This window comes from Crocodylus siamensis, chromosome 1 (assembly GCF_052110815.1).
Source record: "Crocodylus siamensis isolate JL-2025a chromosome 1, ASM5211081v1, whole genome shotgun sequence".
NCBI classification, from domain to species: Eukaryota; Metazoa; Chordata; order Crocodylia; family Crocodylidae; genus Crocodylus; species Crocodylus siamensis.
The window spans coordinates 66,413,421-66,657,213 of record NC_143395.1 but is presented as its reverse complement, the minus strand read 5'-3'; the positions used below and the strand labels follow the sequence as shown (position 1 = coordinate 66,657,213).

The window sequence follows — 243,793 nt, the reverse complement described above, 5'->3', positions numbered from 1 at the left end:
AGACATTAGGGCTGGAAGGGACCTCGGGAGATCATCGAGTCCAGCCCCCTGCCCAAAGGGCAGGAAGTCAGCTGGGGTCATAGGATCCCAGCAAGACAAGCATCCAATTTACTCTTGAAGGTGTTCAATGTAGGCGCTTGAACCACCTCCGCTGGCAGACTGTTCCAGACCTTGGGGGCTCGGACAGTAAAGAAATTCTTCCTTATGTCCAGCTTGAAACGGTCTTGCAGGAGTTTGTGACCGTTCGACCTCGTCATCCCATGGGACACTCTGGTGAACAGATGTTCCCCCAGATCCTGGTGGTCACCCCTGATAAACTTATAGGTGGCCATCAGATCACCCCTAAGCCTGCGCTTTTCCAGGCTAAAGAGTCCCATGGCTCTCAGCCTGTCATCGTAAGATCTGTTTTCCTGACCTCTGATCATGCGCGTGGCTCTCCTCTGCACTCTCTCAAGCTTCTCCACATCCTTTTTGAATTGTGGAGCCCAAAACTGGACGCAGTACTCCAGCTGCGGCCTCACCAACGCCGAGTACAAGGGGAGAATGACGTCCCGGGATTTGCTCGAGAAGCATCTATGGATGCACGCCAGCATTTTGGTCGCTTTACTAGCCGCAGCATCGCATTGGAGGCTCATGTTCATCTTGTGGTCAGTGATGACCCCCAAGTCTTTTTCTTCTGTAGTGCTAACCAACGTAGCACTGCCGAGCCTATAAGGGTGCTGCAGGTTTTTCCTCCCGAGGTGGAGAACCTTGCATTTTTCGGTGTTAAACACCATCAGGTTCTCGTCTGCCCATTTGCTGAGCTTGTCCAGGTCAGCCTGGATCACCCGCCTATCTTCTGGCGTGGATGCTTTGCCCCAAAGTTTGGTGTCATCGGCAAACTTGGCCAGTCCACTCCTGACTCCAATGTCCACATCGTTAATGAAGATGTTGAACAGTATGGGTCCAAGGACAGAGCCTTGAGGGACCCCAGTGGTCACAGGGCACCATGATGAGTGACTGCCATCAATCACAACCCTCTGGGTCCGACCACGAAGCCAATTTCCCAGCCAGCGGATCGTGGTGGAGCCAAAGCCACAACTGGCCAGTTTGGCCAACAGGTGATCATGGGATACCAGATCAAAAGCTTTTTTGAAGTCAAGATATATGACATCAATCTCTTCTCCCTTGTCCAGGTGATAGGTCACCTGGTCATAGAAGGAAATGAGATTGGTCAAACAAGACCTACCCGCAACAAACCCGTGCTGGCTATCCCTTAGAATGTTAGCCTGGGCCAGTCCCTCAAGGATGGCCTCCTTAATAAACTTTTCTAAGATCTTCCCCAGGATAGAAGTCAGGCTAATGGGCCTGTAGTTAGCCGGATCCACTCTCCTCCCTTTCTTGAAGATCGGCACCACATTGGCCTTCTTCCAGTCTTCGGGCACTACACCAGAGCGCCAGGAGTTTTCAAAGATCCGTGCCAGGGGCTGAGCTATGACGCTTGCCAGCTCCTTGAATACCCTGGGGTGCAGGTTGTCAGGGCCAGCTGACTTGAAGGTATCCAGCTTCTCAAGGTGTTCCTTCATGAGGTCAGCATTGATGGAGGGTAGGGGATCCCCCTCACCCAGATTTCCCTGTCCCATAGCAGGCATGGGCATCCCGTGTGACTGATGAAAGACTGACGCAAAGTACCTATTTAATAGGTTGGCTTTTTCCTGGGCATCAGTTGTCAGTTGCCCCATCTTGCTTTTCCTCCGGCTCCCCACATATCTGAAAAAGGACTTTTTGTTGTCCTTGATGCCTGAAGCTAGTTGGAGTTCAGTTGTAGCCTTGGCTTTCCTGGTTTGCTCCCTGCAGGACCGGACCAGCGCGGAGTAATCCTCCTTGGAGGTGAATCCCGTCCTCCATCCTTTGAAGGTTTTCCTACACCCTCTTCCTTCCCTTCTCTGACCAGTCTTGCCTTCAGGCATTGAACTACCTTAAGAGTATTAACCATGGCTTCCAGCCTCCCTATAGCCACTCCCATGTCTTGTAGAGGCTGGTGAAGAGCAAGACCCACAGCAGGGGTGGGCAAAACGTGGTCCACAGGCAGGATATGGCATACTAGGCCATTCTATTCAGTCCGCAGGGACCTTAAAAAATTTAGAAAATTAATACTTATCTGCTCCTGGCTACCTGTCACGTGGCCCTCAGTGGCTTGCCAAAACTCAGTAAGCAGCCCTCTGCCCAAAATAATTGCCCACCCAGTCTACAGGCTTTAGCCCTCTTGGCTTTAGCTCACTGGTTGTTCTAGCTGTTGACTCCTAGCATAGGACCTCAGCCCTCTTGGCCTCAGCCTGCCCCAGTTTCCTTCTTAGATAGACTTGGGCCTTCATGGCCTCAGTAGAGCTCAGAACCTGAAGTACCTCTTGGGAAACTATATGGCCTAACCAACCCTACAACCACTCCAGTTTGAACTAGAGAACAAAGGTAGGCAAACTGCTTCAAATTAAAGCATCCTAAGGCCCCTCTAAGTTATCATACTACTATCAAAGCTACCTCCCCCCACACAAGCTCTCTTAGTCCCTGGGCATATTGGACCTGATTTGTAGTTTCTGCTCCTTGCAAGCTTAGACTAGCAGGAACTCTTCCCTTCATGGAGTTCAAAGCATTACTAGTCCTTCTACATCAGAGACTCAAGCTTATATTCCATGAGCTCTTCTGGTCAGGTGTTTCCCTGAGGAGTGAAAGTTGTGCTCTTAGGCTTAATGAGGAATTTACTAGCATTCTCCTGGCTGCTGCAGTTGTTATTCTCTTCCTATCTGGAGCCCTGGCCTATTGCTCTACAGCTAGCTACCAGGTAGTTATTTGCAGCCCTTTAGCTCCCTATACATCTTTTTTTTTGTAGGTGGCCCCAGTTCAGTTGCCTGCTTCTGTCAGTGGGCCTCAGTTGTTGACATTTCTCTCCTTAAAGTTACAGAAGCTTCTGGATCCCTGATACATACCCAAACTCAAGAACATTTCTAATTATTTGTTGGTGGGGAGGGGTGGTTTCCCCGCCCCCAACATACAAGAAGTTGATTTTATTGCATTCTGTGTGGTTGTCTCTTGCTGTTTTATCACAGTGTTTGGTGTTTTTCTTGAAGATTCTGCACCAGGAATCCATTGATTATGTGAGATTTTTTCCTTCCATTATTAAGTGGTGAAGATTTTCATTTTTACATTTGGATTGTCCATTATTTGTACCCTAAGAAAGAAAAATAGACCCCTATTTTTGTTTTATAAGCTATGGTCTTACTATCTATCAACTCTCTTGCACTTGATGCTTAAATTCACTTTATGTGTGAGCATGTGTTTGGGAAAATGCATACATATTGTGGATGTGTGTATGAACTGTGTGTAATTTGTGGCCCACCTTCCCATAAGACTTGTTCCCACTTATGTAGGATAATGCTTTTACCTTAAATGAAGAAGTATTGATGCTGCACATTAATATGAATATTGCATAAAGTTCTGGTGTCGATGTTTTTAAAAACAATACAGAAGAACTAGACGGAGCTGAAAAGAACTATAAGAATAATTCCAGGGCTGAAAAAAATGGCCTGCAGTGCAATACTTACTTGAATCTATTTAACTCTTTAAGTATCTCTGATGGGGTTCCCAGCCAAAGGAGAGCACCTGGCCAGATGTTCAATTAATGGCATGATAAGAACAAGCCACAAAGGTTTTACACATTTTATAGTGGAACAACTTTGTGGCTTATTTCTAGTTTTATCATGCTGTTAATTCACTGACTGAATCTGAAGCTGGGTCACAACTTAAGACATAATTAACTGGTTAATCACATCTTAAATGTAATGTGTAGATGGGGCCTAACAAATCCTTGGGCCCTGGTTTGCATGTAGCTCCAGGTAGACCAGTTAAATCCTTACAGACCTACATAAGAAGGCTTAATTTCTTTCTAGGTAAGGAACTACTTTAATTCAAATCTTCCTGTATATGAAGTTCTTTGTAGTATTCTGGAAATATTCTGCAGTGTCTGCATGTGTTGTCAGAAATGGCAGGATTCAGTGACAGATTACATTATTTCTAAATGTCTAAGAATGCAATCCTGTGTATGCACAACTTTGAGCACTCATGGATGAAGCCGTGAGATCAGGGGCTAAAGTTTCTATGCAGCAATGTGAACCACAGAGAAGACCCCTTACCCCCCTAGGAGAGTCTACGTGGCTAGGACAGTCTGCTTATATGGAGCATTTTGCTGAGCGGTGGCTCAGGCTTGTACATTTGTCTGTAAAGCTGCCAGGGCTAAAAGACACTGTATAAACTTAGTAATTTCTATTATTTTTATAAAAATGATTGAGAATAATAGGTGTAATAGGAGTGTTTAAAAATATAGTTTATTTGAGGGGACATTTTATTTGGCCTGTGGAGGAAATTTGCAGGTAGGAGAGTGGTATCGTCCCTGCCAAATTCCCAAATCTCAAGCCCTATGTGGGTGACGGAGGCTGGGTCAGGCTGTGACCCTCTCCACTGAGGGGTTGGGCCATGTCTCCTCTCCTGCAGCCTACCTGGGCTGGGCCACACCTCTTCCCTGCCTGTTGGGCCAGGCCACAGCCCCTTTCCCTCCACAAGGTGAAGCCATGCTCCTTTTCTTTCTCCTGGGATGCCAGGTCAAAAAGATCCTGTCCCCTGGCAGGTTGGGCCCCCCCCCCCAACTGCACAGCTGAATGGTGCCTACTGCACCTGCCTTGGGTGCTGGATTGGGACCACTGGCTGGATCTGGCCCACAGACCAACTAGGGAAACAAGTAGATCACCACTGGTCTATATCATCAAATTATTGTGTCTGTTACAAAAGCACAAAGGCCTGCTTGCTGATCCAACTCAACTAAACTCCTGCCTGCAATATTCTAGCCTACACATTTGACTTAAAGTGCATTTTATGCCAGCCCAAAAAGCAGGATTCTCAGCTGCAGGGATCCAAAAGCTGTAAGTCACAGGGCCTCAAAAAATCATGGCAGTTGTTTTTTTTTTAAGCCTATAATTGCTTTCTATCTTTTGAACCTTGTGGTTTGTGTTTTCAAGCCACTCTGGAACCAAGCACTGAACTGCTATTAACAACCCCCTTCAAATAAGACGTTTTAAAGCTGTAAAATCAGAAGGCCCCTCTCTAACAGCCGGTGCCAGGCGAGCAGGCTGGCAGCAGGAACTGGCTCACTCCGGGTTAGGCCACCACAGCCCTGCTCTTCGCAACTCGGGGAGGTGGCTGCAGAGAGCAGCGCCGGCTCCCGAGTGAGGCCGCTGCGCAGGACCGGAGCTGCACATGCACTTGCTTCCCGGGGTGAGCGGCTCTGGTCTCTGAGTTGGAGGGGAGGTCGGAGCAGAGGCCGCACCAGGCACCCCGTGTCAGGGGCACTGCAACGGCAGAGGCGCTGCAGAGGGAGGCCGCGCGCGAGCGCCTGCCGGGCCTTCCTGGGCGGGCCGCTCCCCACGTGGGCGCGGGGCTCCGGGCTGCGCCGCATGGAGGCCGGGATGCTCCTGGAGATCCGGCAGCGGCTGCAGGGCGGGCTGCTGATCGTGCGGTACTGCGGGCCAGCGGGCGCAGGGGGGCAGGGGCGGCTCCAGCCCGGCTTCTCGCCTCCCCCTAGCTGCGGCTGTGGGAGCGCACGCCGGGCTCCTGCTGCTTCCAGCGCGGGGAGCCTCGCGGAGGGGGCTGGGCTCTGTAGTCCCGCCGTCTGCTCCCCGCTGGGGCAGCGCTTCCCGGGCTGCTGCTCGCCGCGCCTCCAGGGTCACGGAGAAGCGGGGCTGGCTGGGACCTCCGGAGGCATCTGCGAGGCAGGATCAGCCCTATCCAAACCATCCCATAAATACACCGTAGGGAACCGGGTTTATTTAGTCTGGAGAAGAGAAGACTGGGGCAGGGGTGGGATTGATACTAGCCTTTAACTACCTGAAGCGGGTTAGGAAGGGGATGTAGCTGGACTGTTCTCAGTGGTGAAGGTGACAGAACAAGAAGCAATGGGCTCAGGTCGCAGCTGGGGAGGGTTCACTTGGATATTAGGAAAAACTGTCTCACTGGGAGGGTGACAGCACTGGAATCGGTGCCCTGGAGAAGTGGTGGAATCTCTCCATCCTTGGAGGGTTTTAAGGTGCAGCTTGACAAAGCTCTGGCTGGGATGATCTAGTTGGGGATGGCCCTGCTTTGAGCTGGGGGCTGGATTAGATGACGTCCCAAGGTCCCTTTCAACCCTCATTTTCTATGATTCTGTGATCCCATACAATTGTAACCTAAATCCAAATAGGAGTCCCTAACCCACCTGCAACACTCAGGCCCTGATCTTGTAGACCAGAGAGCAGGTGCCCTTGAGAGCTGTCAGAGAGCAGGCATGGGTGAAGGTAAATAGGCATAGCAGCGGGGACATCCTTTGGCTAGCCTTGCAGTATGGAGAGGAGAGGGCTTCTAGGGAATGCCCACGGCTTCAGCCTCCTCTCTGAGGGCCTGTGAACATCAGCACTTTGCAGAAGTTGGCAGAGTCTGCTGCTAACGTAGTGAGCATGAAATATGGGTGGGAAAAGACCCAGTACTCCCATGCTTGTTGCAAAGGTTTTATAATCCATCCCCTTCCGTATTTCAAAGGCTTGGCAAACCTAGGTGTGGAAGGATTAGTGCTTTATTGGCAACCTTTGCCAAGCCTTTGTTTCCATGTGTAAAGTGTTGTTTCCATCCCATTCACCAGCATTCTGGTGGACTGCCCAGAGACAGGGCTGTTGAACTCGTCTGGCCCCTGTGCCCCAAATGAGTGGTATGGACCCCGTCTACAGGCTGAATTGGGCCTGTGCACCTCCACACCTTGGATGCTGGATCTGCCACCCACTCTGCCTGCTTTGGGACACGCTGTGTGTGTGACAGCGCCCACCTCACCTGCTTCAGGACATGTACCTCACATGATACCCACCGGCAGGCACCATGTGTCACACAGGTCCTGGAATGGGTGCTGTGTGCAGCGTGGGACCAGCTGGGGAGGCACTGCATGTGGTCTTTGGGTCTATTTTGACACCCAAGGTCATCACCAGGAGCCAGATGACAGGCCCCAGGCTGTATCTTTGATACCCCCCCCACCTAAGAGCAAGCAGGTGTTCATTTTAAGAACTGCTCTGCTGCCCCTTCCACTTTTAATTTAATTTGAAACCTCAGCAGTCATGTTATGTGCATAAGGAATTTAATGTCAGATACTCTGGCCCCAATTCTGTATCTATTTGATTTGTTGGGAATTTGATGACATTTTAAATGGATATGAGATTTAAATAATTTAAAAAGATCTCCAAACTGACCCTACATTTATCATTTGCTCTCTTTTTAACACTTGGATGCTATATTCTTACCTGTATGTACTTTTGATTATTATCTGAGACTGGTGTTTTTTTAGCAGAAATGGAAAGTTTGTTTTTCCTTAGGCTTTATTTTACACGCTGACTTTGAGTTAAAGGAAACTTGGTAAATTACTGTCATCTTTTGTAATAAATGAACTTATTGTAGCGTAGTTTGCAGCTTGTTTTACAGCCATGTATACTTCTTAATTTGGAGTTCAACAAACCTTACCTGAGCCTAAATTACATTTGAATAAAAGTCAGAAGCATTCCAACTTTGAGAGAGTTTATATGAGCAAATAGACATTATATATGCCTCATTATAAAACTTCTTTCCTAATTTTATATATATAAATATTTTACATCTCTAGTGAGCCCAATGCAAGAAGCTTGCCTTTGGATATTTCAGTGACTCCATCATCCTTAAAGATAAAAAGCTGTCAAGCCTGCACAACAATCAACCTGCCTGCAGAGGTCAGGATTGTTCCTTCCTATTGCCGAGGTATACAATATGTAGCTGGGGATGGCTTACATGTAAGACTGCAGGTCGAAGCAGATTCAAATGCAAGTAAGTGTAACTTATTTATTTATTTATTGCTTTGCTTTGGCACTTGTAAAGAGAGCTGCTCTGGTAAAGAGATAAGCTGAAACTCTACATGTTACATGAAAGAAATGTGTTGAAGGTTTACTGTCTGCAGTAAATAAGTCAATTGAACTTCATCTTATACAGAACCATTTTTTATGTTCTCTGTTAGTCTTGAACTTGGAATTAAAATACCTTTCTAATGTGCTTTTAAAACAAATGTCTCCAACTTTGCTAGGTAAAGTACAAAATCCATGTAATAAAAGAGAAAGCATGTCATTTCAGGAAAATATTTTATTTAAAGACTTTGAGAATTGTTTTGCTATATTCACGGCTCTTTCCTAATAAAGACACTTAGGGTGATTTGGCAGTTTGGGAGTTGTTCCCACTTAGTAGTTTGTAGTCAAAAATTCAGTATCAAAATTTCATGCAGTCCAGGTTATTGGATGAAGGATGGGATGTTCAGAACCATCCTTAAGGAAGAGTTGTATTGCTGTCCTTTGCTGTACTGATTTGCAGAATTCAATGTCCCCACGGTTAATTCTGCAAGCTTTAAGTGTTACTTACCTCTGACACTTTCATGACAGTAAAACAGATCCCTGTATTTTGTTTTCTAATGGTGTGGAAGAGGATTCCAAATGTTGCAAACCTTGTAAAGTTAGGGATGCTAGACTGGCTGCTTGTTTCCATCCCTTTCTACTTAATAAGAGTCTGTTTAAGTCTTTATTTGATAGCTTAAAACATTGAACTTTCAAACATGAGATACATTTGGGAAGGCACAAAATAGGATGATGTGACTACACTAGATATATATCATTATATGATTTTTCAACTAGGAACTAATAGCATCTGCTATATCTTGTACTACTATCGAGATCACTGCTATCCTGTAATTCAGGGGTTTTCAACCTTTTTTAACAAGTGTACCCTTTTTGTCTCAAAGTTTCAGCTCATGTACCTGTTTATTTTTTTTCTTGTTTTTAAGGGGCAGATTGAAACCCCTATGATGAGGGAGGAAGTGGGGCTGGGCAGGGGCAGGTGCTGCACAGCCAGGGTAGAGAGTGTGACGGAACTGCAAATGGTTTGTCTGAGGCATGTTGCGGGGGGGGGGCAGCTCCTGCCGCTGCATGCACCCCAGAAAGGCATGGGGGCATGTGTCCCCAGATCTGCATGTGGGGTGGGGCAGACTGCCACTGTGGTCTGGGGCTGGGGCTGCACCAGGCTCTTCCCGGCTGGGGCTGGGCCGGCGCTGTGCTTGGGGCAGGCAGTGGTGGTGCTGGGAGGGGGCTATGGAGTGGGCTGCAGCCACTCCAGGATTTGCTGTAGCCCCCCCATAGCCTGCCTCCCAGTCGTGCTGCCCCCTGCCCCAAGCACACCCGGCCCAGCCCCTGCCAAGAATAGCCTGCTGCTACTCCAGCCTCAGCCTCCAGTGACAACCTGCCGTCTCCCCACGTGCAGATCTGGGGCATCCCCCCCACCCATGCCCTCCTGGGGTGCATACAGCGGTGGGAGCTGCCCTGCCCTAGATGGGTAGCCCCTGCCCCTGCCCCACTCCTTCCACCACCGCTGGGGCCTTGATCTGCCCCCACAACACCCCTTCCCTCACAACAGACTTACCAGCCGGACCTGGCTGCTTTCTACGCTGCCAGGCTACACTGTTGGCCGTTTGCATGCTGCACTGCAGCTGTGTGCACACATGTATCATTTATTGGCCATATTAATTCTGTGTACCCCCTATGACCTTTTTAGGTACCCCAAGGGTACGTGTACCCCCGGTTAACAACCACGGCTATAATCTGTACATAGATGCATATAGATAACGACTGAATCTTTTACACAAGAAAAAATAAGAGTCTATTACTCAATTTTGTGGCATGCTTCTCTGTTACTCTGGGATTATGCATGCGAGTTGCCAAGTGAATTGTATGAAAATGATTTAATATGTTTCCTAGTACTAAAACTTATGAATTACAGTAGTAGAAGCCATAACCCTGGTCTTCCTTCGTGTAACATGATGCAGAAGTAAACACCATTTGCTAACTTTTCAAAATTGAGGTCCTAAGTTGCAGCAAGTTAAAATGGGAAACTTGCTTTGTAGGTATAAGTCACATAGGTATGTACATATGTGTTTGGTGTTTCTGGAGAATCATTTAACTTGCAATTTGCAATTGACTTTTACTTCTCTTTTGTGAGTTCAGTGTAGAGTTTCAGTTTTGAAAAATTACAGCTATGAATACACTTTTTTTTACTCTAAAATTTGTGCTGTACAAGTTTTCGTGTTCAAACAGATCAGTATGTTGTTTTTGTATTATTTACTTGTATTAATTTGTTTTGCTAGTTTCCATTTAATTGTGGAAAGAAATGTTGCCCAAGCATGTCTTTTTGTCAGGTTTTTTTTTTCCTTTTGCTGGCCAGCAGAGGGTATTATTACACTAGAGACTCATTTTTTTTCCTTGAGAGAGAGCATATTTTTATTGGTGGTCGAGTTTGTATAATATTTGTACCTGGTCGAGTTTGTACCCAGTTTGTACAATATTTAGAAATGTTACTCATTTTTCAACTATCTTACGGTACAAGTTATTAAAGAAGGAGCTGTCATACTGCTGAGATAAGGAAACTTTAACATTTTCAGGATTAAGATTTAATTTTAACTTTTCTAAAGATCAAGGATTTTTTTAAACTTTAGCCCTTCTGAAATTAGGCTTCCAAATTGTTAAAATAATTATTCAAATGTGCTGTATGCCAGGTAATGGTAATACATAGATGGTGCTGTGTATATATTATATTTTCCTCTAGGCTAGGCCTGCCTGTTATGATGCAAGAAGGCAGTGTAAAACTGCTTGGTATAATATGTCAGCATTTTGTTCTTATTTGCAGTAATTAAATTCCTACCTTTTTGAAGCCACTGTATTGGTATCCATAGTTTGTTTTTATGTTCAAATTTACGCTTAATAGGAACTTGATGTTTACTCTGTCTTTCATCTTTTTAGAATTGGTTTCAACTTTGTGTGAAATCCTGAAAGCCAATGAGAGTTGCATCTTTTACTGTCAGACATGTGGGGAGATGATAATAAAAGACCGGTAAGCAATGCAAGGCTATACGCTTATATTAATAAATGAGGTAATGGTTTGTCACACACAAACTTAAAGGAACATGGATAATGTTTATTTTAAGAAGCTTCTTCAACTGTTATTTTCACACAGTGGAATTTATTAAAATTGAAGTCATGTGACAAGTCTTTTTCCTTCGTTTCTTGCATTTTGCTCTACATGGAAAACAGAAATAAACCAGGGAAGCTGCACGGTTCAGTGGATAGGGCTCATATCTAGAAGTTACCAGACCTGATTTTTTTTCCAGACTCTGTACAGCACCTTGGACAAGCCAGTCTTTCCTCTGTGTGCACATATAGGTGTTACATTTCTTTTCGGAGAATCTTCACTTTCCCGATTGAACCTAGAAGTGTACAGGAAAATGTCTTCTGCAGGAGAAAGATTTTCCACTTCCAACCAGAAATATCTCCATACTTTGAGGCTTATTGTCATGCTGTTTTTAATAGTTTCATTCCGATTCTCATGCACTAACAGAATGGTGCAATTTGAGTTGTCAGTATTTTAGGAGAAACTTTGAAAGTTAGAGAGGTTCTTATTCTCACTGAATTTTGTAGAGAAATATTTATGATGATTAGTAGGTTTGCACACAAACAAACACACACATGCACACACAAAATCAAAACTTGGGCCTAGCCTACATGTTTTGCATCCTTCTGCATTTCAGGCATCCTACTTGTTTATGTTCATTCCCTCCTACAAGTTTTCCCCAGTCAGCAGATTGTACTTGAAATGTGCTCAGGTTAAGTAGCTATTCGTGGGAGGTTGCTGTCCATCTTTAGTGTAAGTTAGCTCCTTCAGATTTGAGCAGCTCTAAGCGTTGGGATGTATGTGAGCTGTACCTGAACTTTACGACTCAGCTTTATCTCTGTTTCTTACAAAGTTTGCAGATGGCATGAGAATTTTAATGCAAGGTTACTTGGTTTCCTACTTGTTGTGATGAGCAGTTTTGACAGCTTCAGCTGAATATGTACAAATTCTTACAGACACAATTGCAGTCTTTTATGATCCATGTCACTCCTGATATTCAGAATGATAATTCAGATATAATACAGTCTGTAAACTTCTGTTCCATTGCCATCGTTTTTGCCGATTTATGGCTGACTTGAATGCAACTGAATGTTGGTTTTGTGAAGTATTTTATCAGCTAAATTTGTTTTATGTTTATCTATTTAAGAGAATAAACCAAACTTAAAATCTAGTGAATAGTAAATTCTTGTAAACTTTTAAATTCTTGGTGCTGTTTTTTCATTCAAGACTATTATGCTTTTATCTATCTGTCCACAAACATAAACTTTTTTTTCCAAATTTGAATTAATCTGATAATCACACATGGGGGTTTACTGCCTCTTGGTTCTGTTTTCTTGCTTTGTAGTGTGGAGGGTGTCAGTGGAGTAAAATGATAGACAGGAGTATGTTAGCATAGCTTTATACCATACATTTCTCCTTTCAGGAATCCTTTCAAGTCCCCTCCAAGTAACATTTGCAAGTAATGGGGCATAGAGGGGTCTGGAGGGATATGGAAAGGATGGAGCAAGGTAGCTGTCAGTATTCAACAGTCTTCCAGCACTGCTTTAGTCCCTTTATTTCTTCTCTTTCTACTGATTAAATTCCTATCTGTTATCTAGAAGAGGAGCATATAGACAAAAAGGTACGTCTTTCGAAGTGCTGTTTCTGTCATTCAGTAGATCTGAGAGGACTGAGAAGAATGCAGTTTAAATTAATTTTTTTTACTTATCTTTTATGAATATGGTTCTTTCTGCTAAGACAAAAATACTTTGAAAAATCTGATGTAGAAAAGTATTTTCTAATTATGTTTTGTTATAGAAGTAGACACAAATCATTACAGTTGCTATCAAACTTGAATGCCCAAGTTTGTTCAGAGCCAAATAAGACTATTAATTTGTGAAAAGGAAAGTAAATTCAGCATGGTCTCTTAATATTTTAAAAAAGAAGTCAGAAGTTTGCTCAAGCTGTTGGCCTAGCATGACTAAGGTACACTAGGTTTCATAATCAATGGCACAGAAGTGAGTGATGTAATTAGTATCACATCAGTCACCTTTTACTGGGCAGGGCAAATTACTCAGTACCCATTTACAGCAAGATTGACTGGAGACAGCTTTCAGAGTGAGTCTGGAATAAGGCTCAAACCAGGTCTCTGGAGCCACACTGAGGAACACTGAGCAGGAAACCACTGCAGCCCTTTCTGTGTTGAAGAACCTATAAAATTACAAGTCCACCCACTTTTATTTTGGACTTTCTGATTTTTAATGAGAACTTTCTAGAAATTATGACATTCAAACCTACAGTCCACCAGTATGAGTGCAAATAAATGCATTGCCAAAACCTGAAGTTCAAGCTTTTCTGACTATTGGGTCCATCCTTCTAAAGCAGTGGTTGGCAACATATTGCCCTTGGGCCAGATCTGGTCTGTGGAGTCACTGATCTAGTTTGTGGAACTGGTGGGCTTTGTTTGGTCCTATGCTCATACCAGGACTGAACAGAGAGGACTTGCATCTGCACCTGGGCTGTTGCTACTTTTTTCCCCCACTGCCTGAGACTGCAGTGTGGATGCAGCTTCTAGCCAGTAGGGAGCTGCTCTGGGGCTGGGCTTGTGCTGAGCCTGTGCTGCTGCATGAGTAGGGAGAAGTGGCAGCAGCGTAGATACAATTTCCCACTTTTTAGACCCAGCGCAGCTCCCCACAAGCCAAAACCTGTTCTTGCGCTCCATCTGGGAAGCAGGGGGCTGGGAGAAGTGATGGTAACAGGACCAGGTTTGAGAGCTTCTGGAGGGGCTGAATGTGTTCAAATCAGCAGGTCCAGATGCTCTCCATCCCCGGGTGCTGAGGGAGCTAGCAGGGGTTATTAAAGGGCCCTTGGCATGGCTTTACGAGCGCTCATGGTGCTGGGGCCAGGTGCAAGATTGGAAGATAGCCAACGTGGTCCCCATCTTTAAAAACGGGAGGAGGGAGGACCCGGGCAACAATAGGCCTATCAGTCTTACCTCAATCTTAGGGAAACTCTTTGAGAAGATCATCAAGGAGCACATCTGTGATGTGCTGGCTTCAGGGATGATGCTGTGGAAGAAATTAAGCTTCGTGTTGTGGTTGAATCAGAACTGACAAAGCCAGCTTTTCTTTATTTAGGGCTATACTGTCATCACAGGGAGAATTCCATACAGCTAGGGGAATCACCCACTTGTCTGTTTCGAAGGATTTCTCGGACTCTCTAAGCTTACAAGCATATTTATACTTAAAACAGAAAGAGAAAAAAAAAAACGACCTTGGAGAAACAAACCAATAGTAAATTACACAGGCATTTAGGAAGTTTACTTAAACAAACCATCTGTGCACAGGGTAATATATCAAGACAACCAAGGCATACAGGATTTCTTATCTCAGAACATGTAACTGAAATAAGCAGTATCAGCTCTTCTGGTCACTGTCTGTTTTTCTAGTCAAGTAGGCCAGAAGCCCAACTAAATTTATTATCACATTCCCTTGTTTCTGTTTGTTTGTTTCCATCAAGTTAGATATTTATAGCCATTAGCCTCTCAACTTCTAGTTTTTCTTTCTCTTTACTTTCTGCTATTTCAACATACAAATTATATACTTCATTTCTTGTTGATAGGCTATTTCACATTTGCTTGGTAGCACAACTTAAGCAACATTGTATTATCATAAACACTAGGCATACTCCAATAAAAACAACAAAAAATATCAACAAACTATGAATGACTGTAGAGCCTAAGGAAATGAAAATAGAGCTAAACCAAGAATTCAAATTCCAACTATCTGACTCATGCAATTTAGCTGCTTCTTTTCTAATATGTTTACTTAAATCCTGGATTTCTTCTGAATTATCGGGAATATAAGTACAACATTCTTTACCTATTAAAGCACAGACTCCTCCTTTGCTGGCTAGTATATAATCTAACGCAAGTCAGTTTTGCAATGTCATTTGCCTTATTTCTTTCATTTCTGTATTTATTTTATCAAAACTATCAGCAGTAGCATTAGCAATGTTTTCCATAGAAGCTGCAACTTCCTTTATCTTGGACATAGCTAAGCTTTTTCCATAGCTGGGGAACATTATACCCCAAAACGTTTGATTTTCTGTAATTTCAGAAACATTGCAAATTCTTCCTTTAGGTAAGTGAGATCTAATAGTAAAGGCAGGATACACTGCGGAGACATAGCACGTTCCTCTCCAACCGGAGGGAAGATTTTTATAGGCCTTATCTCCACACACAAAGTAGTGACCAGCTAATGCAGTATATCCACCTGTATTACAGCTTGGGGACATCATCCATTGTGAATAATAGCCTGAAAATTGACCTGCAGAGGAGTAATTAGATATCCAGGAACCGTTCGAAAACCAAGCACCATTTATCTTAAATTCTGCCTCGCACTTACTGACTCCTACTGCAACACAAGATTTATTACAGGTCCAACAGAACTTTCCGGGGGTGGCATAAGCTAATCGTACATAGTCAGACTGATTGCAACTTACATTCTGCCAAGTTTCGTTTCCATGAAAATCTGAATAGTAAGGGGCTAACATCTGAGTTGCATTCAAGGGTACCAGTATCATGGGTATTCCTCTGGTAGAATACATAGGGACATGACTACATATCCAACAACGAGAGACATTTAAATCTATCCCAATTTGATTTCTTCTTGCAACACAGAAAGATCAGGGAACTCAGGCTCAGGAGGTGAGCTAGCTAAAGCGGCAAGTACTGCTATCTCATTATCACAGGGGACATTTAAATAAACACAATTAGGAGAGCAATAGATACTACAGCCGAGTTTACAAAGAAGATCTCTGCCTAATAAATTAACAGGAGAACAAGGACTAGGGAGACAGGCATGTCGATCAGAGACAGGACCAAGAGAAACATGTAATGGTTGGGAAACCGGATGAGGAACCATTTGATTTGAAATTCCTACAGCATTTACAACAGCAGAGGAGAGGGGAGTTGTGGAAAATTCTTCAGCTCGAAGAGTAAAGCGGCTTGCACCGGTATCTACTAAACATTTTGTAGAGATGCCATTTATTACACAGGAAACAAAGGGATCATCTTGATTAAGTGGGAGAAGCAGGGCTGTGATGATGTTACTATTCCTCAGGCTTGCCTAACAGGAGGCTCCCTGATTTGGGACAGAGAACTGAGTGGGAGGAGGTGGTGGCGGGTTAAATGTCATCCCTGGCTGGCCAGGCCAGTGAGGACATTGAGCCTTCCAGTGTCCTGGTTGGCCGCAGTAATGACAACTGTCATTATTTTGGGACTGAAATCCTCCTCGTCCCATCCCATGACCACGTCCCCTGCCTCTGAACTGTTCTTGATGGAAACCTCGGCTTCTGCCCCTGCCTAAAGTCTGTAATTGTAATGACATTAGCTTAGTTTCCATGGATTTTTTTTTCTTTTCCTGGCAGGTTGTACAATGATTTGCAATGGTGACTAGTTCTGCAAGTGGCTTAGTCTGCCAACCTACAGCAATTGTGCAGAGCTGTTCCTAGACTTTAGAAAGAAGTCTGTGGACAAAAGCGGAAGCAACTGCTTCTGGGGCAGTTTCAGCTGCATTTTCAATACCAGAACGTCTTTCAAATACTAGTTTCAAGTGGTCCATGCAGTCTGCTGGGGATTCTCCTTTATTTTTGTTTACAGTTCTGTATTTTGGCCCAGTCAGTTTTCCTGGGGCAAATTTTAAGCACAGCCTCAAGGAGGCGTCTTCAGGCATCTGTTAAGTGATCTCCTATTCCAGGGTCTTGAGTAGGCCAAGTAGCCTGTGCGATGAGGCGGTTGCGGACCTCAGAGGGCAGAACACTTCTCATTAATCGGTTCAAATCTGCTCCTCTCTGATGTTGGGAAATTGTTTAACAAGGTTAGGAGATCTCCTGGGGTCCAGGGGACAGGGACTGTGATTGTAGTTTCCCCATTTGGACCTTGCCCTGGAAGTTGGTGTAAAGGCATAAGCTGAGCCTTCTTAAATTTTAAGGAAGGAGCTAGACCATACTGGGTACCAGACCTTAAACAAGAGAAGGGGTTGAGATTTCAGGAGACAGATGCCATGTCTTCGGTGGGCGTGGGCATGCCCCGGGGGCAGGTGACAGTTGTCGAGTGATAGTTTCTTGGTGAGGTGGGCTAATCCTGCCAGAAGAGTCTATTTGGTTACTTTGGACTTCTTCTGGTTCAGATTGTGCCTGGAACTGATATGGGGGTGGCACATTAAGAAAATCAGTTATATCTTCTGCAGATTCATTCTCAGTTATTTGTGGATAAAGTTGTTTTGGTGCTGATGGTACTATTGATGGTGGTCCCTCTTTTGGTGCACCTTTCTGTTTAATTCCTTTATCTGAGATTTCAGTTTCTCTTGGGAGTCTTTAAGACGCCGAACTTGAGAGATTTTTTTCCTCTTATTTCGTTTATTTATTTTATTTTATTTTGACATCTTTTGGAAGCTTCTTTATATTAATCAAAAAAAATGAGTCCCACTGAGTCTGTGGTATATTACTACCTCTTAACTCAAGGTCTCTGCAGAGGTGAACAATTTCACTTAAATCAAATGCTCCCTCCAGGGGAAACTGCCGACTAAAATCATCTCTGGTATACCAATTCCATTTGTCTAGAAACTTACAACTTTTATGGCCATAGTGTGTGTACATGTACAATGCTGGAGTCCTTTTTGGCAGAGCCGGTATGTCTTTTAGACTGTCCGCTCCCTATATCTTTAAACTCAATTCACACAGGTCTTTCATACAGGAATGGCTTATTCAGGATGTCTGGTCAGGTTGTGAGATTTGCTAGTGGCACAGAGGTGCTGTGGCTAATGTCCAAAGACAAGACTCCACTGCAATAACAGCACACAATGCCGTTACTCACAGTTAGACACGGCTCATTTATGAGGGTGGGGAAAGGGTAAACCTGTCCACTGGGTCTCGAGGTTCCAGTTGGGCCCCCTTGCATTCAAAACTGCCCTTCCGGACAGCCTTGGGGCGGCTGAACCCAGCCTTAGTCTCAGACCTGGTCAGTGGCTCATATTTCTCAATTCATACTCTCAATTCACACAAGGGAATTTCTGTGTGAGGCACGAGGTTCAAGAGCATTTCTTTAGTCTCAGCCTTGGTCAACGCTTATCGTGGAAAAACATTCACACTCTAAGAGTTTCCACCTTGCACCCTTGCTTTCGAAGAGCACACAGAACAAATCTGGTGTCTTCGGGGCGGCTGCACAAGGTTTCTACTTCTGGCCTCAGAAGGACCTCACAGTTCTTTACAGAACTTAACTCAATTCATACAAGGAAATACTTTTACTGACAACAGCAACACAGAGTCTTAACTCTTAACCTTGACTCTTTCTACTCACAGTTAATACTTACACAGTGGGTCTGAACAGTTCTGGCAGCAAAAGTTCGGATAGAGTGAGCCTAAAGTAGTGAATCAGGAAGACACAGAGACAGCCTCTCACTGAAAAGCCCCAGTAGAGATTTCAAAAGATCTCTTACCTTGGTTTGGCACCAGGGCTTCAGTGAAGAGATGCCTGTGTCCCAACTGATCACTCTGGGCGTCTCTATCCGAGTTACGGCACCAAATTGTTGAAGAAATCAAACTTCGCATTGTGGTTGAATCAGAACTGACAGAGCCAGCTTTTCTTTATTTAAGGCTATACTGTGATCACGGAGAATTCCATACAGCAAGGGGAATCACCACTTGTCTGTTTCAAAGGAATCCTCCTCCTCTCTAAGGTTACAAGCGTATTTATACTTAAGACAGAGAAAGAGATAAAAAATACACCTTGGAGAAACAAAACAATAGTAAATTACACAGAAACTGAGAAAGTTTACTTAAACAAACTATCTATGCATAGGGCAAGATATCAAGATAACCCAAGGAATGCAGGAATGCGGATTCCTTATCTCAGAACATTTGAATTAAGCAGTATCAGCACGTCTGGTCTTTGTCTGTTTTTCTAGTCAAGTAAGCCAATTACTTCTACAGGAGGGATGTGGACAACATTGAGAGGGTCCAGAGGAGGGCCACCCGAATGATCCGGGGACAACAGGGCAGACCCTACAATGAGAGACTGCGGGACCTGAACCTGTTAAGCCTTCACAAGAGAAGGCTGAAGGGGGACCTGGTGACAGTCTATAAACTCACTAGGGGAGACCAGAAGGGTTTGGGAGAGACCTTGTTTCCCCTAGCGCCCCCTGTGATAACAAGAAATAACGGCCATAAGTTCTTGGAGTGTAGGTTTAGATTAGACATCCATAAGAACTACTTCACAGTTAGGGCGGCTAGGAGCTGGAACCAACTTCCAAGGGAAGTGGTGCTGGCTCCTACCCTGGGGGCCTTTAAGAAGAGGCTTGATGCCTACCTGGCTGGACTTACAGAAGGGTTAGATCCTTAGTGAGGTCAGATCATTGCACGGACTTGAGCACATCCTTGCTCAATGCAGTTCAAAATTCTGAGAACAAAATAATCCATTGATAATGATACAGTTCCAGAGACAGGAAGGGGTTTGGATTATGCCTTTTAATGCGATGCCCAAGATCCAAAATGTAAATACACTTCTTTGACATGTCAGGCTGTTGCAGGCTTGTTTATGAGAACACGGTAGCCTCCTGAGAGAGAATTCAGTTGTGTGGATAGCTTTAGTAATCAGACAAAGATATGGATTTTTGCTGTGGAGATCAACAGTCTGTGCTATGGGGAGCAGATTAAGCAGGGACAAGGCTTCAGTTTAGTTTCATTTTGCATTATGTAACACTTTAATAGACAATAATATAATTGTTCCATGTAAGCTCTTGTGCTGTTCTTTACATTACTGGTATGTCCTAATGGGGCTGAATGGATTTTAGAGCTTTTGATATCTAATTCAGGTGTTGGAACTGCTGGTATAGATGGCTGGCCTAAGACCCATCACCAGTATTAAGATTTTAGGGCAGTGTGGAGAAATCAAAATGTCTCAGACAGAAATTATTATGTGACTTCAGTGGATGATGATACTCTCACTGGAAGTCTGTATGCTTCAGTTTTTCTATGCCTATATTCAAAGGTAAGACAAAGAGGCCATGGATAAATCATGGATTTCTTCTGTGTCATCAGGCGGCAAACAAACAGACACTGCGAGATAAGACTTATAGGGGGCATGCTAGGAATGGCAGCCTCCCACTGCAGATGCTGAGCGAGTGCAATACCAACTAGACATTTATCAGTCAGCAGGACCGGATGGACTTCATCCAAGATTGCTGAAGGAGCTGGCTGAGGTCATTGTGAAACCCCTGGTGAAGCTCTTTCAGAATTTGTAGCGCACAAGGGAAATCCCTGAGGATTGGAAGAGGGCTAACATTGTGCCCATCTTCAAGAAGGGGAAGAGGGAGGACCGGGCAACTATTGGCCAGTCAGCCTAACCTCTATCCTGGGGAAAATTCTGGAAAAGCTCATTAAAGACTCTGTGTCCAATACACTTGTAGAAGGTAAGATTCTGAATGACAGCCAGCATGGCTTTGTCGCAGATAGGTCTTGTCTTACCAATCTCATGTCCTTCTACGACCAGGTCTCTCGCCACCTGGATATGGGAGACAAGATAGACGTTATATACTTAAGCTTCCAAAAGGCTTTTAATCTAGTACCCCACAATATCCTTAGAGAAAAGTGGAAGATTGTGGGCTCACCTATTCGACAGTTCAGTGAGTGGGAAACTGGCTACAGAGTAGGACCCAGAGAGTTTTCATAAATGGATCTGTGTCGTCCTGGCGCAAAGTGGCCATGGGGGGGCCTCAGGGGTCTGTGCTTGGACCGGTGTTTTTCAACATCTTTATCAATGATTTGGATGGAGCGGTGAAAAGCTCGCTGGCCAAGTTCATGGACGACACCAAGTTATGGGGCAGTGTAGTCACGTTAGAAGATAGGTTGCAGATACAGGTGGACAGGGTAGGGAGTTGGACAGACCAGAACCAGATGAAGTTTAGCACTTCCAAGTGTAAGGTGCTCCATCTGGGGGCAAACAACCCTCAACATACATACAGACTTGGTGGTGACTACTTGACTTGCACCACAGCTGAAAGGGACCTAGCGGTAATGATAGATCATTGCATGAATATGAGCCGTCAGTGCAAGGCAGTGGTCAGCCTTGCATGCATGAACCAATGCATGCAAGAACCACACATGCATGAACCAATGCATCTCACACAAAACTAAGGAAGTGATACTCCTGCTGTACTCAGCACTGGTGAGACCGCAGTTGGAGTACTGCATCTAGTTCTGGGCACCGCACTTCAGTAATGATGTGGAAAAACTTGAGAGGGTCCAGAAAAGAGACACCCCTATGATCAAGGACTTTCAAGGAAAGCCATATGAGGAAAGGCTGAAGGACCTGGGCCTCTTTAGGCTAAAGAAGAGAAGGTTGAGAGGGGACTTGATAGCAGCTTACTGCTATATCAGAGGACTGCATCAGGAGCTTGGTGAAGAACCATTCACTAGGGCACCCCTGGGGAAGATCAGGACAAATGGATACAAGCTCTGGGAAAGCCACTTCAGGCTTAATACCAGGAAAAACTTCTTTACAGTCAGGGTGTCCAGACTGTGAAATAAACTCCCTCCAGAGGTGGTGCAGTCACTCACCCTGGCAGTTTTGAAGGAGGAGACTGGGCAGTCACCTTGCTGGGGTCACTTGACCCCAGTTGTCTTCCTGCCTAGAGTGAGGGGCTGGACCCGATGATCTGTGAGGTCCCTTCCAGCCCCTAACAATCTATGAAAAGGGTGGTGCCAAGAAAATTATTTTATTAGCTGTAGCTGGTTCAGAATACTTAGCTATTTTTAACAGCTTCCAGCTCTCATTTTCAAACAGTGGTGATTCTGGTAGGGTGTTAGCACAGCTTGAAATATATTGTGTACTTAGAAGGAAAGAAACTTATCAAAAATTTCACTTCCCCACAAAAAAACCAAAGGCACAAGAAAGTATGTAAGAAAGTAATGGCTTCTTGAGATTACTTGTTAAGAATCAAACTGGTAGTGGACTGGAGCCATGAGAAGGTATGTAAGCATGAGCTCAGGGGTTGTGAACTGAATTTAGAAAAACCCTCACAAATGTACAGAACAGCAGAACCAACAAAATTGCAGGTATGAGCTTAAGTAAGAAGCAGAATCCAGAAACTGTACACACAATTATTGGGCAGCAGAATAAGGAAGGTGAGCATAAGAGGAAAACAGAAGAAAACCAAGAAGGCAGAATTGGCTACAGTTCTGTCAAAAATGCACACACAGCAAATTGTAAATATGGTGATGGTGTCAATTGATAGCTCTGAGCTGTTAGTATGAGCAGCACATTCTGGGACTATAGAATGGGGAATTCTTGTTTCAGCTGATGGAGCTATAGGAAATAAGTTAAAATAAAACAATGTTTTTTCTCTATGTATCATTTATATTTGTGTAAAAATAAATCGTGTTTAATTTCCAATTTTTGATGTTAAAATAGGCATAAAAGGTTGCACTGGGAGGGATAGGAATAAAACAAAAGTTACTGTTTAATAAAGTTTTGGTTTTGTTCATTTCAAAGCAAGAACCATCTGTGAGAAAAAATGAATTCAGACAGACAGGATTGTTCTTGAACAGCAGTGTGTGTGTTCTAGCTTTCAGACTTTATTTCCTAATTTAGGGAGTTGTGAGGCATGTGTGACTTAAATGTTACATCCCAATCTAATTTCAGGTTGTATTTTCCAGTCTTTTAAAAAGAAATGGACATTCATGCTCATATTTTTGTTAAGACTTAATTTTGTTTATTGCAAAGTCTGATTGCCGCCCTCTGTATAAACTTGGAACAGCTCTGTATAACTGCCCTTGCTAAAGGTGCGGTGTGGCAAGACATCTACTGATGTTGAACAAACATTTTGTTTGAAACAGAGAGAACAGAAATTTAACATGAAATAAAACAAAGAAAGGGCATTTTAGATTTTTTTCAATTATGCTTTCATAACTAACTGAAATTACGTTATCTCATGATTCACTTTCCTAGGGGACAAAGCCAAATTCTGCAGTATAATTGCTGGCGATCAAGTTGAGCCTGAGTCCTCCCACTACTAGATTGTGACTCAGGCACTTCCCAGATAATCTTTTTAAACCAGTTTATGTGTAATGTCTGTCCCTAGTCACTGTGTGTTGCATTGTGATTGCTGCCTTGGAATGTATCCAGTGGTATTCAGCAGCTATACAATGTGCCTTTTATTGGGAGTGCAGAGACAGGCTTTCCTTTAGAGAGAATCTCACAAGTTATAGACTTATGAAGATAGGTGTCATAGGAATGTCTGTAATAAATTGAAATAGTTTGGGGTTTTCTCTTTTTTTAGGACGTTTCTCCGAGTTCTTCCTTTGCCAAGTGAAAACTGGAGTGCTTTGGTTGAAGAGTGGTGTTGCCATGCTAACCCCTTTGCCAGCGTTCTTCACCCTCAAAGTAATGACTGTTTTCTTGGAGACACGTATTTTCTGGTGAATTCAGGATATGAGGCACATGTGTCAGGAGCTGAAAAAGTCAATTGGGAGACTGAACACTCTGCTTCTCAAAGTGGCTCTGCTTTGGTAAAGTATTTTTTTTTAATTCACAAGGTTGTAACAGTGTTTGGCATCCCCTGACTTCAGCTTTGTAGGAGCCAGAAGAAGTTATAAACTGTGGTTTATGCTTTCAGTACAAGTGCCATGCCGTATAAATGTAGCCACACAAGAAAATCGTTGTAAAAATGTTCTTCTAAAACATAATATCTGCCAAGAAGCCTGAGTAAACCAAGAGAAACAAAATTTGTCAGGCATTTTTACTACAATAAAAACAGTCATAATTTGCTACAGGCTTTGTATAATCAGGTAGTTAATTTAAACTTGTGATGTGATAAAGAGGTGTCAATTAAAAGGCAGCAAATCAAGTGTCAAGAAAAAACGGAATCTTTTATGATCACCTGGGCCCCAGCAGATGTTATATTTATCACATTATTAACATGTTAATTGGGCAATAAATTGCAGCATGCCACATTTGAAAAAAGTTTATTATGTGATAAAATGGCAAACCAGGTACAAAGATATTCCACATTAAATGTGATTTAATGTGGAAAATGTTTGTGGTTGGTTTGTATTGTACTTTAGTTTGAACACATGGCATGTATGCCAGATTCTTAATGGTAAATAAGGGCAAAATAAGTGATTTTGATAGGCTGATATTTGGGTCCAAGAATATTTTTTATTTATTCTTCCAAAATAAAAGTGGGGGTCGGGGAAGAATGGGTAAATGCCTCTATTTCCCCCTTTTGATATTGGTAATCCCAAAATGTGAGATTGTTTCAGTGTTCTTGTGAATTTTACTTCAAATTTTGACCAGCTGCATCTGTAGCTGAACAGAAATGTTTGAGGGGCTCTGAGAATCGTGAAGAGGGTAAATACTGGTTTTATATCAGTGTTGTGCCTCTTTGTCCACGCTTGGAAAATCTCTTCATTTTTTTAAAAAGTTCTGCTATCATTTACTTTGCTTTACCATTGTAGGGCAAAGTCCAGGAGCCAGTATCAAGTCCAGAAAACTTGTATCACTGTATAGTTGGTGGTGTTGTATTTACTCAGATATAAGATGACCCTCCCCCCCCCCAAATAATTAGATTCTATATTTGGAAAAATTATAAATTTCTTATAATTTTCCAGGTATAGAATCTAATTCTTGGAGGCTTGCCTTGAATTTGTCCCCTTTCCATTGCTACAACAAGAAAAATAAATCTGGGGGGTCTGGTAACCGCTTAGTTCTCTGCTTCCCCCCAGCTTTATTCTCTGGCAGCCCCTTCCTCTACTCCTTACTGTCAGACCCTGTTCTTCCTGAGCACGTGGAAGTGAGGAGCAAATTTGAAAACAGTAACCTTGAAATTAAACATAGCTGTAACAATGTGCATATAGTACCCATAAACTTAAAACATCCAGAATTGTTGCATGTTAGCTATTTTTGAAACTGCTGCAAGTTTTAGCACAGGTATTCCATGAACACTTTTGAGCAGCACTTTGGCACCTACTTATATGTAGTACAAACTATGCATGACATCAGTCTGGAGCACTTACCACATAGTTCATTGGGCCAGGCCCCACTAGAGTCAACAGGATTTCAAGCTTAGTGCTTATTATGTGTGTGTACTCCAGATGCCCCTGCAGAAAGGATCCATGTGTTAATTAGCCCCCCACTCATGACAGGAAACAGGTACTTTTGTCATGAGTCCTGGGATCCTCCAAAAATTTTATATGCAAATGAAGTGCAGGGCAGACTGATCTGTCTTCACCTCATGGAGGGCAGGTCCACACTCATAATATGTGACAGGCTGAGAGAGGGGGCAGCAGAGGGCTTTTAACTAAACTATTTGGGACCCTGTTCAGTGATGTTTGCCAGACAGTTAAGGCTTGTGAAGAAACAGGAGTCACTGGAAATGGGAAAGAAAAGCACAGTGGTGATGGACGGGAAGGGGGCATGGCCCTGCAGGGATGGAAGTGGTCATGGCCCAGACCACTGGGGGGCGTGGCCAGGCCCCAACCCAGCCTCATGAGAGGGGAAGGGAGTATGGCTCAGCCCCAACAGGAGGGAAAGTGGTGTGGCCAAGCCCTGTAAGGGGAGGACTCCAGCTTGGCACTGCAGAAAAGAAAGGAGGTATGGCCGAGCCCTGGTGGGGAGAGGGAGCCTGGCCAGGTCCCACCCCAGCCCACAGGAGAAAGGGGTGTGGCCAAGCCAACTGTGGAAGGGGTTGCACACTGGCCCAGGCCCCATGCAGGGTTTTGGGTTTAGGAATTTGGCAAGGGGGCAGATGACCATATTAATGGCCACTGCTCCCCGTCACCAGATTTTGTGACCTGTGGGGGAGCCCCACAGATCAGATGGAATAAGTGTGGCTTGATCTTTGCTTTCAGAGTTCTTTTGGGCTGCAAAATTAGCTCCAGAACCAAAATTGTCTTCTGCAAATACTACTAAGAACTCTGGGATAGGTACCCATGGGAGAGTTCAGCTGCACGTATGAATTTTGGGCAGACCTGCATCTGTAACAAGATGGCTCATTTTCTATGTGCTGTTCCATTGCACATTATTAAATCAGTGAAGTCCCACCGCCTCTGTTAGCTGGAATGCAGGTCTGTACCAAAGAGGTACCCAACACATTTCCAGAGGTGATGAATCTGGGTTCACTTCCTTAAAATTGTCAGGATGCTGAGATTACTTGATGGTCTGAAACTCATTTTGTGCTTATTTCATACTGGCTGTTGAAAATCTAATTTCTACTCTTGGTTATTTCCAGCATTAGTCAGTTACCAGACAAACGAGCAAAACTTTAAAATCAAGCAGGAATTGGACTAATAAGAAGAAGGCTCATTGAAACAAAATTCTTCCTTAATGTGGAGACTAATAGAAAGTAACAGGCAAGACAGATTACTCTTGGCACACATGTTCTCATTTTATAGTATATTTGTGTAGTCTACCCTAGTATGAAAGTTCGTCTTTAATTGCATAGCAGTTCATTGGAAAGTGTTTGCCTATGAGTAAAATAGTAGCAGAAATGGAGAAGAGATACTTAAACAATCCTTTCAAACCTCCTGTGGGACCAAAACAATGTTCTTTCATTGAAAACATATTTCTCACATCTCTTAGTCTTACAGTATAACAACGTTTTTAAATGTCACATGGTCACACAGCATCCTAATAGAGTCTCTTGGGGAAAATATTTTCCCCGAGACAATATCAAGGATATTTAGGTATAGAAACACAGAGTATTAGAATGGTGATCCACCTCCATCTGCAGGTTGCCGGCAGCTGTGTGTTGTCACACAGATGTATCGATTTAATTAGTCTGGCTAACACTATCATCCTTTCTGTTCAAATGGTGCTGCCACTAAGTTCCTAGTGTTTTTAGGTACCATAATGCAGAACTTTCTGCCAGCACATTGAAATATAATCAGATAAAGCACTTGAGTAGATGTCAGAGGAACACTGTACCTGCACCTCCTCTGTCTCCTCAAATACTGTGCATTCTCCAAATTTTATTGCCCCCAACTGAGCAGTTTTACTTATATTTTTAGAGTTTGAAAGGCGGACTAATTGGATATATAGTGCAACTGTGTGCACTTTTGTATACCTTCTAATTCCAAAACCATGCAACATGGATTTCTGAGATAGGAGAGTTTAAGTTTGCCATGTTTCAACGGAGGCTGGAAAGTTACCAGCAAAAACTCAGTTATTGTTTTCTATTGACTGTTTCCTAGGTTTTCTTGCCATAGGTGGGGTCTATATTAACTTGTGGCGGCTTATCTAATTAGAAACAGGAGACTGTAGACAGCAATGAGGAAAATATTGCTTCCTGCTGAAGCAGAATTTGCAAGCATACCACTTTCCTGGTGCATAAGGTTCCAAGTTTGAGGTATGAGAAAAATCCTTATCTAGCTTATGACACTGCATAGAGCTGGAAACCAGGATGTTGCACGTTCAGGTTTCATTTTTACCACTCACTTATTTTCGTATATTTGTGTGCTCTTAACTTTATCGTCAGACAAATATCAGTCATAACATTTGACTAGCAAATTGAGAGATTGCACAAGATCACTTATAGGAATAGAGACCAAGTTCCTCATACTCCTAGAATTATACAATAGTAAAGAGAGACTGCACCATTATGAGCATTTTGCCTGACATCTTGCATAACACAAGCCAAAGAACTTCATGTTGTTCCTGCATCAAATTCATAACTTCCGTCTGATTTAGAGAATATCTTTTAGAAAACTATTCAGTTTGGACTTGAGAATGTAAAGTGGTGGAAAATCTATTAAATCCCTTTGTTCAAAAAGTCAAACACCGTGTCTTACCACATCCTTTCTCATATCACAGTTTTCCAAATAAAATACTCACCTTGTTTTTGGAAGGCAGAATATAGAGAAACACATTTTTTCAGAGTCATGGTTGGCTGTGTGACAGTAAGTCCTGGAAATGAGAGTGTCTAGGAAGTATTGCATCCCAGGAGACAATCTGGGTGAGGCAGCAGAAACTTCTGGGTGTGTCAGGACAGCAACAATGCTAGGCCTCAGATTCTTACAAGTGAAGTAGTAAGCCTGTTGCTTTACTTTAATTCAGTGATTCCCAAGGGCTGTGCCATGGTACACTGTGTGCTCCAAGAGTGATGGAAGTGTGATGCAAAATCTCCCTGTGTGAGGAGATAAATTCTCTCTTCCCCCAACCAGCACCCTGTGCCTGCCCCAGCTATTGTAGCTAGGCCTGTGGCTGCCTCTCTGGGGACTGCCACTACTGCTGCTGCCTTCCACTGCCCTTCCACAATCCCCAGCAGCCCCAGTACCAGATTCCCCATGCTCCCAGCAGCATGTTCTGCTTCTAGTGGGCAGGTCAGTATATGGACAGCTGCAGTTTGCAACTTGTCTCACCCTCTCCACTTCTCCCACACTCCTGGGGTCTACAGGAGAGGTTGCAGGGATGGTCATTGGTGTTCAACCCTGCAGGAACAGTCTCAGAAGTGGGGGCTGCCTTTGCCCCTCTGAGGTATAGACCATGGGATGGAAGGGGGCAGACAGTGGAAAGAGCAGGGCAGAGCATGGTGAGGTACTGCTCCACCAGCCTTAAGTGGCATCAGTTAGATCAGTGATTCTCAGCTGTTTTAGTCTCAAGGCACCTCATTATCATTTCTCTGAAATTTTTGGTGCCCCAGTTGAAAATAGCTTGAGATTTTTTCTGAAGTTAGATCTGGAGGGGGACCTTGAGGCTAAAATGGTTGGGAACCACTGGTATAGAGATGAATACTTTGCTTAAAGAAAGATGTGTTGGGTGTCATTTTTAATGGTACATCTAGCGCTGGTATGATTTCCCCTGGCAAGTGATTAGAATATGTTATATATTTTGAAAAAAAATGTACATATATTGTTTTGGATGTAAAAATGAAGTATGCTCCCAGTTTTAATTGAGAAGAAAAGTGTGCTGTAGGTATAAGAAGTTTTGGAAACACTGATTAAAATAGTTCTTTATATTCAGTATTGTAAATAGTGAAGTGTTGTTTCCACACCACAAGTCTCATCAAGATACTACAAACTTGAATGAAGCAGCTCACTCACACAGTGGCTCTTCAGCCAAAAGCTACTTCCTCACTAGCTGCTGTGAAAGGGTTAACACTGGACTCCATCCCTGCTTTTTGTTGCCCCTTGGAAAAGTGTCAGGCATTCTGGCAGCTGAGAGCATCAGCTTGCTCTCTTCTACCTTGCTTTTATTTCAGCAAAGAAAAAACTGCCTCCCTGCTTAAAATACTCATCCCAATTTTGCAGGGCTGGTTTTGGGGGAATGGATACATGTGTGGGTAAATACAGTATGCCTGGTCTTAATTTGTTTAATTTAATATGAAATTCAGTTTCAAAACTTGTGTTATTCTTCTAAATTAAAGAACTGTTATTAGAAATCTCTTCTCAGGGTAATATTTGTAGGCAATGATCATAGAAACATGGAAAATGAGGGTTGGAAGGGACCTCAGGAAGTCATCTAGTCCAACCCCCTGTTCCAAGCAGGACCATCACCATCCCAGCCAAGGATAAACCTCCAAAGATAGAGATTCCACAACCTTTCTTGGCAACTTGTTCCAGTGTTTTACTACCTTCTAGCAAGAAACTTTTTCCTAATATCTAACTTAAACTTCTCTTGCTGCAAGGTGAAACCATTGCCCCTTGTTCTGTCTTCTGCCACAAGTGAGAACAGTTAGGCTCCATCTTCTTTGGAATCACCCTTCAGGTAGCTGAAGACTGCTATTAAATCCGCTCTGTCTTCTCTTCTCCATACTAAATAAACCCAGTTTCCTCAACCTCTCCTCTTAAATCATGTCTCCCAGCCCCATAACCATTTTTGTTGCCCTCCACTGGACTCTCCAAATTGTCCACATCCTTTCTGTAGTGGTGGGGCCCAAAACTGAACCCAGTACTCCAGATGTGGCCTCAGCAGTGCTGAATAGAGGGGAATAATCACTTCCCTTGACCTACTGGCAACACTCCTACCAGTGTAGCCCAGTATGCTGTTAGCCTTCTTGGCAACATGTGTGCACTGTTGGCCCATAATCAACTTACTGTCCACTGTAACCCTTAGGTCCTTTTCTGCAGAGCTACTGCCCAGCCAGTCAGCCCCCAGTCTGTACTGGTACATGGGATTGTTTTGTCCTATGTACAGGACTTTGCACTTGTTCTTATTGAATCTTATGAGATTTCTTTTGGTTCAATCCTCCAATTTGTCTAGGTCCTTCTGAATCCTAACCCTACCCTCCGGCATGTCTGCTACTCCCACCAGCTTGGTGTCATCTGCAGACTTGCTAAGGGTGCACTCCATGCCATCTTCCAGGTCATTGATGAAGATACTGAACAAAACTGGCTCCAGGACCAACACCTGAAGCACTCCACTTGCCAACTAGACACGGAGCCATTGATTACTACCTTCTGAGTCTGATACTTCAGCTAGTTTTCTATCCACCTTACAGTCCATTCATCCAGCCCATACTTCCTTAGCTTGCCTGTGAGAATCTTATGAGAGGCCATATCAAAAGCCTTGCTAAAATCAAGGTATACCACATCCACTGGTCTTCCCAGATCCACAGAGCCAGTCACCTCATCATAGAAGGCAATCAGATTGGTCAGGCATGACTTTTCCCTGGTGAATCCATGTTAATTGTTCCTAATCACCTTCTCCTCCTCCTCCAAGTACTTAGAAATTGATTCCTTGAGGACCTGCTCCATGATTTTTCTAGCGACTGAGGTGAGGCTGACTGGTCTATTGTTCCCTTTTTCCCCCTTTCTCAAATATGGGCACTATATTTACCCTTTTCCAATCATCTAGGACCTCTCCCAGTCACCATGAGCTTTCAAAGATGATGGCCAGTGGCTCTGCAGTTGCATTAGCCAACTCCCTCAGCACCCTTAGGTGCATCCTGTGTGGCCCCATGGACTCGTATATCTCCAGTTTTTCTAAATAGTCCCTAACCTGTTCTTTTGCCACGGTTGGCTGTTCACCTCCTCCCTAAACTGTGCTGCCAGGTGCAGTGGTCTGGGAGCTGCCCTTATCTGTGAAGACTGAGGTGGAAGAGGTATAGAGTACTTCAGCCTTTTCTGCATCCTGTGTCACAAGGTTGCCTCCCCCATACAGTAAGGGTACTGCACTTTGCCTGATCCTCCTCTTGTTACTGACATACTTGTTGAAATCCTTCTCATTACCTTTCACATCCCTTGTGAGCTGCACTTCCATTTGCGTTTTTGGCCTTCCTGACTTTATCCCTACGTGCCTGAGCGATACTCCTATACTCCTTCCTAGTTCTTTGTCCAAGTTTCCACTTCTTATAAGGCTTCCTTTTTGTGATTTAGTTTACTGAAGAGTTCTCCGCTAAGCCAAGCTGGTCTTCTGCCATACTTGCTTGTCTTCCTGCACACCAGGGTGGTTTGTTCCTGTACTCTCAGTAAGGTTTGTTTAAAGTACAGCCAGGTCTCCTGGACTCTACTCCCACTCAGTCATGGACAGGATCCCCTGGGAAGCCAGAGTTCCCAAAGCAAGTCAAAGTCTGCTTTTCTGAAGTCCTGGGTCCTAACTCTGCTGGTCTCCTTTCCTTCCTTTCCTCAGCATCCTGATCTCAGTCATCTCATGGTCACTGTTGCCCAAGTTGCCATCCACTATACTACATTCCCCACTAATTCTTCCCTGTTTGTGAGCAGCAGGTCAAGAAGAGCATAGCCCCCAGCTGGCCACTCCAGCACTTGCATTAGGAAGTTGTCCCCAACACTCTTCAAAAACTTCCTGTATTGCCCTCCCAGTAGTTGTCAGAGTAATTGAAGTCCCCCATGAGAACCAGGGCCTGTGATCATGAAACTTCTGTTAGCTGTTTGAAGAAAGCCTCATCTACCACTTCCTCCTGGTCTGGTGGTCTATAGCAGAGCCTCACCACAACATCACCCTTGTTGCTTTCCCCTCTGACCCTAACCCAGAGACTTTCAACAGACCTATCTCCAGTTTCATACTGGAGCTCTGAGTAATCATACAGCTCTTTTACATACAGTGCTACTCCTCCACCTCTTCTCCACTGCCTATCCTTCCTGAACAGTTTGTACCCATCCATGACAGTGCTCTAGTCATGCGAGCTATCCTATGTAGTCTCTGTTATTCCAATCAGATCATAGTTCTATGACTTGGCAAGGACTTCAGTTCTTCTTGCTTTTTTCCCAAGCTCTGTGCATTCATGTACAGGCACCTAAGGGAACTAGCTGATTGCCCTGATTTCTCAGAGCAGTCATGAGAATGCCTCCCCTCTTACCCACTCCTGCTTGTGCTTCCTCCAGGTCACCCGCTTGCCCACTTACCTCAGAGCTTTGGTCTCCATCCTCTGCCAAACCTGGTTGAAAGTCCTTCTCACTAGGTTAGCAAGTCTGTCTGCAAAGATGCTCTTCCCTGTCTTCATCAGGTGGATCCGGTCTCTTCCTAGCAATCCTTTTTGGAACATCATCTTGTGGTTAAAGAAGCCAAAGCCCTGCTGGTGTACAGCAGCCCTGCCCACCTGTACAGCCATGCATTGATCTGCAAGATTCATCTGCTCCTGCCTGGGCCCTTTCCCTTAACTGAAAGGATCGAGATGAATACCACCTGAGCCCCTGTCCCCTTCATCCTTGTATCCAGAGCCCTGTAGTCACTTTTAATCTGCTCAGGCTCTCCCTTGGCAGTATCTTTGGTGCCCACATGGATGAGCAACATGGGGCAGTAGTCAGAGGGCTGGATTAATTTTGGAAATCCCTCTATAACATCTTGGATCTGGGCTTCAAGCAAGCAGCAGATCCCCTCTTCCCCCAAGACAACAGATCAGGCCAGCAGGTGGGTGCTTCTGTCCCCTGCAGAAGGGAGTCTCCAACCACCAACACCTATCACTTTTTGGTGATCTTTCCCACTTCAAGGAGGCCTGGCCTGTCCACCAATGGAATGTGCTCTTCCCCTTTGTTGTTAGGGCTCCATATCTGATCATGTCACCTCTCAATATTTTGTTCGTGAAGTTAAACAGTAGGCATGCACTGATTTAAGATTTTTTTGGCTGATACTGTTGGCTGATTATTAACCAGCCATATTGGATAATACTGATCTGATAGCCAATATGTAGCCTGGCAGCATAGAGAGCAGCATCTGTTCGTTAAGTCTGTGGGGGAGGCAGATCAAGACCACCACAGTGAGGGAGGGAATGGGGCTGAGAAGAAGCCTGCACCAACCCTGGTCCTGAGCCTGCAGTGAGAAGCCTGCCCTTGCCCCATGCACAAATCCAGGGGACACATGCCCCATATGCCTCTCATGGAGCTGGCCCCCTTCCCCACCCCCTGTGCCCTCTAGATGGCTCCCCCATGACTCCCCCCACCCCATCTGGGGAGCACCTGCCCCTAACCCAGCCCCATTCCTTCCTTCACTATGGGGGTCTCAATTGCACCCCCCACACCCTCACCCCCCCAAACCTAGTGGCCAGACACTGCTCTCCATGTTTCCAGGCTGCAGTCCTGGCCATGTGCATGCTGCAACTACGTGCATGTACACAGCATTTATCAGTGACATTATTGGCCACACCAGCCAAAAAAAGCCAATTGCTGATAATGTCAGTTTTCCTTTTATTAGTGCCAGTCTGATATATCGGTGCTTCTCTAATTAAAAGGGTCAAACTTTCTATGCCTCTCACTAAAAGGCCTAAAGGCTTGTTTTCAGATGTCAAATCATTTTTTCCTTGTAATTCTTTTCTGAACCCTTTCCAAATTTGCAACATCCTTGATGAAATACAGATACTAGAATGGAACACAGTATTCCAGTAATGATCTCATTAATGCTGAATACAAAGGCAATAATTCCCTACTTTTCCTTGATATTCCCCTGCTTAAATGTTCAAGGGGCATGTTTTTCCCTTTAGCTACAGCATTGCACTAGAAACTCATGATAGTAATCAGTTGAATTATTATGTTAAATTCTGTCCAGTAGAATTGTTATTAGTATGACCAATATTTTCTGTTCCTTAATGTATGACCTTTCATATAGCTGTATGAAAAAGTGGGCTGTTTTACAACTTACTTGGTGATGTAGGTTACTATATACACCTTGCATATTGCTGTTTCTTACCTTAGGATTGTTGTGACAGACCTTAGTTGTCTTCACACTGTTACTCAAAGAATTTTTCAAAATATGAATATGGTTGTTGAAGAGAGTCCATTCTTGTTACTCTCCACTAATTGAGATGCATGGCTTATGGAGGAAAGGCTGAAACAAATTAGGGATATTTAATCTGGAGAGAAGATGACCTTAGTCAGTGTAGCAGAGTGGGGTCCTAGGGGTGGCACTGAACTCCCCTAGCACCCCCTACCATGCCAAAGTGTTATTGAAAGCACCCTCACAATCTCGCCCGCCACGTCTTTGATATTAAATGATGTTTAAGGGAGGCTACCCTTAATCCTGTCTGACACGGTGCTCTGAAGGGTCTCAATCTTAGTGCTGTCTTGGGTGACATGGTGAACCCCGGCCTTGTGGGCTATGAGTGGCTCCAGCCACCCCTGTACCATGCCCCAAGCCTCGCAGATGTCCCGGACATTGTCTGGTCAATTTCCCTCTTGGCATCCTTTCTGGCTTGTCTCGCTGCCACTGCCCACACTGGGGCTTCTCGCCACCGCCCACACTGGGGCTGGGGTCAGTGCACCCCTGAATGATGTGCCCTCTCTGGCACTGGGGTCCCCACACTCTCATGGAGCACCTATGAGGCCTCCTCCAACCCCTAATAGCCTCACTTGGTCCTCCGGTGTAATGACAACAACAAAACAATAACATAAGCCCCTGGGCTATCACATAAAATCTAAGCCGCCTGGCTAACCATCATTCAAATTCCTATCAGGGAATTCTCCACCCGGTATCCGTGAACAGGAGCTGCTCATGTTATCAGGCTTCTCTGCTCTGCTTGCTTCCACAGATCTCCTTCTCCCTTGGCTTCTAGTAGAGAGAGAGCCCTCACCCTCCTGTCTGGGTCTTATAGTGGTCAGCCCTGCCCCTTTTGGTCAGCTGACTCACCAGGTGTGGGCCCTTACTCCTCTTGGCTGCCCCAGCAACCAACACCTGAGCCCATGCTACTGCCTTCCAGGTAGCAGGCACCTTAGTGCCCTGCTACACACCTTCCCCCTCAAGTTTCAAAAACTCACCAGGCTGAGTCTTCCACCGTAACTCCTTCCTCTCAGTCTCCAACCCCTTCAGTCGCTGATCTCTCAGACCCGGGTTCTTGCTCTTGGAGCATCTCAACTTGCAGTGTGTGAGGGGGCTAAGGCCCCGGGGGACCCGACCCGAGGGAGAAAGCCCGGAGGGGCGTCCAACTTCCGGGATCAGACCCGGAAGTCCGGCCGGAGGGTTAAAGTTTTCCGGAACACAAGCCGGGCCGGAGTGAGACCGGCCCGGGACAATAAAAGCAGCACCCCTACCCTGGTTAGGGGAGGAGGGAAGCTTCGGTCGGAGGCGGACCGGGGACGAGAGGAGCCGGATGAGACGCGACGAACGCTAGCTGCAGCGGGACCGGCGGCAGCCGAACCGGAAGCGGGCGAGCCAGGAGCGGCGCGGGAGAAACCGGCGGCAGGATCTCCGGCAGGGACGATACCGGTAACGGCGGTAGCGGGATCGGGGCCAGAGACACCGGCGGCAACCCCGCCGAGAGCAGCAGAGCCAGTAAGCGCTGAGCCGGGAGCAGGCGGTCCAGTGATAGCGGGGCTGACCACGTCAGAACCGGGAGCCCCGCGGTGGAAGCCGGCGAGAGCGGAGGGGACTGCGGCGGTACCAGGAGCAGCGCGGACTCCCGAGACGACACAGGTACCAAAGGGATTAGAGGTGGTCCCACCGGGCGAACCCGGGAAGGGAGCCTCAACCGGAGGAGACTTCCTCCGAAGACTGGTGGCTGGCTGGCCACGAAAGAAGACCCGTGGACAGGGAGGCGGACTTGGTAACCCCCCCCCCCCCGGGTCTAGAGACACCGGCCGTTGAGGGCTGGACAGAGGCCTTATTGGAGGCTCGGGTGAGGGTGTAGGGGAGTGAGGAGCCCTCAGGACCCCGGGCTTTGGAGCTAGGGTAGCCCCTTGCGTTGGACCGTCAGCGCCCCATTTTGGGGTGAACCCCTTTTTCCATCAAGACGTGGCAGGCGAGATTAACGGGGCACCAGCGGTCCGGCGCGTACTTCTACTCTACAGGGGCCATTCGGGACTTTTGGGGGTGACCCGCAACCGGGAGGCGCACCCCAGTGCCCACACAGTGGCAGAGGTTTTAAGGTGCCTCCTACCCGCCTTTTGCCCAAGGGGCATCGTGTGGGATTTTACGGGATTTGCCTCGCTGCAGGCAGTCCCCCCACACTAGCTAACCTTGGTAAATTGCGCCCTCTGTTGATCCAGCTCCAGCCTACCTTCTGGGGTTCTCCCTCCTTTTTAATTTTGGGCCTTCTATGGTCCGTCCGCATGCGCCCTGGTCTCTGTCTTGGGGAACATTGTGAGCCCTTCTGTTTCCTTAGCTTTTTCTAGAGGTCTTGAAGACTTCCCCAGATCTTCCACTGTCTCTCTAGCGCTTTCTGGGCATCCTCTCTCCTCCAGAACTCTATCTTCCCCAGTCCTGTAGATTTTCCTCCCGGTCCCTTATAGATTTTTACATAGGCTACCTGTCCCACTCACTCTTCAATGATTTTCTTTATCATCCACCACTTAACTAGCCTAGGGACATTCCTCATGAAAATTTGCAGCCTCTTTTCAGGCTTCAGCCCCCCTTTTGGGTTTTGTGCCCTCTTCTGCCTGTCTTGCCCTTTTCCCCAGTTCTCTTTCCTGGGATCCACCAATCCCTCTTTTCTGGGGCCTGCTTTTGCTCCTTCCGGCCCCAGGCCCCGGGCTGCCTGGGTACAATCCTGGTGCATTAAACAGAAGGCCTCACTCCTTGGGGTCACTTGTTTACCCTTCCCTTCCATCCCCACATCTACCATATCCATTCTCCCCGTCTGCTCCTGACTGAGTCCTGGACTTCTTCCCTTAGCCTGGGGTCTACATATTTCTCCCAGCTGGCGTCTTAGCTGGCTCAATTCCATGGTCTGGTGCTTCTGCCATTGGTTCCATTTTTGGTTCCAATACTCTAAGATGCCTGTAGGGCCTGCTTTTGTAGGGTCTCCAAATTCTCTGCTATGAATTTTCCCTTCCCTTGTACAGTGTCTTCCTCTTCCCCAGAACTCCCTATGCCTCGGTCCCCAGGGAGCTCTAGGGGCTTAACGTGCTCTAGAGTTCTCACAGTTTCTAACAATGTCTCTGCCTCCTTCAAGGATCCCTTCAATATTTCCGTCTGCCTACATTGTTCTTGATGTTCGTACTTGGCGGCACCCATGTACTCTGTTAGTTGGGTTGCCAGAGCCTCCAACTTCTCTCGCATTATATCCGGATTATCAGAGATCTGATGTTTCTGCCTGGCTTCTCCTAGGTCTTGGATCTTCATGGTCTATTTGCTCCCTGTAACTCCTTCCTATCAGTCTCCAACCCCTGGATTTCTTGCCTCATTGTTTTTACTTCTCATTGTAACAGTTTGTTCTCTCCCTTTACCGCCTCTTCTTTAGCTAGGCTATCTTCTAGGTGGGTTTTAAGGTATTGTACCTGTTGCCCCACTGTTTCTTTCTCCGTCTCCAACTTCTGGAGCTGGGTGTGGATTTCCTTGTTTTCTTTCTTTCTGGCTTTTAGATCTCCTTCCAGGGACAGCCTTTGCTTCTCTAATATTTCATAGTTTGCCCTGACTATTTTCATCTGTTTGATCTCTTGCAACAGCACCTTGTCGGTCTCTACTGCTTGGGCATAGCTCACCTGCAGCTTGTCCCGCATTTTCAGCGCCAGGCCTTCTGCCCAGTCACTCCTCTGTTGCCAACTCTCTAATTCCTCATGCAACTCCCTTATCTGGTCTTCTTGAGTATGAACCTCTTTTTGGAGGGCCTCTATTATGCCTCTTGCTACCTCTAATTTTCGTAATGCCTCCTTATGTTCTTCTCCCTGTTTGGTACTGGCTTCTGAAAACCTTGTCCTCTCAGCTATGATTTCCTCCTGCAATTTTTAAATTTTTTCTTCCCTCTCTTGGCCCCTCTGAGCCTCCTGGGAAATAAACTGCTCGATTGCTCGAGTCTTTTCTGCCTCTGCTGCCACTAGGCGCCTAATTTACTTTGGCCCTGCCTCTTTCTTGCCTGATTGTACCTGTGCTTCTAATGGGTCGGCTTCGCCTCTGCTCTCTCTTTCTGAAGCTTTTCCAGTCCTAGCTCCCATTCCAACCGGGTCATGTTCTCCTGCATCTCATCAATCCTGGGTTGCCAGGCAATGCCTTCCTGCCCCTGGCCTTCCATGTTCTCTGTCTGAGCCATAATTACCCCGCCCTTGTCTCTCTGGGTTGGGGTCTCAGTCTTGCTCCGTAGATTCCGGGCAATGGGTATCCTCCCTCCAGGTCCCTCTTGCCTAGCTGCCAACCGCCAGTTATTCTGTTCTGGGTTTGCTCTCACCACTGATTCATGCACGGCCAAGCAATTCCCGGCCAATGCACCATTTGTAGCAGAGTGGGGTCCTAGGGGTGGCCGTGAACTCCCCTAGCACCCCCTACCATGCCAAGGTGTTATTGAAAGCACCCTCGCAATCTTGCCCGCCACGTCTTTGATATTAATAATGTTTAAGGGAGGCTGCCCTTAATCCTGTCTGACACGGTGCTCTGATGGGTCTCAGTCTTAGTGCTATCTTGGGTGACTCGGTGCACCCCGACCTTACGAGCTATGCGTGGCTCCAATCACCCCTGTACCATGCCCCAAGCCTCACAGAATCATAGAAGCAGGGTCTGAAGGGACCATATAGATCTTCAAGTCCGACCCCCTGCCAGGGCAGGAGAAAAAAAAACCGGGGTCAAATGATCCCAGCTAGGTAGGCATCAAGCCTCCTCTTAAAGACCCCCAGGGTAGCAGCCAGCACCACTTCCCTTGAAAGTTGGTTCCAGCTCCTAGCTGGCCTAACCTTGAAGTAGCTCTTGCGGATGTCTAATCTAAATCTACTCTCTAATAATTTGTGTCCATTGTTCCTTGTCATGCCAGGGAGTGCTAGGGGAAACAGTGTCTCCCCTAAACCCTTCTGGTCCCCCCCTAGTGAGTTTATAGACAGTCACCAGGTCCCCCCTCAGCCTTCTCTTGTGAAGGCTGAACAGGTACAGGTCCCGCAGTCTCTCAGTGTAGGGTCTGCCCCGTAGTACCCGGATCATTCAGGTGGCCCTCCTCTGGACCTTTTCAATGTTGTCCACATCCCTCCTGAAATGGGGGGCACAGAACTGGACGCAGTACTCCAGCTGTGGCCTGACCAATGTTGCATAGAGGGGGAGGATCACCTCCCTGGCTCTACTTGAGATGCACCTGTGGATACACAACAAGGTGCGGTTAGCCCTGCCAACCGTGACCTCGCATTGTCGGCCCATGTTCATCTTGAAGTCAGTAATGACTCCAGGATCCCTTTCTGCCTCCATGCTCTCGAGAAGGGAGTTTCCAATTTTATAAATGTGCTGCTGGTTACTACTGCCCAAGTGCAGCACCCTGCACTTGTCAGTGTTGAAGTGCATCCTGTTTATGTTAGCCCACTCCTGTAACCTATCCAGGTCTTGCTGCAGTCTTTCCCTCCCTACTAGTGTCCTCACCTCACCCCAAATTTTGAAATGCATTACTGGTTGCTGGGTAGACTGGCAGGGTCTCTAGCTCCCTCCCAGTCATGATAAAATTGCTTAGAACAATAGGGAGTTTAAGCTCCCACCCAGGTGTGTGAGGCCAGTCATGTAAGCAGAGGGAGCAGGTTTCCTCCTCCCTCGGGAATGTATCCAGCTCAGGTTACAACTCAGGGTTACCTGATGCCAATGGGGCCAGGGGTGTCTGCTCTCTGCAGTGACCATGGTAACCAAATTGTCAGATTAGGCAACCACCTGATAGCAGAATTTGGGGAGAGACAGAGATGGCATTCTGCCACATACCTCATGCATGCAAAGGTTTAGAAGTCCAGTGGTAACAGTGACATCAGTTAAATGTTAACTCTTTCCACTGAAGACAGCTTGTGGCTTCTTTCCCTTAAGAATCAATGGAAATTGGCAGTCATCTGGTATCAGGGACATACAGGAAGTTGTGGAATCATTTTTTCACTGGTTTTGTTTATAATAAGATAATTATTTTGGTTGTTTATAATACTTTTCAATGTAAGTACTTTAATATGACTTTTTAAGTTGGTAACAGCTTTTAAAATTTCACTAAGCATGTAAAATTAAACTTGTGTAACTCACATATTGTGCAAATACACTAAAAGACCTGGTGCATATGTGTGTGAAGGTACTGGATGCAAAAACTCTTCTTTTGGAATAGCATGAATTAGGGTAAGTTTAATGTTTTGCGATTGTCTTTTATATTCAGTTTAAGTCTTTAAACTGGGTTTCATGTGTGCATCTTAATCACCATAAGATTTAAATTAAATGCACAATTTATAAATAGTTCAGAAATCTTAGAAGACTGAAATGAGTAAAATAGCCAAGACAAATCAGTGTGTATGTAAGAATGAGGAGATGCAGAATGAACTATAAAGTTCATGGTGCACTCTGGAGAGTATGTTACAATTATACATTCCTTTTCAAAGTAGCTGAATGACATTTAAATGACATTTCTCTGTCCTACAGAAATCAAAGGAAAATAACAGCGTAATCTGTAAGCGCTGCAAGACAATGCTGGGAGAGGCAGTATCATCAGGTATGGATTACACAAACCAAATTGTACTTAGTTGTCTCAGTTACTAAACATTTGAAGTTAAACAGTTCTGGACAAAAATAATTTTTCAACAGGTTTCTGAGTTAATTCCTGGAATTCTTCTCACTCATTTTGGGAAAGGATGAGAGTATTGTTTCTACTATCAAAACTGTAAAGTGACTGACCCAGGAACTTACTTTGATCCTTGTTTCTATAACACATCTGGTGAATTCCAAAGGATTTGGAGGCCTGTCAGTATAATTCCAGTATTTAAAAAGGATGAAAGCTGTGACCTAGGAACTGTAGCTGTGTTAGCCTGAGCAAAATAATGGAATGGTTAATTTGCGACTTGATCAACAAAATATTAGAGACTATAAAATGTAAATGAATACCTGCCAGCATGGCTTCATGGAAAGCAGGTCTTGTTAAAACAATACTATTGCCTTTTTCTGTAAGATTAGTCATTGTTGGTAGTCTGTTGATTAAAAAATGACAGTCTTCCAGTAAATAGGGAAATCATCAATGAATCCATAAATGCCCATGGCAGCAAAGTCAAGAGCGAGGTTTCCAGACCAACAGTAACCCAGAAATAACAATAAGTCCTCAACAGCAGAGCAGGCAGATCAAGAAACAATATGTAACAGTGTCTGTAAAACTGGATGAAGGCTGCAGCAGAATAGAAACCTCTGATTGTCTTGGTTTTCCTTGCCATCAGATTAAGGTTTCTTACCTCAACGTATTGTGTGGTTTCTGATGTGCAAGAACATCTCCATAGTAAAAGATATTCACAGGCGTCTTTCTTCAATAGGAAGTCCTGCAGTGATGGACAAATGGTGATGGGAACAAGTGCTAGTGATTACCAGAAGCCTGTAGTCACAGACCTACAGTGAGGTGAATATTGCATGATGGTCATTGTGTAGTTGGAGCTGTACTTGGCTTCAGAGTGAGTTGTGCAGTTCAGCAGCTGCATTCTTGATGAGCTGGCTTATTTAAAATCCACTCTGCTCGCCCCATACAGAAAGGAGGCTAGAAAAGGTGCCCTCAATACTGTTTTATTTCACCTGACTGGACAACTGTGTTCAGTGGGTCCCCCTATCTGGGGTGCAAATAAAGTGATAAGTTTGCAACCTGGAATGTTTGCATCCTCAGGGACAACCCTAACAGTGACCAACCAGAACAAAGAAGCACACACGGTCAGAGAACTGCGCTTTGTGAGACCAGACACACAAGAAAGGGGCAGCTCACAGGACATGGTGGTGATCCACAGGGCATGGTGGTGGCTACATCTTTCTTTTGAAAAGGAAAAGCCAAAAAGTATAGACACATCCATAACATTGGTTTTGCTATCAAGACCAATCTCTAGGTTTCTCCACAAAGAAACATTAGGGCTGTTTCTGTAAGAATGATAAGGAAATTCAAGTGCTCATTGACATAAAAAAAGATTCTTCAAAGTTTGGCAGAATGACATCAACTTCAAACCAGAAATAAAACACTTTATTGTAGTTTCTATTAGTTTGTTCAGCACAACAAAACTATCTATGAGCTGAGCACACATGGAATTGTCCCTCTGAAATGCAAAGATGACACAGCACTTTCTAAAGACAGTTCCACATCAGTACCCAGTGGAAAGAGTACCTCAATGTTAGAATCTAGGTTCAGGAGCTCCTGAAGACAAAGCCATTCCACAACCGTGAGGACAACTTTGCAGATCCACAAACTTACTAAGGCCTTGAAAACAATTAGGCCAATGAAGAACAACAAGCCATGTAGTCCTGATGGAATGCTAGCTGAAATTGTATAAGCAAGGTGAAAAAAAACTCTCTCACCAACAACACATTTTTATTATGAAAATCTGGAAACATGAACAGATTCCCAGTGACTTGAGAGATCCTGGAGTTGTTACCATAATCAAGAAAGGAGATAATTTCTGCAATCAGTTCTATTAACAGACTACATTCCTGTCCATCCATGTAGGTCCTCACCTGCATTCTCAAGACTCACCTTCTTTATGGAAGAGATTCTACTTGAGTTCTGAGACCACCCAGTGGTAGAATAGATACAATCTTTGTTGCTAGACAGCTGAAGGAAAAGTGACTTGAGCAACACCTAGATCTTTGCATGACCTTTATTGACCTGACTGAAGTCTTGGATTCAGTCAACAGAGAGGCCATGGCGGATCCTGATGCTATTTGGATGCCCATTGAAATTATTACTATCATCAGACTTCTTTTTCATGATGGCACAACAGAAGCTGTCCTAAGCAGTGGCTCAGAAATGAACTCCTTCTCTACTAATACTAAAATCAAGCAAGGATGCCTGATTGCATCAACTCTGTATTCCATCTATATTGCAGCTATTCTGCATCTAATTACAGATAGACCTCCTTCTGGAGTCAGCATCCAGTGTCGCATGGAAGGCGATGTCTTTAACATCAATTAATTATGTTCCAAATTCAAGGTAATCAACACCTCCATTAGTGGTCTTCAGTACGCTGAAGATTGTGTTGTGTGTGTCCACTCAATTGAATACCTCCAGGTTGCTCTTGATTGCTTCTGCAAAGTGCATAAAATACTTGATCTCTCTGCCAAATTCACAAAAAAACAAGATTCTTTACCAGTCTACCCAAAACCAGCTAGCTGTAAGATTACACATCTTGATAAAATTTGTATTATATGGAATTAACAGGACAAACAGTTCTTATTCCATTATTTTTATCCATATTTGCCAATATATTTTTCAGTGATCAAGGTGAGACAGAATCTTTTCCAGTAAAGGTTTCAGGTGATAAAAGATTTGTAGGGTAGTAAGCAGGGAAACAAATAATTAGGGCTACCAAACAATTAAAAAATGTGATCACAATTAGTTATACAATTAAAAAAATTAGTCACGGTTATTGCAATTTTAATTGTACAGCTAAAAACTCAAAATTATGTGCAGAAGAACTCAAAATAATGCAAAATTATATAGGTACTTTGTATGGTTGGGGGTGGTGTGGGGGAGGCAGAAGGTGTGGAGGCTGTGGGGGTGTATGTGGGGTTCAGAGTTGGGGGTCGGAGGGGGTCCCTGCATGCCCTGGCAGGATGTGGGATACTTAGAATCATGAGTGAGAGGCAGCAGCATGCCTGGGGGGTTGTGGCTTGAGAGTGAGGGGCAGACACAGATGTACACAGACACAAGCCTAGCAGATAAGTTTGTGGAGGGGAGGGGGTGGAGGGGCAGATAGAGGCCCCAATGATGAGAGAGGGAGTGGGGCAGGAACAGGGGTCTGGAGTGAGTAGGGCCCCGGGGCTAGGTTAGGTTGTGGGACAGTGCTGTGTGTTGCTTGTCCAGGGGCCCAGGCGGTGGAGCATGGCTCCCCGCCACTGCATATACCCCCTGGGAGGTATGGGGGGGGCACAAGCCCCCCAGATTTGTGCACGGGGCAGGGGTGGGCTGCTGGCTGGGGCTCTCTGCCCTGCTACCTTTGCCCTGGGAGCTGTGCGCTGGCTGCACTGCATATCCTTTGCTCACCTGACTGCAGGAGGCACAACTTGGCCTCATGTGGCTTCCAGGGCAAAGGCAGCAGAGCGCAGAGCTCCAGCCCACAGTGGGCAGCCTGCCTTCGCCCCATGCAGAAATCTGGGGGACACATGTCCCCATGCCTCCCTTGGGGTTCCATTTACCCCCACGCCTGCCCCTGCCCCACTTTCTCCTTCACCATGGGGGCCTCGAACTGGCCTCCCAACCACTTCCTTACCCCGTGTTCCTTCCCCACCACAGACTTACCTGCAGAGCATTGTTCTACGCATCGCCACGCTCCATTCCTGGCCATGTGGCTGCTTGTCTGTGTCTGTGCGTGTGCCCACTCTCCCCTGCTGCAGATGCCCAGGCTGCCCTGTCACTCCTCTGCTCTGCCATCGCTACCCTGCTGAGCAGCCCAGAGGTGGCGGATGGTGGTGGTGTGGGCTCCAAAGCCACGTATACAATTAACTTGTTAAAAAAATTAATGCAAGAACTGATTAACACGTTAATCTCGCACATTAGCTGCAATTAATTGACAGCCCTAAAAATAATGTTACAAAGTGGTCTATATAACAATAAAGCAAAATGTGTTTTAATAGAGCCAAATTCAATTTAATACCCCGGGAGCAAAGAATGCAGGCTATCCCTATAGGATGGGAGTCTCTGTCTTTGGAAGCAGCAGCTCAGGAAAGGAGGTAGGGTCCTAAGAGAGAACTGCTTTAGTTTGAACTCTTGAGTACAGTCTGTGGTAGAGAGAGAGAGAGAGTGCAGTCCTTCGATAGATCAAAAGTGGGAACATTGAGTGGAAATAGTGAACTTATCATTCCTCTGTTGTTAAGGTTTTTTGTCAGTTTGGGTGCACAGAATGTGGCAACACTGGAGAGGTTTCAAGGAAGGCCACCAACATTATGCCAAGATTCAAAACAAGCCCTATGATATAAGAATTAAGAAGGTCTGTCTGTTGATCTTATCAAGGAAAATTTTGGAAACTGATCCAATTGCTGTGTAATAGAGAGCAGTTCAGTCTTGTTGATAAAGGCATAGCAAGATCCAGTGGCTGGAAGTTGGAAGTTGAATGCATTCAACCTTGAAATAAAACTCAGTTTCTTAGAAGCAAGAATAATTAAAAACTGGGACAACTTACCAGGGTTGTGAGAGGAGGTGGTGAACTCAGCACTGGGTAGAGTCTTAAAATGGGACAGCAGAGACTCCCTATGCCTGAAGAAGGATGACTGCGCCTGAAAGCTTGCCAAGAACTTTTTTCCAACTACTCAGTTGGTCTAATAAAAGATATCACATCTATTCAGAGAACCGTGCCTGCCTAGTTAATCACTGTAATTGCTGATCAATAAGGTATTAACATTCAATTACCATAGTGTTTGATCTTGGTCTATTTAAAATGTGGGGTAAATGATTGTTAGGTTATTAATCTTGTAGACAATATTGTAATGCACATGAGAATAAAACTATTAAACTTGTATACAAGTTTGCAAGAACAGACTGTAAGATGAAGAATATATATGTCCATAAACTATTTAGACATGGGGATGAATATCTATAGATGTTTATTTCAATATTTGACTTGAGGTTAGTGTCTGAGAATGGACAGTCAGATCTAAATAGATCTACGTTGCTGATCATCAAACTGAACCACCGTAAAGGATGTTGCACTGAACTAATAAAACTCTACTTCATTTTGGAATTCTCTAGCAAAACGAGCTCAGCCCCAAACTGCTAGAGAAGATACGAGCAAGCAATTTATCACGGGTGCACTTTCTTTTTGTGGCTGCTGACATATCTAGAGAGTTCTCTCACAAACATTAAAGTTTGCCTAGATCCTCTGACACACGCATGCTTCTGTGTGCGGTCTGTTATGTTCTGAAGGACTATCTGCAAGCTATCCAGAACAAGGAAGTATATTACTAGATTATAACTCAGAAATGCAAATTCTACAGTTGTCTTATGTGGCTCCAGGCAACAGAAGAAACAAATTGCTGCTCTAATACAGAAGTCCTAAGACCAGTTTCTACATTTTAGATTTTTAAGTCTGTAATATATAAGTACAACTAAAGGCCCTGAACCTGGATGCTGATACTTCTAAAGAATGACTCTGGCCCAGTTATCTAATCACCTGCCTGCTAGAAAGATGATCTCAGCAACTTCAACTCCTATTGCTGTAAAGCAGGGGTGGGCAAAATGCAGCCTGCAGGCCAGATGTGGCCCGCCAGGCCATTCTATCTGGCCTGCGGGGCCCCTAAAAATTTAGAAAATTAATATTTATCTGCCCCTGGTTGCCTGTCATGTGGCCCTTGATGGCTTTCCAAAACTCAGTAAGTGGCCCTCCGCCCAAAATAATTGCCCGCCCATATTGTAAAGCCTGGTTCTAGCTATGTGTATACAAAGCTGCATATAGTATTGCCATAAAACCAGAAAAAAGTTCTTACCTATGTAAGGTATTTATTTATCTTTGTTTGTTTCTTGAATTCTGTACTTATGCTTGCTATACACACTTAACAATGTGCCAATATGTTAATAGCTTCTAAAATTCAAATAAGGTCTATATGAATAATGCATAAGATATAAAATAAATCATTCTTTTATACTCGCAAAAAAGTTTAAAAAGAAAAAAAAATGACCTAGATTAGGGGTCAGCAACATACAGGTATGTTTGTGGCATTTAGATTGGCGGGGGGGGCTTCTCTTGCACCACATTTGAGTGTTGGGGCTGATTGGCTGGAAGTTGTGTCCGTGCTGGGTTCTTTTGGCCTATGGCTCTGAAAAGTTGCTGAATGCTAACCCATGGAAACAGCTGCTAGTAAAGATGAATCAGCTGGTCTCTGTTACTCTTTCTGTGTGTCTTTTTAATATGTGGGGTTCTTTAGGTATCAGGACACTGGTTGCTCCTATAGAGAAGTTTTGCTTCACTCTTTGAACAAAGAAGAGTTAGTCCCTGCTGAAACAGGAATTTGGCAGACTGATTATACCACTTAACTGAATGCTGGACTACGAGATGACACAGCATCTTATAGTTAAAATATATGTACTCTTACTGTGGATTAAGTTTCTTTTGTCTTTTTGTTTCTTAGGGATTATAAAATATTATATCACAGAGATGATTATTCAGCCATCAGAGAAAAGATTTGTCATGATACCACGGTATTAAATTTTGATTATGCACTCAGTCTTATTACTTGAAGAATACTGTCAACTGGTAAAAATGTAACTTTTGAATAGTAATTTTATTATATTTTATTAATAAATATTATGCTGATAAAGTATTTGCACAGTTATAATCACAAACTCAGGAAATAGTAAAGCAATATTAATTCACTGATATTGGGCCAGAGAAGCAAATCATATGAGGAGAGGCTGAAGGAGCTAGGCATGTTCAGATTGCAGAAAAGGTACTTAAGAGGGGACATGATGGCAATCCTCAAATACTTGAAGGGTTGCCATATAAAAGAGGAAAAACACCTTTTCTCTCTTGCTGCAGAGAAGAGGACATGGACCAATGGCTTGAAGTTGCAGCAAATAAATTTAGATTACATATCTGGAAAAAACTTCTTCATTGTTAGAAAAATGAGACAATGGAACAGACTGCTGAGGGAAGTTGTGCATTCTCCATCATTGGAGGTGTTCAAGAAGAGGTTGGACAGCCCCTGGTTAGAGATGATCTAGGCATAGATATGCCTGTGTTCTGTTATGCTTCTAGGCTTTGCTGATTGCCTCTGCCCCACCACTTCTGCCATATGTGTTGGAATGGTTTTCAAGTGTACCTCAGAGGCATTGGGCATTGGCTACAGCCAAGACTGGGGCCTTTGAGTGAGGGGTGCTAATGCTCCTGTAGGGACCAAAGCTGGAGGTTCCTAGCTAGTGGAGGGTCTTGCCCCTCCACTCAGGGTTAAACAGATTGCCATATTTGGGGGCAGATTGCTATGAACCATGTTGATTTTTGCCTTCCTGTATAGCGGGGGGCATGCCTTCTGCCTGGGATCTGTTGAGCATTTAGGCTGTGTGTAGATGAAATGAGAGGCGTGTGTGCATGACACGTTAAAGCAGGCTAAATGCTTTTGCACCGAAAATGGTGTTGGTGTTTGCGCGCCTTGGCAATGTATTGCGCATTAATTCCAGCCACTGTAGGAAGTTCAGCGGCACAATGCACCTTAAATGACTTGGGGCACAGCAAATCAAAACTCCTTCAAGGAGTTCTAGTTTGCTGCCTCTATAGCTGTGGAGCGAAGCACCAGGCTCCATGATTTGCAAAGTAGACTGAGTGATTTCAAATAGGACTTCTTAGTGTTAAAAAGTTATGATCTTTTGTAGTCTTTCTGAGTTCTTTGCAACACAGAAATTGCTTTGTTATTTTTCTATAGTCAAGAAAAAAGTGAAAGCTGAGTTGGCATTTTCTGAGGGGTTCACTGAATCTAAAAAGGTTAAGAACCACTGATATGCCCTTCTACTGTTTTGCTTTTATATAAAGTAACTTTGCAGGGTAATGTGTATTGCCAGGGCTATAGGTCTTTCTTTGCAACAGTAGGTATTGGATTGTGTTAAATACAAAATATTAGATTAGTGAACCATGGACCTGTTCAAGCATGACAATTCTTGCTAAGCAAGAAAGGGAAAATACTCCATCTCTTTGTGGGAAGGTTGTGGATTCAGCATTTTTCTCTTCATAGAGTCAATATAGGTATCGTGATCAAATTTCCAAGTAAAATTGACACTGAGGAAAAATCAAACATCAGATATTTAAGGTTTAGCTTGCACTTACTGGGCATTAGCTTATTTTGCAAATCATTGTTATTATAAAAACATATTCTAAAGATTGCTTTATTTTAAAACAGGTCTCAGTTTGTACAGAGCATTATAGCTCAGTGTCTTGTGGAGCTGTCTTCTTCTAGAAGCACATTTAGGTTCAGCATACAAGGACATGATGGAAAGGTCTACACCTTGGTAAGACATTTTTAATTTTATAGAAAAAACATTTCGTGTGTTTGTATTCATTTATTTATTTTTTATATTATGCTTTTTATGTGAATAAAGGAAATGAGATAATTCAGAGGATTGTTCAGGTTATGCTTTTACGCATCTCACCCAATGCTGTTTTTGTTTGATTATGAGCTTGCTACAGTGCAATGTCTTAAATCTTTTTACTCAAAATAAAAACAAAACCAAAAAACCTCATAAGAATTTCAAGTAGTCTAAACCACCAAATAAACCATGTGTTATCTTTGACTGTACAAGCTCGAGGGTATTGAAAATATTCCTTAATACCAGATTTACCAATCTGGTAGATTTAGGTACACTTCTCTTCCCAGAAATGTCAGAAGTAGCTTAGACTTCTTCATCAGGTTCTGGGACATGGCTGCTTATCTTCCATCCAGGTAATCTTGTCTTTTGCAGAGAGACAGATGTTCAGTGCCCCACCTTACTAGTATTGTTTTGTTTTTTTTAAACTTGATTTAAACCATCAGCAAACGTTTTTTTTCCTTCTCTATTTCCCCTAGAGGGGACCAATAACTCTGGGCTGTCCCCTTTGCACAGAGCCAAGTGCTTAAGCATCCTATTTCCATCAACCCCATTTTGTTTGTGATTAAGCAGTCAAACTAATAGTAGGAAGAAAGCCAAGAAATGCTCCATTTATAGAGTGAACAACAGGAGAGGAGGCTGTGCTGCATATATTCCCAGTTAATAGACCACTACCCTCCATATTTACTCAATTTTTTCACTCTGATAAGTACAAAAATATGGTAACTAAAATCTTGGACTAACCTCTTTCTCAGTACAACTCATCAAGTTCCATTTACATCGTTGTCATGGTTGAATAGTGTAGTGCTCTTGTCAATTTAAGTAGCAATAATTCAGCTTATCAAGATAGTTTTGTAAGTATGCATTTTGTGCACGATGCACAGTCAAACCTTGAAGCCTTGTGGACACGTCTGTACTGTCTCCAGCATTTGTAAGAAGGAAGGCCCACATCTGGGACAGGGGCAGAGCTCAAAATCACAGGAATGAAATTACTGGCTAACTTTTCCCCTCTTGTTGACACAATTATTATTAAACACACAAAGTTACTTTTTCATCTTAATTGTAGCAAAAATGCCACACTTGAGCACAGATTCAACCAAGAAAATATCAAGCAGTTAAGTTTTTGGTTGATGGGTAATATCTCACTTTTAAGTGCTAAAGATGCTTTTGGGTTAAGATCACTTGGGAAAGGTTCAACACTTTGCAGAATCTTTCATGGGGATTATTCTCTGCACCAAAGGCTACCAGTACAGTATTGATACATATGCTGCATTGCAAAGCAGATTACAAATAATCGCCAATTAACAGTAAAAGAACAGCAGTTAACAGGCCCAAATTCTAACTAACCGTAAAAGGCTAACTCAGCAAGGGGAGTAACTGTTTTTAAAGTTGAGATTAGTCTAGTCCCACTCATGCTTAAAGTGAAAGTGAGTTTCAAAGCCTTTGATTGTATTGACCAGTATCAGGCACTAAAATCACCCAGAATGCCTCTGTTGCCCCCTCTCTCAGCCTGTTGCATATGGTCAGTATGTCTCCACACTTCATGAATTGGAGCCAGATGAGGTTGCCCTGTGCCTCATTTGCATATAAATGTGTGGAGGATCTCAGGACTTATGACAAGAATACTCTGTTCCAGTCATGACTGGGGGCTAATTAGCACATGGCTCCTTTGTGGGGGGTATCTGGAGTACAAACACATGGATCTTTGGCAGGGGGAGGTATCTGGAGTCCATAGATACCGGGCAGTGGTGTGCTATGGAGTCAGCATGGCTTGAAATGCTGTTGACTCTGCTGAGACCCAGCTCAGTTTACTACATGGTAAATCATGAGCCTTTTGGTTTTAGTTTAATATTCTTCATAGTTTGTACTGTGTGTCAGTAGTAGGGTTACCGTATGTCTGGGTTTTCCTGGATATGTCCTCTTTTTGAGCCCTCTGATATCCATTTGGGCAGGTTTTTTTAAATCTGCCTAAATGTCCAGGATTTTGCTTTCCTCTGGTAGGAGCAGGGCGAGGGTGATTGGAGGCAGCAGGGAGCACGGGCGATATAGTTTATCACAGCAGGCGATCGGAGGTGCACGCAGACGCAAGTGGTACTCTCTGCTGCCTCTGATTGCCCTCCCCCTGCTTCCAAGCTAAATCCTGGACACTTGGTTAGGGCAAAGGAGTCGGGGGATTGGGCTATGATAGGGCAGGGGGAAATGGAGTAGGGTAGGAGGGCTGTGTGCTCCTCCAGCGGGGGAAAAGGGGAGGGCCCTCTGAGGGCAGTGGGAAAGTGTGGCTGGCAGGCAGCACAAGGACTGGTGCCTGTGCTCTGTGCCCACAGGGGCTGAGTGGCCAGGAGACATTGCCCGAGGGGAGAGGAGGAAGGAGGGGGGCCATGGCCAGCTGCCTGGCCCAGTGCGGCAGCCTCATCCCAGGGCTGGAGGTGCCACAAGCCTCCCTTCCTCTTCCCTCCAGCCCTTGATGGGGTCTGACACAGTCTCCCACCTCCTGCATGAATCAGAGCCATGGCGCTCTGGCCTATCAGGACAGGGACAGCTGGGGCCCCACCCGCAGGGCTGGGGAGGGCAGGGGGCTGTGAGTTGGGAGCGAGGGGCAAGGAGGATGGGCGACTGTGGGTTGGAAGTGCAGGGGGCACTGGCAGTGTCAGGGGGCTGTTGGTCAGGAGTGAGTGGCACCATCATGGCCCAGGAGGGCAGGGTACTGTGGTTTGGGAGTGAGGGGCACTTGCAGGGCTAGGGGGTGCTGTGTCTTGACAGTGAGGGGCAACAGAATGGGCAGGGGCAGAACATCGGCATGTCATGGTGCCCCCACAGGTATATCTCCCCTCCTCTCCCCCACCTGCATGACAAGTGTCTTCTTTTTTAGACCTGGAAATATGGTAATATAGTAGGTACAAAAGTGCTCTTAAAGATGTGTTTGTGGAGTACCTATGCTAACAGTTGCAGCAGTTTCAAAAGAGATAAAATGCATCAATTCTGGATTAACTAAATCACAACAGGCCTGTTTATTTCAAAGTCAGTGTTTTCAAACTCGCCCCTCATTTCAATGTGTGCTGGTCAGGGAGAGCAGGGTCTAAGGGCCTTGTTACATGGTAATTTTGAGTGGCTTCTGCAACTCTTGACACCTGGATTAACACCTGAAACTGGTTTCAAGCATATCTTATGCAGTTCAGAGTTATCCGTGCCACCCAGCTCCTGTTACAGTAAAGTGTGGCCATGCTAACTTGTAGCGGCCCTCACTCAGTCCAGGGAGCAGGCAGGGGAAGAGTTGAACTGCCTGTTAAGTCAGAAGAACAGCAGCCCAGGAACAGTGTGGGTGGGAGGCAGTTTAACTCTTCCCTGCCTGGTCCCTTGGGAAAGACAACAGAGGCAGCCACAAGTGAGTAATGCCCCAGGGGCAGGGGGAGGCAGAGGGCGGGGAGTCACGGGAGGCAGGAGGGAAGCCTGGAATGGGAGGTGGGGGATCTTACCTCTAAGTCTTTCAGGTCTCTGCTGGCCTGCAGTGTGACTTCACCAAACTTGAACTAGCACTAACACCTATCAATATTGGCTCACAGTGTAAGGTGCAAAAGCCCCTGAGGGCTGGGGAGGGCTTTCAGGGGGAAGAAGTTGGGAAGTAGAGTATAAGGGGGCTACTTGACCCCCCCAGATCTATTTTCTCTGCTGTAGCAATGGGAGGGGGACAAATGTTCTAATTATTAGATACTATACCTGGAAAATTAGAGTAAATTTATATATTTTCCATATCTAAAATCTAGTTTTTGTGGGGTCATCTTATATACAAGGTCATTTTTGATTTCATAGACATTTGGGCTAGAAGCGACCCCGGAGGATCATCGATACCAGCTCCCTGCCCAGAGGCAGGAAGTCAGCAGGGATCATAGGATCCCAGAAAGATAAACATCCAAAAGTGTCTTGAAGACGTTCAGAGTGGGTGCTTGAACCACCTCCGATGGCAAGCTTTTCCAGACCTTGGGGGCTCGGACAGTAAAGAAGTTCTTCCTTATGTCCAGCCTGAAACAGTCGCGGTGGAGTTTGTGACCATTTGATCTTGTCATTCCTTGGAGTGCTCTGGTGAACAGACGTTCCACCAGATCCTGGTGGAACTTCTAGATTGCCACAAGATCACCCCTGAGCCTGTGCTTTTCCAGACTGAAGAGTCCCATGGCTCTCAGCCTCTTGTCATAAGGTCTGTTATCCTGACCTTTGATCATGTGCATGGCTCTCCTATGCACTCTTTCAAACTTCTCCGCATCCTCTTTGAATTGTGGAGCCCAAAATTGGATGCAGTACTCCAGCTGCGGCCTCACCAAGACCAAGTAATATGAGAGAATGACATCCCGGGGTTTGCTTGAGAAGCATCTATGGATGCAAGCCAGAGTTTTGCTTGCTTTACTAGCCACAGCATCACATTGAAGGCTCATGTTCATCTTGTGGTCAATCATGACCCCCAAGTCCCTTTCATCGGTAGTACTAACCAGCGTAGCACTGCCGAGCCTATAAGGATGCTGCAGGTTTTTCCTCCCAAGGTGGAGAACCTTGCATTTTTCGGTGTTAAATACCATCAGGTTCTCATTCACCCATTTTACGAGCCTGTCAAGACCTGCCTAGATCACGCTCCTGTCCTCAGGTGTGGATGCTTTACCCCAGAGTTTGGTGTCCTCGGCGAACTTGGTCAGCCCGCTTCTGACTCCAATGTCTACATCATTGATGAAGATGTTAAAAAGTAAAGGCCCTAGGACAGAGCCTTGAGGGACCCCACTGGTCACAGGGCACCACGATGATTGACTTCTGTCAACCACCACCCTCTGGGTCCTGCCATGGAGCCGGTTCCCCAGCCAGCAGATCGTGATGAGGTTGAGGCCGCAGTTAGCCAGTTTTGCCAAGAGGTAATCATGGGATACCAGATCGAAGTCCTTTTTAAAGTCAAGATATACAACATCAATCTCTTCCCCCTTGTCCAGGTGATAGGTCACCTGGTCGTAAAAGGAAATGAAATTGGTCAAGCAAGACCTACCCGCAACAGACCCGTGCTGGGTATCCCTCAGGATATTTCTGTCAGCTAGCCTGTATAGGATGGCCTCTTTGATAATCTTTTCCAAGACCTTACCTGGGAAAGAGGTCAGGCTGATGGGTCTGTAGTTTGCTGGATCCACTTTCCTCCCTTTTTTGAAGATAGGCACCACATTGGCCTTCTTCCAATCATTGGGCACTTCACCAGAGCACCAGGAGTTCTCAAAGATCCATGCCAGGGGCTGAGCTATGATGTCTGCCTGCTATTTGAGTACGCTTGGATGTAAACCGTCAGGGCTGGCTGAATTGAAGGTATCCAGCCTGTCAAGGTGTTCCTTCACAAGGTCAGCTTTGATGGATGGTAAAGAATATCCCTACCCCAGGCCTCCCTGTCCCACAGTGGGCAGAGTTGTCCCATGGAACTGGTGAAAAACTGATGAAAAGTAACCATTTAGCAAGTTTGCTTTTTCCTGGCATATGTTGTCAGTTGTCCCATCTGGTTTAGCAGGGGTCCAATGTTGCCCTTGCTTTTCCTCTGGCTCCCCACATATCTAAAAAAGGACTTCTTATTGTCCTTGATATTTGTAGCTAGCTGAAGTTCCGTTGTGGCCTTGGCTTTCCCAGTTTGCTCTCTGCAGGTCCAGACCAGAGCAGAGTATTTCTCCTTGGTGGTTCCAGCCCTCCATCCTTTGTAGGTCTTCCTTTTAAGACTAAGGAGGTCTGCTAGTTCCCTGGAGAACCAAGGGGGCTGCTGTGTCCTTTTGCTGCCTTTCCTCTGAAACGGGATAGACTTTGCTTGCGCATCCAGGAATGCTCCCTTGAGGAGCAACCACTCATCCTGATCTCCCCTCCCCTTTGGTTTGTGGCCCTTTAGGGCCTCACTGACAAGTCTCCTGAGCTTGTCAAAGTCAGCTTTCCTGAAGTCAAGAACTTCTGTATTGTTGACTGACTTGCCAGCTTTATGGCAGATGGTGAAGGTGATCAGCTTGTGGTCACTGTCACCCAGTTTCCCTTCAATCATTAGGTCGCTGATTAGGTCGTCCCTGGTTGCTAGTACTAGGTCGAGCAGTGCTTTACCTCTCGTCGGCCAGTAGACTTCCTGCGTCAAATGGAGGTCATCCACGCATGAAAGATAGCTTTGCACCCGCTTGGATTTGGCTGAGCGCTCCTCCCATGAGACATCTGGGTAATTAAAGGCTCCCATGACAACCATACACCAGGAGCGTGCGGCCTCAGCCAATTCTCTAGCAAACTCCTGGTCAAGATCTTGACTCCCACCATAGTATCCCCAGTGCTGTGTTCTCCACGGATTTTAACCCAAAGGTTCTCAAATCCACTGTGGGTGCCAATGTCGGCTTGCAGGGATGCGTAGCTTTCCTCGACATAGAGAGCTACATTCCCGCCCCTTTTGTCCACTTGATCCCTCCTGTACAGGATATAGCCATCTATACCTGTGGCCCAGTCATGGGTGGAGTCCCACCATGTCTCCGTTATCCCTATGACATCATAGTTATTTGTGTTTAGCAGGAGGACAAGTTCCTTCTGTTTGTTTCCCAAGCTCCTGGCATTTGTGTATAGGCATGCAAGTGTCCCCTTGGGGGCCCTTGCCTTGCCTACAGTTTGTTCCAGGGTTGGGGTAGGGGTGGGCTCCCTTAAGTGCCTTGGTCTGCTGGCTTAGTGGGCCAGCAGTGGTGGTAGTCTCCCATCCCCTGATGGGCTTAGTTTAAAGCCCAACGGAGCAGGTCAGTCAGTCTGGCTGAGAATAGCCTCCTCCCCAGCGGAGAGAGGTGGAGGCCATCCCTTCCCAGCAGCTCACTGCCTCCCTCACCAAAGAGCGGGCTGTGGTCATGGAAGCCCTCCCGATGACACCAGCACCGCAGTCTTTGGTTAACTACCTGGATCCTCCTCTCCCTCCTCAGCCCATAGCCTGAGACTGGGAGGATTGAAGAAAGCACTACCTGTCCCCCCAGACCCTTTAGCCCTGCTCCCAAATCCCTGTAACGCGTCATGACCCAGCTGGGAGCACTCTGGGCTGTGTCATTGGTGCCCACATGGATGAGGAGCATGAGATAGTGGTCAGTGGGCTAGAGGAGCTTAGCGATCTTCTCCGCAATGTCCCGGTTATGGGCTCCCAGAAAGTAGCAAACTTCCTGGGCTAATGGGTCAGGGCAGTAGATTACCCCGTCAGCCCCCCTCAGGATGGAGTCTCCTACAACAAACACTTTGCGTTTTGTCTTGGAGAGTGGGGGCAGTAGCTACAGTAGAGCCCGTGTTGCCTGTGGGAGCTGGCAACTTAGCAGGCTGTGCTAGGGCTGCAAGAGGTTCATTCCTGTTGCAAGGCTCCAGCGGGGCAGGGGCCTTGGTGCAGTGGGTCTGTAGGCTCTTTACTACCTTGGTCTATCCCCTGGACTGGACAGAATGGGAGGTTCCTGAGTCCTCCCTTGTCATGGAGGGGGACCTTGGTCTACCCTCCTACTCCCATGGGAGAAAGACCTGGCAGTAGGAGTCTATCTCCTGTTCACAGTCCCTAATGGCATGTAGTCTCTGGACTGTGGCCTGGAGCTCCTCCAGCTGGTGTGCCAGAGACCCCAGTAGGGAGCAGACCTCACAAAGGGAGGTGGCCATGCTCCTGGGCCCCAGAGCCTGAAAATATGACAGGCAGACCCTGCAGCTGAGAGCCAGGGGCTCCATCTGTGTGGAGCCTGGAACCATGGACTCTGGGTGAAGGCCTCTGGGGAGGGCGGGGCGCAGGCCCTGAGCGGACCCTTGGAGTGCGGTGCTTTCCCATCGGTGTCATGCCACTGGTGGGCTGGCTAGAGCTGGGACTGTCTACTCTGGGCTCTCACAGGCAGGGCTTTGGGCCCTCCTGTGCACCCTTCTGCACAAACTCCCATGCTGGGCCCAGGAGATCATACCTGTCTTCACGGCCTGTTTGTGCATCTCTGGTTGCTCAGCTTTCTGGGAGGCTGAGCGAAGTAGGATCGGGGGGGCGTGACCCTCCTTGGCCGTTGTAGCCCACTCCCAGCTGACTAGGTCCCTCGCTCCATGGGCCCCTGCTTACCTGCAGGCAGGCCGGGGCTTGTCAGGGGACCTGGGGTCTCTGCTGAGGTCCCTAGGCTCATGGGGGCACAGCGGGCTTATACCCGTGTTTCTTGCACCAGAGCCGGGACACTAGTAGACTTGATAGTCAAGTAAATATGGTACCTTGATATCTAAGTGCATAATATATGTGAAGAGAGTTGCATTAATTTCTTCTAGACCAGCAACAGTGGAAGAAATAAAATAACTAATGCTGGAAAAAAATGAAATGTTGACAAATAAATAGTTCAGGTCTAAAATATGCAATAATTCCTTACAGTTAATAGCATCTTTTCTTCTAGGTCCTCATTCTGTTGATTATATCTTGCATACTTAAAGATCAATACAAATCTGTTGGATTGGATTGCTATAAGATGAGACGCACCTTGACCAAGTGATAGAATAGTGTAGACAGGATCTACAAGCTGTCAGTTTGTAACAGAGTCACTTATCACTTATAGACTGAAGTTGACTGCGTATCCTAGAGCTGCTATTCACTTTCTGAACAGATCCGTGAAAAAAATCTTTTTAATGGATAATCCTTTTGCAGGTCAGAGACTTGAATTAGTGAGAGCTAGGCTCAGTGCAATTAATTTGTATATAAAGTATGTCTCATCTTTTCTTATCTCCTCCGGAGACATCTCTGACTGTAAGTCATTCCTCTTTTGCAAAAGCCATGCTACAGTACTTTCTGAGCTTCTGACGAATTGTGACAATTGTACTTAGCTGTATTGAATAGTATTATTCAGTGTGAACAAATCACCAAACGTAATATTTGTTGTCATAATCTGAGGTCGCCCAGGTTTTCAGAAGCAAAAGACTACTCCTTAATTCAGTGATTCTCAGCCAGGGTGCTATAAGATCCTTTTAAGGGTGCCATTGGGTTCTATACAATATTACAATATTAGGTGTGCCATGACTCACAAGATATACTCTGAGATTTCAGATTGGAATCTATTCTAAAACATTCTGACCTGTTGTGATGTTTCTGAGTTTCTTGCAATCAAAGAAGTACTGTATCTTTCCATAGTTAAGAAACAGATGAAAGCTAAGAGCTGGTATTTTCCTAGCAGCGCCTTAAGTCTAAGGAACAGTGCCTTGATTCTAAAAAGTTTGAGAATGACTGACTACCTCAGCTAAATGCACCATCAAACCCCTGGTTTTCTATAGAAGAAATTTTGTTTAGCAATCAAAAGACCATCAAGGTGAATATTAAATCATGTACAAAAAGAATCCTATTAAAATTAGTTGTCAATTCAAAGAGCAACTTTAGTCTTTGAGGAAAAACAATTGAAAATCCTTAAAGGACAGTACAAAGTAATATGTTTAATGAGTAACATACAAAGAAAACTGAAATAGTATCTTGAAAAAGAGGAAAAAATCTATTAGCAAAACTTATGAAAATTAATTGTCTCTTGGTAACTCAAGTCATCCTACTGCCATGGCCAGCAAATAAATGAAGACGAGAGACCTGAATGGTTTTGTATAGCTTCCGGTACAAAAGAACCTTTATCCTGATAAGGACTTAGGAATAAATTAAATATGAGGATCACAAATAGTATAGTGCAAAAATCAGATTTCTCAAAACTCTTCATTAATAGAGACTGTCAGCATTTCTGTGCCAAGTTAGTGTTAGTGAACACTGATTCCCATTATCAGCCATGTATTAGTATTTTTTTCCGAATTAAGTTTGGCTAGAGACCATGTTACTCTTTGTAATTGGGCCCCTATTAACATTAATAAACAGTGATTGCTGGCCATTCTTTCTGTGCCTCAGCTTCATCCAGTCTAAGCTACCATTATATCTTTCTCTGTTCCGAAACTCCTGTTGCTTGCTTCTTCCAGTAGGCAGTCTCTCACTTCCATTCCTTTCCTCAGGACCTGAGTTTCAACAGATGTATTGGATACGTCACTGAAAAATAAAAAGAACAATCAGCTATTTGTTACTGGACCAGAAGATTTGGGAGTGTTTCCTTTTTTTTGTAGCAACGAGCATTCTTGAGGTTCTAGCACAAAGAAACATAGGTACACAATTACAGTACTGTTAATACCAGTAATAAATCCTCCAGCATTTAGTTTTAAAAAAATTCCAAAATCTGTTTGATCTTCACTGGAAACGTGTCTACACTGAAAAAAAATGAACATAAGTTATATTAGTTTGAATCTATTAACAGTTTGTTAAAAACTAGTTTTATCACATGCTAGTAAAAAACAAAGCAATATAAATTGCTTAATGTCTTAATGTCATCTACGCATAACATATCGCACCGAAGGCTGGAGTAACAGAAGAAGTCTGAACTGATGTTGTATTCTATAATTAAAATATTTCTTTATCTTCAGATGTGGCTTTTAAATGTTGACACGTTATTGATGGAGTCTCTTGGAAATTCAGCTCCCAGCAATGTTTTTACGTTGTTTGAAGATAGTTTGAGGTCTCACGCCAAATCATCAGGCACTTGGAATGCTGTCAAAGTTCTTTACCTTCCCTGCATTAAAAACAGAAATAAGGAGTAAGTATCTTCTCTTTGCATTTTAAGTTCTATTCCTTTGGGCCCTCCAGGCAAATTTTAAATCTAATGGAATGAATTTTCACAGCATAGTGTTTTCAGTAATTTGTCTCTTTTAAAGCCTTTTGAACCTTGGAGCTAAGCTCCTGTCCAACTTCTTGAAAAGTTAAGGTCCAGAGTTACACTACCCTTACAACTATAATAGCTAAGTTACATTAAGGTTACAAAATGTTTTAATGCTTTTGAATATAATACTTTTCCTTTTCTTTTTAATTTTTTTTTTATTGAATCCAACCCATCAAATGAGATTCAACATCCAAAGACGCACTCAATCCTTCAAAACATACATAGTCACAAACATCCCCTGTCAACACTACACACATACACATCCACTAACGCATCAGAGGCGTTTTAGTTCAAAAGCGCACTGCTGCCCTTTTCTGCATGGTGACGTGCATTTTGCCACTTATACAACTGTACACAAAGCAGCATAGTATGTGTCAACTCACATGCAGAGCAGACTTGATTAATTGAGTCTGCTTCAACCCACTAGATCTCTGGTGCATCATGGGATGAAAAGGTATGTGTATAAATGCCCCTAGAGTCTAGACATATATGTCACACCACTTTAGATTGATTTAAACTTCCTGGACCATTTCAAAAGCACATTGGGAAAATCAAATACTATTTTGAAACAGTCCTGAGTGTCATATGTCTGGTCCTCCAGGCATCCTAAACTCTTCTAGGGAAATGGGGCTGCTTTGGGATGCAACCAAAACTCTACTTCCCAAAGACTAATTACCTACAGAGAGCAATCTGCATGGGTGGGAAAGCAGAAAGTCTCTGTCAGTTTCACTTCCTTTTTAGGAACCCAGAGTAGGGGTCCAGGCTTAATTTAGATTGGGGGGGTGGGGTTGCCAGGTTCTATGGGGATGGAGGAGATGGGCTTTGTGCCCCCCTATAACAGTAAACACCTTTCAGTTGTTGATTGATGTGGGGGGAAACAACCATTGCATAATGGGCACTTAATGGCACAAGATGGCTGTCATTTTCATGCTCAGTGTGAAGTGACTTTAATTATTTAATTTATTTAATTAATTAACTGTTAATTATGTCTTCTCTTCTGTGCTGCATTCATGCAGCTAGTCCTACCTTGCAGGTTCCACCCTGCACACACATCTCTATGCAATTGCTGACAATACAAGATAAATGGATTACCATGGAAAATCCTCTTAAACCTGCAGCATGAGGCAGAGATTGTGGGAAGACCCAAAGCAACCAGCCTCTAGAATGAAGAAGGGACCCCTAATCACCCCCTTCCACCTCCCTTCCTCCCCCCCCACTCCCCACAACTCACTTGGTTACGCTCTGCCCAGATACCATCACACAGAGTTCGATAGTGTACAAGCAAGTGTACAAGCACTATGGGCTGTGCAGGCGAGGCATGCAGGGAAACTGAAGCTTGACCAGTGGGGTGGGTAAAGAGTGGTGGTGGCAGGCAGCCCAGAAGCAGGGGTTAAACACTTGGCAAGCCCTTCAATCCCTATCCCACCCCAAATGAGTAAGGAACCCCACCACCTAGGAACTGTAGCAGAGAGGTGAAATTTCAAGGTGGCTTTCCAAGTCAGGGGTTGGAAAAGTAGGAGAATTTTAGCAGAGGTGCAGAGAAATAGAGCACCTAGCCTGCAGGAAACCACAAGCAGGGGGATACATAACACCTGGCAACCTCTCCACACCTACCCCTTTCCCCAATCTGGGTCTTCCTCCTTGTGACCCTGTTGAGGAAAGGAGTGTGACGACCCACATGTCTACCTGCATCACCTCACTATGTGAAGTGTCCTTTTCTTACATTTTCTTCCTGGGTCTTAGAAATGTTTTCCCAAAAAGGGAGGAAACAAAGTCCCTCTTTGTCTGCCACGATTTGATCAAAAAAAAAAAAAAAAAACCTGAAAAGAGAGGATTCAATAATGGGGGATTTTCTTTTCTTCTAGAGATTCCCCTAGGTATATTTCTTGGGGCTCCACCTCCCCTACACCTCTTCCATATGCCAACTGTGATGTTAGATGGGTGGTGCTTCTCAGCACAGGATTCATTGCATACCCTGTGGCCGCTAGTCATAGGACACAAATGGTACTATCAAAATTAATCTTAAAACATCAGAGTCCTGGATGGTCCCCCTCAGGGCCATGTCTGTCTAACCAGTCTTGTATCAGTAACAGTATTGGCAGTGTTTAAGAGTCCAGCCTTAACATAAATTCAGCTTACTTATAACTCAGCCTTGATGTAGGTATACATGCTTCAAGCGCCTTTAAACATCATGTAGAAAACAAGTAACGCAGACCAAAATAATCATTGTTCCACAGTGCCCTCTGTCTGTCACTATATGGGGCTCACACTTGCATGTCCTCCTTAGGATGCTCCTCATTGGTCTGAGACTCTACTGTCACCTCAGTTCTTCAGGCTTACCAGCCTCATGGATGAGAACTCTTCCAAGTTTTGTCTTGGCCAGCTCCCCTGTCATACCCTCAGGCCCCATACTTTAAGGCTCGCTGGACTCAGGGGTCTCTCCCTGCTGTTTTTGCTTGGTTCAGCAGCTTGGGTTTTCGACTATGCCAGAGCAAGGGGGCTCTCTCTGCTGCTTTCATCCTACTCTGGCACCCGGCTGCGTTTCTCCACCTTTGGCACCCAGCTTCTCTGTGCTTCCAGGTGTGCATTTTTTGTACATCACTCCTTGCGTGCCCTCCTCTGCACAGGGAGTGTGTACTTTTAAAATGGTATGATGGTGCTGTGCGCCTCTCTGGCATTTCAGCTCCAGTACCTGCAGGTGACTTCCACACATCATCAGCCCTTCCCAGGCTAGTTTCCCTCACGAGAAGATGCTGTTTTGGGTGGGGATCACCCCTCCCTCAGAATATGACTCACAAGCCATGTCTCACAGTAACACTCCCCCTCTAGGGGAATCCTGGAAAAACAGCTAAGTACTGTTCCCTGGAAGGCATGATGATCTGGGTACTCTGCCTATCCCCTGTTGGTGTTTTGTCACCAATACAGTCTCTGAAAGGTGAGGGTTCTACTTAGAACTTCTGTCAAAAGACAATTATGAATCAGTTCCCTATCAGTGACATTCGTGGAACAGTTCAAGTGTTATATCCGTTTGCACCCTAAGATATGACTATAGTTTTGATATATTACAAAATTAGTCAGTGTCTGTGTGTGGGATAATTATAACTTGCTTTCAAACCAAGAGTGGCATTATTTCAGCTACAGTCAGTCTTCTTTAGGAGTGGGGAAAGCCTTTAAAGTGAATGATGTAGACTTGTTTGTTTTGGATATGTGCAAACCTATTGGAGGTTTAATAAAGAAAATATTTGATTTCAGCAGGCTTTTAAGTGTAGATATGGATAAAAGATGCTGCCAGTGTAATGTTTGGTTATGGTTTCTAATAGCTTTTAATAGCCTCACTTTATATTTAACTGGTGATGAACAAAGATGCTAAATTATATTCATCAGTGACTTCAGTGTTTGCACAGCTGATGAAAGAATTTTTCACCAAAGTTGTTTCTATGATGATAGATCAGATGCAGAAATTGTTTGGGATTTGTTGTTTTTCCTTAACTCCTGGTAAGTAGTGTTTTTTTAAATAGGTGTGTGCACATTTCACATTTAAAATTTTAAATATATTTCCCTGAGGCACTGTGTTGATACTAAACAGTATTGTAACCCAAGGTCTTATAGACCTTACCAGAAAATATAACTTATTGTAGTAATAATCTATAAAAGGTAAATATAAATTTTGCGAAGACTTGAGGTGTTGTTTATATGCTCTTCCCAGTGATGTTTGCATAGTGATTGCACCACATATAAACAGGATATGTTCAAGGACTAAATGTTTTAAACATTCTTCTGCCTAAATTCTACAAAGAATGCTCAGACTCTGTCTGTATTGTGTTCTTATTGGTGGAGGAAATTTCTGATAGTGTGATGTGATGATTATTTGCAGGTATTAGTGCAGAATTGCTTGTAGATTTGCTTTTCAGCAGATTTGCATGTTTAATTCTGTCAGAAGAAAGATTTAACCACCTTGGTATATTTTACAGATAACAGCCATATTTTCTTAGTTATTCACATTACCTTTACTTTGCCAAAACAATGTGTTACTGATTTTGTAAACAACTCATAAAATAGGACTGGGATGGCAAAGAGAAATGTCAGAAATGAGAAAGGAATACTCTTCTGTCAAAGTCTTCTTCCCAGGTCTTTATTCAGGAATGATGCATGTCTCTTCTTCTATAGTAGACTATCTATAGATACTTTGTTTCTAAAAAATTAATTTTCATTTGCTTTGGGGACTGTGCCATTGTCTGCCCAAGAGGTACAGTTGTGAAGCTGGTATTCAGCTGGCAGAAACAGCTAAAAACCTTTTTGCTCTGGTTCATCAAGGGCAGGAGGGACATAGTAGTTACAGTGCCTGTTTATCTTGCCTGCTTGAATGTTTGTATTGGTTGTTTTTTGTAATGCATGGGATGTAAATAGCTTTAAACAGGACAGTCTATGTAGGGGTTGACTATCTGACAGCTTCTTAGTATTTTTTTCAGCTGCTCCATCGCTAAGAATGTTGTTTTGCTCTTATTTTTTTTACCATGGGGTACTGAAGGAATTGGCTGGTGTCATAGTAGAAGCACTGGCATGGCTGTTTGAGCACTTGTGGCACTTGGGTCAGGTCCCGGAGGAGTAGAAAAGGGTCAGTGGGGTTCCTATTTTCAAGAAAGGGAGGAATGAAGATCCGAGTAATTATAGGTCAGTCAGTCTCACCTCCATCCTTGGAAAGGTCTTTGAAAAGATTATGAAGGGTCATATTTATGGGAGTCCAGCAGGAAAAATAATGCAGGAGGGAAACCAGCATGGATTTGTAGCAGGTAGATCACACCTGACCAATCTGGTTTCATTTTATGACAGGTCATAAAATGCTTAGATGCAGGAGTAGAGAGAGATGTTATTTTCTTGGATTTTAGCAAGACCTTCAATACAGTATCTCATCCCATTCTCATAAATAAATTAAGAGGCTATGACATAGATGTTTATGTGGTCCAGTGGGTGGCAAATTGGCTTAGTGGTCACACCCAGAGAGTGGTAGTAGATGGGTCAGTATCAACCTGGAAGGATGTGGGTAGTGAGGTCCCACAGGGTTCGGTCGTTGGACCTGTACTCTTCAATATCTTCATCAGTGACTTAGGATGTGGGTGTGAAGTATACTCTGTCCAAGTTTGCGGATGATACTAAATGGTGGGGGTGCAGTGCACCCTCCGGAGGGTAGGGAACGATTGCAGGCAGACCTGGACGGTTTTGAAAAGTGGGCAGTACACAATAAGATGCAGTACAAAAAGGACAAGTGCAGAGTGCTGCACCTAGGGCGCAAAAATATCTGGCACACCTAGTGGCTGGGAAGTGACCCTCTCAGCAGCACAGAACTGGAAAGGGATCTTGGAGTCATAGTGGACTCCAAGATGAACATGAGTTGTCAGCATGATGAAATCATCAGCAAAGCTAACCACAAATAGATCCAAGGAATTAATACTTACCCTCTGTACGATATTGGTCAGACCACAGTTGGAGTTCTGCATCCAGTTTTGGGTGCCGTACTTCAAGAAGGTTGTTGGTCGACTTGAGAGGGTCCAGAGGAGGGCCACTTATATGGTTAGGGGCTTACAGGACAAACCCTATGAGCAGAGACTGAGGGACCTGGACCTTCTCAGCCTCTGCAAGAGAAGGCTGAGAGGTGATCTTGTGGCTGCCTACAAATTCATATGGGGGATGCAGCAAGGGATCGGAGATGCTCTGTTCACCAGGGCAGCTCTTGGGGTAACAAGGAACACTGGTCATAAACTAATAAAGAGCAGATTTAGGCTAGATATCAGGAAAAACTTCATGGTGGCCAAAATTTGTAACGGCCTTCCAAGGGTGATGGTGCTCTTCCCTACCTTGGGGATCTTTAAGAGAAGGCTGGATAGGCATCTTGCTGGGGTCACTTGACCCCAGCACTCTTTCCTGCCTAGGCAGGAGGTCAGACTCTATGATCTGTTGAGATCCCTTCTGATGCTAGCATCTATGAAAAGCCATGATTTTTCTCCTCTTACCATGTGTTTGAAATCAGAAGAGATTTTATCATCTGACTGTTATTAATCATCCTTCTCAAACCAAACAGGAAAAACAAAACTTGCACAGATCTAACTCATTTCCTAATAATGCCTCTTTTTTAAACTTCTTGCTGTGTATTGCTATACCCTTATTGTTATAGTATACGGATTTCACATTCCTTGTACTTAATGTCATCTGTTGTGCTAATCACTACAGTCAAAATATTAAAAAAATAAAAAAGCAAAAGCAAAGAAAATCATGGCTGTGGTCAGAAATCCTCCACAAACCAGACAGTACCAAATACTTCTTGCGTCATTCTCATACCCAGTGTCTCAGTGTGGCAAGAGGCCTCTTGCATGATGCAGAACAGAATTGTGCTTCTACAGTGCAGCCCAGGGGCGGGCAAAATATGGCCCTCATGCCAGATCCTACTCTATCTAGCATGTGGGCCCCCTAAAAAATTAGAAAATTAATATTTATCTGCCCCTGGCTGCCTGTCAAGGATGACAGGAGTCAGCAGCAGCAGGACTCAGGAGTTGGTGGCAGGACTAAGCAGCCACAGCAACAAGGCTGGCCTGGCCCCACCCCTAGCCAGAAGCCCTTGCCTAGCAGGGGCTTCTGGCCTGGGACCCTGAGGCTGTTCCTGCCTCCCTGCGCCAGAGAGGGAAATTCAGATAAGCAGGGGAAGACTGTGGGCAATCATCTGAATCCTTGGGTCCGGGCTGGGCCAGCTCCTGTGGTCCTGGCACTGCAGCCAGGAACCATGTGGTGCCAGAGCGGCCAGCAGATGGGTGGGGAGTGGGGAAGCGGAGAAATGGCTGTGGAAGGCAGGGGAATGGGTGACCAGGTGCTGCACGCAGCAACAATTGAGTGGGAGTGCAGGGCCTGTGTCAGTGCACTGGGCTCAGTGCCAGCAGGGACAGGCTGGCAGGGGCTCCATGGAGCCTAGCTGGCTTCCTCGTCTCCCTGCTGGTGCAGCCCAGCCTGGCTCCATAGAGTCCCTGCCAGCCAGTGCCCCACCCTGGGCCCCTGCCAGCACTAGCTCTGGTGCACCAGTACAGGCCCTGCGCTCCTGCCCAGCTGTTGCTGCACTCTGCACACCTGCTCGCTGCCACTCCCCTGCAGCCTGCTGCAGCCATTTCCCTGTTTTCCTACCCACAGCTGCCACCTCTCTGGCACCACATGTTCCTGGCTGCAGTGCCAGGCTGCAGGACTCAGCAGGAGCTGGCCTGGCCCCCATGATTCTTGGCTGGCTTTATGCAGTGCCAGCCAAACCAGTCCAGTTCCTGCTGTGTCATGTGATCTCAGCCGTGCAGCTGGGACATGGTACCAGGGTGGTGAGGGGTGGGGGGTGGGGAAGTGGCAGGAGAAAGGTAGTGTTGGTAGATGGAGGGGGTAGTGGCAGTGGGCTGGAGCATGGGGCCCACATGAGTGCCCGGGGCCAGGAACTGCGAGAGTGCAGAACAAAGGCTTGGAGGAGTGCTGGTGGGGGCTCTGCCTGCTGTGGCAGGGGCAGAGGCAGGCTGCAGGCAAACCTTCCCCCTCCATGCATGCGACAACGCTCTGCAGCCACCTTCTCCACCCACACTCACACCCCCCCACGCCTATCCACTCCCCAGAAACCCCCTACCCACACCGTCCCACAACATACAAGAGTAAGACTTCATTTTAAGCTAGTATACTATCACCTGTATGTACACAACATAAATGCATGTAAATCAGGACAAAAAATATTTGAAATGAAATTAATGAATGTTATAGTACGTTTGATTTTTAGAATACAAGTTATTGTTTTTCTCATTCCAAGTTGGCAAAAATCCTTGCTGAAAGCAGTACTTTTGGTGGTAAGTGGGGGACTTCTGGTTAGGGGTAGGACTTCTGGTCCCAAGATTGTGATCAGAGGGAGGCCACCTGTCAAGCGGCGGGGCTACCCTTGTGGCCCTTGATGTCTTGCCAAAACTCAAGAAGTGGCCCTCCACCCAAAATAATTGCCTGCCTCTGCTGCAGCCCCTTACATACACTTTCTGTCCCAAGTATTTTATAGAGCAGTTAATTGCAGGTCCGTTGGTTAATAACTCTGTTGGCATGGGCAGATGTAGACATTTGGAAAGAAAGGTGCAGATGGTGTAGTGCATCATCACACATGACAAAGGGCACACATTTTTCTCCAGGTAAGAAGAAGCTAGAACGGGTAGGCAATTATTTTGGGCAGAGGGCCGCTTACTGAGTTTTGGCAAGCCATTGAGGACCACATGACAGGCAGCCCAGGCAGATAAATATTAATTTTCTAAATTTTTTAGGGGCTCTGTAGGCCAGATAGAATGGCCTGGTGGGCTGCATCTGGCCCTCGGACTGCATTTTGCCCACCCGTGAGCTAGAAGCTATACTAATATGGTAGTGGCCTACGGCTATATTATTAGGGCACTCATGGAAATCCAGTCCTAATGCAGCCCTGGAATGGTGTACTCCTGGGAGTACAGGAAAGCCTAGGGCTTCAAATGGAACACTTGTGTATCTGTACACCAGTGCCAGGAGCTTGGGGAACAAATAGGAGGAACTGGTCCTCCTGCTAAACAAGAATGACTGTGATATCATAGGGATAACAGAGACCTGGTGGGACTCCACCTATGTCTGGGCCACAGGTATAGACAGCTATACCCTGTACACGAGAGGTTGTGCGGAAAAAAGGGGTGAGGTTGTAGCTGTCTATGTCAAGAAAAGTTACACATCCCTGCAAGGACGACTGGAGACCTGGGTTAAAATATGTGGGGAACATGGCACAGGGGACACAGTGGCAGGAGTCTACTACAGACCTCCTAATCAGGAACAAGAGCTTAACCAGGAATTCTCCAGGGAACTGGCTAAGGCTGCACACTCTTGGTGCATGGTTGTCATGGGAGACTTCAACTACCCGGACATTTCATGGGAAGATCACTCAGCCAAATCCGAATGGTCACCAAGCTTCCTCACATACGTAGATGAGGTCTGCCTGACTCAAGAAGTCTGTGGATCAACAAGAAGTAAAGCACTGCTGGACCTGTTTAGTCAGTGGCCTAAGAATCGAAAGAAACCTGGGAGACGGTGACCATGAGCTGATCAATTTTACTATTCATTGCAAAGCTGGTAAGTCAGTCAGCAATCCAGAAGTCCTAGACTTTAGGAACGCTGATTTTGATAAGCTTAGGAGGCTTGTTGTCGAGGCCCTAAGGGGCCATGACTCAACAGGGAGGGCAGTCCAAGATAAGTGGTTGCTCCTTAAGGGAGTGATCCTGAAAGCAGAAGGGATGTCCATCCCATCTTGGAGGAAAGGTAGCAAAATGGCACAACAACCCCCTTGGCCCAGCAGGAGTCCATGGACCTTCTACATCTAAAAAGAGAGGCTTATAAAGGATGAAAGGTGGGAATCACCACTAAGGAGGAGTTTTCTGCACTGGTCTGTACCTGTATGGAGTAAAACAGGAAAGTCAAGGGTGCAACTTGTTGGCTATGAACCAAACTCCAACTGGCTACACATATCAAGGACAATAAAAAGTCCTTTTTCAGATATGTGGGGAGTCAGAAGAAAAGCAAGGGCAACATTGGACCCAATTGGGAGAACTAACATCCAGGAAAAAGCCAATCTGCTTAATGGGTAATTTGGATCAGTTTTTCACCAGCCCAAAGGGACCACCCCATCTAACATGATGTGGGATGGCCAGGGTGAGAGTGAATTTATACCCACCATTGGTGTAGACCTTGTAAAGGAACACCTTGAGAGGCTGGACACTTTCAAGTCAGCTGGTCCTGGCAGATTGCAGCCCAGAGTACTTAAGGAGCTGGTAGGCATCATAGCCCAGCCACCGGCAAAGATATTCAAGAACTTGTGGCGCTCTGGTGAAGTATCTGAAGATTAGAAGAAGGCCAATGTGGTGCCTATCTTCAAGAAAGGGAGGAAAGTAGATCTGGGGAACTACTGTCAATCAGCTTGACCTCAATCCCTGGGAAGATTCTGGAAAAAAATATCAAAGGGACCATTCTTGGCAAGCTGCCTGATGGCAACATCCTAAGGGACAACCAGCACGGGTTTGTTGCGGGTAGGTCTTGCCTGACCAATCTCATCTCCTCCTATGACCAGGTGACATATCACTTGGACAAGGGAGAAGAGATTGACATCATGTATGTGGACTTCAAAAAAGACTTTGATCTGGTGTCTCATGATCTCCTCATGGAAAAATTGTCCAACTGTAGCCTCAGCTACATCACAGTTCGATGGCTGGGGAATTCGCTCTGAGGTTGGACTCACAAAGTGGTAATCGATGGAAGCAAATCATCATGGTACTCCGTGAGTAATGGCCTCCCCCAAGGCTCCATACTTGGACCTATACTCTTTAACATCTTTATTAACAATGTGAACATTGGTGTCAGAAGCAGACTGGCCTAGTTTGCTGATAACACCAAGTTTTGGGGTAAAGTGTTCACACTTGAGGATAGGCTGGTGATTCAGACTGACCTTGACAGGGTCAGAAAATGAGCAGATAAAAACCTGATGACATTCAATATGGAAAAATGCAAGGTACTCCACCTCAGTGAAAAAAATCTCCACATCACGCTTATAGGCTTGGCAGTGCGACGCTCACTAGCACCATGGCCAAAAGGGACTTGGGGACCACAGGATGAACATGAGCCATGAATGCAATGTTGCAGCTGGTAAAGTGAACAAAACTCTGGCTTGCATCCATAGGTGCTTCTCAAGCAAATCTTAGGATGTCATCCTTCCACTGTACTCAGCTTTGGTGAGGCTGCAGCTGGAGTACTGTGTCCAATTCTGAGCTCCACAATTCAAGAATGATGTGGAGGAGCTTGAGAGAGTCCAGAGAAGAGCCACCCACATGATCAGAGGGCAAGAAAACATGCGTTATGAAGAGAGGCTGAGAGCCATGTGACTCTTTAGCTTGGAAAAGTGCAGGCTCAGGGGTGACCTGGTGGCAACCTAAAAGTATATAAGGAGTGTACATTAGGAACTGGAGGAAAGCCTGTTTACCGGAGCGCTCCAAGGGATGACAAGGTCCAATGGTCATAAACTCCTCCAAGACTGTTTTAGGCTGGACGTTGTTGGGGTAAACCGAACAGAATGAATCGGGCCCCAAGGTCACGGTGGGCCGGGGTGGCAATCCGATACGGACAGGTGGGATTATTGGCGTGGAGTCAGGAGATATGGACCCGTAGTGGATTTGAACAAAGATGAATTTATTTAACTTACACTTTAGGCGTAGGCAGCGATGTCTTCAGTTACAGTATTAACAACAGAGAACAACGAAGGAGTCTGTTGGCCCACAAGGCTCCCCGACAGGGCAAGCCTGTCGGATAAGTCCCAGGGCTGGTCAACAGCCCATAAACGGGGTAAACAGACAAACAGAACTGTAACACGTAGGTCAATAACCGGGGTCATGACGCCAGTCCAATGGACAAACGGATGGTCAATGATGAAAGCCGAGGTCGAAAGCCAGGTAAGTAGAGTCATGTCGAGGTACCGAGGGTGATCCGGAGGCAAGTCAAGGCCAAAGCGAAAACAGTCCAGTAACCGGAGAATCGTCAGTATAAGGAGAATCCAAATCATAGTCAAGGATGGTGAGAAGTCAACCGAAAGCCGAATAATCAAAGCCACAATCACTATCAGTTAAGGACACAGAGTGCCAAATCGAGGGAGGAGATCAACAGGCTTAAGGGCCTGACTGAGAGACAGTCCCTGGAGTACCAGCCTCTGTCTCCACCTAACGCGATCTCCCCCCGAGGGAGGGGTTCCCAGAACTTTTATCTGAATTTAGTGGCCAATCAGAATGCTCTCCGCAGAGAAATTTCTAGTCAGATTACCTCATGTCAGGTTCTGACTGAGCATGCTCTCAGTCAGAAGCTGACACAATCTGAGCATGCGTCTGTGGGGAAGGTAGGTCAACAATGATTGACAGGTCCGCAGGTCACCCAGGGGGCAAGGGCTGGGTGAGCCTTGGAACTTTCCACTCAGTCCAATATGCATGTCAATCTTAATCTTCTGTGTTGGCAGCATCTAATCAAAATTTTGCTCTGACAGACATAAGGAAAAACTTCTTTACTGTCTGAGCCCCCAAGGCCTGGAATAGACTCTCTCCAAAGGTGGTGCAAGCACCTACTCTGGACTCTTTTACGAAACATTTGGATGTTTATCTTGCTGGGATCCTTTGACCATAGCTGACTTCCTGCCTCTGGGGCAGGGGGCTAGACTTGATGATCTTCCGAGGCCCCTTCCAGCCCTAATGTCTATGAAATTATGAAATATTTAGTTTAAGATCAAAGCAAAAACAAATAGCTTTATTGGAGTTTACATTAATTTGATATATATTAGATATTACAAACTATAACAAACTAGGCAGAAATAATCAAAAAATATTGTTTCTTGAGTCATTTTTCATTGGAATGAAATCTGCAACTTCCAGATTCATAAAACAAAATCTAGCCATCTTGACCATGTTGACAGTGTGAAGATTCACTGAAAGTTATTTTCACACCTGAGTTGATGTCCACCTGAGTAAATGTTTTTAGTTAGAGTTAAATCAGTCTGCAGGGCTTTGGAATTAGGAGCCACATTATCAGGAACAGCTAACAAACTGCAGAATTGCAAAAGAAAGGATAGCTTGACTAGTGGAACATCAAGATCATTAACAAAGGAGAGAGGGTCGTTAATACCTGTGGCATGAATAGTTTAGAAGAAATCAGGTTGAGCCATGAAGTTAAGTGATTCTGTCAGTGCTGCCTTAATAGAAACACTGTTACCAGATAGTTGGTTTTAAACGTTGGATAGACTGGTAATCAGACCGGAAGGGGCATGACTCCACTACTGCACCCCTCTTGGATCCTCTCCTGTCTGTTGGTATGAGACTTGGTGCCAGTTTTTCAGTTACTACCAGTTTGGCTTTTAACTTGTGTTTGTTGGTCTGGAGATCCGTACTGTTTATCTACAGATGCCAAGTTAATACCTCACTGAAAATTCAGTGCATCTTCTGTGAACCTCTTCCATTATAACCTCGTACCATATAAACCTCTTTTCTTCAGAGTAATTTAGTAAGTGACAAAGAGAGAGAGAAAATAGCTCTTGAACAAGTTGTGATCAGAGTACTTTTAATAACATTTTTTGTTACTTGCTTTTAAAAATGTTGCAGCAAATCTTGTTGAAACTGAACAAATTTTTGTCTCTCGCCTCCTCCCCCGTGTCTTTTGTTACAGCTATAGCTTTTAAGTTTTAAAAACAGAGCATAAACCTATAAACCATTGTAATCACTTGTGGTTAACTCATGGTTTGCTTTCAAATGTTTACATGAAATGAATTTGAATGTTAATTTCAAATGAAATTACTCCAAGAGCAGATGAAAATGAATGAGGAATTCAACAGCATCAGTGGATATGAGCAGCAGTATATTTTTATTTGCTCAGCATTGTTTTTGCTTTCTACAAGTCTGCTTAAAACTGTGTTCCTGATGTGTTGCACTCAGCGTGCCAGAGAACAAATCTGGACTGTAATCCTGCAAGCAGTTGTGGTAGCAATTAAAGCTTGATTCTGAAAAGAAATAATAATGTAGAATACATAATGGAGGTGGGTTGTTGAATAAGTTTGGGTTTGTTAGTCATAAGAAGGATAATACTGCTATCAAATAAAAAATAAAAGCTCATCGGCTGAGTTTAGTATCTGCACTAGAGGAATTCTTCAATTATAACTGCTATTCAGTAACTAGAAATATTTTTCTTTTCTGGCAATTCAATTACTGTTTTTTTTGTTGTAGTCCTGGGGGCCAATTCTGTAAATTGGGAGAGGATAAGAGCCATCAGCACAAAATATTCCAAATATAAATAGACTTCTTCTCATAGTTTGAGGGACTTTATTGCTATATTTTTAATCCATGTTAGTCAACTGTCTTATGCAGAAATCCTTTCTAGGCAGAAATATTTATGCATGGATGCCCTCAGGGATGAAAGGAGCATTGAGTTTTTGGTTTGTTCCTGGTTGATTTGTGAACTCATAACCTTTCCTATTAAGGTTTAGAAATTAAAATTATTTCTGTCACCCAAGTCCTCTAAAGAAGATAGTTTTTGTGTTGCTTTAGAATGTTCTTTCCCTTTTTCTTTGTCTACCCACTATATATTGAAAAGCACATTGGCATCTTCCCCCTCCCCACTAAATATTTTTCATTTGTATTGTGGTAGTCCCTAGAACAGTGGTTCTAAATCATTTTTTAGACTCAAGGCCCCCTACCATAACTTTTGTGAAATTGAGCAGAACATTATTTATAAAACTAATGTATTAATTATACTGTTTACCTGTTTGAAGAAGGGCAGGGAAGGAGGAGGAGTTGCTGACAGGGAAGAGCCTGTACTGAAGTGAGTAGGGGGAGGAGCAGCTGGAAGGAAAGAGCCTGCTGTAGCACCCTGGTTAATATCTACTGGCTTAGAGATCTTGAACAGAACTTTTGATAACTCATTGTGTCAGGCAGTTGGACAGCTGTCCTGAAGAGCTTAGCTGAGTTTGTTTTGTTGTTTAATAAGGTAAGTTTGAATTTAGCATTTCAAATATTAATTTATTTAAGGATCTGCTTGTTCCAACAACAGAACTAGGGGGTATCCAAATCCCAAATGTTGTTTTCTGTCATTAGTGGGAGGTAATTGTGTACCAGAGTGAGAATTAGGGGTGTGCGATACGAGTCATATTCAATTCGGATTTGGATTCAGCCCGAATCAGGGACAGTGATCGAATTAATTGATTTGGATCACTGTCCCCAATTCAATTCGATTCAGATCTAAATCTGAAGATTGAATGCCGATTTTGGAGAATCAGTGATTTGGCCATATACACTGCTGTAAATGTTTTTTCTACATACCTTGAGGTACCAGGCACAGCTTGTGAACGCTACAATGCAGATGGATGTCCCACAGGAGGTGAACCCAGAAGTGAACCAGTAGTACTTTTAGGTCCTCCAGGGAGCGTGCTGGTGGCCCCCCTGCAGCTTCCCAGCTCAGTGATTGGCCGTGGGGGGACCCCCGGTGCCCTCAAGACCCAGGAGGTACCAGTTGCCAAACCGGGAGGGGGCACAGGGGTCCCCCATGCACACGCTCCCCAACAGACCTGGAAGTGGACTGGAAGTGCTTCTGGTCCACTTCAGGGTCTGCTGCCGAGCGCACTGGGATGCCCCCCATGCTCCTGTGGGACACTCCATCTGCCCCACCATTGCAGCATTTGTGAGCCACCTGGTACCTTGAGGTACGTAGGAAAAACATTTAAAGCTGTGTCTACATCTGAATCACTGAATCTTTCTGAATCTCTCTGAATGGATTCGGAGGGTTCCAATTCGATTCGGAGAGATTAAAGGGCCTCCTGATTCGGTGAGGTAGGTCATTTAAAAAGGGCACCCTAAGCGGCAGGAACCCCCAGGCTTGGGAGAGTGACACTGAGCAATTCCTGGCAGCAAAGACCAGAGACCGCAAAGATGATTCAGGGCTGAGATAGAAAGTGGTATAGGGGTTACATAGAGCTGAGTGACAAGTATGACTTATTAGACTAGTTGCACAGCTGTCCAGAGTCCTGGATTAGAATTCAGTGGGGGCAGAATGGGCCTGAGTTCTCTTATCTCAACCCCACCTAAAGAAAAAGGCACCAGTGATAGCCATAAGTGTAAAGAGCAGTGGATATTTGGATTGTGTACCACAAGAGATTAATCTAAGTGTTCATGTCCAAGCCAGGGACTGTAAGGGCAGCCTAACCAACACATAGGGAGGAGCACCCATTTCCTGACCTCTCATATGTAGGGACTTACTTAAATTGTAGAAGTTCACCTTTAATTTAGCCTTTTTTGCCATGCTCCCCCCACCTATGGCCACTGAGTGGGTGAGAGGCAGGAACCATGGCATTAATTGCTTCTTGGCCACTCAGTGGCCATAGGTGGGGGGAGCATGGCAGCAAAAAGAGCAAGATTAAAGGTGCTGCTGTGAATTTCCACCATGATTTAGGTAGGTCCCTACTTATTTGTTTTATTAGTTTAGACTCTGAATTCTTCTGGGTGCAGACTGTGTCTTACTGTATATTTATAGCACATATCTTACTGTGTATTTATAGAATAGCACAAATGAATGCTAATATCAGGTGGGGTCTTTATGAGCTACTCCAGCGCAAATAACATGTTGGTTGAAATTACGTTTGCAAGGAAACATGGGCTATTATTTTTTCTGTTGCCCATGGAAAAATATAGTCATGAATATCATTGAATCTTATTTGCGAAGGACTCTATATTCACTTTGATCCTTTTTTATGTATTTATTGACAATTGGTCAAGGACACCATTATTCTTCCTCCCCTTCTACCCCCGCTCCAAAAAAAAATCTGGTGGGAAGATGAGAGATTTTCCTTTGGAATAATAAGTTGTTAGCAAATGACACTATGCAAACAGCCTGACTGCTGAGAGTATTAATGTTAAGCATTACCAAGGTAGAAGCACTAGGAAAAAAATATACTGAGCCAATTTAAAGCAAAACTGCAATGGTGGTTTGGTCATTACCCAGTTTCAGAAAGTGACTTGTGAATGAAAAGGTAGAATTAAGGAAAATTACACATTTCCCTCTACAGAGAAATGTGTAATAGAAAAAGTTTCGTGGTCAAAAAGTCATGATAACTTTTTTTTTTTCTAGTTTGAGCATGTATTTAAAGCCTTTTTGAGCTGTTTATAGCTCTTGCACTGATGCCGTATTCCCTTTTTTAATTACATTCTTTAAACATTACACGTTGTCTGCCTTACGAGATTTGAAAAGCAATGTAGCAAAATTGTGTGAGTACATGTGGTTTTATTAGGTTTGGAAAGGCTGAGGGCATGGGCAAATGTACACTTGGAACAGCTTCAGTAGGATGAATCAAGGTAAATGTTGGAGCATTTTTGCTATGCTTATATTGCTGCAGGCTCATGCATATATAAATGTTACAGTGTAACAGCTGCTGTGTACTCCTAAGCATCAGCAGCTCCCCCTTCCCTTTTGTAGCCACTCCAAGTGTACAGTTGTCCATACCCTGAATAAACTAGAATAGGAATTTCAAGCATATGGCCCATGGTGCAGGATCTGGCTTGCGGAGCCCATCCAACCAGCCACACTACCAGAAGTTGGGAGGCAGGGCCAGGGAACATTGTCTGCCTCAGAATTCGACATCCCTGGACACGGCTATTGGAAATGGGTCCAAAGGCTCTTGCTGACTTTGTAGATCCAGCCTGGGAGGAGCCCTGAGGTCTGGATCTGGCTGGGAGCTTGAGGTGAGTTTGATGCCCCCTGAACTAGAAGACTGAGCTTGTATATTAGAATCAGAATACTCAGCTGAATTCCAGTGCCATTACGACAACGTCATGTTGACAACACGGTGCATGGAGTACTGCCTCCGTTAAAAAAAAATGCACTGTAACTGATGAGTTTCAGAAGGTTAAAGTTTACTTGACCTGAGGATGGCTTTTATACCACATTAAGATTTCATAGATTTCATAGACATCTGGGCTGGAAGGGACCTCGGGAGATCGTCGAGTCCAGCCCCCTGCCCAAAGGGCAGGAAGTCAGCTGGGGTCACAGGATCCCAGCAAGATAAGCATCCAATTTACTCTTGAAGGTGTTCAATGTAGGTGCTTGAATCGCCTCCGATGGCAGACTGTTCCAGACCTTGGGGGCTCGGATAGTAAAGAAATTTTTCCTTAGGTCCAGCCTGAAACGGTCTCGCAGTAGACCATTCGACCTCGTCATCCCTTGGGGCACTCTGGTGAACAAACATTCCCCTAGATCCTGGTGGTCACCCCTGATAAACTTATAGGTAGCCATCAGCTCACCCCTGAGCCTGCGCTTTTCTAGGCTAAAGAGCCCCATGGCTCTCAGCCTGTCATCGTAAGGTGTGTTTTTCTGACCTCCGATCATGTGCATGGCTCTCCTCTGGACTCTCTCAAGCTTCTCCACATCCTTTTTGAATTGTGGAGCCCAAAACTGGACGCAGTACTCCAGCTGCGGCCTCACCAAGGCCGAGTACAAGGGGAGAATGACGTCCCGGGATTTGCTCAAGAAGCATCTATGGATGCAAGCCAGTGTTCTGGTTGCTTTAGTAGCTGCAGCATCGCACTGCAGGCTCATGTTCATCTTGTGGTCAATGATGACCCCCAAGTCTCTTTCTTCCGTAGTGCTAGCCAGCGTAGGACTGCCAAGCCTATAAGGATGCTGCAGGTTTTTCTTCCAAGCTGGAGAACCTTGCATTTTTCAGTGTTCAACACCATCAAGTTCTTGTCTGCCCATTTGCTCAGCCTGTCCAAGTCAGCCTGGATCACCCGCCTGTCTTCTGGCATGGATGCTTCACCCCAAAGTTTGGTGTCATCAGTGAACTTGGCCAGTCCATTCGTGACTCCAATGTCCACATCATTGATGAAGATATTGAACAATATGGGTCCAAGGACAGAGCCTTGGGGGACCCCACTGGTCACAAGACACCATGATGAGTGACTGCCATCAATTACTACCCTCGGGGTTCGACCAGGGAGCCAATTTCCCAGCCAGCAGATCATGGTGGACCCAAGGCCACAATTGGCCAGTTTGGCCAAGAGGTGATCATGGGATACCAGATGGAAGGCTTTTTTGAAGTCAAGATATATGACATCAATCTCTTCTCCCTTGTCCAGGTGATAGAAAACGGAATGAAACAGTGGGAGTAAATAGGAGCCTGACTCTAACCCTGGGAATTGGTCCAGTCGCTTTAAGAGCAATCAGTAGAAAAGGTCTGGAGAGGCTTCTTGAGGAAAGCAGGGCCTAGGGCAGTGATTCTCAACCAGGCTAATGATTGTGAGATCCATTGAAGGGTGCCTTAGAAAGTGAGAGGCGATAAGTAAATAAAGGCAGGTTCAGGCTCAGTTGTGGGAAGATAATCAGGTAATGGCAGGCTCAGGCTGTCTCTGCCTGATGTTCCCCTGCCCCACTGCCTGGCCATTCTGCAAAAAGGTAATAAGCACTGTAATAAATTAGTTTTTGAAAGGGGGTACCACTCAATTGACAAGAGTTATAAAAGAGTGTCTTGATTTAACAAGGTATGTCTTGAAACTAAAAAAAAGTTGAAAACCACTGGTCTAGGGCCAGCCTGAGCAAGAGAAGAGCCAGATAAAAACAGTTGCATGAGTTTTGAGGTAGGCAAATTAAACACTGAAAACATCACCCACATGAAGCCAAATTCTGGCCAGTGAAGCTTTCTATATAGGTACTAAATGTTGGAGATGCAAGCTGAAAATCTCAGTTGGGCATCTTGAATTTTAACTTTCAGGTTTTTTGTTCAGAATATATGGTTACTGTCCTAGATTGGAATATGGGCCAGGCAAGCAGCTGCTGCAGCTTGGGACAAGGCCTGGAAAGCTCATGTGGCATGTAGGGGGTACTTGGAGCAGAGGGAGCACAGGGGGGTGCACAGTGTGGGGGGAGCAGAAGGTAAAGGGGACTGCAGTGTTAGGGGAGTGGGAGTCAAGGGGGCATGCAGCACAGGGGGAGCATGCGAAAGGGTGCCTGGAGTGCAGAGAAAGGGGGTGTGTAGTATGGCGGGAGCATGGAGGAAGAGGTGTGCCATGCAGAAGGGTGCCCAGTGTTGGGGGGAGCATGGGAAAGGGGCACAGAGGAAAGAGCAGCAGGGGACCATGAGAGGAGGAGGAGTATGAAGGAAGGGGCACAGGGAAAGTGATGTATAGAGCGAAAGGGGTGCAGGGAAAGGATGTGCAGAGCAGGGGGAGCACAGGGAAAGGGATGCATGGACCAGGGGAAGTATGGGGAAAGGGAAGTACAGAGCAGGGGGGTATTGCAGGAAAGTGGCTCATGGAGCAGTGGGAGGAGCTTCTGCAATCCCAACCCTGACCAAGGTTCAAGGCTGGAGTCACTGCTACTGTCTTGCCCAATCTAATACTCTGTGTCCCTAGCATAGCCAGAGCCATTGCAAGGTTAACTAGCTGGAGGTGGGGGGCAGGTACCAAGGGAGAGACAAGTGTAGAGTGGAAAGGCATTGTGGGGGTGGGCAGGCACAGAGGTGGGGCATGGGGCATAGTGCTGGGGCACGTCCCATGCTACTGCTTTCCTTGCCACTGCTTTTCCTGTGGCAGTGGGGTAGGTGGTGGGATGACTTTAAGATAGCCCTCCAATAACTAGATTCAAGACATGGAAAATTAAGCAAATTAATAATTTTCCATGTCTAGAATCTAATAATTGGGGGATTGTCTTAAATTCAAATTCATCATGGATTCTGGTAAATATGGTATTACTCATCATAGAGGGCACTGGGAGGATTTGTACTGTGCTTTGAAAGTATCAAATGCTATGTTAGTTTTAATTACTGTTCTAAAAATAAAAATGGTACTGCTGCTTTGAATAATATTAGCTTATTATATGCTAATTTTACTAAGAAATGACAGGAAAATATGAAAGTGTATTAAACTGATATCAAGATTTATCAAAGCAAAATTTTACCTTTATGCATTTCAGACTTATTTATCATTTTCCTTGTAGTTCATATCTACTTCTATGTATCATTCGGAAGTGATGAATTTCTAACTAAAACATTTTGTCTCTTCTTTTGTCACTGTTCTATATTGTTTATGTCTGTTTTAGGATCATCAGTAAAAAAAGTTGGGTGAAAGAAAGGAGGAGAACTGATATGGGGGTGGAAGAAATGTATCTTTTTCTCTGTGATTATGTTACTAGCTCATTTAAAGTATAGGGTCTGAGGCAGCTACAATATTAGGAGCTAATTCCTTGTTACACAATTTCATGATATTAGGAGATAATTCCACATCTTGTTTTAAAGTTGACTTTGATTCTTAACGTCTTAAGGGTTAGATTCTCAGGGGACTTGGGTGTGGCATGAACATTTCCATCCCTAAATGTTAGGTACCCCTTTCAGAGTATAAAAGTCACAAAATTAGGTTCCCTGGACAGTAACCAAAGAGAGCTAGGCAGCTAGGAATGGAATTCACAATATTCATCATGCTGATTAAGGGAATGCTTAAACCAGCTAATAGGAAATGTAGAAGACAGGGATATGTCTTAAATGCATTCCCTTCTCCCAAAACTAGGTGCCTAAAATGAAGCTGGGTTTCACAGCTGGAAACCTACATTACAGACTCGGGTGTATAAGTCATTCTTCATACTTAGGCAAGTGGCTTGCTCTTTTCTTTTAACATGTTTGTTGGGTGAGGTGCTGGTCACTTTTTCTTATAATAACATAATGGCTAGAGCACTCGCCCAGGAAATGCATAAACTAGTTTTAGGCCCTCTTTTGCCAGAGGTAATTCAAACCTACATCTCCCACTTAGAAGCTAAGTTGGACTGGGGGCACTCTTTAATTCTTGCATTTAAGTAGGGGCTATTAGAAAAAAGGAATGCAAGATTCATGGGTGAAGGTAAAATGGAGCCTGGTTCTTTACGCCATTAAGAAAAAGGACTTCAGCATTCTGGTTCCTGCTCCCAGGACTACTTATGCACTTACGTATTTTGTCTAGTAACTCCATAATGCAAAAAATAATGATGTCTCTGTTTAGACAGTAATATCATAATTGCGTGTGTGTTGTTCTAAACCAAGCTCTGTTAGCTTTGTACTCGTAAGTTTAGGCTTGGTGGATGCTTGCAGACAGAATTTTAAGGACTCTTTGTTTCATAAAACAATTGTAAATACAGTACTCCCATAATGCTTTGGAAATGACAGTGTCCATTTAAGTGAGCGTGACTGCTGAATCCTAGCAGTGTAGAATAAAATATAAAACTTGCATTTTATTTTATTATGTCTTATGTAAACCTTTGCCAGGCAGGTTACTGACTGAAATATCCAGTCTTTACCAAACTCCAAAATACTTCATCGTTCTCAATTGACTGGCGTTTGGCAGTTTTTTTATAAGTATAAACTAACAGAACTAACTAACTTTTACTGGCGAAATTACTTAGGTTACTAATTTTATTTTACATTGCATTTCTATGTTAATGCAACAAAAGGGAAATTTTTGAGGGGGGAGAGCAGCCAAATCAAAGCTAATTTCCAAAGTTGTTCTGAGATGGTTCACTTTCTTCATTAACTATTTTGCAGGAATGCTATATATCAATGTCATTTGCTTATTTGGAATGCTGTACCTTAGGAACTAAAAGGCGAATAATACCTTAACGAAGAAGATCAGGACCTGGGGCACTTCTGTTTCAAGGGAGTCTATTCAGTTAGTGAACCAACGTTTCATACAAGTTTAGTTTATAGTTCACAGCCAAAGCCCAACACTAGTTGGTACAAAAATCACTCTGTCGTTGTGGCTGCATATGGGGAGAGATTTGGAAAAGGAGGGAATCCACGTAGGCCATCAGATTTCTGTGAAGCAACTCCAGAGGCTATTGCTGTCAACTGGTTTCAACACAGTAGCCAAAAATAGGATGGCCAGTGTACTCGTTTGAACATGCCAATCTCCAAACTTCCCTCTGTACAGCTAAGCAGAGAGCATTGCTAAGTTGAGCTCTTTGCCTTGCATGGTGCTCACACATTCATGTATGGCTCCCTCAAACCTTTTGTTCCCTCCCAGGGAAACTGCACTACTTTTAATATCAGAGGGTTCTCCACACCCATGGAGGCAGGGACAGTGTTTCCTCCTGAGGATATAACTCACTTTGATATTTCTGCCAGGTTGCTTATAGTCTGCAGCCACACTTCTCTGAACTCTTAACACATTTCCTGAAGAAGGAAGAGTTGTCACCTTAGATGGAAGTGAAAACGCAGTGACTGCAGGAAGTGAAGTTTAAAGGAATTCAGAATGCTACGGGATTGAACTTTATTTGCAAGACAAGAAGTGTGTGCTCCTGTTCTTTGATCTAAGTTGATATGAGACAAGGCTTCAACTTAGCACTAGTAGTAGTACTGATCAAAAATAGGGTTTTGACTAAACAAATTTTTTCAACAGAAGTTATCTGCTTTTCACAGAAGAAGTTAATGTCATTGAACTCTACAAAATTGCAGTTTTTCAGTAAAAGTTGTAGTTGGGTTGCCTTGTGTCGCCATTCTTTTTTTTTCTTTCTGAGCCAAGCTTCCCAAGTTGGCTTATATCTCCTATGATGCACAATGGCTAGAACTACCATAATATATGGTCTCTTCGTTTCTCAGAAAAAGAATAGGATGTTGTAGCCTGACAAGGGAAGCCAGCCTTTGAAGAAGGCTGGGAGCATGAAGCATCTAAACTAAAAGCTGAGCGTCAGCACAGCGTTTTGCTGAACATTTTTGGGTTTCAAATTTGCTCCAAAATTGAAACTTTCTGTGGAAACAAATCCCAATTTTTGGCTTGTTTTAGTGAGTAGATAGCGATATTTGAAATGCCATCCCTTTAATAGCAATTAAAAATATAGTGGATCATTTAAGGTTCTCTAATTTTTTGTGAAGAGTAAAGTATCGGTATCCAAACCAAACTTCATTTTGCTAGCTGTCTATTGATTTCATTTGGAGAAGTTATTTTTTGCTCCTTATTATAAGTTGTTTTTGTAGTATTGCTGTGAGCTGTTGTTTGGCTGCTCTGTTTTTACCCAAAGGTGACCATATATCATTACTATTATTAAATGACTCGTATAATGTTTCACAGCCAAGAACTGGGCAGATATTAATAAACACTAACTCTGTGTGTAAAGAGAACAGTTTTAATATGGTTTATAAATTAATTTACTAGGAGCCTAATTCTGCTTTTGGATAAAAGCATGAAGCTCCTATAGATGTGAAAAAGAGTAATGCAGTTATTCAAAAGCAGAATTTGCCTCCAAGGTTATGATTCTGCAAATCAGCCTGCATGTAGCTTTCTTTTAGAAGTATCAGCAGTTAAATATACAAAATTACTCATGTGAGTAAAATAAGTCATGTGGGGAATTGTTTACAGGATCTGGGTATCAATTTCTATATTGTCTCAGCATTCTTATGTGTAATGAGCACAAGTTAGAGACCAATAGAGATTTACAGTCTATCAGAAGAAACTGAAGAGAGCTGATATATAAATAATTGTTTATATTAAATCCCTACTGAGATGCATATTCTGGAAGTTTGACCTACAGGTGTATCTCCTCAGTATGATTTGACAAGTGAAATTTTATGCAATGACAGCCAGGACTTTGTGGTAGATCTGTGCCATACCTTGTGCTTGGGAAACAGTGTGCTTCAGATTTGAATTCAGACAAGTTGGATTCCATATAAAAGACATGGTACCACTGGTGAGATCTCCTCTGGAATACTGCTAATCACCCATGTTCAAAAAAGATGAATTGTAATGTGGGGAGAAGGGCAGTTGGAATGATTGGGGCAAGAGATCCTGTTTTGTGAAAGGAGATTAAAAACTGCTTGGCTGCTTTAATGTAGCAGATCAAGGTGGGATATAATTGGCTTCTGTAATAGGGTCTCCTTTGGTCATGTGGCTCCTAATTGCCCCCTGCAAGATCTGTGGGCTGCTTCTCACACCACCTTTTAAAGTAGCAGGAGTACCAAGCCTTGTGCTAGAGCATCCACAAACATATTGGATAAGTGAGTACCAAGGGAAGAAAAGAGCAGCATAAGATAAAGGACAGTGTTGGTTCAAGAACAAGTAGATAGATTTACCCATTAAAGAATGGATAAATGTAGGCTGGAAATATAGAAGATTTTTAACCATTAGAGCAGTGAGGTTCTGTAGAAACAGCCTTAAAGAAACAACAGAACAAGCAACTTACCCATTTTTGTATGAAGCTTGATCTGTTTATAGACAATGTGCCTCCAATAATATAGCACTGGACTAGTTGGCCAGGAAGGGGACCCTGTTCAGTGGTGGGGCTCTTTTTCTTCCTCCTCTGCCACCACCGTGGGGTAGGGAGGGGGCCTCTGTGAGGCTGCCTTGGACCAGAGGGGGTCTCTTCCCCCTGTTTCTCCCCCATCGCTGTGGGGTGAGGAGGGGGGCTCTATGGGATGTTGCCCAGCCCCAGAGGGGCACTCTTCCCTCCCACTCCTCCCCCCCAGGGCAGGGGGAGTCTCTGTTCCATGCTGGGGGGAACTCTTCTCCCTCCTGCTCCCAGAGGGATAGCAGGAGTGCAGAGTTCAGCTGGGCAGGGTGTGGGTGTGGGGGGTGTAGGGACCCCCACACATTCCCCCCATGGTGTGCAGCTCCCACTGCCTCACAGCAGCAGGCAGAGACATCAGGGTGCTTGTGCCTGATGCAGGCTCGGCTCTGGTCCGCACTGCATGGAGGAGGGAGCGGAGCTTGCCTTATCCCTGAGGCTCTGCTCCTCGCTCCTGTAGCTCCAGCACTCTCAGTGGGGGAAACCTCACACTGGAGCCCGCAGTCTCTCCTGCTGCCAGCTGCGCAGCCCCCACACTTTGTCAGGAGTGGAGGGAGCCCCGCCCCCTGCTTCCAGGCATAGTCCAGCACAGGGCTTTCCCACTGTGAGCGTGGAGCTACAGGTGTGCAGCACAGAGCCTGGAGGATAGAAGCAGCCAGACAAGCTGCGTGGGGCTGTGCTCCTCACCCCCAGCACCACACTGGCTGCTTCTATCCCCGGGGCTCCATGCTGTGAGCCTGCAGCTCTGCACTCACAGCAGGGAAGCTCTGCACTGGACTCTGCAGGGAAGCAGGGGCAGGGCTCCCTCCATTCCCAGCAGAGCGTGGGGATTGCTCAGCTGGGAGTGGGGGAGACGGCAGGGTCCAGTGTCAGGCTTCCCCCGTTGTGAGTGCTGGAGATACAGGAGCAGGGAACAGAGCCTCAGGGACAAGGCAAGCTCTGCTCCCACCTCTGCACGTTGCTGGCCGGAGCCACACCTGCATCAGGTATGAGCACCCTGACGTCTCCGCCTGCTGCTCCTGTTAGGCAGCAAGGGCTTGCACACCATGGGGGGAATATGTGGGGGTCTCTACACACACCCACACCTTTTCCAGCTGAACTCCATGCTCCTGCTGCCCCTCTGGAGGGAGGAGGGGGAAGAGTCCCCCCCAACATGGAACAGAGCCCCCCACCCAACCCTACGGGACACCCAACCCAGTATGGTCCCATTAAGATGAAGGGGGCAGGGAGAAGGGTTAATTCCTCCCTTTGTCCCTTCTCTGCAGCCGAAGTCTGCCAGCTCCGGGGGCCATGCTGCAGCCCCCTCCTCTCTGCTCCCCGGCAGAGAAGCTGATTCCAGCTGCGGTGAAGAAAGAGGAGTAGGAGGGAAGAATTAACCCCCTTCCTGCGCACTTTGATTTAATGGGGCATGCTGGGCAGTGTCTCTGCTAGGGCTGGTTCCTGCTCTGGCTAGAGAGCAGAGGGGAGGGGCCAGCTCTGCTGTGGAGCAGAGCACTCCACCCAGCCCAGAGAGCATGCCAGGATGCTGGGGCTGTCTGGTTTATCTTAAACCAGCAAGGGGTCTGGGACAGACATTGCATAAACCAGTTTGAGCCAAATCAGTTAAGTCTGATACTACATTCAGCCAGGTGTATCTCAAGCCGGTTTCGGCCACTTTGAAACTGGTTTATGTGCACTGAATGTCTGTTCTGCTACAGGTTTAGACCAGTTTCTGATCATTTAAACCAGTTGATGTGTGTAATGTCTGTCCCTAGCCTGAGTGCTGACAGTCTGCAGTAAGGCTCCGATTTTGGTTGGGGATATATGAAAAGAATACTACTACTGCTTTTCATGTTACTACTTTTCTCTAGTGTTTTCTCTAAAGTTCTAAACTCCATTTTAAATTAATTTCAATCTCAAATAATTTAGATGGGTTTTGGGCAAAATCAAATTTAGTTGACTCTGTGCCTAAATGGGACTTAGAATTTAGGAGCCTGAGTTTCAAAAATAATCCAGAATAAACCCACTTCAGCAACCACAAAACTTATTAGGCAACTACATTATAGACTGCAGAGTTTCTTATGTATAGACATTTGGGCTTCTGTACACGCGAAGAAATCTAGTCCAGGCATTTGGGCATCATTAAAATCGAGATAGGAGGTGGATAAATGTCTAAGTCCCGAAAGAGCCCAATGCCTGAGTACTGAGTTGAATGCACAGCACAGTGACCACAATCACTTTCACTCAGAGATACAGCTGGAGGACAAGGTGCTCACCTTTTACTTAATAGCCTAGTGATTAGAGAATTCATGCAGGAAGTGGGAGGCTTGGATTCTAGACCCCCTTCAAAGCAAATTCAAAGGAACAACTTGCAACTCCTACACTGTGAAAACATTTCATGGAATTACCTCCCCTCCTGCTGAAGACAGGCTTCTGGGTGAAAGGAATGCAAGAGTCAGTGCCAGAGGAAGTAATCTGACTGTAGATTAGTGAGTACAGCATTTCTAGGGAGACAGGAACCCTGAATTCGATTCCTTGCACAAGTTTTACTGGAAATGAAAATAGAAATAACACCAAGAATGGGGATGGAACCCTGGTTCTTCCCCAGCTGGCTGCCATAACTGGAGCTGTCCCTGGGTGAGGCAGGGGGTAGGGGTGTGAATCGGTGACCGTACTGGACCCTGCACTTTGTGGGGGCTCACAGAGCCAGGTGGAGCAGCAGCGGCATGGAGCAGTGGCTTCACATCCAGCTGCTTGCTACCCCCTTGCCACCACCGCCAGTGCCGATGCCAGTGGCAGCTTCTTCAGGTCCAGGATCAGAGCAGGGGTGGGGCACCACGTGGGCTGATTTGCCCCAGGCCCCGCACCCTGATCAGGTTGCCTCTGACCATAACTATTAGGTTAGACAAAGTGCAGAGGCAGGCTTCTAGTTACTTGTGTTCTGCCTAATTCTTTGAGTCTTCTGTTCTTGGCTGTACAGTGATTCTGGTCGGTAGAAGGTGCTACCACCCAAACTGGCCCTATACTGTAACTGCTACCATCACCAGGTTATCTGTGAGTAATTGCCTTTTTCATGTTTTAAACTACAATTCTTCCTTAAATTGTTTAAGATAGTTTCTAAGGTTCATATTGTGTTCTTTATTTCTGTGTGTTTGGCTTACTTTTTTAGGATGTAATTGCGTGGTAAATCAGCTTGTAACCATGCCTGATGTTTTAATATTAGTGTTCTGTGATGCTCTTGTTAATAGATGATAAAAATAAACTCACATGGTTAGATTCTGGAGTGACAAAAGAAAAAGCATCGCATCAGTTCAGATTAGTAAGCAGTCTTTTTCTAGGCAATGCTCTGGATTGCATGAATGCAAATAGATTTTTTTTTCTGTTAGTGAATTCTCAGAATCAGCTGATTTTGTAATTTGTGTTATTTCTTACTGCCTTGCCATTTTCTATAGTTATTGAACATTATGAATTTCCTACTGCATAGAAGTAACTATATCAGGAAAGAAGGTAATTGCATAAAAAGCAGCAGGTTCAGTTACCTTTTTGCATGGACTGCTTCTGTAGCTTTGTCAATAGTTGTAAGGCAGAATAACTGTTCCCTGTGCATTTCTGGCTCCATGACTCCTGGTTTCCTTTCTGCATGGTGACTCAGCTTTAACAGGTGGGGAGGAAGATGCCCTTTTCCCATAGTCTGGTCATAAGGGCAGTCTCCTGGGAGGTGAGAAGTATAGAGTTTCAATCCTTTCAGAATAAGGAGGTGGCCTAGAATTTAGCTCTCTCAGTTCCTGGGCAGATATTCTAACTTCTATTACATAGAAGGTGTGTGGCAGCAGCACCACTACTGAAAAGTATAAGCTATGGACCAGGTCACAAAAGGATGACTTAACTATCTCAGTCTTCCTGGGGGGGTCTTATGGTGTAAATCCCACTCCTGTACTTCTGCTGTTTAAGTGTGGGACGGAGGCACTATTTCAGGTTCAAGTGGCTGTTTTCTAGGGCTGTGCAAAGCTTTGGTTGATTCGGAGGAGATTCGGCTCGATTCGGCAGCTGAATCTCTGAATCCACATCAAATCAGGAGATCCGTTAATCTCTCTGAATCAAATTAGAAGATTCGACGATTCAGCCATAGAAGCAGCTTTATATGTTTTTTCTACATACCTCAAGGTACCAAGCACAGCTTATGAACATTGAGATGGTGGGGTGGGTGGAGCATCCCATGGGAGCTTGGGGAGGGGGGGTCCCCTGCACACTCAGCAGTGGACCCGGAAGTGGACCAGAAGTACTTTCAGTCCACTTCTGAGTCTGCCATGGAGTGCGCAGGGAACCCCTGCCCCCGGCTTGGCAACTGGTGCCTCCTGGGCCTGGGGGACACCCGGGTTCCCCCTGCGGCTGATTGTCAAGCCAGTGGTCATGTGTGGGGGAGGAGACAGTGTGCATGGCAGTGGACCTGGAAGTGGATTGAAAGAACTTCCAGTCAACTTCTGTGTCTCCTGCCAATCATGTTGGGGTGGGGGGGCCCTCTCCACTCCTGTGGGATGCTCCATCTGCCCCACCATCTCAGCATTCACAAGCCATGCCTAGTACCTTGGGGTATGTAGAAAAAACATATAGCTGTGTCTATGGCCAAGTTGCTGATGCTCCAAATCAGAATTGAATCTTCAGATTCACCTGAATTGAATTGGGACAGTGATCTGAATCAGCGAATTGAATCACTGTCCTCCAAATTGGGCTGAATCCAAATCTGAATCGAATACTGCCTGCTTCGCACATCCCTACTGTTTTCAGCATTGCCTGTTGGCCAATTTAGGTGTCTTTCTGTTCAACATGTTAAGTGTCGTGGATTCCAATCTGAAGTGGCTAAGGGCATAGCTGCACCTACAGCATGCAATATTCTGGAGTTGCTGGTGAAGTACCTGCTACCCTCATGGTCCTGCTCTATCCTCCAAATCCCAGAAATGAAGCAATAGAGAGTCTTCAGGGGTGTTGAGCATACACCCCAGAAGCATGCTTAAGCTCTTTGACTCAGCCATGCTTATTTGCCAGTGGGAAGGGCATGCCTCACAGCAGCACTCCTAGGTGCAGCAAGGAGGCAGTGATAATGTGCCCAGGTCTCCCCCTTTAAAGTATAAAGAGTATAAATGCCTAGCTTAGGTTTGTGAATTCTACTCTTGCAGTGTGCACCTAACTTTTAGTCATGGAAATGTAATCAGCATTACCATTGTCCCTTTGTGGTTTTAGCCCACTATACAGAGTGTCCATTATTAAGGGGTGATAGGTTGAACTTTGCTTTTATTTTCCTGTCTTTCCAAAACTGGAACATTTTTAGAAAAATTGTTCCTGTTTTTAAAAAAAGGATTCCATAGTTAATAAATTTCTGCAATGAATGATTTATCATAATTGCTCCTTTAAATGTATTTCTAATAGACAGACACATGAATTTCAACAATCACTTCCCTTAGGCTACATTAGTCAGCATGAGCTCAAACTGCTACATAGACACTTTTTTGTTCCTTCCCAAGCTCATAAGCTGGTGTAAAAATTTTATGATGTTGCCTTAACGAGGCCCGCTGGGATTTGGGATTATTTATCTAACACCCTATTACAGACAAAAACTGTTCTCTGTTTAGCATGCAAAGTAAAGTTCTTCCTTAGACAATGCAGTTTGATTTAGGAGTGAATAGGACTTGGCAGAGTATAGCAGAAATCAAGGAGAAAAGTGTGCAAGTCCCCCCCCCCCCCAATTTCCCTGGTAAGTGTACTTGGTCCAGGTAAGTACTAACAAGTTCTGTAAAAGTATTACAATAATAATGGTGCATCCTGAATGTTAAGGCCTCACTTGGGGCTGGGTTGGAGGAACTGGTGAGAAAGAACACTGCTTTCCTTGTTAGGAGCAGGATTGTAGGCTTGAGACACCAGCAGCAGGAATCATATGATAAAAAGAGACTACCAGTTAAGTTTTTGGCTGTAGCTGTGTTGGTCTAAAGACATGGGCAGGCAAGGTTCTTTGAGTAGATGTGATAACTTGTATTAGACCAACTGAGTAGTTGGAAAAAAGTTCGTAGCAAGCTTTTGGGCTCAGTCACCCTTCTTCAGGCATAGGGAGTCTCTGCTGTTCTGAGACTCCAAGAAATGAGAGAAGCTAAAAGTGTGGCAGGATGTCAGTGAAAATGTAAATAGGTAGAAATCAGACAAAAGGTAAAGCAGAGACGAGGGGGAAGAGAGCAGGAGAAAAAAAGGCTAAAGGGAGACATTACAGTGATAGATACAAGGTGGAAAAGAGGCTGTCAGTGAAAAAGAAAAAAGTTGGAGAGTGGGGGACCAAGGGGTCTGGTAGCCCAGAGAAGGGCAGAATGTTGGACTAGAGGATCCAAGCCCAGAGAGGGGCTGAGAATGGGATCGAGGTGTCCGAGGGCCCAGAGGAAGGGCCCAGTTAGTTGGAATGAGAACAGGTGACATCAAATGATAACACCTGCCAGGCTTGAGGTGGAGTGGAGCCATGTGGTTAGCCCTTATGACAAAAACCACAGACACCTGTTGGTCATGAGAGATTAGATTAAGAAGCCCTGGAGCAGCTTCCTTTATATAAAACATTACAAGAATGCATGGAAAGCAAGATGAAGGGGCCGCTGCCCAAAGAGAGCAGAGTGAGCAAGGGTTGAAGGAACTCCAGGGATTTCATGGCCACCCCTGGAGATGGGAATCCTTGCAGCCTGCTGGTGCAAAATAAGTGCTGGCTCCAACATATTCCTTACTATCGAAGATTGTGTGATTCCTCTTCTTTGCTAATATTTCCAAGTTTATACCTTCCATTATGTAGATTGTCCTTCAGCATCAGGGAAATTGATGTTACAAACTCAGTTTCATGAAATTACCTCTTCTGCAAAGTATGCCCAGGTTTTATTGTATGGAACATTATATAGTGAATTGTTTCTCAGACTTGAAATTCCTGTTTAGCAGAAGAAAAATACATGATGGCAGAAGAAAAATACATGATGCTGCAAAGTTGCTGTAACACCTTAAGGGTATAAGCAGCTCAAGGAAAGCTGAATTTCTTAAAGTTAATATCAAAAACCTTATTTGTGTCCTTGCCAAGTACAGTACACCATATCTTTGAAGGAGCCCCAATCATTAAGTTTTTCAGGTAACTGGCTCTGAAAGACTATATATTGTGTTCCTACTGAAAAAGGTTGTGGCAATGGTGTACCTTTTCCCCAACAAAAAGGATATGTGCACCAGGTGGCTGTGTAACAGCAGGTGTGGTGATCCAATAAGAAGGGGTAAGGAGGCAGAGTTAGGCCAAACATTACAATTTATAGACCCATAGCTTTGAAGATTTTTGAAGAAATGGGAGATCTTAAGAGTACCAGCATCAGCATCATAAGAGTTTTCACCACTTGTAGTTAAGCAGCATGTGTACAGGTTCTTAACTGGGACAGTGAGAGACTTTAGCACCAATAAAAAATATACGGTTTGCATGAATAAGTACAGGACTCAGCATGTTTTGAAGAAAACCTTGTTTATCTCAGTTTTTAACAAAATCTAGTCCTAATACTCATTACTTTTTAAAATGTGTGTTTAAAATTTATTTACAATTCAGAAACCTTTCCAAACAACAATCTTTTTTCCTTCGTTTCCTGAATCAAATCCCTCTGCTGCAACTTTAAGTTTCAGCATTTTAAATTTTTGTCTTTCTTTAGGGGTGTGATGTCAGAGTGTCCAGTGTTAAGGAATCTTGCTGGCCTTGGAGTCAAGGGTTTAAGCCCTGCTCTGGACTCAAGCCAAAAACCACTCCTGGCTGACCTAGCTCTAAATAGATACCTGGTCAATGGTGGCTGGACGTGATGCGAGCACCATCACTCCCTTGTGCGCTATTGGCTACAGAAGTGGAGTATGGTAACCATACTAGCTCCAGTGGGCTGGTAGGCTTGGGTGGACCTTTGAATGCCTGCAAAATGTCTTTCTTATGTCCATATAACAAAAAAACCCGTATGAAAACCACTTAAACTGATTGTAACATTGTGGACTGCAGCTGTGTTTTCATACCGTATAGACCACCGGTGGGCAAAATACGGCCCACGGGCTGGATCCGGCCTGGCAGGAAATTCCATCTGGCCTATGGGACCTGTCTGTGAATCAAAAGAATTATCACAGGATTGCTGACGCTCTGAAAGCTGGTGCCTCCGTACAGGATGTGTGGCTCTGTTTGCTAAGCAACCAACCCCTACCCCAGCCTGGCTTGACCTGCCCCCAGCCCCAAGGTAGGGGGTGCTGAAGACGAGAAGCTTCTGCCTGGCAGAGGCTTTTGCTTGGCCACTCTATGGCTGTTTCCAGCCCTCCATCACTGTCTGAATAGAAATGTAGGTAAGGGCCCCACTGGGCCAAGGGTTAGAAACTCCCATTGAGGGAAGGGGGCCAGGAGCATGGGGAGCTGCATGCAGTCGGACCTGGCCAAGCTGGCCCTGCATGCTGTAGAAGCACAGGAGCCAGTACTATGGGGCTGGGTCAGGCTGGCTCTGCATGCTGCCACTACTTTCAGCTGAAGACTTAGGTGGGAGTTGAATGCTATGGGGCCAGTTGGGCTGGCCCTGTACCCTGCCACCACATGTGGCTCTGGGGACTCGGGTAGGAGTGCAGGAGCTATGCTCTATGGGGCCGGGAAGGCTGGTCCCACTCTCTACTTCCACATGTGGCAAGGGACTTGGGTGGGAGCGCTATAGGACCAGGTGGAGCTGGCCTCACATGCTGCCACCATATGCAGCCAGAGTTGGGCAGATGTATGGAAATGCACGTTGTGGGGCTGGACGGGGCTGACCTTGCTTGCTGCTACCACATTCAGCTTCAGGGGCTTGCACACTCTGGGGACTGTGGAGATCCTTCGCTGCACACATACACCCCACACATGCACCCATACCCTCTTACAAACCCCAGCCCCCTGCAGCACCTACACCCCCCACCCCCCACACACTCGCACACTCCCACACACCCCCAACAATACACCCTAGACCCACATCTCTGCACATACACACATGCATCTTGCAACCTCCCACCCTTATCCACACACATACCTACACACTCTAGCTACCATACCCTCACACCCCACAACCCCCCACAACCACACACCCCACACATCTGCACATATACTCCTTTACCACCCCCACACACAATATACAGCCTCTATACACACTATTCAAACACACGTAAATCAGGACAAAAATATTTTAAAATAAAATTAAGATATGTTATAGTAGATGTTTAATTTTTTTAGTATATTTGGGTTTTTTTGGTTTCATGGTGGCAACACCTCCCCCTCGCCCCCCCCAGGAATACTTCCTGGGCAAGGGAAGGGAATTCACGTGGCAGAGGTCAAAGGTTAGGGGCAGGCCTTCTGGTCCCAAGACAGAGACCAGGTGGCAGGTTACCTGGATGGAGTGGTAACTCTGCTCGCTGCTGGCTTCACCCCCACACTCCATCCCTGCTGTCATGGCAGCTCTTCACCACTTCCAGGGACCAAGGTTATGGGGCAAGGCTATCCTTACTGCCCTTGACAGCTCAGCAAAACTGGTTAAGTGGGCCACCAGAAAAAATAATTGCCCACCCCTGATATAGACCATTAAAACCATGGTAACTTGGTTTTGGTACCAACAGACTAATTCACTGTTTGGAATCATGGAATCATAGAAGTAGGGCCAGAAGGGACCTTGTAGATCTTCAAGTCTGACCCCCTGCCTGGGCAGGAGAAAAAACTGGGCTGAAATGATCCCAGCTAGGTAGGCATCAAGCCTCCTCTTAAAGACCCCCAGGGTAGGAGCCAGCACCACTTCCCTTGGAAGTTGATTTCAGATCCTAGCCACCCTAACTGTGAAGTAGTTCTTTTGGATGTCTAATCTAAACCTACTCTCCAACAACTTATGGCCGTTATTCCTTGTTATGCCAGGGGGTGCTAGGGGAAACAAGGTCTCTCCCAAACCCTTCTGGTCCCCCCTAGTGAGTTTATAGAGTGTCACCAGGTCCCCCCTCAGCCTTCTCTTGTGAAGGCTGAACAGGTTCAGGTCCCGCAGTCTCTCATTGTAGGGTCTGCCCTGTTGTCCCCGGATCATTCAGGTGGGCCTACTCTGGACCCTCTCAATGTTGTCCACATCCCTCCTGAAGTGGGGCACACAGAACTGGACACAGTACTCCAGCTGTGGCCTGACCAGTGTTGCATAGAGGAGGAGGATCACCTCCGTGTCCCTGCTAGAGATGCACCTGTGGATGCACGACAAGGTGCGGTTAGCCCTGCCAATCGTGACCTCACATTGTCGGCCCATGTTCATCTTGTAGTCAATAATGACTCCAAGATCCCTTTCTGCCTCTGTGCTTTCAAGAAGGGAGTTTCCCATCTTATAAGTGTGCTGCTGGTTACTGCTGCCCAAGTGCAGCACCCTGCCCTTGTCAGTATTGAAGCGCATCCTGTTTTTGCTAGCCCACCCCTGCAACCTACCAAGTCTTGCTGCACTCTTTCCCTCCCTACTAGTGTGCTCACCTCACCCCAAATTTTGGTATCATCAGCGAATTTAAACAGGTTGCTTTTCACCCCATCGTCCAAATCACTGATAAAGAGATTGAACATTGCGGGCCAAAGGACCAAGCCCTGGGGGACTCCACTGCCCATTTCTCCCCAGGTCGAATATGACCCGTCCACCACCACCCTCTGAGTGAAACCCTTCAGCCAATCTGCAATCCATCTGACTGTGTAGGCATCAATGCCACAGTTGCCCAATTTTTTAATGAGGATGGGGTGCGAGACACTGTCAAAGGCCTTGCTGAAGTCCAGAAAGACTACAGCCATGGCAACACCTGCATCCAATGCTTTTGTGACTTGATCATAAAAGGCAATCAGGTTGGTCTGACATGACCTGCCTGTAATGAAACCGTGCTGGTTGCCCTTGAGCAACATTTCTGAGGCCGGCCCATTGCAGATGTGCTCCTTAATGACCTTCTCAAAGAGTTTCCCTAGGATTGAGGTAAGACTGATGGGCCTGTAGTTGCCCGGGTCCTCCCTCCTCCCTTTTTTAAAGATGGGGACCACATTGGAATATGGGCAACCTTTTGGTTTGGCTGAACAGTCTGAAATATTTAACTGATTTCAGCAACTGAAACTAAGCTGACAGTTGGCTTGCAAGCAATGAAGCTGAGTAATCAATCAGTCAAGACTGAAACTGAATCTGCACACCTGAAGGATGTCTTGTCCTTGCATTTCTTGGATATTTGGGATTGCTGTGAGAGTTTCAAGTTTTTGAGTAATTTTATAGACTTTCTGTTCAGAACTTAATGAAAACTGGATGTTATAGAAATGAAATACTGTAACTTTGAAGTGGATAATTTATTTTCTGAGTTTGGGCTTTCTGACCTTGGTTTGCCCATTTTCATTTTCATTGGAGCTTTGGTTTGTGGATCTGAACGCCTGAGTATCTCCAGCTCTAAACTTTTATGTTGGATCTATTCCTAGAATTAGTAGCTCTTATTTGATCACTTTAGTTAAAGTACATTTAAATGTCATTTTCATGAGCCATCTGAATTGCACAGAATTTTGGACAGGCTGTCTACCATATTTAGGACTTTTTAACCTAGTTCAATACCAACAAGAAAGTTCAGCTTCTCTGTTTGAGTCACCTTGCCACCAATTTAAGATCTCGTTTCAGGATTTTGCACTGCATCATTTGCAGACCCTCAATTTGCAACTAGTAACAGGTGGCCCTGAATTTGATGCCAATGCTTTTTCATAGGCAGTCCGTCTTGTTTAGTAGAGGGCATGTGTGTTTGGTGACGTACTTTAATAATTGTGGTTTACACTCTAAAATTCAATATCTCATGTTAAGGATAATTAAAATGAATTTAATGATTCATAAGAAGTCTGAATAGTAGATCTTGCTTAGTATAATATACATGCCAAATTCAAGGCATGCCCATGGCAAAAAGTGTATGTAGCTCATGACTTCTGTTGCATTCTGAATTCTACACCACACTAAATCTGACTTATTAGTGCAAGGGTTTTCAATCATTTTTAATAAGTGTACCTCCAGGGGGGTGGCATGCGGCCAGACATGGAGCAGAGGTGGTTGGTGGCAAGCAGCTGGACGCAAAGTGCGGGTTTGGTGGGTGGCGACAGCACAGCATCTGTATGACCCTACTCTTGCCCCACCCCAGCCCTGCTTCTGAGGCAGCAGTGGCAGTGCTCTGTCCCTATCTGCCCCTGTGTACCCCCTGGGACCTTTCAAAGTACCTCCAGGGGTACACGTACCCCCAGTTGACAACTTATGTATTAGTGCATTACAGGTTTTTCCACTACAGTAGTAAGCCCTCAGATTTAGATGCAGTAATATGTCTTTCATTATAGGTATAAGTAGCCAATTGCCTGTCAAGAATGACAGGGGAGGGTGCCGAGCAGAGACAGAGCACCACCACCCACCACTCTGTGCTGCCATCACCTCCCAGGAGTGGCAGGGTTGGGGGAGGAAGCTTGCCCTGCCATCCCCTCCACCCCCATCTGCCGGCACCCTGCGCCACTGCCACCTCTAGCACTGCTGGCCTTGTCCCCAGTACCGCCCCCCCCAATCCTCAGAGGCAGTGGAGTATCACCATGATGGTGGGAATGGAGTGAGGGGACAGGCCATCACTGCTGGCCTTGCCCCCACACTCTATCCCCACTGTCATGGCGGCTCTCCACTGCCTCCAAGGACCAGGGCCAGGGTGGGGGGCAAGGCCAGCAGTAGTGACTTCACCCCCGTACTCCATCCCCACCATCACAGCAGTGCTCCGGACTCTAATTGGTTGTTTTGCTAACCAGAGTGCTCCAAGAGCATTATGGGCAGACAGATGGACTAAGCCCTTTATTATATAAGAATTGTCTCTTCTGTATACAGGCTATGTAAATATTTATGTCCTCATCCATATACTTCAGGTATAAATCACTTAAATTTTGTTGGAAAAGTCTGTTTCCATCTCGGCTATCATTGTATGCCACTTTCCAAAAGTTTTTACTGCTGGATGAGTAGCCACATCTTTGATGCTTCATTGGAGAGGTCTGTGCAATTCCAGATATGCCACTCTTAGTTATGTCTCTACATTGGTTGAAATAAACCCTCTTCACTTTCTGTACTCCATTGCACTCTCCTTATCCATTTAACAGTGGCTTCCTTACTCCACTTACAACAGTGCTACATCCTGTTGGCTAATGCTTATGTCCTCTCTGGTCCTTCATACAGTATGAGGGGTCTACTTAAAGCTGTTAATCCTTACTCCTCCAGAATTCGATGACAGATCCCAAGATGTTCCCACAGTCTTATTTGATCATCCTACTTTAAATTCTCAGTCCAGCTGGCATGTTATATTCTTTTATATTCTTAACTGTCCTTTTTCATTATTCGTGATCTTTTCCTGGCATCTTTTTCTGTTCTTGAACATGGGGGGATACAGGTCCATGTAACTTCACTAGGTCATGGGTGACTGTAGTTTCACCCCATGGGCTGTCCTCAGCTAAGCTCAGCAGCTGTAGCTAACTCCCTGAACCATGTGTTTTCCCTACATAAGCATCTCCCTTCTGGTCTTTGTAACGTGATGGTGGTCCATCAGATGGAGATGAAGCAGTAGAAGTATTGACAGTTGTCAGTGCTGTCACTTACAGGCTAAGACTCATCTCTCTCTTAGCTCATCAAAACTAGCTAGGAATACCTCGTAACAGGGGTACTCACCCCCTGGCCATTCAGATCCAGCTCACAAAGCTGTGTCATCCAGTCTGCTGGGTTCTACACAAGGCTGAAAATGTGATGGTAGGGAGAGTGATGGCAGCATTTATAGCTGCTCCCCTGCTGTTGCATTTCTAGACCCATGGAGAGCTGCATATGCCGGATCAGGCATGTGCAGCTGGATCTGGGCATGTATAGAGTGGGACAGCCTGGGGCTGAATCCAGGTGGCTTGCAGGGCCAGGGTGGGGTGGGGTTGGATCTGGGCAGCATGCAGCATAGAGCTGATATGAGTGTGCAGCACTGAACCCTATGTGGTGACCCCATAAGGGATCCAGCCCACAGACCGGTGCTGTGCTACTCATCCAGCCCATGCGTTGTGTGCATTCAGTACGATCCAGTCAAAAGTTTGAGTACCATTGTCTCAGATGATTGCTAAAAAAGTGAATTCTGTGAGGGAGATGGGCATTCATCCTGCCATGCTGAAAGCATGTTGGTCTGCATGTTTGCTTAAAAATGCAGTTTCTCCATGCCAGGTAGCTCACTAACTTCTCTCTAGTCTCAAATGGCTGCAATTGAGAAGATGGTAGCAAATCTACTCTAGCAAGATCTGGTCTCTATAGGTACCTTTTTTGTCACAGGTATGCAGACACTTCAATGAGAGTTGGACTCAGCTTGAGAGAATAACTGTATTCTCATTCTCAGCTGACTGGCTGGGGATGAGGTGGCTGGGGTTCAGTTATCGGAGCTGGGAAGCAAGCTGCATGAAAGAAGTGATTGTTGTGACTTCCTCTGAAGAGAGAAGTTAGCAGGAGCAGGGGGAGGAAGAGAAAAGGGCCAAATCTGGACAGACTTGGAGTAAGAATTCAACCTGTAAAAGATCTGACTGAGAGGGCTTTGGTAAGAAAGTGTGGAGGGTAAGCTTAGTTCAAGGCATTAGAGTGGCAGGTCAGCTCAGGAGGTGTGGAAGACCTTCCTTTTGTTGGTTTCTTCTGAGACTGTTGCTTATCAGCACTTTGTCTGGGAGTGCTAAAAAAAAGCCAATTGCTTGACAACACCTCCCGGAGGAAAAGCAGGCTTGATGCCTGAACTACTGATAATTATTAACTCAAGAAGGCCTGGTCATAATAAAAAACTGTTATTAACTGGAAAACCCCTTACTGGGTTAGACCCAAATGACACAGCCAAGCTCATACTACTGTACTTCTTGGCTTCCTTTGACAAAATCAGTCACATGAGACTGCTTATTTGTGGCTATGTTCTGGCAGGAAGTGATGGGACTACACAAAGCCAGCTACTCATAGTCCTCTCTAATGCATGTTGGGATCTGTATTACTTTGTTGTTACTGATCGTGTTTCATAGTTTCATAGTAGCTAGGGTCAGGAGGGACCTGAACAGATCATCTAGCCTGACCCCCTGCCACAGGCAGGAATGAATGCTGGGTTCACAAGACCCCAGACAGGTGATCATCTAACCTCTTTTTGAATTTGCCCAAGGTAGGGGTGAGGACCACTTCCCTGGGAAGTTGGTTCCAGATTCTGGCCACCCTGACTGTAAAATATTGCCTTCTGATCGCTAACCTAAACCTATTCTTCATCAGCTTATTACCATTGTTCCTTATCACCCTAGGTGGTGCTGGGGAGAATAGGGCTCTTCCTATTTGCTGATGATCTCCCCTGATGAGTTTGTAGGCAGCCACCAGGTCCCTCCTCAGCCTCCTCTTGCCGAGGCTGAGGAGGTTCAGGTCCCTCAATCTCTCCTCATAGGGCCTGTCATGCTGCCCTCTCACCAAATGGGTGGCCCTCCTCTGAACTCTCTCCAGGTTGGCCACATCTTTTTTAAAGTGCGGCGCCCAGTACTGGATGCAGTACTCCAATTGCAGCCTGACCAATGTCTCATGGGGGGGTGTATCACCTCTCTAGACTGGCTTGAGATTCATCTTTGGATGCATGAGAAGGTATGGCTGGCCTCGCTGGTTGCGGTCTGGCATTGGAGGCTCATGTTCATCTTGGAGTCAGTAATGACTCCAACATCCCTTTCTGCCTCTGTGCTTTCAAGAGGGGAACTCCCCAGCCTGTATGTATGCTGTGGATTCCTTCTCCCAAGGTGCAGCACCCTGCATTTATCTACGTTGAACCCCATCCTATTCTCATCTGCCCACTTTTGTAGTCTGTAGAAATCTAGTTGCAGCCTCTCTCTCCCTTCAAGTGTGTCCACCTTACCCCACATCTTAATGTCATCAGCAAACTTGGACAACGTGCTTTCAACCCCCTCATCCAAGTCACTGATGAAGATGTGAAACAGTGCAGGCCTGAGGACCAAGCCTTGGGGGACTCCACTGCTCACATCTCACCAGGCTGGGTACAACCCATCCATCACTACTCTCTGGGTGCGCCCCATCAGCCAATTTTTTACCCATCCAACTGTGTAGGCATCAATGCCACAGTTGCCCAATTTATTGATGAGAATGGGGTGAGAGTTAGTATCAAAGGCCTTCTTAAAGTCTAGAAGGACTAAGTCCAGGGCGTATTTGATGTTCTTATGTAACTGTTAAGAGCAGTTGTAACATAACAGGCTGTAATGTAAGTAGAATTCCAATGACATGCTGCTCTGTGTCCTTTTCACTCATTTAGACAGCACCATCTACAATTATTGCCTTGCATTTAAGAAATAATGAACCATCTGTTCTCGTTTAGGTTAAGATGTATCCAGGAAAAATGAAGTCATTCTAAATGAAAACAGAAAACATTTCAAGGAACTGGCAAGTGTCATGATTCCTTCCTGAGCTGGAGGCATCTACCTTACGGTAGCCAAGAAAAACAAGGCCTGGAGTCATGTTAATCCAGATACTCAGATTTATGATGGCCATAAAAAGTTTTATTTTCCATTGTAAAGAGCCTCCACCCAATCCTCCTTGGCAAAGATGCGGCTACTGCAGTTCCTTGTTTGTACCACCTGCAGCCAGAGCTATTGGAATTCTTTCTACTTGGGACTGAGCTACAATATTCAAAGTTGTAGCTTTAAAGCATAACAGCCCCACACAGAAAAAAGCCTTTAAATGAAAGACAGCATGTTCTCAAGCACTATCCACACAACATTTATGAGAATAATTTAGTTCGCCTTTTAGCAGGAGGCACATTGTTTCACTGCTGGGCATTCTGCAATTACATTGTACCCTGGAACTATGCCAGTAATTTTGCATGGTGTGGATGTTAATGAACAGCCGCAACAGGCGTTAGCCAATGCCTAGCAGGAGCTGAGCTTCTGTGCTTCTGTTCTGTTGTAGAATCTGAATACCACAGCTTCTGAATTAAAACAGTGGAAGTTCTGCTCTTGTACATGAACCTGGCAAAAATGATTCTGTAAATTTTAAACATAAATACAAGGAAATAAAATATGAAAAGGAAGGTCTCTTCAGTAGTGTTCCAGGGTTTCCTCTTGTTTACCCATATGCTTCTGTACAACATTCCTGACCTCCCTCCGTGCTTATACCCTTGAACAGATTTTATTCCAAGTGAGAAGCTTCAAAACAGAGGATTTAACAACATTGGAAATGTACCCAAATGAACAGCCAGCTTTTACTGTATCACTGCTTCCACACAGTGGGAAAGATGGGAAGAGAATTCCCCTGAAATACAAATTCATCATTGTGAATAGACATCCCACAGTCGTTTATGCTGTTGCCACACCTGGAACATTTTGGATTGCTTAGTGGGAAGGGGTAGAGTTTATTCTCTCAAAATCTTAAATCCTCTCTCTCTCCAGCTTATAAAATACCTTGTTTTAAATAGCAAGCCCTATTTTCAAAACACCTAAGATGATTATGGAGGATGTAGTTTTTTTTCTACCACAGTTGGTAGCTGGGGAAATATATCCACACAAATATGTTTGGCATGCTGCCCCTGAACTTCTGCAGTCTTGTAAGCCAAGTGTTCTGTTAAAGCAGTTTTTGGTGAAGCAGGTCCAGTTCCAATTTCCCCTTCCTTGCCTGCATCTGAACCTAGATAGTAATGAAAAACAGATATGGGGGGAGGCTATGAGATGAAGATGGTCCCTTTGGAGAGATTTATCTTGCAACAGCTTTGCTCTGTGCAGCACCATTTCTGAGTTCAAGAAACAATGCTGAAAGAGGATTGTTTTGCAGAACTTCGATGACTGACTGTGGTTTCCAAGCATCAGAATAAATTATATTGGTTATTTCTGCAGTGTGGCCTAGAGTCGCAAGAGGCAGCACACCGATACGAGAGCACCCTTATCTCATAAAAATGAATGACCAGTACTATCTGGAAGCTTGTCATCTCCTATCTGCTACCGCTTGGTGAAACAGTTTTGTGAGGATTAATTGTTTAGTCTGTAGTGATGGAAATCTGCATCACAACTGAAAAGGTCCTCTGTGTGTGCATGTGTTGTATAAGATAAGGAGTTTATTGATGAGTTTGCACGTGGGTTCCCCAGTTGTATTGACGCAGTTGATAGAAGCCACTCATGTATTCTGTCTTCTACAGTGTGACTTGGCATTCATAAATAGAAAGGGGTATATTTCTTTTGTACTCCCTTGTTTGGTTAACCACTGCATTAGATTCAGTGATTTTGATGTGGGCTAGTCTGGAAAAAGTTCTTCATGATCCTAGAATTGTCAGGAAACTGCTTTCTTTAGTCTTTTCTCTTGGACTTTAGTCTTTTTCTCTAGGACTCAATTTTGCCAAACGTTGTTCAGTGGTTAATGTTGACTTCCTGGATAGTGTGGTGTTGCCAAACCAGTTTAGCTACAAAAGTAACAAGCAGTTGTGATTTGTTGTTCCATTTCCATTGTTTCAAAGGGACCCTTATTTAATTTCACTGTTTCTGAGAGATCATATCATGAGCATGTTCCCAGGTTAGCAGGGACCTTGGAGACAAGTCCCTTCCTCCTGTGATTATTGATATAGCCATCCGAAATACTGACAGATGAAAGGAGATGTAACAAAGTCAGTTAGTCAGTGGTGTGGGAGAGTGGCACACCTTCCCACAGTGAATACAGGTCCACTCGTCATATGGAGGTTGAAGCATACTCTGCTTCCTGGATTGCCTGTGGGCCTCAGCCTTCCTGGATTGCCTGTGGGCCTCAGCCTGGGCTCTCTGATGGTTCTCTGCAGTAACTGCAGCAGCCTTGATCTAGCTTCTCCAGACTGAGCGGTTGTGGGCAGGGTTCTCTCAATTGTCAGTGGGAATGCTGAATTTCTTGAGACCTTGCTTGTTGCTGTATTGGAGCTTTGGCCTTCCTCTTCATCATGAGCAGTTCTTGAGTTCATCTGCTGAAGGCTGCACTCTATGACCATCTTGAGGCATGCGCTCCACATGTCCCATCCGACAAAGCCTGTGAGTGTCCAGCGTAGGCTTCATAAACTGTAGACTGGTCCTCTCAAGGATCTCATTGGTGATCTGTTGGTCTCAAGTGACTTCAAAGATTTTTCTGAGACAGTGAAGGTGGAAGCTTTTCAGTCTCCACTCCTGCTTGGAGAACGTGACCCAGTTTTCACAGTCATAAAGGAAGGTACTGAGAACGCAGGACTGATAGACAAACACCTTTGTGTTCAGGGTTAGCAGCTTGTTGTTCCAGACATGAGGTAAGCTTGTGAAAGGTGACAGAGGCATTGCTGATTCTCACATCAAGATCTCTATCAAGGCTAAGTGAGCTGGTAAGAGCTGAGCTGAGAAAGCAGAAGTGATCTACACTGTCTGGAGCTTCGCTATTGACGTAGATTTTGGGTGGGATGTTGGTGCCCTGCAACATGACAGATGTTTTCCTGATTGCCATGCCAAACTTGCTGCATGCATCAGAGAACTAGTTCATTATGATCTGCAATTCATCAGGTGAGTTAGGGACAAATGCAACATCATCTATGAAGAGCAGATCCCAAATAGAGAGCTGGATGACATGCCTTTTGTTCTGGAATTGTCTCATGTTTAACAAGCTGATTTGGATAGTGTGCCAGATCGATCATTTCCAGAAGTATACTTGAGAAGGATAGACAAGAGGTTGCCAGAGCTGGTAGGTGCTAAAATGCAGTCTTGTTTCATGCCACTATAAATGTTAACTATTAAACTCAGAAGATTTTTATTTTTATAGTTTCATAGGAGCTAGGGTCAGGAGGGACCTGAACAGGTCACCTAGTCTGATGCCCTGCCACAGGCAGGAATGAATGCTGGGTTCACAAGACAATACTGGATGGCTACCTTCATTCCGTTGTAGAACACCTTTAATTGGGAGAGCACCTTTTGTGGACAGCCAGTTTTTGACAGAATCTTTGTAACAGCCAGTGATGTTCACTTGAGCGCTTTGCCCTTTCGGCCGTTTGGACTCACCTGTCTCCTTTTGAGTCGACAGCTTGCCTTCCAGTAAGACAGTTTGAAGGGTCTCCAGGGATTCTTTCCTGCCACATCTTGTTGTTACCAGTTATTGCTGGGAGGCTGTTTTTGAATCCTGCCTCTGTTTGTTCCTTCCTTCGGCTCTCTTGCCTGGACTTCAATTTTGGGGCTCCACCTTCTCTACACCCTGCCTTATGCCTACCAAAGATGTTGCTCCTGACTGAGGCTGAGACAAAATCCACCTGCCATGGTAGTGGTCTTAGCCTTTATCTAGTCACAGTCCTGTTTGGACAGCGTACCATCCTGGTTCAGGCCTCACATCAGCCTAGTTTGCTTTCCTATTTGCCCTGGGATGCCTTACTCCCAGGCACTCTCCCTTTCTTCCCAATGGCCACTTACAGCTTCAGACTCTCCTCCCAGGTTCACCACTGTCTCAGTCTGCACCAGCTGCATCCTTGATCTACGATCTCTTCAGAAGTAAGGATTCAGGCTCTACTGAGCCAGCTTTATCAGGGCATTCCCCCTCCTGGGGTTGCCACCACTTGCCGCTGTTGGGGCAGTTGTTCACTCCTGGCTGCTTCAGGCCTTCCAGAGGACTCACTTTCAGTCTTCCCCAAATGTTGGCTGGTGGGGTTTTTATTCCCCCTTACGAGGGCTGGCTGGAAAACCGGTGTCAGCACACAGCCTGCTGGTGCGGCTGAACATGCCAACTCTCCTGGGGCTACTTCTGCTCTCCTCCCTCTGGTCTCAGTGTGGCTTGTCTTCCTGCAATGGCCTCTCTCCCGCCACCTTTGATCTTCAACAGTGTCCTGCTGTCTCTGCATCCCTCTCCGCTCTTGGCTGAGAGGTAGGTCTTGGTTCATGGCAGTGTCCCTGCCACAATCATGTAGATGTCATTCCTGCTAACAATGTTGAAGGATTTTTGTAGGCCAATGAATGCTACATAGATGGGTGCCTGTTTTTCACAGCTTTTTTTCTTGCAACTAAGGCAGAGTGAAGGACATGTCAGTTGTGGAGTGTCCAGTTCTGAACCTATAGGGGCTCTCAGAGTAGACTCAACAAGAGCTTGAAGTCTTTTCAGCAGGATTCTTGAAAGCATGTTGCTGATCATGTTGAGTAGAGATATCCTTTGGTAGCTGCTGCAGTCTGCTCCGTCCCCTTTATTTTTGTATAGAGTAATTATCTTTGCCTCTTTCAAATTCTGGGGTTATATGGCTTTCTTCCCAGCAGGCACAGAGAAGTGCAACATGTTAGCTTTCTCCTCCTGCCCCCAGGAGTTCCAGAGATACCTGATCAGTGCATGTTGCTTTCCCAGGTGCAGTCTCTTTGATAGCTTTCTCTACATCTTAGAGTTGGTGTTTGGTCCTGCTTCTGCATTGTTGGAATCTGGGGAATGGCACCTAAGGCAGTATCACAGATAATGGTATCCTTTGTTAATGCTCAGCCCATTAGTCAAGTTCTTTTTGCTTGTCAGTCAGGATGGTACCATCTTTTGCGTTCAAGTTTGCAGTCTTTTTACAAGTTGCACCAAGTATCTCTCTGATTCCATCATAGGTACCACAAAGGTCCCCTCTTTCAAAGGAGTTCTGAATCTTTTTCCATGGGTCTTGGCAATACTTCTGGGCACATTCTCAGGTGGCTTTTTGGATCACAGCCTTGGCTTCTTTGAACTCGAGATTTCTAGACTTAGTTGGTTGTTGAAGTAGAGTTAAGAGAGCTTGCCTTTTCTTTTTTGTGATGGGACCAGCAAACATTCAAATGCTGAGAACCAGTCAGGTTGTTTTTTACCTTGTTGTTCCAAAGACATCCTTGGCAGTAGCCAGTGTCTTATTCTTGAAATTTTCCCACAAGGTGTCAGAGTATTGATGTGATTGATGTGTTAAACCTCTGACTAATCGAGCAGAATTATAGGGAGTTGGTTAGCAAGTAGTATGTGGATTTGCTGCTATATTATGCTTCATTTTACACTCTTGGGGTATGATTGTGGGGTGGGAGAAGAGGGGAGTGCCTGTTTAATAATTTTAGCAGGGCATTAGATGCCCTGTGTTGAGGGTGAAATCTTGGGAAAGATACTATTCCATGATTACACTTCTGCTTTCAGTTGGAAAATATATCTCTGCTCTGTGTGGCAATGCTTCTCAGATGATGCCTGTTTGCAGTGCCAGGAATGGAACTACCAGAGATTCAGCATACTGGAAGGGAACAGATACTTATTCAGAAACCAAGGAAAATATAGCTGCGCCTTGTAATATTTGTGCCCTCATCTGAACACTTTCTACACTAGAAGTTGCATATTTTAGCCTTTGTGGACAAGCTAAACATTCCTGGTGTCAACAGTACCCTTTTTTAATTTGTAACGAGCTTTGACGCATTTGTAGCAGGTGGTGATGTTTAGTTCATTTGAATTTGTGGTGGATAATACAGGTAGGTGCCTTATTCCAAATTTGTAAACAACATTAATAAGGGATTTGCAGATAAAAACCTCTGCACATTGTTTGTTAAAGCCATTTTTATATTTTTGAAGCAAATTATAACATCTTGTTATAAGATTTGAGTGAAAAGCCATACACACTTGCACTGATTTTCTGTCTCAGTACCTCATATAGTTAAACTGCATTGCATAACTGTACAAGGCTTAATAAATACATATCTACATTGTGAAATTTTTCTTGAAGCCCCAACAGCTGACTTGGCAAGCAGTGTGAGGGGAAGCTTGGCACAGAGCTTAAGTTGTGGGGTCAGGTTGTTCAGCAGTGAAGTAACAATGCTTGAAAGGGAAAGGTGGTAGAAGCTACCCCAAAACATATCTTGAGATGTACCCTTAAAATCTGTCTGTCTCTTCTATCTCTGTTTAATTTAAGTAGATTCCCAAGTTTTTAATTACTATATTTTCCTCTTTTAACTGCAAGGGAAAATTCTGTTTTTACTGATTACATTACTTAAAGTTTGGGATTTCAGTTAAATTAAAAATTTTTAGGCTTGATGTGAAGCAGTCCCTTGTATTTCAGATGACAACTTTGTCCTAGTATGATTGTTCAGTGTTTCCTAGGATTTAACTGTATGTTAAGGTGAGAACTTCTATACATGAATTGATGATGCATCACTAGTTCAGGAGTTTCCTCTTGTCACTTGTAAATAATCCTATTGTATTTAACATTTCAAATCAATCAGTCAAATTTAGTTTATTTATTGGTATAAATCTGGAACAACTGCACTGAAGCCAGTGAAGATGAATCAGGGTAACAGTGATGAGAATTAGACCTACTAAGGGCTAAGTAAAGTGAGCAGGATTTGCAGAAATCAGAGTCTCAGTTTTAGTTGTCTAGATTTGATTTCTCCTCTAAAATTGAGTGTTAAATATTCTGAGAAGTAACACAAGTTTAAATTACATTAATAGAGAATTGTTGGAGTTGAGATGCTATGAAATAATTTAATACGAATTCAATTCTTTATAATCTATTGTTTCTTATTGCAGTTTTTAACACTGATAAGTACTTTTCTGAAGCTTTCAGTTGGAAATGAGAAAATTACTTGTAAGAGATCTGCTTGCTTAAAATCATAAAACGCTTGCTGAAGTAAACGGCATAATTTTATTTAAAGGACCATATGAAATGTTATGAGAATTCAAGCCAGAGTTTTGTTCACTTTGCTGGCTGCAGTATTGCATTGGTGGTTCATGTTCATCTGGTGCTTGATCGTGACTCCCAAGCCTCTTTTGGTCGTGGTACTAGTGAGTGTAGCATTACTGAGCCTATAAGTGTGATGTGGGTTTTTTTCCCCTGAGGTGGAACACCTTGCGTTTCTCCGGATTGAATGCCATCAGGTTTTCATCTGCCCACCTTCCTTGTGCTGTATTTGTATTCCATCACTCTCATCCCCATTCTTTTGAGGTAAGCTTGTTACATAACTGTTATGCTTTGGCATTTCAACACCCATGGCATTTTAAAGGCAGGTTAATTTCTCTGAACCAGAATATAATGAAAGTTCAAATGCTTGAAAATAAGATAAGTTTTCCCTGATATGAAAAATAAATGATAAACTTTATTGGTACAGGAGTGAAAATGTTTGGTTTAGGAGGCAAGTAGTGTGTCTGTTCTTGAAACATTTGTAAAGGAATTTGGTTATAGATTATACAAGTATTACATATATTGGCATTCCATACTATTTAAATGTTGGCAAGAGCTTGGTGACTAACAAGTTTGCATTGATTTTTTTTTGTCATTTTCAGATCATTATGAGGATATTTGCATTTTAAAAATATAAACAACATCACCTCCTAGCATATTAAATCTCTTTAATTTAGCAAATATGTCTTTTAAGTCAGTAGTTACCTAGCATTTAAATTTAAAAGCACTGTAATGGATGGAAAGAGTAATTCTGAGAATTAAGGGGTAAGCTTTTTCCTGCTCTTTACTTTGGGTTTCTCTGTAATGCCTCAGTTCAGCCAAGCATCCAAGAACATTCTTGACTTTCAGTACATAAGAAGACCCACTGAAATGTTCTGCTGCATTCAGGTCTAAAATTGCAACATGTTCACAAAGGTGGTGAAACCAAAGACAAGCAAAGCCAGTGACCTGGTGGTTTCTTTCATTAGTGCCTTGTGTATAACTTGTTTTTTATTTTCCAGTCTTGATCTTCTGTTCAAACACAAGCTATAATATTTTCAAAGTATATGAAAAACCTATGCTGTTCTGAATGAGTTAGTCTCTAAGGTGCCACCTTTCCCTGCCCTGCCTTCTGCTTAGTTTAGGATGGTGATGGATGGAAGGTTAGATTGGGAAGAAAAAGGTTTGTTTGTCATAGTTCAAAAGCAGTCTTTCTGGTCTATTACTTAGGTTGATGAATTCCAAAGGGTTTTTATTCGGTTGCAAGATTGTGGTCACTGACATGGGGAGCCGGTTTAAGTGGAAGGGAGCATACCTAGGGTATGTGACATTTCCTGAAGGAGAGAGAACACAGTGAAACAAGGACCAGAGTAATGTTTCAAATGTCTTGTTATAATAGATGCCACTTTTTCTGGCCTTGAACTACAAAAAAATCTGATATCGTAGGGATGGGCAGGGACATAAGCAGATATTATTCATTATGGCTTGTTGTATTGCTCATGTTTTTCTGGTGTTGATAAGAGACTACATCTTTCTTTAATGCTCCTTATTTAGATTCAGTCATTTGTGAATCATGTATTTATTCTGCAGTGTTGGCTTCTAAAGTCTTACTTCTGCAAAGGGATGAGTGTTTCTTCTGAGTTTTATGATAACATAATTGAATTGAGGGTACCCACTATGGCAGAGGGTCAAGCCCACGATCATCGCTCATATGCTTTACTGGCTATCTGGAGCATGTTGTGTTAGTACTTATCTAAAGAATTTGACCAACTATTTTTGTTGAAAATCTGACAGTTTCATCAGTTGTCCAGCACCTTCCCTGGGTGCCATTCACAGTCCAGTTCTTTGCCCAGTCTGCTGTTCTGCTTTCTGCTTCCTATTCTGTGCTCCTTGCCCAGTCTCTTCTGTTTTCAGCTTCTTGTCATGTGTTCCCTGTCTGCTCTCCTGCTTTGCTTTCTGCTTCCTGCCCTATCTGCTGCCTGTCCCCTCCCTAATCTGCCACATACCACTTGAGGCAATAGTTCTGCAGGCTGGCAGCCCTGATCTAGGAAATTCAAATACCTATCTAACGTTTATTTTCTTCAGAGATAAGTACCCAGCTCTCCTGAATATTTTAATCTGCTTGTATGCTATATCAACATTAGCTCCCTGGCTTTGTATCTTTGGCCCATTTTGCCAATAAAATATATCATCACCTGAATCTCTGCTGCAAGGATCCTGGACTTCAGAAAAGCACTTTCACTCTCTCAGGGAACTGATGGGCAAGATCCCCTGGGAGGCCAGTCTGAGGAGGAAAACATCCAGGACAGTTGGTTGTATTTTAAAGAAACGTTAATGAGGACACAGGAATGAACTATCCTGATCTTCAGGAAGACTAGCTAGTACAGTGGATGACCAGCTTGGCTTGGCAGGGAATTTTTTGTCTCTAGTGGGTTATGGAATAGAGAAAGATCCCACACAATTTACTGATTTGTCTGATGCGCCTGGCTGGGGGAATATTTGGTTGATTGCACAATTTCACAATGATTGCACATGTAATTCATACAACACAATTTTATTTTAAAATTCCTTGCTACGCATATAACTCTGCTTAGCCTTAAGAAAAACCACAAACATTAAAAACACAATAACTACACATGTTGGAAACAATGTTCCGAATGCACTTCCTTTCCAAACAATGCTATAAGAATTAGTATTACAAAAACAACTACAATTACAAGTAAAGGTTAAATTGGAATCAGTACTATTATTTCTCATGGTATGCTTACAGTCCTAGAATTCCGAGAAGCCAACTCCCCAGATATACTTTCATTCTTTAGTTATGGCTTTAGGGTTGGTCTCAGCAGTGATAGGAACAAGTCCCCTTCCTTCGGTCCCACTCGGGTGCTCCTAGGCTTCAGCATGAACGGGAGTTCTTGTACACGGAGAGGGTGGTTCAGGTGATCAGTCTCATCCAGCCTACACTTGTGATTCTTCCTTCGGTGTTCTACAGGTGAGGTTACCTCCAAATTGGGACTGTAGGTTACAGTTTTTATTGGGCGAGTTGCCGTCTTGGGCCCCTCCTACCCAAACCTGTCACTACTCTCAAATTTGGGCTCAGATCTTTTGCCCAACAGATTCCTTTCCTGGGTCTTCTTTGGTAAATTTTCCACACCACTGCAGTAACCTGTCTTGCCATCCCCTTTCCAAAAGCCTCTAGGTTTCGATCTCTCAGAACGTTTGCCCAAGGGTCGCTTTTAAGTTAACTTTGTTAAAGGCCTCTAAAGATAAAATTCAGAACCAAGACATTTAGCACGTAGGCAAAAACAAGCAATGGCCTAGATAAGAAGATGAACCTTGCTTTCTTTCTAAACTGCCTAATGGGTATTTATTACAAGAATTCAAACTATTACATTCAATATGACGCTATTTAGTGAGCTAATGCACAGAAAGGAAGCTTACGAGAAGTGGAAACTTGGACAAGCAACTAGGGAGGTGTATAAGAGTATTGCTCGGGAATGCCAGGATAAAAATCAGGAAGGCCAAAGTGCAATTGTAGTTACAGCTAGCATGGGAGGTGAATGGTAATTATAAGGGTTTCTACAAGTATTTCAGCAACAAGAGAAAGATTAGGGAAAGTGTGGGCCCCTTACTAAATGGGGGAGGCAGCTTAGTGACAGACAATAAAAAAAAAAGGCTGAAGTACTCAATGCTGTTTTCACCTCAGTCTTCACAGGCAGGGTCAGCTCCCAGACTGCTGCACCTTATAGCACAGGGGGAGAAGGTGAGCAGCCAACCATGGTTAAAGAATAGGTTAGGGACTATTTAGAAAAGCTGGATATGTAGAAATCCACGGGGTGGGGCCAGATGCAGTGCATCTGAAGGTGCCGAGAGAGTTGGTTGATGTGATTGCAGAGCTGCTGTCCATTATCTTTGAAAACTCATGGCGATCAAGGGAGGTCCTGGACAATTGGAAAAAGGCAAATATAGTACCCATTTTTAAGACGAGGAAGATAGAGGATCCAGGGAACTACAGACCAGTTAGCCTTGCCTCAGTCCCCGGAAAAATCATGAAGCCGATCCTCAATTAAGCACTTGAAGGAGAAGGTGATTAGGGTCAGCATGGATTCACCAAGGAAAAGTCATCCTGGACCAATCTGATTGCCTTCTATTATGTGATGACTGACTTTGTCGATGTGGGAAAAGCAGTGGACATGATACACCTTAACTTCAGCAAGGCTTTTGATGTGGTCTCCTACAATGTTTTCACAAGGAAGCTAAGGAAATACAGGTTAGATGAATGGACTGGAAGGTGGAAAGAAAACTAGCTGTGTTGTGAGTCTCAGAAGGTAGTAATCAATGGCTCAGTGTCTAGATGGCAGCCAGTATCAAGTGGAGTGCCCCAGGGATCAGTCCCAGGCCTGGTTTTGTTCAATATCTTCATCAGTGACCTCGAAAATGACATGGCATGCACCCTCAGCAAGTTTATAGTTGACACCAAGCGGGGGGGAGGGGGGTAGCAGATATGCTGGAGAGTAGGATTTGGATTCAGAGAGACCTAGAGAAATTGGAGTATTGGACCAAAAAGAAATCTCATGAGATTCAGTAAGGACAAGTGCAAAGTCCTTCACTTAGGACTGAATAATCCAATGAACTGGTACATACTGTGGACTGACCAGCTAAGCAGCAGCTATGCAGAAAGGGATGTAGGGGTTACAATAGATAATAAGATGAATATGAGTCAACAATGTGCCCTTGTGAAGAAGGCTTTACAGTATACTGGGCTGCATTAGTAATAGTGTTGCCAGATCAAGGGAAGTGATTATATCCCCTGTATTTGGCACTGGTGAGACCCCATCTGGAATATTCTGTCCAGTTTTGGGTGCCCACTTCAGAAAGGTTGAAGACAAATTGGAAAGAGTCCAGTGGAGGGCAATGAAAATGTTTAAGGGGCTGGGGCACATGGCTTATGGGGAGAGGTTGAGGGAACTGGACTTATTTAGTCTGGAGAAAACTGAGAGGGCTGGGGGTTTAATAGCAGTCTTCAACTACCTGAAGCGTGTTTTGAAAGAATGGAGCTAGACTGTTCTCAGTGGTGGCAGATGACACAACAAGGACCAATATTCTCAAGTTGCAGCCAAGGAAGTTTAAGTTAGGTATTAGGAAAAACTTTCTCATGTAGAGGGTAGTAAAGTACCTGGAACAGGTTACCCAGAGAGGTTGTGGTATCTTATCTCCATCTTTGGAAGTTTTTAAGACCTGGCTAGACAGAGGCTTGGCTGGGATGATCTAGCTGGGGCACTCCTTCTTTGAGTAGGGGGTTGGACTAGATGATCTCCTGAGGTCCTTTCCAGCCCTGGTTTTCTGATTCAAAGTCCATAGGGAGATCTTTGTGCTGTGCAGACTAGTAGGAAAAAATGTCCACAGCATTCTATCTTTTATTTCATCTTTTTATCTGTTCTTTTCCATTTTAAAAGAACAGAGCTTAGAATGGCACATTCAGTTGTCACTGGCATTCACAGCTATGTCCAAGTATGTCAGCTGTAAGCAGAATTCATTTCTGTTATCAGTATTGTACTACCTTTCCATTGCAATATTGGAACAACTGTCAGAAATGTAGTAAGCCATGTGACTTGTATCTGCCACGTGAATTTCTCTCCTGAATGATGAAAATTCTCAGTTTTTAAAAAGTTTTTATTTTATAACTTCTGTGAAATGCCATGATTGTTTACATAGGCAATTGAACAGAATTTCAGCTTGCAGTCTGAAGAAAGTGGTGATGTTTGATCCTGTATAAACTATTTTTCAGGATTGGACTGGCCCAAGAGGAAGTTCTGACTCTTATTTTTGCTATGGACAGTTTAATTTGTGACTGAGGAGGAGCAAAGCTGACAGTTGTCTCTTTGTCAGAGCTTTAGGAGATCTTTCAGCTGTTTTGGCTAAGTCTAGTGCAGGGGCAGACAATTATTTCAGGAGGAGGGCCGCTTACTGAGTTTTGGCAAGCCATCAAGGGCCGCATGACAGGCAGCCAGGGCAGTTAAATATTAATTTTCTAAATTTTTGCAGGGGCCCTGTGGGCCAGATAGAATGGCTTGGTGGGCCACATTTTGCCCACCCCTGGTCTAGTGAGTGTTTTGAATTCAACTTGAGAAGCTTAGTGGTGAGTGGATGGTAGATGTGTTATGTTTCTGGTAGCTGATGGTGCTGAGGAGACAAGTCATTGGCTTCATGGTAGTGCTATTCTAGGTAAACAGGAACCATTTCTATTTCCCGTCTTACTAGACCACATTGGTGCCTTGAGAGAAATCCCAGTATTAAGATGCCTAATTAGAGGAACATGCAGTATTGCTGTTGGGTGATAACACAGATCTTTATAACTTGATTTATCTCACATAGAAAATGGTGCAACATGCAAGAAGAGATCTTCTATAATAATTGACTCTATCTTGATAGCTAGGAGGCAAAGACTAAAATAAATTATTACCTTTTGGGTCATGTGGAAGAGCTTATATTTTGGAGCTGGATATTCATAGCAGGCAAACATTAATATATTTGATTAGTGTATTATTTTAAAGGTGAACTTTTATTGGTAAACAGTGGAGTTACCTTTTCATTACCAATATTCTAATGAATTTCTAAAATGTATTTTAGTTTTCTTTTTCTTGATTTATAATTGCAAATATTTTCAGTATGTGGAGCTTCTAGCTAACAAAATTCATAATTTTTTTTTAACTATGGCTAGGTATAATTTTTTTGATAAAGAAATAGCTGGCAGGCATGACTGAATTATGACAATTAATAGAGGTAGAAACATGGATTTAGTGTCCCGCCAGAATCATATTCTGACTTCCTTTCACAGCTGTAGGTGTTGTAAAGCTTGTTACCACTGCCCTGAGCGCATTTGCCTACAGGCGGTGACAGGGTGGACTTTGGCTTTGGATCACCTGGTCTGCCAGGAAGTTGGTCTTATGTTTCTTGCCTGCCATGACTTTGATAAAATTATATTCCCAGGAGGCACTGCAGGCGGTGATCCTGCCTGATCTCGATCCCTGTTTCTTATGTGGGGCTCCAAACCTCCCCTTTACCCCAGCCAGCCTCTCCAGATGGTACTCAAAAGTCCTTCTGCAGCCAGGTAGCAGTGCTACCTGTTGTGCTATTGTTTGGCTCTCTACCCCAGGGAGAACTTTGGTCTTGATTAGGTACACCCTTCCAGGGCTGGTCTTGGCCTGAGCTCAAAATATCAAAAGAAAAGGCAAAAAAACCCCAAGGAAAACCTCATCAGCTCTCAACCTCCTTGTCAGGCTCAGTCTATGTCCCCTTTCCCCCAGGGTCAGGCTCTCAAATTCCAGTCTCAACAATCAGGAAATCACTTAGTCCAGTCTCTGTTATGCACAGGCCTGCCTGCTCCCCTGTGAACAGTCACAGTCTCATTGGGATCCCCCATGTGCAGCAGGGCTCTACCTGTAACTGCAGGTTTCCTCAGGCCTCTCCTCTGGTTCCATTCCGCCCCACAGATTATCAAAGGCTGTATGTGTTCTCTGTCCCGGATCCTCCGCGGAGGCGCTGCTCTGGAGCTTATCACCAGTCGTGTGTGCACAGGGCTCTGCCTGCCTCCTGCCTAGGGTCACTCCCCGTTCCTTTGGCAAGTCTCGCAGCCCTTGCCTGCCGGGACGCTCAGCCGCTCTTCTTTCCCTGTGACCTACAGGGAACCCACCTCTGCCCCTCTCCAGGGCCAGAAATACCTTTGGGCAGCCTTCCTCTTCTAATCCTGGGCGAGATGCTGCTCCAGAAGTGTGGTGGGTGTTTCTCTTCCCTTCCAGTCTCCAGCTGCAGCCCTGCCGACCCTGCATGCTGTGGATTTTGCTTGTTTTTACTCTCCCCATCTGTTGCTGCAAGCTGCTTTCCATCTCCTGACCTCCCCTGCCCAGCACGTAAAACACCTCGGGACTTCTGTCTGCTCTCTCTCACTCCTTCACACTTCCCTTTTCTTTAACTCCAAGGCCTGTTCCTGGTTCAGAACATTTTGTTGAGTATCAGTTACTACACCTAAGTGCTTTGGGGTTTGGTTCCTAAACTCGACTTGTATGTTGTTTAGATGTTGCCAGACTGTCAAAATTTATTTTCAGTAGTGAATACTTGTGTATCATAAAGATCAGTCCAAACTAAATTTTTGTTGTTTGTTTGCTTTTTTTTTGCTCTTGTGATTTGGAGAATCTTATGTACAGTTTATGAATTTTGTTTGGTAATTGGGAGCTCATTGTGTTTATCAGATTAAAACTCTGTTGTCTTTTAACCTCCAGGTTGAACTGAAATTCCAAGGGGTGGTGACCTAGATAAAACTGTTACATCTTGATGATTCTCTAATCCCAGTAAAGCCCCTTGGACAAAGATTTGACTACTGTCCTGTGCAAACCAGATTTCCAGATATCCAGAGAAGGGATAACTAAGCATTGCGTTTCTTGTTAGGGGACTTAATTATCTTAGAAAGTCGATCAGAAGGTCACCTCACAAGGTTTGACACTGATTATGGGAGCTATTGTGGTTGGGTCATGAGGGTCAATTTCCTGAAGAAGTCCTAGACAGAACGGCCAGCCTGGGATTGTGCTGGGGAGACGAGAGAAGTGCTGCAACTAGCTTGCCGCAGTATGCTTCAGAGCACTCAGGCTCCATGGTTAGATGGAAACATTAGTATCTGATAAGCAGCCAGCCAAGTGAGCTTTGCTGAGGCTACATGGTACAACTCTGTACCCTCCATTTCTATTCAAAGTTCATCTACATGACCCTTGATACAGCAATAGAGGTGATAGCAATGGGATGCCTATTCTAGTCAAAAGTGGGAAAATAGATGGTGCGTTGTGATGAAATACTTTTAATACCAGCATCTTGGATCTGGTTCCAGCATGGATCAGAATGTTGCCAAGGGGAGCAGCTCTTTCTGGGTACTTAGCACATCCCACTAGACACTTTGAGCCTCATGTGATTAGGTCCTTTCTAGAGGCTGTGAAGTGTAAGCAGCATACAATAAGTTGTAGTTGAGTCAGGTCTCCTACATGGAATAAAGTCAAGCTCCATAGAATTAGTAATTATTTTGGAAAAGCATGCAATGCTCCATTTTTAGCAAGAAGAATAATTTCTTTCATCCACAGTAAACATTACAAATATATTTTTAATACTCCCACAAGTGAGAAGGAAGAAGGAAAACAGACAAGGGGTCTAATAAAACAGTGATAATGAGGAATTTTAACTGCCCAGGTGTAAAGTGGCTAAATGTTGCATTGTAACAACATTTAGAGAAACATTTCCAATACCTAAAAGAATACTTTCTTGGATCCGCAAGTTCTAAAGCACCTGATTTAAGTATGAAGGAACCCATAGGAGTTGGTTCATAATATAATTCAGATTTCAGCAACTAAGTAGTGATGACAGCAATACAATTAGATCCGGCAACCTTCTGGAAATAAACTTCCTCAAAATTAGCCCAGCAACTGCATTTGCAGAAAAATAAACAAGGTTCAAGGGGGGCAAAAAAAAAAATCCTGAAAACTGAAAACATGACAGTCACCCGCAACACTGGGGGGAAATAAAGCAGGCAGGCAAGGGGAGGAAAAGAATGGTCTGCCTAATTGTTAAAGATTAAAATGACAAAATGATAACCCAGCAAGTGAAATTTTTTATGCTGGTAAAGTCTATAGAAAGGCACACAAACCATGGAAAGTAAAATGGGCATTAGGAAGACTCGTGTGAAGAACGTATATGTAAAGAAGGCAAGTAAGGAAGAGTGTGAAGAGCATTAGAAACTAGTAAGAAATTATTTAAACATTTAAGAACCAGGATGTTTGCCACAGGATCATTGACTGTGCTAGCCAACTGGGAGAAGGGAACAATTAAGGGGATAAGGATATTCCATATCAGGTGATTGCTTCAGTTTCCCCACCTCAGGTGCTCTTTGTGGGTAGTGTAAAAGATTCAGCTGTTGAAAGAGGAGGTACTGGAACAATGATTTATCAGCTTTTAATAATATGCTTCAGGAAAGCTGAAGGAACTAAGAAAAAATATTAATATTAATTAAAATCCTTAGCTACTGCTATCTGGAGAGGAACAAATATTGTGCCTACCTGTAAAAGCACATGGGGTACTCCTGAGAATTAGTGACCTGCACCTTGCTCTAGAGCACTGTGTACTGGCTGCTGTCAGAGACAGATTACTGAATGAGATGGATCATTGATCTGCTCTGACAGTCTTTTATGTGGAGGAAGGAAGAACCAGACTCGAACAACATTAGAAATCTGACTATGCTAGCATTCCGAGTTGATTTCTCTGCAATAATCTTTGTTATTACTTAGTATAAATCAATAGTTCTCAACTTTTTTAGATTCAAGGCAACTTTTATTCAACTCACGGCACCATTCCATAACTTTTGTGAATTGTGGCATGCAATTTTAAAAACTAATGTGTATATTACAGTGCTTACCTCCTGGCAGAGGGAAGCTGGCAGTGGGGGCAGAGGTTTGCCAGGCAGGGACAAACTTACCTCCTCACACCTCCTTTATCACCTCATACCTCAAAGCACCCTACAAAGGTATGAAGGCATGCCTGTGTGCTACAGCACCCTGACTGAAAATCACTGGTATAAATTAACACAAATGTTTACAAAAACATTATTTTGTAGGGTTGTCCCTATGTCTTAAAGTGATTAGCTTGGAGAAATTCAGTGCATTTTATATTTTTAAACCAAAGCTATTTAAAACAAATGAGGATTGATTTTTGCTTGGTGTGTAGACAGCAAGATCCCAGTGGTAGGATCATAAACATCAATTTACATCATAGCCCCTGGCCTCCTAGCTTTTCAGCAGCGATAAGACTTTTTTACTACTGGAAGAAAAATAAAGCTATTCCTTAAAAAGCACAGGTACTGCATTATTGAGTACTTTATATGCAAGTTTTATATGGTATGAAATTGCCAGTGACAGATGAAGCCTGGTTCAGACTTGCTGTTAAAACTAAGAATTGCAAATGTGAAAATGGATTGTTCTGCTGGGTTAGTTGTCTTAGATGGCAAAGTTGTCTTAACTCAGGTATGTGCCCTTGTAAAATTGGTAGTAATAACACAGTACTTAAAACCCCTTCAGCATTTACCAGTATTGTAAGAAAAATGCAGTGTGGTGGCCTGTGGCTCCTACAGAGAAAATATGTGAAATGGAACTACTGGCATATACACAAGAACAGTCTAGTACTTTCAAGGCTTCATTTGAGCTTTGTGTGAAATACATATTTTAAGCTGGTTAATTAATAGGGTTTTTTTATTACTTTCCAGTCTTGCTGATGCATGGGGAAATGATATTGGAGTTCACTCCCTAATATTTCCATCAAAAACATGTTTGGAATTACTGCTGATACTGAGTTTGAGTAATGCTTCTCTGCCACCTTCACTTCGCTGCATGAACTCCTTCCAGGTAATGAAATGCCATCTATCCAATATAAAGGTATTATTTCTAGGAAAAAGAGATCACTCGGGAGACGCATAAAATCATTCATATTCTAGTCTTTTCCGTTGGGGCACTACTAGCTCAACTACTAAGTACAGCAAGGAAGAATTACCTCTAGTGTGCAGTTTTTGACAATTACTTTATTTAGACAAAGTTAGGAAGCTGTAACGGATTCTTTTGAAAAGGAAGTTCGCTCTCCAAGTTAAATAATAAGCTTAAATAAGTGTCCCCATTTTTTAAAGCTGAGCAGCTGGAACAGTTAATGTGTAACTCCATTAAAATAAAATATTATGTAAAAGCTTTGCCAATCAAGTTAAAATAATTGCTTTAAGTTTTACTAATAACAAAGGCCCAGAATGTAAAACTTTACTGCCATGATGTGAATACTCTCTTAAATGATAAAAGCAAGCTAAAATACTATTAATAAATGATTCTATTAATAAATTCTTCAAACTTAAATTGTGCATCTAATGAAAATGTAAATGAAACCATCTGTCCTAATGATAGCATTCTGAATAAAGCATTTAATGTGGCCTGAAATATTCTGTTGTAGATTACTGTCAACGTGCAACAAATCCTTCCCTGTCCAGGAGTTTGTGCTTCTAAAATTTTTAGTGACCCAATTATTATAGAACTATTGAATTAAAAGAATTATTATAGACACTCTAGAGTCATCCCTCTAGTCGTCTGTAATGCCTGATAATAGAAAAAATGAACTTAGCTTTGTTGATGTTTTCAGGTCTTTGCTTGTATTTAATCCAAAAGTCATATAGTTTATATAAATAGGCAGTTAATTAGTTTAGCTCAGTCAATATATCTAAATTTGTAATTGACACACAAACCAACCTGTTTTAGTGCTTTATTTCTAATTGTGTACCATGATTAATTAAAGAATTAGTAAATTATTTTAATTCAAAGAAATCCCCATAATAGAAATATTGGGTTAGAAACCCCGTTGATGAAAAATGGGTAGCTTAATTTATTTTGAGAGCTACGTTGAAGATAAACAGTTGAGACTCAGATCCATAACATAAAAAATAACTAAATATACAGTAGTTTAGGTTGTATTTCATATACCCTCTGGGCTTGGAAAGTGGGAACCTGTATACCAAGAACACTGAAGTGAGAAATGGCCATTGCTGTATATTTTAAAATGATGTTTTTATACCTAAGGTTAGAACTGTTCCTGGATTGTACTTCTCTAGATCATAAAATTTGAGGGATATTTTGTGTGCTAGTGGAATGAAATTACAAAATTGCTTATTATAAAAATAGTGGATACTAGCTAGTCCTGCATACTACTGCCTGTAGTATATGGTGAAATTGTCTTAATTTTACTCTGTGATATAAGAAATAGTATGATTAAACTATTTTACTGTATGCTGATGCAGTGTATCTTGCATGTTTATCTGTGCGTATAAAGTGTGAGATTCTGGAGTGGGATATTTCTTTTGATATTTATCCAGATATAAATAGGAACAGACAAGTGATTCATAGAACTAGAGACAGATGAAAGAGTAAGTTCACAGAATTCCTTACCTCAGAAAGACAGGGAATACTATAGCTCCTTTCCTAAACAGAAGTCTTAGTACTGACACTTGAAAACTGCTACACATGAGCACCTTTCTTTGTGTGAGTAGCCCCATCATTTTCAGCGAGGATCCTCCTTTCCATGAAATTAGGAGTGGAAGGGGTGGGGTTTGTTTGAATCCCAGGGCTGTAAAGTTTAATGTGGAGGATTCTTGTTCTTCTGTGGAGCTCCATAGATTTTAATGTACTGATGTGGTTAACCAGAGCATGAGCAAATGTTGACTTGGGCATCTCTTGAAATATACTGTATTTGCCTCCCAAAGATCACTATGGATAATATCTTCTGGTACTTGGAGCCAGTAAAAGGTTCTTTCTTAAGGTGCTATAGGATGTCAAAGTTTTAAATCATTTTGGTTTAATTTTTAATGCATTTTAATGGGGTATATCTGCTCAATATTTTTGATGCTTGTAACTGTATAATTATGTTAAAAGTTTAGTCTAAGCAGAATATCACGCTCCATCTGGCACCTGGGCTAGTTCATTTAGAGCAGGGGTGAGCAAAATATGGCCCACGGGCCACATCTGGCCTGTGAGGTCATTCTATCTGGCTCGCGGGGCCCCTAAAAAAAATGTAGAAAATTAATATTTCTCTGTCCTTGGTTCCTGTCAAAAGTGGTAGGAACCAAGGGCAGTAGGACCCAGGGGAAACCTGGCAGGCTCCAACAACAGCGAGGCCTCCCAGCCCCGTCCCCCCAGCCAGAAGCCCCAGCCAGGATTTCTGGGCTGGGAGCATGTGACTGCCCTGGCTCAGGAAGCTCAGGTAAGTGCGGGGGGACCCAGGGCAAGGAAGGAGTGCTGGGGGGGAGCAGCCCCATCCCACCCATGCCCGATGCCCTGTGCTGCAGCTGCTTGTAGCCCACATGGGGCTGCCTGTGCCCACTCCAGAGAGCTCCGTGTGAGCTGTGAGTGCCTGCGGCGCGGGGCACCTGGGGTGGGGGGGGGGCACTTCTCCCTGTGCTCAGCTTTTCCCTGGGCTCCTTCCCTGAGCCCCTCACCTGCCCCATGGCCAACACTCTGTGCTACAGGCACTCGCAGCCCCCGCGGGGCTGTCCAGAGCAGGCACAGGCAGCCCCAGGCTGGCTGCAAGTGCCTGTAGTGTGGGGCACCGGGCATGGTATGGGGAGGGGCTGCTTCTCCCCCCTCACCCCCGCCAATCAGCACCACCGTGTAACCCAGCCCCACTGCCAGGCTGGCAGTGAGATGGGTTACAAGCTGGTGCTGAGTGTGGAGAAAAGTGGCCCCTTGCCCACCCCATGGCCAGTGCCCCATGCTGCAGCCATCTGCAGCCTGCCTGGGGCACCTGTGCCTGCTCTGGACAGACCCGCATGGGCTGTGAGTGCCTGCAGCAGGAACCGCTAGCCATGGGGCAGGTGAGGCACTTTTCTCTGTGCTCAGTGCCAGCTTCTTCCCTGCTGGCGAGCAGGGGGTCGGGGCTGTGCACTGCCCCCCGCTTGTACTGTGGGGCTGGGGGGCACTAGGTGTGAGTAGGCAGAGAGCCAGTGGGAGTGTGGGGCCCACACCAGTGTCCCGGGGCCAGTGCTGGCAGGGCCCAGAGCAGGGTGGCAGGAGCGCAAGGTCCCAGCTGGCAGGGGCTATATGGAGCCGGGCCAGCTCCTTGCTGGTGCAGCCCAGCCCAGTTCCACAGACCCCTGCTGGCCTGTGCCCCACTCTGGCTCTACCAGTGCTGGCCCTGGGACATTGGTCCCAATACATTGGGACACTGGTCCCAAGATGGTGACCAGGGGGCAGGGCACCTGTCAAGGGGCAGGGCTACCCATACAGCCCTCAATAGCCTGCCAAAACTGGGTAAGTGGCACTCGGCTGAAAATAATTGCCTGCCCCTGATTTAGAGCTAGCTCGGTTATCTCTAAAAGACACTTCATTGTACTATATGGATATACTGTATATGCCTTGATTAGGGTAGGAGAAGTTATTTTTATAATCCTTATTTTTAATTTCAGGTTCTGATGTAGCAAAGCGCTTGAGCATCGTAGCTTCGTTGGCATCACTTGTGCTTAATATGAGCCCTGTGCTGAAGTGCTTTGCAAGTGTTTTGCTAGATTTGAGCAATGGGAAGATAATGTTTTCTGTTAATAAATTGTCCAAAACTTGTGCTTCTAATGAAAATTCAGTTTAAATCAGCTCTTTTAATGATAGTTTTATGGGTATGCTTTCAGGCTAAAGATACCATTTATTGTTCTTAAACTGACATGGAAAAATGTCTCTGTCTCTAATAACAGACTGGAAATTTCATAACAAAAAAGCCAACATTTTCATCAACTTCAGTAGAGGTAGCATTTTATTTTGTCAGGTGGGTGGGAATTAAAATTCAACCTCTTGATAATGTGAGAACTTCAAGTTGCAACCTATTTGCCGGGGGGGAGAAGGGGGGTGTCAAAGAATGCTGAATAAGTACAGGATGAAATTTTTTTTTTAATGTTATACTATCTTTGTTCTTCCCTTTACTTCTTTAGAAATATAACTTCTGGGATTTAGCAGCACACCTCTAATATATAGCTCTCAGTTGTCTAGAAAAGTATTTTAATCAAGGATATATTAAATGTTGGTAAAATTGTGCCCAGGAAAACCTGGGATGGTTACCTGTTGTCTACAGTATTGATTTTATGACTGATAGCCTTCTCTGGTAGGAAGCCTATGTTTTGTATAGCAAAGGACTGTTCCTATGCAATGTACTTTTTCACAGGATCATAGAAAAGTAGGGCTGGAATGGACCTCCAGAGGTCATCTAATCCAACCCCCTGTCTTAGGCAGAAACACCCCTATCCAAACCATCCTATACAAATCCATTGTTGAGCCCATTAGCAAAACTATGCAGTCAATGCTGACTGAACACAAGACATAACACCCTAGTCTGCCACAGGTAAAGCAGGGAGACTATGATAACCAGTGTCCTGCTGCTGCAAGGACTGTTAAAATGTTAAAGATCCAAGGAACCGGACCATGCCTCCTGTTACAGAGGAAAGCAACCCTCCTCTCTCCCCACCTCCCATTTGGACCAAGCTGATCTTGGGGTAAAATTCCTTCTAGATCCCAAATACAATTATTAGTCTAACCATGAGTGGAGGGGCACAAGACCATCTAGCCAGGAACCCCAAAGTTCAAAAAATATTCTTTAGGTGCTGCCTAAATCCTCAGCTGGTGTCCAAGGAAAGCATAGTATAGCACATGGTAGCATAGGAGGAACTGACATATTGAGCCTTTGGTTGGTAGTAGGCAAAAGGTGATTCATCTCGCATCAAGGGATGTAAATATCTAGGGATGTAAATATCATTTAAAAATATTCATTTAACATTCTCTAATTATATCAGTTAAATGATTAACTGACAACACAGCAGCTAAGACACAGCTCCTGCTGGGAGCCACTCCCATTGCCCTTTGTCTGGAAGTGGGGGGAGGGGTAGAAGAGGCAAGCCCAGCCAGACAACACAGCTGACTTGAAGCCCTGTGACTGGGAAGGAGGGAGCATCTGTGAGCAAATCGCTTAATTGACGAGTCATTAGGCTGCTCCCTGCTTTCCTCTTAGGCGGGGGTGGGCAAAATACAGCCCATGGGCTGGATCCTCTGCCTGCCCAGACCCTGTACTCCTGCCATTCTGCTCTGGTTCCCCACTGGCACAGGTCCCAGGGACAAGGGGAGGGACTTTCTGTGGCAAAGGTTAAGGGCAAAGGTTAGGGGGGCGGATCTTCTGGTCCCAAGATGGACACCTTGGACAGACCACCTGTCAAGGGGCAGGGCTATCCTTGTGGTCTTTGACAGCTTGCCCAAGCTTGGTAAGTGGCTCTCCAGCTGAAATAATTGCCTGCCCTGTCTTAGGCTATGGTGTCATGGGATGGGGTCCCCTGGGTTGGCCGTGATACCCCTAGGGCTCCTGTCTGTGCCAATCCTGCCCAATGGGCACCCTCTTTCTCTCCTGCCATGTCTTGTTGCACTAAAATAGGGAGGCTGCCCTCTAGTTTGTATTTTTGGGCATGGTCCTGATGGACCCCACTGATGATCCTCCAAGCCCAAATGGAGGTAATCCCAACGCAGATCAAAGGGAGCAGGAGAGCGCAAAAGCCCCCATGGCTCACCAGAAGCATCCGGGAATGTCTCCAGCTAAAAGGGAGGCGTACCCAATGGAAGGGAGGGGCCATCACCAGGGAGGATTATATTGCGGCTGCTCGGGGATGCAGGAGGGGCAGTCAGGAAGGCCAAGACGGAGATGGAACTGGGACTAGCTTCCCGGATCAAGGACAACAAGAAGTTTTTTTTTTAAATACGTAGGGTATTTAAAAGAAGGTACCGGGTAACGTGGAGCCCCTGCAAGACACGCTGGGAAATTTGGTCATCACACCAGATGACAAAGCTAACCTATTTAATGGCTTGTTTGCCTCCATTTTCCTGAGCGGGGACCAGATCAGCCCCCCCACTGGGCCACCCTCGGGCCCCAGGGGAGGCACACCTAAGCCAAGGGTCAGTGAGGATCTAGTTAGGGAACTTCTGGAGGGACTGGATGTATTTAAATCAGCTGATCTGGATGATCTCCACCCTGGAGTGCTGAGGGAATTAGCTGAGGTCATTGCGGGACCCCTGGCACAGCTTAACAAGCACTCGTGGTGCTCTGGTGTGGTGCCAGAGGACTGGAAAAGAGCCAATGGGGTTCCCATCTTCAAAAAGGGGAGGAAGGAGGACCCAGGAAACTATAGGCCAGTTATTCTTACCTCGATCTTGGGTCAGCTTTTTGAGAGAATTATTCTGGCACATGTCCATGAGGGGCCAGCAGGGGAGATTATGCTTAGGGGCAACCAACACGGGTTCATTAGAGGCAGATCCCGTCAGATCAACCTGGTGGCCTTCTACAACCATGTCACCAAATCCTTAGATGCAGAGGTAGCAGTGGACATAGTCTTTCTGGACTTTCGGAAGGCTTTCGACACTGTCTCTCACCCCGTTCTCATTAAAAAACTGGGGGACTGTGGTGTCGACACCAACACAGTCAAATGGGTCACCAACTGGCTGGAGGGCTGCACCCAGAGAGTGGTAGTGGATGGGTCATTTTCAGCCTGGAGGGATGTGGGCAGTTAGGGTTCCGCAGGGCTTGGCCCTTGGCCTGCACTGTTCATCATCTTCATCAGTGACTTGGACAAAGGGATAAATAGCACCCTGTTCAAATTTGTTGATGACACTAAGATGTGGGGGGATGTGGGGATGCTAGAATGGAGAAATAGGCAGCAATCAGACCTAGACAGGTTACAGGGGTGAGTGGATGAGAATAGGATGGGATTCAACACAGACAAGTGCAAGGTGATGCACCTGGGGAGGAAGAACCAGCACCATACCTACAGGCTGGGGAACTCCCTTCTCGTCAGTGCAGAGGCAGAAAAGAATCTTGGAGTCATCATTGACTCCAAGATGAACATGGGCCGGTAGTGTGGGGATGCAGTCAGGAAGGCCAACCGTATCTTATTATGCATCTACAGATGCATCTCAAGCAGGTCCAAGGAGGTGATACTCCCCCTCTGTGCGGCATTGGTCAGACCGCAGCTAGAGTACTGCATCCAGTTCTGGGTGCTGCACTTCAGGATGGATGTGGACAACATGGAGAGGGTCCAGAGGAGGGCCACTCGCATGATTGGGGGCAGCGGGGCAGGTCCTACAAGGAGAGGCTACAGGACCTGAATCTGTTCAGCCTTCACAAGAGAAGGCAGAGGGGAGATCTAGGGCTTGTTACAAGCTAGTCAGGGAGGACCAGCAGGTATTGGGGGAGTCCCTGTTCCCCTGAGCACTACCAGGAGTGACTAGAAATAATGGTCACAAGCTGGCAGAGGGTAAATTCAGATTAGACTTCAGGAGGCGCTACTTCACTGTCAGGGCAGCTACAATCTGGAACCAACTTGCAAGCAAAGTGGTGCTGGCTCTTACCCTGGGGGCTTTAAGACAAGGCTAGAAAATCACCTTGCTGGGGTCATTTGACCCCAGTACTCTTTCCTGCCATGGCAGGGGGTTGGACTTGATGATCTGCTCAGGTCCCCTCCGACCCTACTAGCTATGAAACTATGAACCCTGTGGGTTCCTGGACCCCTTTTGGGTCCCACTCCAAAATGGATGCCTCTTGGGACACCCTCAGCCTTATGGGCTAGATGCGTGGCTCCAAACTGCCCCTTTACCATGGCCCAAGCCTCACAGATGGCATTCACACGTTGTCCCTCCAAGGCTTTAGTTCACCTTGGCCTCTGGTCATTACTGGGCTCTCCGCAGCACTGTCTCTCTCTTGGCACCCCCTGGTACTGGGCTCTCTGCAGCCCTGTCTCTCTCTTGGTACCCCCTGGTGCTGGGCTGTCTGCTTACCCCGAACACTGTGCCCACTCTGGTACTGGGGTCCCCACACTGTAGTGGGCCCCCAGTGAGGCCGCCTCCTTCCCCAATAGCCTCAGCCCAATCCACCGGTCTTATATAACAGCAACCAAAACTTGAGCCCCTGGGCTATAACATAACACAAAAGTTCAGGGTGTGCTTTTCCCCTTTAAAAGAATCAAACTTCTTCCCTGGAACTAAGTGCATAGTAGGCAAGGATATCTGGTGAGCTCCTGGAGCCCCATTAACCCTAAGTGCAGCATATCAGACAGCTGCAGAGTCTCCGGGCAATTCTTTCCTGGAGGCTTCTTCCCCTTTGGCTGCTGACAGGGAACTACCTCTGTAGTCCCTGCCCTGAGGTTTATATGGGCCCAGGGCCCTGCCTTTTCCAGTCAGCTGACCAGGTGCAGGTGCAAGCTAATTTGCTCGTTAGCCTGTTGCCATGGTAACCTGCAACTGTGGGCTTCTGTCTGGGTTGTTGGGCTCCAGGCAGTTTCTGGTCTTAGAAGAGCAGGCACCTTTGTTGCAAAAATGTTGCGGTTCGTTTCTCGGGAGGTGAAGAACTCTCAGACACACACTATTAGCAGCACAAAAGGTGTATTTGCAAATAGGGTCAGAGCAGAGACAGAAAATCTCAGATTACTCTGCTGCCGAGGAAAACTCTTAGCTGGCTTTTATCTCTTTCCTCCTGGGCACGTGTGCAGAAACAGGAACTCTTACAACTCATTTCCGGTTCATACAAACATACATGTGATTACGTCACGTCATCCGTCGCATGTGCATTATAATTAACTACTTAAGTATGCGGGGCGGATAGGCATATATGCATCAGCTAATTACGCATGCTCAGAAAGCTCTCTAGGTCACCAAGAGTTGAAATCCCTCCCCCTTTCAAGGACACAGTCAGTTGAATTCCAGCTTCTGTAATCTGCATGTGAATTGTCAGGGGGAGTGTGTGATTTAGTATAAGAAAAGGATAGTAAATTGGCCAAGGGGGGGGAATGTCCTTGGTGGTGTTTCTGCTTATCAGGTACGAGATGCAAACTGTGCAGTTCTAACAACACTCTATTCATTATACGTTTCTAATAATATTTCTAACACCTTAGTGCTCTGCGACATATGGGTACTAGTCTCCTTCTCTCCTCCCACCTCCCCTCCTTCACACTTCTCCCTCCTTCCCTCCTGGCCACTGCACTGCCTTCTGATTCCTGCTGGGGCACTACACAGCTTTCCTCCCCACTTTTCTGCCAGGCTGTGCCCCCTGGAGCTAAAGGATAGCCAGTTATCACTGCACTTACTGGTTAAGCAATTAGTTATTTAACCTTTCACATCCCTACTTATGTCCCTATGCCATTTGAAACTATATTGTGTATAAGCAGTGTGAATACTTAGAACAATACTTTCCTCATTATCTGTGGTTTAAGTTTGTCTAAATCCATGAATTGGCATAAGTATGAATTGGATTATGTTTGGTATGTACAAAGCACACTAAAGAAACATGCTTAGTTGCTAATCAACTTAGTAATAGCAACTGTAAAAATGCCCCCTGGGACCAGCATAGTAGTCTCTGTCTGTGGTGTGACATAAATGGCATTTTACTTTTTCTAGTGATGTGCTGCAGCTATGGCTTAGTATTTGAAATCATTTTTCATTCTGGCATGACGCACTAATATTTTTCCAGATGGTTTATATCACTGAGGTGTCATGTGATTTGGGGGCACAGCAGGGCTTTCTGGTGACATACACACAACAGTTTGAATAACACCAGGCTGATTTCTGGCAGTTTCTGTGGGTCCTCTATTCCTCCCTCCTCTGTGGTCACACTGCAGTTCTTTGGTGTGGTCTGTCAGGTCCTCCTGACAGATCAAGGTATGCCAGGAGAAGTCATAGCTGGGCACAGTCAATTCAGGTGGCTGTTTGGGGGTCACTGGCAGATAATATATCCCACCGAATCAACTAGGAGTACAGCTGAACATGGATTTCCAGCCCTGACCTATCCTACCACGTACATGTCCATGGATGATCCATCACATGAAGGGGTTGAGGCTGTTTGAAGTTTTCCCTTGAGCAAGAGAGAGGGAACTTAAGGAAGTCTGGGCATCTGGCTCTTGGTGAGAAACTCAAAAGGGTTAAACATAGCCTATCGTATGTTTGCACTGAGCTGTATTTTGCCCGTAGTGGTTAGACTCATTTATTTGTGCAGAAAAATTATTTAGCTTGTTATAGTTCTAATCCTTCTGGCTGTTCCTGCAAAAGCTGATTGTTCATTGTTTTAGGATCTGCTTGGACTTCACTATGTATATATCATTTGTAAAACTTGTAAATACTCATAGCCAGCACCTACATGAGGCATTATCTACTTTGTCACTGAACTGTTCAGCTGTTTCTCCTCAGTGTAAAGGTTGGTCAAACATATTGTCACTTTTGTGCTTACAGCACAAAACAGTTAATGCAGGGAAATGCTTTAAAGTGACAAGTAATCTCTGTTATGTTTTGCTAACCTCATCTTGTCTTTCTTTGAATTCAGGGAGACTGAACAGAAAATGTCCTGGATATTGAATTCTTATCATGATATATGGGATTGTTTAGTACATTTCTCATGGTGGTGCTATTGTGGAAAACCAGGCACTTGACTTCACTATCAAGCCTCTGTTCTTAAGGCCATAGACTGGTCCTTGGTGTTAACTAGATGATAGTTTTGGTTTTACTTTTACAGTTGCATAAAATTGAAAGAATCTCATGTTTTAAGGATGGTAGAGCAATTTCAATATAACATTAAAATAATCCTAGAATTCCATTTCTTGTTTTAACTCAATGTCACTGGAAATTTGCAGGCATATTACTCATTTTTTATCAAAACAAACTGAATTTGTTGCAGGAGTATTTATTATAATAATGCCTCCATGTAGGAAAAGGTTCATAAGAACATACAAATTGCCATTTACTGGGGCAGACCGTAGGTCCATCTTTCCCTGTAGCCTGTCTCTCCCAGTGGCAGAAATGTGGTTGCTGAAAGGGAGAGTAAATTGAGTATGACCAGGATTTTTCTCTAACTGTTTCTCTCTCACTTGCAGCCTCCAGCATTTAAGGTCTAGGAAGTTCTAATTCAGAGGCTCTATCCATCCCTAAGTCCCATGCTTAATAGCTACTTTCCTCCAAGAATTAGTCCATTCCCTTTTTGCATTTAGCTAAACTGTCAGCTTCCAGAACGTCTAGTGGCAATCAGTTCTATTGTTTAATTACACTCTGTGTGAAAAAAACTTCCTGTTGTTAGTTTTACACTTACTGTCTACTAGTTTTATGTTGTGATCTCTAGTTCTTGCTTTGTGAGAGATATTAAATAATACTGGTAAATCCTATTTACTCTCTCTTCACCTCTTAGTATTTTGTAAACCCTTATCATGACCCCTCAAGCATCTGTTTTCTCACCTGAATAGGCCTAACCTCTAGTCTCTCATATGGAAGCCCTGCCATACTGCCAGTCATCATTGTTGCCCTTTTTTGTATCTTATCTAGTTTTTCTATATTCTTTTTGAGGTGTGGAGACCAGAATTAGGCACAGTATTCAAGGTGTGGATGCACCACGGATTTATAAAGGGGCACGATGATCAGTTTTAGTTTCAGTCATCAATATTTTTGTGATAAACAGCTTACCAAATGATACGCTAAAATCTCCATTACTTTTGAAGATTTTAAATTAAGATCAGATGAATTTCTAAAAAGAGCTGTGCATAAACTCAACCCCATGATATGAGCTGGGCATTACTGCAGGAGTTGCTGAATAAATTTCTGGCTAATACATGCAGATCAGACTGGCTGATTACAGTCATTCCATCTAGCCTTAAAGGTAATTATTAGGATGGTGTGAAGCTTCAGTCATTGATTCGATTTGGAGGAGATTTGGCCCGATTTGGTGGTGGGGCAGATGGAGCATCCCATGAGAGCATGGGGGGGTCCCCAGCATGCTTGGTGGCAGACTGGGAAGTGTATCAGAAGCACTTCCGGTCCACTTCTATGTCTGCTATGGAGTGTGCGGGGGACCCCTCAGCCCCCCCCTCAGTTACTGGTGCCTCCTGGGTCTGGGGGAGTACCTGGGGTCCCTCTGCAGTCAATTGCTGAGCCAGGAAGGTGCAAGGGGGTCCCCTGTATGCTTGGTGGTGGACCCGGAAGTGGATCAGAAGTAGTTCTGGTCCTTTTCCGAATCCACTGCTGAGCACGTGGGGCCCCCCTGCGCTCCTGTGGAACTCTCTATCCACCCCATCATCTCAGTGTTCATGAGCTGTGCCTGGTACCTTGAGGTATGTGGAAAAAATGTATATAAAGCTGTGTCTATGGCCGAATTGCTGATTCTCCGAATTGGAATAGAATACTCAGCCAAATTGAATCAGGACGGTGATCTGAATCATCGAATCACATCACTGTCCCCCAAATTGGGCTGAATCTGAATCGAGTACAGCCCGCTTCACACACCCCTATGAATTATCTATCCATTACTATAGCAGTACAACTATTTTGAGTTTTCAGATGATAAAGAAATATTTATTATTGCTTTTTAATTGCTACAATAATTGTTACACAATAAAGTGACATAGGGAAGATCAGAGTTCTTTAATCCATTAGATCCAAAATTAATCCATTTATCTAGTTTGAACAATTTGTTCATTTTTCAATTCAAAATCATTTTAAAGAATCCCAGAAAATTTTAGTGTTTTGTAACAGATATGTAGGAGCTAAGTTGAGTTATGTGCCTTAATGTCTTAGAGGCTTTTCAGCATTGAAGAATGTGGAAAAAAAAAAACATTTCCGGAAAACAAAATTTCTATGAGAAGGCAAAGATATTTGGTCATTTTGGGACCAACAATTATCTAAAATTATAAAAATCTAATCAATTTCATGCCTCCTGTTCCTCTGAGTATTTTGAACAGCAGAAGTGAAACTGAGCCAGATTCTTATCAATCTGACTCTGCTGCTCCCTTAGAGTATTTGGGGAAATAGTAGAGATGGGGAAAGAAGCTACTGCTGTTCAGTGAGATTGATGGAAAGTGACCTAGGAATGTAAGAAGGAAAGGGAGAGAAATGGACTTAAATATGTGTTCTTCACGTACCAATCCCAGAAAGGAAATTTGAGTAGATCTATACAACTATTACACTTTTTCGGTTTTTTTAAATTTAAAAATTGGTTGTTCACATCAGGTAAACTCCTTATTAAAGAGGCATGAGATTTTGCTATAAGATAGAATGGGGATTTATGTATATACGTGTGCATGTTTGTATTTGCACACATCTGGCTGTATCTTTTTGGGTTCTCTTATAGAAAAATGCTGAGATTTAAAAAAAGAATCCAAGGGATTAAAAAACTCATTTTAATAATTTTCATTTCTAAATCTAGATTGTTTAAGATACTTTTGAAATTCTTACACAGTATTAATTGAAAGTTGAAGACACTGGTATTAAAACACAGAACACAGCTTTACGGAGGTGCATGCATTAATTTTGTTTCCTATGAACTTTATTTTTTTTTAAATATAAATTAAAATGAGAAATCACACTGACGTTAGTGTCAGTGTCTTCTGGTCTCAGTTCCCCAAGGCAAGATTATTTGAACTCAGGCTACGTGGATTAGAAGTCACCACTGTAATGAATGGGTAAGCATCTGCTAATCTTGCCAACACACCACTCTTACAGAGTCTAACGTTAAGTCTTAATCTTGTCTAAGACCACATTAATAGACCCTTTAAAAATCCTATTTCCTTCAGCACATGAGCTAAAACAAAAATTCTAATCTTCTCCCTAGGTGTTGTTAGTTCTTACATTATACATACAAATAAATTCTTTAATGGCAGGGGGAGGAAGGATTTAATAACACTTGTGGACATTATTTTAAATCTAATTAGTTGCCATTATTGATGATTTGACATCATTAGACCAGCTTTATTGTCCTTGCAAGTATCTGGAGTCTTGCACTTCTTAGATAAAACATCTGTATTTGCATTATCAAAAGTGGGAGAAAAATAGGGCTGGTAGTTCCTAATATAGTAGTAATTGCATACAAACATTTTGGAATAAATAGGGTAGAAGTGGTAAAATGGTCAGAGAATATCTTCAACAGGAATAGGTAATCCTGGTAAAATTATGCTACTTGAAATATTTACTTAAAGAATGATAGAGGTTTCTAGATTCTTTTTCACAGTGCTGCTTCTGCATCATACTTTATTAAGTTGATTTTATTAAATCAATCCTAGGAACCTGCCAAAGAACTTTGGCATAATACTTTACCATAACTTTTTGTGGAACAACTCTGAGAAGCTGTCTACTACATTTTTAATTTGTAGCTGTACTTGCAGATGAAACACATTTTTGTAATTAACCTAGAACCTAGAACAGGAGTGTCAAGCATCTCTCCTACAGACTGGATCCAGTGCATGGAGCTGTGTTGTTAAGCTCTCAGGGTCCCTGAAGGGGCTTGGATTATGGAGTCCCACTGGGGACTCATTTTGACAGTGGCAGAGCAAGCAACGGTGATGCTATGTCGTGCAGCTGCCTGAGCCAACACAGTTACTCAGGCAGTTCTGGGTGTTAACGCTGCCACTATTTACCTCTGCCAACCTTCCCCCACTCCCCGAGGTGTATCTGAATCTGACCCACAGGGCCATATGTGTTTGAAACCCCTGGTTTAGAAGATAACAGTGAACCATGGTCCAAGACATAGTACTAAAATCCTAGACTAGGATCCAAAATCCAGAAACAGTTTACAATATAATCCTTTTACCAACTACCACTTAGATGTTTTACAAGTCAATTTTCCAGTGGCGGAGAAGTCAGTTACATAGTTAGGACATCTATTAAGTGTAATTTTGTTTAATTTACAATGGACACTACCTTCCTAGTGTGTCTTGGCAAGGACATCCCTGAACATGCCCTGCTGATGCACACACCAAACACAGAAATACAGTAGTTAGGCCACTGTGGGGGTGTTCGCAATGCTCTTTCTTAAGTATACTAAAGACTGAGGTTGCAACAACAACTGTTGGGAGATGATCCCAGAGGGGCTTTGTTGTCACATTTCTGTACTGTGTTTGGCATGTGGAAGCGTGTGGGCAGATCATGATTCAATGTTCCTGGCAGACACACTGCAGATGTAGTCTGGGGACTGAAAAACACACCATCCCTTGACAGGAGCCTGGTCACAGTGAAACCCATACACAGTTCTGCCTTTCAGAATCTCAGTGAGAACAAATGCTTACTTCCCAGAGAGCATCTCTTCCCCAAACACTGAATCAAATCTGAGACCAAAGCAGTGCTAAGTCTGCTGCTCACACAGTTCTCACCAGAGCCTCATGTAAGAAAACTAACATGGCATCTCTCCATAAGAAAAAACATTTGCTTGCTCACAAGGAAGAATAGTTTGGAAGAGTATATGTAAGTATGTCACTTGCTGATACTTTCCATAGCAAAAATCTGAGAATACACTTAAAAAGCATACATGCACTTAAGAACCAAACAATACAGGTTTATTTATGAAAAAACTAAGATTGGTTTAGTCTGGTTAGAGTCCTTATTATATGATGCATGACAAAATCAGAGCTGAAGAGATATAGAAAATGCCTGATCTGGTCCTGGTCATATTTTACCATCATTGTGAATGTTGTTATTTTATTTTAGTCATTTTTACTAGGTCAACTCCAATGCCGAGAAGATAGTTGTTGATCATGTTTCATTTATCATTTGTACTGTGGTAGTGCCCACAATGTTATAGGTACTTCCTAGTTTTCTTTCATTCTTCACCATAACTTCAGTGATTATGATGTACCAATATGTGTGAGTGTGCGTATGTGCGGCCTTAGTTGGAAAGGGTATGCTCAGGTCTCCATATTGTATTCTAATTTAAATATTGAACTCCATAGTATAAGTTCCTCCAACAGGCCTTGTTGCCATTGTGTCTAATTAATCATTTTCCCATTTTTGACTGCAAGAAAGGGACCTTACTACAAAGAGATATCTGTGCAAATAGTATGAGAATTTCTGCCTTAGATATTAGAGTTTTTTCATAACTATTATCAGCATTTCTTATAAGTAGCAGAATTTGGTCATTTATTGCAAAGAAGCTTCAGGTTGGACAAATTAACTAGTAGAAACAAGAGATCTGTTTCTGTCTCTTCTAAGCTAGTCTTAGCACCTTACTGCTTACAATTAATAGAGTGATTTAAGTGTGAGGGGTATGTTACATTATGCCAGCCAACACTTCCAGAGGATCTGACAGTAGATCCATATATAACTGGATACTCAATGATAGATTTAACAATAGAGAGTATTGAGTCATTCTTACATTGTAAAGTAATGATTCCATTGTGGAGGCTTCACCTTAATTTTTCACGATGCATGCATCATGGATAAACATAGTTGCAGAAGCCTACAGTATGTGGTTGTCCACTTAAATTAAAGATCTGCATAGAAGCCTTCAAGCTACCTATGAAATCCAGAGAAGATCTAGAATTTATTCATTTGTTACTGTATTTCTGACTAGGTTTAAAGATGTTTCAAAAATGCATGTTTTCCACATTATCAGCTTGGGGCTGTAGTTCATAACCAGTCAAATATTAGGACAGATTACAAGGATTTTGAGAAGCACTTGGGTGGAGTTTTGGTGAAGAGTGGCTGCTACTCAACTCCAGTATTGTATTCACAGGCAGAGCAACTTGACTCCAGAGGAGTTAAAGAGAGCTACATCTTAAAAAGAAAAATGTTGTAACGATACCTTTACAGAGAGCCAAATGGAGGAGTGCACAACTTATTGAGCCATAGAGTATAATATCATATGTACCAGGTACAAAATGGAACAGCAGTTTGGCAATGACAAAGTGTGCTGTGGAAGAAAGGTGGAGTTATTGAAAGTCCTTTTCTTTCCATCCTTGTCAGTTGACGATGAGTGGTTGTCTTTGTCAAGACTTTGAAATAATGCTTCCAATGAGGTACATATAACACAATCTTCAGAAGTCAGAATCCATCATTCTGTTGCAGCTTTAGTAAAGGCAGCATTATGTTCCAATCACGTCATCCTCATGTAAATCATTGGCTTTAGAGCTACAGTTGATAGATGATGATGAAGGAAGTGGGCAGTGCATAAAATCTCTTTTGCTATAGAAGCAAAAATAAAGTTCAAAAGATAGCCTATGAAGAAATGTGAGGGAGTTATATAAACCATCCATCAAGAGAAGGGGAAAGATTTGAAGAAAAATTGAAAAGAGACTGTAGCTTATTCACCAGTGGGCCCATTTTTGTTCCCACTGAAGTCAATGACAGAACTCCCAAGGACTGCAGTAAGAACCAGATTGCTGGGCACTAATTTCCTCCTCTCTAAACTGTGAGCTGACTTGATCAGTAATAGAATATTACTAATGCAGTGGGGCAGCTTCTCCAAAAACAGGATAGAATAACTTTTTTTTAATTCAGAGGAGCTTGCACTTGGGATGAGAGAGAGGCACGGAGGTATCTCAGTGATCATTTTTATAATACTGTTGACTAAGCACTTGGTATGATTGTTTGTTTTTCCCTTTGTTTCTCCCCATGTGCAGGAGAGGATACGGGTCCAATGTAATAGTCACAGAATACATTGCAAGGATTACTTCAGTCTCAGTGGAAATAAGCTCTAGGGGAAACCTAGCAACCATTTAATAGTGCTCATGAACTATAGAAGCAGCAAGCAGCAGTTTGAAAAGTTATAGACAATTGAAGTTGTAAGGAGAATGTTGGGTAGGTGGAGTGAGATTGCCCATCTGGGATTTTGTCAGGGCACTCTGGGTAACACTCCTTTCTCTGTCTCTGTTTACCACCAATCTAACATTTTAAAGGGCTGCTGATTTTGTTTTCTGGGAACAAACAAACAAAAAAGCCCTTGATTTTTGTATCTTAACTTATTAACTCACATTTGCATAGAGTAAAAGATTACAATATATTTTCATGTACAGGCAGTCCTCAGACTTACGACAAAATTTGTTCCTGAAAACCACATCTTAAGTCAAAACATTGTTAACCCGGAACCAATTTTCCCTTAGGAAACAATGTTATAAATGGGGAATTGGTTGCTTAACCAATTTTTCACTAAAAATAATGCAAAATTTTGTACTCAAACAATTATAGATGAGTAATATAGCTAAATTAATGTATTTATATTGTAAATAGCAATCATATTGCTTTGGAAGGACTTGTTTGAGGTAACTTTGCTGGACTTTTTGAAGGGCTCTTGGTTGGACTTTTTGAACGGTTCTTGGATGGAGTCTTCTCAGGAGTCTTGGCTGAGGTTTGTCTGCTTTCTTAAAGAAAATGTCCAAGGAAGTTTAGACAGATGTTCTCCAGGGAGATGGGAAATGCAGCGAACGTGTTTGCTAGTGTGACCTGGTGTCAGATCAAGCATTGTAAAGTCAAAGCTGACATCAGACAATTGAAACAGTGTCCATTTATAAATGTTGTAAGTGTGAAACGTTGTAACTAGAAACATAAGTCAAGGACTGCCTGTAATCAGATACAATTCTAGGTCTTTATGATGCTTGTAGGGATAGTGAACTGTAAAATAGATCAAGGAGGTGGGCTCCTTATCCTTTTATCCTATGCTTTTTCAAATAGTCTTGTTGTTTAACTCTTTCTGGAGAAACGCAATTCAGAACTAAGGCCTGGAGAAGTACAGCAAAAAGGAAGTTCTCTTCAAGTTTTTTCTGTAAACAGCCTGACTTCCTTGAAGAAGGCTCTACCCTGCTGACTCAAGCAACTATGAATGTTATCATATTTACTCGAATCTAAGATGCTGCCCTACTACTTAGATTGTACACAGGTAAAATTTATACATTTGTTATACTTTTCCATGTATAGGATCTAATTACTGGAAGTTCATGTTTAATTTAATCCCACCCACCCACCACCACTACAGGGGGGCAAGCAATGGGGAGGCAGGTGGTGTGGGGAGGTCAAACAGCTTGTTCTTGTTCTTGTTCCCGGCCCCCAGCCTCTGCTCCATGTTGGCAGGCTCCATCCTTGTTCTAGCCTGATGCACTGAGCATGGCCCTGGCCCAGTCCCTGTAGCAGCTCTGTGGGCTGTGCAATGCTGCTATGGGGCCAGGCTGGGGCCATGCTCAGTGTCCCAGATTGCAGCATGCACAGAACCTGCTGGTGTAGAGCAAGGAGAATGGTGGGAGGGAAGGGGGCAGGCAGGAGAAAAGAGGATGCATTGTGGGGGAGAGATGGGGAGAAGAGGGATGTGGGAGGGATATGTGGCCAGGGGAAAGGACAGGCAGCAGCTGTAGCTATGGCACCAGCCTGCATAGTGGCTAGAGCCCAAGGCACAGCAGCTGCCTGCTGCCCCTTCTCCCCCCATTCTTGATTCTAAGAGGAGGGGCTTTTTTCCTCCATGTTAAATCCTGCTGGTGACAACTGCTTGCAGTTGTTCTAGATGGGTGGTAGGCTAGCTGCTTAGAACAGTGTCAGGACCTGTTTCATTTAATTTATGACATGGGATGCTGGAGATGCTGCTACAGTTTTGAGTTCCAGTCCAGATAATCTCACATTTATTTGGTCATAGTGGTTCACTATGGTTCCTAGTCTTGCGTTGTAGATCATTAATTGCTTATCTGTTTAACTTAGTGTTAAATATAATGCTCTTTGACTGTTAGTGCTCTGCAGTAGTACTATCTTTCCCTGTTTCTATGTTAAAAATTTCCCATACACTCACAATGTCCAGTATTAGTTGTATAAGCTACAATAACTTAACAAATTTCTTGGGTTTTCCTAAATAACTTTCCAAAGAGTCTTCAGCTTATTTATGTTTCTTGTTTTCTGCTTAATATCCATGCTCTTTGTAATAAAACTTGGAAAAACTGCTAGATAAATCTCTTACTGTAGTTTATTTACTGCCCCCTTCCCCCCCTCCATACACACTTATTGTTATCTTGTTGCAGTCTCACGTTTTCAGCAATGATGAGTGTCCACTTGAATTTTCATTTCTGTTATACACCATTTTACTCTAATTCTTGTTATGAACTTAATGGGCTTGTGGAGAAGAGATTTCGGATGTGTCCTCTGAGATCTATGCCTGCTGCATCAGCCTCAGCACATCTTTTGAACAGACAACCTGGTAACTCAGTACTCCTCTTTCAATAATTTGAAACTGCCTTGTAATGCTTGTGGCATCTAGTTGTGTTTGCCTTTCAAGTGAGGCAGAAGAATTGAGACGGGAAAACAAATAGGATTTTTTTCTTCTGTGTGACAATGTGAAATCGATGTTGTTAAAAAAAGCTAGTGTAGGAGACCTGCTGAACACACAAAAAGAAACTTCCCATTTCAAGTTGCATTCTCTGCTTCCCAGAATAAATGCATTTTCAGCTGTATTTTTATAGAGCAGTATCTACTGACTAGTTAAATTAATCACAAGTGTCTAATTCTTATGAGTATCCTGGGGATATATTCCATTAGTAGCTGTTTTTCCTATTTTAAGGTGATACTTATAATATGACTTAATATTACCTGTAGAACTTGCTGTGTTAGAAATATTTCTGCTCAGTAGTTTTGAACCAGCCTGGATTCTTCTCCTCTGTGTCCCCCCTTCAAACCGTATTGTACTTTTTTACTGTTTTGTAAAGTATGCGCTATACCTACCCTGCTTGAATTAGGCAGGGTTCGTCAGTTTTTAGGACTTGATCTTGGATATTTTAATATAGTTATTTAGCAGTAAATATCATTTAGTCCATATTGCATGCCAAATGGCTAATGAAGTCTCAAACTTATGAGCCTTTCAAACTCTTTTTAAGACCTTACACCTAAGAAATCATTTTAAGTGATCAGTGGTGCAGCCTCTTGTAGAATACTGGTTGTAATATTGCTCACCTCATCTCAAAAAGGATACAATGGAACTAGAGGGGGTTCATGCAGGGTGAAAAAAAGGGTTAGAGGCCTCTCATGAGCCTTTTGACATGTACGAATTAAGTGGTATATTTTATTTCACATATCCTGACCCATGTTTCTGCAGCTGAGGCTTAGTGAGAATGTATTGTTTTTTCCAGCATTTCTAACATCATTATTTTACAACTGACTACTCAATAAGGATAGCAGACATTATTAATACAAGACCACGTAGAAACCAAGTTTACCGTTGTATAACTTTGCTGTTTAGCATTTATTAAATTGCAGAATATAACAGTAGAAAATGGAGCTTTTTTTACCCTTTTGAATAATGGTTGAATGCATTTTTAAAGAAAATTTCCAGAATCCTTCCCTTTTTATTGAGACAAGTTTACTAAAAATGTTTAGTTCCAAAGGTCATAGTGTTAAATAAGTTATAAGTGACAAAGAAAGAGGCAGTGCATTTAAAAGTGCCTTATATTTCATAGATTTCATAGACATTGGGGGCTGGAAGGGACCTCAAGAGATCATCTTGCCCAGCCCCTCCACCATAGGTGGGGCGTGAACTGGGATCAAGTGACCCCAGCAAGAAATAAATTCAGCTGTTTTTTGAAGGAATCCGGAGTAGGTGCTTGAACCACCTCTGGGGGGAGTTTGTTCCAGACCCTGGACCCACGCACTGTAAAGAACCTTTTTCTAATATGCAGTCTAAATCAGCCTTCCTGGAGTTTATGGCCATTAGACCTTGTTATTTCTTGGAGGGCTCTGGTAAACCCAGATGTTCTCCCAGATCCTGATGTACTCCTCTTATGAAGTTGTAGGCTGCCACCGAGTCCCCCCTGAGCCTTCTCTTCTCCAGACTGAAGAGTCCCAAGTCCCTCAGCCTCTCCTTGTATGGCCTTCCCTCCAGGCTTTGGATCATATGAGTGGCTCTCCACATCCTTCCTGAAGTGAGGGGCCCAATACTGGACACAGTACTCCAGTTGTGGTCTCACCAGGGCCGAGTAAAGCAAGAGGGTGACTTCCCTGGTTTTGCTTCAGATGCATCAGTGGAAACACGCCAGACTTTGGTTAGCTTTGCCCGCCACCGCATCACATTGGTGACTCATATTCATCTTGTGGTCAACCAAGACCCCCAAGTGCCTTTCAGTCATGGTGCTAGCAAGCGTAGCACTTTTGAGCCTGTAAGTATGCTGACGGTTCTTCCAACCAAGGTGAAACACCTTGCACTTCTCTGTATTAAAGGCCTTCTGGTTTTGGTCGGCCCACCTTGAGAGTGTGTCCAAGTTGGCCTGTATCCCCAACTGTCCTGCGATATGACAGCCCTCCCCCATAATTTGGTATTGTCTGAACTTGGCCAGTTCACATCTGAATCCCAAATCTAGATCGTTGATGAAGATATTAAAGAGTACTGGCCCAAGTACCAAGCCCTGAGGTACTCTACGTAACACTGTGCCACGTTGATTTGCTCCCTTCAACTAGTACTCTTTGGGTCCCACCCCATAGCCACTTGCCTAGCCATCAGTCCATATAATGATGTAGGCCACAGTTCCCCAGCTTAACCATGAGGACATCATGGGGAACTAGCTTAAAGGCCTTCTTGAAGTCCAGATAAATTACATCCATATCATCTCCCTTGTCTAGGGCATGTTACCTGGTGATAGAAGGAGATGAGGTCGGTCAGGTAAGACCTGCCAGTCACAAAGCCATGTTGGCTGGCATTCAGAAGCTTGCTTTCCTTAGTCTGGCATTAAAGGAACCCTTGACAATTTTCTCCAGAATTTTTCCAGGGACAGATGTCAGACTGATTGGCTTATAGTTTCCCGGCTCATCCCTCCTCTCTTTCCAGTAGATAGGGACTACATTGGCTTTTTTCCAGTCATCCAGGACCTCGCCCAAGCACCACAATCTTTCAAATATCCCTGCCAAGGGGGATGCAATGATGTCTGCCAGCGCTTTCAAGATCCCTGGGTGCATTCCGTCTGGGCCTGTGGATTTGTGAATGTCCAGTTTATCAAGGTGTTCCAGCACCTGATCCACATCAATTTTGGGCCTGTCACCCTGTCCCACATTGGTTTGTGCCATTGCTGGTAATGTGATCCTCATGGGAGGGTGAAAAACCGATGCAAAAAAGTCATTTAGGAGATTAGTCCTTCCCTGGGCATCTGATGTCAGTTGCCCCGTTGGATCTCTCAGGGGCCCAATACAGTCCTTGTTCTTTTTCCTACTTCCCAAATATCTAAAAAAGGACTTTTTGTTGTTCTTGATCCCTGTAGCAAGCCTAAGTTCAGTTTGTGCTTTGGCTTTTCTCAACCGGTCTCTGTAGGTGCAGGCGAGTGCAGAGTAATTAACTTTGGTAATGCTTCCTGTTTTCCGGCTGGTGTAGGCTGCTCTTTTGAGCTTAATGAAGTCCAACAGTTCCTTATTCAGCCATAGGGGCTTTCTGCATTTCTTGCAAGAAGGAATGGCTTTGCCGTGTGCCTCAAAGATTATGTTTTTGAGCAATGACCATTCCTCATGTACTCCCTTTTCTGGTGGGGTATGGCCTCTGATTGCCTGACTGATCAGTTCTCTCAGTTTACAGAAGTCAGCCTTTCTAAAGTCAAGGACTTCTGTTTTACTGAGGGGTTTGCCTGGTTTTTGGTGAACTAAGAAGGTGACCAATTCATGGTCGCTCTCACCAAGCTTCCCCTCAATCTGCAGGTTGCTCACCAGGTCCTCTCCTTTGGCCAGGACCAGATCCAGCAATGCCTCTCCCCTAGTTAGCCTGTTGACCTCTACCTAATGCAGAAGGTCTTCGATGCACATGAGAAAACTACACGACCTGTCAGATTTGGCTGGGTGATCATCCCAAGAGATGTCAGGGAAGTTGAAGTCTCCCATGACAATCAAGCATTGGAAGGGTGCAGCTTCAACCAGTTCCCTAATGAATTCCCATTCTAGGTCTTCCGCTTGATGGGGGTCTATAGTAGACTCCTACAAGTAAGTCACCCTCCCCATGTTTTCCTCGTATCTTGACCCAGAGTGTCTCAAGACACCCTTCCTGGTTTGGAAACTCAATCTGCAATGAGGTGAGCTGATCTTTGACAGAGAGAGCAACACCCCCATCCCTCTTTCCCACACGGTCTCTCCTATACACAGTGTAACCCTCTACCGCCAACAACCAGTCATAGGTGGAGTCCCACCAGGTCTCCGTAATTCCTACAAGGTCATAGTTATTATCACATAAGAGAAGAGCCAGTTCCTCATGCTTGTTTCCCAAGCTCCTGGTATTTGTGTACAGGCAGTTAAGTCTGCCATGTGAAGCCCAGTGCTTCCCTCGAGGGGTTAAGAGGGGCCTTTCCTTGGGCTGTCACCAGCGTGGGATCCCTTAGGCTGCACAAGGTATTGGTAGTGTAGTTGACATGACCTCGGCTAAAACTGTTAGTAGACTACCTGACCCCCAGCGGTCTCAGTTTAAAGCCCTGCCAAGAAGGTAGGCCATGCTGGCTGAGAAGAGCTTCTTTCCTTTCCAGGTAAGGTGAAGGCCATCCCTTCCCAACAGTCTGCTCTCTTTGAAGTGCGGACCGTGGTGAAGGAAGCCAAACCCCTCGCAATGGCACCATTGCCAGAGTCTTCTGTTCACCTTGCCATTGTACATGTCCCTCTGGAGCCCATGTCCTGTGACAGGGAAGAGTGAAGAGAAAACTATCTGTGCCCCCAGGCCCTTGAGCCGAGCTCCCAGAGCCCTCTACTCACACATGACCCGGCCCAGACTTATCCGTGCTTTGTCATTGGTGCCCACATGAATGGGAAGCATGGGATGGTGGTCGGAGGGCCAGATGAGTTTGGGGATCCTTTCTGTCATATCCTGGACACGAGCTCCAGGCAGGCAGCAGACCTCATGGGCCAGGGGGTCAGGGTGACAGGTCGCTCCCTCAGTGTCCCTTAGGAGGGAGTCACCCACCATGATAACTCTACGCCTTCTAGGTGCAGGTGATGGTGGCCCCATGTCCTCACACGCTGGAGTCATCAGAATGACTGGCTCTGTTGATGTGAGAGGTGCAAAGCAGTTGTGCAGCTTCAGGGGAGTGGTACCCCTGGTGCTGCAGCACTTTGGGCCACAGACAGCTGTTGTCCAGGAACACCCAGGCTGGACTTCATGGCAGTTCCTAGGTTCCGCCACTCCATCATGAGCCATCGGGTGAAGAGCCTGAAAGTAAGAGTCCAGCTCCTGCTCCTCATCCCTAATGGAGTGCAGCCACTGGACTGTTGCCTGGAGTTCCCAAATATGGTCTGTTGCATAAAATTTTCAATAGTAAATGGCCAAATCCATTTGATCTCCTGAATTAAATTACCCCTGTTTCAGACTTCGTTTAACTGCCAGTGTGGTCAGTAATAGCCAGTAGTTTTGAAAATCAGCCGGCATATTTACAAGCTTATTTTTAGACATCTAAGCCTAAAAATCCTAGCCAAGGTAGCTTTGCTTTATATGAAACATTGTTGGAACATAGCCAAATCTCTTTTGTGATGTTGGCCCAGAATTTTAACCATGAACCTCGTCCTATTGAGGTTACTGTCAAAATTCCTATTGGCTTCAGCAGTGCAGAGCTGAGTTGCAAATGAGCAAACCAACCAGCTGGATATATTGTGGAGAAATAATTATTTCAGGCTCTTTGAGAGTTTCTCATTAACACTACTGGATATGAACTTTGCGAACAAATGCTTGGAGCTAGTCTCTGATAACTGTTCTTTAGGAAAATGAATTAGGAACTGCAGTAGCTGGTTAATGAAAGTTTTTTTTATCATTCCTTTGAACACTTCAAACAGGGTAAGTGATTTAATGTCAGTCTGCAAGGGAAGGGAAAAGGATGCTCAGAGTTCAGTGCTTGCTTACATTCTCCAGTTATTGCTAGGATGCAGTATTTTATGCTCGACTAACTATAGATTTTGAATAAACGAATTTAATTAATGCTGAATAAATGTTCCTCATAAGGGGAAAATTCTATTGTTCCATTTCATTAATACTTCATGCTCCTAACTGTTAACTAATTTAATTTCACTCCTGGTGTTCAGGGTGCTCTTAATTTAAAAATAAATAAATAAATAAATAATTTTGTATTATTATTGGAAAGTGGTAGGTCAGCTAGTGCAATGGTTTTTCAAGCTTTTTCCATTTGCAGTTCCCTAAAATATTTCAAATGGAGGTGCAGACCCCTTTATATTGTAAGTGTAGGTATTCACAGATTTTGATTGATCATTGTCATCTTTTGCGGACCCTGTAGACATAGTCTGCAGACCCTCAAGAGTCTGTAGACCACAGTTTGAAAATCACTGAGCTAGTGCATTAAAACAAAGGATAGTAACTTCTTTACAAACCCCAATGAACATGCATGTATGTATGTATATAAAGTGGGGGGGGTTGTTACTTTCTAGAGAAATACTGTATTTCAAATCCAGGACTTTGAATTTAACATGACCCCCCAGTTATTAGATTCTAGACATGGAAAATTATAGACTTGTTATAATTTTCCATGTCTAGAATCTAATTACTGGGGGGTTGTCTCCCCTACCATTGCAGTGGAGAAAAGAAGCAGGGGGCAAGTGGCAGGGAAAGCATAAGCTGGGGGCTAGGGGTCCTGCCTCCTGCACTTTGTTCCCCAGCCACCTTCCCCATTCCCCCAGCCCTTTTCTGGTGCCTGCCTACTCACTGCGTTTCCCCCCCAGCAGTTGCCCCCCCTCCCCCTTGTGCCTGCTTCCTTGCCATCTGTTCCCCCATCACTTACCTCTCTCTGGTTCCCCCCCCAACACACTTACCCTCCCTCTTCTGTCTGCCACCCCTTCTTCCCCAAATCCCACCCCCGGTTTACCCTGTGCAGCTGCTCTGGTTCTGTCTCCCCTCTAGGGTACAGTGCACCTGGCCTGTCCCCTCCCTGGGGCAAGCAACACCAGAGAATAGTGAGAGTGAGGAAGGAGCAGATGGTGTGGGGAGAGTGCAGGAAAAGAGGTGGACTGTGTAAGGGGAGTGTAATGCTATAGAGAGCATGGGAAAGAGACATGTAGCGCAAAGGGGAACATGGGGGAAGGGTGGGTGCATGGAGTAAGGAGGAGTGGACAGTGGCAGGGGTGTTGCCCAGTGTATCCCTTACCCCATGCTCCCCCTCCCCACACTCTGTGACCCAATGTACAACCCTTACCCTGCTGCATGAGCTAACCCCAAGCCCAGCCCAGGGGAGGCAATGGCTCTGACTTAAACTTATCTTAAATTTGATACATTTTTTTTCCTCCACATTGTGTAAGGGAAAGAATCTTGTCTTGGATTCAAGTAAATATGGTATTAAAGCAAAGTGGGAAAAAATTATCAAGGGGCATTTGGAATGCTATCTTCTTAGGTTTAAGGAATGGAAAACCAGTAAAAAGTTTAATTAAAAATTGTTAAAATTGCATCTAATGTGTCGTATGTATTTTTAGCCGCATACGATAATCTTTATGAACACAGGTTATCCCACTGGCTTCAAGGAACTGTTCAAGAGTATAAGTGTTGATAGGATCAATCCATAGATTTGCATTTTCTTATGATGTGAACAGCAAACTTAGGATGCATCCAACTAAAAGCTGGCAAGCATTCAAGATGAGCAGTTAATTTCTGTCAAAATATTCAAAGCTTTTCGTGATTTTTATTAAAGCACATTGTTATCTATATAGTATAGAAATCTACCCTTTGCCCAGATTCTGATGTCCTTAGTCACGCTGACTAATAATTTACTCTATAAACAGTCCATAACTGGGATGATGATGTTGTTAGAGTATCAAACTTGGTCCTCTCTTTAGTGAAAGCTGTGCAATAAAACAAGTGGAAGAGAGGAAAGAGGTTCTAACAGGAAGGTACTGTAGAACTGGTATACTTGGTTTCAAGTCCCCGGTTTGCCGATGTGACCCTGGCAAATCACTTAGCTTCCCGTACCTCAGATTTCCAGGAATATAATAGCACTCTAGTTTCCAGGGGTCTTTTATGGATAAATATGTTAAAGATTGCTATGGGAACAAGGACCATTTTAGTACCTAATATGGATAGGTTATTTAAAATATTTATTTGCTAGTTGACATGTACCCTTTAAAAAGCATAACTGGTATCTAGACACTAAGGTAACAAGTGCCATAGAAATACTGAGACCATATTCTAACATATTTCATTATTCTGTGAGTCCCATTGTGGGAAAGCATATTATAGTATAACCTCATAAATCTGGATATCAGAAATCCAGAAGTCTCAAAAATCCGGCACTTCTCAAATATACACTACAGCGGTGAGTAGCGGTGGCCAGTCTGGGAGCAGCAGAGGGGGAAGCTTGCACACGGTGGCTGCTGCTGCCATCCACCACCCCGTGCCGCCACTCTGTGTGCGGCTACTTCTCTAGGATCAGCCACCACTACCCCCTGCCCCTGCTCTGGGACCAGCCACCACTCCGGTTTCAAAAATCTGGAATTTTCACATTTCCAGCAGGTGCTCGGTCTTGAGCATGCTGGATTTATGAGGTTATACTGTACTCAGTGAGCATGAAGTTTGCAGACTTTGACTTAAGATAGCTGGCTAGCATGATATGTAACAGTTCTTGAAAAAAATGTCCTTTTGTACTGTTGTAGAGTGTATTGACTGAAAACCAGTAAATGTTTTTACTTTTATATCCTGTTCAATTTGTTGTTTACACTTCCTGTTTATGTATTATTTTACTCACTTGCAAAATACACTTGTTGTATTTAATTTTGTAGCTAGTTAACAGGTTTGTAGGTATTTATTCACTTTCTCTATAATTACTTGTCTGCAATTATATTCTTTGTTGCTGCATAGCTTTCAAATGCTATTTTTTTTTATCGATTGGAGGGTTTTTTTTAATGTACAAAGTGACTAATCAGATTACTAATGTTTGCCACTGTAGAAGTCACAAAATTGTATCATAAAATTGTTGTGCTCATTCAAAGCTTTTAAGAATTAAACTCAAGTCAGCAAAAGGTGAAACTCCAAATAGTTTAGAAATGAGAGAAGGGATAGTGAGATGGAAGATGAAGAATAGATTCATGAGTATACTAGAGTGAAAAAGCAAAGTTTGTTTTGGGGAGAGGGGGAGAAAGCAAGACAAGGGGCATAAACAGCAGAAAAGTGGTTTGCCAGAGGAACTGTATTTTCTTTCCTCTAAGCAAACATTTTTGTAACAAAGGGGAAAAGAAAACCTGATCTAGACAGGGAGTTGGGCAGTTAAACTGGGGAGAGGAGCACCTTAGGATTTGTAGAGCTATGTAAATTCTTCGACACCATGGTTTGGTGTCCATAAAATCTCCAGAAGGTCTTATTACCCTTGTTCCAGGGGGAATCTTTTCAAATGTGCTGATTCATTTGTAAAAACATTTATCCAATACAGAAAAACATGTATTTCACCAAACAAGGCATTGACCTCCTTGACCCACCAGTTGTGCCTCTATTCTCACCTGGAAGGTGAGATCTCTGTCACTGTGCTGCTGAGAAGGTCGTCCCCCAACCTATAGGTGTGCTGGTGATTTCCTCGCCCTAGGTGCTGCGCCTTGCATTTGTCCTTGTTGAATTGCATCCTATTGTTCTCTGCCCATTTCTCTAACCTATCTAGATCTGCCTGGATTCAGTTACTTCCCTTCAGTGTGTTTGCTTCATCCCATAGTTTGATGTCATCTGCAAACTTGGACAGAGTGCTGTCCACTTCCTCATCCAGGTTCCTGATGAAGATATTGAACAGCACCGACTCAAGGACCGAGCCTTGGGGGACCCCGCTGCCTACATCTTTCGAGGTCAATACTGACCCATCCACCACCACTCTCTGGATATGACCCTTAAGTCAATTTGCCACCCACATGATTAGTTTAATAATCTCTGGCACAGCCATTCAATTTGCTTGTAAGAATAGGATGGGAAACTGTGTTGAAGGCCTTCTTAAAGTCCAAGTAGATGACATCTACCTCGACACCTGCATCTAAGCCTTTAGTGACCTGACCATAGAAAGAAACAAGGTTAGTTAGGCAGGATCTACCTGCTATGAACCTGTGCTGTTCGTCCTTCATCATTATATTACCCTCTGGACTCTTAGAAATGTGATCCTTGATAATTTTTTCAAGGGTTTTCCCAAGGATAGAGGTGAGCGAGACTAATGGGTCTATAGTTACTTGGATATTCCTAGAGGTGACAGTCACTTCATGTTCCTTTACCTGTTCCTGTGAACTGTTTAGTCTATAAATAGTATATAGACTGTTTTAACTGCAACAGCACTTTTATTACTTTCAGCATTTATTTTGTTTTAAGTGTATTTCATGTTTCAAGCAGGGTGACCGGAACACTGCAAAAGCCCACATGCAAGTTTGACTTTGGTGGGATAAATGAGTACAACTTGTCACAAAAACCATTTGTTTTCTTGGATTCTTTTTCAGAATGTGTTTGGTGACCTATTTCTCTGGGTATGAAAAATTATTTTCCCCTTCCTTTGTGACATTATGGGCCTTGTAAACTGTTCCAGAGTCTCTTGGTGTAGGTGGCATTACTAGGATGAGTATTAATTATTTTCAGGCTGCTGATGCATCACCTCTTCAGGGTCTATATTTGTCTACTGAGTGTGCATCATCCCTCTCTAATTATAGGTGGTCTTGAGGGAACTGACTTTCCAAGTTAAACAGACTAGTGTAACAGGATATTTTTGAAGTGTACTTGGGTAAGTTACTGAAACAGTTGACTGGAATTGACTTGTTTGTTAAGTTTTCTGATTGTTCTACAGTAGCGGGGGGTGGTAAGAGTCACTGCCCCTTGAAAATGGAAATATCCCTGATTACCTCATTCTGAAAAATGAAAATATCCCTCTCCTTCATATCCCACATTGTAAAATAAACTGATTGATTTAAATCAGTTTTCCCTGTAAGAAAATCCAAAGAACTTTCATAATCTTGTAAAAATGAGAAGTGAGAGGTGAGTAAACCGTTGCCTCTCTGCATCTCTAACTCTGTCATTGTCTTATACATTGCATTGTTTAAAAATAGCTTTTAATTCTTGTACAGATTAAGTTGTCATGCAACATAAGTCATCTGATACCCAAGAAAGAATGAATTCTTGCTTTTCTTTTGGTTGTCCCCCATATGGAATTCGCTTATCTAAAAATCTTTAAAAATTGTAACATGAGAGGCAGTCTAAGCATAGGATTGAGCGCCAGGAAATCCTGACTCTTTCCATGACTCACTGTGTGGCCTTGGGCAGTCAGCTGTTATTGTTATAGGCAAAGTTTTACATGGCCCCTTGCTGAAAAAAATTAAGTTCCAAGGAGTTTATATTCAAATTAAAATTAAAGCACAGCAGAAGTACATGTCATGCCAACAGAGGAAGGAGAGGATGAGGAAGAAGATTTTAGGAAGGGACTGTTGCTGATGAGCAGGGATGCTGGTTTTCTCCTTTTAAAAATCCCAAATTCTCTGATTAAAAAACCCCAGATCCATGTTTTTCCACTATTAAAATGAAACAACACTATATATATCTATAGAGATAGATAGATATCATTTAAACACAATTTTTGACTGATATATTTACAATTTTAAGACAATTTGGAAGCCTAGCAGTGCCTCAAGCATTATAATAAAATACATTCAAAATACCTATGTATTTTGGCATTTGATTTTGGTTTTTTTTTCTCATGAAAAATCAGAGCTCCCCCTGCCCCCCCAGTGAGAGGAAGGGGGTGAGTGTGTGGGGAATGGAGGGGGTAAGCGCAAGCAATGCATGGGGGGCTGGAGGCACAGGCATATGGGGAAGGGAGGTGTAAGTACAGATGATGCCCACAGGGGGAGGGAGAGGGGCACTGGTGACATTTGGGGAAGTGAAGGTGTGGGCATGTGGCCTCCACAGTTTTCTGTGCCCACAGCAGGGTGTGGGGCTAAAGCCAGGCTGAACCAGCTCTGGTCAAGAGCTGCCTCTGTGGCCAAGTGGGCAGGACCTGGCTTGGCAAGGAGTGCCATGCTGCCGCAAATGCCAAGGTGAGGCATGGCAGCGTGGAGTTGTACCTCCCACTGCTGCCAGGTGGGCAAGGGGTGCCTCACCTTACTGGCCATGGTGGCACGGTGCTCCCTCTCTTGCTGGGTCACAGCCCCTGGGCCGTGGAGGTAGCTTCTGCCCAGAGCTGGTTCATCTAGGCTGCAGCCTTGCACCCCACTGTGGATGCATAAATCCCAGGGGGTATCTTCCCCCCTTGCTGCATCACCTGGGCCCCCTGTCCTGTTTCCTGTGCTCCCCTGCCCTCTGATGCATTGCCTGGGCCCCCTCTCCTGCCCCCTTAGACATACCTGGAGGGAACTGAGGGAGCTGGTCTCCATCGCACTGTCTGGCTGCCGTGTGTCCACATGCACATGTATATAGCACCCTCTGTGTTCCACTCCCCCCAGCCCCTTGCATCCTGGTGCTCTGCCATCCTGCAAGGGGAAACCTGTGATTTCCCGCATTTTTCTCCTTTAAATTCTATGTTTTTCATGGGAAATGAAAAACCCAGATTCCTGCTGATGAGCAGTGTAATTGGTCTGAAGATGGAGCTGGATTATTATTACTAACTGGCACCCAAGTCATTGTTTGATGATGGACAGAGTGTCTGTTTTCAAACTTGAAACAAGAGGCAATAGGTGAGTATAGCAAATGGTGGTTGAGGGGGAAATGGCAATGGTTTCTAAGTATCTGGGCATTGTTTTAATTAAATAAATAAATGCAAACCAGTTTCATCCAAGCTGCCTGATTTCTTACATGATTGTCATAATAGAAATAGTTTTTGAAGAACGTTTTTATGGGTTAGTTTGAGGAGGCCATTCATTACAACAAACGCTACTTGAAAGAAACTATGGAGAGTTGAAGAGGAGATGTGAGTGTTGTAACTACATCTCCTGCAGATTGCAAGGTCCATGAATCCAGATGGGGAGAGTATGTGATAAAATGCAGGTAGAGGGAGGACAGAATTATGAATGTGCCTGTGGAGGGAAATGTAACGTTTGAAGCTGATGTAGATCAGAACAGGAAGGCAGAAGGGAGATTCAAAGAGGAAGTGATGCTGCAAATATAAATGTTTATTGGTATATAATTTAAGCAAATTTCTTTAATGGGTCATCTTTGAGAATTTTTGTAAAAGAATAAATTGCTTAAATTCCCTCATTTTTATGTTTGTTAAAACTGGGTTAATACTTACCAGCAGGGTTGTGAGGATTAATTAACATGTGTGTGAAGTGCTATAAGTTTTATTTTTAATGTCATACTTGGACTGCTGAATTCCTATCCTGAACATCAGCTGTTGGAAAGAGATTAGGATTGAATTTAGGTAGGAGCAGGTGTTCTAGAGATTGATGTAGTAGCAATAAAAAAGTAAACAACAAGATGGGTAACTAGAAAGAAAATTACAGGGAGGTCTTTGGGACAATACTCATTGTTCCCTATTGAAATACAAAAATGATCTAAATCACTTGTCGAATGATGAAGGAATACTTAGGAATATATCTGTATCCCTTGTACAGTAGTTGTATCAAAATCCAGAGTTTAAGTAGATTTCACTTAAAACAGTTTTTTAGGATTATTGTTGTAGAAGATTTATTATATTAATAATTATTAACGTATTAGCCTCTTTTTTTCAGAAACATTCCATTCCTTTATGCTGCCCCATGGAATATTTTCACCTTTCTAAATGAAATTATTGGGAAACAATTTTTTAAAATCTAGGACCTTCCATTTCTTATTTCTTGGTGGTTTGTTTTTGGTTTGAGCCGGGGACAGTTATTATGCTTAAAGTTTGCAAATACCAAAATGAGTCAAGTTATCACACAGGGGCACGATCATAGAAATAATATTGAAAAGTAGTAGTACTAAGCATTCATATTAGAGTTAACTGTACTATATTTCATTATTAGCACAGAATTGAATTTTACTAGATTTCATTATTAGCACATGAGTACAGACTACCTAAAAGTTAGCATAATCATATTCCCTGGGAATAACTCAACTGCTCTGCTGTGCCTTTGCTCCAAGTTTTGAATATCCAGAAGCTGAGACCTACTCAGTGGCTTCTTTGAGTATTTGGCTTCACTGTAAATACTGCAGGTGACTAACCGGTGTTCACAATGAAACTACCGTATTAAAATATTTTAATGTAGCAGAGAGACTTTTAAAACTGTATTATCAATTTTATATGTATCATCAGCTATAATTGCATAAAAAACAGGGTAAGAGGAAAATTAGAGGAGCAACCAGCTAGTGATCTAAAACATTATGTACTAGTGCAAGACATATGGGGAAATAAGCAGGAAGAATTGGGAGTTCTGATATGGATGCAAAATAGATCTAATTAGGATAACCTAGACTTTGTGGGACAGTTCACAACACTGGAATATTGAGATGGGCGGCTATCACTTCTTCATGTAACAAGGGCAGGTAAAAAGAAGGTGGTTTTGTTTGGTATGTTAAAGGGATATATACTTGTTCTCAGGTTCCCAACAAAGTGGGAGATAGATAGACCTATTGAAAAAATCTCTGGGTTAGGGTAAAAGGGGAAAACACCAAAAATGGTATTGTGGTGAATGTCTGCTATGGGCCACTAGAGGAAGAGGGTGGATATGAATGACACTGGTGGTTATGGGTAACTTCAATCACCATGTTTCATGTTGCAGGGGCAGGGGAGGAAGAAGAGTGTAACTGCTCTGTAGAGGCATTCCAGCAAGTTCTTAGTGTGTGTTTGCTGCAGCTTTTTGGTACAGCTGAAATAAAACCAAGTATGGAGAGACTATTCTATATGCTTGTAGCAGGGACTTGGGCACAGGATATTTACTGGGCAGCACAGCATCTGGAAAAGCCCTCCCAAGCTGTCTACTTGGGGCTGTAGACAGAGAAGATGGCTGGGTTAGGTGGGAATGAGGAGCAGCTGCGGAACGCAGCATGCAGTCGTCATGAGGCAGTTACAGGGGACAGGTGGGGCTCCTGGATTGGCCGACAGAGCCGCATGCAGCCGTTTTGAAGCAACTGCTGGTAGCGCATGGAGAAGAACTGGGGAAACCCAGAGGAGTAGAGCCACGCTGGAACCTGCCCACCTTCATCAGACATGAGACACAGCAGCTAGTAAACAGCAAGAAGCTGCAGATGCAGGAGTGAGGGACATGAGTAGCCAGGCTAGGCCAGCTGGACAGCACTCAGGAGCCCGGAGAGGGGCTGAGACTGGGACCAGCAGTGTTTGGGAGTCCCAGAAATATTCCCCAAGTGGGACAGACTCATGCACAAGACAAGATCAAGTTCTGTATATTGTTTGGACTGGTGATTCTAAAAGGGGCAAATCCTTGGAGTGGGGCCCAGCATCTTAAAGGGGAAGAAGAGGGACCAGAGAGATTACCTTGAAAGAGGAACTTCACCTCTTCACAGGCACACTTCTTCAGGGCAGTGTATAAGGGAGGAGGAGCCCCACAAAGACATTCAACAGGACTCTCCTTAACCCTTGCTACTGCAGAGGTCAGAGGCTACTGTACACCTCATTCTACCACTTAAGACCAAGGTGTGGTGGGTAAGTCCACGGGTGATAGGAACAGAGATCAGGGCCATCAGTAATACCTCTGCCAGCATAGGGCCCTAAGCCCTTGTCCCTACTACAGTGCTTCTTACTAATAGGGAGGAATTGATGGAACATCTGAATGTGAAAGGCAATTTGGATGACAGTAATTCTGAAATGATAGAGTTCATAACTCTAGGGGAAGAAAGAAAGGAGAGCTAGAAAATGAAGATATTGAACTTCAGTAAAGCACTGTACCAGACTCATAGAATTCTTCAGAAAAATCTCACAGGAGTCAAGACCATGGCAACAAGTTGTCCAGAACAGTTGAAGGTTCCTTAAGGAGAAAAAAATAAGGGCACAAAAGCATGCTATCCTGGTTCAGAGGAAGAATAGGAGTTCAGTAACTGCTACTTAACCTTCAATGACCTGAAACTTTAATAAGCAGAAACTTGGCTATAGCATGGGCATGTAGGGACAAATCAGGAAGGTCAAGCTTAGTTAAAGCTACCAAAGACAGCAGGCAGCAAAAACCTCTAAAAATACATTAGGAATAATGGGAAGTCCAAGCTACTTCAGTCCCTTCTTCAGTCTTCTAAAGGTCAGGTGATGAGCAGAGTTAGTATCAGTATAGAAAAGAAGCTTAACCCAGAGGAGGGATATAACAAATTAGACATTACTTGGATAAGATGGATGTTTTCAGATCTGCAGGACCCAATGAGATTCATCTTGGAGCACTTAAGTACTAAAGCAAATGCAAAGCAATTGGCTGTTATGTTTGAGAGTTCATGTAAATCAGGTGAGCCACCAGAAGTTGGGGAAAGGGCAAATATAGTGCCATATTTAAAAAAGGGGGGGAAGATAAGGAAGAAGCAAGGATTTACAGACAAGTCAATTTAACTTTGATACTTGTAAAAAAAATAGAACCTATCATTTAACAATCAGTTGCTAAGCATTAGGGCATAACATGGTGATAAAGAATAGACAGTATAGACAAAGACTAAGCTTTGCTTAACTAGCCTTTTTTCTTTTTTAGACTAAGTGATTAGCATTATAAATTAGGGGGAATAGTAGATGGGACATATTTTGACACTGTCTCCACATATTTGCAAGTAAGCAAAAAAAAGTATGGTCAGGATGCAATTATTCTAATACTGGTATTGGGAATGGTTGGATAATAGTGCTCAAACAATAGTTAGTCATTAGTGGTTCAGTGTCAGATTGGGAGGAGGCATCAAGTGTGGAGTATTGTTCAGTATCTTCATTAATGACTTGGAGGATGGAATTTGACTGTACATTTAGTGAATTTGCAAATAATACCAAACTGGGTGGGCCATCATATACTTTATGGGACAGCTTTAGGATTCAAACCTATTTTGATAAATTGGAAAATGGTCTGAAATAAATAGAATGAAATTCAATAGGGACAAGTGCAAAGTACTGCTCTTGGGGAGAAGTAATCAGATACATAAAGACACAATGGAGAATAGTCAGCCAGGCTACAGTGCTGTAGAGAAAGACATGGTGAATGTAGTGGATCATAAGTTGAATATGGATCAGCTGTACCATATTATTGCCAAAAACACTAGTAGCACACTGGGCTACTCCTCAACCACGGACCATACCACTCCACCCAGCAAGGACCCTTGTGATAGGACTCTGTGGACTGAGTAACTTCTTTGTTCAACCTACCTCCTCCATCATTGCAGACTTTTGTTATAGGTTTGTTTTCATCTTTCTTCTTTCTCTCACAGTGTCGCGATTCCTTCCCTCCCCTTCCCCCACCCTGCCCCTCACACCCAGGCTTAGATGCCTAACATTGTCATTATGCAACCTAGCTGCATTCCCCTCCTCATCCCCCCTCCTCATCCCCATCCCTCTTATGTTAGTCCCTTGCTTGGGCACTGTGTATGTCCTTATGGCTTTGTCATCTTTTTCTGTGATTTTCAACATTTTTACCATTGTTTCTCGGTGGCACTAGGTCATCGCGTTACCTGAGATTGGCTCCATTTATGGGTTCCAGAACCTCCCTGTGGCAGTTAAGTCAAAAAAGCTGAAAGGGGCAGCTTAAAGGGTCAGACTGATGAAGATGGGTGGGGGGGGTTTTAATACTAAAACCAAAATACTAGATCTAATGTCAGCTATGAAGTAAAACTCATCACTGATCTTGCAGTCTTCCCACTCAAATACATGATTCATTTATTTAGCATAACTTTCTCTCAGCTGCAACTAAGAATAAGAAGATTAGAGAGTAAAAACAAGAAGTGTATTAAGGATAGTAAATGATGAATGATTCTAGCAACCTCCTAGAAACAGAGGGATAAAAGTTTTTGTCTATGTCCACATCTTTTGAAAGAGTTCTCAGCAAGACACGTTAAAGTTGTAATGTTTCACAATAGTAGCAGCATTAATGTGCATGACCAGCTGTAACAGGGCGGCCTCCTCGTCAGGTCTCCGTTGACTGCCGTGCTCCTGGGATAACCACCCGCTTCACTCGCCTGCCACGCCTTGATGGAAAAAAAGAGCTGTTACTAAGGTGGGAGGCTACCCATTACAAACCCTGCTAACAAGGGCCTGATACCCGCTCTGACCTCCCCTGCTTTGTAGATGTTACTCTGGTGTTATTTCTCTGGCCTATGGCCAGAGCAAATTAGACACACAGTTGTAGCTCCTTTCTGCAGCCCCGGAGAGCCATTCACATACCACCCCTCTCTCACTGGGGTCCCACTCATTCAGCTGGCTCTCATCCAGCCTCTTTCATCCTGCCCTCTTTCTCAGAGCCACACTCATCCCACCTGGCCTCACTCGGCTTCAGGTTTAGCTCTCCTCACCTTGATCAGCCCAGTGCAATCTGTTGGGTGTCTCCTGCTACCCTTACCTCAGCACTGACTCAGCGATTCTACGCCTGTAGGCCTATTTCGCTCCTAGCCCCTCGCTGGGCCACTATGCCCTCATTGGGCTTCCTCACTCACCTACACTCATGGGGCAGCTCTGTTCATCTCCCTCTTACTCAGGGTCTCACTACTTGTCACCCCTCTCACTCGTGGTCTCTCTTGATGATCTCCTGAGGTCCCTTCCAGCCCTAATGTCTATGAAATCTATGAAATCACACCCCCAGGCATTCCTCTGCCACCGGGTGTGACCCCAGGTCCCTCCTCCAGCCTGAGCTCTGCCCTGGGGCTCCTTAACATACCAGGGCTCCCATAGCTCATTAGAACATCACCAGGGAACTGGCCTGCCATTTCCTGGGGGCTCCCATACCACCAGACTACGCTTCCCTGGTAGGGTGCAGTTTTATGTTTACCCAGGACAAGGGGTCACCTTCACCCCATAGCCCCTGGCCAGAGTAGCCTCTCAGCCTGATGTTACTGCCTTCTTCCTGCAGCAAACTACAGCCCAGCTTATATCCCTGGGCTAAAATGGCTACCCTCATTATGCACCTGGCTGCTGCCTGTTTTTTGCCCTTAAAGTGGCAGGCACCTAAGGTGCCCTACCATACCAACACATATATTTTTCACTTGGCAGAATTTTGAAGGGTATTTTTATGGTGTTAGCATTGCTGTTGCCAAACTTGGTATTTATTTTTATGAAGTAAAGCAAATATAGCATCTTCAGTAATATTCTGACTTCTCCAATAGCAGACCTATGTGACAATTTGTCTTGGTCTCTTGCATCTCCTGTAAAGTTTGAACCTGCAGACATATTAGCTATTGAGCCAGACTCCTAGATGTGGTTCTTTATTAAAAAGCTTTCCAGTGGTATGACGAACATATCATTAGGTAGTTTAGTGATGAGGTTTCTAGATACTAGATTTTTCTTTATGTTATCTTGCATGCTGGTAAATTGTTTTTGCATTTTAAGCCATTTAAATACAAATTTTTACTTCATTATGTTTAAGGGTGCCTCCTTTTAGTGCATCTGTTACCCATGGGATGCCTGGCCTGTTCCATTCAGATATGGGATGATTCCATTAGCATAGCAAAAAGAAAAGTCTTAAAACTGTAGAGTCTCATTGCAAAGCAAACTGAGAAGATTCTTCAGTCATGCTACTTTGAATGTCCCTTATATCCTGTTAAATAGGGTTATATAATGTATAGTAGCAAACATAATGTATTTATATCAAAAGCAGAAATTGGCCCTGAGGTGCTGATTCTGCATACACTTTAGCATACAATCCACTTTTCTTTAAGACTGCAGTCATCAGCCTTTTAAGGCTGTGGGTCAGATTGACCCAGTTTGGGTCAAAGGCAGGAGCTAGTACCCAACTGCTATGGTTGCTTTCCTCAGTGGAAACATGTGGAAGCACTTAGTGCAGCTGCTTTTCCCTATGCAGCATGAAGAGAGTGCCCAAAGCCAGTGCTTTTACCCATGGCACCACAGGAAATGACTGCTGCTGAAGTCTTCCACCCAGAATGTCCATGGGCTGGATCCAGCTTATGGGCTGTGATTTGCTGACCCCTTGTTTAAGAATGGCCTCAATTAACTCACTAGAATTGCCCATGTGAGTAAAATTACTCACACGCTCAGCCAGTGAATTCTTTAGAGATTTGGATCTAAATTTGTAAATTGTTTTAGACTCCTTAGTGTGATAGGTACCAGAAAACTGTAAATCCATGCTATTCTGTAGCAGGAGATACTGTAGTAAGCTGTTCAGTGTGATGTAAGCAATGCTGTTTTACTTCTGAAATGTACATTGTGATAGTTGGACATTAAGGCCTGTGGCTCATGTTCATTTAATGATGCAGTGGGATCTGATCCCTGATTCCAACAATTATCTTCTGCCATGTCACATGTGCCGTTTTGGGATCGGGGATCAGATCCCAATCAGGCCATTGTTACTTTCCTAGTGGAAGGGGAGCCTGGGATAATAATTCGGGACTGCCCCTGTACTGACAAGTTCAAAGCTGGGTGTTTCAGCTGATTCTAGGCCCTTACCATAGTCCTGGGTCTTGTTTGAGACCCAGGGCTGTCTAGGAACCAGGGTCAACAATCAGCTAATTGTTGTCTGCAGTCTTGAATGGTACCGGGTCTGGTTCACCCTAGGCTGTCAGAGCAGACAATCACCTGTTTGTTGGCCCCAGACAGCCCCTAGGTTCAAGCTGTGGGGCTTTCCCCTCTAGAGACTTTAAAGTCCATGCCTGGTAGCTCTGTCCAGGCTGCCAGCCACAGGAAATCCGAGGCTCAGTGTTGTCAACTTGAAAGATCTTTCTGCCACAAGGGGTATATTTTGTATACCCTCCCCCCCGGGTTCTTTTTTATCCTGCTTCCTCTCTCATGTCCCTGCCTTTGCTCCAATTTGAATATTCAGAAACTGAGACCTAGCCAGTGGCTGCTTTTGAATATTTGGCTGTATTGTAAATATTACAGGTGGCTTACAATAGCTCCATTTTAAACCCTAGTTATAGTAAAATATTTTAATGTAGTAGGGAGTCTATTAAGAACTGTATTTATCACTTTTACAGGTGTCGTCAACTATAAAATAAATGAAAAAGAAGGATGTGTGATGTTATACCATTATTCAACCATTTGTGTTCAGCAGACTATTGTATTTCATATATAAATATTTTCTGGGAATTAAAATAATAATTAACTCTATTTTCTTTCACCAGGCCATCAGCAAGGTGACTACCAATCAAACAGTAGTTTTTTGGACTTTTTTCCCCCCTATAACACTTCATTATTAACTGTTACTAGAGCTTTTATTAACAATTTGAGAGGGTGCATGTGACAAAGCAGAAAGTTCTAAATGTGCTCATTAAAGAGAAGGAGGTATTGAAAGATGGAAGCTGGCAGATGATGTAAATTTATAAACATTTTTGCTGGAACTTGTGTGTGTGTGTGTAAATATTATTTATAAACATAATTAAATCCATCTGCATTTGTTTAAGATTCTCTTAAACATGACCCAGATATTTTTGGTGGCAGAAGTTGAGAAGTAATATTTGGGGAGCTGGTATTTAGAGAAGTATTTGCAAATTATCTTCCCTTTCTTCCAAGAGCCACCCCAAAGCATTTGCCTCAGAAGCAGGAGAAGAAATATGTTCAGGGATTGAAAGGTGTAGAGGGAAAGAATGTGTGGTAAGAAGTAACTGTGCCCCTTGTATGTGACAGTCAGTATGAATCTTATACACCTTTCATGTAAATTAACTTTCTAGTGGTATTTCACCTTTTTTTGTGGGTCAGTGTTGGCTTGTTCTACCCTAACCTCACGTTTTCAAAGGTCAGTTTAAGCACTTACTGAACATTGGGGTTCATCACTCAACAGAATGGGAGGAATGTTTTGCAGATGATTGGCTAGTTTCAGCTGGTGTTCAGTATCTGGGAAAGATTTCATACAGATGAAAGCTTTCTTTCTTAAGGCATGAAGGGGAAGAATATAGTAAGAGCACCTTTCATTTAGATACCAGTTTATATCCAGAGGATCCTAGAATATTTCAAAACCTACCTTTTATATGGTACTATAAAATAGAAACCGCATCCAGCTTAGAGAGTAGTAGCTCTTATGCACACAGCCCTTTCCATGGGTTTCCCAGTGCTGCCGTTCAACTGTGTTACCCATGTTAATAAGTATTGATCAGGTCCGCATTAATTCATTGAGCTTGTGTGAGACTAGAATGGAGAGGATCTTGTGAGTGCACACAGGACATTTGGGTAAATCCTCATTTTATACAAAAGTTGAGTGGGGTCTCTGCCTTTATAGGATTTATAGCACATTGATTTTCAAGGTCTTTAACCCCTACATGTTAGAATCATTATACTCATTCAGTTTACCTCAGAGGGAGAGAGAGCTGAGTTTACTGTTCTGGGATTTAAACTGATTTCCACATGGGTGTTTAGGCCATTAAATATCAGTTCTGGTATACCAGTGAGAAGCTAGCTAGAATACTTTGTTCTTAATCCTTAGGATTTTAAGAAAACAATAATATATATTCAGTGTTTCATAAATCACCAGTTTGGACTTTATTTTGCTGGTGATACTTTAAATGTTTGCCTTCAAGAAAGAATAAGCGTATTAGATTCCAAGTCTTATCACCTCTCCCCTCTATATGATATTGGTCTGGCTGCAGTTGGAGTATTGCGTCCAGTTCTGGGTGCCGCACTTCAGGAGGGATGTAGACGGCATCAAGAGGGTCCAGACGAGGGCCACTTGCATGGTCAGGGGGCAGCAGGGCAGGCCCTACAGGGAGAGGTTAAGGGACCTGAACCTGTTCAGCCTCCACAAGAGAAGGCTGAGAGGGGATCTGGTGGCTGTCTATAAACTGGCCAAGGGGGACCAGCAGGCAATGGAAGAGTCACTGTTCCCCCGAGCACTACTGGGAGTAACAAGGAATAACAGCCATAAGTTGATGGAGAGTAGATTCAGACTAGATATCAGGAGACACTACTTCACAGTCAGGGCGGCTAAGATCTGGAACCAACTTCCAAGGGAAGTTGTTCTTGCTCCTACCCTGGGGGTCTTCAAGAGGAGGCTAGATAGACACCTTGCTAGGGTCGTTTGACCCCAGTACTCTTTCCTGCCATGGCAGGGGGTCGGACTTGATCGTCTGCTCAGGTCCCTTCCAACCCTACCAAATATGAAACTCTCTCTCCCTTCTCCCCCAAATGTAACCCTTCTGTAACTGGTTATAAGTATTTTATATGTCTTGTGGACCCCACAATAAACCCATTAATTGGATTTGCAAAATCCTTCCTCTTTTTATCTCTTCTGTTCCTTGTTCAAAGCTTCCATTCTTTTTCTGTTGTATGAAGACCAAAGTTGCCACCTAGGAACAGAACTGCCATCTTTTCCCTTTCTGAAAAATACGACTGAGAGAATTTTTTTTGTAGGGGGGACTGGTATCTTTGTATGGATCTTTTGGGACAACTAAAATTGTCCCACAAAAATGCAAGTGGACTACTTGGCTTGGAACTGCTGGGACACATCAGAGCTATAGTTAAATGTGTCTTTCTGAATGTGTACGCCCTCCAGCAGAAATGTATTCATTCCTCTTGCAGTTTAAATCATTTGATGTAGAAAATATGTGCTGCTAAGTTTGTTTGATTAGTTGAGGTTTGAAGTTCATAACAGTAATTGCCACAGTGTAAAGCAAACAGCATCTGCTGTTGAGTAGGAAAATCCTAAAGTCTGTTTTTTTTGTCTCTGGTTGGATTTAGATCAGTAATTACAATACAGCATTAGCACCAAGTTCCATCTATATCCTTGGTTTGTATTTAAGTCTAACAAAGGTAAATAACATTTCTGTCTCTGCGCTTTTCTTCATCACATGCTACTCAGAATAATGGCTGTTGTAGAAAGAAAAAGGGAACAGGGATGGGGGCTGGTAAAGAAGCAAAATAAAATGGTGAGGTTTTTGATCCGTTTAAATTTGGAGTTAAAAAATCACGTTTCTCTTTCCCTTAAAACATTTTGTTTTCTTGTAAAGCAGCATTTCCTACACAGGGAGCTCTTTCCCCAATGTTGTCTTGATGTAGAATAGAAGCCAGTAGAGATTTATCTTCCATCTGTCCCTTTGGTCCCTTTTAAATTTTCGTAGAAGGTTGGTCATGTGCTGGCATGCCACTATCAGGTTAGCAAAATGGCACCTTAAAGTGAACCTGCACAGGCTGTTACTTTAAGTCTAAGTACAGACAGTCAAAAAAGCCTGAGGCTGAATTGATTCAATCTGTTTAATTTAAGATGAATAGATTGAGCTGATAAGCAAGTGAACAGATACTCACTTTTGATTCTGGAAATACAGCCATATGCTTGTGGTGGCCCAGGCCAAAAGCTGGGGGGCTCTAGAGCAGGCCTCCCTGCTGGACTGGAGCAGACAGCCTGGGCCAAAGCTAGTTTACCCACCTTGTGATGTGGGGTTTGCAGAGGAGGTGCAAAGCATCTTGGGATGCCGGGGGACTGTGAGTTAACTTGACTCTGGAAGGGATCTGGAACAGAAGTTCAGTAAACTAATTTAACTTAAATCTGTTAAAACTGATACTGTATTTCTCAACGAGTATCTTAAACTGGTTTCTGCAATTTCAAAATCAGTTTATCTGCATTGAACTTCTGTTGTGTTACAGATTTGAACCAGTTTCTGATTACTTGTATTGGCTTATGTGTAATTTCTGTCCCTAACGTAGAGGGTGCTCTCTATCTCATGTTTACCTCTATTACACGTCAGTCCAAGCAGCTTAGTATAACTATGTTCTTCTGAGATGTTACTACTGTTAAGAGGAATTGGAGGAAAGAATGCATGCTGGTTTGTAGGCTGGTTTATTTCATGCAATTTGAAAGAGATACCATCAGATTGAAAATAATGTTTTAAAAGAAAATTCCTTGCCTAAATTGCAAACAGTGCTGCAAGCAATTCAGGCTAAAAGAATGTAATTAACATGGTTGCTTATTTACATTTAATTTTTTTGCCCAGTTTGAACGTGGGAAATAAGTAATCTGTCTGGGTCATATTACTGTACACAGGAGACTGGAAAACACTGCAAGTTTGCATTTGTGGAAATTCCTTTATAATTCAGCCTTGTGATGAAGCATTTTCCTTTCCCACCTTTCGCACAGAGAGCACCGACAGAAGTTATATCTTTCATGTACTGAGGCTCCTGAAAGCGTTCTGCAGCCATAACATAACAAACATTCACGGCTGGAGAGCACTTTTAAAATGGCTTATTGAGCAACAACTTAACTCTCATTTGATAAAGCATCAGACAGGAGTGCCCTAACATAGAGTGCCTGAGGGAACTTGTGTATAGATTCCCTGTGAGGGTTAATTTGGAGTGATTCCCTTTACATCCTGTGTGGCTCTGCAAGGCTGGACTGGTGCTTTTGTAGGTGAGAACCAGCCCAGCTCCACCCCTGGGGCTGTCATGGAAAGAAGACAGTCTCCTCTCTGCACATCAGGGGAGGGAGAGAGGCATGGGAAAAGGAAGCCTCTCCTGCCACACATACCCCCCTCCCCCCCACCAAGCTACTGCTACTAGAGTCTGAGGGGTCACTGGGTCTGTGATGTGGAGAGCTCTTCCTCTACCTGCTCCAACCCCTGCGTGAGTGTCTTGACTGTGGCAGAGGCTGCTGCGCCCAGAGCTGGGGCAGGGGAAAAATGGAGTACCCCTGCCAAGTGGGCCCAGCTTGGCTACCCCTCCTAGGATCTTGGTAAAGAGTGGGTCAGGCCCATGAGACTGGGGGCTCCATTTCGCCTCCTCTCTCACATCAGCTGTGGGTGCCCAGCCTTTGCCACTGTCAAGTTGCTCGTGTGGGGGGAGGCAAGGAGGCCCCCATTGTTGTGCAGGCCCAGTCTGGCTCCCCACAAGACTCCAGCAGGGGTAGCCAGGCCAAGCCCATGTGGCAGTGTGGGAAGGAGGCTCTGTTCCTGCCCCACCTAAGGCTTCTGACAACAGCAGACTCATGGCTGTTATACCGAGAGTTGGTGTGGGGAAGAGGGTAACAGGGCCCCCCTACTTCATGGACCCAGCCCAGCTACCCCTGCTGGGGTTTAGGGGGGAGCCTAGCTGGGCCTGTGAGGTGGGGGGCTCCATTTCTTCCCCAGAAGCCTCTGCCACTGTCAAGGCATATGTACTCAGGGTGCAGGGGGGAAAGGAGGCCTGGCTTGGCTCTTCTCAAAATCCCAGCAGGGGTGGCTGCGGGGGAGGGGAACAGATGTGCAGCAGCAAAGTGAGGGGGCTCCATCTCTTCCCCCTCCCAGGCACTGCTGAAAGTTGCCAACTGACGGGGAGTGGAGCTAATGATAGAGGAACTCTGGCAGCCTCCTGGGAGGCTGCTGGAGCAGCCCTGCCTGTTAGCCAGTGGCAGTGTAGGCAGGCTTTGAGCCCCCCCCCACACACAGTGGGCCAATGCCTGTTGGGTTCAATAGCACTCTAACTTATGCTGCTTTGTGTAAAGCACTATGAGTTAGAGTGCTTCCTTGATAGGCTGCCTGCACATGTGTACGTGCCCAGAAGTAGTGCGTGGGGGGGAAGGGTTGGCTATTTGAGCAATGCAACCAATGATGCCAGGCCTTTCCATGGGTTTCCAGCGCCTCTGGTAAACTGGCTACCTTGCAGGGAAGAGATACCCTTGTAAAGGAATACTGACAGGGCCAGCAGGGGTTTGTAGCCATATTGGTCTACGGGCAAAAAGAATCAGAATTCATGGCAGAGGTGATATCTTTTATTAGACCAAGTAGATATTTGCAAAAAAAAAATCTTTATTTGCAAGGTTTCGGGCACAATCACTCTTCATCAGGCATAAGAGAATGCAAAAATTTTTAATTGCTTCTAGTAGAAATGAAATTTCATATTTCACAGGAGAGCTGAAGGTGTAGTAAGATGGGGGTCAGCATTAATTTATTTATCTCCCATGTGGTTCATGTGGGTAGAATACCTCAGAGAGTTCCAAAACTGTGGAGACCTTGCTGATCCCTTGGGCAGGAAATGATAGCTGTTGCTTTAAAGCAGTACTTGGCTACCTTTTTTTGATGGCAGTCTGGAATGACCCAGCTCCAGGTCCAAAAAAAGGCTAACACTAGGACCCTGCCTCCGCTGCCCCCCAGCCACAGCATGCCAGCTGCAGTGTTGTGCTGCTTAAACCTGCTGCCACTGTAACTCTGCCAATGCCCGCTGGGTAGGTTGTTGACACCTGCTTTATTTAACGCCTTGTTCCTTATTCCCCTGGTTCTAAGCCCCAGATTGTCTAGGATTTCTTCCCTTCCAACTGTAATACATCAAGATAATTTTATCCATCACTTCTGTTTCCAATTCTTTTGTGTTCCTTTCCAGTCTGTGGTTTCCTGCACTAATACAACATTATAATGTTTGGTTTACAGACACTTCAGGGAAATATTTTAGTTTCTTAAAGGGTCCATCTCTCTTAAAATTAAGGCATAATAATAATTGTTCAGATACTTTATCTTTTTATTCATCCTGGGTTTCATAAAAACTCCTTTTTACCAGATCTAATACTTGGGACTCATTTTGACCACATTCCATCCTTTTATCCCCCAACTTATCAGTGAATTTGCAAGACTGTCTTCATGTTTTGCCTGGTACATTGTGCCTTTGGCAGTACTATTGTGTTTGAAATTCTGCTTGTTTTTAGTAGTACGGCAGCGAGTTCAGCTTTGCCAAATCCTGATGGCCTCAGAAGGTCAACCCCATTTAATGCCAGCTGAGCCTTCTATGATTTGCTTAGGCCAGAAGTGTCAGGAGGAAATCAGTTGTATAAAAAGCTCTTTTCACAGTCAGCTACATGCTTCGTGCCTGACTCTTCAGGACATTATGTTCAGAGGATGCCATGAAACGTGCCCAATCTCAGAATCAACCTTGGATAATTCTCCTTGGACAGTTGTAATTTGTGGCTGTGATTAATCAGGTATGCAAAGTGGACTTCAGGATGCTTACACCATCTGCTTGTCTCCTGTCTGGCAATGGGCAAGTAGGGGCAGAGCAAGGCAAAATGTAAGTTACTAGTGTCCCACTCACCCCCGACCCTAGAAAGTAGAAAATAGACTAAAACATCAGTACAGTTTAGAGCAGCCTGCAGGTAGTATAACACTAGACCAGTGCCAGTGAGTCTGCACGCTGTCAGGAGGCTGTCTTGAAGAAGTAATATCCCCCTTTGGTAAATCCCATTGTTAGCATAGGGATACATTTGACTACTACTCCTCTCAGCATTCAAATCTTAAAATGGCTGTGTACTCCCAAGCAGCAGTTTCATAGACAGAAATGAATAACGGCCCAACAGCACTTAGTCTGTTTAAGACAGCTGCTTTTTTATGGGTCTTGGCATTCCATGGAGAGAAACACAATGCAGAAGGGAGACACCCAGGTTTAGCAATTCAAGACAGTGCATTCAAAACCTTACTTTGTGGTGATTTATGCACTGTGTTCTGCACCTTAGTGGATTTCTGCTTCTGGCTGTGCTTTAGTGAAATAATTGTACAAGTATGTATGAATGAGTGTTCAGTCCCTTCATTCCTTTCTTAGGTTGTTTGAAAAGGTAGGACTTGGAACCTGCAGTTGCTGGTGACATTAGTATATCAAGAGCCAGATGTTTGTGGAGATCTGGCCTACATGTGGTACAGAAGTGTTGCTCCTCTGCCTTCCTCATTCACCTGAACCTTACATTAGTGCAAACTGAGTGCATGTGTGGTGATGTGTCAAATAAAATGAAGGCCTTATCTACACACATGTGAATGCAGAGTTACCCATGTACATTTTAAAATTGCACATTTAACCAAAATAGTTACTTCAGTATAAAGCTAGATGTAGAGCAGCCCTTAGTCTGTGTTTTGATTCACTTTTATACTACCAGTTAAAACTACCAGTTAAAATCAGTTTACATATAGATAAGTACATTTGAATATTCATTTCTTGACAGGTGGCTATATTCGAATAGTTAAGACTCTTTTGGTATTGATTATATGCTGTCGTTCCACAAAAATTTTCCTAAAAAGGACTGGTCAGTGAGTAATTATGTCAGGCCTGACTCGCACAGTTTCACACACTTGGAATTAAAGTACAAGTTTCCACTTTATGTTGACATTGTTTGTTCATTGTGCAAATGATTTCTGAAACCCATGAAAGGTGTGTCAGTGTCTTTTCCTACTTCAATTTAAAATAAAATGTAGCATTAAAAGTTAATCAAGGTAGACTTCTCCAATTTCTTCTAACAATTCCAAGTACTGGAAGATTTTGAAATGTCACTTGGACATTTGAGAGATACTTTTGACATTTTGTATGTTAGTCAAAGAGGCAAGGGTTCTTTGGGATACATAAGAAAAGTAAAACCATAGCAGTTAAATCTGTGAATGCTTCCTGGAATGTATAACAGAGTCACCCTATCATATTTTATATCTAGAAATTGAATTGTCATGACTATTTCTAAGTCACTCTATCCCTTTTGATTAAATAGGAGAAAATGTAGAGGTACATTTCCATCTGCCTAGTGATATCACATACTGGTTCTGTGTATGTGTTGTTTATACCTGTGATTTTAAGTCGTATGAGACCTGTAGGTATTAGAAGCTGTGTCCCGTCTTTTTAGGAGTGCAGTCATATCTCATTATTTATTCAGTATTCTTTTCTCTCACTTTGGAGTCAGTAAAATGTAGAAGCAATTTAAAAACTTGTGTTGGTGTATTCAACTCTACTTTCAGCCTCTTCAGTGCTTCCCTGTTTTGATTAAATAAGCCTCTGCCTTACTCTCAGCTTTCTACAGCTGATTGTCTCAAAGACTTAACTGCTTTGTCCTTTTCTTTTCTTCTGCTCTGGCATCTCCTGTATCTATTGTCAGCTCCGCAAAATTGCCTGTGTAGTATGAACTCACAGATCTTGTTTCTTTAAAGCACACTACTCACTGAACTCAAGCTTTGCCTCTGCTCATGTAATGCCAGACATCCACTCTGTTCACCCAGTATTACCATTTTGGGTAGAAGAGATTTCTCTGCAGCAGCTTCTGCCATCTGGAACAGCCTTCTTTTATCTCTCTAGTTCATCAGGTCTCCATTTGCTTTTCAGTTCTTTTCTAAAAATACAGCTTTTTCCCCTCACCTATCCCACTTAAGTTTTTGTTGGCCCTATGAATGAATGCTTAATTTATTCACTATGGAGTGTCTTTACAGCACTCTTCTCTGATTCTTACTAGAAACGCTCTTGAATTATTTAACTCTGTGTAACACTTGGGGAAGATTGATATAAAAAAAATCTACACAAAACAAAATGTTGTTAGGGAATTAAAAGACATAGACACTTCTTTCAAGCTATGTGAGCAATTATTGATAGGTTCTATCTTTTGTACCATAACTAGATATTGGTACCAAGTGTCCATAATTTTTTTTAAATACAAACTTTGTCACTATTAAAAGGGCCAATGATTTGCCTTTCTAACCCCAAGTGAGAACCCTAGATCCATATACAAATTAAGTCATGTACAGATTAAGTCAAAGCCATACAAAAGTGAGCAGATAATTTCAGTCTTGCATTATTTTCTGAATGCTTTACCAGCCCACTAGAAAAATCAGTTTCCTGATGTATAAAACCTTTAGCACAGCTTGAATGATTCATGGTGAGATCAGACCAGTGTCTCAAAACTATAGTAAAGGAACACAAGTATAATTTTGTACATCATGACTCAATTTTGCTCAGAAAAAAGATTGTTGTATTGTTAGCAGATTACAGAGCACTGTTATTCTGAGCTTGTATTTGTATGTACCCCTGAGAGAAAGAAATGTTGGACTTTTTCATTTCAGTACTCAAATAAAGAAAATTGAGGTACTGCAGCATAGAAATGCTCAAAGTCATTGAGCACTGTGGAAGAGACTTCATTAGAAAGAAATGGTTGTAATCGCTAGGTGAGGCTTCCCTTGATGACTGTCTGGAAGTTGAAGTTTGTACAGCATGCAGCACCCTGACTTCTGGCAGGGGTCGGTTGCTAGTTATTCACGTGTTCCAGAGTCTGCACTGGCTCCCAATACACAATAAGGTGCTGTTCTGACCTATAAGGTCCTAAATGGTCTGATCCCTGTGTACAAGTAAGTGGGTCACTTGGCCTGCTGGCTTTTGAAGGACAATTTGCAACCCTGTGAGATTCTCAGTCAGTTTTCTAAAGCAAAGGTCAGCCTTTAAGTAAATAAACAAAACAAAATCCCTTTATCCACTCCGGCACTGAGAGGGAAGCTCCTTTCTCTTCCAGCCCCAGCACAGCAGCCTGGTTCCTTGCAGCAAGCTGTTCCCTTCACAACTTACTTCTTGCTGTCTCTTGCTTTCATCTTTGGGATCTTTTAAAGTTCCCAGTAGGACACTTCCTTGTTACTCAAAGGGCACAGACAGATGTTAGGGACCCGCTCTAACTCATGGTGCGTTATGTAAAGCGCCATGAGCTAGAGCTCCCCTCTACCCCGCAACCCAACAGATGTAAACCAGCTGGGGGGAGGGGGGCCTGGAGACACCCTGCACTAGTCCAGGCCAGCTAAGCCTGACCCCCTGCTACCCCCTCCCCACAGCTCCCAGGCTGTCAGCAAGGGAACTCCCAGTTGCTGAATGCCCAGAGCTGGGGTGGGGGGGCACCCCCTCACCTTGAACCAGGGTAACTGGGGTTGGTTCGCAAGTACTGGGGGGGGGTAGCTGGTCAGGCCTCCAAGGTGAGGGGGCTCTGTTTTCTCCCTCCCCCCAGCTCTGACCATTCAGCAGCTGGGAAAAGCCAGCACAGAGCTGCTGGCTGCTGAATGGCCAGAGCTGAAGGAGGGTGGGCAAGGAATGGGCCCCCCCACACCTTGCGGCCTCCGCAGCTACTCTGGCTAAAGTATTGCAGGGAGTCAGGTGAAGTGAGGGGGCTCAATTTCCCCCCCCATTTGGCCATTCAGCAGCCAGCAGCTCTGCTGACCCGCTGGCTCTCTCCCTTTAGCTCTCAGCTATTGGTTCTCGGACTCTCAACTTCCAGCTCTCAGCTCCCAGCTGTCTGCTTGCCTCTCCCAAGGAGCCTAACTCTCCCCCTCTGGCCTTTCTGAAGCCCCCTCTTCTGGTTCCCCCTCTTGGGAGCCTTTTATCTCCCTTCTAGCTATTTATTTCCCTCAGCTGGTCCCGTTGCCTAGGAAGCCGCAATCACCTTATATTGCCTCTGGCTGGGCTGTAACCCTTGTCAGCCTGCAGACTATCCCCAGGCTCCTTGAGCTGGCAGACTGCCATCATTATACATATCATATGCCTTATATATGGTGCATCTTAACACAGCCCAAAACAGCACTTGTTTTTCATATGAATGCATTGCATAGTTAACTCATGTTGAGTTTCTGATCTACCAGAATTCACCATAACCCGCCAAAATGAAAGAAAAAGATCCTTACTACATAAAGAATAAACTACATGTCCTTGTTTTCCCTTGCTCTGAGAATTTGCAGTGACATTTTTTGGTGATTTTTATCATTTATGATTAAAAAAATAAGCTTGCATAACTTATCTTCAGCATATATCTAGTGCTGTATTACACTATATATATCTTTAAAATCCTTAAAAATGTGGAGTTTGTAATCATTTATTATGTGAAGTTCTTAGAAACTGCTTTTCTTGTGAAAAGTAGCAAGATGGAAAGTTGAAACTTTTATTTAGGACTGGAAAAGATTAAGATTAACAGTAGATGAAAGTAATATTTTCTGTCATAAGTGAGCATACCTAAAGTACAAAAATAAGTCCTTATATTGATTATATAAGCTCTCTTGAATATTTTTAAAAGGATGCAGTGTACCAGGCTGTGCAAAATGAAAAAAATTCTTGGAACACCTGATCAGAGAACTGATTGCCAAAGTCTAGCCTATAGATCAAAAAGTTATTTGTACAGTATTTCTCTTTCAAAGTGTGCCAAAAGCATTCAAGTGCTATGTTTTTAGGCTTACTGAAACAGTCAGGAATGATCTTTGAAAAACAAGTTTTCCATATCTTAGAGAGAAAAATAAAATGACAGATGAGCCACAAAAAAAAAAAAGACCCCAACCTCATGGACCTCTAGTTCAGCACCTGAGGAAGGCTGAAAAATCTGCCTGTCTCTACCTATCTAGAGATCTGTCCCTCACAATCATTTTTAAATGTATTCAGTCATTATAGCAACATCAAGATATCAATATACATATACATATATTCAGCACCTGAGGAAGGCTGAAAAATCTTTCCCCCTATCTAATTTTTCAGCCTTTCTCAGGTGCTGAATATATGTATATGTATGTTCATATCTTGATGTTGCTACAATGACTGAATACATTTAAAATACTGATTGTTATGCAGAAAGATTTGAAGAACCACTTTCTCTTGTTACTGAACAAACATAGGGTGTCTCTTATAAGCTTTGTCATTGCATTTTTTAGGCTTTCCATTGAATTTAACAAGGGAAATCTCAAACTTAATAAACTGGAGGTTTAATTTCCATGTATTTTATTGAATTTATGTAAATGTTGTAAATAATTATTGTTTTTTCTAATATATATGTCAAATATTGGAATGATTCCCCTCATACTTTTTTATTTACTTTGGTAACATATGGAAGTAAAATAATTTACAAAGGGTTCTTTGTTAAGCTTTTTATGTTTATCAAATAATAGGGAAACATAGTAAGAATAACTTTCTGTGGGGGAACATGATGCAAATAACCACCTTTAAAGAAGTGATAAAGCATATTTCGTGCATATACTATAGAACAAATGGTCAAATCAAATGACTCGATCAACTGTAATAATGTCATGATAGTGTGTGAAGGATCCTGTACTGTTTGTTACATTAAAAAAAATATCTAAAGCATTGAACTTGATTTATTGGAACAGTTGTTACTTCTCTTCCTTTTTAATTTGCTGCCTTTTTATGATGAAATTTTGGACCTACTGAAGTCAGTGAAAGTTTTGTCTTTGACTTTAGTAGAACCAAGATTATGTCCATTGTCTGTGCTACTTACACATTTTCTGGCTAGGTAAGGCATTATAATCATTACTGATTATGTGACTGTCTCTGTCTTTTTCTGGCATTTTATGCCTTTTGAGAGTGGGAGTCATTAGTTTATTGGGGTAATTTCCTTCATTGCAAGAACTTTCCTGGCTTTGTGGAAAGCCGTTGAAGAGTTGGCGGGAAAATGTTCAACAAAGCAATTTTGTCTTGGAAAATGGGGATTCTGTAATATGAAAACATTCTGCAGTACCAACACAACTTGGAAAAACTTTGAAGGGAAACCAAGCCAACAGGTGGGCTTCTAGCATTCTAGAAAGCTGGTTCATTGGGCTGCCCATTTTTCTGGCCAGCTTGACTCACTGTCCAGCTCTGCCCAAATTTTCTTAGAAATGCGAGTGGATTTGGAACAATTGAAATTATTTGGAGTTCAGAATTCTTCTATTTTAGCCAAGAAGGGCTATGATCATATCCAGGAGCAGATCCAGCAGGGTGGATTTGATTTAAATTGTGATTTAAAGGCTTCCTGACCAGTCATAAATTTAATCATTGTTTTCTACAAAAAGTATATTGTTGTTTCAGATAAGTTTATTAAAATATTCCCAAACAGGGTCTCTTTAATGGCCTGACAAACCTGTTGCCATAATAGGTTTTCCCTTCTACCATACCATTCCCTCACTAGATCTCAAATCAATGGACAGGCTATACCCAGGAATTTATCCCTCAAGACTTCTGGAATAGTCTGCTCAAAATATTTTTCTTTTGTTTCCACTGCCCCTCCTCCTCCTTGCCCAGATCTATTCCACCCCCACAATCCTTTATTCATTTAACTTTAGTAATATTTCTAACTTGGCACTTTTAGAGAGAGATGAGGACTTGCCTCTGTGTACACAGACTTGCAGAGAGACAATAGGGCTGAAGGGTAGGTAATCAGGTCTGTTATCTCTCATTGTCATATATTGCTGTTAACAAGGATGTTATCTCTGTAGACACAAATCCACAGTTTGAGAACTAAAACTAAGCATCACAGAGATGCTTAATGGGATCTTCTAGACTGACCCCATAAGATTGGGCCCCTAATATAGTCCATGGCCTGTTGTGACCTATTTATAAAACATTTCTAAAAAGGTTACATGAATATATTGTCTCAACTAGTATATAATTAGAAGTTATAAGTCTTATTCCATGATGATATCTTTGAGCTCTAATATATCTTAAATTAAAACTATATAGGGTTTTTTAAAAAGCATCTTAAAAATACAATTAAATCAAAGAGATCTGATGTAAATAAAAAAATTTGATTTTTTTATTATTAGTTTTTTAAACTTGATTTGTATCTACCTTCAGATCCAGGATTTGGCAAAGTGGGGTGTGGGAGCAGCTCCTGGAGCCACTCCTTCTTTTCCCCTCCTTTTCTCTCTCCTCCCCCAACCACCAGTTTAGGCTGACTGTGCCTAGAACCTCTGGGGACTTTTTAAAGTCCTTAAAGAAGGTAAGAATCCCCTCTTCCCCTTTGTGCTTAGCGGCATTTCCCCTTCATCCCCTCCCCTGCTTGCTGCTACTGCTTTCCCTGCTGTCCTGGGGTGAGGGAAGCTTCAAAGCATCTTGCCCACTTCAGCTGGGCTATGAGGCAGCTGAGCTCAGATGGGACAGTGACAACAGCAGCAGTGGAGATGAGTCAGGGAAGGGTTCCCCCACCCTGCCTTGTGCCCCCAGGAGCAGATGCGGAAAGAGGGAACCCCTCCTGCCCATCATCTCTGCTGTTGTCAGTCTTCCCAGTGAGCCCACCCTGTGCAACCCAGCTGCAGCGGGCAGGAACAGCTTTGAAGTTTCCCTGGCCCCTGGACAGTGTGGAAAGTAGTAGTAGCAGGTGGGTGGGAAGAGATTTGCTTCTGAGCAGGAGAGGGAAAGAGCTAGATTCTTATCTGCTTTGGGGGCTTTAAAAAAGTACCCAGAGGCTTCTGGGGTGTGATTCAATCCAAAAGATGGATGCAGCCATATCACTGTACCCGCCTCTGGATCCGCCCCAATCACATCTTGTTTATTACTGGTGTTTTCATTGATGAAATCCCTTCATTGACCAGTTTGCAGAGACATCCTCCTAGATGTATGTGAAGCCAATTAGTTACCTATATCACCTCTTCCAGATATTTAACTCTCCCTTGACTATATTCTTGGCCATGAGATTGGGAAGTTCAGTATTAAAAATGGTGAACTGTATAATTTCTGGTTTATCTGCAGTTCAGTCCCTACGGCTACATCATACTGAATCCATTCTTTAAATCAAGGCTGTTCAACTGAGGGGCCAGCTTTTGACCTGAAGACCCCGGGGGCTGCCAGTCTCACTGGTGCACAGCAAGGCTCTGCATGTCACCTGTGTAGCTTGTACAGCATGAGAGAGGCCTTCATGGACTTCCAGAGCTGCCTGAGTGGGGACAGAGGGCTGTGTGCTGCTGACATAGCGAGGGCGGAGGCTACCCCCACGGCATGCTGGCATCATTGTGCAACCCAGGGACTACATGCTGGCACTGTATGTAACCCCTGGCCATATCAAAGTTGAGCAGCACTGCTTTCAATATTGTATAGTCTAGTGTCAAATGAGCAGCACAGCATTCACAAATACGCAGCCCACTAGAGAAATCCATGGTGTTATTGACATGTATCCAGTTTCTAATTGCTTACGTATTGGATCCATTACACATGCAAAGATCACAGGGAGAAAATGTAGCATGTGTCTCAGATATCCAGGTTGTAGCCATATTGGTCTAGAGGCAAAAGGAATCAGAACTCATGGTAGAAGCAATATTGTTTATTAGACCAGCTAGATGTCTGCAAAAAAATTTTTCATTTACAAGCTTTCAGGCACAGGCGCTCTTCTTCAGGCATAGGAAAAAAGACTGTAAAAGTTCTTCTAGGTAGAAATGAAAGTTCACATATCATAGGAGAGTTGAAGGTATGGTAAGATCTCCTGTTTGGAACAGTTCATTTTATGCAGATTAGGCTCAGAGAAAAGTTGGAATCGTTTGTTTACCTCCAAATTGTTTGGTGGCAAGCAAGATGTGGAGTCATATTTCCTTCTGGTTATGATGTTTCATATTTCACAGAAGAGTAAAAAGATGGAATGCCCTTCTGGGCAGGAATTTCTTATGTGGTGAGGTATCTCTGGGCTCTGTCCGAGGTAATTTTCATCATCACAAAGGCAGGAACAGGGTGTCAGGTTTCAGGTGGTAAAACTTGCTTCCTTCTTGTAAAATTATGAAGATTTCATTTCAGATGTATATCTTGCATGATATTTCTTCCTTCTTTGTTTTTATGGGACATCAGTTTTCTTTACTTTTTATCCTACATATAGCTTATGTGCTATGAGTTTGTTTATCGTGGGAGAGCTGCTCTGTTGATACAGTTGGTCAATGTCATATGCTAGTTGGATTCTAGTATGTGCGGCATGATGGGACATGGAGGGACAGCTAGGATATTCCAGTGATCCAACAGCTGATGGGTTGGGACCTCTGGTCAACAGGTTGCATCCCTTTTTCCTTCTGTACTGTCTTTTGTCCTCCCCACTGAAGGGAGAAAAGACATTTTTCATGTCCTGAACCATGCAGAGTTTTCCATGCAGTTTACCCCCTTTCAGGGCTTTTTCTTTATAAAGGTGTAGTCTTTGGAATGATTCCTAGTCCCTTGGAAATGCAAAGGAGGTTTGTTTTTTTTTCCACTGACATTGATGGGATCAGGATTTTGCTCATAGCAACGAGAGACAACATCTTTTAAACAAGTGAGTATTTTGGGCAAAATGACTAGTGTATCAGGGATTTAAATCTAAGCCAGTTTCAGAGTGCTGTCAGCTGTCCTCCTAAGGTGGACAAGATGAATGCCCTGTACTTTGTCACTTAGAAAGAAACAGCATTTGACATGCAAGGAGAAAAATGACGTATTTGGCTTTCATTTACAGTAATACAGAACAGATCATTTTGCTAATCCTTGCTGCAGTCTGAAAACTCCTGCAGCTGATTCAGTTTAGCAACAAGATATTAGGCTTAGGGACAGGAAAGGGATGCATTTAAAAACAGGAAATAAAATAAACGAAGTAGAATCATTTTCTCATTTAACACCCACTGCTTTGTGAACATACCAAACATCTTTGGATTAATATACTTTTTCTTTCTTTTTCAGGTGATAAATAGATTCTAGTCCATATTTCTTTAAATGGAGTCAAGAAAAGTTCTTTGTGCCTTTTCTACAATGTGAAGACTAACATTTTGTTAAGATGGGTAAGACTAACATTTTGTTTGTGTGTTTTTGTTTTTCTTTTATAGGTTGCCTTTTTGAAAATATGAAGAATCCAGACACATTAGTGGAAAATTCTTCTCAAGTTAACATTGGATGGAACACAAAAAATTAAGGATAATTTCAGAGCCATTGAGGATAAAAAGAAAGACATTTTATTTCATCCTTTTTCTAGCTTGCTATTTCATTATGAAAATACAAAGCCAGTAACAGAGAGCAATAACTCAGGGAGGCATATGCTACATACCTGGAGTTCTGAGAGTGACTTATCTGCCATGTCAGAAAACTGGTATTTCTGTAATGATGAACTCTTCATTGCCAAGGGTGAAGAAATTATGTACCAACCTCTCTATAGCACAGTACTTCATAAACCGATTTGTCTTGAATGGAAAATGAAGAACAGGCAGCCAACAGAAGGTATAAAGTATTCAATGTAGTGAATTCTGAGAAATGCATGCAGTACTTTTTTCTACTTTGTTTGGGTTGGTAAACCTAAAAGGTCACCAGATAAATAGAATTTAAAAATACAAAATGATGTTTTCCAGCAACCTTGGGTCTGCATCGCACAAATTCCTTTTCAAGAAAGAAACTGGTATTTCCATGCCTGTACTCTGTGTAAAACTAGATGAAATTGACACTGCTTCCATTAAAATTTACAACAAAAAGATTTTGTGATTACTTGAAAGAAATGACCCTGCAACTTTAAAAAGAAGCATGTGTGCTAATGTAGGCTTTGTAGGAGCTGTTAGGAGTTCTTTTGACAGAATTCATCTGTCTCCAGGGCAATACATCCTTGCATACGTTGTCCTTCTGAGATACCTCATCCCTTCTTTGGAGAGACCACATGTTTGGGCGACATAAAGTTGGGCAAGCTGCCATATTAGGGCATTTATACACATACTTTTTTTCCAGCTACACGCCAGTGATCTGCTGCTTTGGAGCGGACTCAGTTGCTTTACATGTGAGCAGAGGCGAATTGGACTGCACCCCGTGCAGTTGTATAAGCGGTGAAGTGCACATCAGTATGCAGAAAATGGCAGTGCTGCACTTCTGAACTAAAGCACCTCCAAGATGTTATAGTTCAAAAGCATGCCGCCGCCATTTTCTCAGAGCTGACATGGATTTTGCCACTTATACAACTCTATGTGTTGCAGTGCTGGGTGCTTTTCAAAGCACCTGGTGTTGCAATACATGCATGTGTAAAAATGCCCTTAGAGACTAACTGCTTCAGAGAGGTATAAGCTTTTGCAAGTGACAGCCTGCTTCATCAGATGATAGCAGGCTGTTACCTGTGAAAGATCATGTCTCCCTGTATCTGTTAGTCTCTAAGGTGCCACCCTGCTCTACATTCTGCTTGACTTTGGAAAAGCATGGCTATCTTTCGTATCTGGGTGGGAGTGTAGTTCAATGCCATTCAGTTCTTCTGCTTCTTATGAGTCTGTCAGTGAGGGTGCCAGTTAATGCTAATTGGAGTTGGTGTGATTTCTGTGTTGCAGACACATATCTGCTTGTCACTGGACTGATATTTCCAAATGTACTATCTACGGAAAAAATGACTTTTTCTTGTTTTTGGATGCAGGGTACACTGCTTCCTCTCCAGTTGTCAGTAATCACTTTTGCCTCCACTGCTCAGAAAAAGTACCTGAAAGGATTTGTACATGTGGGTGGGCAATGGACAGAGAGAGATGATCTATTTATCTCTATACAAGTAATACTATTACTTTTGTTCAGCAGTGGCTCTCTGCTCTGCCTAAACTAAGGAAATAGCTTGAGCTGCATGAGGGAATTCATATTTCAGCTCCTTTTCCTAATGCAAACCTCAGCCTTGGTTTTATACATATTTGAAACCCTGCATTTTGTAACCTTCAGAGGCAATCTGTTTTGCTATGCTACACCCTCAAGATCACCCTCATCAAGGGGCCAAAACCTTAGCAAGACTCACAAAGGCTGACGAGACAACCCAGGGTTATAGTTAATATTAGCGTGCATTTTGGAAGAGTTATTAAACTCCATGTTTCTGGGTTTAAATCAGTCTTGGTTCTCTGGGCATGAGGAGACCTCCCTCAGGAGGCACTTATCTGTCTCCATGAATTCAGTCAGCGATATGATAATAAACGAGCTGGACCATGGGTCTGACTCAGTCTGACGATTCCTAAGACTCTTGGAGAGAAAGTGTGTATATGGGCTTAGGGATGTTTGTGTGCAAAAAAAAAAGCTGTTTATATGGGCCACCTTTTTTCAATATCTATCTTCAAATTAAGAAATCTGTTCATTTTCCAGAGGCTGTCCTTTCATTTGAACTGGGTGGAAGGTCACATTCTGATTATGTGGAGTCCTCTTGAAATCTCTTAGATTTCACAAAAAGCCAATGCTTCATTTACATATTTATCAGTAAAGTTGTTTTAACCCAGAGACTGATCCTGGAAGGCCCTGGGCTTCCCTTGTGAGTCACAGGACATGAATGGGAGTTGAGCACACCCAGCAGCCAGTCTGGGTCTTCCTCTCCTTTTTTTAACTATTATTGTGTGGTTCACAGTATTCCTACAGGATAAAAAGTAAGGGAGTTTTGCAAGTATGTACTAAATAACTAGACTGTCTAGTTCCATGACATTTTGTCTACACAACAGTCATTTTTGAATACTTATGAATAAAATACGTTTTCCAAATCAGTTTGTCTTTTTATTCTTTCTCTGTTGTATAGTGGTCTCTGTCTTCCAGAATATGATTAAGCCCGTCATGGAAGACATAGCATTCTAATCATGCAGTCTGATTGCAACCTCAAAACCTCTTCCAGCGACTGTTGTGGTTTTGCATTAATAGCACAATCTTCTACTTCAGCCAGTATTTATGCTTTGCTTGTTCAAAATCTGTTGCTTTCCCACATAATAGTGTATAATTGGCATAAAACGTTAATTTAACTCTGATTGGAGGTCTGGTTCTGAGATGACCAGGTGTAAGCATATCCTTAATTTTATTAATCAGAAATAAAATATTTAAAAAATCTTTTTAGAATGAGGCATTGGGAGAGCGATAAATTTAATAGAAATCTAACCCCTCCTGACTTGGTTTTCTGTGAGTGATAAACATGTAGAAGATGAGAGAATACTGGACTTTTGGTGTTCAGCTCTGCAGCACTCTAGGGGAGATATAGGGAGGAGGAGAAAGCACAGGTAATGCAAAGCCAAACGTACAGACTCACAAATGTAGATTCTTTTACAATCTTCTCTTCCTCTTCTTTGCTCCCAGATCTTAAAAATAAGAGTTGTGAGCTGTCAAAGATTAAACAGCCTAATTTAGCCCTCTTATAGACAGCCCCCTTGCTACACCTTACACTAGTGCATCTCAACTAGAGGCACCCCTGAATAGATAGATTTGAGGCACCCCTTAATGATTCAAGGCACCCCTCACAAAATGGCATCTCTTAGTTTTCACTCTTTTTTGACACCAGAAAAATAATAGCGAAAGTCTTCTGTTGCAAAGAACTCAGAAAGATCACCACAGGTCATAATGTTTTAATGGTAGGAATTGCAATTTGAAAACTCTGGGTTTGTCTTGTGAATCGTATTTGAACACCTAACAGTGCTAACATTGTGTGGCACCCTTGAAGGAATCTCAAGGCACCTCAAGGTGCTCTGGTACTCTGGTTGAGAATCATTCCCGTAGACTACATTTATATAACCACCAGAGTAGGGAGCATGACAGGGAAGTGCTGGGCACACACCTATAAGCTTGTATTTTGGACATGTTGATTAGCATGAGCCCATGATTAAGATGATTAAGTTATATCTGTTTTGGGGTGTAGCACACATGGGATCACTGCTGTGCTTCACTGCAGCACTTACTTGGTAAGCTTCAGAAGTGTTCTTATCAGAAAACAGGTTTCCTTTCCTGTGAGCAGCAGAAAGGGGGAAAAGTCAATAAATTTCCCTCGGAAGGATTTGGAATGACAACAGTCAATGTATTATTCAGCCAATAACTTCTGTTTCTATAGCCACATTCCTTGTTTTTTTTCTTTTAAAACTTTCAGCATTTTTATGTGATTGTTTGTGTATTTGAATCCTGATTACTTTAATTGTCACTCAATAGCAGTCTTTTCTTGTTAAGACCTTATGAAAGGGGGAATGGGCACTGTCTTTGCGAGACAGTGCCCATCGTGGTATAAGAGCAACCTGTTTCTATTTCCAGTTTTAACATGGATCTGATGGTGATCTTAGGGCATTCAGTTCACTTCTCTGTGTCTCCCTAAGTGTTGAATGAGGTAGTATGAAATCCTTTTATAGAGCAATTTGAGAGCTACAAATGAAACATAGTATATAAAGCCTAGAAGTGTTTACTGTTAAATAATTGTCACGCTATCATTCATTACTGGTAAGTTGTGCTTCATTTTTAATATTACATTTAGCCTACTCCATAACAGAAATGTTGCTTATTCTTCAAGCTTACATAGCATCCATTAAACTATCTGCATATGAATAAATGAAAAACATCTAACAAAAACATTTTCTCTCCCAAGAAATGGTTGGTATAGTATTCATGTGTTCATGTAAAATAATTACTTCTGCTTTTTGTGCATTCGTCCTTCAGACTGTATTCTTGGCAAAAACTATCTTAATTTCTGTGTTTTTGTTAATGCCAGTATAGAGCGTTTGTCCTAAAGTAATAAGTTGACAGTACTATTAAAAAATCCCCAGCTCACATTAAGTGCGATGGATGTGTGCCTCTTATCCTAATGGCTCTATAATAACTTCCCAAATATTGAAAAGTAGCAAGAAGATATTCAAAATGTCAGCTTTAATTCTTATGTGCCATCCAGCTTTATAAAAGGCTATTTGTGTAGTACATAAAACATATATGTCGAGCAGACCTGCAATATCCTCTCAATAAACAAAGGCAGCCAATAATACTGTCTTCATCATTAATGGGTCATAGATTTATTACTCTATTTTAGGGCTTATCTGTCTGGGAAAGTTTTTCCCTGTTAGTATGATTTAATTAATTAGGATACTTAAGCTAATATAGTTATAACAGTTTAACCCTCCTGTAGAAGTTCTTATTCCAAACTGGAAGTGGTTTCTTACAGTTTTATCTTAAACTTCTTCCAGAGTGGCAAATTATAAGCTAAAAAGAAGGCATTCAGACCAAATTAACCATCCAGATAAGCACAACTATATCCATTTAAAGTCGCATCTTAGCTTGTGTCTTTCTCTTAAGTTATAATGTTCCCTTATTGACAGAATTTTAGTTACGTGATAGAAAGCAGCTTTTCAAATCTGATTAAAGAGTGCATGTTTATTTAAAATTTTTACAAGGTCCCCGCGCAAACTGATTTGCCCCAGGCCTACCTGCTGCTGGCCTCAGGCAGCAGCACCAGCCTCCTATGATTCAGGAGGCAGATTGGGGGCCTGCACCTCTGGGAGCAGTCCAGCACAGCCCCTGCAGCCCTCCTGGGGGTGTGGGAGGCCCCGATCTGCCTGGTGGATCACAGGAGGCTGGTGCTGCCTGCTGGGACCAGCACTGGGTGCAACCCATGCCACGAAGATCACTACTACCGCTGGCCACAGCTGGCAGCACCCGCCTCCTGTCATCCAGCAGGCAGATTGAGGGCTCACCTGCACCCCCGGGAGGGCTGCGGGGGCTGTGCCGGACTTGTCCTGGGGGTGAAGATCCCCTATCTGCCTGCCAGATGACAGGAGAATGGTGCTACCACCTGGGGCCAGTGGCAGCACCGATCTTCCTGGTGCTGGGTGGGCAAAATGTCGAAACAGCATTAAAACAGCAAAACAGTTTCAACGAAATGAAACAGAACAGTGCTTTCCAGACTAAACAAAGCTCAGAATGAAACACTGTTCTGTCGAAACGGAAGTTGAAGCAGAACAGTACTGTTTCACACAGCCCTACTGCCTGGTGTTTTTTGTCCATCTCTCACAGGCTGTGTTACAATGATTGCATCACAGTTATATAAACATGAAAGATTTTGTAGCTGTGACAAATCCTAGAAACACAGGGAACCCCTTATCTGCACTAGGAAATTGCATTACAGTGAAATAAATATGCATTTACTGACATGGCAGTCAAGGATAAGATAGTCATATTTAGCATTAAGATTTGCTACAACCAGATGACATTGTTGTGCTTCTCTGCCCTGACATTAGCTTGTTACATTAGTAGTTAATTGAGATCAATTTAGAATGCATGCTCACACAATCAGCCATGTTCAGCTTTGTATATTCAGTCCTATCTGCTTGACTCCTTACCTGGATTAAATCTTGATGCAAACAGTGAAGGGTCAGTTCATCTAAGACTGGATTTTAGTATAAACGTAGAAAGTTTATTTTGCACATGTAAAACTGCATTTCTGCTTATAAACATTTTATAGGCATTAAACCTGACAACCGTCCTGTCAGCTAGATAACTCTTATCTCCATTGTGCAGCTGGGGAAACTGAGACACGGAAGGGCTAAGTGGGTTTTCCTAGGGTCTTGCATACATTATTTTTTAGAGCTAGAAATAGCATCCAAATCTGCTGAATACACCATCTGTACATTAAAGTATGTCAAGTTGCATTCATCGTTTGAAACTCTGATTCCCTTTAAAACCTGATCCTGGAGGACATAGGAGGGTAGACAGAGTTATATCATGCTAGCATTAGTATGCTTGGAGATGGCATACAGATACAAGAATAGGCAATGGGGGGTGGGGGGAATTCTTAGCAGATTCTGTACTAATGTGAATTTGCTATAGTTCTGACTTAAGAAAAGTTATATAACAGTTTACAAACTGAAGGTCTATCACCGCTAAACTGAGCAGACATAAGCCTCACATTTTCAATGTCATAGAATCATAGAAAATTAGGGTTGGAAGGGACTTCAGGAGGTCATCTAGACCAACCCCCTGTTCAAAGCAGGGCCATCCCCAACTAGATCATTCTAGCCAAGGCTTTGTCTAGTCAGGTCTTAAAAACCTGCAAGGACAGAGATTCCACCACTTCTCTGTCTAATCTGTTCCAGTGTTTTACTACCCTCATAGTGAGAAAATTCTTACTTGTAACCTAAACTTTTCTTGCTGCAACTTGAGACTGTTGCTCCTTGTTCTGTCATCTGCCACCACTGAGAACAGTCTAGCTTCATCCTCTTTTAAACCCCTCTTCAGGTAGTCAAAGGCTGCTATTAAATCCCCTCTCAGTCTCTTTCCTAGGCGAAATAAGCCTAGTTCCCTCAGCCTTTCCTCATAAGGCATGTCCCCCAGCCCCCTCACCATTTTCGTTGCTGTCCACTGGACTCTCCAATTTGCCCACATCCTTTCTGTAGTGGGGGCCCAAAACTGAACACAGTACTCCAGATGTAGCCTGACCAGTGTTGAATAGAGGGAAATAATCACTTCCCTTGACCTGCTGGCAACACTCCTACTGATGCAGCCCAGTATACTGTTAGCCTTCTTGGCAACAAGGGCACACTGTTGGTTCATATTCAGCTTACTGTAACCCACAGGTCCCTTTCTGCAGAGCTGCTGCCCAGCCAGTCAGCCCCTAGCCTGTACTGATACATGAGATTATTCCATCCCAAGTGCAGGACTTTGCACTTGTCCTTGTCATGAGATTTCTTTTGGCCCAATCCTCCAATTTGTCTAGGTCACTCTGAAACCTAGCCCTGCCTGCCAGCATTTCCACCACTCTCCCCAGCTTGGTGTCATCTGCAAACTTGCTGACGGTGTACTCTGTGCCATATTCCAGGTTGTTTATGACAGGGGCAGGCAATTATTTTGGGCAGAGGGCCGCTTACTGAGTTTTGGCAAGCCATTGAGGGCCGCATGACAGGCAGCCCAGGACAGATAAGTATTAACTTTCTAAATTTTTTAGGGGCCCCGCGGGCTTAATAGAACGGCCTGGTGGGCTGCATCTGGCCCCTGTGCCGCATTTTGCCCATCCCTAGTTTATGAAGACATGGAACAAAACTGGCCCCAGGACCAACGCCTGGGACACTCCACTTGATACCAGTTGCCAACTAGACATTGAGCCATTGATGACTACCTTCTGAGCCCAATGCTCCAGCCAGTTCTCTATTCACCTTACAGTCCATTTATCCAGCCCATACTTCCTTACCTCGCCTGTGAGAATGTTGTTGGAAACCATATCAAAAGCCTTGCTAAAATCAAAGTATACCACCATCCACTGGTCTCCTAGCATCCACAGAGCCAGTCACCTCATCAAAGTCAATAAGGTTGGTCAGACATGACTTGCCTTTGATGAATCCATGCTGACTGTTCCTAACTACCTTCTCCAAGTGCTTAAAAATGGATTACTTATCTGCTCCATGATTTTTCCAGGGACTGAGGTGAGACTGATTGGTGTGTAGTTCCCTGGATCTTCCTTTTTCCATTACTTAAATATGGGCATTATGTTTGCCCTTTTCCAATCATCTGGGACCTATCCTGATTACCTGTCCTCTCACTTGCCCTCAACAGTGCAGAATAAAAAGGGGAAGACGGGGAGAGGTGTTGGATCTAAGAACGAGCAGATGGACATAGTTCTAAGTGTTTGATCTTCATTGTGCTATTGACTTGAAGGCCCAGCACAGTTCCTGCCTGCAGACTGCTAAAGAAAAGAAGAAAAGAGAGCAAAAGCCAATGAACGCTCTATCAACACTGGATACTTTAGTCCTAAATTAACAGTTGCTAAGTTTACAAATTCATGCTGCATCATAGCTGTTCTCTGAATGTTGGGAAACTCAGAAATTGCACTTTTGCTGTGGCATACCTGAAGGATAACATGCACAATGATCCAATTGTATAGTTAGTGTAGGCTGTTTTCTCAGATTACCAGACTTGCCCTTTACTAGGCTTTGATTTATGTGGACCTAATAAGAGCAGAGCAAGCACGGTTCTTTGTCTGAGCTTTGAAAGGAAACTGAGTATGGGACAATTTACAGCTTGTGCTTTGTTGTTGAAAAAGAAAAATGGTTTTCATCAAATTGCTCAAACAAATATTTCAAAAGAGATGAAGCAGACTGAAAGTGCACCAAATTAAGAGTTTCCTTAACTAAATGGCTGCTAAGGAAGAGGTTTGGACTATTATTACAGTTGACTAATGACAATTATTAAAATCATATTTTGAGTTTGTGATATAGAAACACAGTTTGACTGTTGCAACATCTTATCCTCAGCATACAAAGAACAATATCTCTTCCAATCCAGCAAACACAGCTGTGACAGATCTGGCATTTATACAGTTCTCCACTTAGCTAGGTAAACAGCATGAGACAATCCTGTAGTATACCTGTGAGAGTGATGCAGAAGAGGGCTCCATAATATGCATAAAGGCAAAATAAATTAACCACTTGTTTGAAGGGAATTTATTTCCTGTTCTTATAAATGCTTTCTTGATAGCTGCAGGTGCTGTGAAGAAACATTTTTGCTGAATTGTTTTTTTTCTTTTTTTGTTTGCGAATAGACATATATTCCTTGAGCTATACAACAATTTTCTCAGTGCCAACAAGAGCATTCTTTTAAACTATGTTGCTGATTTATTTTACAAATATTTGAAAAAATAACATTGTTCTACTCTGACATACTTTATAACTTCTTTATCTGTCTCCCTAGAGTTTGGTCTGAGTATGACAAGATATTTAACCATTTGCCTAACTTGAAGCGCACAGTTCCTTAAAGTCTTGCTAAACTGAGATATTTATTCTCAGTGATTTTATTAAGAGAGAAAGCTGGTTTCCATTTCAAGCAAATATGGTCAATAGTATATAACTCAATTGTTTCTTTCATAACTTTATTGTGATAGCGAGTAAAATATCCTTGAAATATCAGAACTCAATGAGTTGTTTGTTTTGTTATGCCTTTTGTTATATGTTTTAAAACAAATTTTAGTCTCCTATTTCATGCAGATGGAACCTTTGATTATCTGCTATTGATCACCATTTTTTGTCCTGGTGTGTTGAGGAACATAAAAATGTGAGGGGCTTTCTTATACAGTATCACTTGTCCTCTCACTTTGTAGTAGTATTAAGTTCCATTCCACACCTATTACTTGGTGATCATCTTATTCTTCCTCTATGATATTACAATCATTCTCTGCATTGGCTGCCTTACAGCTTTGATATCAGTTGATTTTTATTGGTACGCTCCTACTTGTTGTGCCAAGGTCATTAATGAAAGTATTAAACAAGACTGATCCGACAGAAGATCCTTGATGACCTCCTCTGGTAATCTCTCTCCTTCAGCCTGAGAGATTCTCTTGAAATATCCTCTGAGAGAGATTCATTCTCAGTCTTCCAGTATTCAGCTTCTAAGGCAAGAAATGATAAGCATACATTCCAGGACTGAAGTCCCACCTCAGCAAAGCACTTCAGCCCATGCTTAAGGTAGAGGCATGTGTATGCTTAGGTGAATAGGATCTTCAGAGCAGTTGAAGTTATTATATTGATGCATTACATTATTCTGCCATTTACCATCCTTATTTGCATACCACACACCCCCAAATAAAACATGCATGTTGTTTTGGGAAGGCAGAAAGAAGAAAAGATTTTTTTCCATTGAAAAAAGGATAAGGGAGTGGCAGAGTCTTACCTGTCTCTGCAGGGCCACAGGCTCAGACCATGCAGAGCTGTGGTATATTCCTCTCATCAGGCTCACTCCCCTATGGACGTTGTTGCTACTGCAACAGCTGCAGGGTTAACCTTTTCACATCCTCAGAGTTATGCAGAGAACACTGTAAAAGCCTTAATTTGGCACCAGCTCTGAGAGGGTTAAACTAGTAGCTGTTGGTTGCTCAGCAGGGGGAAGGGGAGCGAGGCTGAGGAAGAGAATCCTGCCCCAGCAGGATTCCTCCATCCCCTGCAGAAATCCATTTTCTCATTTAAGACTTGTACATCAATGAAGATTACAGATCATTTCCTTTGTATTTAGTACTTCTTAAATAAAACGGTCCTTGAGTTATTTATGATGTGCTTATAAGATAACATGAGAACATGCCTGCAAAGTTCTCTTGGTTTAATGGAAAGCGTGGCTTCCCCGACTTAGATGCTGGAAGTGTTAGTTTGATAGCCTTGTGGTTCTATAAACAGAGGAATTAGGCCCTTGATGCTATTTCTTATTCTGCTTAAAAACGTACTGTGTGACCTTTGGCAGATTCTTTAAGTACCCCGGGTAGGGACTGATGTTGCATTGGTTACATGTTTGTCACAGAACAAATGTTTTTAACTGCAAGTGCAACAAAATGCAAGTGTACAGATATGCACAGGCCATCCCCTGCAACAAAACCAGCTGAAAGCATCTCAGGAAGAAGGTAGTATTTATCGGTTTATTTCAGAACATCTCAAAGAATGTCTGTGCGTTTGTCACACCACCGTGTCCCACAATAATCGGGTTAGGCAGTCTTCCAGGTGTAAAAAACGCAGCATTTCTACTTTCCCTCCAGTTGCCGTGATACTTAGATGGGGGTGCTTTGGTATTCAAGGCAGACCTCTACTGGTCAGAGGTGACAGGTCACAGGTGGCCTCACTCACCTCTTTTTTTGTTATTGCTGACTAGCCATTCTGTATTCTTCAGGCACTCACTCAAGGTCAGCATCCAGGTTTGTGAATGCAAGCCAGTGTTCAATCTGTGGCAAACATCCCCAGCATTCATTGGCCATGCTCCCCACCATTTCCAGAAGATCCTTCAGGTGTCCCAACAACTGGTCTTTGAGATGATGGTGGACCTACATGCTGTGGCAGACTAGCAGGGGGTATTCCTATGTTGAGCTACCCACCTCACTGCGCCTGACCACCTACCAACCTCCAGGTGCCTCGCATCTGGCCAGCCCCCTTCCTGGAACACACCCGCATGTCTGGGGGTATTGCAACCACCACCCGGGGGTCTGGACTGTCTGTGGCCCTGTGCCCCTGAGGTATACAGGCCTTGTAGTCCTAGAGTGTGCTTGATCCACTGCAAGAACTGGGGGTGCTTCCTTTACCTGAAATACAGAAAGTAGTCTCCCTTAGTCAGCTGGACCAAGGGGTCATAGGCATGCCCCTATCCCTCTCCCAGCCAGTCCACCATGCTTGGTATGGTGGGGCAGGGGGGCTTTATTGGTTATAGAGGGAAGGCTTGGGGAGGAGTACAAGGTAGAGATGTATCACAAAATAACCTTAGAGCAAACAGTGTGGCTAGGTAGCCTTTGAACATGCGTCTTCTTGCAGCAAGCTATATTATTAGATAAGGTTCAGGTAAGTTACTCACAAGTATCATCCAGAGGCTGATTGAGCTTTTCTCTGGAGGCAGGCAGTTCATGGTGTATCAGTGAGTTTCAAGAGAGATCTCCATCTCTCTGCCTGGTCAGTTATTCACATTTTCCCCAATATGGCTCTTTCCCTTCCAGGAAGAAGGTGCTGTTACATAAGCTTTTCTGACCATACCTTCCAGGTCCAATAAGGGCAGATGTTTTATAAGGCTAACCACCCAATTTAAAAAGCATCACCCATCAACTTAAAGATTGATATCTCTTGAGCCACTACCCCTCTGCCATGAAGTCACTGCTTAGAACAGTAGAGAGGTTAAAACCACAGCTTGGTTACCTGCAGTTTCTCATGTCCACAGTAACCGTGGCAACCAAATTGACAGACAGGTGATAAAACAATGGCAGGGAAAAGCCTAATAGCAGAGTCTGGGAAGAGACTGAGATGGCATTTTGCGACACATGCCATCTGGGCAAATACAAGAACCAACAGGTGCTCAGGACCAGCCACTAAAACCAAGTGGTCTTTGAGGAGATTGCAGTAGAAATAAGAACCCAAATTCACAGCAGGATGGCAGCACTGCCACTCCAGGATTGATCATTTGTAATTCCAGTTCAAGGAGGTCCAAGGTACCAGTTGTGTGTCTAGCACCCAGAGGGTCATGTGCTTCAACTATGAGAAGCTCTTCTGCATCTCCACGTGACAACACTCCAGCCCCCCTATACCACAGACACCAACCACCTCTTACAGCACACTGATGAGGATTTGGATGCTACTGTGGTGGTGAAAGCCCATACACATCTAACTCCCACACCAACCCAGGAAATGACTTGTATGAGAGAGAAAGTTGAGGATTTTGCTTCACATAGACTGCGAGGAAATGGAGCCCTTTTGTCCACCTCCAGATAATAAGATGGACAAGACAGATATGGAAGTGGACAGTGACCCTTCCAAAGCTTCAGTGCATCCCATGCCCTTGCTGCCCCACCAGCTCACTGTGCCACAAGCCATCATCAACATGTCCTCAAAATCCCAGCCAATGCCCATCTGCATGATTTCCCCATTGCTGCCCACTGTGGCGCCAGTGAAGCTGTACTTCTCACTAGCTGAAGGATCCAACCAGCAAGACTTAACTGGCAGATGCCCTGCCCTGTCTATCCATGATAAGTCTGATCATATCATCCCACTCAGCGGGAACTGTGGGACACCCTCAGAGAAGACTTCTAAGCTGTGTCACAGTTCCATCACTAACACAGAAACTTATTCCCTAAGGTCCATTAACCATCCCCACCTTTCATTGTGGATGTATAGGTTAGGGGACTGTCCAGCTGATCTGGGAAATAAAGCTACTTGATTGCTTTATGGAGGGACATCTATGACAGATCATGTCACTGTTATACTGTGCATCCTTCTCAATTCCCATTTGATTGTGGAGTGATTATAATAATTGCCCTCTTCACATCTCATTCAGGCACTGAGTTAATGGGCTAATAGAAAGGGCTGTCCAACTGGTGGCCCACAGGCCACATGTGGCCTGGTCCATGAGCTCCCAGCTGTTCCCTTCAGTGTTTTTGAAACAGCAGCACCTGTGGGCTCCAAGCTCCCCCTCCCCCTCCCCAGCTTCAGCTTCCTGCTCTCTATTTCTTGGGGTGGTATGGTGTGGTTGGGGGGGTAGGGGCTGGGGAGGAACCTGGGCTGCCTCTGCTGTGTGTGTGGTAGTGGGGAGCTCTCCATACAGTGTGTGTGGCAGAGGAGCCAGGCTGCCTGTGTTGCATGAATGAGGGAGGAGCTGCCCATCAGCACACTCAGCAGGGAGCAGGGTAAGACTGTACTCATGACAGGGTGAAGCCAGGCTGCCTGTCTGGTGGGGGGGTTAGCCACAGGGGAAATGGATTTCAAGGTTTTACGGGGAGGTGAGGGGGGGGGGCAGTTTCAGGTACTGGTGCTGCAGGGCTGGTGGCTTCCCCTGCTCCCAGCCTCCTCCTGCTGTTCCCCCACACTGAGGCAGGCAGATGGCACTGCAGGAGCAGCAGCTGAGGACTTAAGTCCCAAGGAAGGTAAGCATTCCTCCTCCCTTCCCCTTTATGCTCAGAGGCAACACATCCCTTCTCCATCCCTTCGCCTCCCATTCTGCATCCTCTCCTGCGTGCCAGTGCTGAGTACTGTCCTGGGGATGAGAGGACCTCCTTCCTGCTCCAGCTGGGCTGCATGGGGTTCACTCATTGGCCACTGCAGGCAGGGAAAGGGAATGTTTTTGCCTGCTGCCATCACAGCCACAGTCCCAAGCTGAGCACAGCTCCTATGCAACCCATCTGGAGCAGGCAGGAGCTCCCCTTCACCTCAGGTGCTATCCCAGCAGCAGGGAGGGGAGGAGGAAATAGGAGGGGAAGATGAGAGGAGGGGATGTGCTTTTGAACATGGAGGGGAAGGGAGTGGGGGGAGGATAACCTTTGAGACATAAGTCCCTGGCTGCTGCTCTGGCAGCATGGTTGGGAAGAGGATGTGTGCGGTCACTGCACCCGCTCTGGATCTGCCCTTGGCCATGTGCCCCTGGCTACTAAGAAGTTGGAAAGCCCTGGGATAGAAGAAGTCCAGCCACCAAGCCCCTCCCTTCTTGACTTGGCCACAAGCCTGGAACTTCAGATAAGGCCTAGGCATAATAATGCCCAGTAGGAGGCATCTGGGACACTGCCCAAACTTGACCACCCACTTCACCACTCTGCATTCACCAGTTGAAGCCCATGTACCCAGGATTTGACCACCCGCTTCCCTCACTTCCCCTCCCCTCTGTGAGAATGCTCCTGCCATGGTTTTCAGTTGAATGTAACTGAGGCATTAAGAAAGACTGAGTTTTTATAGTAAGCAGTGGCAAGTGAGCATGGCACAGTTCACCCCAGGGGCTCACTGTGGTAGTTGGCACCACTGCAGAATAGCAGGAGCCCTCCCCCTCCTCCCCCTGCAGGGAAGTCAGGTAATGGCTAGCAGTTGGTGACCCCCACCCACAGTTGTAGGTCCCAACACTGGCTCAGACCCCACCATACCCACACCCTGTGAACCCATCAAACCAGCACCACCATCCCCTGCACAAGCACAATGCTCAGACAAACAATGCTGCCCAGAGCCTCTCCTGCACAGAGGACTCAGGTAGTTGGGTATGGGGGAGCAGTCTCCTACATTGGGTCCTTGGTCTTGCCAGCCCTTGTGTAGATAATTCTAGGCAGTTGAAGTGAGCTCATTTGAGCTCACCAGGTGATAAGGGGTCTACAACCCAAGGCACTCAACATCAAGGGTCACCACACCATCCTTGGATGACCTGTGAATGGGAGGCATTGAGGTCTGCAGAGAGAGGTATTTACCATACCTGCAAACTCCTGCATGAGCATTTATAATTATTTTTGTTTTTCTGCAGCATGTTGGGGTGTTGGGAATTGGCAAGAAATTCCCTTTTTGTTCTGCCTATTTTGGTCAATAAAGCCTGTTCTTGTTAAGGAAAAGTGTCATTTCCATTACTGGAACAGGAAAGATGTGGGCAACGCAGCCCATTTATGGAGAAGCAAAATGTGAGGAGCAGGGAGCACACTCGTCCCAGGGAGCTTTGCACAAGCATAAGGGGAAGCATAAAGGTTCTTCAGTAGGAGGTGCACTTGAACGTAGCAGTTGCCAAGCTTTGATTTGAGCAGAGAACCTATCACAGAATTGTAGAAATGTAGGGCTGGAAGGGACCTCCAGAGATAGTCCAGGGTTTGGCAACCCCCAGCACGCATACCAGAGCATGGCACACAAGGCCATTTTGCTTAGCACACCACAGGTGGCTCAGGCTCTGGGCAGTTGCCACCAGGCACAGAGTCTAGACTGCTCACAGCAGACAGCAGAGTGATTGCAAGCCTTGCTGCATGCAGCCTGAGCTCAACAGCTGGCAGCAGCTGCCCAGAGCCCAGACCTGCTGTGGCAGGCTGTCAGGAGAATGCAACTGGTCCACCGGAATCTGGAGCCCCAGCCCAGCTCTGTGGCAGTGGCAGCTGCACATGCATATCGGGGCGCATGGTGGGGTGCAGCAGTGCAACTCTGGCCCCTTCCCCACTGTGTGCCCTAAGGGATATGTGTAACCACTGCCATATAGCCGGGCCAGGGCACCAAACCCTGGTGCAGTTGTTTGCAGTCTGCCTGCCGCCTACTGTGAGTAGCCTAGACTCCATGGTGGCAGCAGCTGCATGTGCACTTGGGGGTGCACAGCAGGCAAGGGGCCAGGGTTGTGATGCCTCAGGCCTCTTCCCCCACTGTATACCCCAAGATGCCACTGCCATGAATCATGGGTTGCTCACAGCTACCAGTGAAGAGGCTGCAAGCCCTGCTGTGAGCAGCCGGGGCTCCATAGCAGGCAGCAGGAACCTGCCTATATCCCAGGCTTCTTGCATCAAGCAGCTGTGAGGCTGCAAGCCACTGTACTGTGATCCAAAGCCCGAGACCAGCTTGTTGCTGCCGGCAGCTGCACATGTGCCTTAGGGAGCACAGTGAGGAAGGGGCTGGGGCTGCACTGCCACAACAAGGATTGGGCCCCTCACAGCTCCCCCACCATCTGCCTCTGGCATGCCAACATCTTCCAAGTTGAAGTTGCAGGGCTGATCTAGTTCAACCCCCTGCCTAAGGGAGGATCATCCCTATCCAAAGCATCCTATACAAATCCATTATCTAACTTCTTAGCATAACTAACTATAGAGTCAAGTCCGACATAAGACATAACACCCTAACTTGCCATGGGTAAAGTGGAGGGACTATGGTGACCAGCATCCTGCTGCAGTAATAGTCGTTAAAATATGCCCAAGAAATCCAAGGAAAAGGACTACACCCCTCACTACAGAGGAAGGTAAACCCCCCACAGTCTGCCTATGAGCCCTCTCTTTCCCCACCCTCCAAAGATCATATTCCCTGTATGATTCCTCTATATTGTAGGCTCTTCTCCATTCCCTTCCCATACTCGCATTCCTGATGACCACCAGTCAGTTTAATTTTGGTTGTTGATGTTTAATAGGAAATATCTGCAAAGAGTAAATGAACACACACATTGCCTGCCCTCCTGGCCTCCCCTACCATACACACTTTTGGCTTACCTCCTAGCTTCAGAGTTCCTGGAAGTGATCTGCTAGGCATCCATCCTACACATTGACTTATAGCTGATGTCCTGTTTGACCTCCAAGGCACAGAACTATCCCACTTGTTGCTCTGCTTCCCGTATCCAGGCCTTAAGAACAGACTCCCCCTTGGTCTTGCAGATGTTATATGGGATGTAGCCATAGAAAACAAAGTGGAATGTGTAGCGGTCAGTAATGTCCAAGGGAAACCCCTAGGATCTGCTTTGTGCCTCAAGGCTCTCAAATGTGCACACCCCTGCAGCTGCTGAGGTAGTTGTTAAAAAGTTTCTTTCAGGCATCCAAGTAGTCTATGAAGAGCTTCATCAGCTAGAGTTGCAGCAGGTAGGCTGAGTAGCAGTGGGGATATCATCAGTGGGGATGTAGATAACCTGGAAAGGGTTCAGAGGAGGGCCACCTGTCTGGTTAAAGGCCTACAGAAAAAACCCTACAAGGACCAATTCAGGGACCTGAACCTCTTCAGCCTCTACAAGAGGAGGCTGGGGAGGTGATCTTGTGGCCATCTACAAACTCACTGGGGTGGGGAGGAGCAGGAAATAGGGGATACGATGTTCACCAGGGTGCCCATCGGGGTAACAAAACAATGGCCGCAAACTGAAGGAGAGTAAATTCAGACTGGACATCAGGAAACAATTCTTTACGGTGAGGGTTGCCAATATATGGAATATGCTTCCAAGGGAGGTGATGCTGTCCCCTTCCTTGGAGGTATTTAAGAGGAGATTGGACAAACACCTGGCTAGGGTCATCCGACCCCAGCACTCTTTCCTGCCCAAGGCAGGGGATCAGACTTGATGATCTAATAGGTCGCTTCTGACCCTAAAATCTGAAATCTATGAAATCACTGCCTACATCTTGATAGTAGGAAGTCAATGGGCAAGCTCTTTCCTGCTTCATCAGTTTTGGGAGCCCAAGGTTCCTGAACGTCCTGGGATAATGTACCATGCCTGACCAGACAGCACTGATGTAAATAAAAAATCAGGACTAGGGGCAGACATTACATGTAAACTGGTTTAAATGTTCAGAAACTAGTTGAAACCTGTAACAGAACAGATGTTCAGTGCACATAAACCAGTTTGAAAATGGCTGAAACTGGTTTGAGATAAACCTGATTGAATGTAGTATCAGACTTAACTGATTTGGCTCAAACTGGTTTATGCAATGTCTGTCCCAGACATTAAGATAAACCAGACTCCCCAGCATCCTGGCATGCTCTCTGGGCTGGGTGGGGCTCTCTGTTCCAGAACAGTGCTGGCCCCTCCTCTCTGCTCCCTGGCTGCAGCTCTGGCAGAGACGTTCAGGCTGTTCCCTCCTTCCCCCTCAGCACTCCCTGTTAAGCAGGAATTCCCCCCTCCCCTCTGTATTGCTGAGAGGTATCTGTGTATTAGCTAGCAGATCACATGCTGGCTCTAGTCTGTGTTGTGCCAAAGGCAGGATTAACAGGTAGCTAATAATGTCTCTCTGTTGTTTTCTGAATGGGGTAATAAACACTGAACTAGGGGTGATACAGACTGTTATCAGTTCCCTGCTGGGCTAATCAGAGCGTCCTGCTAGGGCCTGGCCACCCTCCTTCCCCTCAGCTCAGTAATGTGGAAGGGAAGGGAGGGCTGCTCTAGTGCCCCCCAGCTTCTTGCTTGAGCCACTACAGCCCTGTGCCTGCATTTCTGGACTGAAAAGGGAATGTCTATCCATCTCCAAATTGGTTCAAGGTTTGCAGGTTAGATTAACCTGCAATGATTGAATCAATTCATGTTCAGGGTTTTTGAATGTCTGTCCTTGGCCTAGATGTAGTTTGCAACATCCTGCAGCAAGACTGAGGAAAAAACCCTCACAGTTGACGAAGTCCCAGGCATGGTGTTCAGGGGGCAGGTTGGTGATGTTGATACCATCAATGGCCCCAATGCAGTTTCGGAATCCTACATGGGCAAAACTGGCCATAACTTCCCACAAGTTGGTGAGGTACGTGAATCAGTGACAGCACCCACTTGACCACCAGACATGCCTCCTGCCGTGCCAGTTATGCTGTGTATTTGCTAATTGACTAGAGGCTATAAGAGACTGAGCTTTCATACAGAAATAGTGATACCTTTCTGTACTGTCAGGGGTGTTCTCATCTTAGTGGATTGCAATTCAAGGCTGGGGGCCAGCTCAGTGAAGATCTCCATGCAGGAGGCTCAGAACACACAAAGTTCATCCACCACTGCTCATTGTCCCAGGTGGCCAGGATGATGTCCTACCAGTTGCTGCTCATCTCTCTGGACCAGAACTCTGGTTTGGAGTTTCTTCCATAGTAACCTGGACACCTTGCATTACTGTACGGCCTCCACCCCTTTGGACAGGAAGGTGTTAGCAGAGAGAAAGACCTGGAAACAGGGGCTTCCCCTTCTATGTCTTCAAGCAAGTACTCCACCTGGTAGCAGGGATGCTGCACCCCATGCTCCTGCTTGCTTAGTAACTCTTGGAACCTGCATATTTGGCAGCTTCTAATTCTGTTGTTCTGATCCAGGTCAAACTCTGTGACATTTAGCCTCACAATAAATGCTACATCTCTTTGCCTCCATCTGTAAAATGGAGATGAGCCACATATTGCAGCATAGTTATGATGCAATGCAATGCAATACACATTTCCTTACATCTTTTCAGAAATATTCAATTCTATATGGGGTCTTGGATCTCCTTATTACTGAGCACCTTGATAGAGGTGACACAACTAACATCTGTCAATTTATTTCTCTTTTTCTCCCCAGGGGAAGCATCATACATTCAGTCTAGCAGAGTGTTTTGATTTGGTGCAGTTGTATTTTTTTAAGATCCAAACTCTTCCATGTTTATATGAGAAAAGATAAACCACAGAAAGGATCTTGCAGTTGGACCAGAAGGTGGTCAGTTTGGTGATGGTATTAAGTTCCTGTGGAAGTTCCTTCTTTAGTCTGTGGTCACTGTGAAAGTGCCTTCTCTTGCACAGGTGAGCTCTATATCTATATAGTATAAAGCTCCATTATGGAGTTACCAACCACAGTCTTCATTCTGGTGCTCTGGACTTTAGATATACTGGGCCCAACCCCCATCCAAAATCACGGCAGTGGCCCTATGCTTATCACATGTCCCTTCACGTCGTGTATGCCCCACACACTTTAGTGTGAGTGGCAACCTTTGATCATGGTTTCACAGTTTCGTAGTTGGTAAGGTCGCAAGGGACCTGAGCAGATCATCAATTCTGACCCCCTGCCATGGCAGGAAAGAGTACTGGGGTCAAACAACCCCAGCAAGGTGTTCATCTAGCCTCTCTTAAAGACCCCCAGGGTAGAAGCCAGCACCACTTCACTTGGAAGCTGGTTCCAGATCCTAGCTGCCCTGACAGTGAAGTAGCGCTTCCTGATGCACAAGAACCACCCAGATCTTTGATGCATATGTCTAGGCAGGAATTTTTGGGGGAGTGGGGGCTCCCACACTCAGAGATGCACCAATGAAGGTGCCCAAGAGAAAGCAGTCTTCACCACGCTTGAGAACACCTATAGAGGGATGCCCCTTTATATGTCCAGGTTTGAAGAATGCATGCAGGAGCAGATGGGTAGGGAACAAGTAGGAGCAGGCCAGATGGGGGACACCACTGCAGCAGCATAGACGTGCCCTGAGTGCTTAGAAGATGAAAATCAATACCTTGAGCTTGATTCAGAATACTTTAACAAGCCATTGTGGAAAAGAGAGAATATATCTACCGCGCTTGTGTAGCCTTTCTGGCTGATGATGCAGCATTTGCATTACTTGGAGTTTCCTAAAGGCTGATTGGTTTCATGCCATGAATATTGTTTTGCTGTAGCTCAGACAGAAGATATTGCCAGTGTGCATTTCTGCTGCCAGGTCATTCTCTGCTGGGGGCAGAGGAGGATGGAGAATTCTTATCAATTTCCAAAAAGATGGTATAAAATGTTATTGTTGGATGCTGTTTTGTGCAAATTCAGCCTCAGTGAGAAATCCAGGAATACTCCTGAACTACAGATAGTATCCACCACTTTCAGGCAAGCCTTCAACCAAAGAAAATTTCACAATGGCTGCAAGTGCCTTAGAGCAGTTTACTTTGCTAACTAGAAGAACCTTTGTAAACTCCATTTTGGTTCGTCTGTTAGGGTGACAATATTTAGATCTTGAGGACCATTGGATCTGCAGCTGAATAAAGGCATGACTTGTGGCCTAGGAGAGCTGCTGACCACAAGGCACGTTGATATCTAAGCCAGCCATTTGTTTATTCTAAGTAACCATCTTAACTGTGTCAACCATTTTCTGAGGAAAAAGCAGCAAGTGAATCTGCGTGAGTCCGTGTGCTGTGAATGAGGTGACATTTCAGGAATGTGGAAGATGGTAAAACCTGAGACAGAAAAACACTGGAATGTGAAAAACAACACGTAATTGGTAACAGAATCCTAGATGAACACATGTGAAAAGGTGAATGGTGATTGGTGAAGAAGAGCATATTTAATATATAAACATATTTTGCACATTTTTAGCGTGGTATGGGCAAAATGATGTGCAGCAATTCCACAGGAATTTAAGAAATAATAACCTGATAATATGTTAGTGGCATTTTAGGAAATAGTGTATAATCATGTAATTTAGGAGCATAAAGCAGTGGGGGACAACCTTTTTTGGTAGGCATGCAGCAAATTAACTCTGCAGATGCTCCCCATATGCCAATCTGATCCTTTTTCCTTACCTGATCACCTGCTCTGCTTTCTGCTCCCTCCTATGCTCTCTGACCAAGCTGTTTTTCTGCTTTCTGCCTCTTGCCCTGTGCTCCCTACCTGATCTGATGATCTGCTTTCCGCTTCCTGTCCCATCTGCCTCTGTGCTGCCTGTCCCCTCCCCAGTCTTCCACACGCCACACACAAAGAAGGTCTGTACCCCTCATGGCACTTGTACTTGCTAGTTGGCTTCTCTGGTTTAAAGCTAAAGGGGAATGCTTTTAACACACAAACTAAATATGGTTTAGCTTTTTTGCTAGCTTGAAAAAGGCTTTTTGTTAATTGTGATGATTCCTTATTGTTTTCTTCCAGTTTGCCAGCAACTATATAGAAGAGTGTGTGTATGTGTGTAATATAACTGCAGAGGCCAACTTCGGTGATTTGAATAATAGTATTGTTATGCTTTTGGTTTCTTGAAGGATTTAAGAGAAAAATAGTATAGGAGTAATCTTAATGAAATTGTTTGCTGCTCATGAAGTATAGGTTTCACTTCTTTCCTTATTCTGCTAATAGACTAATATTGCAGACATTGCAAAATTCTTTGGTAATTTAATTCTACTGTAATTCATAAGAAAAATAATAGGCATGACACAACACGCTGGGAGTTTTTATTAGGAAATTGAAGGCCATCTGCTCTAGTTTCTTCCAACAACTTCTCTCTTTCCTTTTTTTGTTTTCGTTTTGCAGAATTACATTTCCTTGTTACTATCTCAGTTCAGTGAAAGGCAGCTTTGTAATGTGTATTCCTGAATGCACTAATGAGGTTATAACTGTTTGACAGAGGCTTGGAGATGAAAATGCCTCTGTGAAAAATGAGCTCTGTCAACAACAGCTGATGTATAATAATAAAATATGGATAAGGTAGTCAACATTGTACAAGTCATTGGTCACCCACCTACAGGTGTATCCACCACCTGATGGACTTGTTACATATTGGAAATATCAGTGGACTCTAATTTGGCAATGCTTGTTCAATATTAATTTACATCACAGCATACTCTTCTTCAACTCTTTCCCCAAGATAACAATCCCCTTAGCCCAGGGCAACTTGAAAATAAGCTTATCTAAGCTTTTGCAATCTTCTACTTTTCTCTTCTCATGATTACAATGGAAATACTGTTGGTTGCTTTTAAAGGCCTCTGCTATAGATTATTTCATTTAAAAACTCCCCAGTTATTGCACTGGAGCATACCAGATAGTGAACAAACAGTCTGAGTATCAAAGCAAATCTGTCACCCTCTGGCATTTATTAGTCCACACTAGATGGTGACTAGACATCCACTGTCTCCAACTTAGAGCTGGGTTTAGATCTAAGCTAGAAATGATTATCACAATTGTTGATTCCAGTTGATTTCAGTTAGGAGGTACTGGCTCCCATGTTTTTTATGTGTATGATATGGCACAGTATCTTACACAATACCTTTTTATCTATTACATGAGAGGTAAGGATTTTTGGGTGGTATCTTTTATTAGACCAGGTGTATAGTTGGGATGATGTTAGACAAGCTTTTGAATGCAAAGCATTCTTGTTCAGGTATCCAGAGGTAGTTGTGTCCAGGCTGTAGAAGTATTCTTTCAGGAGAAATCTGAGGAGTCTCCATGTATAGTGTCTTGTCGGTTTTTTTCTCTGTGAGGAGGTTCAGACCTAGTGACCTGAAGAATGCTTTGTATTCAAAAGTTCATCTAAGTGAAATTAGCTGTTTACAATGGAAAATCTACAACTTAAAGAAAATGATGCCAGACTACACAGTAACATTTTCTTCCTAAGCCTGTGTAAGAAACATAGCATCATCTGCAACCCTCTAGCTAACAGAAACAACTCCATATATGCAACACAGGTACGCAGGAGAATTTTGGAAAAAATGACTGACCATCTTCTTTGGACTGCTTTGGATTCAAAAGGGTGTCCAATAAAAGATATCAATCACCCCACCCCCAGTTTTTTTGCCTCTCACTGAATTCCTAGATCATCAGGGTTACAACATTAATCTAATATTGCCATTTATCTGTTACAAAAAGTCTTTGGGAATGTTATCAGCTATGTAGCATCCTCTGTTTCTAGTTTTTTAAAAATCTGGGCTGGAAAGGGGCAGCATTTTAATCCTTCAAATAAGGACATTTGGGCAAGATTAGACAAATATGTGGTTTAGGTAAACTAAATCAGAAGAAGAACTTGTAGTTCTTTTAAAAAGTTCTGTTTGTTCTTATTGGCAGTCTCAGCAGGTGGCCAAGGATAGAATGGACACAATGACTTCAGCCAACTCTTTTAATCTCTATACACATCTTTTCCATAAACATGATGTTGCTCATTAGTGGGTAAATGGGAAGAAGCTTCCCTGCCTGTGCTGTAGTTCTTTGATGGAAAGGAACATATCAGTTTCCAAAGCTATCCATCTAGTGTCTCTCATGATGAGTAAGAAAGATGGCAGTGGTTGGGATCTGGGAGAAATGATTTTCTGTTCCACCAAGGCTTTCCTGTGTAACTATGGGCAAATCTCTTAAGTCCCTCTCTGCCTCAGTCTCCCTCATAAAATGGTCACCAGAACACGTCCTTGCCTGAGGATAATCATATTAAAGACAGTGAGTTGTTTAGGTCCTATGATGATGGGGGCCATAGATAAATCAGTAATCCACTGTACACTGCTTAAAAAAAGTTCTAAGCATTTTATCCTCCGCTAACAATGGCTGGGCATTTTGGCACGTATTTGAAATGCTGCTGTTCCAAGTGTCTGCTAGGACATAATATTATTTCCTTCCTTTAACTTGTAATGCATTTATACTGCCTGTGATTTATGTAATGATGAATAAGAGCTGAAGCACTCCACATGGGAGGAGACAATTGCTTGTATGCCAAAACTAAGCTAAATCTTCAGAGCTTTAATCCATAGTGCCAGTGTTTTTGAAGTGTTGTAAACCTCTAAGGCATTTATTTATTTATTTATTTTAGAGTTTTCACTGGTCTAATTTCTGAATTACTTAACAACAGCTGATGTCTTCCCACATCTTTCATAATGTCCTAAGATATTAGATAGTCACAGGTTTTTCTTTTGTTAGGGTTAGGGAAATAATAGGTTTCCACAGTGCATAGAAACTGCAGACTTATCTGGGTTTATTTGCTAATGAGCCCTGGTCTTTATAATTGTCTGCAAAATTCTGCTTTTTGTTAAACTTCAACAGTACTTTATGCTTAGTGATTTAGTATTAATATTTTGAGACAACTTATTTCCATTCAATTCATGAAAATAAACAAATTATAAGGTCTATAAAAGTGTGTTGTGCAGCATATGACCATCCTATTTTAAATAAAGAAGCTCAGATTACCAGAAAGCTGCAGTTCTCATGCCCTGTGTAATAAGTTACTAGGGGAGAATGTGCAGGGGCTCTATTGAATCTCTTCAGGTATTGGAGGGACATAACCTTCTGCCCAGGGCTCGACTAGGGAAGATCAGCCAGTATTGATCCCAACAGGCACAATAATAGTCAGTGCTGCTATCAGTAGAGTATAACTACAACTCTTTAAGTCATAGTAGCCTGTGAGGACAGCTGATAGAAACTGGCATCGTATTCAGCTGGGGAAGCCTTCATTCTGCTTCCTTGATGCATCTTCCCCTCCCTCTCTCCTTTCCCCTTGGTGTACTGGTAAGAGCCTTGTGTCCCTTTTGTAATAAACACTCTGGGCTCAAGGGAGCAAACACTTGGGGAGTTCAGCGTTCTAGGCTGTTCAGGAAGGCTAATCACACTTTGTCATGGATCCACAGATGCATCTCAAGCAGGTCCAAGGAGGTGATCCTCCCCCTCTATGGGACATTGGTCAGGCCGCAGCTGGAGTACTGCGTCCAGTTCTAGGCACCGCACTTTAGGAGGGATGTGGACAATATCGAGAGGGTCCAGAGGAGGGCCACTTGCATGATCAGGGGGCAGCAGGGCAGGCCCTACGGGGAGAGGCTAAGGGAGCTGAACCTGTTCAGCCTCCACAAGAGAAGGCTGAGAGGGGATCTGGTGGCCATCTATAGACTTACCAGGGGGGACCAGCTGGGAATGGGAGAATCCCTGTTCCCCCAAGCACTACCAGGAGTAACTAAGAATAATGGCCATAAGTTGACTGAGAGTAGGTTTAGACAATACATCAGGAGGCACTACTTCACGGTCAGGGCGGCTAGGATCTGGAACCAACTTCCAAGGGAAGTGGTGCTCACTCCTACCCCGGGGGTCTTCAGAAGGAGGCTAGACAATCACCTAGCCAGGGTCATTTGACCCCAGTACTCTTTCCTGCCATGGCAGGGGGTCAGACTTGATGATCTGCTCAGGTCCCTTCTGACCAAAACAACTATGAAACTATTGGGGCACACTATGGGTAAGATGAGAGGTGGTATATACAGTGTAAGAGTGCTAGTAGTACCATATTTACTCAAATCTAAGTAGACCCTGAATTTAAGATAAGCCTGCAATAATTAGATTCTGTATATGGAAAATTTATAATTTTGTGAATACTTTTCCAGGTATAGAATCTAATTATTGGAGAGTTATCTTAAATTTGTTCCCTTCCCATTGCGGCAGCAGGGAAAATAATGGCTGGAGGGGTCAAGAGGCTGGGAGGGCTCAGATGGCCGTCTTGCCCTTCACCTCCCCCCATCTTCCCCCACTTCTTTTTCCTGCAGCCTTCCTGTTGCTCTTGCTACTGGCACCTCCTATTCTCAGCTCTGTGAAGTGTCTGCTCCTCCCTTCCTCCTATAATCTCTGGCTGTTCCCACCTTGCTCCCTGAAGTTTCTGCCTATCCCCCCCATACCCTTACTGTCAGATGCTGCTTAGGCTCTGTTCCATCCTGGAGCACGGCATGTGGAAGCTCAGCCCTTGCTGGGCCAAGCAACAGTGTTGGCAATGCTGATTGCCTGGGCAAGGGACCGATTTTCCATGCATTTCATGCCTGGGATGGAACTTAGCCTGAGCCAGAGCAGAGCTGCACTTGACAGTATGTGGGGAAAAGAGGCAGAGGGGAGAGGAGAGAAGCTCTACAGGTGCCACTATTTGACTGCTACATACTCACTTTTTCTTTTGCATTATTAATGCAGTATGTGATAATCTTATGTTTGTATAAGCCAGTCAGATATATCACCTATACCATTAAGAATGAGTATCATATCTGAAAAAATCCCCTGAAACCTCAGAAAACAGCACCAGTTTCACTGTATAATTACTTTGGCCATTTAGTGCTAGAAATCGTCATTGTACACTGTAGTAATATTACAAGCCCCCCCACAAAAAAAAAACAAAAACTTACCATGGAAAAACTTAAAAAAGCAATTGTGGGGGAAAAAAGTATGAGAATAATTTCAAGACATCAGAACTTTGTGTTCTACCCATACAAAAGTAGAAACAACATAAAAGCTCTTCCTTTCTCTTTAGCAGAAAATGTCCTTCAAACTGAAGTTTCTGTATAGCAATTGCAATGAGAGTTTAAATATAGTAGAGGGAAACAGCTTTACTAAACAAGCTTGGAAGCTGTTTTAAATTTTCAGCATCATGTTCTCAACCCTGAAGAATCCAAAATGTGCATAAACATAAGTCATTACAGCCAAGTAATACCCTGGTTGCGCAAAGTCACTATGATTGTCACTTGTGTAGGCGTCAGCCTCAAAACATCCCGCCTCCTTAAACTCACAAATGCTTTTGGCTTGTAGATCAATTTTTGTGCTGTTACAATCTATTTTAAGAAACTCTATGAAAAGATTCTTAGATTATTGTATCAGAGCAACATAGGCTTTGCCCCCTGCAAAATGAGCAGGGTTCAAGTATTCACAGTGTACCTCTCCACAGGAGGCACAACTCTAATTCCAAAAAGGTCCTGTCTTGACAAATATGTGTCCTGTGCCCTGTGGCTCATTTTACACTGTTTTGCAAAGGTTTCCCTTGGAGTACTCCCTCCGCTCTCCAGAGGGCACTGATGGTATGGTAAGCACTCTGGATAACTCAATATTTTGTAAGTATTGACTCCCTGTGCATTCCCTAGAGGGGTTGATGTATAGTCAGTTTGGATGATACAACGTAGTATGATCTATATTCCTAGCTTCAGTAAGGTTACATGTTATCAGTTGTCTTGTTAATTGGGAACGGATATAGAATCTCTTCTTAGTGATCTATGTCTTGCTTGACTTTTGAGGTCCAGGCAAAGTTTGCAGAGGTGATAACTAACAAGACAAGTCGAACAGAGGGCATAAATATGGCCCCTGTGTGTCATTTTTGTAGAACTGCCTATTACATTTTGTTTGTTTAGAAATACATAGTGGGGCCCAATACGCTAGTTAGAGCAGGAGCTAATGTAAACATTTTGAAGGCATGTTTCAGAAACACTTTGCACAAGAGAATGTTAAATATATTTAAATGAAAGTTGTGTTGAAGGTTTTTTTTTTTTAAATCATATAATTTCACATTAAATATCAAAGAAATCTCCAGCTAAGAAAAATATACCTCCTGTCATAGGGGCATCCCTTTATCTGGATGATAGCTAAATTCCTTGCTAATAGACAGCTTCTGATCAGGACCAAATCATGGTCTCATTTCTAGCAGCCTCTGTCACTAATCATCCTATTCACTTCCATCAGGTTACTTAAGATTTTAGCCAAGTGAGGCTGAGAACATAAACTAGCCCAAAATGTAGATGTCCTTTCCTGTGGAGGATTCTTTTTCAGAGCCTTTCCGTTATGTAATTCTTTTTCTGAATAATGAAAAGATCCAAGGAATAGAGAAAAATGACTGACTTGCAGTGAGCCTCCCATTATTAAACAACACACTATTCTGTGATATTAAGGATTCCAGTCTTATTAGAGATACCACAGTTTGAAGGAGTCTTTGTTATTTGCCTCTGACATTTACATCCACTGAAGTCTGTTTAAGAAGAAATCCAGAAGCTGTAGATTGTTAACAAGATGAATTGATCCAATTACAATGTATATATAGGCCTTTCTTATTTATATAGAAGTTTCTGACAATCAGCTTTCAAAAACTGATGCTTGGAAGTCACAAAAACAAGTGACTTATTTCCTACTGCATGCAAAAAGGACCTAATTCTAAGCAGCTGGTCACTTATACAGTTTAGAAGCTATGTTACATATGACTGTGACCTTCAAACGCTAGTTTTTATGAGCATGTCTCTTACACTTTAGCATGATAAATGATGTTACACTGGCTAATTAAATCAATACATCTCCTTAATGTCTTACAGTTCCTAAAATTCTTTTTACTCTGTGGTCCATGGATCATCTTTCATATACATTGTTCTCTGAGCAATGTATACTTTTTTCTTCTTTTTTAAGCTCGGTTGCAGTAATTCCCATAATGTTGACCTGGAAGTATTTTTAAGAAGGAAAATTAATGCATCTAGTAAGAGAATAGTTGAGGTTGTAGGCAACTGCTCATCCCATTCACCCATTATATCTGGGTCTCATAAAGTGAGACCCTTTCTGTGATTTTTGCAGACTGAAGATATAAACTGAAAAATGCTTTTCGATAGCACCATTTTTCCTGTTCTTTTAATAGACAAATGAAAGGTGTACATGAAAAAATATTCTAAAAATAGTATAAAGTGTAACACTGACTTTTAACACCACTAAGTAAGTTTATTAGGAATATGCAAAACAGTGTGGACCCAAAGCTGTTATGTGAATCTGCATTTCTCTCCTTTTCTGTTTAACTATACCAAAAAGCTTCTGATTAGAGCTTTCTTCTTTCTGATGTGCACTGCAATTTTAAAGAATCAGCTAGACGAAGCTGCTCTTTTATGTACTGACAATTTTTAATTTCTTTTGAAATTTTCAGCTTTTCAATAAATTATGGAGCCCTTCAAAAAGAAAAACAAACTATTTTAGTTTTTAACTGTTACCTTCATTCTTTCCCTTTTTACCTTCTTTGCCCCTAAATTTTTCTTCCTTTCTGAGTTTTGCCTTTAGAAAATGTTAAGGATAATAAGGAAGGAAAAAATGGGTTTTTGGGGGGGAAATGTAGAAGAAACAATTTTATAGTTTCAAATTTCCTGAAGAATAAACTGAAACAAAAGCCAAGCTAAAGCCAAAGAACAATAGGCAGATTTTTTTTCTAGTCAGCCCCAAAAACAGTGCACATGTCTAACTAGCATGCCAACAACAAGGTCAATATACCAAATACCAGTTATTTCCAAATGGCTACGTCAGGCATATTGCGTGTAACTACAGTTAGGAAAGTGGTTGGCTTTCTAATCATCTTCATCCATGAAATAAATATTGTAGAGTAGATAATATGAAAACATCCAGAAACAAATTTATTAAAGCCTTTTATTGCATTTAATGTCTACCAGTGAACTCAATACTGCATCAATACGAAGAATACAAAGCGTATAGATCTTTTAGACTGCTAGTTGACTACAGTGGACTAAATCAGTGGTGCTCAACCTCTAGTCCACAAGCTAAATGTGGCCAGTGGAGCTATGTCATCCAGCCCATGAGGTCCCTCTGGTTCTAGAAATTTGTTGGCAGGAGAGTGGTAGTAGTGTTAACTAATGTTCCCCCTTCTGCCAAATTTCTGGACCTGTCAGGAACTCTGAAGGCCAGATGCTGTAGTTCAGCTCACTAGATCTCCTGCAAGGTTATTCCACAGCCGGATCCAGTGTGCAGGATCAGGCTGGCATGCAGCCAGATCTGATGGATGGGTTTGGACTCATGAATGGCAAAATCCACTGTATGGGATCTGGCCCATGTGTCACTCATTCAGTCTGTGGGGCTGGAAGGCTGAGCACCACTGGACTAAAACCATAAAAAACCCAACATTGCTTTATACATAGATGAGTCTACAGATCAGTCTAGATCAGCACAACAATCTATCTGCCAATGACTCCTATCACTAGAGCATCTAAGCAGCTCACAAATTACTGATTAATTCTTACAACACTGCAGTAAAGTGCAGATCATCTATGTTTTTATATAGGGATTAAGGGAACAGAGAGATGGCACAGGTTGATGGGAAATCTGTGGCAGAGCTAAGAACTGAACTCAGATTTAAGGAGTACCTCTTTCTTTCCTCTTGGTACAGTACATAGCAAGCGGGTTAGTAAAATGCATAGATGTTCTTCAGAATGTGTTGCTGCATCTACCACTAACCTGTCACTTTGTAGCTTATCTGCAAGAATCTAGGTTGTATTCTGAAACCCAGCTCATTATCCAGAAGCGAGATCTCTCCTGATAGATCTGTCCTGTTTCTGCAGCTAATAGAACTGTCAAGTTTCCTGTCACTAAGTCATCATCTGTTCCAGAAACATGTTAAAACCCTTAAAGGAAACAAATCATCCCAAGCTCACAGCCCTCTTAAAAGACAAGTGATCCTTGTTTTAGATTCATGCGCAAAGTGAATTGTCCATTTACTTTTCTACCAGTATCTCACCAGCAAGTCACCTTGTATAGCATCTTTATTGTGTTTGCTTCTCATTCTACTGAGACCAAAAATGGAACATTTGAAAATATTGCACTTTCAAAAAGATACTTGTCACATATGTCTAAAGTTGTTCCTTTGTCATTGTCTTAAGGTATATTTGAGCTTTGTTGTTTTTTTTGTATCTAAAACAATGAAGCTTCAGTTTGAAAAGTGAACATGTAGTTACACTCCATTTCTTTTGGACACATCTTTGCACATGAGCAGTGGTTGATTTGTCCTGGGTGAGGGAAGTGTACGTTTAGTGCACCAGCAATGGCTTCAGAACGTCTGTTATCATTGTACTTGCATGCTTTTAAATTAAGTCACTCATGTCACTGTGCATCCATTAAAGAAGGTAATCAGGATGCAGAGATATTTATTGCCAGCAGTCCCTCAATATGAGGATGATAGTCTTCCAGTAAACACAGGAGTCATCAATGAGTCCAGAGATGCTGTGGAGGCCAGTCCAAGATCTGCAGATATGGCAAATAGTTCTTAGAGGAAAGAGTGGGTCTTGGGTTAGGTAATGTTCGGTCACTCTTTCACTTTGTCTCTTTTGTCTGTTTGCCTCCATAGTGAGGTAAGTTTGCTCAAAGTGACTGATATCTTGTCAAATATCATGGCAACACTGAGGGTGATTCAGTACTTGAGTCTCCCAAGTATTGATCTTAACATCACTTTTCTTTAGATTTGCCTTCAAAGGGTCCTTCAATCCCTGCTTTGCCTACCTCTGGAGTGGTGACCATTGGTGAATTGGGAGTACAGGATCTGTTTCAGGAGCTGGTTGCCAGGCATCCTTATGATGTACTCTGTCCAATGGAGTTAGTGCTGTATAAACATGGCTTCAGTGCTGGTAGGGTTTGTTTGAGCCAGAATCTTGGTATTCATTCTTCCATTCTTCCAATTGATATGGAGGATTTTCTGAAACCATCACTGATGGTAACATTTCAAAACTTTTAGATGTTTCCAATATGTTGTCTAGGGTTCACACCTGTCAGCAAGGTAGGTATAATAACAGCCTGGTAGACAAGAAGTTTGGTTTGGGTCCTAATGTCATGATCATTGCAAACACGATTTCACAGATGTCCAAAGGCAGCACTGGTAGATTTTATCCAATTTTGAATTTCATTGTCTATATTTATGTTTTCAGAAAGGTTGCTACCTAGGTAGGGGAAATGTTCAGCATTTTCCAAGGACTGCCCTCTAATTGTAACATGGAGGAGCAACTGGTTGGCTTAGAGTAGGTTGGTAAAGGGGTTTTTTGGGGGGTTTTTTTGTGAGGCTGACAGTTCAAGCTTGTTGTATGCTTAATAGAAGCAATCCAGAGTGACCTGGAACTCTTCAGTTGAATGGGCAGATACAACACAATCATCCATAGGAGAGCCACATGCATGATCAGAGGGCAGGAAAACAGGCCTTATGAAGAGAGGCTGAGAGTGATGGGGCTCTTTAGCTTGAAAAAGTACAGGGTCGGGGGGACCTGGTGGCTGCCTATAAGTATATAAGTAGTCTGCCTATAAGTATGCCTGTAAGTATATCAGGATCTGGGGGAATGCCTTTTCATCAAAGTTCCCCATGGGATGACAAGGTCCAATGGTCACTAACTCCTCCAAGACCATTTCAGGCTGGACATAAGGAAGAACTTCTTTACTGTCTGAGCCCCCAAGGCCTAACACAGACTGCCACCAGAGGTCGTACAAGCACCTACTCTGGACTCCTTTAAGAGTTAATTGGACGTTTAACTTGCTGGGATCCTGTGGCCCCAGCTAACTTACTGGCCCTGGGGCAAGGGGCTGGACTTGATGATCTTCCGAGGTCCCTTCCAGCCCTAATGTCTATGAAATCTATGAAAATCTATGAAAATCAGTGTACTGAGGATCAGTATTGGAGGTGTGATTATCTGGATTTACAACAAAACTGATTGATGTGCCCCTTCATGTGAGGTTTGGCCAGTTCTTCATGCCAGTTTCAAAGCATCTGTATAATTAGAAGGTAAATTTAAAATGATTTTTTGCTAAATATAATCAAGTTGTGAAAGTTCCTTTTTCCTTGTCTTAGAAGCAGCTTTCTAGAGCTGTAGATTAATGCAAAACTTTCTCACTTTTGGGGCATAGATATGAATCTTAACTTCTCAATAAAATATAAATGTAAGACATTTGAAGCTGTGTGAAGGATTTGTAAAGTAACTGGTAAATGTTAAATTCTCACTAATATTAGTGGAAACTGGGTATCCAAATGCTCTAGATCGCATTGAAAATATCCATAAAAACATTTCTCAGACCAAGTTTCTTTTCCACCTGGTTGATTTAATGCCCTTCTGGAAGATGAATTACTTTATTTTGATGCAAAGTGCCCTGTGAATAATACCTTGCATTTTTTATGGAGAATTGGGGAGTATGCCAGAAAATCAGGGGCACCAATTGCATTGCAGTCATCTTAGCTCTCCACCTCACTGCCCACTGACAGGCTTGACACTTATTTAATGGGGATCACTAGTAAAATCTCCTTGGCTAGATATTTGACACTTTTCTTGGGTTTTTTTGTCTTCTATATGCTCCTCCTGTGGTTTGGTTCATTTTAGTGGAACTTGTCATGAGGAGCCATTAGGACATCAGGTCACAGGGTAAAATATGAGGTAGATTTTCAGCTCTATATTGATTAACGTAAAAGGAAAGGCAACCTCAGGGGTAGACAGCATGAGCACTTGCTACAGTTGCTGAAAACTAATGGGTGTTATTGTAGTTAGAAGTGAATATTTATCTTTCTTTCTTTGCTTGTTAGTAATGCCAATTTTTGGTACACTAAGGACACTGTTTGCTGATTGAAAAACAAAACAAAACAAAACATAAGTCAGTCTTCACTTTTAAGAAGTGCTGTGTCACATGGAAAAAATACCTAATCAATTTACCACTTTTATTCAGCTACAGACCGGAATTAAGCATTGATATGTAGTCTCTCCAGTTTTCACAGTGAATAAAAACATTACAGTGGTAATAAATGTTAGTGAATGAATTTGCTATAAACACCTTAGCTTCATATGTTGAGAAGACTGAGTCATTGACTACATGACTTTTGTTACAAAAAAATAATTTTTTGACTGCATTTGCCAATGCCAGATCAGAATCATTCTCCACGCCTGTCTGTTCCAAAGTAACTTTGTTAATGAAAGACTTAGGCTTAGTCCTCATAACATCAGTTTGCCAGCAGAGCTCAGGTTCTGCCGGCAAAACTTGGTGTGTTCACATGACCAGCTCTGCATGGTCAGCTGCACCTATTTATTCTGCCAGCTGAGCAAGATCTGCCCTTCAAGTAACACAAGACTTCTGCTGACACAGCTAAGTATGTATCAGACACTTCAAATCCATTAACAGTTGGTGCCTTCCAGGATGCATTGTGTGCCTTATTAGCATAATTACTGTAATGGTGTTTCGAGCCTTTATAATCATAGGATCAGAAGGGGATTTCCAAGGTACCTTAAGAAATTGTAAGAATGGGCTCTGGGGTACCTGTATAGTTAGGCAGTTTCCCCTCAGTTGTTTTGCCTTGTTCCTTGACCACATTTGCCTGTTCTACTTCCTCACTACCTTCAGGTCTGGAAAGGGAAACCTTTTCCTCTCAACTGAGTTCCCATAATGTTTCCTCCTTCCTTGGTTCTGTCTTCACTGAGGTCCCATGTCAGCTGGGATCTGCAGTCAAATTAACAATAGTTCATTGCAACTGATTTTAAGAGGAGGTGCCACATCTAAAGCTATGACTGGGAAGCACTGATCTAAGAAAGGGAAGGATGCTTCAGGGCAAAACCAAATTTTAGTTTTAGGGTTAAGAGTTCATGAGTTATTGTATAACTGCTTATTGCAGGATTTGCCTGCCTTTTGCTCTTCAAGCAGCTCATGCTCACCAGTGATAGAGATAAGCTACTAGACTAGGTGATTCACTGGTCTAACACAATTTTTCTTTTCATCCTTTACAAGAAGGAAATACCTCTTCAGTTCAGACAGCATAGTCTGTGCTATACCTAGCCTAAAGCCAACTGACTTTGGCCAGGGAACTCTGAGGAACCCATATATTGCTGTAATTGCTTCATTACTAGCTTCTTGATTATCTTCACTAGAATTCCCATGTAGCCCAACAGAGAAAACACAACATAGCAAATACCCCAAGAATGATATACCACATATTACTCATACTGGGCATGTTTACACGAGACGTTTACTGCAGAGTAGATTAATTAGCTCTGCAGTAAATGTTGTGTAAATACAAGTACTATCCTGCTGTCAAGTTTTTTACTTGCCAGCAGTGTACATGTAGACACTGGCCTGGCTGGCTGGGGCATGAGGGTGCTTCACAGTGGGGGCTGCCTGCCAACTAGCCCTGCACTAGACCCTCTTTGTGCCCCAGCCAGTCCCTCCGCAGCATGTTGGGCTGTGACTCCTAGAGCCCTCTGCCAGCCAGGGCTGCTCCAACGCAGCTCAATGTGCTGAAGTCCCAGGCACATGTTCAAACAGCCTGCCTGGGAGCAACCTATTTAATGACTTCTTTGCCTCCATTTTCCTGAGCAGGGACCAGATCAGCCCCTTCCGACCCTACTAACTGTGGAACTATGAAACTATAATAAACTCTGGATATTACTTCACATTAATTGTACGTGTAGATGCACCTACTGAGAGGTCAGGTGAGACATCAGTCAATTTATCCTGCATATTTTATTTTATTTTTAGTAAGAACAGACAGTGCATGCAATATAACTATGTTTATTTTGGGTAAGGTGACTCCAAATCATATTAAGAGCTATGGAAACATCATCTGTTCCTGAGCCAGCAGTAATGATGACAGCTTTATCAGCATTCATTCACCACTTCAAAGAACTGCATACAGGAGAGATTAGTAAACAGGAGATACAATACCTGTCCTAATGTGGGTTCATGAAGTACTAAACCATATTTAATGAGAAATAAGGTAATCACCAGTTATGTCACCTTTAGTATCTCAGATATACTTGAAACTATTTAATATCTACCTACTAATGTCCAATAGAAAGGAATAGCAGAAAATAATCCTTTTTTTCTATATAACAGCAATGGGTATATAGTAGTGCAAACATTAATATGGTAAAAAATATATATTAATGTATATCTTTAAGGATGGTTTGACTATACTTTATTAAATCAGAGCTGACGTGGATGATATGAAGGGAAGATACAAGTTTAGATGAATCCAGATAATTACAGATTACACTCCCCCCACTCCAGAAAAACTATAGTGAGAAATACATAATTGTTGGCTGTGACAGAATTTAGGAAATAAGCTATAAGCATGACATGGCAAAATAGGAAATAGATGCCAGAACTCCCACTTGTACTACATCTAAGGAAAAACTACATACAATTAGAAGATTGTAAACCTGTTATTCACATCTACTAAGGCTGCTGTATTTTGCCAGTGCAGTGTCATTAAAGTGGTTTTGATTGTAATTTATATCCTCCTACTATTTATTCTGATGTATACTGCCAGAGAGGTGTAAAGGAGCTGTAGTGTAAATGAGAATCTGGTTCAAGGGAAGTAAATTACACTACTGTAGGTAAGTCATGTGAATACCATTCGCATATACTACAGAGTGCAAGCAAAGCTTAAAATGAGTAGTGTGTGTTGGATAGCAGACCTGATCCACAATAAGCAACTGTACTTTAGATCAGCTACCAAGCAAAGAAGCCATCTATTAGATTCCTGGAGTGAAGTTTACTTTAGCCCTTTCTAGGCCTTGGAGACATCCCAGAATACTCTACAGGGGTTGGTTATGATGGCTATGAAAATCCCTTTCCTTTCCTGGATTAGACTGGGACTCATCTAATCATCTAATTGTCATTTAATTTTCTCAGGAGCCAGTCTTATTACCCTGGTGAAGAAACTACTGCTCTTGAGGTTTTTTTATTTATGAGCACTTCAAAGTATGCTAGATGCCTCATAGACAGTCAAGAGGACAACATTCCCTATTCTGAAGAGTCTATAATAAAAGATAAGAAAAAACAAGCTAAAACAAAGAACCCAGGCAAGTGTACACAAGTACAAGTGTCACAAGTATTACATCATGCAGTGAGTTGTTGCCATAGACATCCTGTAAAGTGACCAAGATGTATAGAAACCATGCCTTAAATTAAACTAATTAGTGAGTTTTTGAAGGGAATGGAAATCACGTAAAGAAAGATATGTGAAACTAAGATGAGCTTGGAACAGTAGTGAAATGGAGAGGAAGGCCTGAGGATGAGGCAGGACATGTTGGAGGGATATGCTCAACTGATGAGGGTGGGAACATAGTGAAGTGAAGCAGATATGAGGTGAAGGAGATGAAAAAAATATATTGGCTGCTGCTAATGAAAGCTGAAGTCTTGAGATATCCGGTGTCCTGCCATCACTGGGTATGGAGAGGCAGAGTCTGACAATGCTGATAGTGCTCAGGCCACTGCTGCCAACCCATGGAGGAGACATGATGGGAAGCATTTGCATTTTGGGTGGTTTGTTGCTGGTACTTGATGTCCCTGGATATCAGCTCTTTTGGTGGTAGATGAGCAGGCTATTCCTTTATATATTTTGATTGTAAAACTTCAATTTAAAGGATTTATTTTTAAGGACTTAAGTTATTTATTTTTTTTAGATTTATTATCATGGCAAGTCAGGCTTGCAGGAAAAGAAATGATAGAAAGGAAGGAGTCTGCAGAGAAAAGTAGATAAAGAGAGGAAAGCTAAGGTTGAGGGAAGCAGAAAGAGGGAAAGAAGAAGAAGGGGATCAACTAGTAAGGGCCATGAGTTTGGGTACTTAGTGGCTGCAGTCATAAGGGAAGCATGGGATGAATAATGGGCTATTTTTACTATTTATGGGAATAGTAAAAAGGGAACAAAACATGGGGCCCACATTTCAAAACTGACTAAGTAGTAGGGGTGTGTGAAGCGGGCGATATTCAATTCGGATTCAGATTCATCCTGATTCGGGGCACAATGATTTGATTTGTAGATTCAGATCACTGTCCCAATTCGATCTGGCTGAATCTAAAGATTCTATTCTGATTCAAAGAATCAGCGATTCAGCCATAGACACAGCTTTAAATGGTTTTTTTTTTATGTACTTTGTAAGAACGCTGAGATTGTGGGGCAGATGGAGTGTCCCACAGGAGCATGGGGGGGGCCCCCCTGTGTGCTCGTCAGTGGACCCAGAAGTGAGTCGGAAGTGCTTCTGGTCCACTTCTGGGTCTACCACTGAGCATGCTGGGGACCTTCCCGCATTCCCTTGAGATGCTCCATCTGCCCCACCATCTCAGCATTCATAGATTTCATAGACACTAGAGCTAAAAGGGACCTCAAAGATCATCAAGTCCAGCCCCCTGCCCTGGAGCAGGAACTCAGCTTGGGTCAAAGGACCCCAGCAAGATAAGCATCCAAGTGCTTCTTGACTATGTCCAGAGTAGGTGCCTGCACCACATCTGGAAGAAGTCTATTCCAGGTCTTGTGAGCTTGGACAGTAAAGAAATTTTTTATTATGTCCAGCCTAAAATAGTCTTGTAGGAGTTTATGACCACTTGTCCTTGTTTTTCCTTGGGGCACTCTGGTGAGCAGATATTCTCCCAGATCCTGATGAACACCCCTTGTGTACTTATAGGTAGCCACCAGGTCCCCCCTGGGCTTGTGCTTTTCCAGACTGAAGAGTCCCATGGCTCTCAGCTTCTCTTCATAAGGCCTATTCTCTTGCCCTTTGATCACATGCGTGGTTTTTCTCTGGACTCTCTCAAGCTTCTTGACATCCTTCTTGAATTGCAGAGCCCAGAACTGGATGCAGTACTCACCAAGGCTGAGTACAACAAGAGGATGACATCCTGAGATTTACTTGAGAAACATCTATAGATGGCAAGCTAGGGTTTTGTTTGCTTTACCAGCTGCAACATCGGATTGGTGGCTCATGTTCATCTTGTGGTCAATCATGACTCCCAAGTCTTTCAGCAGTGGTGCTAGCAAGTGTAGCACTGCTGAGCCTATAAGAATGCTGAGGTTTTTTTTTCCCTGAGGTGGAGCACCTTGCACTTACCAGTATTGAACTTCATCTGGTTTGTGTCCACCCACTTACTAAGCTTATCCAAGTCAGCCTAGCACAGTAGCCTGTCCTAAGCTGTGGACGCTATGCCCCAAAGTTTAGTGTCATCAGCACACTTAGACATTGCGCTTCTGACACCAATGTCCACATCGTTGATAAAGATGTAGAAGAGAACCAGTCTGTGACAGGAGTACTTCTACTAGAGCCTTTCTATCAGTGGCTCTGCCTTCCTGTTAGGGGCCAGCCACCTGCCTACTCGCCTGCCATGCCTTGATCTTAGTTGATTAATTAATAGATGTAATTAGCAGGAGGCTGCCCATTGCCTTTTTGCCCTGGTACCAGGGGGCGCTATCTGCGGCTCTTTTTCCTCCCCTGCACCGCAGCCCAAGCCTCGCAGATGGTACTGACGTTGTTTTTGACCTGGGCCCTGCTGTAATTCATCCCTCTCTTTGACTTCCCTGGGCTTCCACCACCCTGTCTCATCCTGTGTTTTCCTGGTGCTCTTCTGCCCCCCACACTCTGGGGCTTCTTGCTGCCCTCCCCTGCTCTGGGGCTTCTCGCTCCTCACGGCCCTCACTCTGGGGCTTCTAGCTCCTCACGGTCCCCTTTGCTGTGGAGCTGGGGTCAGTGCACCCCAAAATGCCATGCCCTCTCTGGTGCCAGGATCCCTAGGCTACCGTGGAGCCCCTATGAGGCCTCCTCCAACCCCTAATAGCCTCACCTGGTCCTCCGGTTAAAACAGCCAACACAAAAACACAAAGACCCTGGGCTATAACATAAAAAGCTAATCCGTCCAGCCAAACAACATTCGATCCCTACAGGAAAACACTCTGACCCCAGCAGTGACCAGGGTATGCTCATGCAGTCATGCACTGCGTGAGCTTCTCCTCCCTTGGTCACCAGAGGGGAACTACCCTCCTGGCCTCCTGCCTGGGCTTATATGGGCCAGGACCTGTCCCTTCCTGTCAGCTGGCTCCCCAGCGGTTGTCCTGGCAACCAGCACCTGTTACTCTGGCTGCCCTGGTAACTGGCAGCTGGGTCTCCCCCTTCTTGCCACTAGGGGTCTCTCCCGAGCTGTTTTTCTGCTCTCAGGTGCAGGGCACCCGAGTGCTCTGCAACATAGTCCAAGGACAGAGCCTTGGGGGATGCCACTAGTTACAGAGCACCCTAATGACTCGCTGCCATAGACCACTACTCTCTGGGTCCAACCTTGAAGCCAATTCACGAGCCTCCTGGTACTTTGAGGTATGTAGAAAAAACATATAAAGCTGTGTCTATGTCCAATTCACTGAATCTCTCTAAATTGAATCGGAGGCTTCCAATTTGATTCAGAGAGATTAATGGGTCTCCTGATTTGATTCGGACTTGGAGATTTGGCTGCCGAATCAGGTTGAATCTCCTCCGAATTGAATCAGCGACCAAAGCTTTGCACAACCCTAATAAGTAGGATGGTGCCAGAAATCTGTGAAAGTGCCCTTGGTCCTGATAAAGATGGGAGGAAAATGCCTGTGCTTTTGACAAGTACTATCTGCTTTAGGAGCCTCCTGGATCTGGGACTTTCCAGTAATTGCTCTGTCTTGGAAAATGAATACCCACAAGTCTGGAAAGAGTGAAATGCACATTTTAAAGAAAATCAAGAGAAAGTTCACAATTTTTCCTCACTGTTCACTTATTGCTCTCACCTTGAAGCTGTCAGTTTGATGGCTCTCAAGCAGGCTACAGTCACTAAACCTACTCCAAGCACTGTTCATTATGAGAGGATGCGATACTATCATCACCTCATTTGTTATGAAGAAATGGCTGTCTTACTACACTAAAGTGGTTATTGACCTGAACAAAAGATAAGCCTGCCTCACTTCAACCCTTATTTTTAAAAGTATTTTTGCTGTTGAACTGTTGCTGGCCTTTCCAGTCATGGTTGTATTTATCTTCCAGTTCCCTGACAACATAAAACTATGGAAATCACAAATTTGTACTCATTTTAGCTTTAATGTGTAATAGATGTTTTTATGTCAAATGTATCTTTCTAGCTTTGTTTTCACTGTAAGTTCTATGTCATTTTTTCTTGCAGGTAATACATTTTACTGTGAAAATGGAGAAGTTTGTCAACAATTTCTTCGGAGATCTGGAGTCAGGTAGCTTTGATGCATTCCTGTTTTATTTAGAAAAGGGATCAGCAGGCTAAATCTGGCCTGCAAAGAGGTCTCATCAAGCCTGCAAAGGCCTGATCCAGCACCTGAGTTCAGTGACATGGAACTGTATTATGATGCCCATCCCTCCACAGTGCTGCCCTTCACCACAGAGCCTGATGCTCCACTGCATCTGTATTCTGCCTCACTGCAAAAGGAATGGACATCAGTGGTAGAGCCAGTCACTTTGGGGGAGGAGGGAATGGAGATTTATGGGACCCCAGGTGACAAAGGCGGCCAATAGGTTGCAAACCTTGGTTTTAGAAAATATGTACCAAATCCTTTTTTTTTTACTGCATACAGAAGTAATCAAAGACAAGGAGACAGTTTCTTTGCTCGTAAAACTAGGTGTAGTATTTTTGAAGTATGTGGTTGTATGAATTTGAGAGGTATTGCTGATAGGTAAGACGACTGGATTATCATTCAGGAAGAATAACCCTGTGGATTGGAATAATAGAAATGCTTTAATATGTAATATTACAAACTTCAGGCATGCATTAATATAATAAATTTTATTATAAGATGGGGAAACACAGATTGCAAGCCGCAGAGGAAGAAAGAGCCCCTGTGGTCTTGGTCCACTGTAGAATGACTATGAACTATTAGTGTGATGCAGCCATGAAAAAGGCTAATTGAGGTCTCACATATATTAAGAAGGTTATGTTTTAGTAAAGAAAAGGACGTATTAGTAGAAGGTACTGGTAAAACAGCATTTAATTTTAATATTGAAAAATGAATTTACACTGGAACAGGTGCAAAGAAGGGTTATTAGGATGAGTAGAGGAATGGAGAACCTGTCTAATAAAAGGAGATTAAAGAACTTGGCTTGTTTAGCTTAGTAAAATGAAGCTTTAGAAAGGATAAGATTATTCTTTATAAATATATTCCGAGGTAAATATCAGGGAAAGAGAAGAGCTTTTAAGTTATGGAACAATATTGGTACAAACTGGTGGTGATGAATAAATTTAGACTGGAAATTAGTAGAAGGTTTCCCACTTCCTAGAGGGAAGTTCTGAGATGGTTATCTGAGCAAAGTATTCCTGGCAAGGAACCTGAATGGCTTCAGGATGGAGGTTGAAAAGTTTATAGAAGGGACAGTATGATAGAATAGTAGGGTCCTTGGAGTGGTATATAATATGAGGCATAAGGTGTTTGGGGGTGTTTCCAGCCCCATCATGGAGTTGGAAAAATGCTTGACCACTATGAGTTGCTGCATATGTAGGAGGTGTCTGGTGATGCCCCCTTTGCCTTCTTTCTCATGCCTTGTTTATACTACACAGTTCTGTTCTTAGGGGTGTGAAAATAACCTGTTAGTTGATATATCTCTGTCAGCAAAACCTAAGGTGCAGATACAGCTCTATTGGTAGAAGGTGGCTTTTGCCAGCAGAATTTCTGCTATCTGGGGGTGTTGGTATAACTCTGGCAGTAGCAAGACTCATTCAGTGAGCAGAGCTGTGTTTATGCCACATAATCCTGGTTATCATAGTGCTGCATTCATAGTTATGCATCAGAGGTTTCATAGCATAGACTAAATATTAGTTTCTTTGGTCCTTTTGCCACTTTTCTCACAAATAAAAACAATGGCCACCAAAACTCTTCCATCTGTATGTGCCTCACATACACCTTTGTTTTGGGTGGTGACATGTCCCTGTGTTTGGAGTGAGGGACATGTCATTTATAGTATTTGGTTACTATTGCCACTGGATTTAGGACCCAGATGCCTTTTTCTGGGGGGACCCAAAACCCTCAGACCAATCACGGCCTTTCCATTTTGAAAATAGGCAAATTTATTGATACACAGTGATAGCAGATAAGAATAATACAAACAATTCTATATATCTACCAATCCTAGAGCTGTCATCAAAGTTAAGGCAGGTCTGGCCAGGATGCGAGCTTCACTCTGATGTTCTCTCTTGAATGTCAGATGTAAGCAGCCTAGAGGTTGGAGGCTGAGGACCAGCCCCTCCCTCCCCCTCAGTGGGATGGATGAAACAGGTAGGTGGTATGCCCTCTGTTCCTGGTGCCTCGGGTTCCCCTCTCAGGGACTCCTTTTCAAGGACCCCTCTCAGGGATGGGAACTCCTTTGTTGCTCTGAAGTTTCTGCTTTTGTGTTCTTTTTCTCTTCTGATAACTCTTTATCTGTGGTTATCACTGATTGGTCTTTCTGTGGTTGTCATACTGTCCATGTTCTGTTCTATCAGCGTCTCCCTTTGTTTCACAAGCCTGTCACATGCACACATCCTAATTTGGCCTGTCCTAGTGTCATCTTAATTTGGTCTGTTCCCCAAAACCAGAACTCAGGTCCCAACTTCGGGGCCTTGTGATCTGGTGCCACCTTATCTCATGTTATGGAACAATGTGGTACATGCCAACAATTTCCCAGGCTATGTGTATATCCATTGGCCTTGTTGTGTTATACACCCCGTGTGCCGTAAAGGCTGTGAAAACTGTGAATCAATGAACCCTAGCTGCTGCCTTGAACTATTGCTCTAATATATATGTATATTACCTATAAGCCAGTTCCCAAAAGCAAACCTCTAAATACCATTTCCTAGCCATGAGTTACAGTCTGGAGTTTTGTGAGGACATCAGCAACCATGTTGATCAGGGTGAACCGGCTGACATAGCTTTTCACAAAATCTTGCCCCAAAGGTTCTTAATGAAATCAGGCTATCCTGGCATTGTAGGCAAGGTTGACTCAGGTATCAGCAAATGACTGAAGGACAAGAAACAAAGAGAAGGGGAAAAAAAATTATCAACTCTCACCAGAGATGATAGTAGCAGGGAGTGGGGCCCGGGGCAAATCAGCCTGTGCGGGGCCTGGATGTAGCGGCAGTGAGGGGGGAAGGGTGGTGAGCAGCTGGACGCGAAGCCAGTTCAGCTCTTGTGGGGACTGCCAAAACGCAGGGTCTGAGGCCTGATTCACACTGCCCTAGGGATGGCCCTGACACTCACAAAGGAAGGGGCTAAGCAGCAGGGTTCCCAAGAGTGTGTGCAAGGGGGAATAGTGAGGTGGCCAAGTTTGCAGATAACACCAAATTATTTGGGTGGTAAAAAAACAAAACTGACTGCGGAAAAACTGCAGAAGGATCTCATAAACTTGAGTGAATGGGCAGCACAATGGTGGATAAAGTTCAATGTTGACAAATTTGAAGCAATGCATGTGGACTCCCCATTAACTAGTAGTACTCAAGAAAGGGATCTTGGAATTTCTGACGATAGTTCTCTGAGAGCATCAGCCCAGTGCTCAGCTGCCATTAAAAAGGTGAATAGAATGCTAGGAATTATTAGGAAAGGAATGAAATTTCCAGATTTCATAGATTTCATAGACATCAGGGCTGGAAGGGACCTCGGGAGATCATCGAGTTCAGCCCCCTGCCCAAAGGGCAGGAAGTCAGCTGGGGTTATAGGATCCCAGCAAGATAAGCATCCAATTTACTCTTGAAGGTGTTCAGTGTAGGTGCTTGAACCACCTCTGATGGCAAACTGTTCCAGACCTTGGGGGCTCGGACAGTAAAGAAATTCTTCCTTATGTCCAGCCTGAAACGGTCTTGCAGGAGTTTGTGACCATTCGACCTAGTCATCCCTTGGGTGTTATGGATGTTTTTGCTTGCCTGCTGTCTACCCATCTAACTGCACATGGTAGAAAAGGTACAGAAGGGGACTGAAAATAGGTCTTCAGCTCCTGAATATACTCTGGCTTGCTAAGATTGCATCTATATTATCATTCATGGCAGCACAGTGGTACTCAAGACTCATCTGAACTTGAGTAAGTCTCAACCTCTCCCTGCTTCTTTCCATTCTGTAAAATAAGGAGAGATGATATCTACTTACCTCTCTTGTGTGCTGTGAACCTCATTAATTGATTGTGAAGTGCTTTATCAGTACAAAATATTGTGAGTCTAATTTTTAGAAGCTCTGAGCACAAATAAATCCATCTGAAGGCTGCAGGTTCTCAGTAGTATTATTGCTTTATTGAAAGACTGGAAAGCTGATGCTGTGTGTGATTTGATATGGGTGATTTATTTCCTTAATATGTATGACAAAATGTTACAGACTGGTCCATGTATAATCTGACTGTTTTACATTAATTAATTCAGGTTCAGTTGTTTTAGTGGCCCATAAATGGCAAGATGTTGAGAAATGTCCAACATAAAAATAAAATAGAGAAATCACTTCCTTCTTCAAATGTGCTTATTTCATATTTTGGGTTTTTTTAAGAAGAGACATAGAATCTACCAAGAATAATATATCAATGAATCAGTAATCAGATTAGCAGTATGAAATGGAGTCAAAATGACTGAGGCACCAAAAAGAGAGAGAGAGAGCAAGAGAGACAGAAGGCAGTATGGTCATTTTCCACAGGAGATTAAATATTTGATTTAAAATTCCAGCGTATGCTTGTTCTGCATGAAAGACTATTGCAAACAGTCCCAGTTACCACTAATTGATTTAAACCTCAGAACTCAGTAGGAAACCACAGATGTTAACTGCTCAGTGATGCACTAAAACTTCCTAAGTTTCTTACAAACAGTTCAGAGTAATTGCAAGATATCTCTTGGAAGCCCAGGGATTATATAAAGCTGTTCCACTGAGAGTTGTTTTATAGAAATCATTGATGTTAGACTTGTAAGTCTGTTAGGGAAGAAGAACTTTATAATTGTTTTGGAACTTCAGTTTGAACAGTAGGTTGAAGTGAATTTGTAATACGCACTTAGAATATGAGGAGGAAAAACTTTTTCTCTTTCATTCTCGTTAAAGAACACCAATAACGTTATAGTTCTTAATTGGCCAAATAATATTATTTTCTTAGACAAAATTTATTTTCTTAGATGAATATTATTTTCTTAAAGCAGATGAAATGGTTATAACACAGAATCATCAGATATAATATAAAGTAAACTGCAAAGGACTGAAAACATAAATTCTCAGATGACCCAATCCCATAGCACTAGATTGGGATATATCTAAGCACAGCTGACACGCTTCACTGGACGACACCCATGCCTGTTGTCGTACAGGATTGGGTCCCTGCCACTCCCAGGGCTTTGGGGCCTGATCTTGCAGGGCAACTGCAAATGGGGGACCCCCGAGTTCCACTGTTTGCACACGTTGGGATTCCCCCAGCAGGGGATCCCCCAGGCATGCATATTGCACTACCATGTCCTGACTAGACACATGCATCTGCAAACGGCAACCTACAGGTTAATTCCTTTGGTGCACAGCGTAAGGCCTCTGAAGCTGTGTTAGTGCCTGCCTGAGGCAGCTGGAGAGTGTGGACAGCTTTGGGCTGCCTGTGCTCTCCTTGTATAAAGCAAACCAATGTCTTTTGAAAAAAAAGCAGCATCACTTCTTTACTGCCCATTTTGGGGCCCAGTTTTGGACATCTGTGGTGTGATAAGGGGCACAGATATCTGTTTGGGCTTTATGCTTCCATAAAAATGTTTATGGCGTGTTACCGGATTTGCCTGCTACTTTGGGGTGTGCTCATTTATTAGGGCTAGGGTCTTGGTAATTCTATCAGTGTGCTGCTTGTGTTACTTGTGTTTCTATTATGGAGCTGTATCTCTCCCTTCTGCAAGCCCCCACCCCCAGTGGAGCTATCTTGCAGGACTCAGTTCAGTGGGGCTGGGTTCCTCCAGTCCCCAAATCAGTCATACACACAAACACACACAGATTAACGTGACATGCCTGACCTGGGTGTGTTGATCAGCATGGGCAGGCTGACACCCTCATATGCCAAGAATCAGTTCATCAGAGCAACAATAACCACAGTCAGACACAAGCACACAATTAAACAGAATACCTCTGAATCTGGCTGGGTGTCCAGATGACACCCTCATGGGCCAGCTTTCAGTTCATTAGGGCATGTCTGAGCCAAACTGGGTCAATCAGCCCGTATAAGCTGATCCCCTTATGTGTTTCGAACTCAGCACATCCCAATCTTTTAGTCTCTTGATGAGCAGACCCCACAGTATTTCTAGGCTTCACAGGGATCTTTAGCTTAAGTAAGAGGGGCGTTGCTACAGAGCAAGTGGGGAAAGAGAAGTTAAGAAGGCAAAATATACCCAGTTACCACCAGTTTGACTATAAAAGTTATTTATTGCTAAGTAGATGAAATATATATTGACACTAGTAGTGATAGACATGCAAAGCAAAAACAAACACAAACAGTCACAGTATACCCTGGTTTCACTAAGTATTTGGGGAAAGTTAGCTCAAGCTTAACTAATACAGTTCAAGTTCAGAAATCTATTCTTAGAGAGAGAAGAGAAGAGAGAGAGAGAGCTGGGATCTCACCAGTCCAAGGCACCCGGGTTGCAAAGCTGACAGGTCAAAGTTCTCAGCACGATCCTTGAAGGGAGATGATCTTCCTCCTGCAGCCTCTCCAGAAGAAAGCAAGTGGTGTCAGCACACACACTGCTGCTTCTTTTACAGATTTTTATACCACCAGTTCAGTTTCTTTCAAGCATTCTCAATATTGTAAATCAAATTGTCTTTTCTATTGACAAGGGGGTATCTGGGTGGAACATCTCAGGAACTTGATTGATACTCAGGAAACATCTACTTGGAGCCAGCTTGACATTATATACTTGATGGGATCTCTCTTGGTGTCTTCAGAAACAATAGATTGCAGCATCAGGGTTTTTGGATTTTTACTTGCTGTGAACAAGCCTCAGCTTAGCATGACTTTTCCAGATCTTACTATAGTCTTTTAACAGACTGAAGGCAATTATTGGAGTGTTCATAACCTGTTGTGGAGAGGACTTCCACCAGTTGTCTTGGGAAAAGTATGACAACACTTGTGGACAGGGCTCCAACGGGCTGGACGCTGTGATGAACCCGGTACCATTGTTCAAATGTTGCCCATACCCCCTCTGACTCCGTCTATTGCCTCAGCATTCCCTAACCCGGCAACTGAGTTGTAGCCAATTAAGTTTCCATATGCCTCCCATAGAGGGACCGGGGAATGTACGGCCCGAGATGCCCAATAAACTTACTTTTGCTTAGAGGTGTGTGGGGGAGGGGAGGGGGGGAAAGGAAAAGTCCTTTGTAAAGCCAGATTAGAACTGGTCTGATAAACGCTGAGCTGGGTGTGTTGGTTGATGAGCATTTGGAGCACAACTTCCCTATCATGCAGTGCTCCCCTGCTTCGCTGATCCCAGAATTCACTACAGTCTCTGCTTCAGGTTTTCTGTTCTCCATCTCTCATGTAAATGAATGGTCATCTGTTCCCATCTCAGATGCAAATGAGACCTAGGGCAGTTGTTTCACTTTTGTCACCCTTATCTGGAGGGTTTTAGGTGCGTCTCTCACTGCATCTTAATCAGTTTCTGTTTAGGTGATGGGGGGGGGGCGATTCTTTGTGAGTCAGACAGTCTGTGTCCTGTGTCAGGGTTCCCCAAAAACATGGAGCTGACAGGTAACAGGCAGCAAAAAGTAGTTATCTGTTTGTAGCCAAAGAATCTTTTAATCTTTTCTAAGAATCAAGACGATAAAAAAGTTAAACAAATTTCCATTGGACCGATTATATTACTAAAGTTAAACACATGACTGAGGGTTCTAATTAACAGTGATTCTTCTGTTGACTTTGAAAAAGTCAATAGAAGGCATTAAGTCAGTTTTCACCTCTTGGAAATCAATTCATGAGACATGAGGCTGAAGCGCTACAGCAAACACTATACAAAAGAGATTGGAAGAGCCTCTGAGTTGAAACCCTTGTTTTCCCATTCTTTTTTGTCACTTTTATGATGTCACTGGCTAGCAGCAAAAAAGTTTCTGGAGTTTAATGAAATAATTTTGTGAAAATACAGAATGAGGCTACTCTGCCACATCCCTTATTGTCACGTAGCATTATATATCCAAATCAGAAATACCTAGAGCATTTTCCAGTTCACCTAAAGTTTCAAATGGAAGTCTGAACAAAGTCAAATTTAAAATATTAAAGTTTCCCACAAATCCTAAATCCTGAGTTTTGCCCAACTCCAATAGTTATCCCCTTAAAATAGCTTATAGCCCCTTGGTTGGCCTTCATGTCTTTTGTCAGCAGAAGCCACCAAATCTTTTGACAGCAGCAGTGTAAATAATGTAGCTAGCTAGTTAACATGTTTGTATACAACTAGTTAACATAATTATTTAGGATTCAACTGCTTTTTTGTGCTTTCCTCAGACTCTTAATATTGTGTACACTGCAAAGTCAGGTCATAAAGTATCTTCAGTGAAACCTTCTAATTCAACTTTAATAAAGAAGTTTCCAATCTCTTGGGTACCATACTTTTAAAATGACTGCTAGAAAGAGGTTCTTCAGGAAAAATAAACTGAATTAAGTGAATTCTTCACAGCAAAAGTACAGCTGCAATCTTAGCTGATTTGACACACTCATCAGACATGGGTATTGCTGGAGTTGTGTCCGTATGAGAGAATTTCTGCCTCACAAGTATTGCTGGTGCATATATATGATTCTGGACTTCCTGCACTGACTGAGACTGATTTATTGCAGATACACAATTGGGTCAGGAGAATTGTGTCCTATATTTAGCTTTGTCACTGATATACTGGGTGGCCTTTGGCAAGACTCTTTACTTTTCTGTGCTTTTGTTTACTTGTCTGAAAAGTGAGGGCTATGATTCTTAGGTCCTTTGTGAAATGTTTTGGGATTGATGGATGACACATATAATTTAATAACTCAGTGTTATTTATTTATTATCTGTACAATAATAGGAGACTCAGTCATTCCCACTGTGCTTGGTGCTATATCAACAGTTCAAAAATGCTGATCTCTACCCCACTGAGCATACAAATTAAATAGTCATGACTATCAGTGCAAAGTGGGCATGAAGTGCTACCTTTCTGAACCAGCCTCCAGAGACATCCTATCTCTAATAACTATGCAGTTGTAGAAAGGCAATTATGTACCAGCTTAGGCTGGGATGAAACATCTTTATCATCACTGTTACTCCCCTTCATCTGAGATATTAATGTTACTAAACTTGGGGATCTTATGGGGCCATATATCAAAATATTGCCTCTCTGCACAAATGTTGGAGGCTACAAGCTTTCCTTACTGCAGCTCCCCTTGCCTTTATCGCCACCCAATTGGACTAAGTCAGTCAGAGTGCGTTATTAAATATACTTGAAGACTTTACTGGAATTTAGATAGTCCAGAATGTCACCGCTTTATTAGAAGAGACTCTCAGAGAGCATAATAAAACTGTGCTGCACTGACTTTGAACTGCACTCAGAAATGAAGTAAGGGTGCTGGTTTAAATCTATAAAATCCATTTGCCATCAGGTTTCTGTGATTTTAGAGCCTACCTTTCATTTCAAGTTTAAACCTGACAGTTAAAATCAACCGAGGCACTTGAACTGACAAGCTGTAGGTTATTTGTGCACTTAGAAACTGAAAGCAGGACTTTCACTGCAGCTCCCAAAGTTCTCTCTCCTTGGCTTGGAGGAGCTGGAATCTACCTTTCCTCAAAGCATGGGGTCAGGGTCACCTAATTATGCAGGCTTTCCCCAATAACGTTGATAAGTGCAGAAGCATTATCTCATGTGTGCTGTGGCTGCTGACTTTTTATCAGATAAAATCCACTATTGTTATGTGTTTGAATCTATGTTTGTGTGCTAAGAAAAATAAAAGGTTACAATATACAGCAATCACTTGTGTGAGCATGGTGTCTTTCAGTCTTTGTACAAGTCATGATAAGAGACTTGAATGAGCATGCATGCCTCTTGAGATTAGAAATCACAGTATAAGGGCAGTATAAGGGCAGTCATGAGTAAAGTAGTTCCTCATACTGTGATGAATACACTTTGGAAATGTTACCACACTGTTTGTTTAATGAGATTGTACTGGAAACAAAGACTATGCAAATGAAACTAATGCACTGAGCAAACACTGACATATCTCTGCCATGATTATAAATTTAGGTGGGGTCTTAGGGTTCTACATTTTATCAACATTAAAAATACTTTAATTTTGTTACGTATCCATCTGCATTGCAGATATTGCCACTTCCCTTTCTTATAGTATATTGTAAATTGCAGCATCTCAGAGGCACTGGTTGCACTAAGGCATCGTTTTTCCTACCCTCTGTGTGTTGGATATAAGAATATAGTAAATGGAGATGGCTACCAGCTGTTGTAGGGCACCCTAGAGGTATGCAGAAAATAGACTCCCAGTACCTTAAGGCATTGCTGAACTTTAGGGCCCAGATTAAATCTCTTTATTTTGGAAATTGCAGGATGTAATTTTCATTTAGAAGTGATTTTTGCTGGTATGCAAGTTTCTATCTTTGGCGCAATCTCCTCTGACACGGACGGCATTTGACATAGCCCATCTCACTGAGAGGTTGTTCTCTCCTCAGTTTATTCACACTCAGCAGTCGCTTGTTAGACTGTTATCTGCCTTAGAATCATACTTTGATTAACCTAATTAAGATGTTGCGCTTCTTAAACTAGTTGCCATATTAGCTGATAATCTTGTTCCAGAGTTAGGAGTGAAAACTAATGAATTGCAAACAGAGACTTATGTTTCTGAAAACCTTTTGACTGTATCCAGACAAGCATGGCTGTGCAGTATGTTCACATACCGCATGTTCAGCTGTTCTCCACACTGCAAGGGGGAGCAGTGCAGAGGGGTCAGAAAAAACCATGAAAAAAAAAAGTGGAGTGGTGCACATGGGGACAACATGCATTGCTCAAAACTAGAGCCTGGCTGGCCGGAGCTGCATTCCAGCTGCCGGCCAGACTCTGCTCAGCAGGATCACCACTGCTGAAGCCCTGGGAGGCCCTTAGGACCCCAGGTAAGGCCACTGGGTTACCCATTTGGGGTAACTTGCCACATACCAGAGGGTGCGTGGCACAGGCATTCCCCAGGGACAAGCAGCTGTAGCTCAAGGTGTGTCACTGCTAGTTGTCCCGGGGAACCAAACATCTACAGATGGGTGGATGTGGCCTATGAGTATAGATAATGCTGAAAACCAAAGGTGTTTGAAATTAATGTGTTGTAATATCTGGACATTGGTCCTATCTAGATGAAATACAGTTTTGTAACAAGCTATCTTTGCTCTTGGGGAAAAATTAGAACACATAGCTAGGTCATACTTCAGATTATCAGAGTGTTAATTTACTCAGAAAAGTGTCTCAGTAAATGTAGGACATCGTCAGGTTCCAAGTTTATTGTCCGTCAACGACTATAGATCAGTGGTTGTTAACTAGGGTGTCATGGGGTGCCACGAGAACCTTTTAAGGGTGCCGTGCAATATTAGCTATGTTAGGTGTGCAACCACCTACATGTGATTCAGAAAGATAAACTCAGGAGGTTTCAAATAGGAATCTTTAGTTTCAAGAACATTCTGACCTACCATGGTCTTTCTGAGTTGTTTGCAACAGAAGACTTTATCATTTCTCTGTAGTCAAAAATGCTGTTTCGACTTGTTTCGAGCTCAAAACAGTGAACTCAAAGTGAAACGGAGAGCTTTGAAACAGCCTCGAAACAAAACAAGGCAAGTTGAAACATTTAGAAATTTTCAAAACGTTTTGAGTTTTGAAGCTCAAGCTGGGCTTGCCTTCAGGGAAACAGAAGCTGAAGTAAACAGAGGGAGGAGGAAGCGGGGGGAAGGAGCGCTCTCATTATTGACTGTGTAGCTGGCCAGTGACTGTCGTCCTTCCCTGGGTCCCTTCCAATCCCAGTGCTCTGGGGGATGGATGGAAAAACTGCATACAAGGCAGGATTGTTTGAACTTCCCTGCTTTCTGCCTTGGTGTCAGTTGACTGAGAGTGCACCTTAACTCACACAGTGTCACCCACCCATGTCATGAATTTTGCCTGTCAGCAGCCAGAGGTGCAGGGCCCCAGAACCCCTGCACCTATCTCCTTGACAGCTGGCAGGCTTCATGGCCGCAGCAGGGCCTAGCAGTTTTCACCCTGCTGTGCCTTAATACACACAGTGTCACCCATGTCACGAGCTTTGCTTTTAAGCAGTTCGAGGTACAGTTTCCCTGAAACCCCTGCACCTCAAAACACGGGTGGGCAATTATTTTGGAGGACCATTTACCGAGTTTTGGCAAGCTGTCAAGGGCTGCATTGGTAGCCCCACCCCTTGACAGATGCCCCATCCCTGTTCACCATCTTGTGACTGGAAGTCCTGCCCCCTAACCCCTTATCTTTGCCACCAGAACTCCCTCCCCTTGTCCCTGGAAGTACTTTCAGCAAGAGGTTTTTCCCATCTCAGAACCAGAAAAATACCAAATTATATTCTAAAAAGTGAACTTCTACAGCATTCATTAATTTGGTTTAAAAAATATTTTTGTCCTAATTTACATGTGTTTGTACATAGAGGTGATGTACAATAGCTAAAATGAAATCTTACTCTTGTATATTGTGTGGGGGTGGGTATAGGTTTGTTGGGGGCTGTAGGTGTATGGATATGTGGAGTGAGGGAGCATGTGGGGGGGTGTGCTGGATATGTGAGGTGTGGATGGGTATGGGGTTTGTGGGGCGACCTGTGTGTGGGGGAGGTGTCTAGGGTGTTTGAGGGGGTGTGGGTGTCTGCATGTATGGCAGTGCAGGAGGGGTGTGAGTGCATGTGTATGGTGGGATGTGCTTATGGGACTCAGCCTATGAACACACACACACACACACACACACACACACTATCCCTGCCTGCATATACACACACGCCCCATACTGGTGTGGCCCTGTGCTCCCTGTCCCGTAATGCAGCTGGCAGCCATGTGGTACTGGAGCAAGGCAGAAACAGGAAGAGAATGAAAAAGCTGGGGATGGGTGGGGCTGGGCTATTCAGTCCTGATGAGGCTCCCCCTGGGTCCTACTGCCTCTGGGTCCTGTCACCATTGATAGGCTTCAAATATTAATTTTCTAAACTTTTTAGGGGCCCTGTGGGATGAATAGAATGGCCTGGTGGGCTGCAACATGCTGTATTATGCCCACCCCTGCTCTAAAAGGCTGAGAGCCACTGTTCTAGATATTTACAAGTCCAAAAACACCTTTCCAAAAAGTCCTGAAAACTGAACATGTGTCATTAGAGCAAAGATGGCCCTTTTTTTGTAATGCATCTAGAAAGTTTGCCAAATTATACTTTCATACTTTTTGATACCTAGACAAGACCCTGGCAAGAGGTAACTGATTTAAGCATAGTTTAAATTCTGTTGATGAAGCTCATGGACAAAACTTTTAAAAACTAAGCTGTTATTTGCAAAAAATATGGAAATGAGCCACTGCTAAGTTCTTTTACATCACCTTATCTGAAACTTTCTCCAGGATACAGGAATTGCTTGGCTGTTCCTGCATGCAGCTACTGCAGGGCTAGAGAGCACTCCATGTGAAGAGGCTTCTTGAGTTTTGCTGAATTGTTTTGAAGAAATGTCTAATATTAGCTTTGTATTATAGATCTACTCTTCTCCCTGGAGCTAGACAATCCTCCCCAAAGAAGCCAACCCTGACAGAGTTCAAGAGAAATAGGTTTTGTTCATTGCTAAGTAGCATTATGAAATAGTTACTAGCACTGTTTAGATCAACAATTAAATAAAAGTGAAATTACTCCTGATCAGAGAGAGCTAGTATAAGACTTATATGCAACTTAAGTTCAATTTTAGGTCTCAGAACAGGGATAAAATGGCAAATTAAACTTAGTGCTCAGGACACAGGCTGTTGCTCTGTAGGAACCTAATATCATTCTGCATGTGAATAAGATCTCAGGAAAATGAAACTCAAATGATGGAGAGATAAAATATCCTTTGTGAGAGAAAAACTGCAAAAATATGTGCTGCTGAGTGTAAGGCAAAAGTCACAAAAAGGCTACTCAAAGCAGAAATAAGATTTACCTAAAACATTGGAATTTGGCATTAATTGTAACTGCTAAATAATTGCTATTGCAGTGGTGCCCAAGCACTGTAGCTAAGATATGATGGCTCATTGTGGTAGGCCCCAACACATGGGTGACATTGCTGTTTATATCTAGAGCTATCAGAAGACAAAGCAATTATGAAAAAATAAAGAATTTATTGGAGACACCTCAAAGTGGACCATGCAACTCCTCCATGGGGGTCTTTTACTACTGTGTGAGGATATAGAGAAGGGGTTCCCAACGTATTTGTTCTGAGGACTGGCAAACCACAGACTGGCAAGCTGTGGACCAGCTGTGACTGGCTTACTGTGGGTAGATAGCCAACCCTTTTTATACTCAGTATAAAAAAGGGTTGGCTGCAGGTCTGCAGTAGGCTGGTCACTTCCAGTCTGCGGCTTGCTGGTCTGTGGTTTGCTGGTCTGTGGCTACTTCCGTTCCGGCAGCCAGCCCTCCTGTGGAATGGCAGACAACCCTTTGCAGCCTGGCACTGGGCCGCAGCTCAGGGGTTGGGAACCCATGATATACAGCAGTATTTCTCAATCTTGTTAGGCTCAAGGCACCCACTGGAAAATGGCAGCTCTTGGTTTTCACTTGCTTTTTGGCTATGAAAAGTACCATATTTTCTCACATACAGCACACCCTGAAATACATTGTGCCCTTTCTTCCTGAAGGCAAAATGAAATATAAAAGACCTTTCCTTGTAGTAAGTAACTAAGTAGCAGCAGGTAGGGAGCTGAGTCTGCTCCTTGTTCTGTTCCCTGTGGATCACATGCAGTTATTTTTGCTTTAGCCTGGCAGAAACTTAAGCTGAAGAAGCTGCTGTTACCATATTTTCTTGCTTATCATGTGCACCCCAATTTCCAGCAGCTTGTTTTTGGAAAAAGGGTGTGTGTTATATGTGAGAAAAATCTGATGATAGAACAGTTCTGTTGCAAAGAAAGGTCAGAAATGTTTTTGACACTGTGGAATCTTATTTGAAATCTCTGAGTGAATCACGAGTAAGTGTCTGTGCACATAACAGTTCTAATATTGCATATTACCCAAAGCACACTCTACAAGATCTTGCAGCACTCCAGAGTATCACAGTCTCCTGGTTGAGAATTGCAGATGAAGAGGGTACTGTTTGCTTCTATCATGATGTCACCAGACAGGAAGATGCTACTTTTCAGAAATGTAATGATGTGTCTGAACCTATTTTTTAAGAGGCATCATACTACTTTTTTTGTTAATGTGCTTTCTACCATAGGTATCTCCAGCAGGAGAGATACCAACACTTTTACATAGCTCCTGTTTTAGATCTGGCAGGGGGAGAAATTCTATTATCTACCTCTAATTCTTATGAAGCACTGGAATTATAACATCACATTAAGCTTGGTTCATTAAAACAGTCTTATTTTACTCACAACAGCCCTGCTAATACCAAGCAAAACGTCATTAAAAATGCAGACTTCTTCTCAATGTGAAGTGGTAGCTTCACTTTTTGCATTCCCAGACTCTTTTCCCAAGAAAAGAAATGTTTGGCAAGGTAAGAAGACAGTTTTCTTTCCTTATTTATGCTAATTTAGATTTAAAGTAGTGAGGAGACCTTTCGGTTGTTTACTGACCATTCGATCTTTAAGGATGAGGTATATACCCAAGTTCCCAATAACTAATACAGTTCTTAGGCCTTGACCTTGCAAAGACTTAGGTACACACATAATGTTAAGCATGTGTATAGGGCCTGCTTGTAGGCTTACAGTTAAGTATATGTCTTTTATAGGATTAGGGGCTAAAGCTTATTTTTGGTTCAATAACATATCAAAGAAATGTTTGTATAGATTCTTACTGATTCTTTTATTCTGCCTTATAGTAATAACACAGCCACTTTGCCTAGTTTATATACATGTTTCATAAGTACCTTGATGGTGGGTACATTAAATATCCACAAATATCACTCAAAACTAACTAGAAACTATTAGGGCTTTGGGGTCATATGCCTCTTCATAATAGTGAAAATTCTTTGGTTCATATTTTGGAGTCATCCAACAGTACATCCTGTTTCCAAGACATTTAGTCTTTGTGGGGACAGTATTTCATTTAATTATCATTCAGGGATTTACTTCTCTTGATTGAAAAGATTGTATGAATAGGAAATGGTCTTTCTGACATTTGTTTTGTGACAGAGTGGTACCTCTGTACCAGTTTGCAGCACCTCAAAGCAGTTTGATAATTTCAAGGCATGGTGACCCCATAGCTCAGCATTACTCAGTAGGTGTGTGGACTCCAGATACCCCTCAACAAACGATCCATGTGCTAATTACCCCCCGCCCCCAATCATGACTGGAGCCAGGTATTCTTGTCATGAGTCCCAGGGTCCTACAAAAATTGTATGCAGATGGGGTATAGGACAACATAGTCTGGCTCCACATCATGGAAGGTTAGGCTACACTAATTTCATGTGATGGGCTGAGGGGGAGGGAGTGACAGAGGGATTCTGAGTGAACTGTTTGGGGCCATATTTTGTGACATTTGCCAGAAAAAGGAATAAAAAAGGGACTGAAAGGCACAGTGCAGTTATGGGGGTGAAGAGGAAGTTAAAAAGTATTCAATATAGTGGCTCTCCATGACTTGAAAAAGAGTTCGTGCTGAAGAGAGATCTGCTCCATGGGGACTACCACATACCTCATTAAAATGGGCTACACTAACCTGTTCTTGTGGTAAGTTTCTATTGACATGTTCACCCAGTATGGTCCAGTTGTTTAATGGTCATGCTTAGTGTTTGGCTGCTCTTAATCAATTTTATAGCTGGTTCCTATTACTGTGCACATGCTGCTTTTGACAGCAATTAATGATAGGCAATATTTATTGAGGCTTCTTTGAATACAGATGTAAGATGTTGGGGGGAGAAAAGCTCATCTTGTATTCAAGTAAATATGGTATGTAACTAAAATGTGCATAATGCAAACTAGCTGCAGTATCCCCACAGATTTTATAGCTTATATTCATTATATAATGCAACCCTCCTTGTCACAAAAGTAATAAATTAAAGTTATTCAAATTATCAGGAAAGGTGTAAAAACATGCAAACATTTTTTTCTGTAAAAACAAGTAGGTGAAGTGTTAGCCACCATAGAATATACAAAAAATGTCAGGTGAAATCATTCCAACATGTTCTAGGGGGTTAAAAAGAGCATCATACTGGATTTAAGAGTACAGATAATCAATATTCCTTTCAGAAGTGAATGCCAATTCACAAGTGAGCTCAGGAGGATATTTTTAACATATAACAACATATTGTATCCCCTAATAAGGTCCATCATAATCCAAGAACACCATTTTCAAGAAAAAGTATTATATTGTTATTATTATTATTTAGAAATAAAGACCCCAAATTAGTGATTTGTCAGTCCAGATCCCTTGGAGGATTAGTATTCACTAAATGCAGATCAATAGAATCCCTTACTCATAAAAACAAGCCCTAAATGTTTCAATAAATAGGTCCTATTAGCAGCTGTTCATTGGTTAATTATGTCTCACAGAAGATTTTACTGTTTCTTTGTGTGTGCTCTTCTCTCTCACATCTCATAGCAAAGATATCATTAGAACATCTGGGAGGACAGTGTGACAGACAGCAACCTCCTCCTTGTGCATTGTGCTTTTACCTGCATGTGTTCCTTGACATGCTTAATTAGGATGCAAAGTACCTTTCTGACTTCTATTCCTATGTACACCCAACAACTAAAAGAGCAAAGTTAGTGAAGAAGCAGAACATATAATAGCTCAGGTATCTGGACATTTAGGACCATATTCATCTGTGGGAAAAGTCAACTGATTTTAAGTTCCTTGGGGCTTAGGATATCCCTTAATTTTTTTACAGCATGAAAAACTGTGTTCATTTGATATAAAATAATATACAGATAAATTTGTCATGCATGAATTTTGGCTGTAATTTGTTTTAGGATTGTGACTCCACTATTTGAAATGTGAAACTTTGTACTATGGGAAGGAGCTACTAATAATTTAATAAAATTCTGATCAAAACACCTGGATGTAAACATGAAAAGGATGCCAAGAGAGGTCAAGTAGTCTTGGCTGGAGGATTGTAGTTGAATTCTCCATAATTTTGAGGTGAGAATGGATGAGCTGGTTTTTTTAATCTAACTTTTAGCTCAAGAAAATTTCTATTTTTCAGGGCCTCAGTTCTACTGTATATTACTATTCAGCAAGGCACATAAGCCATCAAGGTTCTAAGACATTCCAGCAACTTGGAGGAATTATTGGTTTGGGGCAGGCTGAAATAAAGCATTTTTTAAAAATTAAATACAGAGTGGCTTCAACATTAAGCATGTACTTTTGTACTTCTCTGGACTGCAACCAAAAACACAATAAGCCATATAATACCTATACATGAGCCATGCTGAATGGAGCCTAAAGTGCTGGTTGGAAAGTTAATGGAAGGTCTTGGGAAATTAAATAAATCAACAACAATAACATGTGGCCCTTGCAAGTCTTCCACTGAAAATGAATGAAAGGTTAGAAAGATGCATTCAAATCTTTTTGACATGTCATGTTACTCTTCAAGACATGGCAACAGTTAATAGTGGAAAGTATACCAAGATGCCAGCTGATACTGTAATTTCAGTAAATGTAGAAAAATACAAACAAAATTAAGTCTCCATTGGAAACAGCAGATCAAAGGTTGCTGTATAAACTGAGATAAAATTTAATTTCCCATTGATTTTTATTTGGTTTAATTTCATTTAGCATGTATATAGTAGCATACTATGTTGTAATTACACATTAGGAGATAGAAACACATTGTCCATATTTTATTACATATATCTACTCTATGTAATTATATACAATTATACTAATTATGCAAGTGTATGAAAAGTGACAAATATACTTTTAAAAAGGAAAATAGTATGAATCGATTAAACTATATATTTAAATATGTCAACTTAAACACCCACTGTGTAATGCAATAGACCAAATTGCATAATAGGCTTATTTTCCTTTATGGGAATAAGGAATAATTACATATATTGTTTAATCTGTTCATTTCTGTAAATGCATACAGAACTTCCCTGCTTATCTTTTTAAACAAAACCAGTCAGGAGAATAGCATTTCAATTGCTTTTCATACAGAGCACTACAGAAAATGCTGCAGCAGTATCCTTCAAGTCTCTTGCCCTTGAATATTAAGAGGCATGGCTGATATTTAAGGACATAAATGTTATTTTGGATACTGGATCCTGGTTTTGAAATACAGTTCACATGCATTCCTCCCTCAGGTATGAAGTTATATTACTTGACTCATTCTGGGAAGAGGTCCTAATTAAACCCAGGATAGCTTGTATAGGATGGTGGGTGCTGAACACCCTCTCCTCCTCACTTCCAAGTTCTGATTTCTTGATGCATATCTCCTCTCTTTGATCTCATGCTGTTTCCTGATAGATGGGCAGTTCTGAATTCATTTCCAGGAGGCCCTGAGCTCTCCATACTGACCAAGATCTACTAAAACAATGAAGTTTCTGATCTCATATCTTTCTCATTATAGGCTTTCTACATGGAGAGAGGCTTCACTAGAAAAGAGTCAAGCAGAGAAATTGACAGCATGTGGAACAGAGGAATGGCCACAGTGCCACCTACTTGAATGATGAACTTACATGAGTGAAGCCTGAATAGCTATAAATGGAAGGTCCATTTCATATGGAATGCTTGAGACAAATCTAGCAAATCAACAAAATCCAGAGCACATGTCAGAGCAAATCTTTCATTTTGGTCAGTGGATGCTCTTCCTGAATAAGAAATCCAGGATCCAGCTCACAATGAGTGAATCTTTTTGTGTCAGACCAGTTCAGATAATATAGGAGCAAAATGCTCATCCAAATGTCAGTCAGAACCAATTCAAAATGGTTTGAATATCATAACAAGTTTAGTAAATGGGAGTGGGGAGGGGAAAAAAACATGTCTGTATGTGCTGGATTTGATCAGAAACAGATGCATTTGACATACTGGGGAATTATGGTTCTCATAGTTTTTCTAGCATTAGAGAAATTAAGAGGAATGGAAAAGTTAAAGAAAAGTGTGTGAATCTGGTTAGGTGGTGGAAAGGCTTAGTTAGGCTAGGCATTAAGAGCACCTATACATGTGCCCAAAGCCTGCTCTGATGTGTGCTAATCTGTACAAGCAGACTCAATTAATTAAGCAGCAGCCTCAGTGTCACATGTATTCAGCACCCCTGTGTTTCATAATGGTGGCAGGGGCGCTTTAACTACAGCTTGTTGAATGAGCTTTAGGTAAAGAGCCCCTGCCATCATTTTGAAGTGTGGGACGTTGAGTACACAAGATGCTGCAGGCACTTTATTTAGAGTGGTTCTCTAATTAAAGTGCACTCCCCCACCCCCACCCCCACTCTGGAGCATGTGTAAAGATGCCTTAAGTGTCAACTGGCAGCCGATAGGATTAAAGGGATAAAAGAGACTGTTTTTTTTCAAAGTCAGTGCTAAGGGGGTAATAAACTATCTCTCTCAGTGGGATAGTATAAATTGTTTAGTATTCAATTGCTTTTCATGCAGAGCAGTAGAGAAAATGCTAATGTGCACCTGGCCGGCATTATCTTTCATATGTTTGTCTTGCCCTTGTATACATTGCTAACCTGGCACAGTGTATCAGGAAACCTGAAACCATTCCTTCCACTGTTTTCTACTGCTAATAATGTGCCCTCCCTTACTTTTGGGCTGTTTTATACTGTGATGACTGTAGGTGTTGCAGGGTTTGCTGACACTGCCCTGATCTCATTTTCCTACAGGCGGTGACAGGGTGGACCTCAGCTTTGGATCACCTGCTCTGCCAGGAAGTTGGTCTTATGTTTCTTGCCTGCCATGACTTTGATGATATTATGTTGCTAGGAGGCAATGCCCAAGGTGATCCTACCTGATCTCAATCCCTGTTCTTTTCTGTGGGGCTCCAAACCTTCCCTTTACACCACCCTAGTCTCTCTCCAGATGATATTCATAGTTCTCTGCAGCCAGATCTTAAAACTGCCCATTGGTCTATTTTTCTGCCCCCAGTCACCAGGGTGACCATTGGCTTTAGTTAGGCACACACCCTTCCAGGGCTGGCCTTGGCCTGCACTCAAATATCCAAAAAAGAAAGAAAGCAAAACCTGACAGCTCTTAGTCTCTTTATCAGACTCAGTCCATGTCCCTTTCACCTAGGGTCAGGCTCTCAAGTCCAAATCATAACAAAAAAAATCAGTTAATCCAGGCACTGCTCTGCACAGGCCTGCCCTGGCTTCCTCATGAGCATTCACAGCCCCAGTGGGATCTCTCCCATGTGAAGTAAGGCTCTAACCTGAAATGAGCAATTCTTCTGGCTTCTCCCCTACATCCTCAGCTGTCATTCCACTCCAGTGATTATCAGAAGCCTTGTGTGTGCAGGCCTCCGCCTGCCTCCTTCTCAGGGTCGTACCCACAGCATTTCTCTGGCAGGTTTCGCAACACTTGCCTGCCAGGATGCTCAGCCACTCCTCTCTCTGTGGTTTGCAGGAAATCGACCCCACTCTGCCCCTCTCCAGGGCCGGAAATACCTCTGAGCAGCCTCCCTCTTCCAATCCAGAGTGAGATGCTGCTCTGGAAGTGTTGTGATTGCTTCTCTTCCCTTTTGGTCTCCAGCTGCACCCCTGCCGGCCCTCCATGCTAGAAGTGTTGCTTGCTTTCACCTTCCCTGTCTGTTGCTGCCAGCTGCTTTTCTTCTCCTGACCTCCCCTGCCCAGCGTGTAAGGCACCTTGGGACTTTTGTTTACTCTCTCTCACTCGTTCACATATACATTGAACTTCTAAAAGGATATAAGTTTCCATTTATGAATTGAAACTTTCAATAGGAATTTCAATTAGAATAAAGTATCCAAAAGGGCTATTCCAAGAAATTGTTCACATGAACATGATTTTAACAACCGTATATGGAAATACAGCATACAGCTAAGTGTCTTGTACTTTTTCTCTTGAGTAATATGGCATATGGTAAATTCACTTATTTTATTGTATGTTAATAGCATATTCCATGAATGAAGAGCTATATGCACATAAACTGCTTTCAAAATGGCTGAAACCAGTTTAAAATAAACCTGTATCACTTCTCGGCCTCTTGAAGGCTCAGATCGAGTGAAAACATTTACTCTTCAATCTGTTCTTATCAGTTTTAACTGATTTAGGTTGAATGAGTTTACTGAACTTCTGTTCCAGATCCACTTTAGGTTCAAGTTAACTCACAGTCCCCCAGCATCCCAGGATGCTTTGCACTTCCTCCACACCCCCCATTGCAAGGCGGGCAGGCTAGCCTTGGCCCAAGCTGTCTGCTCCAGCCCAGCAGGGAAGCCTGCGGTGGCCTCCCAGCTTCTGGCCTGAGCCACTGCAGGCATGGCTGCATTTCTGGAATCAAAAGTGAATGTCTGTTCACTTGCTTATCGGTTCGATCTATACAGCTTAGGTTAACCTGTGAAGACTGAATGGATTCAGCCTTGGGCTTTTTGACTATCTGTACTTAGCCTCTAGGAGCAAATGGAACAATTATGGGGGATATTGTTGGGAAGCTAAATGATTTCTTTGCATTCATCTTCAGCACAAAGGATCCAGGAGAGAGACCTAGGCCAGCCCTATGCCATACAGATAGTAAATGAAGACAGTGTTGGAGACAAAAGTGTCAGGAGAAAAAGTTCCCATCACACTGGTGCATTTGACAGTGAAAATCACCAGTCTCCAGATGGCATTCGTGAGAGACTTCAGGAGAGAATTAAAAATAAAGGTTCTGAACAAATGATGAAAGTATGCAGTATATCAGTAAGGTCAGCTACTGCCCTGGAAACTGGTAGCAAATGTTATGGTAATCTTTAAAAAAAGGTGAATAGTGATGGGATTCTTGGGAATTACTCATATATGATATCCCAGTAAATCAGGAATAATTGGCTAGTGTAAAGACATATAGATGGACATAAAATTATATGGCCATATTGCATGATTCCTTTGAGGGGACATTTCCTATCCAAATTGAATTTTAATGTGCAAGTATTACAATGGATTAAAAAAGGGAAAATTCAATATACTTGTATTAGACTTTCAAAAAGCTTTCAACAAAACAATAAAAAAACTGAGAAAAATTGGCAATCAAGGGGACAGAAGCAGAAGATTGACATTAGAATTTATTTGGGACTGAATAAAAGAATAAGGCCAAAGTGCTTGTTATTAGCAAGGAGATAAGTCAATACTAAAGATTCAGAGGATGGAAATTCCATTTTACAAAGATTTTCCTAAAATTTGGCTTCATTCCAGGTGGAACAGAATTAAAAAATATTTATGTTCTCTACAAAAAAGAATTTGGATGATCCAAAACATTTTGTTCTGGCTCTATTTACATATAGTGCACATATCTACATAATAATATGTATCAATTTTAAACAATCTAAACAAAAAGTCATTTCAACTTGAAAACACTGAAGCGTTTCACACTGAAAAATGTTGAAACAAAACATTATGACATTCTGAAAACAAATATTGATAAAATTGACAGGCTTTCACAAAGTGCTTCAACTTCAATGGAACTTCAGTCTTGGATGTAAAATTTGATCTATCCAAGTGTTTTTTCTGATGTACTCGTCTCAGCATCAGCACTCCATGGAGTTCTTTGGTAGGACACGTACTGAACTGCAGCAGGAATATGGAAACTAGGGTGGAAACAGATGTTGCCTTTTGCCATTTTTGTTCTGCCATAAAAGTTTATTTGTCAGCAGAAAGGCCAAGCAAACAGATATCCATGCCCCTTGTCATGCCACAAGGGGCCATGATGAAGGTGGTATCAATTTATGCTGCTATTTGGGTGCAGACATCAGTTTATTTTTTGGCAGGAGAGTGTACGCAGCCCAAAGATGCCTACATTTTCCAGCCACCCTGGGCAAGTGGTCTTGGGGCTTGAGGGGCCTGAACCTGGCCACCCTGGAAATTCCTAGAGAGGATCAGGGTCCCCATGCCTTGGCAGTGCCTG

General features: G+C 43.5%; 1 protein-coding gene across 2 annotated transcripts; it reads left to right on the top strand.

The window, feature by feature from the left end:
* Window positions 1-5,408: 5,408 nt before the first annotated feature.
* UBE3D (ubiquitin protein ligase E3D) lies at window positions 5,409-180,769 on the top strand. Of its 2 annotated transcripts, XM_090035548.1 has the most exons (10): window positions 5,409-5,542; window positions 7,700-7,896; window positions 10,902-10,992; window positions 23,367-23,595; window positions 40,751-40,820; window positions 47,405-47,474; window positions 49,163-49,271; window positions 59,781-59,950; window positions 119,874-120,012; window positions 178,130-180,769. In XM_090035548.1, exons 1-10 carry the CDS (start codon window positions 5,481-5,483, stop codon window positions 178,148-178,150), a joined length of 1,158 nt encoding a protein of 385 aa, XP_089891674.1. In that variant the 5' UTR covers window positions 5,409-5,480; the 3' UTR covers window positions 178,151-180,769. The 2 variants fall into 2 exon arrangements, with proteins under 2 accessions (XP_089891674.1, XP_089891685.1); XM_090035559.1 differs by lacking the exon at window positions 119,874-120,012.
* The last annotated feature ends 63,024 nt before the right edge of the window (window positions 180,770-243,793 follow it).

Coding starts and splice junctions, on each gene's coding strand:
- UBE3D (XM_090035548.1), top strand. CDS start 5,481: ATGGAGGCCGGGATGCTCCTGGAGATCCGGCAGCGGCTGCAGGGCGGG. Junction 40,821..47,404: donor GGGAGAGGCAGTATCATCAG/GTATGGATTACA, acceptor TTTGTTTCTTAG/GGATTATAAAATATTATATC. Junction 47,475..49,162: donor AGATTTGTCATGATACCACG/GTATTAAATTTT, acceptor ATTTTAAAACAG/GTCTCAGTTTGTACAGAGCA.